This window comes from Mastacembelus armatus, chromosome 15 (genome assembly GCF_900324485.2).
Source record: "Mastacembelus armatus chromosome 15, fMasArm1.2, whole genome shotgun sequence".
Lineage (NCBI taxonomy): Eukaryota > Metazoa > Chordata > Actinopteri > Synbranchiformes > Mastacembelidae > Mastacembelus > Mastacembelus armatus.
The window spans coordinates 7,638,305-7,911,260 of NC_046647.1; the positions used below are offsets into that span (position 1 = coordinate 7,638,305).

Here is a 272,956-nt window from a genome sequence, read left to right on the forward strand (position 1 = left end):
AGGGCTCTAAACTGTACTAGCAGAATGTTAAAGTCCTATTTTAGTCTGAATGATATCCTCCTTTGACCAGAGCACAACACCTTATATAGAGGGAGCAAAAGGTCAAGCTGTGAAGCACTGGAGTCATTTATGAAATGTCAGAGAGTGATTGCTGGAGGCTGTGGGAAAGTTTTATCTGTTGGATGGCTCAAATCCTCTTTCCAAGCTCGTCCTTTCTGCTCTGAAGATTCAGCCTGCATTATGTTGAGGACAGATAGAGAAAAAAAATCAAGGCCATTCCAGCGTGGCAGGAAGACGTGAGAGATGCCGGTTGATGTCATGTGTAGGGGTGGTAAGAGGACTCTGCTGCCTTTATGTGTCATATATTTCTCTTGACAAGGCCTACAAAGCACTTGTGTAAATCCTCCCAGTATCACATATCAGGTCAGGCATTTCAAGATGTACGGCCACATGACTAGTTGGGAATTAATTTATTGTTCTGTGTGGATACCAAATAGATTTTAATACTATAGGAAAGGTGTACAAGACCAGCAATGTTGTATGGTTTAGAGAAAAAGACAGGAGACAGAGCTGGAGGTAGCAGAGCTGAAGAGGAAGACCAAAGAGGAGGTTCTAGGACATGAGGATAGTTGGTGTGGGTGAGGAGGATACAGAGGATAGGGTTAAATGGAGGGGGATGATTCGCTGTGGTGACCCCTGAAGGGAGCAGCCGAAAGGAAAAGAAGAAGATGGACTGGTGACCTGTCCAGGGTGGACCCCTAGCTTTCACCCAAAGAGAGCTGTAATAGGCTCCAGCAGATCCCTGTGACCCTAAATAGGAATAAGTGGGTATAGATGATGGATGGATGGATGGCTTTTGATAGTGCAGACTTGTTTCTGGGCACAAAGAGGTGCTGAGTTTCCCAGCTGCTTAAGCCAAACTCTCAGACGTGTGATTATAAAGGTAAATTTTGGGGTGAAATAAAAAGACTCCATCCTTGGAATATTCTTGTCTTGAAAAAGTTGTGAACTACAGGAGAGAGGCTGCAGCCAAGGCCCAATAATATAGCCCTTCTCTCCAAGGCCAGGTCTGACGCAGGGAGCCTGATGCTCTGCAGGTTGGGACAGAGCAGGTCTGTGTGGTGAGCCAACCACAGAAACTCTGTCACCTCTCTGCATAGAAACCCCTGAGTACTGTCGCTGACAGCGTCCCACAACAGCCACATGTTGACTCTGTTAATTTGTGAAGCCTTACCCGCATTTTGTTGCACACATAAAGATGTTTTCAGAGCATACCTACTCCTACTCCAGATTTAGGAAGCTGTTAAGTCACATGGTTGTGATTAATTAATTAAAGAATTTGTTGAATTGAAAACATGTAAACATATTTAATTTGTCACGATTATTTTTTCATAGATCAGTGTATGTGCATAAATATAATGAACATTATTTAAGGAAAAAAATTGACATCTTGGGGAAAAGTCTGTTTGCTTTATGATCCTGACAGTGTGATGAGATGAATGAAACCACGCTCACATCTGTTAGTATGTGGGAGCCTGCAGCTGGTTAGTTTAGAGAGCCTGGCTCCATGCAAAAGTAACAAACTCTACCCAGCAGAAAATCTATATTGAAAAAGTTAAATCTAATATTTCAGGCAGTATGGTGGCACTGATGCCTCACAGCAAGAAGGTTCCTGGTTTGAAACCCATCAGGGGCCTTTCTGTGTGGAGTTTGCATGTTCTCCCTGTGCTTGTGTGGGTTTTCTCCAGGTACTCTGGTTTCCCCCCACAGTCCAAAAACATGTATGTCAGGTTGATTGGTGACTCTAAATTGCCCATAGGAGTGAGTGTGAGTGTGTGAGGTTGTTTGTCTCTATGTGGCCCTGTGATGGACTGGTGACCTGTCCAGGGTGGACCCCTGCCTTTCACCCAGAGAGAGCTGGGATAGGCTCCAGCTGATCCCTGTGACCTCAAATAGGAATAAACAGGTATAGATAATGGATGGATGGATGAAATCTTATATTTCATTTGTTTAATCTGTACAAAAGCAAAGTAAAAATGACATGTAGTTTTGAGAGGGATGTCACTGAGCATGTCACCCCTCAGCTTTTGTATGGGTTAAATAAACAATGTAGATGTGTTAATTAGTAAGCTAGTAAGAGGTACTGGTAAGAAGAATGTTACCTTTGGACAAAGTTAGAGTGGTTTCCCCATTTTTAAGCTCTGTCCTAAGATAAGGTATTTGCCTACTAGCTGTATCATCATACAATCAGGAGTGTGGTATGGTTCTTCTTATCTAAGTCTTGGCAACAAAGCCAATAAGTGTATTTTCCAGAATGTCAAATGTTTCTTTTTATAATAGTCTACACTGAAAAATAGCCCACAGCAACCAATCACATAACCAAATAAAGTTGTGGAGTTGTAGGCCTAAAGTTTCAGAAAGTGAAAATGCCTGAGAGGAATTTTTAAAAAAAGCTTTAACATTATTTTCTTCAGCATTAGAAAGTAAAAAATATATACAAGATCAGCTACCCAGGTGTTTGAGCAACATGTTTTTGTTTTAAAACTGAATCATTTTTGCTGATTTCATTCAAACACTCATTGAAGTCAACATATATCTGAAACTACCAAAACCCAGATGTCAAGGTCAGTGCTGAAATTTGTGTGTCTCAGCTACTTTGTCACTTCTGTGTTAGGCTGTGTTAAGTTTAAACTTAGTTAAAACTGTGTTGATCCTGTTTTCTCAGGTAAAATCAACTAGAAAATGTCCTTGTATATGTGTTTCGGAGCTGAATTCAACATGGGATAGAATGAGAATTTGCAAAAAAAAAAAAAAAACTGATCAGTGTTTTGAAGTGTGGGGCATTTATTCACATATGATCAGCTTTTATTTGATCAATACATTGTTAACATCCTCTTCTTCAAACCAGCACCTTTTTGACCTTTTTAACATATTTTTTTTTTACAGTCTGCCATAATGTTTCAGCATTCCTTTATTTACTACATTTCAGCCATGTTGGTGGTATGACTCCAGGAGAACAATGTGGATCTGTTGGTCGGTCAGTCCACCACTTTGTTCCAGACTGAAATACCTCAGCATATTGGCTGGATTGCCATGAAAGTTTGTACAGACCATCACGATCCCCAGAGAATGAATACCACTGGCTTTGCCACCAGCAGACTGACATTTATGGTTTTGGGTGAAATGTCTCAACAGCTATTGTATTTGCCATGAAATTTTGTACAGACTTTTGTGTTTGAGCAATTTATTTGTAGCAAGTTATTTGTAGTGAGCAAGTGAACATCTTACCCTACATCCATGATGCAAAACTGTACCATAAAACATTATCGTTCCAGCCTGCAGATAGTGAAAGAAAGCAGGTTTTGTTGTGATAGAATCTGTCCCACGTCCTGGCAACATGCTGAGGATCCTGTGAGGTCCAGCTCACGTCAGATCCTCCTGCCAGCTAAAACCACCATTTACTGATTAGTTCATATCAGCTCTCTGCTTGACGGGGATGTGCACAGTGAGAGGCCTGGGTGTATCTTTGGGTATCTGAGCTATGTAAACTCACCGCTGTGGGACATGGCGCAATAAATTCTTCCCCCTGGGCTGCACGAGGAGACAGTGGTGTAGGTAAGAACTAACAGATCACTCGCACGGATCTGGTCTGTAGGATGAGTCACAGATAATGTCATCACCAGGATGAGGCAAAGAGGAAAAGGAAAGTGCCAGGGTGCCATGTGTTTATCAAGACTCCTCATCTCTCACTCAGCTTCAAGTAGATGCATGAAAGGTTGTCAAACGATCAGATAGATCAGGCTGTGAAATCAAATATATGGGTAGGCTACTGACCACATCATTACCATCCGTCAGTAATGCCATTAAACGCAACAGTAAACGTCAGTAAAGTCAAGAGCTTGTTACAGCTCGTCAAAAGTTATTCACTCTGCTCAGTGTCAGTTAAAAAGAAACAGAAACTACAGCTAAGTGAGTGATTGCGTATGTTTCATAGCAAGTTGTATTGTTTCAGTTGTCAATAATTAACACGTCTAGCAGAGAGCATTTTACAGTTTCACTAAACTCCAATGATTTACACCACAGTTTAAACTCTCATTATGTGTCTGTGTTTAAGGTTTGCTGAGTTGCTAAGTGAGTGTTAGCTGTTCCAAGTCACCTGGGCACACACTCTGTGCCCTGTGGCCCTGAATGGTTACATCACTCAGCTACACTGACTCTAACAGACAGACACTATGGCATTTTGTTTTTAAAGCGAGTTTATGTGCTTGGAAAGAGATATCCACAGCTACAATCATGAGCATCGAACGGCTTTGCATAGGGGAATAGGGGCTGGGGGAATGAATAGACTCTACAAGGTAGGTCTCGGCAGGTTAGATGAAGAGTTAATTTTGGAAGCTTTCAAAAAAATCAAAATTCAAAATTTAAAAGCATTAATAATATGCAAAGAAAAATATCAGGTTTGGAAGCAGGGTGCAGAGCCAGACAAACCAAATCACATATAAAAAGCCAATAAAAACTTAGCAAAACGAGGCATGAATGCTTTTTTGTGCTACCAAATATTAGATTATGCAAGTAATCCTTTCAGTCAGCGATGGCTTGGAATTCGAGGAGGCAACGAAGGCCAAGCCGTGTCAAGCCGTCAACTCCTTTCGCCAACTCGTCCCTATGCAGTCTCTGCTGTTTGTGATTGATGACCATGGCTTAAACATGACCTAGCCCAGTCAGGAGCCTTCCCAGCACTCACCACCACTGAACACTACAGGGTTTTACTCAGCTTACATCATGGTAAAAAGAGCCATAATGTAGCCCCATATTTCTTGAATGTTGATATTTTCTTGAGAGCAAAATAAGTACACACCTTTATATATTGGGCCGAGCCCCAGCGTACTGTCCGTAAGGACTCATAAAACCTACATAGTAAACCGGATGGATTAAGTGGAAGGTTTGAAATTGAGCATGTAAAAACATACCTGGGTTGGTGCCTCTTTCATGGTTTTTGATTTTACTGGTGTTTGCCAGACATTCATTTGAATTGCCACATAACCCACATTATGATGTGTTTGTAAAGATAAATCCCAGCATGGCAGCATTGCAACTCCATCTTCAGGTGCCAACTGTGAACATCACACCTGAGTTTATTGACAGCTGTAATGAATACATTTCATATGCAATAATTACTGCAATCCAAATACTGTCATACAGCCTCAGACACTGTATGATGTAGGGTTTAAATAATGTACAGGGGGAAGAGGGGCTGTGGGTGAAAAATTGTATTTGCTCATGCTGCAAATGTTGGTAGTAATAATTCTGTTAACCGTGTAGTCATGCCACATTTTTCCTCTGGGACTCTGTAGGTGGAATCATTTAAAGATGACAAATCACTGGCAGAGGATAGAGACAGAGACAGTGAGATAACAGTGAGGTACTAAAGAGTGTGGGAAACTAGGACAAAGTGAGAGAGAATGGGCAGTGCCTTTCTGTCTGTCTGAGTGCATGTAGACTTTTTTGTGCAGTGGGGGAAGTTTGAGCTCTGAATTATCTACACTTTGAAATCCCCATCCCTCTTGTGTCTTGGCAGACAAGGCACAGGCTGGGGTGTCCATGTGGGTGACTGTAAATGAAACATTCTGTGCTGGGTTCAGGATGGGGTTCCTCTTGACTCATCGTCCGTCATTGCATACAGCTCACTCTCTGCTGTGAAGCAGCCCATTATTCTCTCCGCCGCATTAAATTCTCAGAGCCCTCATTGTTGAGGTCCTGTCGCCCTAATCCACCTCCTGTGAACATCTGCAGCCACAGCCCCACAGTGCACAACACAGCTGTGGAAAAAGCATCTGTGTTCACCTTAGTGACGCTGTAGACAAACTCAAGTGGATTATCTTAAAAATAATCAAATGTAAACACCTGCATGAGTTTTGCCATTGATTCAGAACAAGCCTCTTTGTGCTCTGCTGAAACTAAAAGCCAACTGGAACTGAATCAACTCGAAGCTATTCATCCTCAGACAAAACTTCTTAAAAATCATTTATTTACGGAAGAAAAACATATCGTCGAGGATTAATGCTCCTTTTCAACAGCTCTTTCTTTCTCATTTTGTGCTGCTCTTGCATACTGACTAGCTGAGGAGCAGTGGTGTTCAGTGCCTTGCTCAAAGGCACAGAGACAGTAGCTCACAAAGATTTTAAACTATACAGTTACCGCAGAGATGGATATTCTGGGCAGATGATGAACTTCTCCTGCAGATGATGTGTGTTTGGTGAGTCTGACTCTTAATTTGCAGGTGTTTATGTGACTAATTCTTCTTAATGCATTTTGGAGAGTAGTGAAAAGCTCTCCTCAGGGAGTGAACAGGCCTACATAGCCCTCACATCTGAAGAGCAGCCTAATGGGAAAGCAAACACAGTGATTACCAAGGCCCCTTTACAAGGAGCAGCCTGCAGTGAGAGTGCAGTGCAGCACCTGGGCAACTGTGTAAAAATGTGTGTTTATATATTCATGACATACATGTAAAGGCTGTATTGTAGTCTCTTCATTTATTTTATCATTTATTCTGACACTCCGCTTTAAAAAACAAAAAAAACATTGTGCCATTTAGAGCCAAGTGTTCAATATGATAAGGGGTACATATGAGAAGTTCATTGTGATGCTACATTAAATATTTTTATGAACATGGTGAAAATAATAAAAACATGACAACTTCAAGGCCACTCAGTTGTAAGAAACCCAATACACAAGCTATTTATTTTCTGCTGAATATTTAAAGTATCTGTAGCACAATTGAGGTTAACATAGAACAGACATTGCTTCAGTATCGTGTGTATTGAATCCATTAGTCTGGATGATGAAAAAAATGAATTACAAAAGTTATCAGTCCAGGGAGCCCATTGGGTCTGATGAAGAGCCTGTCACTGTAATGGTGAACCATGTTTGGATTAAACACTACACACACACACACACACACACTGTGTATTCACTACATTTACACGATATGATGAAAACAGATGACAACCCAAACGAGTGGAAATAAGTGACTGAATGAAATGTTCTATAAACTGTCCATTTATGTTGATTAGTTCATGTTTTAAACATATAAAGTACTGTATACTCTCTATCTCCAACCACATTTTGCATTAATACATGTATTCTTTTTTAAATGGTTCCCAGCAGGGCAGCTTTGTGCTGTGGTGTGTCGTGTCTCCTCAGGGACGACGGCTGTTGCATAGAGGGGCATTCTCCGCAGCACACGGGCCCTCTTCACACCATGTTGACTTAGTAAATTACTTGGGATGTCAGGGCCCAACCACAGCTTATCCTCAGAAAGGGGATGTGGGAGGGCATGGGGGGAGGGGAGGGAGTGGGGGATGCTGTGAGAAAAAGAGGGAGTGTAAAGGAGAGGGAGAGAAATCATTATGGAGGACAGGAGCAAAAAAAAAAAAAACTCAGACTGTTTCAAGTAAGAGACATATGTGTGTTTAGGGACAAAAGACCTGGGTCATGGATGAAGCCGTGACTAGTTGTCATGATTTGCAGTTTCTGAAACATAACAGAGAAGTTTTAACTTACTAATAATGACATAGCTGTATGTCAGTAAATCAGATTTCTGTTACTTTGCTGCTACGAATATGAAAATGACATGGAAATTAAAATGATTTCTTACATTTATTTTCTCTGTGTCGTGATGTGTAAATTTTAGTGCTTAACTTTTTCCTCTCACTGGTGCAGCTGACCCAGGTGGATGGAGGAGGCCAATCAGAGAGAGTCCTGCAGGGCACACGGCTGTATGGTATGCATGCTGAGCACCTATAGCTGTCTGCGCCACAGCCTGCAGTCAAGTGAGCAGACTGCACACCTGTGGCCCCTCTGCTTGTTTTGACACCTTGGATGCTGTCTCCTTCAACAACACATCTTTCATCCTCGCCATCGACCTCATGACTCCCTTGCCCACCACCTTCCCCCAGCCCACTTTTATTATGTTTCTTCACATTAACTCAGGAATCAGCAACATGAAAAAAACTGTTCTTCTTTAATCACTGCTTTCCTCTGTCTGCTTTGGTGATAAAAATACAAAAAAGGGTAAACAATTTGTGCATCATCAAGTAATTTCTGCATCACCTCTTTCTTTGAGTGGCATTTCTTTGCTCTCAGTTTAGTGTGCTGCATTGAAAAAGTGTGAAATGTGTTGAATTATGGGATGAAATAGGCTTTTTGTTTGATTCATAATGGCCTGTTTCCATCAGCATTGAATTCAGTTCTGTTCTCAGTTTCTTTACACTTCACTGGTTTCTTGCATTTTTTTTTTTGCTTTTGTTCGTTTTTTTCTTCAAAATCACATTTTCCCCTTCATCTGTCCACAGACCATGCTAAGCCTTTGATAGAAATGGTGGTGGAGGGGAGCGAAGGGGTTGGAGGCTGATGTGTGATTGTGGGTCTGGGTGGCTGTAGCTCCCCAGGACCTACTCTGAAAAGATGTGACTGAATCCCTGGCCAAGGGGGAAAAAAAATCTTGAAACTCAATTCTCAAATCTCAAAGAGGAGCTTTGTGTGAAATCATAAAGCCTTGATAGTGCCACAATCACCTTGTCTAATTTGTCATAACATGCTTTGTCCTTTGTTGACATCACTCGTCCACCTTTAAAAGGAGCTTTCATCACTTGTCCACACCTCTGCAGGTCTTTGAGTCTTTTTGGAGAATGAGAGATGGCATGTCATGTCAACAAAATTTTAAAAAGAAGGGCTTATTTTGAAAATATATGCACAATAATAAAATTATTATCATTATTTGACCATTTAAAGCTTTATTTTTAAGGAAAGAAATAAAACAATAAGCAACAAGGGTCCCTATACTGTACTCATGTAGTACTACATGACTACCAGTCCAACGTCAGCTGCAGTAGTGAGGGTCTTTGCTATGATACAGACATTCACATATAATGCCATGTAAGCAGCCATCTTTTAGAGGCATTTCCACGGCTGACCTTACTCACCACTGAAAAATAAGAGTGAAACATAAGCAGCGGTAGAGGGGGAGAAATGGGCAGGAAGATATATGTTTGCTGTCTTTACTAATAAATATTACTTTTTAGGATTCATGTGACAAGCTAGTCTTTGAGGAAATTCACATTTAGCTTCGGCAGGGTTGGATTCAAGCCCAATGAAAACTGCGAAAAACATTGTCAAAGCAGAGTGATAGTCTTTAAATAGAAGCCACCGTAGTTCAGTTGCAGATGTAGAGTTATGCAGGATTAATGAGGGAAAGAATCATCAGATGTGTTTACTGTTGGCCTGTCATGTTGCTTTCCTGTTGCATCTGGCTTGTTTTGGAGTCGTGTGATTTAGTGATCTATTAATCTACCTCTGTGTGATTCTGGTTGTGTGCGGTCAGTGACTGGAGGAGAGTTACGTGATGAATAACTGCTTTGTCCCACACTTGTTTAAAGCCGGAGCTCAGCAGTCAGACTCTTCCAGGGAAAGTACAAAGCCTTGCCTGGTGGTCTGCACACATGCCTGGATGATCTGCCCAAAACAGCCTGGATGGTGGTGTGGCAGAGACACACCTGCTTTGTCAACACCATCTTCCTCACTACTTTGGCCAGCTGCAAATCCATCCTGTGTAACTGCAAATACTGTGAGGTGCCACACATTTTAGGTAGCATGGGTTTCAAAATACTAAACAGGCCTATTAAAAACACTAGTATCTACCATATAACGAGAATAAACAGAAATGCTTGATTGTAACACAGCTTAGTTAAGAAAGCTAGCCTGCTAACATTTATTATTTAACATGAAAAATAATCTACAGATGAGGCTGTGGCCATTAGTTTTGTAGAAATTTGGACGTAAATCATTGAATTGTACAAGTTAAAGTCTTGGTGATGGACGTAGATGAAAAGTTGGAGATAGCAACATTGATTAAATTCATTCTTCAGGGAACATGAATGTGTGAATTATGTTAGATGGCAATCTCTCCAATACTTTCTGTCAGAGCTTGAGATGAATAGCGTCCATTCACCACCACATTCAGGAGGTTTCATCCTCTGGTGATCACGTGCAAAAATTCATCGCTTCTCTTTTTGCCAGTGGCAAGTTGGAACCCAAAAGCCTGTGGCATTTCTCCAGAGTATCCACCTGGATCCCAGAGTGACCTGCCTCTATCACCTTTGACCCCTCTGAGACTCAGGTCCCGCCACCTGAGCAGTATGTTGTCCCCTGGTGTGAATAGACTGTCTGCTTTTCAAAACAAGGGGAGACATGACAGGGCAGGTCACCAAAGAGAGAGCAAAACAAAGAGTCAGATTTCACAGACGCTCTATCAATCAAACATCTTAGAAGCACAATCACACTCGGACTGCCTACAGGAACCCCACTGGCTTCAAAGGGAAATGTGTGAGGGATTTTTCCTCGCTTCTGAACATGGGATTTTTGTAGATCAGCAGCAGTGTTTATTGTCCTCTGTTGCTACTTGACACAACCTGAGGATGTTGTGCATTTACTGATATGGAATTAATGCAGGATAGAAATAATAGTGGAGAAAATTAATCCTTTGTCTTCTATTTCTGCAAAGTAATACTTAGCACTGCACAGCAAGCATGGGCAAGTTCTTGTGCATTCCCAAACAGAAATTATGGCAAGACAAATGAATTCACCTAGTGTTGTGTGTGTTACCAGATGCTGCCATGTCTGCTTTGTGCACAGGTCTCTGATACATGGGTATTGTTCTGGGGTGAATATCAACATAGAGGTTTGTGTGAGGTTGATCTGTAACTTATTCAGTCTGCTTGTTCAGGGAGGCTCAGTGTTGGTTTTCCACCACACCACAGATTCAGCTGACTCTTAAATGTGCTTAGGAAATGACGGACTGTAAAGTGTGTAAACCTATAGATTTCTTCTGAATTGTGCAATAATAATTCTTCTTCCCAATTACAGATTTCTGCTTTCCGGTGGTACAATCTCTCCACACTGCAGCTGCCGTTGATGGATTGATTTGCTTTTGAAACGCCCCAGAGAATATCTTTGGCCAAATTATTTACTGGCGTACTCGTCAGTCTGTGCCTACATATGGAAGTCAGTTTTCCTCCTCACCACCTCAGCCACTCTGTCTTTCTCACCCAACCACCCACCACCACCCGCCTCACCTCGGCTGTGCACCTGTCTGTAACAGGCAGCTGTGGGTGGGCGGGTCTTGGTTGTCAGCGGAACATTCCAGAGGAGAAGTCACCCCGTTAATCCTTTGAGTTTAGGCCCAACAGCCCCCCATCTCCTTTCCTCCCGCCTTCGCTACCACCAGTGCCCCTCTCTGCCTTCACCTCTCCCATCGTTGCTAACCCTTCTTCATGGCTCTCTCCCTATTAGCCCTGGTGAGGCTCAAGTGGGATACGGCTATGTCAAAGGCAGACACTGTGAGAGTGAGATTAAAGGACAAGCACCCCCGCATGCACTCCCACCCTCCAGCTCCCAGACCTAGAGGTTTTAATCCCCCCAAATATTCAACAATGAAAGCAAATATTGTTATGTCCAGATCTGCTGGTTTGCTTTGTGGGGAAAACTCTAGGTGGACACAAACTGTATCAGTGTAACTTTCTGCAGATTTGTAGCTGAACAGTGATATGTCTGTTTGAGGTTTTACACTATTTAACTAACATTATTCATTTCAAATCAGTACATTTCTTATGTTGTATGTGCTCAACATTTCTTTCTATTCAGTCTATTCTGAGTGTCTTTGTGTAATTAGTGTTTGTAGGTGTGAAGGCCATGGACACATACACAGCTCTGCCTCTCGTCTACTGGAAATCTCACTCCACTAATTGCCCATATCACTCTCTCAGTGTCATGGTTTTTTTTCTCTCCCACTGTCTATTAACTGCGATTCAAACAAGAGACTCTTTATCACCCCGGGAAATTCTGATGTCAGGCCAGATTCTGAACTTGGCACTCACCCTATTCAGCTGGAAAACTTAGATGAGAAAAGCTGCGCAATTCACCCTACGAGTGCAGGAGACGACTTCAGTTTTCCCGTGACAATGCAGACACTTTGGCGGAACATTTTATCTCGCTGGGTTGGCTGGAGGTGTCCTTCTCAGCTTAATATGACTGTGCAGTAGTCTAAAAAAACAACAGCAGCTGCCATGTATTTGATTCGCTGAGGAAAAGAATATTAGCTGTATGGTTTTATGCAGATGGCTGCTGAAAGCAAAAACATCTTGACATTTTTTGTTCCAGCTTGGAAGTTAAACAGTTTAGCTGCTTACTTTAAATGAATTACTTAACATTTTGGGAACTACACTTACTTTCTGAGTAAAGAGGGGAAAGCAGGTTGCTCTCTCCTGAAAGTAACAAAATTCACCAACCAGCACCGGTGAAGCTCACTAAATAAATCTTTATATCTCATTTGTTTACTCTGCACAAAAACCAAAGAGTGTAAATGTAAGCAAAGCTGTATTTTTTGAGGGCAGTTTCTGTGGAAATATTTCTTAGCTGGGATTTCCTATAGTCTCTGCTCAGCAAATATATTATGCACATCTAACTACCTGTAAAAGGCCTGTATTTACTTCTTGGTTTTGTTATGGATTAAACAAATGAAATCTAGACTAACAGGAGGCACGTCGATGTGCTGGTTAGCTCTGTTGCCTCACCACAAGAAGGTTCAGTGTTCAAATCCCGCCCACCCCTGGGTCTTTCTGTGTGGAGTTTGCATGTTCTCCTTGTGCCTGCATGGGTTTCCTGTGGGTACTTTAGCTTCCACAGTCCAAAGAGATGTAGGTTGGTCTTAGGCTTAGGGTGTACCCTGCCTCTCACCCAGTGTCAGCTCGTATTGGTTCCCCCTATGACCCTACATGTTACCTGGATAAGTGGCATCAAAAACATATGGCGATATAGACTAACATGAGAATTAGTGTGGCAATTACTAATGTGCCTGAACTATTGCTGAACTATTGCTCACCCATGACAAATATAAAATTTGTGAAAAGGCTCCTTGTTTGAGAGCACCTACCCCCTAACAACACTAAACACCACTTGTTTTTCTTTTGCACCTTGTCCATTAAAAAGTTACACCTCCTCTAGCAATTCGTTTTCTTAATTGTAATGACTGGCAGTTTCCTATGGTGCTGCCTGGACTGCTAGGGTGCTTGGGCCACACCAGGGCAGGCAGTAAGGGACTGGGAGACGGTCCCAGGGTGCAGGCCGTCCATGTTTACCCACAGACCAGAGCCCCACCGAGGGCCAGGGGGAAGCCGCACCTGGGCCAGAGACTATTAAAGACCTGATGGCTTTTGACAGTAATTTCTTCATGAATCCACAGCCCGCGGGGGCCTGCCAGTCGTGAGATCGGGTGCCTGCTCTTACCCATTAAAACACACAAACTGTGCCCACAAATCCCACTCAATGGTATCTCTGTGCTCAGGGAGTATGTTTGTGCATGTGTGAGTGAGAGAAGTGAGGAAGCAGGGCTGAGGAACAGGAGAAGGGGGAGGCCTCGCCAATCGTGAGATGGTCCTGGTAACTGGGCCAAAAGGTTTGGATGCTTTTCTTCAATTACTCCATCAGTTCAGGCAAGAGTCCAAGCCGTCAGGGGAACATATTCAGAAAACCAAGCCTTGACGATCAGCCACATAGTAAAAAGTGTTTATGTACCTCTCAGCCTAGGGGAGTAGAAATCACACATGACAAGGCTTTAGCATTTTGTTAGGTGAAGGTTGGAGTTTCAGTGGCTTGAGTGGATGAGATGGAGAGGGCATGTGGAAGGGTGCAGCTACTGAGCTCCTAGACCTGTAACCAGCACAGTCACATTAACAGATTACAGGGCTGCGTGGGACAGGCACATGTTGTTCTGGACATGGTGCAAACGTCACGTCAGGGGAATTTAGGCCAGAAACACCAGGGGAAATTAGGAATGTTGCAAAAAGATGGGACTGAAGAACCAACCAATTTGAGACACATACAAAGAATTGGTAACCAGTATATTTATAAGCTGGGTTGTTCTCAAAGGTAAAAAGTATATATCTCTGTTGCTTCAGGCCTTGCAGCAGATTTAACTTTTCCATTGCTGTGGAGGAAGAAAGTGCTTTTGAAAGCCATAGGTTGCGCATCTCCAATTTCACTATCTTAGAGCAGAAAGTCAAAATCCCTCTCGTCTGTGTTTCCAAAATCAGAGCAATGGGCTGGATTATAACACAGAAAGGAGACTGATGTGTTAATCTTGAATTACAGGCCAAGCTTCAGTAAGCAGGTCAGTCTGAGGTCAGTCACTTTACCCCATGGGGGACTTTCTATATGAAAAAGCCAAGGCTTCTCACTTAATAGTCCCATCATAATCAGGCAGGAACAATGTGCAGCAGTGTAATGTGTCAAGGCTGTCCTGGGTTGGATGTTGTTCTTGAAGAAAGAATCCATTCAAACCTCACTGACTGTATAAGAGTACATTTACTATATACAGTACATGTAAGTATATCTTATGCAAATACACGTTCACACACAAGCGCCGGTTCATACAACGCCCTTTTAATGGGCACTCATACTACACACAGCCGATATTGATCCATTTATCTGTCTTCAGTCTGCGTGAAAAAATCTGTCATGAGAACAGAAGTGCCATCCGTTTTTTCCAATTTTAAAATGTTGCCTGAGGGGAAATGGCAAGCTGTCTGAAAATGGGATGATACACAACCATTGCTATGTATGACTAATACTCAGCTCCTAAAGACTATGTCAACAAGGTGTTAAAGACACAGCAAGAAAACACATTACACAATTTATATAATGAGAAAGAAAATATAGCAAACCAATTGGATTAGCATAAACAAAAGAATTGGTTGACCCACTAAACCTTTCTGAATTATTAAAACTGGCAGACCCACACATCACAAGCTGTATAAAAGAGTTCTTTATTTCTAATAAACATGAATACATGTGAACAAGCCAAAGGTTTTTTTTTAGGATGTATGAATAAAATTCAGTTCTTGCAAACTGCTGTACAAAGCGCAGTGAAAAATGCTATAGTTCATGAGAGATGTATGAAGGTATTGTAGCCATGTGGTAAACTATCTATTTATCTGCATTAACATTGTCAGCATGAGAGAAAAAGGCAGAGGGGCAAAAAATATCTAACAAACATGAACACTTGTACAACTCTGAAAAGTATACTTTTTAGACACACAAAGGACACATACATTGTATGTGTTTAATAATTTTGCTTGTCAGGACATAGAATGCTAACTACATCATTCACAGATTCAGCAGTCTGCTTAAATACCTTATTTCTACAAAGTGAATTTACATTTTTTAAAGTACAAAGTGCAAATACTATGGTTTCCATTATTGCCGACTGGTGAGGGCAGATTCTCCGTGCAGGAGGGGCACTCTCAGCTGCTGGCTTAGCCTTGCTTCTTCGAGTGATTCTGGGGAGAAGAAGTTAAAATGCCATCAGCTGATACATGCCACTACCTTTTTAATAGCAGTATATGGCTCACTTAGGAAAGCTCACTTACACTTACACTTAGAGCTAATTACCCTTAGGGCAATAATGTGGAAGGAGTGATTTACTTACTGGTTTACTGGAAGATAAGCCTTCTCCTGGTTTTGTCACTGTGAGAAGAAAAACTGATATGAATGAATTCTGCAAGTCAAATCACCGGCTACAGAAAATACAACTGAACCTTGATTAAGCAGTTTTGTTATTTCTTGCCCTCAACCACCAATTTACTTAGCAGGAGTGACAACTGTTTCAGGTAGATTGTATTAATAACCATTAGCTCCACCAAGTTGTGTGAAATATTTGTCTTTGGATGTTTCAGTCTATATTCACAAATGGGGACTACAGTGCTGTGATTACCCAGCCTTCCCATGGGCACAAATCCAAAGCCACCTTGGTTAATGGTCAAGTTTTAAAAATCATGTGGCACTAATTTTTATTTTCCTTCTGACTGCTATGATTATTTAGTTTTAATACTCAGTAGACAGGTTTGAAAGATGTTTTGGTGCGTTTCTTATGTTGTCTTGTCCAGCTCACCGTCTTCTTTGGTTACCCCGAGGCAGCCCATCAGCTCCTGCAGAGAAAGTGCCTTGTCGTTGCTGATGTCGCAGTACTCCACAAATTTCTTCACACACTTCTTTGGCTTAGATTTCTTGCGCAGGAAGCGCTTGAAAGGCTTGATCTCCTTCTTTCCGATGTCGCCACTAGAGTTTTTGTCCAGCTGACTGAAATACCAGTGAACCACCCTCTCCTCCAGGGTGTGGCTCGGGTCAGGCTCAGCCATCCTGAATGACACACATCAATTCCTAAGTTCCTCAGCTGATAAACGCCCCTGTATCGTTTCATCCATCTAAAACAACTCATGTCACTGAAGTTCAATCAATTGCAATAAATCCAAGCAAAATAAGCTACAGCACAGAGTGAAGCCACTGATATTCATCAATAATTATAAGATGAACATATCTACTTCCAAATGTCATACTTTCCGGCGGACGCAGGATCTGTGACGGCGTGCACCATGTCTGTCGACAGCGCGTCAAGAACACTTGTCAGGAACTCTGCTTTCTTTGCCTCAGGACAGCCTGGAAAATAAACCACAGATACAGCACTTGAATGAGTGTGTGCAAGCAGACAATACGCAGCTCATATGGAAGTGAGTCTTACGTGTATGTCAGCAGCATTACAACACGTGTTGTTATGTGGAATGCTGCCGTCATAGGTGACCCTAATAAATGTTTGGGGATGAACATCATCTACCAGGCAGTGTACTTTTAACATGAACATCACATAAAAAAACAGCAGAGGAGAAAAGAAACCCAAGCAACATTCTCACAGTTGCATTTTACACCCTCTCATAAATTGACAGGCCTCCCCTCATCTCGAGGAGGAACAGGTTACCTGCCAATCGCCCTGGAAGCCCCTGAGAGATTTTGACAGCTGGAGGCACAAAAGATATTGGCGAGGATCGTATGTAGGGACTGGAGACTGCATACAGCACCTGAGAGTCACCTGAGATATCAAAGGGACCAAACACACTCCTGACACACAGTGTTACATACTGTTGCTTATTAGTTACTTATGACGTCTGCTTTAAGTGTGTATGTGTATCAAGGCACCACCAGACACAACTCAACAGCTGATCTTCAATATGTGGTAGGATTCCTATCTGAAATGTCAGCCAGAGAGCAGATTGATATAATTGGCCCATAAAACTATAAGATAAAATGTATCATTAACTACACTACTAAGAGAGAAGCATTATGACATGCAAAATAATGGGAAAAATTTAAAACGAGGGACAACTGTAGTGGAATAATGATAGTAATTGTTAGTTTGGTCATATAGTTTTAAGAGTGAGGAAGCCAAGGTTGCTCTGGAAGAGCCGAAGGCGATGGTGGCCTGTGAGATTCCTGGATTCTTCCTCTCCCGGCTCTCCTCTTCTTTCTCACAGTCTGGGTTCTCTTTGCTATTCTGCATGTGGAGAACAAGAAATTCTCTGCAGTCTGCTACTCTTTTTATGGCCCAGGCCTGCAGGGCCAGATTCTCCTGTGATAATAGCATGCTTTCCCTCTCACTAACAGGTGGCGACCAGCATCGGTGTAAACACCCATCATCCAGCCACCACGCTACCTTTCCCAAAGAGCACAGGGTAGCCTTCTCCAAGCTAAGGGCTGAAACATTCACACCTATACTCTTGTCCTATATGTGCTGAACACACTTGCACTAAGTTTTAGTGGGCCTTCTATGGCTGTAGCCCAGTAAACTATCTGACCCACCTGTTAATGATCAAACTGGTTCCTTGTGGAGCCACAAGTGGTAAATTAGTCTAGACTGTCGCACAATTGCAGCCTCAGAAGTGTTTTACCTGGCTTCTGACTGACGAGGGATTTGTGGGATGCATTTGGCCTTGTTTGAGGCTTAGTGTTATTCATGGAGAGCACACATCCTCTCTGTAATACTGCAGGAATCTGAGCATGTCTGCAATTCAGGCAAATGTGAAGCCATCAGGTAAGGCTCAAGTCCCTTCCACTTGGCAGCAAAGGTTTTTCTAGTGGGTATGGGACAGATCAGGTTCTGTATGTCTGGGCACTGTTTAGCTAAGGAACAGGACATGTTCCTGCTGTCATTTGAAGGAAATTGAGCGTGGCCATTTTACATTTAATTCAAGGCTGCTGCAGCTTCTTCCATAGTGATTCTAATTAGGCAGTGCCTAAGTTTGCCATATGTGAAGCTGAGATCTGCAACACTAAACACCTCCACATTTTTGCTGCTTGTAAAAGGTTGGCCAGTAGGTGCATGTTTGTGTGTGTGTGCCCCTGTTACTGTCAATAAGATGCAGTGTTTTTCTACAGTGCCACAAGAGGCAGAGCCCTGTCAGCACTCACAGTCACAGCTCCCAATGCCTGCCCCAATGCCATCCCACAATCCCGCTTTGGGAGAAAGCTAGCCAAATACTCTGCTCAGGGCAAGTTGCTCCTTTCTCGCATCTCGCCCCATAAACCTCTCAACACTCAGTGCTTCAGCAGCAAATGGGCTGCAGCAATGTGAAAGCAACATTTATAATTATCCCTGCTTGATACAGTAACAGGGTTTACAGCTGCTGCTGCAATTCGTTATTTTATTTATTTATTTTTTTTATTCCTGGCATATTTTATAATGGAAGACCTGGGTGATACGGTACTGGTTTCAGTGACAGGTTTAGAATGAAGCCTGTGTATGTGAGCACGAACATCTGTGTAAGTTGATTGTATGGCTGAAAAAGTACCATGTTTTCTGTTTGACTACTTGTACCAAGGGTGTTTGGTTGAGTTTGGTACCTCTCTGCAGGAGTTGTGGTTGTTTTTCATGCCACAAACACCCCACACTTCTGACATTTAAAACACTGTAATTATTCCTGCTCAATATCTTAACAAGGATATACACCACTAGTACCACTGAAAGCCAAAGATGATTAACATTGGTTGGTCTAAAGAGCATTCATCTGTGTCTATCCTGCTGTTTTCATACACACTGTAAAAAGCCCTCAACGCGGACACAGAGCACTGTTCTGCCGCTAAATGCAGCACCTGCAAGCAGGGAGCGCAGCTCTGGCCCGGCACACTGTTACATAAATAGTTATGGATGGGACAGGAACAGTGGCAGCTGTGTTCATATGCTGCTGGATTATTAACATGTTTACCAAACCACCAAAAAACAGCAAACTTGCCAAGCACTGCTTTACACTGTGATTTGGTTGTATGCAGCACCTGAACTCTGGGTACTGGGTTTATGACATATCATGCAATTAATGATAAAACTTAATCTATTTCTCATCTAGTATTTACAAATGCAATAAAAGCAAAGCTAAGTGCACAGTATTTGATGTAAAAGTTGCAACTGTGCAAAAATATGTTTAGTAGAGTCTGAAGCAGCTCAACCAAACCCAATGGGCAGTAACACAGTTTTAAACATTATTTTATACAACAAAAAACAGTCTCACCTGTAATTAGATCCACTCCATGACCACCACCCCAAAACTCCTCTCCCGCCTTCAATTTACTTATCTATGCTGTCTATGCTGTTATCAGTCTTTCTATCATTACCTGTCTCTGGCATCCTATTAGCCACTATCTCCACCTTTCCTCCCTGCTGCTTCTCCTCGGGACTATCATCCCACTCTGCTCCATCTGCCAAGTCAGTTGAAGATTAATCCTCAGCCCGATCAGTCTCTGTCTCCTTGCTTACTGACCAGTGAGGGGAAGTATCTGGCAATCCTCAACTCTTTATCACAAGCATTTCTTAGACCAACAGTTCTAATTATGTCAACAAACATACACACATGCACTCACTGTTATCACAAGCTTGGAAGCACTACAGCAGCTGGATGCCGCCTGCTGAAGAACCTCAGCATGTGGTCTGAACAGAGAGGAAAAGCAGAGATTTGAGCCCAGTTTTTGAGACCTACTGTACCTTGGAGCTGTCTGTTTTTGTAATTCTCCTTAGGTTTAGTTGGGTGAGCCCTGGCATTGCCATCACATTTTGGCTGTTCATACCTGCAACAGAGAATACATCATGTCAGAAAACTCCAGTTTGTTCAAAGAGTAAATGGGTGGGAGAGATTTACTGTTTATGTTAAACACTAAAACTATCCTCATTGTAAATTCAGGCAGGAATCTTATGTTTTCCAATTACCCTCATGCAGTTAAATCTTGGTGATTCAAATAATTGTTCTGTGGCAAACCAGAGGCTGTGAAACACTTCCAAAAAGATGGGAAGGATTTGGGGCTGGTATGAGGATAGAAAGGGGAGGGAGGATGAGAAAGAGAAAGATAGAGGGAGGGAAAGAGGCAGTCAAGGAGCGTGGGACACAAGGAAGCTTTCACACCCTCTCTCAGAGACCCAGCGGAGTCCCAATTGCTACTGTGCGACGATGCCAAAAACTGGCCTGGGACAAATAGAGAAAAGGGGGAAAATCCACACTTCCATATGTACTCTAATGTGTTGTCTGGCACTCTGCCTGGAGCCTTGTTAATCTGATACCCAGCCTTGCTGCTAAATAACAATGCACCAGTGGCCCGCTCTGCCAGCCAGACTGACCTCTGACCTGCCACTCACCAGACCACTGAGACACATTGGCAGCAGAAATGTCTGTCTGCATGCTTATGCCACACTTGTGTGTATTTTCTTCTCAAATAGAGAAACTTCCTTTGTCTCAAAGTTACTTTATTTCTTCATTTTTTTCTAAATATACAATCTCTCTAATATAGTTACAGGACATTTTAGTGCAGGAAATATTTTCTGACAGAATATTACACTTGGCCATCCAGACGGCCTGTATTAGCTGCTGCATTAGGGTGACTAATAATCCCTTATGTGATTTATGCAACTGTCACAAAACCCTGAGCAATAAATTTCATGAATCTTTGTAAATTACCAAATAACACAAGTTTCGTATTGGTGAAGTGTGTCCTACCTGGTGGAAGTCCCAGGTAAGGGCCGTCCAGTGTCCACTTGCACACACCAGCAGTACCCGGTGGAGGGGTGGCATTGGACCGGCTTGTACAGTCCACCTTGGCCACAGTCTGGGACAAAGACAGCATCATTCTTGTGCTGCCTCGCCTCTTCCTGTGCCGACAGCTGCTCCTGGTCACACGACGAGGCTGTGGAGACAGGTCATAGGTTAAACAGGAATCAGCAGAGATCTTAGAGGATTGGTCGCACAAACTCACATAACGACAGCATTAGTGGTCTAGGTTTTGTGACTTGGCAGATATGGGCTCCAGACACACAAACACAATCAATATGAACTAGACGGTTTGTTTATAGTTTATATCTGAGGGCACACCTAACCAGATCTGGCTAGCACCTTCTGGACTTATACACGCAACATGCTTGAATGAAATTCCATACAAAGCCAAAATTCACACAGCTGCTCTCTCATTAAACTCATTACTGCTAACCATTGTAGCAAAATCCGAGGTGATGGATGAGACACAGTGTGTGTGTAGACTGCTGTATCAGACCATCCCCACGCCACCTGCCCCACCCCCGTGGCACTGTTTACAGACGTTAATGGGCTAATGACTAAGTACGGCTCCCTATGCCCCAAGTTAAGTAAATATTTGGACACTCAACTGCCCTCTGGAGATGTGTGTGACAGAGAGAGACAGACAAGGCAAAAGCAGAACAGTGGTCAGTCAGGCCAACACCCACACACAGTGACACACTGCTGCTGGGTAATGTAAAGTACCAAGGGTCTAGATGTTTCCATCTTTAAAATTCCAAGGTAAAACTGCAATGGTTCACCATCCCTTTTTCATCCATGTGCATAGAGAATGCAGTGGTCTTGAGGGGAGTAAGATGTGGTTTTTCAGAGCCTCAGCAGGATCTAATCAGACTTTTTTCTACACAGCAGCCTCCTTCTCCACCGTGCAGCTCTCCAACAGAGAGATCTGAGCATTAAAGTCAGGGATGGAAGAAAAGCTCTTCTGGCTTTCATCACTGATCTCTCCCTCTCTTCCAGGCTCGCCTCAAGGCTCGGAAGCTACTTCAGGATTATGGATATCCCTTTTCTTTGTTTATTTTCATTAGAGATCTTTACCCACACAAAAGGGACCAAATGAAATGCCTCCCTGCTTTCTCAGCCGACTCTCTTCGCTCCAGTTCCTCCGCATGTGCTCTCTTTGTTTTTTTTTTTTCACCCCAATACCCCAAAGAGCACATGGTAATCAAAACCATCAATGCTGCATTTCTCAGGCTTTTTTATTGGTTGTAAATTATGATAATGGGTTTCACACACAAATGCACATATGCACATAGGTTTCTCATCTCTAGGCTGACCTCAAAATACCATTGTTTTATATGAAAAGTAACATTTCCCGAAAGAGCAAAGAGGAAGCCGATCTGTACAATAAGATAAACACGTATGTGTGACAGGGGCGAGAGGAACGGACTAGCTAAAAGAATAGGAGATCCTGTGTTTGTGCCATGTGCTGATAATTACAGATATGCTGCAATGCGAAGAACCACAGAGAAGCAGACCCTCAAAGCCTGACGCACTCCAACGCCGAAATGTATTGGTTTCACAACCCACCATCTGTCCTTAAAAGACAGGAACAGCCTCAAACCATGATTGCTCACACAAGTAGGAAAAACACAGAGCATGCCTTCAGTTGAGGTTTGCAAACACCCCATCGCCATCATTTAAAAAAAAAAATAGTGGTCTCTGAAACTCACATGGTGCTCTGGTTCTATTGTTCTGTCGGCTGCGAACCTGCTCCGTCCACAGAGTAGGGTATTGGGAAATGATGTCTGAAAGAAACCACCAAGACATCTTTATTAGCTTCAGTTGAAAACATTTTTATCAGCCAAGCATGGTGGTTCCAAAACTCACAGACTAGAAACTGCACATCAAGGTTATCATATCTCAAACTGCTTGAGTGAATGTGAAGAGTAAATTGCATATGACAGCTGTGACCAGAAATATAGCAGCATGGAGGGGGTTAGTAACCGTGGCTGGTCTCCTCCTGGCTTATCAAATAATCACATTAACATGAAATCATAAAACACTACTTCTCTCAAAATACAAACTGGTGATGAAAATCAAATGCAACCTTGCACTATGTGCTCGTCTGCTTCCCATTCATTGTATTTATTGGTCTACAAATGTCGAGGAAGGAAGTTGTTTTCTCTGCCATTTGGAGTTAATAGAAAATGAATGTAGTAATACCACAATATAAAACGCCATTGCAAATAAAAACACTGCACTCTAGAAGTAAATTACAGATCAAACACTGTAAAATGTAAAAGTAGTCATCAGCCAGATTAGACCCTTTAAGGGATTTATATTAGTACAACTGGATTAATATGCTTATTGAAAATGACATTAAATGGGCTTAAATTAACATGAGTAAAGCATTTTAATGTTTGCACTGGTCAAATGGGAGATGATATGTCCTGCTATATACAGTATGTAGGTTAAGTTAGTATGTAGTTAGGTTTAAAAGTTTGTTTTATCTTAAAGATTTTGATGTATCAATTGAGTGTAAATTGTACTTAAGTACAGTATTTAAGCAAATGTATCATTAAAAGAAGAAATAACATATATGTTGCTATCTTATATAATTTGGCATGACAAGTATCTTATGGTGCCTAGCTTGCCAGCTAATGTTAGTAAACTTATATTGTGGAATAATGAACATTAATGAATACATTTTCAGACTTTATGACCTCTGCCTATATGTGCTTCTGATATGTTATGTCTACCAATATGCTGTAATTGTTACTTCTGTTCAACAAAATGGAAAAGCCTCACTTTTTAATAACACATTTTTTCCAGTTACCGTTTTGAAGCATGAGGCTGTGAAATCATCAGGCTCCTCTCTCTTCTAAGGATGTTTGTGTGCTATGTGTCTTACTCAGTGGTGTCAGTAAACAGAGATATAGTATCAAACATTTTTCCTCAAGCTGAGGGATTAAGAACTGACCTTCTTCATCTGCGGCAGGCTGTGGATCCACCACTAGGCCAGTCTCATCTGCATTTAGAATGGAGAATATTTGCAAGGAGACTACAATTACAAGAGTAACCTAGAGTAGAGTAAACTTAACTATGGGAAATTTGCACATTGCCCGGCCAAGAAGGTGGAGGCAGAAATAGAGATGAGGAGAATTAGAAACATAGTATGTGTGTGTGTGTATGTTTAGGTGAGTGTGTATGTTTATGTGTGTGTGTGCGTGTGTGTTGAAAGTGGAAAGAGGTGGCTTACAGTAAGAGAAGAGAGGAGGAAAATCAGAAGTATAGTGGTCATATATTCCCATCGTTTCACTTCATGCAACAATGAAGATCAGTAAGCTACGGAGGACAGATTGAGGTCAGTTATAATAAATAAGGAGAGGATGAGGAGCAGTTGTCCCCGATGTTGTTCTCCATCCTTCCATTGCTTGGATTTGAGCTATGAGAGCTGTGTGAAGGTGGGAGAGACACAAAGTATCAAGAATGCAATAGGCAAGTCTGAGACTTAGCAGGAGGAGAATGAAGCTCAGTATTTATTTGGCCTCGTTTGTTTGTTTGATTTGTGGTAGGAGGGAGACGGGGCTGGAGGTTTCTAGCCGCTTAGAGTGAAACCATGGTCATAGGTGTGGTTAACCTCACTGTGGGTCACTCATTCTGCTCAAAGTGAAACTCTGTTAATGCATGAGTCAGGGCATCTCTGCTGGGTTGCTCCATAAACAGAGATTCAGTTTAAACTTCTTTTCTCTAACAATGAACTCTTCATTGCACAATCAGGATTTTACATTAAATGCAAGTTTGTGATGCCAGACATTCATCTTCTCAAGGATGCTTGGTGAATAAAAATACATACTCAGTTAGTGTAACTGACTGAGGCAGACATGTTATTACTCTGCTCACTTAACGGATGGAAATGCCATTTCAAAAAGGATATTTATGATTTGGATTTACGATAAACCACTAATGACCTATCTTCACTTTGCGGCCTTTTACATGACTGTAACACCTCTTTTAGCATCTGCCAGGAAACCCCCACGCTATTTGTGGTCATTTGCGACATTAGTTTTAGTGCTGTTTGTCAGTCGTCAACTGCTTATGATTCCAGCATGTGAATGAATCTATCAAGTTCAGCACCAGAAGTTGGGTTATGGTAAAACATTTGACTTTACAAATATTCTGATAATAAAAGTGCACCAGTGGCTGCTGTGGAATGCTTAGGTACCGATGGGCTTCTCCTGAATCTAAACATTGCTGCAATCACTGCTATTTTCAGTGTTGGCACACCACAAATCTACAGTTTATTCTCCTTTTCACCACCCTGTTTATCCAACCAGTTCAGATTAAACCACAACACCCCCCCCCCCCCCCCCCCCCCTTCGTTCTTCATTCTCTCTCCCACCATCCCTCCTCCTCTCTCAAATTTTGCATTCCCTCCTGATCTATGTGTAATGAGTTGGCCGGGCTCACACAGACACTATACCCAAGACTGTTTACAGAGGGAGAGAGACACAGACGTAAATGTCACATTAACAGAAATAACACATGTGACAAACAGAAGTGGATGCATACATACTTTCTCTCTCACACACATATACATGCATACGAACATACGAAATCACATGAGGAATCCATCTGAATCCACCCAAATTACACTTTTCCCTTTCTGAGCCTTCAAATTACATTTGTTAAACAAATAGTCTCTTAAAAGATGAGAGCAAGATATACAGTAGTGGAGTTGGAGGGAAACTTAGTGGTTCTATATCTGGAGAGGACAGATGCCGATAAGAGACGGAGCAGGGTGGAGGATGAAGTTTGAACATATCCATGGATCTTTTGATGCTGTTGCTGAAAAAGAGCCAAGATGAAAAGAAAAAGATAGAGAAGAAAAGCTTATGATCAGTCAGTGTTCCTCCATTCTGGCTGCTGCCTGGCTGTTTGGCTGCCTGGTAAAGACAACAAGGAGTTATATATATATATGTATATATATATATACATATATATATAGGTTATATATATAGATATAGGTTAGAAGGTTATAGGAGTTGTAGCTGCTGGCGGTGTCCATTAAAGAGCTCAGTGCAGCTTCTTTACTGTGTAACAGAATGCTTTTATATCAGCCTTCAGGCTGCTCGCACTCTCAAATTGACAAAATATTATAGGCAAGCCTTAACAGGCGAGCTGCCTTTCACATCTACGACACAGATGCAGGCAAGTAGAAATAAATGAATGCACACACACGTACATGCACACTTAGATATGTACACACACACATGCACACGGACAAACACGGCAACCTATACACACTTACAAAGAAGTCAATGTGCCTCTGAGAAAGAATTGTTCTTGAATAAGAATCTCACCTGCTTTACCTGGCTCTCTTGTGGTAGCTCTCTCTTGTTTAGATCCTGAAAAGCGACACGCTCAAATGAATTAAAGATAAACATCCACCAAACTGAAAACTAAGAACTCCTCACTTACTGCATGCCAATGTAGATACATTTCAGACTTCATATGTTAAAGTACACCTGGCAGTAACAATACAAACTACTACTGCAACTACACGGTGGAGGCAGCAGCAACTTCCAAGGCAGTCCCACAGAGATGCACAGGCAGGACATGTGGCATTAGTTATTTGATTTTTTGGCAGCAGTCACCCTGCAAGAGCACTTACATTCCTTACAGTTTAACTATGTTGCTCAGCTCTGCAACACAAATTTTCTACTAGGCATATTTACACCACAGCTCCATGCCGTGAGCAATGCTCAGTCCTCGGGTGGTCCTCAAACCCTGTGACCATCAGTCCAGTCACTGACCACTTTCCCACAGGACTGCAGATTACATGTCCCACAAACATGGAAAGTCATTGCTTTGCTTGTTGAATTCAATTCATCACTATTGCACAAAATTACAGAAACAGCTTTTTGACTACAAACTGGCCATTTTAAATCAAGCTGAGATGCCCTGAACTGCAGATACAGTGCGCATACACATAAACTACACTTTTATTGAAAGCTGCCAATTATAGGACAGGTTGATGAGGTTTTACTCACCTTGGCATCGAGGTTTTTTATTAGCCACTGCGGAGCCACTGATGGGTCGGCCATCAGGGGTGACACACCAGCAGTATCCAGTGTAGCTGTGGCATTGAACCTGTAATCAAAACAGCATGTAAGAACACACACACTAACTAAATGGCATTTATGAAGAGAAAATGTGACGGGGCATAGTTAAAATTCATGCAAGAGAAAACAGCAATTCTTGCAAAAAGTGCAAAGTGAAAGAATTGCTCTTTTCAAGAATCGAATGCCTTACATAATATTGAAAAAAAGAATCATGCATATTATGCTTTTGTTTTTTTACCTCGCTATATGTACCATCAGGGTTGCATACAGGCACAAAGACCTGAGGGAAGAGCTTCTTGGCTTGCTGTTCTGTGTACTTCTTCTCTGCTACACATCTGGATGTATCTGAAGAGCACCACAAATCACCAGAGTCACTACACATCACAGAGACCCATGATTCAACCCACAACTTAACTATTTTCTTATGCTGCACAACTATGAAACCAAACATACTTAAAAAGCCAGTAGAAGATGTTGAATCTTACAGATGATAAGGAACGAAAGAAAAATGCAAGGAGAGAGGAGAGATTCAAGCCATTTCGGAAGCGGCAGATACTTGTGTGGCTGGGAATAGAACCAACACCCCCGGTCTTATTAGGAACAAGTCAGACAAGCCTGCACAGTGCCTGGTGGTAAAGCCATTACTGAGAGAGGCAGCTCATGCTGCTCCTGTAGAACATTCCAGTCACCCAAGAAAAGGGCTGATGCACAGGGAAAACCTGACCCTTCCTTAATTTCTCTGAGTCTGTCTCACTCTCCTCCTAAACCTCGACCGTCTCCTCGGTTCAGCCGGAACCATCTTCAAAGTATTTGTTGATATAAATGTGGGTTAGCAACTTTTCACCTATGTGTACCTCAAGTTTTTTTCACATCTCTCTGTCAGAGCCGTGACTCATCCTGTCATTTCACAGCAGCTTCATCTAAACTGGCCAAAAGCACCAGCTGTGTAAACTCTTAGAAGATGTTGGGCAGCAAGGGGTTTGATGTTAACTTGGTGTGACACATTAGCTACCACACAGTGCTCGTCTGGCTGGCAGGTTCAAATCACATTAAAACAATGACTCATGCTAAGTTTAAAAACTTTCACCAGTCTGGTCAGGAGGCTGCCTGTTGCTGGCATGGCTTACAGGAGATTGTCTATTAGACACATGAAGTGGAATGTGCGCTGGTTTCTCTCTGTCTAGCGGGTGTGTATGTGTGTGTGCATGTCACTGTCACTGCGAAGGAGAGGGGGGGCTAGACGTTGGATGTTCCGGATGGAGGAAACCAGTGAGTTGAGGAGCTCTAAAGTTAGCTCCACTGGAAAAACCCAAAACCATCGTCCTTCTCCAGGGGGCTCCGACCAAAAAGCTGTCTGGAAAAAATGACAGGACATTTGAATCGTCTGAGCGCAGTGATAGAAAACAAATGTGGTGCCAGTCTCACCATCCTTAAACACAATCCCATCTCTGTGCTTTTAGGCCAGATTGGCCCTCTGGTTTATTTCGGCTGCTGACTCGGCTGCTGCTGCTGTGTCTTTCACCATGGCCATCCAGAAACAGAAGGGGGTCCAGACCCTTATAGCCCCCATGTTATTGACGCATACAATACGACTTTCATGGACTCTTGTCCCTTTCAGCATCCTAGCTGGAATCCTCTATTCTGTGTCTTGGTGCTGTCCGACACATCCAGATGTCCGCTTAGAGATGTTGCCATAGAGACCCAGCGCAGGCATAAAATCGTGGAATGCTTTTCCATCATATGAGCCTTCTTTTTAAGCAAACCCTTTTGCTCAAACTCCCTGCATTGGTGATCCAAAATTATAATGTGTAAGAATGGGGCATTGTCTACAGTCTGTAGAGCAATGAAGTAGCAGTATAGAGTTGGTGAGAGGGACGTGACACTGAGGATGCGGGGCTGCAGCACTGGGGTGTATAGGTCCTTCTTTCCAGTGAAGACTAACAATGAGGGAGTCTGTGAGCTGCCTGACCTCATTGGCTCTCTTTCCCTGTTACTTTTCATCTTCAGGACCTCCATCAGTCAAATATGTACAGCCTTACATCAAGGATGACAGAAAATGTGGCCATTAATTCTTGTCAAGATGTTTCATTCAAATGTCTCCATCACCACATAAAAATTTGATTTTGCCAGAAGCCGTTTCAAATCCACGGGAAAGTTGTTGCTCCCATGACGCTGTTATGTATTTCTGTCGTAACAAAGCATGAAATGCCTATGTAAACAAAGGGAATGAAAACACTGAAAACGAAACAACTGACTATTTTGACAAATTAACACATGTCCGTCTTGAGGACAAATGGTGTGAAATTATGAAACCAGCCAGACAGCAACACCCCCCGACCCACCCATTTTCTCTGTGTCAACCCCACTCGCCCTCCAAGCACTCAAAGAATCAATTATGCTGAAATGAATTTAACCCACAAGTTTCTGCTGTGACCCACTCTGCCCGTTTGAGAGTGTCAGGAGGCGCTGAAGTGTGACTTATGACCTGACCTTTGCAAGGCCCTCGAATGACCTCCAGCTGGGGGTCACGGCACTTGGCTCGGAGGAACTCGCAACGAGATGTGAAGGTCCTGCCGTCTGAGGCACACAGCGGTTTGCGAGGAGCTCCACTGCATTCCATGTTGCATTCCTTGTCCTGGTCCACCCGCAGGAACTGCAGAGAAGAGATGAGCAGAGAAAACATTTGCTAATCTGGCCATTTCTGGGAATCAGCGGGCAATACACTATTAAGAATTGAATTGCCACGACAGGATTGGTGGTTCTGGAGGGATTTATGAAGACTGTGGGTTACTGTTGATCCAGTTTTAAAACTTTTATCACAGGTTAACAGTCCAATATACCAGAAAGCAGTGATAGACAGCAAAACGCACAGACACATAGATGAGGCAGCGTCACTACAAGCCTGTCAGGGTGCAGCCATGATTTGTCTTTGTCTAAAAGATCCAAATCCGAAAAGGATTTGATTGACACTTCCTCTTTTTTTGTCTGTGCCAACACCTGCACGTGTATTCACCTGGAATGACTGCTGAGCATGTTTTACTCAGCCATGGAAAGAAAAACAAGGACAGAGACTCCAGGCTGAACACATCGGATCACCTGTGTCAATGCCACCATTGTATCTGCCACCGTGGTATGAAACCCCCTCGCCAGGCCACACAATGGGGCTGCGGCAGAGGTGAGGGGTGGGGGTGGCAACAAGCTGTGACTGCTACAGTGAATGAAAACACAGTGGATGATAGAGTGGCTGAATAAACTAGATGTCAGCAAGCTTTGTGCTGCTACACTGTGAGTATTGGGTTTACATAAAGTTCGCGTGATTCATTCACTTCATTGGAATAATGACCCCGATAGAGTGGAAAAAAACAAGCTCTACACCCATGCCTCTGCAGGTCCTGTTTTCACTCAATCATATCCAAAGATAAATATCTCTCTTTTTGTCTTTCTCCTTTTGTCTTCCCTTATAATAATTATATTTGCATGTATGAAACACTGATTTTTCATTCAGTTTTGCTTTGTGATGTTTTTGTTCAGCTTTCAGTTGATGCACAAATATCCAGAATCTGTCTGAATACCCTCTCTGTGGACTATTCAGTGCAGACACAACTTTCTCTCTTTCACTGACAAATACCCCCCCCCCCACACACACACACACACACTCATCAATCTGTGGCACAAAGCAGACAATCAAGGCCCTCACTTAAAGGTAAGCCAAAAACATCTGTTATTAGGGCAGGGCAAGGTACACAGCAAGAAGAAAAGACGCACAACCACAAAGAGGGCAGGATGATCACCAATAAAGAAAAATTTGTTGTGTCTGACATCTTACAAATGAAGTGAGGGATGACTGTGACTATTGGTGGCAGGGCAGCCCCCCCCCCCCCTGCGTTCAGACGAGAAGAGCTGCAGGGCTGCATGCACCTGGAAGAGGTTTGGCAGAAAGTGTCGCCCTGGGCCAGGGGGGAGATACAGACCACTCTGTCAACCCTGCTCATAAATCTTCCCATGGGGCGGGGGTGGATGTGTGAGGGGGGAGCGGGATCAGAAAGGAGAGGCTCGTTCAAACACATCGAAGAGGAGCCGCAGGGGAGGAAAGGTCTTTTGAATTGAATGAAAATTTGCAAAATCCAAATATTGTACAAGCTCTTTTTTTCCCCCAGGATTTTAAGTCAACACAAAAAGCATTCTGACACTGTAGAACTAGAGAGCTAACATCCTGAGTCCAAGTCCTGATATTAATCTTTCATTTTTCTAAACAGAAACAGAGTGGGACCTTTTACTTCTTTGGGAGAAACAAAACATGAGTGATTGCTGCCTATTTCTAGGGAACTAATGAAGTATTTCTTTAATTTGGGCAAAGCAAGACTTATAGTATAGTCTGCATTAGTGGAATATACATTTATTTTGAAACCTGGTGGGTATTTGAGATCCCACACAACGTCCCAAGACAGTTTAAAAATCTTTCTTATGCTTTTAACTCAGCACCCTTTACTTAATGTAAGATTTGAAGAACAATTATGATGATATACTTTAAGATGAACATTTAAAGAACACTACTTGAACGCTACTTGACAGAGACACAAGTTGTCTTTCTACTGTTATTTTTTCCTTTGCCAGTTTCTCTGTATAAAACAGGGATCTAACATCCCCTGCCCCTCCTTTTGGTGTCTCTGAGTTTCTTGGATTGTTTGCATCTGACTGACAGCCTCCCGTCGATGCCCTCTCACCCACTCCCCTTGTTCCTCCATGCCAGTTAGGACATCCTTCTGCAGCGGTGACCTCCTCTCACTCTCCTCTCTATCTCTAGAGTTCAGCCCTTCACACAAAGTCCAGCAGGCATGACAGGCTGGTCTGAGGATGGTTTTTGCAGAAGACCGCAAACTTTCCAAACCCAGTAATTGCTCCGATAGTGTCTGAGTGCAACCAGCCTTGCTTGGTGGTGGACCGCCAGCCTCGCCGCAGTCTATGGTGGCCACCTCAGTGTTCACACCACATGAGTATTATCAGCATCAGCCCCTGCCTGTCAGCAGACTGACAACCCAAACAGAGTCATTCAGCAGCCCAGCATCCTGCTAGATATTTACTGTACAGCACACAGCAGAGCACCAAGTGCCTGCAAGTTTATGATAAAGCTCCAAGAACACAGCAAGGAAAAAAACACAGTTAGCCCATGAAATCAGCCACCCATGAAATCAACCACCCAGATTCACTGTCAGACTTCCAAGTGTTTATTTGGAAGTAACACTGGCCACACTGCAGCAGGACAACTAATAAGATGTGAAAGCCAGTGCAAGAAAGGAGCATCAGAGCTTAATGATGTGTAGAGGACCTCTTCCTTCTCTAATGTTTGTTAGCCCGTGGTGATGGATGGGTGAGGTCAAGGTAGAGCCTCAACACTCCCCTGGTGTTTCATTCCAGCCTCTTCAAGTCAGCACCACCATCTTTCACAGCCGCACAGTGGAAGGTGATGAACAGCCTATACCTCAGCACTAACACGCAGCACTAGCTCCCACCCTGATTTGTCATAAAAGGAGACTCATACAAGACAGAACACATATTGTGGACTCCAATCCATTTATTGCTCAAATCCTTTTCTTGTCTACTTCCAGACAGCTGGCTCTCGGTTTTCTGTTTTTTAGTTTGCTTTTTTTCCTTGTGCAAGTTCTTTTTTCTTTGCATGATCTCTCTTGGAAGATACTTTTTGCATCTGTTCAAATAATACAAGAGATTGGCAAAGAAACAAGAGACATACGACAGAGGGCGAAACGGGTGGAGAGTGAGGGAATTTTTTTTTTTCCAAGACCAACTAGCATACAAATCAAATCCTATTACCTCCCCCTGGCTCTGCAGTATTGTAGGGTTGAATGGAGAACGGAGGAGGTGAGCCTCCAGCAGAGAGCACATTGTAGACTGATGAGGGCCTTCTGCGCTGGGAGGCCCCTGTTTCCAGAGTCCCAAGAGGCCCCTCGCACCACGGCCTCGCTGGGTCAATGGGGGCCCCAGCTGAGAGCCATAGCAAATGTGTTAAATGGCCTTGGCGGGCGAGTTTCCTGCGTGGATGCTTGGATGCAAAGGGGATCATTAGTTTCCAGCATGGTGGAAAGGGAAGAAAGTGACAGACTTTAACCAGGCTACTAACTCAATCAAAGGAAAAGGCCGGGAAAGATGTTAAAAAGAGAGGGAGCTGGTGTGAACAGTCACTGATGACCATGTGACAAGTCACTTTGAGCAGGTGCACAATTTTATGAAAGACAATAGAGTCCATATGTTATAGTACAATTGGGTTATACAGATTTGAAAAAAGGCAGCCAATGTTGCCTTTGTGCCCTCATCTTTTCATACAGTATTTTATATTATCCATAAACTGTGGATAAGGTTGGCTAAATATGCCATATATTTAACCACCTGTTCACCCTCAAATATGTAGAAAATATGACATGGAAGCATTTTCTTGAAACCAGCAATAACCTCTCATGCGTCTTTCAAATATTAAGCCATTAATCTCTCACAAAGTCCTGTAAAGTACAAGTCCAGTGCTCCATTTGCTATTCCAGAGAAACTCTAATGAGCCACAGTGGGTAGGTATGACACAAGACACATTTACCACTGACATCCAGTGAAAGGTTTCTCACTCTTACATATGCAGAACATGATGAATGCCATAGCATATCCAAACACTACAAAAACAGGTATATATGTAGCCTTTCCATGGCCTGTTGGGTATTATAATAATAATAAAGAAACAGTAATAATAAAGAGAAATATTTTCTGTATTCTGGTCATCTTATATTCTGTACGTCTAAATATCATAGTGAAAACTCAAGGAGCATATTCTCAGTGCATCACTTTCTCCCACATTCCACAGAGCTATCAGGGAAAAGGATCTCTGACCTTTCACCTGCAGTTTAACAACTCATGACCATTTGTTTCCCAGTTGGATATTAAGGCATCTTAAATAAGACATCCTGGAACATAAATAATGGAGCTGCACTTGATCTTGACCATGAAACTCCCCTCATCTGCTTTTAAAGGCACTTTCTCCTGCACTTTGGGAAAAACGGACATGATGCATTGTTTTACTGTTGCTGTCCTGCTGCTGTAAAATAGTGCCAAGTGCTTTGGTGCAGCGAACCTTCTGACACTGCAACCTCAGCCTCTAAAGAGCCACAACAGGCAAGGAATGAACAGACAGAGAGGCAGAGGAGCCGAGAAGCTGGCAGGTAACAGCACTGAAAGCAAATCTGCTAACAGACCAGTCAGCTCCCAACAGGCGAACTAGCAGCCCTGCCATTTCAGAAACACTGTACAAACATCCCAAGACACAGGCAAATAGAGTTTTTAAACGCAAACCTCTCTACTTGATGGTGACTTAACTTTTAAATTCCAGTTTAAACTGAGCCTGAATTTCTGCCATCTATGGAACAAATTCAATCGAAAAATAGAAATCGCATCTAAAAAACTTATTCTAAGCATTTGTCATCATGTTGTTCAAGATGATTTAACATTTTTGTGTATATCTTTATTGTTTCTTTTCAGCATTTCTGTAAAAAAAAAAAGAATTTGCCACTGAACATTTAACTCTTACGCACGGAATGGGCAAGCCCATCGTTCATTTTAAAACTAGATTTTACACATGAATATGAATGAGACACAGTCGGGGAGTTATTTGACTCTTCCTACCGTGAGCGCGGAGAACTTCTGAGCGCGTCCAGCGCACAGCAGACCAAGGAAGACCAGCAGCAGACAGACGCGCATCCTGACGCAGTGTGGCATTAAAGTCTCCAAATTACGCACGGTCCAAACCTCAGTCTCTGTTATGTGTTACTTCACTAAAGTACAAGAACTGCCTCTATAAAGCTTAAGCTTAAGATGTCCACAGTACTCCTTGCGGAAAATGTCAGTGGCAGAGAAGAGCTGCCGAGTTTATTTCACTTCGTCTGCTTGGTTTCGTCTGTCTAACCGTTTGTGTAGACACTCTACTTATTTCTGGTAGTGCGATAACCCCCCCCAGCACCAACCCACCCCCACCCCCCGTGTCCCTGACCTTTTCCCCTCCCTCGGTGTCTCTTCTCCCTTTTTCCCTCTCTCCAATATGACTTCTTTTCTCCAAACCCCCTCCCTCCACACTTGATTTTGTGGACTAGATCCCTTATCGGATGCAGGCTGTTCACCAGGCGGTAGGTAGGTAGGTGTAGATTTAGAGGGACTCCGTCTGCTGCTGGTAGCTGAGTCAAACATGTCAGGTATTTCTTTCTTTCACCTTTTTTTCCCTTTCCGTACCCTTCAAAGCCACAACAACAAATCCTTTTATTTTCAGAGGACCGTGTGATGATGCTCGATAGTCAAAAAAAAAAAAAAAAAAAAGGGCCAGGGGATCACACAGGCTGTTTGCTGCAGGGGTCAATAAAAAAGAAGAAGCACAATCTACGCTCAAATAGTTGAAAAGTGCTGGACACCCTCGACGCGCATTTAGCTCTATGAGCTTAGAACAACAGTAGAACATTACACAGAGTTAACACAATAGACAAACACAGGCGATGCCATCTGGTAGTTAGGTTCTGTTGATGGATCAAAATCACACACTGCGCGCAGAGCACTGGACGAGAAACGCATCTGCGTAATATTAGGATCAGTGTTGGAACTGGACGTGCTCAGTTTGGTGGTCGATGCTCTTCTTCACTTCACTTTGACCATCAGCCATCCGAAGCTTCTTTATTAATGCACAGCTGCACCTTGCGAACATATCGCCACCTAACGGTGTTTACAAGTGCTTACAGCTTCTTCTAGAAGTGGATATTATATAATGGAAATGGGCACACACCCACGCTCATTTTGGTTTACACAATTATATTTTAGATTAAACAAATATATAATCATATTTTTTGTTAAATTGGTTTTTAAACACGTCCAGCCATTTTTATAGGCTACTGTAGAACTCTTATCACGAAATATCGGAAGCCAAAGGCATCGCAGAAAATTACAAGAGAAATATGAGAGCGAAAGCAAAGGTAGTGCTTCTTGATCGTCCCATCATAAATTATATCTGATCGTAATGTGGTTTGTTTATTTGCTCGTCAGTTCTAATGTAATGGCCCTGTCAGTGTACAGGGGTCCCTAAAGGCAGCAGTGACACAGCCAAGTCAAACTGTTGTTAACAATAACAAACAAAACACCTGCTGTGAAAACACATTATCGGTGTATTGGTCGCCTTGTTTCGCTCCGACTGGTAAAACAGACCGGGCCGTGAAGATTTGACAAACTGTTCCCATTGTACACAGGCACACACATCACGAAACTCAATTTCCCATAATGCTTTCAATTCCGCCGTGTTTCATTTGTACGTCACCGTTCGCTCTTTCCTTTTCCCGTCGTGTCCGACACCAGCTGCGTGGTTTAGCGGCGTTAGCCGAAAATTTTCCCCTTTTCCAGTCTAGTGCTTGAAGGGCTTGGGCTCTGAACCGGCATCATGTCATACCACGACGAAGAGGAAGTTAGTACTCTTTTTGCTTCTAGATATTTGAACGTTTTCAAGACAATAACACTGACATGCTAGTTAGCTGTAGCTAGCTAGCTAGCTGCACTGCTAACTCCGCCGGTTGATGCAGAGAAGCTAACAGCGTCTTTATTGCCATGTAGCATCTAGAGTTATAGGTTAGCACTTTAGATACGGTCAGCTGACGTTAATGCTCACAGGCTGCGTCTGTAACACATGTGACTGCTTTTCTCCTCACAGTACGACCCTTACGCCTACACAAACGACTACGACCTGCACACAGGTGAGTCTGTCAGTCAGTCACCAGCGGCTTCATTTAGCGGAATCATACTGTGTCAGTGTCTCATCACTCTTCTCGTCCTGCAGGGGACCCTAAGGCAGATCTGGCCTATGAGAGGCAGTATGAGCAGCAGACCTACCATGTCATCCCAGAGGTGATCAAGAACTTCCTGCAGTATTTCCACAAAACAATCTCAGACCTGATCGACCAGAAGGTTTATGAGCTGCAGTCCAACCGCGTGTCCAGTGAAAGCATCGAGCAGAAGATCTATGAGATCCAGGACGTCTACGAGAACAGGTGGGGTCCCGTCGCCCCGTGCTGGTGTTGTTGCCAAATGTGCCCTTAGAGCAGAGTGTGTGTGACGAGTACCTTTTCTATTCTGCTCCTGTGCAGCTGGAACAAGTTGACTGATCGTTTCTTCAAGACTTCCCCCTGGCCTGAGGCTGAGGCCATTGCATCACTTGTTGGCAATGGTGAGTGTATTGTCTGTCACTGGTTTCTGGCTTTGCACTAGAGACCCCACCTTTTGTTCTTTATTGTATAGATCAGGGGTCTGCAATTCTGGTCCTCGAGGTCCAATGTCTTGCTTGTTTTGCAACTGTCCTGATCACACCTGAGCCAGGTAATCAGCAGTGGGTACGGCATGTATAGCTGGAAAACAAGCAGGACAGTGGACCTCAAGGACCGGAATTGCAGACCCCTGGTATAGATGTTTGTAATGTGATAAATGAAATACACTTACTATTAGAAACACAGCATCTTGTTTCCATAAACCTTGGTGTCTGAAATCCATTTAAGTGGTATTCTCAGGATGTACTCATTCATCTTGTTCATGTATTCCAAGGTTTGTATTTTTTTTCCTGTTACACTGTTTCTCCAAGACAGTTGTTTTGTTGGTGTTTTTGCAGTTGTATGAATTTTTCATGAAGATTGAGTTAATCCCTGTGTGGTTCAACCAGGGCAATGTTTTTAGTTATTTTTCTTTATCTCCTGCAGATGCTGTGTTTCTCATCCTCTATAAGGAACTCTACTACAGACACATCTATGCTAAAGTCAGCGTAAGTAACTGCTCAGTATAAACACTTAACCATGTCCTCTTCCATCACTGAGGAGCCTGTGTCATGTGTGAGCATTTCGGCATAAACACTATTTTCCTGATTGTCAGGGTGGACCAACTTTGGACCAGAGGTTTGAGTCGTACTACAACTACTGCAACCTCTTCAACTATATTCTCAGTAAGTTTGATGAATATTCCTCACATTTTCCTGCCACCAGATGTTGGTTATCAGTGTAAAATCCCAGCTGATACAGGACCAGTCAAAAGAGAATGTTTTCATACAGATGCTGATGGACCAGCCCCTTTGGAGCTTCCAAACCAGTGGCTCTGGGACATCATCGACGAGTTCATCTACCAGGTAGAGTGCATTACATTCCTGTGTCCCCAGATAACAAGACTTGGTCATAACAAACAGCAGGAGTTAGTGATAAAAATGCACCAGGTCAGATAGTGGGTGTGAGTAATTCTAGGGTAGGTTTATCCTACAAGGAGGACCAGATGCCTTACTTGTCTCTCTCCTGTCTGAAAGCATGTGTAAACACTGTTAGAATTACACTCTCCTGTCTTCAGTTCCAGTCCTTCAGTCAGTACCGCTGTAAGACGGCCAAGAAGTCAGAGGAGGAGATTGAATTCCTGAGGAACAACCCAAAGATCTGGAACGTCCACAGTGTCCTCAACGTTCTTCACTCCCTGGTGGACAAGAGCAACATTAACCGCCAGCTAGAGGTGTACACCAGCGGAGGTAGAGAACAATGACTTGGAGATTTTTGTAAATTGCGGCCGGGGGGGATGCTGAGTGCTAATTAAGGACCCTAGACCTTGTTCTGATCCTGTAAAAGTCCTATAAAACTGCTGTGTGCTATTTCTCTGGTAACAAACATCAACAGGTAGACTTGAGTGTATTCAGTTTTGGAATGATATGAGATACTTAACATGAGGGCTTTTTTTTTTGGTATGCGTTATTGTTTCTGTAATTCATTAATCGACATTAACACATCAAAGTCCCAGCCCTCCTTAACATGTTACTTGATGGCATGTTACAGGAGACCCAGAGAGTGTGGCTGGAGAATATGGGCGCCACTCCCTGTACAAGATGTTGGGTTATTTCAGCTTGGTGGGACTTCTGAGGCTTCACTCATTGCTTGGTGATTATTACCAGGCCATCAAAGTCCTAGAAAACATTGAGCTCAACAAGAAGGTAAGACCTTATATGAGCCCATAGAGAGTGACTCTCCAGAGTGCTACTGATGATGATAATATTCCAACTCCAGTTCTCCATTTCTTTATATCTTCCCTGTTGGCTTTTTTAATATTTCAAACTCTTTAACCCATGCTCATTTGGTATTAGGTGTGGTATTTGTTGCTTCTCAGCAGTCTAGTCCACACCCTTTAATCTGCTTTGTTTGCTGCCTTTCAGAGCATGTACTCACGTGTGCCAGAGTGTCAGATCACCACCTACTACTATGTGGGTTTTGCGTACCTGATGATGAGGCGCTACCAGGATGCCATTCGAGTCTTTGCTAACATCTTGCTTTACATCCAGAGGACGAGAAACATGTTCCAGAGGTCGACGTATAAATATGAGATGGTCAGTCAGAGCAGTTTGTATTAGATGACAGAGATGGATAGTTTTCTGCTTAAGCTATTGAATGTTTCACTGATCTATCAAACAGTACTTAATGAATCAGTTTATGTTGTGTGTGAAAAGAGAGTCTTTAGATTGTGTTTTCTCTAAACACCAGCATTGCATTATTAGTTTGTTCTGTGATTTTCTTTGCAATTATCAGGAATGTTTTAGTGGTTGAACCAGAGACACGTCCTGTGCTCATCCTGCGGTCACTTTCAGAAGGTGTCAGCTGAACAGCTACTATATCACAAGAGCTAATAAGATGTTGTGATGTTTGTATTTATTTTTAGATTAACAAACAAAATGAGCAGATGCATGGCCTACTGGCCATTGCTCTCACCATGTACCCAATGCGCATTGATGAGAGCATCCACACCCAGCTGAGGGAGAAGTACGGAGACAAGATGCTGCGAATGCAAAAAGGGTAAGAAAGAAACACATCACATTGTTGTGGAGCTTGATGTCTACTTTTTGTCTTGTGTTTTCATTCACTGCATGTTTGATTTTTCTGCGCTCCGTTGCAACTTTTAGTTTTTCTGTTGGCCAGACAGTTATTAAAATATAAAATTATACAGAAATGACAATGTGCTAATACTTGAGTTACATTATGATCCCTTGTACTCTGTTGTGCCTGGGACTAAATGTGTCTTTCTGATCTGTGTGAGCTGAGTGCTGGTTCAGCTGTATTTCATTTGGCTGTTTGGTGTTTCTGCTGTTTTTCCCTTTTCAATCTCAGAGACCTGCAGGTGTTTGAGGAGCTGTTCAGCTTTGCCTGTCCCAAGTTTTTGTCACCTGTGGTGCCAAATTACGACAACGTCCACCCTAACTACCACAAAGAGCCTTTCCAGCAGCAGCTGAAAGTCTTTGCTGAGGAGGTGCAGCAGCAAGCCCAGCTCTCGACCATCCGCAGGTAGAGCATGCTATCTTTAAAGTGTGTGGTACAGGTCATGTAGTTGTTTGGAGTGGCAGTAAAAGTAAAAAAAAAAAAGAAATTATGGATGCAGTTTTTCAGATTTGGTGTAGAAAATGTCAAATTTTTTTTTTTTTGTTTGTTTTTTTTTTCACCCATCTGGCTCTTAAAAACCACTTTCAATTGCTTTTAGAACCTTGTTGACTCAGATGTGGTCGCAGTGTATCTATATGTCATCTAAATCACAATGTGTCTCCAGTTTCCTGAAGCTGTACACCACCATGCCAGTGGCTAAGCTGGCAGGATTCTTGGACATGACAGAGCAGGAGTTCCGTATTCAGCTGCTGGTCTTCAAACACAAGATGAAGAACCTGGTGTGGACCAGCGGCATCTCCGCTCTGGATGGAGAGTTCCAGTCTGCTTCTGAAGTTGACTTTTACATTGACAAGGTGTGTTAAAGCTTTCTTGATAAAAGTGGTGTCTTGGACTTTCCTTTACATCATGTACTGTGTAAATAAAATGTAACAGGCAGACCATGTGTGTTAAGTAGCTCGCTATATTTGAGCATTTTCTCTGTAACACAGGACATGATTCACATCGCTGACACCAAGGTGGCCCGTCGGTACGGAGACTTTTTCATCAGACAGATACACAAGTTTGAGGAGGTAAGAAGTGATCCATCAAGCCTCTGGCTCCAGGTTTGAATTTGATCATTTTGAGGCATCACAAGAATATAGCTATTCTCTAAGTTAGCATGGAACAGCGGAAAACATTTTGATTTTAGAGCCAGTTTGAAATATTAAGAAACATTGGATTGTAAAAGAAAAATGTCCCAGACATCATTAATTCCATTGCCATTCAAATCTGAAATAATTAGTTTCAATCATAAGGCAGCTTGTGAACATGCAAGTCAAACTGAAACAAATTTTGCCTCCACCTCCCTACAGTTGAACAGGACACTGAAGAAAATGCCAGCTACTGGAACCACTGTGGCACCAGGGAGCATCACAGCCCGAGGAGTGTGACCAGGGGCTGAATCATCTGCTTCCTCAGTCTCCTCCAAACTTTTTTTCTGACAACTATTATTGGTTGAAACTTTTTGTATGTAACCTAGTATCAATAAAAGGAGTAGTGAGCTGAAACATGCTCACTGTGCTTACTCTTAACAGCCACTAGATGGCGATATTTACCAAGTTGTCACTTCCTCAGCTGCTGAGTGTGCAGCAGCAGCATATTTACATTATAGCAGGAAATCTGTTTCTCTTCAATGACTAGGTTAAATGTTAGGGCAAATATTGTCATTAGTCGTAGATTTTTTTCTTTTTTTTAAACTGTATCCTTGGTGCTTAAACTGAGCGATTTCTGCTGCATTAGTTTCCCATTTCTAGTTGGTCTCTCATGACTGTCAGAGGTTGTTGCATATTTCTTTTTATTATCACAGATCATCCAACAACATTTCCCAACACAGATCGCAGGGCTGGTGACAGTAATGACAAAGAAATAAAAACTTACAAAATGGGAATATAGAAAATGAATTTTAAAAACACAACACTCATCAGAAACAGCATCAATCATCATATAAAGGAAAACAGACAAATGTCACCATAGCACAGTATACTTAAACTTCAAACATCCAAAATGATTTTCTACCTATTTTGGTAAGCCAGCATTTTCTTCAAAAATATACTTTAATTCCATCACTTTTTTTTTTTTTTTTTATAAAATAAAAAAATAAAGCAAACTGCTCATTTTGAGCATGACTCTTTTACTCCCTCAGGTGGCAGTGTGAAGTCTCTGTGGACATAATGCCATCTTTATGTTTAGGAAAAATTGGTTAATACTTTTTTTTCTTTACAATTTCACTACATTTGAGCTTTAATATCAAATTTCTCAAAAAAGGATCAAAGTTTTTTTTTTTTTTTGTGACACTCCAGCTTCAGGTATTCATCCATCTTCTATCATTCATTCAAGTCTTTCAGTTACAAACTAGGAGATTCCTCCCACGACTGATTGAGCCCACATTACAGACAGAGAGCAGGGTCTCAGTGTTCACTGCTGCCATGTAGACCAGAAGTGTTTGGGCCATATGCCATTGATCCAGAAAAAAAAAACATTTTCATTAAACCACTACACAACTTCAACAATTGCACAAAGGGTCTCTCCTCTTAGAGTCAGGGAAAATCTCTGTAAAAGTGTCACTGGGGAAATATTAGAATTGCTCTTAATGTCCATCTATAATTTCCCATTAACAGAACATATCTAATATCTAAAAGAGGAAAATCTTAATGTCCTGGTCTTGCTCCTTCACCACTAATTCCATTGTCTTGCAAAAAGCGAATAAGAATATCAGAAGATGACAAAGTGTGTCATTATCAGGGTTACACTGATGGCCATCCGCTGGTCTGACTCTGTGTAGCTTCATTTAAGTGTGTGTATTTGTGTTTGTGAGTGTATGCAGTCCAGGTATGACTTCAAAAGGATTTGTGAGAAGGAGGCACCTTTTGATGATTATAATGTCAGAATTTAACATGTGTCTTCCACAGACACACAGTCTCTCCCCCTTTCCATTCAGCTTTTTGGATGGAAGTCAATAACACCACAGTTAGTTTTGTTATGCTGAAGACAGGTCCTGCTTCTGATTTTCCTTTTCCTAAATGGAAAAAACTTCTTGAAGCACCTCACATGGGACCATCTTCAACATAACAGCCACTCAAACCGACTCAGTGGCAAATCCCCCTCCAGGCTGTCTCAGGGTGGGGTCAGCTGATGAGTTTCCCAAGACTACACACACTCCTCCCGTCACGCTGTCACATTGCTGATGTGGAAGCACAAGGACACACACAAGTCATGTTTGCGCTCAGACCAGCGAGGCCTCGGCTAGTCATAACTCTGTGATCTCCAGGGGACTCTGCGACAGGGTGTCCCCGTCTTTGTGACGGTGCATTGGCGTGGACTTGGCAGACTCTGTGCGGGCGTTGCGCTCAGAATAAAGCCCCCCATCAGCGTTGAGCGCCTCCAGAGAACGTGCCAGGGCCCGCTGGTCGTCCTCTGGCAGGCTGTTAAGGTCAGAGGTCAGGAGGGTACCTGTGCTGCCATGGACCACATGGACACCTTCGGGACCCTTCAACTCCACAGGAAGCTTGTGCTTGAAGCGCAGAGTTCCGCGACCTCCACCTATGCTCAAACGCTCGTCCTCATCGTCGTCCAGATCGCTCTGGATCAGCTGTTGAAGGTGGACAGGAGAGGGGGAGAAGAATGAGAAGATGGAAGCCAGTGAAGGTGCTGATTAACAACATGCTCATGCAAGGGACCAGACGGACAAGAATGTAAGCATTAGCTTTGAGGAAGAGCTGGAAAGAGGTAAACGCAGGGAAAGAAAGGTTTTCAGGAGAGGAATCAGTATTTGGCTTGTAGTAAAAGACAACAACCTGGAAATAGACAGCAGAGGAAAATGGTCACTCCAGAACTGGATTAAATAATTGCAAACAATTCTTAGTATGGACTTGTTTGTGTGGGAGACATCAAAACAATTCAGAAAAATAGGTAAGTATAGAAATTGCACTCTCACTCATTTTCAGAGAAAGTCTGTGTAGTAACATCCATCCTCTGTGAAACAAAGGCAAACTCAGTTTGACTAAACATCTGGTTCAAGGGTGCAGAGAAAGTAGTAAGAAGGTCAGACATTGCAGCAGGAGGCAGGCTGTCAGAATGGGAAATTCAAGGAATGCAAGATCACTCTGCAGCGGTGTCAGACAGGAACAGCATGGCAGCAGGAGCAGAGAGATCGTCTGTTTTTTCTGAGCCCACCTCAGTGACTGACGAGTTTTCTCCCTGGGTGGTGGATACGGTGACGAGTCGCGCTGCAAAGAGCTTTTTCAGCCTCAGGTAGTCCTCCAGGACCACCTGGAGCAGGGAACCCTGACAAAAAGGCAGTTAGGATCAAACACAATCTATCATGTCATCCAAATTACACAGTCGTCACTGTCACATCAGTTATAAAAGAGAATCCACAGCGGGAATGTCGAGCCCCTTATCTAATCATTGGGGTCTCAGCAGCCTATCTGCCCGCCCTTGGGTTCTCTCTCTCTGTTTTCTTCTCAGTACAGGCTGGAGAAGGTCTTAGGTCCCGTCCTCTGACCTTGTTCCCCAGTGTGTTTTGGGAAGGATGGAAGGAGAGAGTACATGACCAACTGAAAAGAGGCTTCTGAGACTGGATGTGTTCTGTGACTGTGATCCAACATGCATGTGTCTCACCTTGATGGGCCCCTCCCTCATGATCTGGCCCAGTTTAGCGATGTTGTCGTACTCCTGAATGGCTGCTCTCAAGTAACGATCATCCTCTGGCTTCGCTTGAGGTTCTCGACCAAATGTTCCCTGTGAGGACAGCACACAGACGTCTTTGCTTAAGGATAATGTGATGGGGCTGACTCAGACAGCAATGCCTCAGTGAAATATACAAATCTGCCATGGCTTCCCTCTCCCTGGAACAAAATCTGATCTATTAATATGGTCTATTAAACTCCTCAGATTATTGATTCGAGATACACAGGAACTTGGATTAACATTAGTACTGACATGAGTGCGTGCAGGGCTGTTCCACAGGTCAGTTATCTCACTCAGGTTCTCCGGCAGATCGTCCTCGTGGTCAGCCTGGGCGGCCAGCTCCAGGTTACGACAGAATGGGTCCAACCACACTGGATTAGCCCTGCAGAGGAAAACGTTTTTATATACGTCAGTGACAAACCAAAAAGGAAGTGTGACACATGAACAACTCAAACCCGACTTTGCTGTTGACCTGTTTTTTTGTTCAGATTAGTCTGAGAGCTGGTACAGTAAAACTAAGTAATCAGCAAAAAATGGAACGAAGTTTTTTGAACTTTAGATTAGTGAAAGGACATTTTGGGAGACAAAAGCTGGACTGAATGTGTGCAACAGTAAAGAAATTCACTGAAAAGTTCATTAAAAAAATGTTTATAACATTATTTGGTTAATCTAAAATCAAAATGTAAAAACAACATGTTGCAGTGTTTATTGGGGAGTTTATGTTGCCTAGTCTTTGCTTAAGAACAGTGCAAGAAGGCAAATTCATGTATTTGCCCAAACAAAAAAATTTTTTTTTTAACATATTTTAAAAAGCCCTTTTTTTCAAAGCCTTGTTCTTGATTTTCTGAATAATACTGAACACTGACATGCAGAAAAACACCACAAGGTAATATTTGGTGGGAATTCTCTTAAAACAGGAGTGAAAATGAAGCTATTATCTCACCCCTCAAAAGAATACTTGTTAGTGTTGGGCATGTCCAGGATATCCATTAAACCCTGGTTCCCTGGAGGGCAGAGGACAGATATTAAGGAAAACAGTCTCGCTGTGGTAAATCTACATATCCTGTGCATTAACAGGTGGTAAGAGCCACATCCTGAAGTTAACAGCTGGCGGGACTGTCCCTTCAACAAAGCTGCCTCTCACCTGTTGATCCTGCAACGATGGCTTTCAGCTTCCTCTGGTGTCTACAACACAGCAAAAAACAGATGAGTCATGGGAAGAAAAACATGCTGATATTGCTGATCGGTCGTACCAACACGGTGCATGGCTCAGTTTTCAAATGACTCAGAGCACACAAAATCATCCGAGCCACACTTGTTACGAAATTGCCTGTTTTAGAGAATGGTGGAAGATTCTTACACTCTGCGATAATGCCAGTTCATTGTGACAAACAAAATTCCTGCCAAGCACAGCAGCACAGCCAGGATGATGATGACTAGCTGTGAGAGAAAAAGTTGGTGTGAAACAAAGTTTCAAATCACAAACTGTCTGTGTCAGGTTACCGGGCCGCTCCAGCTTCACAGACCTGTAGTGTGGAGATGTCGTCGGGCAGTTTGTCGCTGACAGCAGGCTGAACATCCACAACGTTGTATTTCCTGAACAGGTTTCTCAGCTGCTCTTTGTTCTCATCGATCATCTGAATCACCCTGTAAAACATCAAACACCAGGAAGGTAAATTCATGCCAGAACACAACCTGTGCACCATAGAGTCAGGAGATTTGTGAACGAATGTACAAGGACAGACAGGCCTTACAGTGCATGTACTATATAAATGATAGCATCAGCACACAACTTTGGAGTGAAAGTTTTATTCAGTTAATGAAGGGAACGGAGACCTTTCAACATCCAGGATGGTGTTGGTCTGATTGTTGACAACGTGGATCAGCATGTCTGTCTGAGCATAATTCACTCTGCCCTTCTTGTCCACGTGGAACTGGATGAAAGGAGAGCGAGACAGAGTTCAGATGTTTACACAACACACAGACACATACATCCAACCCAAAGGTGACCTAAAACACATCATCGTGGATCAGCCTGACCTGTATGTCATCTAAGTTGACAATGGCTCCAGTGATGTTGGACAGCAGGTTGATGAAGTCCTCCTGGTTTTCGCGGACAAAATCAGGGATTTCGTTGAAGACTATCTTGACCCTTTGGTCATCGCGGAGAATATAGATATTCACGTTGGTGGTTGCACTGTGTCCAGCTACGTCACACGCCAAGATCTCAAGCTGAAAATAGCCTGGATTGTAGGCCGTGAAGAGGTCATAGGTTCGGATGATGCCATCTGTTAAACCTGTGGAAATCAAGGGGAAGAATGCTGTTTGCTTGGACATGAATTGGAACCAAGAGTAAACAAAAAATAATCCTAGAATAAATTTGATGTACTCTGTCAAAATGTACATGCTGTTCCACCGTTGTTCAATTTCTCTGAAACATTTTTATCGTATAATTTTGCATTCAAAAGAAAGTACCAGTATTCAGTTTGGTTTGAAAACATTTCATTTTATTGATCATAAAATTAAAGTCTGGTGATATGCTGTATTCACATATTATCAACAAATCCAACCACATCAAAAAACAATCTTCTAATAAATATCTTCATGTTCATCCAAAGCCTTTTACATCTCAAACTAGTGTATTGTTGGTTTTGGCCTTTTAATGGGATTCAGTGTGAACAACAAGTTTTCTTGTGTATTACAGATTTCCAAAATTTCCGACTAATTTGGTATTACTAAGCTAAGCCTCGTGCAAGCTACTCATAAGCCCTTTTTGTCAAGTAAAAGTAAACTATCCTATATTAAAACAATGCATGTAACAGGCTCTAAACAGCAATGCCTCTACATTGTATGTTGTTTCTAAGCAGTGTGAATACTCACCAATGGTGAAGATGCTGCCAACATCCTCACTACCATTGCTCTGTGACTGGAAGTAGCGGATGGTAACAATATGGTACTGGACCAAACTGTTGTTGCCGATGTCATTGTCTATAGCCACGACCTTGATCAACTCAGAGCCCACCTTCGCATTTGCTGCAACCCCTGAAACAAGCCAGAGGAGCAGGGAAGGTTACAGTGGTTCTACATAGATTAACATCCACATAAATGCAGGAATGAATATTACCTGCAGTGTACTCTGCCTTAATGAAGCGCGGTGTCTGGTCATTGATGTCTTCCAGTTCAATTCGGACTTCCAGCAGGCTGGGATCATAGGCAGGGTCCAGGGCTTTGGTCCGTGCTGACCTCTGTCCCCTGGGAGGAGTCCAGCTCCTGTTGCTGGAAGCCTTGATAATGATGGAGTAGACTGGGATCTCTTCCCGGTCCAGGTCCTTATACAGCTTCAGCTCTCCATTTAGACTCAGGCCAAAGTTTCCATCACTGTTTCCCCCTGCAGGAAGAGATGGAAAGAATTTTTCTTCAGTCATCTGAAGAAGCACTAAAGGAATCAGCGTGAAAAATGTCCTCATTATTCCTAAGCTTTTGAAGTACAAAGGCTTTCATCTGACCACACAACAGATACAACAGCAGCTCCCAGACAAAAAGCGCAGATCTACTCTAAACCTTCTTAAATCCAGGACCTTACTTGGGTAGATTAACATAAGTAATTTCTTTGAAAGGTAAAAGCTTTGCATCATGAACAGCAAAAATACACCACGTGCTTAATGTATTACCTGCAATAAAGTAGTAAACGATGGCGTTGGAGCCCTCATCGGCATCCACAGCTCTGGTTACATTCCCCACTACAGTGCCTGGAGGGGAGTGCTCAAGCACTGTCAACAGCTGGTACGGCAAGGCACCACGCTGAGAGATGAACACGCATACACACAAAGATCAAGGGAGAACATAAACACAGTAATAGTTTAATAGCAGCTTTTATGTACTTATAGCCACATTCGGATGTATTCAGAGAGCTTCATACTCACTGGTGGCTTAAGGAAGACGGGTTCATTGTCGTCGGTATCCAACAGTGCCACCTGCAGAGGCTGTGTGGTCTCATAAGGCACTGGCTGGCCCATGTCACGGGCCACAATGATAAGCTGAGAGAGATGTGTGTACTTGTTTAGAGACATACATATCTATGCACTCAAATACATGAACTGCACAAACTACAAACACACACACACATTTGACTCACGCTATAAAGGGCCTGTTTCTCTCGGTCCAGTTTCACTGTAGTTGTGATGACTCCAGACATGGCATTGATGTGGAAGTTTTCCCAGTCTCTGTTACCTGCTCCGGTCTGCATGAAGGCATAGCGGACCTCTCCATTCACGCCCTCGTCAGAGTCTGTTGCATAAACCTCATACACCGGCAGACCTGGGGGCTGCTCCTGTGTGGAGGGCAATGTGTGTGCTTATGTGAACTTCTTCCCTGAACTGAAACTGTGTAACTCGAACACTAGAAGTTTGTGTTTTCTTAGGGTAACTTTTTGTTTATCATCAAAAAATACAAAAAATAAAATAATCACAGAAAGAGTGGACCACATGCACGCACACACAGACAAGACATACAGCAGTAGGTACCTCTAAGATATGAATGATGGTTCCATTGGCAGGCCTGACAAACACAGGTCGGTTGTCATTGACATCGATGACTGTGATGATCAGGTCGGCAGTGCCCCACAGGGGAGGACGCCCCTGGTCTGTAGCCACCACAGTGAGGTTGAAACGCTCAGAGGACTGAAGCAGTCGGCGAGAACGGACCAGTCCTGTGTTTGGATCCAGGGAGAATGCATCTAAAAAAAACAGAGGACGTTTATGGACTAAGTAAAGATGTCAATGCTGGATTATATCTATCCTACACAGTCTTTCATAGTCAGAGCAAAATCATTTCTAAACAGCTAAATAAATACTAATATGAATATATAATATATATAAACTCCAAGATAGATCCTTATTAAGCTCTAGGAAGCATTATATTGCAGTAAGATGTTTAACTGTAAGGTGAATTCAATGAGAATGACTAGCTAGGTGACCCCACTGAGGATTTTATGAGTATATTCATACCTGAGCGGGGGCCCAACATGCTGTAGAGTACTGCTCCATTCTCTCCTTCATCCAGGTCAATAGCCTTCACTGTGATTACTGATGTCCCACTGGGCTCATTCTCAAACACGCTGGTGTTGAACACTCTCTCCGTAAAGCGTGGCCGATAATCGTTGACATCAAGAACTGTCACTAGGACCTGATGTGCAACAGACAGATGACGTATGAGGATGAATTCAAATGCAGAAGATATTCTGAGACTATACCCAGGATACATGGCAGGGCCTGACACAGACATACAGACATACATATCAGCTAATTTAACATATCTCAGCAAAATAGTCTTGATTCTACCAGGCCAACCACAGGGACATTTTTCATTTACCATGTTCCACTTTCTCATTTGCATAGATGTTTTCCATTTTTTCATTTGCATAAGAGTTTATCAGAGGATGTGTGGTTTTTGATGTTAATTCTATGCAGGTTTTTAAAATGAATATTCAAACCAGCATTAACAAGACATTTGTGCGTTATTACAGCCGGTGGTCTCTACCTGAACAGAGTTCTCTCGCCTGTTGTTGGAGTTGCCGCCGGCGTTGTCACGGGCGACAGCTGTTAGAGTGTAATAGTCCTTTGTCTCTCTGTCCAGAGGAGACAGGATGTAGATCTCTCCCTGCCACAGAGGAGAGGGGATGATTAGGAAAGAAATACAAGTACTGACCCAGAGTGGTGGCTCAATCAAGGCATTTGTTTGATGCTGAGTGTGTGACAAATGGAGCACAGAGGTAACTGTTTAAATTGTCTTATACTCAAACGCTTTATTTAAACCTCTGTCTCCAGACAGGATGACGTACTTACAAGTCAGTCAATTTTCATCTTTTCTCTGAGTTCATCAAAGAGAATATTTTGTGGAATTACCTCATAGTTGTTTAAGGACACTGGTTCAAAAGGTTATAATGGTGTTTGTTTTACTCTTTTTCTGTTGCAAAATGTCAAGTGAGAGAATTTACTGTAAATACAATGAAAGTAAGACCTATACTGTACTAGAAGTGAAGGTGTAACTAAACTGTGAAATGACCACAATCTCGAATCAAACTGAAGCATCATCAGAAACCGTACAAGAACTGAGGTTGGGAAAAGTGTGTAGTCCCATTTACTTTAGGACTAGTTGTGTTTATGTACAGTATGAGTTAACTTACAGTGGATGGTCTTATGTCGAACTTGCCCTCTCCATCTACCAGGCTGTATTCAATGACAGCAAAGAGGCCAGAATCAGCATCTGTAGCTCTGACACGAATTATGGTGGTGCCCAGGTCCACATTCTCAAACACAGGCTCCTACAAAAACAGATAAACACATACTCTGACTCAGTGACACTTTTATATACTGAACATTAATGAGTTACTGATGGAGACTGATGCAACATTCTCAGTATAATTTTATTAATTTCAATGAAAAAACTACTTGAGATATAATACCTCTGGTTTTTAGTTCAACTTGTCATTTTGGTGGAAGTGCTTTTGACTTTATTTGATGTTTTTTGCTTGTTAAGCACAGGTTAATTAATTAATAACAAAGGCATTCCTGGGGCTGAGACTGAGGCTGAGCCAGCAGAATCCCTCTTTCTATATAACCAATCTCAAGGTAATAGAGTACCCATCTGAAAATGCATCTGGCGCTCTACAAATCTCCTTCAGTAGCTGTTATTTGCTTTCTAATATCGTGTTCAGTACCTGATAGGATGGTTGTAGGAAGACAGGGTTGTTGTCATTAACATCCACAATGCGCAGATAAACCGGCAGCTCAGCTATCCTGGGAGGAGTGCCATGGTCCTGGGCCCGAATTGTAAAATTAAGCCACTGTACCTGTTCAAAATCCACCGTCTGGTTGGCTATAATCTTACCTGAAAATAGAGTCACAGTTAAAATCTGTCTGTTCAATACTAATATCTGAAAAATAAATGGCAAAAGTATGGAATGACATTATAAGTTACACATTAAAGTGAAGAGTATTTTTAAAATGATACTGACTGTTCATTTATTGTATTTGCTCATTGATACACATTTTTCACCTGGACACCTTAACACACTGTTATGTACTGGTGGTCATACCAATGGAAGGGTCCTCCAGTCTAACGTAGCCCCCACGGGGCAAGTGAAGCAGCTCGTAGGTGACCTGGCCATTGGGACCTTTATCCGGGTCTACAGCCGACACTGACAGCAGTGTTGTGCCTGGTTGAGCTCCTTCTAAAATCTTCTCTGTGAAATTGGTCACTCCAAAGGGCCGGAACCGAGGGGCGTTGTCGTTCACATCCAACACGTTGATGGTTAGTCTCGCTAAAGAGACGATCATGTTGAGAAGAGAGAGAATGAAAGGAACTGAATGAATGAAAATGCAGATAGTTTCATGTTAGAAAGGTAACTTACCATTGGGAACACTCCCTGACTTGTCAATAACATCACTGGCATTGTCATGTACAGATACAATGATCTCAAACGTAGCTACCAGCTCTCTGTTGATCGGGTTGCGTACAAACACTGCACCTGAAAATCCACAGAAACACGTCACATCATCACTTTCCCAATATTGGCCAACTAACATCATCATCAACAAGACCTATGTCTCACCAGTGTGTAAATCAATGCCAAAGGATTCTTGTAGGCCAACCACTGGTTTGTTCCCATCATCCTTTGCCTCCACTGAGATAATGTAATACTCCAGCCGGGGATGCAGATCTGGGTCCTCAGCAGTCAGTGTGGCCACCACCACACCAGGTGGTGTGGATTCATTGACGTTTATCATGGTGACAGGCTCAATAAAACGGGGCCGTGAATCATTTACGTCGTCCAGGATGACTGTCAGGGTGGCCGTGCCTGACATGGGGGGTGCGCCACGATCGGTTGCCATGACAACCAGGCGGTAGGAATCACGCTCTTCTCTGTCGAGGGTGGTGTTGCCCACCAAAACAGCACCAGAGAGCGGGTCAACCACAAACCGATCCTGGGCGCCGCTTTCCAGTCGATACATGAGCCAGCCATTAGAGCCGGAGTCAGCATCGCTGGCAGACAGCTGAGTCACTACCACACCTGGAAGAGGCAGAGCAACGACTAAGTCACTAACACACGTTGTTATTAGCATGGCCAGGAATTCTCAACATGTAACCCTTTAACTAAGTGTAGGTAAGAATTTCTGTATCTGTGACAACTGGTGACACTGTTGACTATATGCAAGTCATATTCCTCCCAGCCCATGCAGACACAAAGATCATTAGTACAGGCCAATAAACCAACCAGTGGGGCTGTTCTCAGGGAGTCGAACACTGAAGCTGGATGGGCTGAAGACAGGAGGGTTATCATTCTGGTCCAGGATGGTAACTGTTAGAGGGACACTGCTGTTTAAACCTCCTATATCCTCGCCAACCAGAAAGAGCTCTACCCGAGGATCCTGAAACGCCTCACGGTCCAGCTTCGCACCCTGACGTACAAGTATCACACCTGTAGGGAGACACAGAGAGAGATTAACAGTTGCACAGTTGTGGTTTTCTAATGTTCCTGTGTTTCCTCTGAGGAGCGACAGTGTTACCAGTATTAGCGTCAACGGTAAAGAGATCCACCCTGGGTCCCAGCAGGCGGTACTTCACCACAGCATTGGCTCCAATGTCTTTATCCTCAGCCAGAACTGGTCCATTTAACACTGTTACAGTGGTGCCTACAGCACCGGCATACATAAAGAGAGGCACAGTTGGAGAAATGAAATAATCATAGTCAGCTTTATTTTTTTACAGTCAGTTCCCACCTGCTGCTGTATATCTGCTACTCTGATTTGAGTATGGGCAAATGCTATGGTGACCCACTGATAATCAGGGAGACTGTGACTCATATAATCTAACTGACAGCTATTAAGTGTTCTTGTTTACAATTTGATCCTTGTTATGAAAACAATTATAGCTCTAGAGAAACTGCAAAATTTTCTCATGTCACATCTCCAGACGTAGAGAAAAGCACTTAACAGGAGCGGTATGTAAACAAAGTCAGGAAGTGGGGTAGACAGTGTTACAGAGAGGGTTTTAACACAATACTTTGTTCTGCATTTATTGCCCAGACTCAAGAGAAAAGAGAAGGACACTCCAGCTTATATGCTACCTCCTGCAGAGTTCTCAGTGATTTCAGCCCTGTAGCTGGTCCTGGTGAATATAGGCCTGTTGTCATTTTCATCCAGAATGGTGATTACCAAGAGGTCTGAATCCTGGCGAAGTGGGTGACGGGAGAGAAGATGAGAAAACAAAAGCAAACAGAGCAAAGGATTATAAAGATGAGATTGGGAATGAAAAATATGTTAACCTGGCCTCAGAGCTAAACTGCTACAAAGCACTCTACTGTTGTGGAGAAATAAGAATTGCCAGGTTTCACAGATGATGTCCTTTGCACGCCCACAGTGTTGGTGGCTGACATGTTTACAGTGCTTTGCCAGAACACTTTCTCACCTTTACCACAGAGGAAACATGTAAGACATGCAAGATTACTTTATCTCAAAAAGACACTCAACTGCACTGCGAGTGTCTGAGATGTCTATTGGCAGCAAGATAAATGATGCATAGGACAATGAAACAAAAACTACAATACTATTTAACACCATCACTGGCATCGATTGTTTCAGTGGTCTGTATGTGAAACTATGTGTAAACGTTTGAATGCTTGCACTACATGTGCAAAGGAGAGTGAGGTTACCCTGCGAGCGATGCGAGGGTTCTCTGGGTTGTCTTTCACAGTGATTGTGAGTATGTACTCAGCCACTCGCTCTCTGTCAAGAGGTCTGTTCACCTGCACAACTCCTGTCTGAGAGATAGAGGAAGAATTAAATCACACCTACATTAAGAGATTCTGATGTCCCACTGTTTATTTTATATTTCCTGTGTAAACCCTTGCACTACTACAGTGTATCTCTTTTCACCCGTCTCTAAACATAAAGGACATGCACAACTTGTATATACTCAGTGACATATTAATGCTGTAGTGTATATGCTGCCAACATCTGCTGATGTGTGAACAAATTTATAGCAAAGGTGTATAAGTGTTAAGTGTCAGCTGTAGATAAGCTGAGATAAACATCTGTGATCTGATCTGAGAGCTGACAGTCACAAGACTCACACTTCCATGCTTTTCCCCCTTTTTACCACCTGCTCCAAAAGTGAAGTTTTTCAGAGCTTTCTGCTTGAACCACACCACCATCCATTCCTCTCACCCTGTCATTGATGTAGAAGGCTCCATCCTGGTTGCCAGCGGTGATGTTGTAAGTGAGCAGTGCGTTGCGTCCACTGTCTGCATCTTGCGCTTGAACTCTGGCCACAGAGGTGTGTATGGCGGCACCCTCGCTCACGCTGGTGTTGAAAGGCAGGTTCAGGAGAACCGGGTCGTTGTCATTGATGTCTAGGACAAGGACACCTACCACAACCTGAGGAAAACACAAGTCAAGTCAACAAAACATCCTATTCATGCCTATTTAAGTTAGTGTCCCATGTCTCATTTAGATTAGCTATTTTTATTAAATGGAAAAAAATCTACGATTTGCCACACAGTGCCTTGACAGCCATCAAAGTAGCAGGATGAATTCAGAACTCAGGTAGTCTTTTATTTGTAATTACATTATTTTATTCTATCATTCATAAGCCACCACAAACTAGGGTGGGTTTATAAAAATGACTAGAATTCCAAAATGGTTAGAGCCACACTGACTATAAAGTAGATCATATATGCAGACCTCACAAACCAACTACACATTTGTTGGAATTGAACGTGTGTGTGTAATTTCCATGGATTGTTTAAAAGGACACGGCGAGGGTATGCGTGTGTGTGTTTATAAGCCTACCGAGCTGTTGCGAGACGGGGTGCCCAGGTCTCGGGCTGTGACAGTGATGTTGTAGAAGGCTGTGGTCTCTCTGTCCAGCTCTACATCTTTCCTTACCCGAAGCTCACCCTCCACTGGTGAAACCATGAACTCATCTGATAGAGAGACAGAGAAAGAAGCTTAGAGATACAGCATTTAACAAGGTTTCACAATCTCCACAGAAAACCAGTCTACTAACTCCGGATGTCTCCACCGGTGATGCTGTATTCCACTTTGCCGTTGAGCCCTGAGTCTTCATCACTGGCTCTGAGTGTCCAGACCCGAGGGCCCGGCTGGCCCTCAGTAATCTCAAAGGGTCCCTCATAGGCTCTGGGGAATGTAGGTGTCACATCGTTCACATCCATGACATTTACAAGTACCTAAGAAGGGAGGAAAACAGAGCTTTAACAGATTTATCAACAGAGAGGTGACTTCATTTAAAAAAGCGATAATCAAGGTCATCAAAATTTTTGACTACACAATGATTTTAAAATGTCCCAGGAATGTGACACTCCTGTCATAGGTTAAATCAGGGAGAAGACCAAAATGGATCTTATTTGCATCTTTACTGTTGTGCTAGATGTCAAGCGAAGAGCAGGTTTTGGACACTGGTCCGTTGCTGTGACAACCAGTGTGTAGTGTCCATTGCTGATCTCGTAGTCCAGCTCCTTCACAGCAGTAATTCTCCCCTAAACACAGTCATCAAACACAGAAGGTTAATGTACATATTTATTGCTGTTTGTACCACTCCAGTATAGTAGCTTCATGCCCTACCGTGATGCTGTTGATATTAAAGGTCTGGATCAGGTTGCCCTGAGCAATAGCATAGCGCAAGGTGCCGTTAAGACCCTCATCCGGGTCAATGGCTGTCACCGTGGCAATGGTGGCACCCACTGTGTCTGGTCCCTCACTCAGCACAGTCACATACTCCTCCTCAGGAAACTCTGGAGCGTTGTCGTTTTCATCCACAATGCGAACGTAAATGGTGGTCGAGGTCTGTGTGAGAACAAAAAGACTTTTACAGCTGCATCTACTATATATGGCTCATTGTAACAAACTCTACTGGCAGTATTACATCTAAATTGAATTCTGTAGACCATTTATCTTTATAATGTGATTTATCAGCCTATTAGAGAACAAACTCAAGCAGAAACCAGGAGTCTATATTATATAGTATATATTCTTTTACGCTGTGGCTTTCTTGAGACATTGTTCACTTCACTGTGATTAAAAGGTGCTGTGCTACAGAGGAAACATGCTGCTGTCTTTACCTAAAGAAGGGATGTGTGTATACAGGAGAGAGTCAGAATCTACTTGACATGGGAGAATGAAACAAGACAGTTGGAGCATATTTTGTTGCAGACAAAGATAAGTCTGCTACATAAGCAAAGTGAAAGGATCATATGGGATTAAAGGTTGACTGTTGAGTGAGTTCCTGCCCCACCAGTCTGGCCTCTCAATTTTCCTCCCAGTTTCTCCTCCCAGTGGAAGCTTAAGGTTGTTTGTAATTTGTGTGTGTGTGTGTGTGTGTGTGTGTCTTTAAGAAAGATAGAGCCAAAGTACTAAAACTGAAGAATAAAACACTAATCATCCAAACATGACTGTGGCCTCATCTACTATAGTATATAATATACCTTATGTTACATTGCCTGTAATACATTTTATAACTAATAAAAGGCAAACTGAGCTGTAAATAAGGATCAGTTTACTAGTTAACAGGGAGTTTCACTCAACCTGTAAATGTCTTTTGTGTCTGGAGGAGCTTTGCCAGGAAAATAATCCTAATGAGAGACTCCAGGTGTAAAACGACACCGTGAGATGCTTTATGGAAGATTTAAGATTTAGTGTCAGCATATGTCGAACTTTGCATGAATAAAACTTCTTTTTTCTTCCTGTGCACTAAATATGCATTTACATATATATATATATATATTTGGTAACAGATACTCGGTCGACCCTGTTCACAGTCTTAGGGGAGGAGAGGCGCAAAGGGGAGAGAGTCTGACAGTAGGGGAGGAGCATTTCTTCTTTTGCACTGCAAAGTTGAGTAGACTCAAATGAAGTTGTGGAGAGAGCAAGGGACCTGTCACCTCCGCGTTCTGCTCTACAGAGGTAGTGTTTCCTAGTTTAAGACTGAAGGGGAAATAAGTTTAGCAGGGGGTTTAATTGTGGAGAGTGTTGATCAGGGCGCGATTCTCAAACTCTTGTGCTACATCCACACAGCCATGGAGGGAGGATTGCCCTTCTGGGGAAAGAAGTTCGCGTTTTGGTTTTGCTCTGTCCTGTTTCTCATATCTGGAGGTAAGCAAAGAAAACAATCACACACTCTGCTTCTTCTTGTTCAGCTGTCTGATCAGACTGTCCCGGCGGTTTTAATGATCCAGCTCAGGGATTAGTTGAGGAACTTGCTGCGTGTCTGAGGGTCAGGGCCGATCGCTGGTCATTATGACAGCCTGATGTAGCCTAACACAGTAACTCACATGGCGGGTGTGTGTGGACTATAACCCTCACATGATATTCACACAGTATTTGATTCATACGACACGACTTTAAGCTTTTTTTTGTCTCGTGCCGTCCAGATATTACGCGTTGTGTGGTATTTGATGGATGGCGCACATGCGTGTTGTCCCTGGAACAGCTGGAGTAAACACGGAGGGTTGCTGTTGTTTTGAGACGGAACATCTGGTGTGAATCTGTTTTAATGCTCCTCCCATGGACGCGCAGTTTAAAGTGGATGGAAAATGTAGATTTGGAATAACGACAGTAACGTGCAGCGTGAATTTGGCGACTTATTGGGCCAGAAAAGGGTTACTGCTTATCGTTCACAAGAACTGTGTGTTTTCACGGGAGGTGCAATTCACATGCAGGATTTTTTCCCCTCAAGGACTTTGGCGTGGCTTGGAGTTGAGACAACTGACGTTGGAGGAGAGACGAGAAGCAGCTGTTGCCTCCGGGACGCAGGGTGCTTCACTTCAAACGCCACTCAAACCTCGCAGAGGTTATCAGTTTTCGGCTTTAGGATTGTTTTTCCATTCAGATAAGGTCACACGATAAATCCGCCAAAGACCTAAGTGAAAAGGTTTCTAATTCAAATAGCTTTATTCCTGTTCATGCAGGCCGGTGTTAGTCCTACAGCACAAGGCTCAGTGCAGTGTCCTGCCTTGAGCCCTCCTACATCTTTTGTTGTTTGGAAGTTTCCTTCCTTTCGGCTCATGATGAAAACAGCTGTTTGTGCCACTGCCAGTAATGGGTTTCTCGTCCACAAACATGACATCAGATAACAGTGCAATAATCAGCGCCTATTTTCCTCTCAGCCAGATAAGTAGCTCCCTATGGAGGATAATGGCGCAGTGAGAAAGTCAGTGAACACCACAGGATGTGACCACTGGCTTTTCCTCTGTCCTGGCTTTCTCCTGTTGTTGTGACACTGCTCTGTCCTGCATTGATCCCTCATCCTGGACGAATAAGTCATTATTTGGGTACAGCAGTTAAAAATGGCTTGCTGCGTCGATCCCCTTGGCAAGCACAGGTTTGTGTGGGGGATTGTGTTGATGGGCTGCGGTTGTGTGAGCACTCACTGCATTGCATGTGTATGAGTAATAAAGAGGCAGCAAAGACAGGGGCCCTCCCTTGTTCTTCTGTGATTTTTTTTTTTATTTTTTTTATTCTGGGCACAACTGTTTAAAGGTCTGCCAAACATCTGGAACTACAGAGTTGGTGTGTGGTGTTTAACATGCAATCAGTATGACACACAAAAAATCCCAAGCATGACAAACTCACACTTACAGTAAAGATGTGTCTCCTACACTATTTTCTGAACAGCCCAAGGACAGCGCCGTGACCACAGCTGTGAGGGCCTTGACTCTGCTTCTAGTCACAGCACCAAACACAGCAGAGCATATTAGGTATATATGCTCTGTTTTAGAAAGATCTAACACATTTACTCCCAGCAGAAACGGTATCACACAACGACCATAGTATGAGGAGTTAAACTTATGTAATAATTGAACTTTTACTATTTCAAAAGTGAAAAAAGACCCATTTATATTTTCATAATGATGGTTAGATGAGGAAATTGTTTCTGTAATTATGTTGTAAATACTCTTACGAAGATGTTATTACACAACCCTGTGTGCTGTAGAAGTCAATTTAGAGGAAGTAGGAGAGTAATGTTGAACGTCAGACTGACTCGTGCACATTTGTTAAATAGCACTTAAACAAACATGTTTTTCTCCAATTGTCTCACAATGTAAGCAAACACAAATTATTGTAGTCAAATGTCACAGGGCCTTAACTATACACACACTGACACTAAATCACTTCTCTTTCTGAGTAGTAAGTGTCTGAAGTGCCACAGTTGAACGTTCCCTGCTGCTGAAAATAAGCCTATTGCATCTGTTCTGTTATGCTTAAAGTTTTCACTAAAACTCTTTCACTTGTGTGTGTGTGTGTGTGTATATATATATATTTGTATGGGCAACATCAAGAGGATCAGTCTGTGTTTTCAACCTTAGGACTGAGGACATTTTTGCTGATCCTCAGTTTCTGACACACCTTCAAAGGGCTGTATGAGAGTTAAAACCTGATTTTATGTAGTGTTTATATAAGGGTTGGGCTTTGATGTATGAGGCCAGAGAATGATTATCTGAATGAATGTCCTCACAAAGATAGAAGTACAAATGTGTGAGTGGGTGTGTGGGTGTGTGTGTGCATTGGGGGTTAATCTGGGCTCTCCTGCTGGTTTCATTAACACCATGTAATGGGTTGAAAATCATTACCATTACAGTGGGTGCAAAAAAGGTGGGGTTTGGGGTTTGAGGTGTGTGTGTGTGTGTGTGTGTGTGTGTGTGTGTAAGTAACACTGACACAAACACATGTAGAGCGTTTGTTCAAGAGAAAGGATACCGGATTTACTAGTAGGGTATGTTCAACAGCCTGCATTGTGTAAGGGCCTATTTAATACATAACAAAAACAAACTGCATTCTCTGCAGAAGCAGCTAAACGTGGCAGAAATGAAGACGTGTAATTAAGGCACAAAATCTATGGTGGTATGCCAGTGTATGAAAGAAAGCTGTCAGAGGGAACATGTCTTAAACAGGTGGTATTCAGACTTAAAACAATGGAGGACCTGTTTCTGGGTCCTCAGGGGCTATGAGGATCCTGAGAAGAGAGATCCAAGGAGGAAACTTAGATCTATAACAGAGCCAAATCACAGAGGTCTGGTGTGTTCCAGTAAAAGAAACCTTGTGTGTTCCAGACCCAGAGCAAAGCTTGCTGTCTGTTTTTACCTGGTGGAAACCACATCAAGACAACTCAGAGAGTGCTGACACTGTAGTAACACCACCCACTTGGCACCTAAAATGCTAAAACAGTACTCATTGTTATCTAACACTCCTCCTCCTAAAGGTCATATCAGTAACCCATAATTAATGTATATTTGATGTGCATAATGATGTTTTTTAGTTGGCAACTTCACAATTGGTAAAGTTCGGTAGATACTTCAATGAATATTAGACATAGTATTTTACAACAAAAACACACTCTCCTTTGTCAGAAATCCTTCTCAAGTGTAACTAAGAGAAACTGGGAAAGAGTTGTTGAAAATAAGGGCAGGGAGCAGAGCAGGGTGGGAGTGAAACAGGAGAGGACAAGGGCTTCCCCTCCTATTGTCCCACCTCGGAGGCAGGAACAACCTCTGGGGCAGCAGTTTCACTTTAGTCACCTTCCATGGTCTTCATATCGCTTTTTCTAGCACACAATACCTAGTGCAGGGTTCAGCCACACACACAGGAACATGGTATGCACATTGCATTTTGTGACAGACAGGACGCTCATATACTGTATATGCGAACACTCACAACTAATCAAACAGCAAAGGACGCTGGCTACTCTGCTCCTTGCATTTCCTATTTAGCTTCCTCAAAAAGGTGAACAGTGAGTGACATGCACTCTGTGGATGCAAACTTTGTAGCATGTTGGTGCCAAAGCTGTGCCAGCTGTGTGTCTTCCCTCAGACAGCAACACCCGCAGCGACGTCATTACTGTTTAGTTTGTTGATATGGGTGCAACCTGCTTAAAATCTTTAGAAATGTTGCTGCCCTGTTGCAAGAAGCCAGACAGGAGGAGGAATGTGAGTTGTGTACGCGTGCTGGGACAAGTCAGGAAGGAAGCCCACTCCTCAATCCTGGCATTGACTATTTAACCCTCCAAACAGACACACACACACACACACACACACACACAAACTTACTGATCGATGATCAAAATCTCTGGCAATACGCAGTTGCATGCATACATATTTTTCCTCTGCAGTCCGCCCCCACACATATTTCACCTACAAACACACTCATGCAACCTTACTGTTCTCTTTGCGGCAAATAGCATTCTTGGATGCAAAGCTACACAGCAATCTGTTCCAGGAAAGCATGCTAATGATCTGTCTAAGCACAGAAACCCAGACTAATGTCCTGCTGTTTTACATGCTGTGTACATGGGTGTCATTCATTATGCGTCTGCTATTGCTGCATGTATAGATTATGTTGGTTCTGCAATGTTGACGCATAGATAGTGGCTTCAGAGCGCTAAGGTTGGAGATATGTTTATTTTGTTGCATTACTCCAGTGATATAATAATCACTCAGAGCATGCATAAAAGAGTTTATTTATTCATGCATTCCACTCTTAAAGTTGTAACAGGATGTGGTTGAAGGCATTGTTGCAGTATGCAAGAGTGAGAGAAGGAGAGCGACTTATGCCCCATGTAAAAGACATCTCACAGCTGTGTGTTTGGTTTCCTGAATGTACATAAAAGGTATTAACAGAGAATCTGTGCCAATGTACATTGGTCTGAGAATTAAAGGGCTATTTCACTGCAGTCAATACAGTGATACAATACAGTGACAAAAGTGCTGCTGAAAATGATCAAACAGAACACCCGGTCATCACATTTCTAAACTTTACCTAGACTGATGGCAAAAGAGGTGAAGCTATCTGAGAGGAACTGGCAATTGAACTCCCACAGGAGGCTGGTGTATTTAACTAACACACTATGTACTATCTAACCATAGTACAAATATACAGAACAGGAAACGAACTGTGCTGACACCAAATGCGCAAAAACAAGGAAGCATGATGTGTGCAGAAATAGGACATGGAAAAATGTTGAACTTTAAGTCCCTGTAGAGATTAGTGGTTTTTTGCACTGTGGTCGTTTCTGTTATAACTGGTGGTAACGGGCAGAAACATCATTGCAATCAACTTTAATTACCACATGAACTGTGATTTACAAAGTGATTTTCAGTTTGAATATATGATCATATATCAAATAGTAGCTTTACAAAGCTCTCCAATATCCGATATCATTCAAAGAATACTAAATGAAGTTTTACTTCCTAAACTTTGTTTTGTTCTAGTTATATGTCCTGATTAAAACAACATATTAATATAAATCTACTCCTCAGCCATTCCTCATCTTCACTAGAATTGACAGAACTGAATTCTAATCCCAGTCGTACTCCAAAACCTTCTCATCTCTAACCTAAAACCTGTGATTGGCAAAGGCTGTTTGAAGTGCTATATATCCAGGAACTTACTGTGTGAAAGATCCAACTCAGGTAACAAATGTTGCTCATCTGTCACATGGTTTGCCTACATATTTGCATTTTTTTGTTCTCTCTCCAGTCAAAGGTGAGATGTCCCATGTCCAATACACAATGAGTGTTACTGCCCCCTACCTGCACTACACCTGTCCTGAGGGTGCAACTGTCAAGCTGGTGTGTGACCAGAAAGGTGCCATCTTGCACCACGACGACATCTTGAAGCACATCTGGCTTTTCACACCCCATAGTGACCAGCACTGCACAGTACGGCAGGGCCCACGCCATATGACCGGTCATCCCCAAGGTGATCAGATGCCAGGGTTGAAATTTGGACATACAGACCACAATTTCTGGGTGACTCTGAAGAATGTGACGTATGCTGACCAGGGTCGCTACTGCTGTATAGCTGCAGACTTCCAGATGGAACATAAACATGGTTACGTCATGCAGAGACCCCACAGCCATGTTATTCTCCACATTACACCAAGTAAGGACATTGAATGTGTTAATGTCAATGTACAATGAGTTTGTATATGGTAAACTGGCTGGGGACAAGTAAACTGTGTCTTTTGCAAGGTGCTAAGTAGGACAGAGCTCATTATCTTAGTTGTCCTCTCTCTCTTTGATGTGGTCTATGACTGCTCAATGAGGTCTACAACTTTGTGCCTAAATATCACACGCTATGGTGAATAGTGTCTGTTGCATCAGGCAGAACCCAATACCAATGCCACATAATATATGTGAGAACCAATGTATCGCGCTTCTCTCTTTCCAGGGAGAAATGGGTCTCAGGATTGCACTGTCTGGGATCCTGCACCATCTGGAAGTATGTCATCTTATTCATGCTTGATAGTCAACAGATAACTGGCCACTTATTCCATTTATTTAACACACAGTCTCTCTGTTGCATCCCCAGGCTCTGTGCCAGTGGCCTTGGCCATAGCAGCTTGCATCTTGGCTCTGTTCTCTCTGCCTCTTATTCTGGTGCTTGTGTACAAACAGAGGCAGAGTGCCCAGACAAGCAGACGTATGTATTACTGATATGTGAACGCACACGACACACATAAACATAGATGCACATGTTCCCCCACCACACACACACACACACTCCCAGTTCCATAATATGGGTCAAATGTAATCCCTCACACTTAGTTCCCAATAGTGTCTGACTCATATTTCCTGTCAATGAGGCGAATTAAATGCATTTCAAACAGTAGGAAGCATGTCCACACACTATCTGTAGTGTTCTGCTCCATTTCAATCCATTCACAATAGCCCATTTCCTGTTTCCTCTCTCTCCCAGGTGCACAGGAGCTGGTGAGGATGGACAGGTAAGTTTTCCCACAGTCTTTCAGGCAGCTGATCTCATAAACCAGCTTCAAAACACAGCTGCTCTTTAGAATAATAATACTACTTGAATGGCCAGTCTACTACTGTATTTAGTATCCACATTTCCCAAATAATAAGCAGTTGCTGACAAATAACCCTTGATCTTACAGTGCTTTCTATAATTCCTAGGATAAATTATAAAGCTTTAAAACATCAGTAAATCACTGACACATTCATTCAGAGACATAGCCTACTTATCTTAAATTACTGTACAACAACAAAAAACCTTTCCTCAGAACATTAAAAGTCTGAATATCTACATTACAGTAAATAACTCCAATAAAACATTCTACACAACTCTATATGTGTTAGAAACCATAAACTACAATCTGTTTATTTCTTAACAATATGCTGGTATTACAGCCAGGATATACAAACATGAGAAGCAGCAAAATGTTTCGAAATGTAGAGATGTGTGTTGCAACAGTTTATTGGGTCATATAAGCATTTCTTACTCATTTGTATGCTTCTCTTTTGTGTGTGTGTGTGTGTGTGTGTGTGTGTGTGTGTGTGTGCGCCAGTGGCCATGAGAACCCTGTGTTTCTTGGGGAATCACCACAGATTAAGACCCGTACAGTTTCTCAGATCATGACCAGACAAGCCTCTGAGACGGGACGCCACCTGTTGTCTGAGCCAGGAACCCCTCTTTCTCCTCCTGCACATGGGGACGTATTCTTCCCAATAGAAGGTAAGCCATCCACAAACAAAACTATACTATCATGACAACATAACACCAACTCATACTAGAAGACACACAATATTCAGACCAAGGCAGACAAACTGACAGGGACATGCTAATACCATGTAATTCTTTATCTTTTGTTCAGATTTTGCCCCTTAGCCTGTGTCAAATCTCCCTCAGATTAGCACCAAAACATTCTGAAACTGAAGTATGACTTATCTCACTTTCAGGGGAGATCATTTACAAGGCTAGGAAACGGTTCAGTATAGGAGTGAGTGTGCAGTACGGCCATGCATAGATCACACTTTATTAACTACACCTGTCTCCCTTCACATTCACTCTTGAAACTGAAATGATGTACCAAAGCACTTAAAGGGCTGTAAGTAACAGTATTACACAAGGTCAGAAATACTTGTTTCAAAATGTGTAGTCACTTCAGTGTATGACTGATGCAATTAATGAACTGTGCTGTTCTCTTCTCCTGCTGAAACATCCTGCATTTTGTAGAAGTGTAAATTTGCACGCTCACACTCAAAACAACAGGCCTGAGTTAATGCGACTAAGAAAATATATACTGTAAAGGGAGTTTGATTTCACTCTCCCACACAACCTCTTGTGCTGTCATCTTCTGAATACTTCTCTTGCCTCCCTCATAAGTCATTCTCCACCCATCAGCACTTTTATTCAACACTAATGGCCCCTTTAGCTGGTCTCTAGGTCTCAACCTGAAATAATACTGGAAAATTAGTTACGGTGAAGAGGTTCAATCCTAAGTGTTTTTCTACCCATTCCCCCGGAGCACCTGTGCAGACATTCCAGGCATACTGAGGTGGACTGCTTCATTTCCTGACAGCACACACTGAGAAAGGACAGGACAGGAGAAAAGAGAGAAGCAGAACTGAAAATCCAACCTAGATCACATAATATCTGTGACTTTGAATAGCTGAGTGTGCAAACATGTCACAGAAACGCTTATTGAAGTTATTACAGTAGGGTGTCTATTGACAATATATTTTATGAGAACTGGCAAACAAACATAAGGTAAAACTGGGCCAGCCCCACTTAACTGAGCTTTAACTGCAGTTTTGGCTCATGTACACATCTAAAATTCGGTAATGGGTAATGTCACTGGCAGGAAAACCTCTGCTTATATTAAGTAACAGATGGAAACTTCCATTGCTTGATGCAGATCACAGCTATGTTTCTTCTCTGGAGAGAGACACAATTACTGATCAAACCATTACAAACTCTAGAAGAAAATCTGTTAACCATTGTTGACATGGATTTCCACTGCAAAAGCACATTTCAATTACTAATATTATGCAGAATACACACCCTGGTTTCTTCTCTGAGGTTTCATGTTGCGTAGATACAAGCCACACTTCAGCTTTCTTCTTCATGTTTTTTGCCCGATGACCTTATGTTGAGCGGAATTTAACTAACAGCAGTTCCCTCTTATCTTTAACATGTCACTACTCAGACTTAAGGCTGTTTTGTTCCGCTTTCTAAAGTATTTCCAGCTAAATGCATTTATTTTGCCAAATGCATTATCCTCTGCCTATGATGATTCTATGATGTAGGACTGTCTTTTTGGCAAAAACTACGAATTTAGTGCAGACTGTCTCATATCCAAATTTCCACATGTCAGCATAAAACATGAAACATGCACCTTTGTAGACTGACGTAGGTTGACATTTTGATTACTTGCAATCATTTCTGTGCTTTCAGTGACAATGCAGTTTTCTCTGTTTCAGACACTATCCCCGAGTCTCCAGAATTCCTGCAGGTTTAAAGGGTGGTGAAACCTCATTCATCGCCCTAACAGCTGACCTGGAAACAATCGTGCAACTCTCTTCCTTTTCTCTCTGTCTCCGGTGCAGTGTTGCCTTTATGAGCTATCTCACAATAACCTCTGCTGGAATTGTCGTCTGTACATTGTCTGGACCGCAGGACGGAGTGCGCCATGTTGTTTATTTAGAAACTATTTCCACCTGCAACAATAGCTGGAGGTCAAGTGCAGAACTATGCTTGTGAGCACTTGCCATGGAGAGGGCTGGGTTTGTGTGTGACCTTCCATTTAAACGCTGACAGTATGTGGACCAACGAGCGCCCTGGGTTGCTGGAACCTGCTGCCTGAGGCAAACCCAGAGTGTTGGTGGTGGTTTAGGGTAGGCATGGTAGCATAGGGTTTCTGTGGACTCTGTGGTCACTGAGTTCACACCTAACTTGTTTGGTGCAGCTCAAACAAATTACAGTGCACTTACTTATTTGGTTGATCTGCCTATTTACTTTCCAGCTCAGGTGCAGTTTGTAGCGTGATCTCAAAGCAGATCAGCCACATGATGTCATATAATAAATATATGATGGTAACATTTTAAAAAGGCAAGATCCAAGGGCCATTTGCTGAGCGTGGGAAATGTCAAAGCAGCAGTTGCCCATATGATGATGCAAGATCGCACAGCAACCATGGTAACAAGGTATAAACGTCAGAATGTGAGTGCAGGAATATTACATTATCACTAAGAAAGTGAAGATAGGTTAAAACAGAAGTGGTGCTTGCATCCTTCGCTGTGTAGTTTGACAGTTCCCCATTAAAAGCACAGTCCCCCCCCCCCCCCACACACAAAACCGGTACCTATACATCACCTTTTGAAACTGAACCACATGTGAAAGCGACCTAAGACTCTCTCATTCCTGATGTAATAAAGTGCCATAATTGCTTCATATCAAAGGAAGGTCAATTGTCCGCAAAGTTCCAATATTCTTGTATAAGTTGACAGTAATTTGTTTTTATGGTTTTACACCATTACTCTGTATCACTTCCACTTGGCCTCTGCTGCTTTATTCTTCCCACTTTGCTACCTCTGTTACTGCCAGCTCTGTTGCTCTAGATACTAGTCTTCCTTCCTGTGGCCTCAGAAATGCAGTAGTTCACGGTGGCCTATATACATATATATATGTATACTTATATAAGTAATAAAAGTAATAGAGTAATTCATAAAGAGGTGAAAACTGTGGAAAGTAAAGTATTTAGGGAAAGACTGGTAAATAGTTAATGAATGTCACTCATACTTATGTACAGTTTAAGTTTAAAAAAAACTTTCTTTTAAGTGCAGTCCAGATGTGTAAAAAAAACACCAGCATAAAACTGCCAACAGTTGTGAATAATTCTGTAAAATGTCTTTGTTGGTATTTGTATATTAGTGTTTATTTCTCTTTCTTTGTGTGCAGTGTGACTGTTAATAGCATGTGAGGACGAATGGCTTTGAAAGGTTAACCAAAGACTATTCAACATTCATTAAAGAGACTTTATTAAAGAGGTTTTTCATGTCGAGGTGAAAGTGTAGTGCAGGTGCTCAGCGGAAATCGTCTCCTATTGATGTGTAGCTGTTATATAGGACAGGATATATCAGCATGTGTGTCTGAGTTTGTGTGTTTCCAGGTGTGTCTGTGTGGGTGCATGTGCTTCTATTGTTGTATGGACCCGTTCTTGTTTAATACCATGATTGTTTGTCACTTTTGGCTAGTTGTCATTGCTTCAGAAGGATGTTTGATGATTAAAATTTGGTTTAAGGGTTTAAGTTAGAATGAGATTTAGGTCTGGGTTAAGGTTGGATTAGATATTTGGTTGTAATAGGTTAGGCTAAGGGGCTAGTGAAAAATTATTTGTGTCCTCACAACTAGAAAAGACAAATGTGTGTGTGTGTGTGTATATGTTTGTGTTTGTTTTCAAATCTAGGGATACACTTTCAAAAATAACTGTGGTCTGGTTTGTGTGTGTGTGTGTGTGTGTGCATGTTTCTGTTGGTGCGTGTTATACTGTAAAAAGCTTACATTACAGACAGACACAGCTATTCTGTGAAAGCATCTTTGTTCTATATTTTGCATTTGAATGTCCTGGATGTAGCTTGTATAATAAAGTGAAGCTCTTAAACCTTAAGCCTTGTGTCTCGTCTTTGAAAGCAGTGTTCCTTTCAACTGGCAGGCCTCCAAAACTATCACTATACAAGGACATGCTGCACTTGCTGTCTAGGGAGCCATTACAGATGGAACAAGGTTGTTCCACTTGTGTGCCTCTAAGATGGTGCACACCAGAGGGAGTCTGCCATTGAGGAGACAAAATGATAAAAACAAGCTTAGTATGTTGTTTTATAAGAAGAGACAGTGAGCTACATGGCAGGAGGGGATGCCTAGTATTGGTCATGGTCCTACCCAGACATTAACTATTCATGTGCAGTGGCAAGAGCTGCATTATTATCTCCCACTTGTGTCTCATTGTGTGCCTTACACATGCAAAGTTAAAAATAATTTTAAAAAAAGCCACATGCAGTCAGATAGCTATATCATATGACAATGCATACACATCTGACACATAACTCCTGTCTGTGTACACAGAACAGACATTTTTTAAACAGGAAGAGCAACACATACACATTGCTCTTTTTGTAAATATGATTTGTGGATTTCCTGTTTGCAAAAGAAGATGTTTCCTGTGTCACAGCTGATCAGCTCATACAGAAGATTAACCAACCCCTGTGTTCAACTTACCATGTGGGCAGGTTGAAGCATGTCTTATTATGTTTCATAGCTGATTTGTACTGCACTTTCTCTTAAGACAGTTAAATAAAGAGGCAGTAAACAGAGGACCAGAGTCCCCAGAAGGAGCACATATTTTAGGTATAATTGCTGGTACTTGGACTGATCAGAGGGGAGCCCTCTTCTGGTCATAAGATGGGATAAGAAATCCCCTTTTCACCTGTCCTGTCCTTTCTGCCTAGTTCAAGTCACTGTGATTAGATCAGATCAGATTCATGGTCTATTGTACAGGTTACTGCATTATACTGCACTGTGAACACATAAAGAAATTATTTCCATGATAACATAAAGCAGTGACAAAAAGTGATTAATACAGCAACAACTTCTTTAAGTGAGTAAGTCTTTAGTATTTTATACTAGACAAAAAATATGAATAGGAATATGAATAGGAATGAATAGTTTTTTGCAGGTTATTAGTATTTGATTTGAGTTGTTGGTATAGATTTTTTGCTGTTGTTGCAGGGCCTTGCATCTTACCGACAAAGGTGGTGCCCCATCATCTTCCACAGTGACAGTAAGTCGGTACTCTTGCTGTCGCTCTCTGTCAGGAGGGGCTGGCCGTGTCACCATCTCTCCTGTCACACGGTCCATGCGGAAAGTCAGGTCCTGGTTTCCGGCAGTTATGTAGTAAAACAACATGGCATTGGGGCCGATGTCTTGATCAGTAGCCGTCACACGGAGGACAGACGTACCTCCTCCAACATTCTGCCATTTACATTATAAAAGAAACATCATTAATGATTCCCTAAAGCAGAATTAATGCAAATGCATGACGAATACTTTTTTGACTAGCTGAAAAACATGTTATAGCAGCACTTCTGACATTATTCAGCTAAAAACTATGTGTATACAAAACCACTCAAACATGCAAATTTGAAGGCAAATCACGTGTGAGTAAAACATTGTGAACCATGCTGCATGTAATGTGTGTGTCCCTACCTCACTAACACTGACATTGTAGCCTCTCTGGCTTTCAATAACAGGTGCATTGTCATTGACATCCAAGATGTTGACGGTGAGGGTCTGATCTGTGTATCTGGGGGGTGAGCCATTGTCAGTGGCACGCACCTGTAACAACATACATATGCACAAGTGGCTAAATTTTAAAATAAAATAAAAATAAATCCAACTTTCAATATTGGTACTTCTGTGTAACACTGATAAGACGCAGTGTGCTTTAATTTCTAATATTGTGATTTGGTCGGATCAGTTCAATACCTAAAAAAGGGCACACAAATATGTATTTGTATCATCCAATGAATTACAGTAAGTGACACTTTATTTAGACATTGGGTCAGGGCTGTGGACACACAGACAACAGTATGTAGTGAAAAATGTCATAACTACATGGATTACGGCCTGACCTTCAGTAGGTAACGGTCTACTGACTCTCTGTCTAGACGAACATTGACATAAACCTCCCCATAGGTATGGTTCACTGTCTTGATCTTGAACACATCCTCCATGTTGCCTGCCACCAAAGTGAAATTGACCTGAAAGAGAGTAATGAGTCAAAATGAGACAAAGATAAACTGACATTATAGCACAAAACTGCACAATATAGTACTGTTTTCACTGGAGTAAATTGTAAAATGTGTTTACTGGCGCAGTATTGCAATTTTCTTCTCAAATTAACACAAACTAAACTGGTCTGGGGAGGCCTGTCTTTTTGGTTATGTCCTTAAGTAAGTGCAGCAGGCCTGTAAAGGTATTACAAAGATGATTATGTGCTGTTCTAGTACTGCACACAGTGTAAGATATTTAAAGTTTAGAGATTTTTTCCTGTCTGAGTGAGTCACCGTATTTCCATTATTCTCACCAGTCCATTCAATCCGGCATCTTTGTCCCTCCCGATCACGAGTGCCACTTTTTTTCCAATGGGTGTGTTTTCTGGGATGTTCACTGAAGTGTCAGATGTGATGTCAAACTCTGGACTGTTGTCATTCTCATCCAGAATGGTTATGGAAACCTGTTAAAAGGTAAGATCGAATGTAGGCTGTACCTAAGATCACTAAAATGATACTTACCTTAGATATTAATTAAAGCAACCAAACCTAAAAGTACATAACAAGCATTTCAAACACAACTCCATTTAATGCAGTTCTTACCTTCTGCAGTCCCAATGACAGATGCAATGAATAAAAGAGGAATGCCATTAAGATTTCTATAACAGAACACATACATAAACATGTACTGTAATCAATTCAAAACTGCTCATGAAAAGAAGGGTAGGACTTAAATAACAACATTCACAATGATGCAACATACCACAGTGGAGTCCTTTTTAGGTCCTCCATCATCAGCCACAACAGTTAAGGTATACATGTCGCCCTTCTCTCTGTCAAGCAGGCCTGTCACTGTGATGCGGCCCTGAAACATTAAACACATCAGCATATATCTCCTCCCCTAGAAAGAAGCTATTGTATTCAAGATAGAAAACTTTCCAGTGTGACAGACAGGGAGCAACAACAGGGACTGTCAAAGACTAAAGTATGATAAAAAAACAACATTTTCAAAAAAGTCCCTATTTCTTCTTTATCAAAGGAATCAAATGACTTCAAAGCCAACAAGCTCTTTGATCAGCTTACAGTCAGGCAATAACAGCAGCATTAGCTTAAATCACAAAGAAAGAGGAGTTATTGAATCACGCTGCGATTAATGAATGAAACATATTCGATAGAAGGTGGGTGTTGTCTTTGAAGTGTAAAAAAGGCATGTAGATATCGTGTTCATCTCTTCAGTGAGTTTTCTTCCACTGCGCTCTTACTCACCGTAACGCTGTCTATCTTAAAGAGGGCCAGAGCTGCAGGCGACGTGTCAGGGTCGAAGCGGTACGTCAGCTGATTCAAGTTGTCGGCTGACTGGGCCTTCACCTGGACCACCTCTGTCCCTGTGGCAATGTTCTCAGGCAATGAAGCCTCATAACCGGTGGAGAGGAAGGCCACGGCCTCATCCAGCTCATTAAGTAACGTGACATAGACGGTGCAGAAGCCTTGGTGGAAAGGTGGAGCCTGGTCAGTGGCTGAGACATTCATCAGGTAGGTGGTCTTGGTTTCATAGTCCAGGTAGTCTACAGTGGTCACCAGGCCAGTGCTTATGTCCACCTCAAACTTGCGGTCTGATCCAGACACAAGGGCATAACTAACAGCTCCACCGTTACCTGAACAGGTAGAAAGGACACAGTTAGTAGGGAAATGATTATAATAAGAAGTTGAAGCTATTTTTCAACTACTGTGAGAGTTTCATATAGTTACCAGGATATTTACAACTGTGGAAACCGTGTAACTGTGTTAGAGTGAGTAAACAGCTTCCTCCATTCTGTGTTTTATTTAACATTGTTGTTGCCTTTGTTGTGTTTATCTCTGGCCTGTTCTAATGCTCTGGAAAATCTATGTCATAACACCAGATTCATCATGATGTGCCCAAGAAACTCTTTACACTGACAAGAAGTGAATAGAAGAAGTTTGACCTGTGGAACAGAAGTACTAATTTAATACCATTTACAGTGAAGTTTTGTGTGACAGTGTGACGTTACAAAGTAGAAAAGATTCTGGTGATGTGACGAGACGGCTCTTTGGATGGGCACCCACTGTCTGACCAGCAAACAACTGGCTCTCGTCGTTTAAAGACTGAAGCGATACTGAAGTCGACTTTGTTGCCACCATCTTTTACTGGTCTGAGCTTTGACTCACCTGTGTCAGGGTCTGTGGCACGCACTACAATCACGGAGGTACCAATTCCAGCGGTCTCTCTCAGGCCCAGGCGGTTGTATTGTTGCTGTGTAAACACTGGCACCTCGTCATTGGCATCATCCACATAAATGATCACCTGCAGGGCAAGACATACTCTTTGATACATACATTTTGATCAACTCTGAGTCATCTGAGTCTCACTTAAAGGCCTGGGTGCTTTGAAATCCACATTTCCAAACTAGATGATGCATGTTCGACAAGACCATCCATTTTTTACAATATGGTTTCTTTTGTGAAATGTATACATCATATACTCATACATCATTTTATTATCTTCTATAATAAAAAGCATGAAGCACAATGATGAAACTTGTATGTTGTAGCACCTCCCCTCCAGATGCCCTCCTTTTCCTCACCCTCACAGAGCTCCTCATGCTGCTCTCGTCACTGTTGTAGGCCTCCACTTCCAACACATGGGAGCTGCTCGTTTCTCTGTCCAGAGCCCTGAGGCCTCTAGTCACCAGCCCGGTCTGTCTGTCTATGCTAAATAGATTGTTGCTGTTCCCTGCATGTATGCATTCACAAACATGATTGTGCGCACACACACAGACACACAGACACACACAGCCAGAAACAGTGAAAGTGAGATTGGGAAACATTTAGTAAAACATTTAATGTTGTCTCAGTATTTAGACTATTAATTAGATGTTAGTTTTAGCTCGTCAGCGTCTAGTCCTAGTCATTGAAACAGGTTAAAGAACATTTTTGTCATTGTCAATAAAATTAACACTGTTTCAGTGCATTTGTTTTTGAGATAGAAGACTGTTTGGGAGGAAAATATAAAGCCAGTAGACTTTACCTGTGAGGATCCTATAAAGAACTTGGCCATTCTCCCCCTGGTCTGCATCTGTGGCTTGAACCTGTACAGAAACATTTAAGCAGAAACTTACATAAAAACTTTACAGGGACACAACCACAATAATAAGTAAAGACAAACAATTCAGTTATGCACAGGAATGACACCCAAGCCATTAATCTTTCTTTACAACTTCTACTCTTACAAAGTCACAACTGTTTATTTTTGTAGTCTGACAATAACAATGGAAAAAATATGCAAGAGCCACAAATGTATCATCATAATGTCCAGTGGATTTTGTTACTAGTGAGTGTTGCTAAGTTGGATGTTATGTTTACTTTTAGTGTTACAGATACATGACTGTTCATTTCATACAATTTTCTTTTTATCGATTCAGTGGTTTCTACTGAACTAAAACAAAAAAAAAACATGAGTGAAAAACATGAGGAATGTTAGTTCCTCATTCAAAACACATCCACTGCTGCTCAGTGTCTTGTTGCCACAACAACTCCAACATGGCTTGGCACTAAGAAACTCTCCCTCTTACAGGAAGAAAGCCAGAAACGGACAAAAATCCAAACCCAGCACAGACAGCACGGCTCCACAGCGTACACAGATAAATAGTGGAGCATGCTGGGCCGCTGGTGAATGGGCCGTGTCGTAAGACTGACTTCTGAATCCAAAGCGGCACAGAGCTGCTGGCATTGGATGAGCCTGTCTTCAGGACACCCTGCTCTTCTGTGGATGTGCCAAGAAAGTGCATATTCAGTCGCATACAGACACACACACACACACACACACACAACATCAAGACAATCAAACACATGTACGTGCACTCAGGTACGCACAAATACTGACACTCTCACAGTCTGTGTCTCTTGCACTGTGTCTCCTCCTGTGCTCTCTCTCACTCCCTCTGTGAAGAGGGGCCCAACTTCAGTCTCATTAGCTTTATAAAGAGATGAAGAGAGGAGAGGAGAAAGAGGAGGAGAGGGGAGGGGGAGATGGGAGAAAAAAGAGACTCGGGGGTCAGATTGGTGAGTGATGAATAGGGTATTACACAGTGGACTGCACCACTTAAGCCATAAAAGGGGTGTATAAAGTGTAAGAATACATTGCAGAGCCAGATGTTATATGTGTAAGCACTAAGGGATTATTCACTAAGCCTCTGTGTGGCTCAGAAAATACACTATTGTCTCTGGCTCCACGGGATTAAAACAATACTGAAATATTTCAACTGTGATGTTATTACACACATTTTCCCCCTATTCCTCCTTGTTCCCTCTTCCTCTCCAGCGTTTTCCCCTCTGTCTCTGGGAAAGCAGCAGTTTAAGGGGGGAAAAACAAGTGTGGACCCAAGAAACAGGTCTGACCTCAGTTACTGGGACTAAGCAAGGTGCTGTTTTGAAGAGTCTAAAGTGTGGGTGTGAGTATATATGTGAATATTTTTTTGAAGGGTTTTATTTGAAATTACTAAAGGTCCAATATGAAGAAAAAATGTGAATTGCTTGGCATTTTTAGGGGTAATGTAATGTAATGCAATCAGTACTTTCAAATGTTAAGGTGGTAAGTTTAACCATCTCATTGAATTCTTTTATAATATACATTTTTGTCTGCTGTGAAGTCATTTTGGAATCAAACTCCTAAAATACGCATTTTAAAATGTGAGATGCTTGACATGTGCTTGAGTAACTACACATGTATCTAAGGAAGAATGTGAAAGCTGTTGTACCATTTGGTACATGACTTATCTAAGATGTGAATTTGTACACTAGCAAACAAAGTCTGACATCTATGAAATGTTATTGTATTACCAATTCATTTCTTTCTTCTATGTAGATAATTTAAAATTTAATTCATCAAAAATATAACTAAAATATGATGCTAAGAAATTACTGGAGAACTTGTGAAAAACGCATTTGGTCCAACTTTAAAAATATGAAAATACTAGACAAGTGTGCTTGTGAGGAAGTTAAGAGACGAGTTCATTGTTTCAAAAGCAGCTGAGCAGTCAGATCTGGAGAAGTGACGATGTGGTGTGATAGAGAGGGAGAACACCTTACAGCTACGCTGCCAAGCTTAAGAGCAGTGTGCCTAATAATGAATATGTGCAGTGCAGCCCACAGCATGTGTAGGTGAAAAAGAAAGTTTACATTTGAATAGCTGTGTGGGTGTATGAGTGTGCGTGCAGAGTACGTGCTTGGAGGCGCTGACTAATGAACTGGCTCTCTAACGAGCCATCCTGCTCCACTGGCCTTTTCACAGCTTTCCTGGCATTTGGTCTTAAAAATAATTTCACGTCCCAATGTGTTTTCCTTAAACCGATAAGCCATGCTTTGTCTCTGCTGAATTAAGGACGATGACATTTACAAATGTTACTACGCTGAAGATGGGGGCACAAAGAATTGGGGGGGGGGGGGGGGGGGGGTAATTGGAGACCGGAGAAGAGGTGGGTGCCTTGCATTTTACAAGGGGCATTTTAATAAACCCAATTTGTTTTACACTGGTGAAAGCCTGTCAAGCATCAACTGTTTTGTAGTCCTTGATTTAATAGCTAGATAATTGCCACAAATGTCAAACACTCACCATATGTGCATGCAGTGCTTTCTGTGCATGTGTGTGTTTTTGCTTGTATGCATGAATTATAAGCCCAGGAGTGTATGATCCTAATAAAGTGAAAAAATGAAAACAAAATAAACCCACTCAGCTTGGTTAGGTTTGGCTGGTGAGGCAGCATATCCATAAAGCTGCTGTGGCACTTTGATAATTACTGACCCCACACACACACACACACACACACACACACACACACACACACACACACACACACACACACACACACACACACACACACACACACACACTTTCTGACACACAAATGTACAAATGTACGTCCTTCTGACATAAACCCACAATCTAATGCTGTTTTCTCCACTCAGGGACAAGGCAACATGAACACCACTGAGCCAGGCTTCAACTACACCTTTTCCTCTACCACAGAAAACACTACTCTGTCCACCCTGACCACCACCACCACCATCTTTCCCACCATCCCAAAGCCTCCATCCCATTCCTCAGACATCCACGACCCAGAGTTCACCATCATGGTGGTGCTGGGTTTATCGCTGCTGCTAGCAGGGATAGCAGCATTCCTGGCGGTGTGCCGGCGTTCTAAACAGGACGGGGACTGTGAAGCTAGCTATGGTCCGGGTGAGAGCTTGACCCGCAGAAGAAGCCGGTCCAGTGAGCCACAACTCAAGACGTGGAGGAGGCTGGGCTCATACCGGCGTTCATACAACTTGTCCTTTAGACGACTGCCCCATCGCAGGCCACATGAGCGTGAGAGCCCACATGTGTCTCAATCTCCAGTCCGACAGACACCACAGCCTGAAGTCAGCATGGAGCCCCACCTCACTACGCCATGTCTACTTGACTACGTCACTGAAATATGACTGGAGGATAAAACAAGTGATACATGTATATTTTATGGTCAGTGCTGCAAACATGACTAATACCAGGTGTGAATCCAGAGTACCTAAAAAGACTTTTTTTAGCATTTGTTTTAACATACTTTGAATATTAGGTGGATGAAGTCAATTACAATACAAAATGTTTACACTTTAGGCAATCTTGCAGTGTGCCAGGGTTCACACATTTCTGTGACCATGTCATCCCTAGTAGCAGGTAACATTTGGATGGATGGATGGACTTTTTTAGCACAGCTTTGTACTTTATTCACCGGAAGTAAAAATGATTTAATATCACAAAGACCCAGCTCTATTACTGTTCTCTTGGTAAGGATGTCACAGTTAAATTAAATCTATATATTTTCAAAATTAGGTTTTAATTTTCACCTCTCACATCCAAAGATTGAAGACAAGCATTGTTCCTCTACATTAGCACTGTTAATTGCTCTGAGGCTGTAATCCCCATCCATGTGGTAAGTCATGTGAAACAAGACAAATACTAGGATTTATTTCATAGTGTGATTCCATGCATGTCGCAAAACAGGTTTGTTACCAATACAAGGCAAATGCAACCCGAGCCAAAAAGACAACACTTTGTAAAGGATTCTTTGTGTTTTGTGATGCTAAGAAATAAAGTGTCCTATGTTTGACTGCTGAAAGTGCAGTATATTTGCTATATTTTTCATTTTGGGCTTAGCTGTTTGTGTATATTCTACCTGAAGGATGCTGGTTCCTCGGGGCACACTCTCCAGTATGCTGGTCTCATAGCTGTTTTGGAGAAAGATGGGTCTGTTGTCATTAACGTCCTGCACCTCGACAAATACAGTGGCTGTGCCTGTCCTCCGGCTGCCTGCTGGACCATTGTCTATGTGCAGAAACAGACACATTCACAAACACTTCGGCTGGAATCATTCATGTTAATGCCAATTTTAGGGCTGGCACAAGGACAATTTAAATAGACATGGCTTTCATTTCAGGGCTGTACCACAGGCTAGCGCTCCTAAAAAAGTAAAAAATCTGAAGTATATTGTTACAGCATATATATACAAAATGTACCTGGTTCTGTTGCATTTTCTATGTTAAATTAAAGAATCCATTAGTTTTTGGAAAATAGAGCAGAAACCAAAAATAGGTTGTTATAAAGAAGTAAGACTGGAAGATTGTTGGCTCATCAAAACTTTTTCAGCTGCTTGTGAAAACGACAATATGTGTAATTCTGTTCCCCTCGCACGGTTTTACATTACATCTGCCTCTTGTCCCCTCTCTTGTGTTTCTGGCTGCCTTAGCAGATAAGCCACCCTGACTCAATGGTTTCCAAAACAGGAAAACCTCAGAGTTTTTGTTCTTTCTTTTCAAACAGGAACAAAGGCAGTTGAGCAATAGTCTGAAATCACTGCAGATGTGCAGGCATCACTTTCTTTTTCCATTATTGTCATACATGAGTAGAAAGAAGCAGCTTTGAAGATAAACAAGAAAACAAGCTCCATAGCAACAAATAGGACCATTATGTAAAAATGAACATAATAAAATATGGTGAAGGATTTCTAACCTTATAAAATATATGAATTCATGACACACCTATAGCTTCTACAACCAGAATGTATGCTCCCTGGGTCTCTCTGTCTAGGCCAACCACCGTTCGAACAACTCCATCTCTGAAGCCCACGCTAAATTTACCATCTTGATTACCACCTAAAAATACAAAACACAAACACATTTCCTAATTAATTTACAGTGTATTAATAACATATACTCATTGGCATACAATACTGTGCAAAATTTTTAGGCACTAAAAATATACAGGGGATGTCTTTAATATAAATTCCATAAATTGTGTTTTCATTTATAAATTGACTTCATCCAAAGTGCAGTAAAGGGAACCAAACCTAAATCTAATCAGTATCTGCAGCTCTCCCCTTTACCCTTAAACCAGCAGCAGTTCTCTCTGGTTGGACCTGCACGCAGTTTCTCCTGGTACTTCTTGCCTCTGGAAATAGTTCTTCATGAACTCTCTATGGACTTTATGGGTTCTTTAAGGACTTGTTGTCCTGCACAATGGGCTGCACAATGAATCTGGGATCAATCTGACACCTGATGGTGTTGTGTGATAACAATCTAAAACATCAAGTGCCTAAAACTTCTGCACAGTACAATATATACAGTACATTTAAAATAATAAAAGAAGCATGCAAGAAAAGCTCACCTCATACAAAAATCCACAAACAGATGGATGGATGGATGGACAAAAATACTGAATGTGCAATGTGAACTTCAACATGTAGTCCCCAAAACAACACTTCAGCCCAGAGACACAGCTCAAAAAAACACTGTGACCCACTGACCTGTGATGAAGTAGCTAAGTTCGGCGTTGAGGCCTGCGTCATTGTCAGAGCAGCTGAGGCGCACTACAATGTGGTCTCTAGGGACATTCTCCTTCAGGGAAACATTGTACACACGAGGGTTGAAGGTGGGCGTCTCGTCATTTACATCCAGAACTGACGCACGCACACAAGCACACAGACAGAGAGACATGAGGACACACAGATAGATGTAAATGAGGACAAGCAAGGCAGCAGGGTGGTGCAGTGAGTAGAAACACTTATCAGATATGAGAATCCAGGGTCTGGCAAAACATGTGCCTTTGTGCTGTCATCTGTGAAACAGATGTGTACGAAATAGTTCAAAATATTTTGATACATTTGACTCATCTCATCTCATCTGTGGAGAAAAGTATTTCCATTCCTTTTTTGTTTTTATCAGTCAGACCATATCTCTTGTTTTGGGATGTTCAACGTCCCACCAGCAGGTATTGGGATCCTTCCTGCCAGATTGCTAAGAAGTCACAAGTTAACTTATGAACCATAATGACGTAACTCCTAATTTCACTGAAAATCCAATCATGCTGTGGCCTGGCAGTTTCATATGTAGGACAATTTCAGAGAGAGCTAAATTCAACCCAGTTTCTCATCATCAATAGCCACAGACTCTCACCTGAGACAGTGAGGGTTGAAGTGGAGGTGCGAGGGAACCTTCCTGCGTCGTACGCTATAATCCTCAATTGGTACTGTCCAATCTGCTCACGATCCAGGACTTCTGTGGAGGTGAGAACACCAGTGGTGGTGTTCAGATAGAAGTCAAGGCGAGGCATACCCATCTGTAATGCCATTGTAATCAAACCATTCTTATCCTCATCTGGGTCCTCCACCTGGACCTAGAGGAGAGAGAGTGACAGAGAGGGAGAGAAAAACCAAGATAGAACACTGGAGGTTATTGAAAGAATATAGGAGAGCATGATGTAGAAAAGGAGCTGTGTAAAAGATTTATTTTAACTGGATAACAATGATCATGAAAAAACATACCAGAAGATCACTTGGGAAAGTGTGATTAGTGAATAATTTATAATTTATCATCATGGCTAAATGACTATAAAGTCTTATCTGTCATTAACTACTGGTCAACACTGTTACTCAATATTTACTTAATATGCAGTACTGTGCAAAAGTGTTTGGCAGTTTAGATGTTTCAGATTATTATCACACAACACCATCAGGTGTCTGACTGATCCTACATTCATAGTGCATCTTACTGTGCAAGACAACAACTCCATAAAGAACCCGCTAGGGTTCATGAAGAGCTATTTTCAGAGACAAGGAAAACAAGGAGTCCTGCAGCAAATGGTCTGACCCCTGCAGAGCCCTGATCTGGACAGTGTGGAGTCAGAAGAGACAGAAACACTGGGACAGCCTGAGTCTACAGAGGAACTGCAGCAGCTTCTTCAAGGTTCTGCAAAGTACCAGGAGAAACTGCGTGCAGGTCAAACCAGAGAGAACTGCTGCTGGTTTAAGGGTAAAGGGTTGAGCTGCAGATACTGACTAGATTTAGGTTTGGTTCCCTTTACTGCACTTTGTATGAAGTAAACTGATAAATGAAAAAGTATTTAAGTCATTTATGTTAAAAACATCACCTGTGTGTTTTTAGTGCCTAAAACTTTTGCACAGTACTTTAAATGCCCCTGAAAGATACATTGTCAAATGACACAGGGACATTGCTATGACTGCTAAGAGAATTTGCAACCCTAAAATCTTAAGAGGAAGATTTAAAGACTCAGAATCCTATATGTTTTTAAATGTCCTACATGAAAAAATGTTATGCTTACCCTAAAAACCGAGGACCTAATGGGCAGTCCTTCTAGCACTTCAGCCACAAAGGGCAGGTTGAGGAAGGTTGGGTCGTTGTCATTGAGATCCAGCAGGTTGACAAATACTGTGGCACTTGCTGATGCACGCAGAGGAGGCATACCACCTAAAGAGGGTGCCAGAGGGACATATAAAGACAAATACACAAATACACACACACACACACGCACACACACACGCCGGCAGATAGACACACACTTATCCCACATCTCATGGTCAAAGGAGTTTATTAGCCACAGTAAAAAGTTTCATGGTCGACATAAAACTTGAAGAATGAGGCTCAGATAAAGGGGCTAATCGCTCAGAATTGAAATCTCTCTACTGAGAATGATATAAAGCAGTTTAAACTTGGTTACAGATTGTTTAGGTGTTACATGAGCCAGATAAATTCACACAGCGAAAGAAAAATAACTGACAAGGACATCTCACAACACACATATACAGTACTCACGGTCAACAGCTGAGATGACAATGGTTCTCATGAGTGCTGTGTCCCTGGGGTTGGAGCTTTCCCTGTCCAGGGTTAGCCCACTGGTGCGAATCTTTCCTGTACGAGTGTTGATGGTGTAGAAGGGGTTTTCTGGACTGATACTGTAAACCACTGTGCCATTTTCCCCGTTGTCAGGATCAACTGCCAACACCTGGATAGGGAACAAACAAGATATGGCATATCAATCCTAAAGTTATGTTTCATGACAAGATTAATAAAATAGACTGAAAGATGGGGGAAGGAAGGATTTGAGACAGAAATGGAAAACAGAGGAGAAGAATGTGAGCGCAAAGAGAAGAACCAATGGTAATGGCAGCAGTAATAAGCACACGTCCTTCTCACAACCAGCCCGCATCTTCATCCATGTAACCATCCATCCATCTAAATGCTCCACGACATCAGTCGGCTAAAAGAAAAATGGTGACGTCTCTTTTCTGACACAAAGTAGCGATCAGTGATGAATGTGTAAAGCCGGGAGTCCAGCTAAAACACTGGTTGATTTTTAAAGAGCTTCTCAATTATTCAGTGTGCTGACTAAAAATGCAGGAGACTGGTTAATTGGTCATTAGAGGAACAAAGGTTTTGCAGGTATTCAATTATTAAGGAGACATGGTAGGCAGGCATTTCAGAGGCCTATTGATTAGCTACTGCAAAGACAAAGGCAGATATAAGGTGATATAAGATGTGGGGAAGTGTTTAAGTAATCAATTCTGGCCTGAGCAGACCACATTAAAACTTGTGAGTCTTGTCTATTGAACTGTAGTCCTGGACTGACTGCAGAGTGGCAGAAAAGACAATATTGTTTTAAAATTAGATATTAGAGGAGTCTCACTGTATATGTGACAAGTGCTGAAAGTAAAAGGCTGCAGGAGTGATTGTGGGGTGCTCTGAGATTTGAGTGGGCTGATCCTCGCACTGGGCACAGCTACCAAATTCATCGGCTCGCTGGACACCTCCAGGAGGACTCAGCAGGTGGTCTGTTGTCACCATGGAAACACTGGTTGGGCCAGGGCTGCAATGTGGCCAATTATAGGACTGTAAGCCTGGGTGGTCCGACTTATTGAAAAATGGTCAGAGGGGCAAAAGTGTCTGTCCACTGAGCAGAGTCACATACACTACACACTGCATTGCATCACTGGATGCACCGTGGAAAATCTCAACTGAGGAACAGCTAAAAGAACGGAAGAAGTGGACAATGCAGCAACATTTTAGCAGCACAACACTTTCAATTCTTTCTCTTTTCTCACCCTTTCTCCATTACACTTTCTTGCACTGCAAGATGAGTTCATGCTTCCTTCTCTGCCTAGCAGCTGAATAATTTGCTATGCATATGACTGCAGGCAACATTTTAATTAGCAATTGGACTTCCTTAATTACACTCACTGACGCCTCTTTAATTAATGGACAATCAGAGCTTAATTAACAACAACACATTGCCAAAGACACCGGCAGGACAAAGAGAGTTTGGGGTAATATTAGTGTTTACTTTGTGATGACCCACACAGTGATGGCAATTTGTCTATCAACTGTGAACAAGTAACTCATTGTTTTCAAACTCACTATGCTTTTAATGATCGCCCAGTGAACATTATCCACACTCTTTTATCACTGTGCACTGACACCATTATTTTTATTAAAACACTGTTCCCCTGATTCGAGTTTACAATGTCAACAAATTAAACCACTGACTGAAATAACAAATCAATAGAGACAAAAAACCACTAAGGACACTTGCTTTCTACCTACGTCACATTTCTGTATAGAAAGTAGAGGCAAAGATTTTATGAAATTAACAACAAATTCTTGCAATATTACTCCACTGTGTTTCTTTGTGCTGTTCACATTAGTTGAAAATCAGGTGAAGTTTATCAGGTTGGACTAAGTGCACTCACAGAGATGACATCCGTGTTTATTGGGCTCATCTCCACCACGTTGGCAAGATATGGCTCATCCCACCACACAGGGGCATTGTCATTGATATCCAGGATGGTAATGTTCACCTGAGAAAAGTGGGAGTGAGGGAAATTAAGGGAAATGGGAAATAGCTATTTATTACACCAATTACATAAACAACCTTGGACAATATAGGTTTTCCAATCTATAAGTTGCAGTACAAGATATATAATTCAACAAAATATATTTTTATCCAAACAATGTTTAAATAAACAATGGGGAGGGGATTAGGTTTTTTTTTGTGATCTGTAAAATCAGAGAAATTATGGTTACCGTGGCGATGCCTGTCTTCTGCTGTGGGCCCACCCCTCCATCCACAGCTCTGACTATCAGGATATACTCTGATTTCTGCTCTCGGTCCAGCAGGGCTGTGGTAGTGATCTCTCCTAAAGACACGTGGAATTGGATCAAAAATAAAAATGAAAAAATATAAAAACAAAAAAAAAACAAACAATCAAACAAACAAAAAAAAACAAGAAGGGTACATACCGTAGACATTTCATTGTGCAACAGGCAAACGTCATTACAAAGCAGCTTCATATAAGAGTAAAATTTGTTAAATAAGGTAATATAAGATCAGATAAAGTTTATTAATCCCGACAGGGAAAATTCATGTTGCAGCTCAAAAGCCTCCAAATAAGTCACAGGGATCAGAGTCCTGGCACGGCTAAGCATCAATGTGCAAAGACAGAGCTACATAGTAAATAAGCAGAGGTTTCAAAGCCATGTACAGTCTAAGTATTAGCTGACAGCAAAATGATCTAAAACATGAATTCAAATCAATTTAAATTTAAAAATAAAAACTGAATCACTTCTAAAAAATTCTGTCTCAATTACAAGACTACTCTGAAAATACACGCACACACGTACCTGAGCGCGAGTTAAGACGGAACTGAGAGGAGCCCTCCAGGGAGTAGATGAGTGAGGCCTGGCCAAACTCCCGGGAGGCATCCAAATCAGTAGCATTCACAAGCAGCACAGTTGCCCCTGAGGAGAGAGAGGGATGAGGAGAATTAGACAGAAAGAAAGTTACAACTCACAGAGTGGGAGGAAGAAAAAAAATGCAATCTACAGACAGAGACAGGGAAAATATGTGAAGTCTAGTAAAGAGGAAAGAGAGAGAGACAAGCAGTGGAGACAAACTGAAATGGCATTCACAAAGCTAATTTCTTCACCGCCCCCATTCAGAGCTCAACTGATAGCATGGCAGTGAGTGGGTTTATGGATTAGTGGATTATCAGCATGTTTGGCACAGCCCATACTTGGCACAGGCCTGATCAATATCCAAGCAGGCAGGGGGATGACAGGGTAGCGAGAGCCGCAGGGCTAGCCCCGAGCTCAGCCCTGCAGCCCAAGCTTTAGGCCCTCAGGCCAGGGCCAAGGACTTTAGCCATAGTCCTCTAAACCCCAGCTCTGGCCCAAGCCACTCTGCTATGTGCTCCTTCAACTTGGGTCCGAGACACAAAAAATGGCCAGCATCTGCTGGAGCTCAGAGGGAGAGAGAGAGAGAGAGAGGCAGTCAAATATCTCATTTCCCTCTAGCGACTGGAAACTAATCTATTGTCTGGGATAAAAGAGTCTTCTGAATGCATGCATGAGAATGAATATAGCAGCCAGTGATTTTGCCTTGAATAGTCAATATGGTGCATTCTGACTGAGATTTTAAAACATTATGCAAAATCAAAACAAATAAGACAGCAGAGGCCAGAGGAAACAAATAAAACAAAACATAAAAACAGACCCTCAAGAAAGTGAAGCTATTTGTTGAATATGGTAATAGTAAGGCAATTGAAGTAAGAGGTGACTGTAAGCTACATAGGGTTAGAGCCGAGATGTTTAAGGGCTTTGTTTCTTGTACAGACCAGAAAATACATTCAAGCAACTAAACTGTATCCCCCAAAATGCATAAAGTGGACTCACCGGCAATAATGTTCTCTGGGATTTTGATGACATAGGACGGTGTGCTGAACTCGGGTGGGTTGTCATTTTCATCCTGAAGGGCGTATAAATACCAACAGCTAAAATCAATGTGCTAAACAATGTGAAAATGCAAATGGGGCTTAAAAATGTGAACTATAAAGGGTATGAAGCTGTCATCGCACATTTGCACTGAGATTTGCACATACCGGTATTTGGGAATTAAGACATTAAGGAGCACAAAATGTCCCAGAAGTAAAACAATAGCAGCAGTTTCTCTAAGATGATAGTTACTCAGCAGATTAACCTAAAACATCCAGACTACTTTGTTTTATAATTTCAGTGGGTGTCAGTCAGCTGGCTTCTGTTTCTGTCAGCTAATCACATAATACTGTATACCTAATGGTAATGCATTTAGTTAAACAATCACTTATTCTACTGGCCAGGGTACTGTAGCTGCATTTCTCTTTAGATTGGCAAGAGAAAAAAAAACAAACAAAAAAACTGGCTTTCACAAGTGGTGGAACAATGCAAAAGCTAAGGGTAGCTATTAAAAAGAAGACACGGATATTAAACAGAAGATCCATTTGTAGTTATAGGGGAGAAAATCGTTTCAAACATTATTAGTGGTGTTACCTAAAACAATCAAATGAAGACCTGTAATGTGACAGCAATGAATGACTACAATGTGGAACAGTACCACTGTCACATGGACTTTCCCACAGCATTATATCTCTCACAAGCACCCACCTACTGAATTAGACTCAGTTTCATGACAACACATGCAGTAGTATGACTATTCGCAGAGAGGCGTCCTACTGTGTGAGCTGCTGAGAAATGTTACCAGTCACTGGCACCATTATCTATCTGGACTCTGTGCTACACTGGTGCACAGCAGTGTGTGATGCTGCCAGCTACTGATAAACCCCTGTGGTCTGAGTGAGAACACTATGAGAGCAGTGAGAGACAGAGACACATACTGTGGACTGAGGGAATACAGAATTGTGCACATCTCTCCTAGCTGGTCTTTACATTCATGCAGAGATTCCTTCTTTGTTTTGCACAATATTTCTCCCACATGTATGCTGTGTATAGATATGCTCACTGTCCTTGCATATCAAAAAAAAAATTCCAGCTGGATTTATCTATTCTACTCTGTCATTTCTTCTTTTATGACTAAAAAGTTTTATGTATAATAGATGCCTATCAGGGGAAATGAGCTTAAGAGCCAGCAGAGATACTGTTTATGAGTTCTGGTTGCTCATTATATTTTTACTGCTGTATTTATAGTATCTTTATAGCAATGATCACCACTCATGTTTCCTATTTAAAAGTTAACAGGAAAACAAAGAGACAACAAGATTTAAAACATCACACCTGACACTGTCTTTATACAGAACAGTCAGCAGTACAGTTTGTACAGCACATTTATATTACAACTTGTTTAGATGAATTCCATCAGGACGTTCTCAAAATTGCAGTAAGATTCTTACCGTGCAACACAAAGTGTTTTTTTTTTTTTTTTTTTTTTTAAACTTTTATGGTATATACAACCATTTCTGATCCACTGTGAATGAATGGGAATTTTTTTTTCTGATATCTTAAAATGAGATCCCTCAATAAGACCGTCAGAGGCGGCAAAACAGAACATATGTAAGACATGGTCTTCTCACATTGCTCAGAGGTGTGAATGTAAGTGTGATTGGCCCCAGCACCCCCATGAGACCCTATAGGAAAAGTGGTATATCTTCTCACTGCCTTTGAGTCCTTTGATAAACGAAGCAGCTTTAGAGAAGTTAAAAAGCTACAGTGAACACAGAAAACCTTCCACCACACATCTGTAATCAGACATGGATCAAATTGTATTTACAATGCATTAGGTAGTGTGAAAACCTGCAAATAATAAATAAACAGTGGAACAGGATCCTGAACAGCATGTCATGGGTCATATTTGAATGAGATAACCATTTACAAAATAAAAAGTCAAAGTGCATGCAAACAGGTTGCAGAGAAATGTGCAACTACATTATCTGGTAGAATCAGGACTACAATCCGTGTGCAAAGTACCTTCTTTTTCCCAAGTCTTATATATATCAAACCATGTCTGAACCAGTGTGTGAGACCTTTGCTAGTACCTTTAAATAAGACATTTAGTGATAGGACTGACAAAATGAACCAGACGCTCAGATAGTGGCCCAGTCTGTGACAAAGCTGCAAACAATGCTGCAGTGTGACAGATCAAAAAGGGTTCAGTGTAATTCAGACAGTGAGGAAATACTGAGACCCATTATGTAAGTGAAGTTGAAGACACAGAAACGATCTACCCTGAGCCAGCTGACACCTGTCACCCACTGGATCAACCTTTAGATAAGACAGTTTAGTCCTTTCAGCACAGACAATGTAACATCTCCACAAAGTCCCTCTCCCCAGTCTCAGGCCCACAAATCTTTCTATCACATCTGAGGGAAACTTTAAAAGGAAAGATTTTTGTAAAAGTTTGGAAATTGTGGCTTGGAAAGTGGAGGGACTGATTGGGTCACGGGTTGTGTCTGTTGCAGCACAGAGTCATTACATGCTTTCTGAAGAAATACCCACTCTTTAAGATTTATTTAAAAAGTGTGAATTAGAAAGATTCTCAGCTCACAAGAAGCTGTTATCAACAAACAAGTTTTAAACTATTCAAGCTACTTTCTGGAACCAAAAAACAAACACACTATCACAAGTATGTACAAACCGGGTAGTCTTTGCAGTATGGACAAAAAAAAAATCTAGATCCAAAACAGATGAAGACTCCACTGTGACCAAGATGGACAATAGCTCCACCAGCTGAAAGTAAATGATGTTAAATGAAAATGGCTCTGGGACTTACCTTACCTTACACTGGCCTCACTGACTCTTTGTTTCTGAGAACTCCAAACATCTTCTACTGAGCTTAGAGTGTAATTGTAAGTGAAGGCAATACTGTAAAGGATTGAACCTACTGGGGGAAGGTGTCTTACCAATATGAAGTTCAACATTTTTACAGTTAAAGCAAGATTTCTGAATAGATGCAATATACAGAGCAATGTACCATATAAGGAAATGCATGTCAACAGGGACATAAGGACAATCACCTTTTCATTCTCTAAAGATATAAACATGCCTGAGTTTTCTATTCTTTGTGTGCAAGAGATATTGTACCAAAACAACTACACCAGATGTTGTAATTTTTAATGAGAACAGAAGGCAAGTATTTGTTGATAAATTCTGCTGTACATCATGTTCCCTCCCAGCTTCAATATGAATGCAGACTGTTTATATTTGGGTAATGTCCATTGGTTGATGCAATCTGCACTGAAAATGGCAGAGATGTCCAGGAAAACAGACATGTACATGAAAGGCACTCAGTATATGCAGCTGCCACATTTACAGGAGGCCCTGCTACTTGCACCTTTAGGTGTGACAGGTCATGACAAGTGGGAGTCCAGACAAATTCCTGCTGTTTAATGTTTTCATTCTATTTTTGATGTGAGCCTACAGGAAAGTGTTCAGGTGTGTGCATGTTGCAGAGTTGTACTTACAATCACCTCCACTGTGACAGGCACAGTGCTGTTGAGGGCTGGGTTTCCCCCATCTTTAGCCATTAGAGTCAAGTAGATCATTCCTTTAGGAACCTGCTCATAGTCCAGAGGCCTTGTCACACTGACAACTGGTGGAAGGAGAGAGGGAGAGAGAAGGAGACAGGTAGGTTTCTGTGCTTTGTGTATTTCATGGACAAAGTGTGGCAACATTATAGTTTAGTAAGGACTTAAATAGCAAATGACAACCAAAAAGCATAGGTGTAATAACTATTCTACAATTTCAAAAATTGGTTTAGCTACTCCAAACATCCAGAACATCCCCTCATATTGTAATTAGTGTGTTCAAACTTAGCACAAATTGTGGCTGAGTGTACCTGCATATCCTTCCACCATTGTGATCCTGAAGTAACTGGGGAAGTCTGAGGCTGAAATGATGGTGTATGTCAGGAAGTTGTTAGGAGGAGAATCCTCATCTGTAGCCTGTGGGTGGTCAGACGGGGGGGGGGGGGGGGGGGGTGAACGCCTTTAAAATACTGCTCACTGACAGTCAAAAGTCCACAGAGAAAAGAAGTTTGGAGTGAGTGAGACAAGAAGACAGACAGAGGAACAGGACAGATGCTGCGGTAGACAGCGCTAATATTTATATGTGTATGTTTGCACAGCAGGGGTGTGTGTGTGTCTGTGCATATGAGTGCAGCCAGTAAGCTGTCAGTGAGTGATGGCATGTTATTGGACAGATTAAAGCTGATTCTGACTATTAGTGGCCCAGGCGTCAATACTGGATGATCACCAACTGAGCCAAGACAAGCCAAGCAGGCAGAGGACATGTGAAACCATATTTTGCAGGGCTAATCCACAACAACATCAACAACAATAATGACACCCCCTCATTATTCTCAAGTTGGCAAGAACTTAAACATGAGTCCTCCGGCTGTGAGCAGAGTCTACTGGGCGTCACTGGCATCATTAGAAGCTGGACAGGTTGTCAAAAAAGCGCACTTGTATCTCTCCATAACACGCATATCTCGACTCTTTGATTTAATGCCAAAATGTCGAGTAAGCAATACCTTTCTTCTCCCACAACTTCCTAAGTGGGCTTTCTCTTCCAGACTGTCTTCCTATATCAAATTTCAACAGATAGTTTTATATTAGATCATCGTTTAACACTCAATGATCCAAAGAGTAGGGGGCAGCATATCAAATAGATGAGTGGCAAAGGAAGTGAAAAAATAAGTGCAGAGAAAAGGTTTAGCTGCTAGAAAGCATTAGCACTGTAGTAGGAGGCACAGATCTCTGAGGCATTGTTTAGAAAAGAAAAAGCAAACAGCAGAAAACCTTTCTTTGCCTCGTCTCTCAACACATCCTATCTATTTCAGGTTTTTGCCTCCTTCTCTGACTGTTTTCTGGCAGAAAATAGTCTCCCAGAAGCCAGACTCACAACATTGTGAGTTCCTCCGTTCCTCTTGGGTGGTGTATTAATATCAGCAGCGTTTAAGGTTAGCCCAGACTAATCAAACAAAGTGAGCCAAGCGTTGAGCCCAGTCATCAACTCCACTCCCACAATGCAAACGTAAGGCGCAACAGTGCACTGTGGCGGACTAAGCCACTGCTGTACCCACTGCCACAGGGGAACTAAGAGTCTTTTTCTCCAGGGCGCAATCAAAGGAAACACTGAGCCATTAGTTACCAATGTGCCTGTGTACCTCTGCCTTTTGTGGCAGTGACTGATGGCCAGCACACCAGACCAACCTGTTCTTCTTGGATACAGTGTACAAAAAACACATAACTGCATGATTATAGTTAACACAGAGGAAACAAAGGAGAAAGAGGGCGGCGACAAAACCAAAGACTTGGAATTCTGAAGACTGATTGAATTTGAGTCAGGATGATATCCTGATTTCTAGGTTAATATTAACATACTGCAATGTACAAAATGTTACAGGGACAGTTTAATTTTAACTTGTAATTTAAAAAAATTTTTTTTTTATCTAGCAGTATAGTTCATTTATCGCAGCCTAGCAACTGTTTCCTAACATCACTTCAATACCATTATGAGTGTTAATTTTGGTTTAGCATGTTAATATTTAAAATCACTGAAGGTCACAGGTGTACACTAACAGGGTATTTTACAGCAGCTATAAACAGGACAGTTTTATGACACTATATAGCAACAAGAGTGTGCTCTTGGCCTCATAAGTCTACTTTAAGACAGAAATGCATGTTTTAGACGGGTCTTACCCTGACTCGTGCCACCGCCTGGACAGTCTGCTCATTCTCCCTCACCGAGCCTGTATATGCCTCTTTCTGAAAGAGAGGTGCATTGTCATTGACGTCCAGCACATTGACGCGGATCCTCCCAGTTGTCTCCTCCCCGCCACCGTCCCTTGCTAGCACGGTCAATGTAAAACGCTGCATCAACTCAAAGTCCAGACTGGCTCTGAGAATGACCCAGCCTGTCTCCTCATCCAGGTAAAAGCTACAAGAGAAAAACAAGTGAAATTAGAGGCAGGTATCAATGAAAAGTTTTTTTCTTATTTTATTCGTGCCATTACAGCACAGTAGCTTTTTTCACTTTGCAACATTTATTTTCTTTGCTCAGCAACACGTCATTTTAGTACATTAAAACACTATAGGATGATTTTGTATTAAAACAAAAAACATTAAACTGTAGACATCAGACACGTGTGTGCTGTATAGTGTTTAAGCTTTTTTGACTAGTATGATATTGTCTTTCTACTTCATGTATTTTCATTAGAAAATCAGTTTTTCCAAACACAATAGACTTTTATTTTGTAATAACACTAATAATAGTTATAATAAATGAAACATCATGGTACACTGTTATAAGAAGGCAATTGCGTCAACAAAAAAATGTCCTCAGTTTATATAAAAAGGCAGATCACAAATACTCAAAAATTGTGCCTAGTAAGAGTGACAGGGGAACAAATAAACAGTATAAAGCCACAATAACTGTGATTTTTATGTGAGTGTGTGTTTTTCTTTGTGTGTGAGTCTGGATATTTATGGCCTGAAGAGAGCAGATGTAAAGAAATGCGCCAGACATCGTTGCAGCTCAGCTGTCTCTGGCAGGGCGATGTGGCAAAAACAGTGCAGCACAATTGCTCACAAGCGGCCAGATGAATGAAACATTAATGTGGCTGTGTGTTGGAGTGGACAGTTTGAGTGTCCGCATGTGTGTGTGTGTTTCTTACTGGTCTGGCTCGTCACTGAAGTAGTAACGCACAACCCCAAATGTGCCTGCGTCTTTGTCTGTAGCCTGGACAACAACAAAAAAAAAAAAAAAAAAGGAGACAAAAAATGTATTTTTAAATGAAAGCTTGCTTCCTTGTAAAATTTTATAGCACATTCAGCTTCTGCTGTCCATCGGTTTTGCTTCTCATCCTGCCTGATTTTGTTTTTGTGGCACAACAGTCATATAAGTTAGTCACAGACCCCCCCACCAGGAATAACGTGCGATAGTAAAATTAAAAAGATTTACTACGTGTAAACAGAAAAAGAAAAAAAACACACCTATAACAAAAACAGCAAAAGGGATCATTTTACTATGAAAGGAAATGGTTACATTTAAGAACTGCATATAACACAGAATAATCTATAACACAGAATATTTATCAACTAAAAAAAAAATTCAATGTTTTTGGGCTTGTTAGATGAACCACTTATATAATCAAGAAAACTGTTGTGAAAACTGAAGCGTGTTTCTGCTCTATTCCTATACCATATACTATACACTATACTATACTATGACGTGTGTATTAAAGCAAAGAGTAACAGATCTGTTTCTTTCTTAATTCTCTTAATGTATCTGCTATTACTCCTGAGCATACATCGTGCCTGTGTGTATTGTATGTATGGGTGCATGCTTGTGTGAGGCCAAGTGATGTATCCAAATGGCTGCATAAACTCTGTCATTGCTCAGTTTCCTAAATTTCTCACTCCAGCAGCTGTCTGTGGTTCCATGACTTTATAATAAAACATGCAAGCGACGCGTCACTCTACGGAGGTGTTGATTGGATTAAATCTGATGGGAGAACTGATACATTTTCCTTACCGACATGAGCTACCACTGCCTTAAAAGCTGCAACAACTTCTGTCATATGTCTTGCAGATAAAAGGGGTGTCAAAGAATTGCCATATAAAGAGCAACACTTTCAGGAATCTTGTATTTTAAAAAGCACAACATTAACACATCTGTTTTTTGTAAACACATGCATGTGTACACAAGCACCTGTGTGCAGAGACAGGCTGTAGTGTTGGTGCTGATAAATTGTGGCTGGAGAGGTGGCTGTAATAGAGTTTCACTTCAGTGGTTCTACAGCGAGTTGAAGGGCCAAGCTGGAACATGTCTGCATCCTGCACTGTCAACTATGATGCTCGTCACTGTGATTCAATGATGCCCTGATTCTGACCTTATGCATTTTTGCATTTGGCTACGACTTATAGACTTTGTCCTGAGAAATGCTAATCTTTGCATGTGTATTTGCATCACTGTACAGTATATACATGTATCTGAGGCTATGTAATAATGCTGAACCTGTCCTTTGCACACTGTGGGCTAGAGAATATGTATGCCTTTTAAATCAATCTAAAAGTATTTCTGATATTTGTGTGCCTCTGTATGTGTTAGTGCTCATTTATTGTGTGATGGCTCTCACAGATGGAACAACGGCTGCAGCTATCAATGTGGGTTTTTCTACCCTCTTCTAAAAATTACAGCATGCTGTTTAGCTAAAGCCCATTATTTCACCACAGTGTACGGTGAATTGCTCTTTCTTTATAATGTCCAAATGGCCCTTGCTTTGTTTTAACGTGCACCAAACCACATCCTGCTGGACAAGCACAGAGCTAGATGCTAAATACTCGTGAGGTGTCTGGAACTCCAGTCAGGTTGATATATTTTCACCTGTCATGTCTCAATGACCTCATCATTTAATGCCACTCAACTACTTCCCCTCACTCTCAGCATCCCAACCCATCCCTCCCGCCTCCTACTTTATCTTTCTCTTTTTTCCGTCTGTCTTCATCTCTCTCTCCTCTCTGCATCCTGAGCTCCGCCTCCATCCGCACCGTCTCCCCTCTCCTCTACATATCTCCCTTGACACACTCTTCTCCCAGGATGCCTCCCTCCCTCCTTTGGTCCCTCTCTCCCAGGTGAGTGACAGGCCCATAAGTGCTCCAGTGATAGTGGTGGGGGTGTTAGTGTGACAGCTATCGAGGTGGTGACAGGAGCCAGACTGGGAGCTAATACTCCCTCTGCTTCTCCAGCCGAGCCCCTCTTGCCACAACGACAGAAAGGGGGGAGCAGACAGACAGAGAGAGAGAAATAAAAAGAAAGAAAGATAGTCAGTCCATCCTCTGCCCCCCAACCACCAAACAATCAGCATGACAGTACAGCCAAGTCACTTTGCAAACTGCTTGCCAAAGACTTTCAACTTTAGACACAGAAGGCCGGCAGCAGATGGACGGTAGAGATTGGTCCGTGCAGGGATTTGCTGAAACTTAAGACCATGGGGCCAGATCCTTGAAACCAGGGTATTATGCACTTGCCCCTTGTCACCATGGTAGCTTATATTTCTTTTGGTTGGGGAGTTGAAGGTGATGGAAAAGTTGGTGAGGTGGAATGCAAATGGAGAGAGTGAGGATTTAATGAGGAAAGAAATGACATGGAAATAAAATTGGGCAGTGTGCATAACTAATATGCCTAATAAGCTCACTGACAATAACAACAAATATTTAACGTATGGCCCTGTTTCATAGGGATACGCCAAATATGCAATGCAAATGGATTCTTCAAACATCATTTTTAGGGATGAGAATCACTGAAAGAGGTCTGGTGAGAAAATGAATGAGAAATGATACAGTATGTGTTGTACCGTAGATAAATACTATGCTGAGACTGCATTGGGGAAAATCTCTCCTGTGCTTAACAACAGAGGGGTGAGTCCAAGTCAGCGTTCTGATCAAAACCCAAACTAAGTTGTTAAGGAGTTTCTGCACCAAGAGTCAGTGTGCTGCTGATTGCCAATACAAACCCCGCAAGCCCTAGAGTCCTCAGGCAGTAACTACAAAAGAGAAATTAGTTCTCAGTTGACCAGTTTGGTTAAATGATGTGTTTCTTCCCATCAGAAAGGTGAAGCCAGCAGGCAAACACAACTCTGTGTGTATATGTGTATGGGGGGTGTTGTTATTGTGTAGTGCTGTACTAATTTGTGTGTCTCCATGCTGGTCAATGCAAGTGTGAGATGTGTGATGATTATAGTGCAGTGTAGTGGGTGCGTATAACTACATATATGTGTACATGTCAAAAGAATACACATGGGCAGAGATACATGGTGTTTCCAGGTTCATTCAGTCTTGAGGTAAATATGCACTCCAGCCACTTAAGAGTAGAATCTCCTATTATCACACTCAATTTCTTTCAAGAAAAACCAGAAATAAGAGCTTTCCCTGATGGGTGACAGAAAGACAGGGGTAGTGCGTGTGTGTGTGTGTGTGTGTGTGTGTAAGCTGGGGTTAGGTTGGAGATTATCAGCACAACTATCTCATGGACAGTGAATAAGGTTAAAGCTGCATTGGCTTTTCTATCTTGAGTGAGTTGGAATTTGAATTGATTGGCTCCTAAAATTGCCTTTTCTGCAGGAGCTTTGAGAGGCATGGAAAAGGAAACCAATTACTGGCTGTCAGAGCCTGCTGTCAAAATAGAGATGACCCCCAGTCCAAACACAACAAACCTCCTCTGTCTGTGTTTCACACCTATACACAGTCACAAAGAATAGATAACAAACATATGCACACACACACACACACACCACCAGAGTGAAGATGTCCAGTTTCTGACAATCACTGTGGGGGAGACAATGATAGAGACAGTTGTGAGGTTATCCTTTAGTTCTTCAGCTCTCATTTTCTGTCCTGTCTTCACTAATATTGTCCAAGTGGGATACAGTGAACTGTTATGTTTGAGTACCCCTTTGGGTTACCACTTTGCATATGTTACTGTGCTCTGTGTATGCGGGAGACATAAAAAAGAAACACTGGTCATACGACACACTACATTTTGCATACATCTGCACATTTATGCAGTGCATCACCTCAGAAAAAGTAAGTGTCTGTGGATCAGCAGTGTGGAAGTTTATGGTTCCAGCTGTACTCACAGGCACCATGGGTGTCAAATGTAAATTCAAAGTGAGAATCAACATCCTGATCTCAGATGATTATCAGTAAAAACTCCAACGGCAGCAATGAAAAACACTCTGTTGTAGATTAAAGTATAGGGTTACACTGAAAGTCTGTTGTAAAACAATACAGACATGTCTGTACATATATTAATTCAGATGGCTGCTGTAATTGATCCTGTAGTCCTTTCCTAACACTATTTATATATATGTTGGGAGAATGAAATCCACCATCCTCAGTTTGTGCAAAAATACATTCTCAACTTTAGACTAGACCCAATCACAGAAAGACTGCCAGCACATTCACAAGGCAACAAAGAGGCTCTTTAGATGTCATAAAGATCCATGTATTCCACATGTAAGAAGTGATACAGTGAAAGAACATGAACGTGTGTCAAAGACTATTATTGACACAAGTTATAGATTGTGTAATTCTGCATACATAAACCTAAAAACCAATCAGGATAGGAGAAGCCAGGAGCACAAGGTGTTCTACATGAACTCATTAAGTACTTAGGTGTGATCACGCAACCTGTCTGATGAGCAGAATATTAACACTCATTGTTAAGATGTATGTGGTAAATATTACATATACATAACACTTGCAAAAAAGAAAAAAGCCAACCACCAAAAGGACAACAATAAAGGATCATTGCTTTTAAAAGCATCTGGATGTAGTCATCTCATTTAGAAAAAAAAAGAAAAAGAAGAAGAAGTACTTTATTAATCCCCAAGGGGATTAATTCAATTGGGGCAGTGTGGTGACGGAGTGGTTGGCACTGTTGCCTCACAGCAAGAATGTTGTGGGTTCACAACCCCGGCCTTTCTGTGTGGAGTTTGCATGTTCTCCCCGTGCTTGCGTGGGGTTGCGTGTGTGGTTGTGTGTCTATATGTGGCCCTGGGATGGACCGGTGACCTGTCCAGGGTGTACCCCTGCCCTCCACCTGAAAGAGAGCTGGGATAGGCTCCAGCAGATCAATGTGGCCTTAGTTAAGGATAAGTGGGAAAATGGATGGATGGATCAATACATTTAATATTATATTAATTAATAGTAATTAATAAAGTAATTAATAAAGTAAACGTATGTAGAAAAGTGAAGTATTTATTTTGGGGGGTTTGTATGCGTGCGTGCGTGCGTGCGTGTGCGCGAGCGTTATTGTTTATATTGAGGAATTATAGAGTCTTATGGCTGTGGATACAAAAAACCTGAATTTCTCAGTCTTGGCTTTAGGAGGAATTAGTCTATGGCTGAATGAACTTCCCCTTCACCACAGTTGAAGTGGGTGTGCAGGATTGTCCAGTGTGGAGTTTCTTTTGTCCACCATCCTCCTCTCTGCCACAGCCTCCAAACTGTCCAGGTCCAGTTCAACAACTGATTTTGCCTTCCTGGTCAACTTGTTTAGTCTGTTGGCCTCACCAGCCTTGATGCCACCTCCCCAGCACACAACTGCAAAGAACAGTGCCCTCGCCCTCGTTCCTTGGGGTGCACCGGTGCTGCTCATCACCACATCAGATATGCGGCCATCTAAGCGAACAAACTGTGGCCGCCCAGTGAGGTAGTCTTTGATCCACTCCACCATGTCTGTGGGAACTTCCATATCCTGCATCTTTGCACTTAACAGGTGGGGCTGAATAGTGTTCAAAGCACTTGAAAAGTCAAAGAACATGACTCTCACAGTGATGCCCTGCCGCTCCAGATGGGAGTATGCTCTGTGCATTAAGAAGATGATGGCATCATCCGCTCCGATGTGTTCCTGATATGCAAACTGCAGGGGATCCAGAAATTCAGACACTTGAGACCTCAGGTGTTGCAGGACCAGTCTCTCAAACACTTTCATGACATGTGATGTTAGCGCTACTGGTCTGAAGTCACTAAGGGTACTGGGATGGCCTCTTTTTGGTAATGGGACAATACAGGAAGTTTTCCATAACTTAGGCACCTTTTTGAGCCTCAGAGAGAGGTTGAAGAATTGCTGAAAAACCTCTGCAAGCTGTCCAGCACACACCTTAAGTACTCCTGGACTGATCCCTGCTGGTCCTTTTGCTTTGTTGGTTTTTAGTTTAGCAAGTTCCTTCCTCACCTGTTCTGTGGCAAAGGCAGGGCCTGTGTATTGTGAGCCATTTACATTTTCATCAAAGTGGTTCAATCAATTAATCAATCAATATTCTTCATGAGTTTGCAATCTACTGGCACAGCAATGACAATGAGACTGAATGGCCAGCTTTTTGAAATGTCTACCAAAGGGTGATTTCAGATCATTTCTGCATATGGCACTATTGTGCTCCAAGATGCAGGTCTGTTTGTCTTAATGTGCCAAAGCCCAGCAGGGCATGAGAGAAAATAAATACCACAGATGTGCAGCTAAGACAATGCCTAATGCTGGAGATCTTGCCTGTAGTTTGACTTGTTTTTTTCTAGAATTCACAAATGCCATATATCTGAGAAAGAGACTGTAGATAGAAATTTTTGGTCAAAGCTAGGTTGCTAATTTGTACATTTTATGATGTCATTGATGGCCTACAGATACAATAAATGTTGTACTGCAAGAGAGCCTAAGCATCTGTCTAAGTACACATACAAAGTATCACTGGGTGCCTGGTGTTTTATTCAATGAATTATAGACCATAGCAAGTACATAACTTGTACAACAAGAAATTCTTCAAAAATTCAGATTGGGAAATACAACCTTTTACTCATCTGTGTGTGGGCAGGTTTTCTGTGAATGGGATTAGTTTCCACTAACAAGCACCTGACATCTCTTGAATGGGCTGGATTTAAGTAATTTTTTATTTTATCTAAACTTGAGACCCCACCCCAAGCCCTCTATGTGTTTCCACAGTGTATCCCTGCTGAGATGGACTAGACAGATATAGTAAAATAAAGAGAGGTTGGTAGTTAACACACTGAAACTTTCAAAGATACATCGTATGTTACTGAGAATACCGAGGTCTCACATTAGCATTAGCTGAACTTTAGAATGCATCTTTATACATAATTAGCTCAGTTGCCCTGCTCCACATCAATCTAGATCTTCAGCATTGCTCTTCACCCATTCAACACCACCACTAGTTTTTCAAAACCTGTGTCTCTCTCTTCTTGGTCTCTCTCTCTTTCTCTGCACGGAAACTGCCACGGCCCAGTACAGATCCTGTTTGTACCTCTGATCAATACTACGGCACAAGTGTTAGAGCAGAGCAGCAGCCTGGAATAGCACGGATTCTGACACCATGTTCATGTCCAATTAATGATCACATATCCTGAACAGCTACTCACTCAACACTTCTGTGACTAAACCAATGAATGAATTTTTACAGTCTCCTTCTTGATTTTGGACACACAAACTTACAGCTAAAGCTGTGTGAAATGATGCAAAACTCAGACCACTTCAGCAAACACAAAATGCAAAAATCCCTCACCTGCATCCCTTGCCAGTCCACCAGCTGTGACCTAGAGCACCTGCGGGGGTTGATGGGAGCTGTGTGTGTTTTTACTGCGGATACTTTAGCATAATGGCGGTGGTGAGTGTATGTTTACGACTGCTTTATTTCTCTAAACCATTAATGAGCAGGTGGGGGTGCTCACAGCCACTACTGCCTACCGACAGGACTGAATAGCCTGGTTCTATTATCTCCTGACCACCCAAATAACAAGAAGATAGCAAGAAAGAAAGATACACAACTTTTCTACTTTTTAACAATGTATACTTCTTTAAAAGACGACTTCAATAATGTGAAGTGGATGTCTTGACAGCATATAGTCAAAGCTTTCCAAAATAAATGATCATCTGCATGTATATACATCCAATGTATAATTATTCCAACCACATGGGAAACACTCAAGAAACAGCTGTTACCTCTGGAATATGAGGGGAAAGAAAAGAGAGAGAGAGCGAAGGGAACAAAGAACAAGCAAGAGAACTGTATTGTGGGCACAAGCTAAGATAGAGTCTGAGCTGCCAGTGAAAAGGCTTAAAGCAGAGCTCTCTTGGCTGGCAGCTTCACTTCGCCGACAGGCCTTGGTCCTCCCCCTCTCTTTCCACTCTCTGCGTCTCTGTCCCCAATGAAGAAGGAAAGAGATTAACACAGCCACAAGGAGGATACAGAAAGTGACAGTGGAAATGAAGAGTATAATATAGAAGCAAACTGATTACAAATGAGAGGTCAGAGCCAGGGTGTGTGGATGTACATGATGAGGGAACAAGGATGAGTTCAAACAATAACACAATCACCAATGGAGTAATTATTCAATACGGAAAATAATTGTTGTTTTATTTGTGTAGCACATTGTTTGACTGTTCAGTGTAATTTTAAAAAGGCTACAACACAGTGGTGAAGCACACTGTTTTATCAGTAATCTGACTTTCATGAATAAATGGATTATCAGATGACCAAACAAATAAACCGATGGAGACACTACTTCCTATTCATCTTGTTTGGCAATCGCACTTCTCTAGAGAACTGATATTGTGAACAAAGTCACATTTCACTAATTCCTCCTCTTCCCTGCATGCCCATTCACACCCTGTCACACAATGTGAGAACGCCCCTGATAATCTCCTAAATATTAACAGTGTACTAGCACACTCAGCAGAGAGCTGGGCCTCAGCACTTTTATTACAATAATGAATTTTAATTAAAGGCCTGTCTAAACAGTGTTGGTAGCAAAACATCAACCAATCTATGTTTTTTTAACCTTCTGCTAGATGCATTTATCATTATGTCTTAGCCCTCAAACGCATAGCATCAGCACACAGCTTCTAAAATCAATGGCACAAAGCATGGCCATGGTAGAAGACATAGATCAAACCAAGAGTAACGGAGAATCTGATATATTTTACAGAAGCAAAGGAAGGAAGATGCAGTCAAGCTGTACTTCATATGCATATTACATCTGTGTAATTCATCAAATGTATACATATCCTCTGAGGTAGAGACTGATAGGTAAACAAGCTAAACAGACAGGGAACCAATGCTGGAATCAGTGCAACACCTGAAAACCATTAGCAATCTAATGGTAAACCACAGAAAGAGGGAAACACGATAACCAAGTACAGTAAATAAGAAATGAAAGGCAAATTCTGTGAAATCCAAGGAGAGAAAAGAGAGATTCCACCGATATGTGCAGCTGCTAAAGTCTCCAGGGTAAAGAGGAGAAAGAGAGAGAGAAAGAGAGGAAAGGACCCAGACAAAAGAGCAAATCACAATAAATATTTATAATGATAAGTAATGCTGCAGACATAAATATTAAACAGCCACTGCCTGTGTTGTGTCTGTGTGTATGTGTGTCTACTTGTATGTTAAGCATAAGTGTCCACAGGGATGCAGAAGCGGGCACTGAGTAATGCATTGACTAACATTGTACATAAACCTGATCAGAGAAGCAATGAATATTAACCCAAACAAAGCATTTCAATTACATTATCAGATTGCTTGTTTGGCACTTTTTCAAAACAACTGGGAACCAAACTTGCATAATGTCAATTAGCATAGGTATAACTTATTATACAAAAATCATCCAGACCCCACATACACACCACCAACACTACTTTATTGATGTACTGCACAACTGCAGCTTAAGGATTGGGGCAATATAGAAAACTCTTGAAAATAATTACTTCATAGTGAGATAAACTAATATACTCTCATAATTATTGTAGCAGGGGATAATTCTAAGAGTATAGTCCGTGCTACAATATTTCATTGTAGCACATACTCACAAAAGTGACCTCTACAGCTATTTAAATCAGGAGTGAGCAACCCATGCTCCGTGAAGGCCAGTCCCTAGCTTGTTTTCAAACTATCCCTGCCCTACCCCACTTAGTCTTCCCCCACTTCCACCCTCATCTGAGATGGTATCTTCCAGCTTATGATTGACCGAACACACCTGATCCAGGTAATCAGCAGTGGGATGGATAGTTGGGAAACAAGAAGGGCAAGCAGTGTCCCTCTATGGAGCCAGAACAGTGACAGTTATACTTTGGCTCTGAAAATTAAACTTTAGCACTGAAAAATAACACTTGGCACTAAAAACTAAATTGGAACTGAAAAATAAAACATTGGCATTGAAGCATTTATACTGAAAAAAAGCATTAAAATTGAAAAAAAAAAAACAATTCTCTTCTCAGTTTTTCTTGATGAAAATTGTACGCCAGTGACAATCTTCTGATTTTCAGTCAATGACAATGCTTTTCAATGCCAAAATTTCCTTTTTCAGTTTCACATTTCTGTCACTGATTTGGTGTGGAATGGAGGGTGTGGAGGGGAGGGGCTAAGGGACGTGATCACTACCTGATCTGCATGTAATAAGAGTGAACAACAGAGCTCATGCCTTAGTGTTCACTCTAACTATTATGTTGTAGACATCGGCAAATACAATTTCTACTAGTCAGAATGTTATTGTGGATATCTAAAATAAACATTCATACTAGTGAAAATATAAATTTGACTAAATGCCATTATAGATATCTAAAATGTAATTACAGACAAGAGTGTGGTTCCATTAATGTTAAAATGGCTTGGCACAGACGCCTCTTCCTGCCTAATATGACTGTAGCCCAGTATGAATTCAGCTGGAGCTCCCAAATAGCAAATAAGTCTATCCTGTTTTTTCTACACAGAATTGGGCTGATATGAAGTTAACGTTAGCTTTTAACCAGCCTAATAATGTTATAGTGGTTTTGGCAGTGGTTTTGGTCTGCTGGAGCAAGTCCACAGCAACAGCTACATGAGCAGCAGGATCAACGAGTACAAACCCCGAGCATTAACTCTGGTGTTGAGGCTGTCGCATATTTTATTTCAGCACATTTAAGACCTTGAGCAGCAGCAGCAGTCACACTGGCCTCTGAACTGAAGGGGAAAAAAAGTCACCACAGGATGGAAGACTAAGCTAACGTTACCCCATCATTAACCCCAGGTTACACAACAAGCTACCTAGAGTTAAAATACAGTATATGCTATTTTTAGCATTTACTGCAGTGGACCTCTGCCAAACCAGTATAACACCATTAAGCTTTCCTAGTTAGTGAAACACTAACTCAAACCAGCCGAGAAACACAACAGAAGAGAGACAGGCTGAACTGTGGTTTGGGAGCTCCAGCTGACCCTGGACAGGTGTGTGGCAGCTCTTCTTAGCCCCACCCCTCAGAGCCCTCCCCTCCACAGCATAAAGACTGAAAGCAGTGGTAACAGCTACCTTGACTATACCCAAAGGTACAAAGAAATGCTCTTACTATACAGCACCTCAACTGCAAGGTGTGGTTTTATAGAGCTTTACAGATTTTAACTACTTCATGCCTGGGTGCAGTGACTTGGTGGAATCTTTTTTATTACTGTGAGGTTACAGTGTGAATTAATGAGCTTCCTAAATGATGGTAACTTCCTTACTGAGCTTTGGAATAGGCCAAGCTAGCTGTTCCCTGTTGCTTCCAGCATGTACTGTATGATAAGTTTAGTTATTTGGCTCCTGGCTCTAGCTTCTTTGTCACTGCACAGACATGAGAGTGATGAGAGTGATTCCACTCTCCTCTATAATCAAACTCTCAGCAAGAAAGCAAATGCTTACATTTCCCCGAATAATTGTATATTGATGAGGGTTAGCCAGGAGAGATTAAGAATGAAAGAGGTGTACTCCCTTTTGGTACTAAAACATAATTTGGCCACCATCTGTTGCACCTCACAGCCACCTGACAGAGAGCACTGAGAAGCTAGTCTTAATCTAACAGTCTGTTATATCGTACTGCCTCGAGTTGCTCACTGCACTTAGACAAGCAGACAATTTGAATACACAGAGTATCAGGGCTATGAAAAGGTGCCTGCTATGTGAGCAAATCAAATGACACTTAAAAGCCAGGGCACAGAGAGCTGCAATACAAAGCACAGAATAACATGAACTTGACTTAAGTAGAAAGGTAATATCCTGTAATACATAACTGGTTGTTAAGGGCTTACGCATTCATTTTGTCACAATTAACACTTCAACTCAACATACTTTTCTGCAGTTTGCGAGCAATATAATTTGTCCTTAACAGTGCGCTGATAGACAGATTAAGTTATTATTTTACCTGCTGCTGACTCACTGGAGTGGGTTGAAAAGTATTCTAACTCGAGGCTGAATGTTATCAGAGCTAGTTTTAGATTTCTGTACTCTATAATTTAAAATATATAGCCAGAACAGGTGATTTGTTTGAAGAAATATTACCTATTACTATACATTTAGAAGAGGGACATCAATCCCTTTCATTTCTCCACTCCCACTTCTGCCCAAGCAGTATGAAGCAGAGAAGCTCAAGTAGTTTGATGGATTTAACTGCTTTCTGTGCTTCACTTGTAATTTGTTTTATACAATACATTGATGCAATGGCCATTCCAAAATAAAGAGCTCATTATTCACACAAGTATGACTGAGGCCTCCACAGCCTGCTTGATTAGACTACAGCATATGAATAAACAGCCTCAGCTAGTTCAATTGGATTACAAATGTTGTAAGATCCTGTCTAAATTACTAATGAACTAAATTATGATACACTCATAAAGGTAAACAAATCTGTGCAAACACACTGCTAAATTTACATGTGCAACCACACATATATTTGACACGCTGCAATCTTATGGGATAACAAATGGAGAAAGGACTTTGTGTGGTTTTAGTTAAGGTTTATTTAGTTCATACATCCATACATGTCTATGTCTGTGTGTGTGTGTGTGTGTGTGTGTGTGTGTGTGTGTGTGTGTGTGTGTGTGCGTGCGTGCATTTCCATTTCTCAGCCCTATGGAGCCAAGCTTGCTCAATACAGGAAACATGTTTAATCTGTACAGGTACTTGCCTACAGCGGCATCTCAGACGTGTCTGTGTGTGTCTGTGTGTATGTGAGAAGATCAAAATATCGGAACTCTCATTTAACAGCATATATGAGTGCTGCTATCCAGGCCAGTGCAGTCCTCACTGAGAGACGTCACATCTCATTCTATTTACAGCCCATTCACTCTCTACAGTCAGCAATCAGGATTCCACGGCAGGCTGCACGCTCCAGCACGACTCCAACATCAGCCAGACGTATTGGGTATTAGACTGCCCTGCAATCTCCACTTCATGAACACCCAGTCCATAAATGCTATTGATTTTCACACTGTGTTTTTTGCACTTGTATCTAGTGAATTGTGGGTGTTCTGTCATAGGAATGCCTGATAATGAATAATAATGTGGCGTTATGGAGGGGACGGCTGGAGTTTTTTTCTGATCTAGTTAAAGCAGTGGCTGCTAGTCAAGACACACCTGAGGATGAGCTCTATTGTGTTATGAAACTCAGAGAAGATGAGTTGGACTGGCCTGAATCACTTGAATCTACCAAAATGAAGTTATTACACTGCTGGACATCCCTAAGATGACTGTATAAGAAAATTAGCTTGAGCTCAGGAGTTCAATCATTACTCAGAATTCAGTATTATATGAGACGTAAATATTTAATTCTAATTTTTTGTAAATTTGCATAATTAGGTTGGAACAGGGTTTAAGACCAACCTAACACCGAGTCAGATTGTTGCGTTAGTTGCCAACATGCTCATTCAGTGTTATAACTAGACAGGATCTCAGCATTAGTTAGCAGTGATTTGATGCAGTAGTGAGTCTTGCAGTGAGTGTTTTTCATTTGCATCCTATTGTGTTTTTGTCTGAGGCAGTCCAGCTTCAGTCCTCATTATTCACAATACACATGATCAAATCTCAAGAGTCCTGAGTGACATGGTTTTTCTAAGATACTCACCAGGATTCTCAGCAATGAGGTACCAGGAGGTGTGTTTTCAGGAAGGCTGATGTTGTACAGAGGTCTGCTGAAGATGGGCCGGTTATCATTCTCATTGATTAGCTCAATAAAGACACGAGCAAATCCCACATGGTCAGACATGGACTCATTGGCAAAGAGCTGAGGAGACACAACGACACGTATATCATACACTAAAGATTTAAATGTAACCTCAGAAATGACATTTCATTTAAAGAATAAGCACTTTAAGTTATACATCGCTTTCTTTATATAAAACAACCCATATGATTAGGTAGCATCCAAAAAAGCTAAATCACAATTTGCTCTTTGACAATGAAGTTTGTCATAAAGGGCAGATGTGTTAAAGCTTTGGAGATCCTGGATTATACACAGAGCAGGGCACCCTGTGACTGTAAATGACTCAGGGGTAAATTGAGGTCACAAAACAACAATTTCACTGTTCAAACAAGTCTGAGGTGTTGGGAAAGTGATATAGCCCCAGTTTGAGCATTGTGTCCAGACAAATAAAAACAAGTCACAAGAAACATAATGAAGCCACATTCTGTCTTGTTGCTTAGATCAGTCTTGGTCCAGAGTTCATTCAAGGGTAGTCTCACAGAAGGACAATGTAGCTGCTGTGGCTCCAACTACTCAGTGTTCACTTATCAAAAGAAGATTGTCTTCTCTTTTATTCCACATTACATGTCTACAAAATGGATCTGTTTCCATATTTACAATAAATGAAAATATCTTCAGCACTTTAAGCTCTTGACCTATTTCTTCATACATATTAACACGAAAGCGGTGCCTTGTGAAGGGTGGCAGGCTATTGGTTGATTTCTTCTCCATTCATTCAGTTTTTCTCTCATATCATAGGATTCTTTTCAGTCATGTGGACCGGAGTTCATCCTAATAATCACACTCTCATGTAAATGTTCAGATGACCACTTACGATACATTTAAAACTCACAGAGAAACTGAAGCTGCGAATCTCTTCATAGTCCAGAGGCATAGCCACCCTTATCCTGATGTCAGCACGCCCCTGTACTGCTGTGGGGGAGATGGTAAAGTACTCCGAATTGTTTCCTGTTAGAAACACCTGGAACATGCTGTTCACCCCCTGCCATAGGAAAGATAAGACAGAGGCAAGTACAGAAAAACAGAGATAAACGTTCTTGTTGAGAGCGATCGAGGGCAGGTGACGTTAACTGTCTGACCTAACAGGGAAGAATGTTTATGGAGTTGTAAGTCGTTATTAGTCAGAGACTTGTGACCATAGACCATATGACAGATAGCTGTAGATGATGTTCTTGGTATTTAAACCTTATAAGCAAAGACTGAAGATTACCAGAAATACTGTTCTGATGTGAACAGGCAAGATTTGAAGAACAGGTATTTGGTAGACACTTTGACTCATTCATACCAGTATCCACATGTGACACCGTTGTGTTATTGTTTTTTTAAGGTAGTAAACGTTCTCTATTCTCATTCTGATCATGAGCAGCGGCATCAGCTGAGAAGTTGCTCCTTTCAGTGTTAGTGGTGTGCAGAAGGTTTTTCTATCCCTGCAGCTTTCAGGAATACTTTTCTCATTATTCACTAACTTTCTTGCAGGTTTCTTGCAGTTACCCACTACCCCGTGTTCTGGAGTATTTTTCTTTTCACAGCTGTCAGATATATTACAATGTGGCACCATCAGTTTCTGAGTACTATGCACCCATAAATACAATACTATCAGTGGACCAGTTCAATACATTATGAACAGTACAGAGGTCCACATAGATATCAGAAAAAACCCTATTCCTGTTGCTGTGTGTAATCACTTGCTGGTGAAAAGGCTCTTAATAGTACTAGGAACGCTAAACCTCAGAGAAAATTGCTTCAGAGTCCACTGGACATTGGCGCTTTGCAGGAAAAGGAAGAAGGGACTTCAAAAGGTGTGTTAAAATGGTTAGACTTCAAACCAGACAAACGTATTAAATTATAGTCCGATTTGTCTCATTTGAATTCTCTCAATCAGCAGCTAAACCCTGCACTGCTTAACATTATATAAAATGTTATTTGAGTGTAATGCTCCTATGGACTGCCTGTAGAACTGTATACTGTAAGCCCGACCTTGATTGTTACCCAGCCCATGATGAAGGTTGACACCCTGTGCTTTAATCATGATGATGTGTGTTTTATAAGAGGTAAAGAGGAGATGACGTGATGCCTGATGACAACCATGACTATCTACCTAAATACAGATACACACATCTGCGTTTGGTTTCTTGCACATTATTGAATATGTTGGCAGAATAAAGCTTATGTGAGCATGGAGTCAGATTTAGAACTATCTTGTGCTACATTGCTGGGTGGGTCAGTGTGGTGAGGTTAGCATTGTTTATATGAAAGTCTGAATAATCTGTAAAAAGAGCACCAACGAAGCTCATCTTTCTCTAACTTCTCTTTCTCAGATAAATGCCCAAGTCAAAGGCATGATGGGTAAATATAAACTAAGTCGGGGTCAAAATGACACCACAGCTCTGAAAAGCCTGTGGCCGTCTTGAGCTGAGAAAACCTATCTGATCTCTCCTATCTTGACATATAAAGCTGCAGGGGTGTCCAATCATGTAACCATTTTGGCAGACAGAGGAAGATGGGTGGGGTGGTTGATTGGCATTATGCTGGCGGTTGAAATAGCCCCCTTGTTTTTGTTTTCATCTCTGGGAGAACCATTGTGGCTGATGACTCCTATTTAAAAGACCATCCAATATGCAGGGATGTCACCTCAAACTGCCCATAAACGTAATTGCCCGTCCATTTGCTTCTGCCTTTAGAAGCTCCCAATAAAAGCACCCTGTCAGCGGAGACTGCCACAAAGTTTAGTGACAAGATCCAGCAGCAAAAGTTTTAACGATACTAGTCAAGCAGAAGAGGATATGAAGGCAGAAAAAACAGAGATAGAAAGAGGTAACCACCACTTGTGTCAGAGTCTAAGTAATGTAATGTCTGCCTATAATCCCTCACACTTGGAAAAAGTGAGATTACAGCACAGGTGTAGCAGAGTGTGAATGAGTGTGTGAATGGGCACAGACATGCAGGTTTAAAGGATAAAAACAGCAATACAAAACCGCAACACAAAAAATGATTTTACTCCTAGGGGTGGATGTATATCTGGCACTATGGCAGCAGTGTAACAATGCAATACGGGAAGATTACTGGCAATATCTATGTTCTTTGATAAGTCAAGTTAAAACCATCTCAGAATTACCACAGCAATTCCCCCATTTGCAGTGAGCAATCTTAGCTTTGAGATGCTGGGATCATGAATGGCTGGGTACCTCTAAAAACTGAGTGTGGTACTGGTAAAGGTAAAATATTTGGTGCTAAACTACAAAAGGAACACTTTATCAGGTGGGGTGTCTCGTTCGTTGCAGCTATGCACTTGCAGTATATGCCCATCTCTGTCTCGACACACACTTTGGTTGGAGTGAGTAAATACACTTGCTGGTCAATACTCCTGATATGTGCAAATCAAGTGTTTTCTTTCTTTCCCATGTTTCTTCCTGCTACACCAATTATTCAGACTTCTGGTTTTGCTTCAATGCAAGCTACTTTCTGGTCACCTATTTTTCTTAAGAGTTTCTCCTCTCCTCTCCTTTGTCTCGCTTTACTTTCCCTACCCACTTGACTTGCAGTTATCTGTCAAATTCCACCCTGGTGGCTGCTGTGCCTGAATCAATCAGAGTTGACTAGCTTTCGGCTTATCTGCACCTAGGTGATTGATTTTCCTCGTTAGGTATAATTTGATGCTCTATCCCATCTCTTCCAGAGCAAATTAAATTGTAGTCGAGTCCAATGCGCTGGTGTGAGTGAGCATGTGCACATTGAGGGAGTCAGGAAGAAAGTGAGAGAGACAGAGTGGCAGAGCAAGCGTAAAGAGAAAAAGTGGTTTTTAGTCCTGTGTGTGTGTGTTGGTCGCTAACTATGTGTGTCTGTGTGTCACCACAGTGGGTTGATAGCTACAGCTAATGGGAAGTGGCGGACACACTAAAGCACACTAAAGCATGCTGTTGTACAATGCTGCTGACAGTCCACACACACATTGCTGCCATGCAAGAATTTTTATAGAGCGGCTAATGTTCTTTTGGCTGCCACATTTAAAAACAAGATAAATTTCAACCTAGAAATGAAAACAAAATACACACCGCTCACATGTAGCTGCTGTAGCTCCAATCAAATCATTGTACAAATCAAGTGAGACTTAAAATCAGAAGCAGAATTGCAAATCAGGCTCCTTATTCATAAATTCTTTATCGATGTCTTGTGTCACAACTTTGTTACCTCCTTAGTCCCAACATCATTCTTTTGATAAAATAAAAATAACTTGAATTGTGAGATTAGGAACTGATATTTACCCCAATCCCATTTATAGCTGTTCAATATTGAACATGTGCTAATATCCATCTGAATTGATATTTATACTTAATTCATTGTTGATTTAATACGTAACTGTTATTGAGATTACAGCTGTAGACTATTAAATGTGGCACACCGTATTTTCCACCAGCTCCCTAAGGCAAGTACTTATGGTCCTGGTAAGTTTATCATCTTAAATGACTGAAACGATATGAATAAAAAATAAACTGGATATGTGACTCCAGTCAGCTCAAGATACCTCTATTAACAACTCTAACAAATGCAATTGTGCCAGCCACCAGGATGTGATTAACCCACCTCATCCTTGTCTTCAGCCTGGATGAACAGGGGCAGGGCAAAGCCCACCTGGGCTAATTCAGTGATGCGGACACGATACTCAGAACTGTTGAACTTTGGAGCATTGTCATTCTTGTCAATTAGCAGGATGGTGAAGGTGGTCATCACCGTTGCATCCGATGGACTGCGATCATCTTTCAACTCTGTGGCCTTACACAGAGAAACAGAGAGACGTGGCAATCATTGAGAGAGAAAAAGTTGGAAAGAGGGGAGGGGGAGAAAGAGAGAGAGGGAGAGAGACATGAGATGCATTTGATTGCACTGAAAATGTCATTTTGGATGGAGGCGGTCAGCACGTAATCTCAGCCAGGTATTTACAGCTGTTCATTTATTGGATCAAAAGGTGCAGTGACGGACTCAAAGCAATCATAGAAATAGGCTCAAAGTGAGGCCAAGAGAGGACCAGCACATGTACATCCACACATGCACACCCATATACACACGTACACACAATGAGATTTAGGAGAAAGTAGTCCCACTGAGAAGACACAATTACACACGGTCTTTTTCTGGCTGCCCGAGTAACGAAGATGTGATGCCTCTGGAACGAAAAAAATGGAAGAGAAAGATAGGAATGGGCAGCTGTGGTCTTTTATTGATGGAGGAGTGTCGCAAGCAATAGGAGAAGAGGGAGGAACAACATTCTGGTCTCTGGGTAATCAAGGTAGTTTAGCCTCTTTTGTCCCAATGCCACTGAATCATTTGACCTCCACCTTCATATGCTCAGCACTATCTAAGCTGTCTGAAGTTGAGAAATTAGTTGTATTACTATGGCACACCACAATCAATAGTAGTACCACCTAAGAAAGCACAAGCAGAGAGAGAGAGAGAGGGATATAGAGGGAAAAAATCCATATCTTATAAATACATTTTTGGGCGACATTTTTTCGTTTTCAGCACTTATTCTACTTTTCTTCTTTGTAATTATTGATTTCAATTAAAATGATGGACTGAGGCTGGAATATGTTAGCCAGAATCTCTTTTGTATTAAACCTTAGCTGTATCTCAATGGTTTTCTCATAAAGTTATACCACCTACTTTTTTTTTTTTTTATTAAGGATAATTGCAACTAAATAAGTAAATACATAAGTGCTAGTGAGACTATTAGGTGCTCTTAATGGCCATTTATTGTGCAGTACAGGTGTAAACCGTATGACTGGACAAGCCATCAATCACAATATTACACTGTCGTCACACAGGAAAAACTAGGTCTTTGGTCGCAAATCCTTCCACTTTCAGTAGCACTTGGAAATCCATTTCATGCACCCTTTCACACCCTGTGGGAAACACTTGGTGTACAAAGAGAAGAAATGACAGCAAAAAAAAGTGGCAGAGTGGACAAGGTGGGAAGGATGTGAATGGGGAGGAAGAGGTAGGGGAAGAGTGCTGGACTGAAATGCTAAAAAGCCAAATAAGATAGGCTTGAGGCTCAGTGGAGGGACAGAGGGATTCAGAGACTGCACCTGCTTCACACAGAAGAAAAGACAAGAGAGGGAGGAACAAAGGAGCCCTTAGCATTGAGGGGGACTCTAAATCCTGTTCCTGTATCTTGTCCTCCTCCGCTCTCCCTGTCCCAGCTGCTGGCTGTTCACTGAGCACAAGCCTCTAAAGAGGACATCATCAAAGAACCACAAACACAAACACCTTCACTTACAAGCCCAATACGTGCACTTTGTCTGAGTTACATTGGTGCACAGACCTAGTGACACATCACCTATAGACACACATGGTGCTGCAGGATCTGCCGGACCTTAAAATCTTGTGTACCTACATTAAAAACTGTCACAGTAGAAGCTGCGATGAAGTACAGCATTTAGCAAGTCTTTAGAGGTTATATCCAGCCTGGACAGGGCATTGATTTAATGCACTTATATCAAAGCTCTCTCACTCCACCAACAAACCAGACGTTCAATCCTCTTGTTTGGGCTGCAACAGTCCCTCCATCTCTCAGCTGCTTCTCATTCTGTAGCTCACCTTGACAGTGAGAGTGAATCCTGCTGAGTAGAGTGGGTTTTCTCTGTCCAGCTGGCCATTCACTGTCAGGGAGCCGCTGATGTAGTCCAGGGCAAAAACACTGTTGGTGTTCCCTGGATGGATGGATGGATTGAAAGAGAGCGAGACAGAGATAAGAAAGTCAGAGGGACAAACAAAAATAGCATTGTGGATAATTCAACATAACCCCCGGGATGCAGCAAAGAAACCTTAGAAAAGAAAAGCAGTGGATGAGCTATGTGCACGTCTCTATTTCATACAATATGGATATGAATTTTACTGTGCTGCCTTTTGTCTCTACCTGCCTTTGGCTGCCCCACCACCTCCACTATGTCTAGAAGCTGCCTGTCCTGCACCCCTTTGTATCTGTCTTGTATGTATGCCAGTATATCTGTCATTTGACATGCATTGAACTTATGTTTACATATTATATAATGAGGATTTTAAACATTTAAACATTTTTTACGCACTTTTTTTTTTACAAGACATTAAACAGAATTATTAATAAGAATAATAATAGTCAATTCCTGTCATTCCAAGGCTTCAAGAATTTGCAAATTGAACTCCTTTCATGAGGATTTAAAATTTTTTCATCAAATTAGGTCAAACTAATCCCAGATGACTGCAACTCTGAATTGGACTAAGGTGCGTAAGGCAATGAATGGATAGATGACAAGACACAGGGTACATATCCTGGGCAGGTTGGCAGTAAATCACAGGGCTGGCACATGCAGACAGACAACTTCACACACTATTTAGAGTCAGCATCATGTCTCTAGACTGTGGGAGGAAACTGGAAAGCCTCACAGGCAGGAAGAGAACACGCAAACATGTCACAGAAAGGTCCAAGCATCAATCAGAAAACCTTATTGCTGTGAGGCGATATTATTAATCACTGCACCAAAGATAGAGAACAGTCTCAAGCAAGATTCTGAAATTGCAGCCAATTGTTTAAAACTCAAGACAATACGAGTGCATACGAGACTGACTGCCTATAAGCTCAAGTGTGGATGAATTGTATTAACTTTGTTATCGTCTATGAGCTCTTTCAAAGAGCACCATTTCGAATTATGAAGTGTGCACTGTTCTCATTAACAAATTCAACTGTGCCTGGTATTCTCTATTCACTTCAATTAAGCAGGTTAAAATATTAGGTTGAGACCCACTTGAGTCCTCTTCTAAAATTTTCTTATTCCCTCTTCTCCTTTTCGAATTATCGTCCTCCTTGTTAACTTTCCCACCTTTCTTCCACTGTTCTTTGACACCCTCCTCTTTGTGTCTCTCTCAAGCATCTTGTGGCTGTTGCCTGCTAATTACACCCAGCAGATGGAGACAACAAACGCAAATACATTATCACCTCTCTGCTATTAATGTTTCTCTTCCTCTCAGTTGCATTGCTCAGTGACCCCCCCCATTCTATCCACACATTCCCTTGCTAAACTCAAATGAATCATTTATTATTCAAAAACACTGAATATCGTCACGGTTTCATTCTGTGTTGTCTATGCCACATGTGTAGCATGATGCGTGAACAGGATTCCATGCAACCTCTAAATAGCAGCAGTTTGTAAATGTGAATGTTATAAGACTGAAAGAGGGCTGCAACAGTCAAGTCTACATGGAGCTAATTGACGTAGGCCTTCTTAAAACAGAGTTTTCACAGACTGGCAGCACAGCAACTCTTCCATCTGCCACTTAATGTTTGGTAGACAGTAAAACCTGAAAGCAGTGGCTGAATTTTTATTTAATTTAATTTTTTTTTTCTTTTTACAAGAGACAGATTTTTGTGTGTTTTTAAAATAAAAAACAAAAACTTAATATTGAGAACACACATTAGAAGCTAAGGCTTTTAAATGTGACCCATAGTCTACCACTGGAATTAACATCACTCCTGATTGCTAGTCAATATGTGTAGTTTTGTGCCTTTGGTTCACTCTTGTCATTCACAGAATATTTGATATGCACATCCAATCAATTTCTCTTCATGATATAGGCTGTGTATGTGCCAGCAGAGCTCCATGACCCTAGGAATACGTACTTGTAGATAACCGATGGAGGGATGGATATAGGCTGATAAAGAGTGACTATATAATATAAAAATGTCAATATAAAAGTTTTTCAGGCAGTTTTTAGTGATTCTGACAATATTTAAACAATTAAACTCAAACTACCTCCCAAGTTCACACATGCATTTTGACTTTAGTTTTTTCTAAAAGGGGTAGACTACAAACCTTGAGATACACTTTGAGGGATTAAGAATAAGTCGCTTTCAGGTGGTTCATAGTAATAGCTGAGGTCTAGACTCTGGAGAAACACCTTCAGATGGTAAGTCTGTAGTACACAACAACTAGGGTCAACAGATTAACCCACGCCTGTGTTCCCCATTCCCCGCTCGCTGGCCTGTTATTGACCTGTACCTAGCCTGCAATGGAGAGGAAAGAAGCTACAGAACAAAGAGCACAGAGGGGGTGTGGAAAAGAGAAGCCAGGCCAGCAGAGAGAGCAGAGCCCTCAGGCAATTAGCCAGGGTTGAAAGAGAGAGCAGGTTTAAAGGAACAAAAGCTGCTGGTGATTATATCTAATTTACATAATCCACTTATTGGTGGGACTTAAGAGAACTGAGTCTGGGAATATAGTATGATTCCTTCATTACTCAAGGTCTCAAAACATTGTAAAGATTCATTTAAAATAATAAACACATGCTGATTATATTAAAACTACCTGTGGCACAAGGATTACATTGTGTCATCTCAAACCACTACAACTCACAGCTTGATTTAGACACAAAAGCAAGGTTTCAGGCTAGGGAAAGATCAAAAAGGTTCAAATTAGTGCTACGTCATGGTTATGGGACACGTGAAAAAGGTGATGTTACTTGAATGTGAGCATATGTTGTTTGGGCTTAAATTACTGATGCTCTCATTTTTTTTTTTTTTTTTTGGATAAGAGTGTCAGGAATTTGGGTAGAAGTGAAAACACTCCAGATAAGAAACTAATAAAACAGAGCACCAATAACCAATAAAATGTTCATTTACAAAAAGAAGATCACTAATTAAATGTAATAATCCTAGAGCAACTACATGAGCCAAGTTGCTTGTTAGTGCATGATTATAGGAGTAAACCTGGATGAAAAAAAGCTTAATTTGAGTTGTGCACCAGTTAAAATCAGCTGACACAACATTCATCGCTTTACCTGATGGGAGACGCAAGCATGAGGTTATTAACAATTGTGGGCAGTGGGGAATAACATGCATTAGGGACCCAGGCCAACTCAGTGTGGGCACCATGCCTCTAAATTGGTTTGTCAGCTTCACCGCCCTGACTGGTACACCAGTCTACTCCAACAGCCGCTACGTACCCAGATGACTGGTCAACACCTGGTGTGTAGATGCAAATACACACACCTGCAAAATCACACAAGTGCTGGGCGTACTGTAGATGCACATGGTAGCAGGAGACTGCTACTCTCTGTATGTACAGAGCTTTGACTCACTGCTTCAGGTTCCACTGAACGACCTTCCACCTTAACTCTGCTGTGTGTCAAGCTTGACCAGAGAGACAGACTGAAATTACACAGTAACTCATGGATCCCACTGAGAGAGAGAATATAATCATATTCTAATTGCTGATAGAAAGTGTTCTCCAGCGATCTGCTAGCGCACTGTGATTAGACCCCCAGGAGGTGAAAATTGCACTATAAATTCAGCAAAAATAAATACAGACTTTCTATTTGCATTTAATTTTCCTATTTGGTGGTGATGTTTAGTATTTCATGTACGCATGGATATATAGGTATTTCAATTCAGAACTCTTATGTGGATTTTGTGAGTGTGCCTTAGAGTGCATGGGTTGCTAACTGGCAGAGTTTGATTCTATGATGTGAGACTCCAGGGGATTAGCCATGCTCTCACATTACCGACAGTACTGGACTGGAAAATGAGAAACCATGCCATGATTTTGTCTAGTGTGGGGCGCATACTCAAAAGCACTCACACACACAAATAAATGCCTGCAAGCAAGCATGTGTGTACACACGCATGTATGCACGCACACACACACACACACACACACACACGCAGACGCACACACACCACACGGTGCAAATTCAGCGTGTGTGCAATAGCTTAAATAGGAAGTACTACAATTACAAGATAAAAGTGATCCAAATAATTTGCCACTTTGAATAATCTCTGTATTACCAACCCATAAGGAAAAACATGGTTGCGGATTTCATATTATCTATTGACAAACACATTTAAAGTGAAGGCTCATTTGCTGAGAATAGTTTCATCTTTTAATTTCTCTCCTCCACTTGCAAAGAGCAAAACAGTACAGACAGTGTACTGAGTGGAAAACATGCATGCTGATATTATGTAGGGATTACAAAACAGTACAGGAGAAACAAGGCATTTGATCTGATGACCTCAATTGGGCGTATGGCAAGTAGATGACGATTACTTTGTCAGAGCCATGAGCTTTTGAGGACAGCTGAAGCAGGAGTCCTCTAAGTGTAATGGCCATGACTAAGCTAGTGACAACTGTTTTCTCTAGTTTGTGACAACATCATGGGGGCGCTGCCACATTCTAGTAATGTGATGTGGCATGCCGCCAGTGTTCAGAGTCTTGCGGCTAAGATTCTGTGTACTTTGCTAAATGTACACTAATTAGTGTCACTTTTAAGGATTACGCCTACAGGCAAATCATGTTGATGATGAGGTTTTAGTTATTGTCTTCAAACTATTCTCACTTCTAAACCTAAATGAAAAGCTTCTCACATAACACTGACTCGCCTGTGCACGTGCATCTGTGCATTGACACACACCCCTCAGTCTATGACAGCTACCAGTGCATTTGTATGTGTTTTTGTGTGTGTGATGCGGAGTGATAATGGCCCTGTGGGTGTCTCGCCATTGGCAGACAAGCTGCATTTCATGAATACTCAATGAACTAGTTTCATCAAAAGTTTTTCTTCAAAACGGTTCAAGGACAAATATATAAAGAAAATGGATGACAGATGAAAGCAACTTCCATTTTTGCCCAGGTATCACACAGCTGTGTATACTGGTTAGATATACTTCCATGCTATGTAGGAAATCCCCTTGCCTCAGCTTTAACCAGCAGCTCTTCCTGCTGCAACTAGAGTTCCGGTCAAAATCAGCATGGAGCATCACTTTGATGGACAGTGCATCATTTTGCAGAGCAAGTCCATTTTTGCCCATTTATGACCATAATGGTGAACAGTATCCCACCTGATTTTCCAGCAGGCAATGTTCAATTAAATTCAGCTTTGACACTTTTTTAAACACTGATACTGACATCCAGTGAGATTGATGTTGACAACAATTTTACTGTAAGAATGGAGTTATGCAACTCTTGATGTGGGGTATTAGTAGGAAGTGAGGAATAAATTTCAAGCATGGAAGAGAAACTTGGTTCTCTATGACCTGAACAGCACAAAGTGCATTGGCTCTCAATGGAAACAGCAGGGAATGTCTGTGATGAAGTCACAGATATGGGGTGAGTGGGGCTTCCAGAGGGTGCTTCCTATAGTGATCTACCACTTTAAACAAGACTAAACTGATTCTCAAACTGGTCGCAGGCAAAAAGTACTGATTTTCAATCTTCAGGTCTATAAAATAATCAAACTCAGAGATATTACTGGCTTTAATCTGTCAGCTCATATTTTCTCTTTTCAATAAAGCATGAACTCTCTGTGTGTGTGTGTGTGTGTTTGTGTGTGTGTGAGAAAGAGAGAGGTAAGAGAGAGAGAGAGAGCATACAGTGTGTGTGACAATGTCTGATACTCCAAGAGTAGACTGCAGTAATTGGGATTTACCCTCCTATCTGATATTTTTTTTGCAGTTTGCCAGACGATACAAAATCTGCTTTTGCACACTCTATAAAACAACAGCTGGCTAGAAGACAGCAGCAGAGGAAATTGGTTCTGACATCTGGAAATGTGCTTGTTCAGATCTGGGTAGCTAAGGAAACATTTCTCAAAGCAAGCAGCAACCATTTTATCCCATAGATAAACGAAAAAAGGCAAACATCCTCGTCTTACCAACTGATCCAGTGCATTCAGAAAGTATTCAGACCCCCTTCACTTTTTTCAATTTTGTTATGTTGGAGCCTGTTTCAATTTCCCCCCCTCTCATCTACACTCAGTACCACCTTTTTCAGTCTTTTTGGGTATGACACAACAAGCTTTGCACACCTGGATTGGAGGATTTTTTGCCATTCTTCTTTGCAAATCCTTTCAGGCTTAGTCAGGTTGGATGGGGACCGATGGACAGCCATTTTCAGGTCTCTCCAGAGATGTTCCACAGGGTTCAAGTCAGGGCTCTGGCTGGACCACTATAGGACATTCACAGAGTTGTTCCTAAGCCACTCCTGTGTTGTCTTGGCTGTGTGCTTAGGGTAGTTGTGATGTTGGAAGTCTAAGGTGAGACCTGGGGAACAGGTTGTCATTCAGGATATCTGTGTACTTTGCTCCACTTAGCTTTCTCTCTACCATGACCAGTCTCCCAGTTCCTGCTGCACAAAAAACAGTCCCACAGCATGATGCTGCCACCACCATGCTTCATCCCATCATGTTGGGATGGTATTGAGCAGCAGGTGAGAGGTGCCTGGTTTCCTCCAGACATAACTTTCAGAATTGAGGCCAAACAAAAAATTTTGGTTTTATCAGACCAGAGAATCTTGTTCCTCATAGCAGCCTAGCCAAGCAGCCTTCATATGTTTTGCACCGAGGAGAGGTTTCTGTCTAGTCACTCTGACATAAAGCCCAGATCGGTGGAGGCTGCAGTGATGGTTGACTTTCTGGAACTTTGTTCCATCTCCACACAGGATCTCTGGAGCTCAGTCTGAGTGACCATCGGGTTCTTGGTTGCTCCTCTTTTATTAAGGTCCTTCTCCCATGATTGCCCGTTGCTCCTTGATATGCATTGCCAGCAGTGAGGCCTTCTATAGAGAGGTGTGTGCCTTTCCAAATCATGCCCAATCGATTTCATTTACCATAGGTGGACTCCAATCAAAGTGTAGAAACATCTCAGCAAAGATCAAGAGAAACAGGACATACCTGAGCTAATTTTTACATGTTGTTGCAGAGGGACTGAATAATTAAGTAAATGTGATATTTAGTTTTTCCTTTTTAATAAATTTACAGACATTCCTTAAATTCTGTTTTGGCTTTGTCATTATGTGGCACTGAGTGTAGATTAACGAGGAAAAAATGATCTTAACCAATAGCAGTATGAGGCTGCAGTGAACTTCTAAATGCATTGTAAAGCATGAAATATTTACATTAGGCATGTAGAATTTTTTAAAAACAGTTTTCTTGAAGAGGACATAAACCAATGAGATCAAGAGCAGAATGCCTTTTCTTATTTTGCAAATTGTTGTATTTTCTTTTTAACGTATACATTATAAACTACCTGATTTTGAATCATTGCAACAGTGGGGCATGAGCTAACAGAAGAAATTTTGCAGATTAACTTTTTTAATTCAAATTTGAAAGTGGCTGGAGTTATATTTTTAAGGAGGTCCCAGATTATTTTGACACTATATGATTAAGTGATTTTTAAACTAGCATTAGCACTTTGAAATCTGTTCTGTAGGTCACCAATAACGTTTTTTAATAATCTTTTTGGGAAGACCAGAAAAAAGACTTTTATAGTAGTCCACCCTTCCAGAGATGAAGGCATGATTTTCTTGGTGTGTGCTTGACTTGATAAAATGCTTTTGCTATGGCCTTCATGTGGCTGCTGAAGCTCAGATCTGAATCAATTAAGATGCCAAAATTTCTCACCGGAGTTTTGGTCCTAATAACTGTGGAATTGAGTTCGGCAATAGCTTTAATTGTATGTAAATATTTACTTACTCTAAGAACTGCCAGAGTGAGTCTAAAGTCCTATTAACAAGGGACATACTTTAATGTCAGTCTTGCATATCTAATGCAACAGACAGAACTCCATTCTATCAAATGTGTCAAATCACACTGACTACAGATGATACATTCAGCACCAGCAATCTACTGAAACTCTCAACTCTTCTTCTGACCATTAAATACCTCAGTTTTCAAGGAGCTGAGCATGTTCACTAAATCAATAAAATCACTTCTGATTCTTCTTTCACAATGTCTTGGAGGGCATCTTGCTGCTACTGTAACTAACTAATCCCATTCACTGTGGATCAGTATAGTGACAGGAAACAAGACCTGTGGTGTTTGTAGGCCATTCTTGTGTAGTAATCATAAATTGGGATTCCACTGATTTATATAGTAGTCGCCGTTCATGCATTCTAGCAGAAAAAACACAAATATCAGCAAAGAATGTAAGCAGAGAGTAAGCAGAAAAGCATCGACAGTATAAGAAAGCAGGAATACAATATAAAGTGAATATAAAAGATCAAATAAGGCAATACCACTCTACGAGACCTATATCAAAGCCAGAGAGTTCTGGATTTGATTATCAACACTACTGCTAGACTCAAATCAAGTTTGAATTGTGTTGTGATCAGTGTCCTACAGACTATCTGCCTTGTTGAAGAGATTACATGGCAGTGGGCTGCAGAGAGCCTTGGAGCATCTAATTGAAAACCCAGAGAAATCCCAGCAACGTGGCAGTCACAATAAGAACTCCCCATAGAATAACAGGTATTAGCCTTGTTCATATTACAGCATGCCTGCTGATATGAGTTAAGCAGTAGCAGCATGGAATCAGAGCATCGGGATGTAACAGTACTGAAGGACAGAGATACATGTGGAAAGCCAGACGAGGGGAAATAATCGCCTTTACTACTTATCAGTCTGCCCAGGCGGGAAATGGTGCGCCCATATCTGTCGTTCCCGTATTCTGGGAGGCGGATGGAAGACAGTTGTCCCCCTTGGACTCATTGCACTGGATAGTGTTGTCTGTCTAGCAGTGGCAGACAGGGTGCATGCATGCTGCTCCAGACAAAGGTCATGTAAGTCGGTAGATGTCTGCGGGTACGCATGTCTGTGCCAGTGCAATATGTGGTTTCACGCTACAACCTCGAACAAACTTCGAATCTGTAATGTAGATAGTTTGGAAATAGGAAAATTAAGCTATCTTTTATCAATTTAATCAAATTTTCTGCTTGGGCTGCTCCAAATTAAAATCCAGTGCTGTCAATTATTTGCTGCAGTTTTACAACACAGAAACAACACAAGGAGGAAAGAAGAGGAAAGAAAAGAGTAGAGGTGGAAAATGGTTTATGATGGGATAAAGCTGGGTTTGTGTGTGACACAGAGATAAACAAGAGGCTGATATGAAAAGCTTGTGGGATGTCCTTTCAATCTGTGAGACATTAGGCTGACTTTTCTTCTGCTGCTACTTGTTCTTACTTTTGCACAGTGGTTACACAAACTTTTACACAAACGCTTAGCTACACAACACCTGGACAAGATTAATTCCCAGTAAGAGAGAATCCTTTACAGCTGATGAGCATATTATCATAGGAGCTCTAAATTTTTCTTTATGGTTTTGTTTGGGTTAGCTAGTAAAGATTTTTCAGACTCTATTGTTCTAAAACATTTAACAGTTGGAGTCAAGATGGAGATCATGCTGATTTAACAAGAACTGTTAGGGGAAAATTATTTTCACATTCCCAGTAGTGACTAGAGCAGGGGTGCCTCAAGAACCACTTCTCCTCTTGTTTTCCATCTATCTCTGCTCTATCCACTGCTGATTACCTGTGCAGCCAATCAGACACTAGGAGATACCAATTAACTTCAAAAAAGAGAACCTGTACACCTGGCAAATTCTTTGTCTAGCCTCCCTGCATCTCGTAATGGGCCAATTACCAACATGAGACTCGAACAAATAAATTTTTTAAACAGAACTTTAATGCACATTTAGAGCAACTGTATATAAATGTTGTCTCTGGCCAAATTAGACTGAGGGAGAATCAGGTAATTACAGTTATTGCCAGAGCATCTCCATAACTTTTATCTGGTCAATAATGATTTATCAGTGACTCTGTACAGGTGCCACCCCCACAAAAAAAGGCTTGCAGAAATTAAATTGAACACAAATGTTTAGTTTCAGTCCAGCAGTCTACAGAATTAAACATATGCATGTGGCAGTTTTCACATAAGAAATAGGGAGAAATTATGGTATCTGTAATTAAGAGTATTATCATCTTGTAGTGTAGGGCAACACTAAGAATATGTAATGAAATCTTTATTTTACTAATAGTAAGAGAACTTGTCGTGGTTGGAGTATTTGAGGTGAGAAAACACGATCTTAGCAGCAAAAGACATTTTGAGAGGTTAGAGAAGTGAGCGTGTGACCGGAGTTGTTGGTTTAATCCCCGGGCAGAATGCCATCTGAGGAACAAGTGACAGAGCGGCGCCTCTACAGTGCCCACACTGCAGTGCCCCTTGAGCAAGGCCCTTAATGCTTCCTGCTCCAGTGGAGCTGCGTATTGACCAGTAGGTCAGACTGTGGTTGCACTGGGCAGCTCCCAGCTGAACGTAACAGTGCAATCATGAAAAACTGAGGTAGATTGTCAGTACCTGTAGTCTGAATAAATAAAGGTTAAAATAAAAATAAAACAAACAACATAAGCTTACAGAAAGCTCGGGTCAGTAGTAGGCCATGATTAGTGTTTTTGATATATAATGAGACGAGTAGGTCAGATGTCTAACAAAGGATAAATCACACCATGTGGACCAGGAATTTACCACCAGATCTGCCCCCCTCAACGTCCACAATCATAACAAACCACAACTGCAACATTGGAAGCAGAACACTGTTGTAATGCTATCTCTTATACACACCAAATCCCAAATCTGCCCTCTGATTGGAGGAGGGAGAGGAAATCCTCATCTTGAATCCCACAATCATTAGCATAAATCACAGCTGCAATTAAAACCTCGTTTATCTTAATTACTGAACTAATGAGACGAGTCCCACAGGACTGAGCCGCGATCTCTGAGGACACTCGGGGCAAGAAGCAGGAAGGCAGGAGAGGTGTCGTACAGAGACGCACTTAAGTCTGCAAACAAGAACACCCTCACACTAACCTGACTGCAGCTGAACACATGAGCCTGGGTAGACAGAGACTGTGCAAGTACACATGTACAAGCACACACAAACACAGAAAAAAACACAACTTTATCATCCCGTTATCTCCTGGCACTGCATCACCCTTCAACTTCCATTATCTATCAGACGTATAATGATTTTATCAAGCCAACAGGCTCCATCTCCATAAGGGCTTACTGCGTTGCTATAACTCTTGATTTTGCAACGACTGGGAATACATCGCACCACCTAATTAATGTCTTTTTAATGCTCTTCTCCTCTAGAGCTTAACTCAGCCCTTCAACTTTACAACAAACACAACACACAGCAATACAACATGTGGCAGCAGATGGTAAGTAAGACTGAGTAGGTGTGCACACAGAATAGGAGGAGAGTGTTTATGGTGAGCTCCATGAAGAGGTGGTCTAGGCTGTGGATTCTGTGTCCTGAGTGTACCTGGAATCACATGCACACATGCTCAGAAATAATACATTCCCCTGCACATGATTACATGCATGCATGGGGTCAAACTACAGTGATTCAGCAGATGGAAAAACAAAGAAATTCTTCAACTAAAATTCTCATGGTGTGCCAGAAATGTCAAGTAGTGCCAGCTCTACTCAGCTAACTGGAATTACTGGATGCAGCGATATCCTTCCATCCTGGCCATTTTGGCCAAGACGAGGGCTGTGTACAGTACAGTCCGCACAGGTGTAATCCTCACAGCAGATGTTACTTTTCAACACACAGGTCAGTCCTGAAGGATCTTTGAGGGATTGTTCGTTCTTCGGGGTCAAAATGCTGATTGTGGTGAAAATAAACACCCTACAGGGGTAGTAAAGCTTTAATAAAATGTGCACCGACTATAGGATCAAATGTCTTTTGTCTTAATAGCAATATAGGGTTTACCATCAGAGGTAAACAAAAGGTGTGCTACACCTCACAGAAACTTCCTAACCCAACCAACAGGCAGAAGAGATTTGGATTAGATTGGTAAATTCTTGTGAAGACATATGTGTAACACATTACTCAATGCAATTACCCAGATTTGAAAATTAGATATTTTTCCAGACGTTGCAATTATTTGATAAGTTATTTCTAAGAAAGATGTATAGCAGCCATAAAAATGAAATATTATTGTTTCCTGGGGACTCTTACTTACTATTACTCCTTACTTTGATAACTATAATACCATGATACTGGATGGTGACACACATCATTCATATACAGTAAATATCAAATACCAACAGAACAGAATGTACACAATAGCCAAATTATTATATTTTCCTGAGTGAAAGGATTATTCACCAAATAGGCAATTAAAACCATAAAGTCCAGCTGGAAATCCATCTACATACGTGTCGTCAACATGGAAAACTTTCATTTGTCATGTTTTTTTTTTTGGCATTACGCAGAAAAGACTAAGTAAATAACAAGATACCTGTCTAATAGTGACAATTGCAGCCCTGGATCAACACCAAGATCTGTCTCAGCTCATTGTCCCAAGGTTAATCTGTCCACCAAGTTTTATGGAAAACTGTTAATGAGTTTTAAAGATATCCTCCTGGCAGGCAGACAGACTGAGTATCTGGCAGGCACAAACATCACATCCTTGGCAGAGGTAAGAAAGTTCAGGAGTATTAAAGTAGGATCACAGCTACAGCCTTATCAACAGCATGCAAATTGTAGCTTCAAAGTAAAAGTCTCAGGTATAATAACACTAACACAAATTAAGTTTTTTTTTTTTTTTTTTTTTGGAGGAGGCCCAATATGGTGTTCATTAGCACAGATATTATATCTAAGCACATTTTACCCAAACTGCTTCTGTGATGTGTAATAAAACAATTGTAACACCACAAGTAGGCAATAACGGAAAATCATGAGCTCACTTTTTTCTGCCAAAGGTAAAATTTGTCATGCTGACAAATCATAATCCTGTTTTGATGGCATGGGCCAACATGTGAATGATAATACTAAATGAAGGCTGACTTCCTCACAACTGCACCAAACAGTGATTAATAACTGCTTACGGGCAATTCTACTCTCTAGTACTGAGACACAGCTCTCTGCTGTTATTGACTGTTGTGCTTGATGAGATTTGGCTATTATTGCTGTGGGATTATGATAAGAAGTGATCGATTCCTCTCTCTATGCTGTGGATGTCAGATTGATTATGTGACTCAGACCTGAGATGATGGTGTAGCCGATGCCTCTTGGTCGTCCAAGATCCTGGTCAATGGCTGTTATCTTCCGCACTTCGTATCTCTACAGACACAGAAAACATACTGTATAAGATGAATGTAGTCTTCAGTTACATTTTTAGCATAGCCACTAATCTGACCTGCGTTCAATGACAAGAAACCTACTGTAACATCACAGCAAATAGCTGTTGGCAAATGAAATAATCCAGTTCCTATTTTATGCAACTTGGCCTTTGCTATGTGTACAAAATTTTGTTAGTGGGCTTTAAGAGCACTGTATTTCCAGTACCCTGCCATATTTCCACATCACAAAGGAAAAAAGCAGTAAATCTGTAACAAAAAGGCAGACGGCAACACAATAGGCAAATCACAAACTATTTTTTTCATCATGGAGTGTGCTATTAGCAATTCACTGGGGTTTATTTCTCCTGTCATTGTTTCAAATCTCTCCAGCTGCGCCAACGAGTCCACAACTCAACAAAACCACAGTACGACAGAGGAGGGGGCTATAAGAAAAGTCTTTGATCCGCTGAGCTTTTTCAGCCTTCCTGTCTCAATCAGACACGGTGGTGATGCTTAAAAACCCCTGTGCTGCAGTAAGAGATCAAGAGACCCTCCCTACTTCCCAGTTTCCTTCCTTTTCCCCTCCTCCCATCCTCTGTCCCTCCTTTATGCCCCTGCTGTAACTCTCTCACTCACACCCAAGCAAGTTACCTCCAATTGATTCGGCAAATTGTGTCTAAGGCATGTTTATGCTCCATTTCTGCCAAAGCATCTCCTGTCATTGACCAATTACTTCAGAATCAATTACAAGCCTTTTAGAGACTGATTCACACCAATCACTAGCTCAGAGGGGAAGACACACACAGACACACTCAAGACAAATTTAGGGACAGACTAACAGAGGAATAAAGAACAGAGAAAGAGAGCGGGGAGAAGAAGTGATGCTGAAGTAATATGAGCAATATTCTCAAGCTGTCCACACAAGTGGAATATGTTCAATCAACCATCAAAGATACAATCCCCCTCCTGCAAACACACACGCACACACACACACAGAGCATATCTCCTTAAACCCAAGACAACCCCTCTCCCCCTCTTCATCTTTTCATGTCTAGCTATACAGTGCATTACCCCCAAGCCATTCTCTTTTTCTCCTCATTGACTTGACAGCCAAATTGTGTTTGTCCTAGAAGAAGCTTAAATGTCAGTCCAAGCAGCATGGATTCACAGCTATAACAGCTAAAAACCCTGCCCGGTGATTTCATCTGAAAAAAATATATTTTCTTCTACTCCTTTGTCAAGGTTTTCTATGGATGATGGGTTGATCGGCTGGAGCAAAAGAAAAAAAAGACATACACAGAGAAACAAACAGGAACTAGGAGTGACAGAGGCAGAAAGAGAGGGGTTTGTATGTGTGTAACTCTGTGTGCTCCCACACTTTTGAGAAATGACCTATGACAGGGATCCAAGTTTGATATCCCTTTACACATAAATGTCATGGGCCTTGAGAACACTTGACACACTTTCCATCACTGTACGCCCTCGGCTTATCACAGCCAAACACTGCCTAATGGGAATGACACATGCCTGTTAGAATACTACATGAGGGCATCAGAAGTGTGTGTATGTGCACAAGAGCAGCGACACTGCTGCAGTGTATTTCGCCCTGTTGGTACCCTGTCTGTATCTGCTGTGGAGTCAAAGGGGTTCAGCAACAGTTTTTGGTTACGTGACCTCCTCTTACACCATTGCTATAATAGGATTATACACTGCCCCCTACTGTTAGAGGCAAGAGCTACAACACTCCAAGGAGTACTACTTAGACTTAATGCTGCTCAGCTGTTGTGAGAAATCTGAAAACCCACTCAGCAATTTCAACGCTGTGATTCAACGTAATGCTAATCTTTTCAATTCCTTTCTCTCAAATATTTTTCCTCTCTCTTTTTGCCTTTTCTCATTTCACCTCAATATCTTTTTTCCTTCCCCTTACATCCTCCCTCCTCTCTCTCCTGTTGTGACCTTCCTGATGACAGTTGATGAATCAGAGAGTCAGAGAGACACCGGGCGTCGACTTCGTCACGCCCCGTTAATATGCATGCAAATGTAGCACTTGACATTTCTACTATGGTGCGTGCAAGTTGGGGACAAGGGATGTGTGGCTGGGTGTTTGATTGGGGGGGCTTGGGTACTGGGTTGGGTGAGTCAGGGGAGACATGGGGAGAGGCAGAATGAAAACTGATAGAGTGAGAGAATAGAAATAAGGACGAACAGTATTATGCCCCTGTGTGTAATTCCCTCTCTATGAGTGGAAACATCAATAGCTGGACCATTAGCCACCTGGGAGCTGAGTTTAGAGGACTGAGTCAGGGGAGTGAACATAATGGTGTACGTGGAAACAGACACTCAGTGTATTACAAACCTACTTGTAATAAAGACAAAGTTAAGGTCATGTTGAGACCCTGCTGCTTAGTACTTGATACAATATACAGACTTCATACATCACACATACAAAGCAGCATGAGCACATGAGGCAGCATGGCGTTAAATCCTATAGCCACAGTGACCTTTGCTAGAGGCCTCGCATCCCTGAAGCAGGAGTGTAAATCTCCAACAGTAATTACAGTCTCCAACACCCGCAGTGCTGTATGCACGAGCCCTGGGGCTGACTTTAGGAGACTGTGGGGATTGGGGTCTCAGGAGGGAGGATGAGAGGTGAGACATTCTGCCCTCATAATAACTCAGGCCACTGTTTTAACCATATTTCTCTTGTAGCTACACCAAACTCCTCCTGAATGATCAAAGAGGAGTATGAACATGGGACAGGAGGAGCTGGAGATGAGCAATGAGATGAAAGATAAGTGGAACATGTTGGCAACAGAGAAGGATGGGAGAGAAAGAACTGAACAGATTATTGGGTTTCGCACAAAAGCTGCATGAGAATATAAGCTGTGGCATTTGGATGTCAGGTGGGATTGTATTACTGACCAGGGGTACATCCTCCTCTATGTTGGTACTGTAGGGCAGATTGGTAAAAATGGGGTCCATGTCCTGGACATCAGTGATGGTGATAGCCAAGTTGGCCAGTCGTGACAGAGGTCTCACTTTGTCTTGATCCTGATACAAACAACATCAAAAGTAAAGTGTGCATTAGTTTGACAGAGTTTGGCCTGTGCTAATATAGGCAGAACATTTGTGTGGGTGCTGACCGTGGCGTTAACAGTCAGCTGGTAGGCTGAGGTCGTCTCATAGTCCAGGGGCCTGATGACGGTGACGGTGCCTCGGGCCCCGTCAATGGCAAAGAAAGGAGAAGGCGGCTGGAAAGAGAAGAGAACGCTGCCTCCAGTGCCCTGGTCTGGATCTGTGGCGTTCACCATGAACACTGATCGACCCACTGGTGTGTTCTGAAAGACACATTCAAGAAGACAGACACACACATAAGCGTTGGCATTGAACACAGGCTGACAGCAAGGTAGACATGACTCATGAAGTACATGACCTGATTTACACTGTGGTAGAATATATTTTTCCATTATTACAGTCAAAAAATGTTCAGGATGAATACTAATAAACTTCAGCTGAAGTAGAGACTAAACTTATAACCTTTATATGGTTTATAGAGAAGCCTTATCTAACTACAGAGCCACAGTGGACAATTTAATTTAGTCATCATTTTTGGAACACAGTGTCCTAGTTGTGACTGGGAATGTGCATATTATTCATCTCAATCAGCTACAGACCCTCCTCCCCAATCATTAGTGCAAATAACAATTTATTCTTGGTGAGTCTTGATAAATAAAAGCAGTGATTTCTGTAAGAACGTTTATCAACGGGTCGACTCAGCAGTTTTTCAGTGGCACCAAATGGCCAGTAGTGGAACACACCCTCAGTATGTTCTACTTATTTACCTACTGAATACCAAATGGACCAACAAGTTTCTCACACACACACACTCTCACACACACACACACACACACACACACACACACACACACACACACACACACACACACACACACACACACACACACACACACACACACACACACTCCCTGAGGAACATTATGTCAGATTACAGTATAAAGCTGAGCTGAGTGCCCTCTGCTGCGTTTCAACACAAGGTGCTGTGACGCTTTGGGGAGGATTGAGGGGTTGCAGACAGTGGGTCATGTCCATGTTGTGATGACTGACAAGAGAATCCTCATTTACATTTCTAGCATGTAAACAATAGACAACAAAAGTTGGAAGCTACTTGCCATTTCCCTTGTGCAATTGCAACTTCAAGCCCAACACAGATACCAAACTTGAAATCGACTAAGCAAGGACACAGATTGCAGAGCTTTTGAACTCTGCCTGGATAGTGACATCTCAATTAGACAGACCGTCTGCGGCAACTTCACTTTATGACTTCATCTGATAAAACATGTTTTACAGTGCAACTTCAATGCTGCAGGAATATCCTACTGTCAGAAAACAGATGCCCCCCTGTGGTCAATAAATCTAAATCTTGTCTACTGTGTTGGACCCAAAATCCCCTTGGGTAGACACACACACACACACACACACACACACACACACACACACACACACACACACACACACACACACACACACACACACACACACACACACACACACACACACACACACACACACACACACACATAATTAATAAGAAGTGAGAACAACTAGATATGAAAAAGATTGTGAGGTAGGATGGTAAGCTTCCAGGTATACTATTGGAAATAAACAGTTTCAGGGCTGTTCTCTGTTTCTCTCTGTCACTTCAACCGTCCAGATGTGTGGTCTTGTTTACTGCAGGGGAGAGTGCGACCACATGGGGAGGTCATGGTGTTGAACTGAACTGGGCCCTGAGCCAAAGCTACAGTGACACAGTTGACCCCACAGTCTGTCTGCATTGGCATCAGGGAAGTGTGGAGGTGTATTTGCATGTGTGTGTGTCCATACTATCCAGGGATCTTGTCTTGGTGTGTCAGTCACTGAGTGCATTTGTGTGGGAATACTCCAATGACAACATGTGCATGTTTCGTGTGCATGGGTTTGTTTGGACAGTATAGAAATCTGTGTGTGTGACCTGTCTTACTCAAGGACAGGCCAGCACCCAGATAACACAGCAACATAACACCAAATTAAGGTTAAATGCCTTTATCTGCAAAACTTTACAATACAGCTGTGGCAGAGAACATAAACTTCCTCAGGATCTCTGCTTCTACCATTCTACACTAGATTTCTGCCCCATGACTTAATTCCCATGTCTCTCTACACATGCTGGAGTGCTGGAAACTGCTCTGTGTAACCAGATTAAACTAGACTGCCACATGGGAACTGAGGGACAGAAAGTACGTACGTCTGAATGGTGCAACTACTCAGTTGGCTCAGTTTCTTAACTTTGGAGTTGGAACCCCCTTTGAAAGGTTGAAAGGTTAACAGGTCATTTCTGAGACTGGTGAACTGAAAGTAAATGCATTTTAAAATTAAAATAAACAAGTTCATCTTTTGGTAAGTCAGTTACTTTCCCAAACTTTGGTCATTGAGAAGCTTCACTGCAGGGTAGTAAACCTCATCGATAGTTGTTGAGTGAAGGAATAAAGTCACTAATCCACGCCTCCACAATAATAGCTGCATTTGAATAAACATCTAAGCTGCATTCCTCTGATATATTTATTATGCTTGTCAAGTAGTCTGCTTACGAGAGAGCTGGGAACACCTGTAAAGGTACTCCATAGCTTGGAGCATGACACTGATGCACAGGCACAAATTAAATGGATAAAAATTTTCAATATCAAACTCTAGGTGAATTAATTACATTTTCTTGCATTTGCTTATTTGTGCGTGTGTGTGCACTTGTGTACCTGTATGTGCATCTGGCATGAGTGTCTGCTATATCAGTTCTGCTTTGATGTCAAGGAAGCAGTTTGATAGTTCAGCATTAGTGAAGTCTCCGTACATATGTTTGTACCTCTTTTTGGAAAGTGGGAGCAATAATGTGGTTAATAAAGGGATGTGTGGAGAAAGTGACTGATATGATGCATCATTTTGCTGCCCTAAAGCATGCAAGTTTCTATCTCTCTCTACACAGCAGCCTAAGAAACAATGACTCATTAACACCGCCCCAAGTTTAATGCCACAGGGTTCAGTAAATAATGTCACACATTTGCATTCCAGTAAACATGCAAACATGCCAATTTTGATCTCTCAGATTTGTGTTCAAAACAGTTCAAGCAACAGCAGTTTCAACAAGCTTTGCTGGGAAGCACAGATGACCAACTCTGAATGTGTCAAGTGTTTCAGTGTGGTACATCAGATGTTATCAGGCTTGGCTGTGTGCAGGTGATGATCACCTATGTGCTGCTATTAGACTCTGGAAGCTCATCTCATTCTCATGTTCTTGTTTTCCCTTTATCCCCTAAAAGGCTTTGAAGGTCAAAATAATGTTTTTGCATAAGTGGTGCATTTTAATACAAAGAGAAAAAAGAAACTGTGCAACCTACTTAAACAGTTGTCTCGGATCATTAGCTCCTCATGATGTATTTTTTGGCATTCCAGCAGTCTACCGCTACAGAGAGCACTACAGCCTGGCGGGTAGTCTGCGCTTCACCATGGAGCTCAACAGAGAGCAAAGAGCCATCAGACAGATTCTCTTCTCTTTGGCCTTTTGTACCTTTCACTTTGTCGCAATACATTTGCCATAAGGTCATTGATTGGACCTGTGCGATGCCAATTACTAATCAGTGTGGGTGACCAGGCACAAAACGCTAGGCAGTGAATCCCTTTGCTGTTATTGCCCAATAAGACTGTCCAATCACCTCTCCATAAATAATCCATGCAATAAACACGTCCAGCATGCATTGGCGAGACAAATGGCTGCTAAACCACTGTTTGCTAGTTGAAGAGCATTGTACATGTATGCGTCACTACCTTAAAGATCAATTGGTTTGACATGGCTCATATTCCTGAATATATGGCTAAGCACTACTTTGCAGCTATTCAATAAAGGTGATCTATTTCCTTCAGGAAGCAGAACATTAAGTGGTGAGATGTTTGGAGAAGGATGAAGAGAGTTCCCTGCTGTGTCTTATCTGAAGTACACTGCTGGAATCACCCTCTTCTCCTTCTGACAGTCACTACTTAAGGATAGAGAGGAGGAGAGACAGGCTGCAGAGTACAGAGAGACAGGGACTTAGAGCATACTGTGCTAGTTTATACAGTGTTTGTGCTAGTCAGACTTGTGTCATAACCCTGAGATTTAATTCTGATTTTGCTTCATATTAATAATGTAACACACTGAAAATATATTAATTCTGTAATGCTTAATTTACCTTAGTATTCAGCCCCTTGACTATTACACTCCCAGTTGATTTTTGTGGTTTATGATCGTGTCCGAAATAGAATTGTGCTGAGCCAAAGATCCATGGAAGAATGTAAGAAATTGCTAAATCAATAAATGTTCCCAGGAGCACAGTGGACATCATTGTAAAAAGGAAGGAGTCTGAAAACACCCGGTTCTTCCAAAAGATGGCCCTTCAACCAAACCAGACAAAAAGGGCATTGGTTAAGCAGATGACCAGACCCCCAATGACTAAGGCAGCAGAGCATCTGAGATTCTTTGCAGAGATGGCAGAGCCTGTTAGAGGGACAGCACTTACAAGACTGACATCATGACAGAAACCCCCCCCCAAAAAAACAAACAAACAGTAACTTATTGGCCTGAATGCCATATATTTCATACCACGGGTACATCTTGTGAGAGCCATATTGCAACTGGTCATATGGTTAGCATATACAGCGCCAGTCAATCAAGTATGATGCTTATGGTGTTGATGGGACAAAGATCTTTGAACAAAACGTGCTCCAGAAAACACACAACCAGAACTCCATATTTCAGTACATCAAATCACACACAGAAGCCTATGCTGGAGTGGCTTCAGGTGGAGTCTGAATGCCCTTGAGTGGTCTACACAGTGCTGCAATGAAAAGATCACTGATGCACTGAGTCTTAAGTGACAGAGCTTGACGGATTAGCAAGAAAGAATGAGGGACACTAAAGGGACACCTAGGAAGACCAATAATGGAGCTGGAGCTGCTGCCAATGTTGATTCAACAAAGTAATAAGTACAGGGTCTGGACAGTGACTATATCTCCTTTAGATTTGATATTTTGGTTGCCCAGAAAAAAAAAACAGAGGGTAATATGTGTAGTATTGTAGAAGCAATATTTAAAATGAAAATGGAGTGAAGTCTGACTACTTCCCAAGCCCACTGCAGGCGGAAAAAAGAGGAACACGAATGTCGGCGATGCGAGAGAAAATGACAGACTGCAAGTTGTAAGAAGATGAGAAAAACAAAGACTGAGACGACAACAGACAGTAAGAAAAGGAAAAAGAAAAAACGAGAGCATAGACATGAGCATATGAAAGTGAAAGCCTGTCACTAACAGCCATGAGACAGCTTTAATAAAGAAGGGAGTCCCTCTTCACTTTTAACTGTGCCTCTACTGTATAATATAGTGGTGTTTGCACTATACATGAACGCAGCAGAGGAGTCTTTGTCTCCTGTGTGTCAAATTTTAGGTTCTACATGACAAGGCGACTTCTGGGACCCTACAGAATCAAGGCTGGCCAGACCTCAGGATAGCACAGCCCTGTTTCTCTCTGGGACTTTGAGGGATGACAGGGACTCGAGTCCACTGAGGTCTGGAGCTGTAAGTGTAATGGATTCCAGTAGTTAAACGTCAGCTCTCTCCTCTAGGGAGTCCTTGAGGGACCAGTTGCCATAGTGTGTGATGATGCTCTGTCCAACCGCAACTTAGTTTAATTCATTTATTTGTCACTCTAATGATGGAAGAACTGAAGCCAAATTCACTCAGACTGCAGTGTAAGTGCCAATTATCCTCTTCAGGAGCACAAGCTAAAAGCCCCAAATTAGTGTATGATTTGTTAAAAAAAAAAAAAAAATGCAAATCACCAGACCACAACTCCTGCAATGGAGAAGTACAGTGCCTATACTGTAAAAGCATAGTTAGAAGAGATTGCGTGATACAAAAATAGAAATCGTTAGCGATCTACATAAAATTTTACTCAAAAGGAATCATCAATTACAGCATGAATGTGAAAGATCAAAGGTTTATAAACATCTTGCATTGGCAACATATGACTGTTATTCATTAAAAAAACAGACCTGTACTCTGTACTTCTCTCTATGGAAATGTAGATTGCTGTCCATCAGTTATAATATTTATGCCATAATGTGTGTATTTCTGAACAGCATGGTGAACAAACCCTGTTCTCTCATAGCTGGTTACTATTCTTCTATTAATCTGCTAAGTGCATATTACCAAGATATGCATACCAATTTGACTATCACACTGATAAAGTAGATAATGACTCTCCATACTCATTAGCTTATTTACAATATAACAACACAGACATTGCGTTGACGTGCTCAGAAAGTGGTAAAAGTGCAACATTTTATGAAGCAGATTTTTTTTTTAAGATGTGCTGCTTTAAATAACCCATATAAACATGCACATGGAGTTCGCCATTCATTTCTTATCAGTTTTGTAAGGCCAACTCTCAATTGTTTGCCTTTATGTGACTATCAGTAGTTAACCTGAATAACAGACTGCAAAAACATTTCAACCTGTGATCCAAAATGCCATTACATTCAAGCATGACAATTCTAATAAACAGCACAGGACGACTGCCCATCTTAACAACTAATGATCAATTAGGTAATGACTAATGGGCCCACGGATTAACTGAAATGTTTAGTTCCCATCAATATGCCAAAGCCCTCCACATTTAACCTTTATCAAGCCCCGATCTTGTCACCCCTGAGGAGGCGAGCAGGGTCAGAAATGGTTAGTACTTGGATGGTATATTGCCACAAAAGACAAGGTGCTCCAAGCAAGGGTAGGGTGTTAAGATAGCAACTCGTCCTTGTAAAAAAAAAAAAAAAAAAAAAACAGCATGGGCGGAACACAAACTCAATAGGCCAAAATCCAGCTGCATTCTGCCCACTCTTAACAGAAAATCAGACTTGTGCATGATATTTCTGCTCTTTGAAATTAAGTTGACTTTTTGTCCTACCTGGTAAAGGCCATGGCAAACCCACAGACTTTTGACTACAATGCACTGCTCTTATTTTGTCAGAAATGTTAGACATGGTGATTTGCAAGGGTAGCGCCTTGGCTTTGGACCCCTGCTGCTCACAGCTCCAGAGGCCCAGCTGTTCACTACAATAGAGCCATGATTACACCTACACTGCTCACAAGGTTCTCGGTTCCTCCCCAGCTGTCTGCTCTCCGCTTCCAACCCAGCAGGCATGTGATTGTACCAGCTCCGCTCACCCTTTCACTTCCTGCCTCTCACAACCTCTGTCCCTCCATCACTGCCTCCTACATGTGGCACCTTTTCACACTGCCACTGGTATTATTCTAACCTATATGGGGGAATGTATTGCAAATGAGGAGAAAGTGAAGCAAAATAATTATGGGTAAGTGAGAAGTAAAGAAGTAGACAGATACAGATGTTAACTAAAAACTATCATGGCGAGGGAAAGTGTTTCTGGTTTTTAATTAGAGAAGAAACAGCAACCTGCGTTTTCACATTACACTGTTAAGTATTATCACGTGTTACTTAAGGCCAAAGAATACAGAAAGAGCTGACCTTATTAGAAATCCTTATAGCCAGGTACAGTCATATTTATTTTGACAAAACCTCACCATAATGAAGATAAAACAATATACAGTTCTTGAGGAAACATTTTTTTTTTTTTTTTTTTTTACACACCAATAAAATACTTTGCATTCAACTACAATAACTACATCAGAAATTAACTACCAAGTAATCTTTTAACATGCGTGACCTACAGCAAATACCATGTAGATTAGTAGTCTGAACATGTAGAGCAGTAAGTAACACTGTGAACTACATGAGCTGCAGAACTGTTGAAAGTGGACATAAATGACTTGTTCCCAGATTAAATTTGAATAGCAGCATGTCTTTGGCTATTACACCTGTCAAAGCACTCTCTATAAAACCCTTTCTTTCAGGTAGTAATCAACATTCAACATTGCTATGTGTCATTTCGTACCACAACATAAATAGACTAAAACAATATGCAATATTGGTAAGGCAGACGTTTTTTAAATCATGCAGTAGTATGTACCAGTATGTATCCTTAAAATAGTTCAATGGGCTAAAGCATGACTTTTAACACTTAATTTTCTCCATTAGTTCTCTATTCTTTGATTTGTCTTTTCCCCAAAGTCGCAGCCCCCAAAACGATAAATAGATCTGACAGCCCCACAGTATGGCTAGTTAATCTGAATTGACCATAGGGCAAATAAACCCTTAACTTAAATCACTTGAAGTGATTCTTTAAAAAGAAAAATGTTGATTACAAACATGTTGAAGACACCTGAATCATATTTGTATCACCCTAATCTATCAATATACTGAACAGATAACCTAAACAACTTCATGATGGAAGTACATTATATGACATACTCGGGTATAAAAAGAGTTGAGGTCAGGGCACTGGTAAAGATTTCACAGTATGCAGCTGTGGTAGAGATGCTGAAGCGGGGAATCAAAAGAACACTTAAATTAATCATAAAGGTGACACAGAAAGCTATATTTCACATTTGAAATTAGCTTATCAATAATTCACTGGTATTGAAATAAGAGTAAGTGTCCTTCATCAGCAAGGCTCCGAAAGTAAATGGGGAAAATTATACAAAAATGATTTATACCCTATTTAAAGTCACTTACTTTGGAACATTTTGAATTTCCAAATAAACATGCATTTAGTATGTGCTGAATTTGAGTTTTTGACTGTACACTGTGTGTGTACTGTATAGGGACTTTAGTGTGTATAGTAACCAAAGCTTGCAGTACAAGGGTTTTAGGACTTGGAAAAGATTGGACAGGTTTCTGATTGATGAGCTGGACACCTGGAAAGAACAACTGGGATGACCAGTTATTCTTTCCAGGTGTCCAAAATATTAAGGCGGGGACACACTTAATGACTGGCTGTAACCCACTAAGACAGCACATGCCATGTTTTCCATTGGCTTGCACATGTGTTTAGTTCTTGACAGTAAAGAAAGAGCACATGACTGTTTACATCCAAGTCAATTTACGCTGATGGAGAGGCATGGACATCACAGACTGTACAGTCTATAGCGAGAATCAGTTCTGACGTGTTGGGTCGATTTAATATTGCAGAGGCATTCACGCTCCTGCCACAGTTCAGTTTTTCCTCCATTTAAGATGTCAGGTGCACTTTCAGTTTTTTTTATTGTTCTCGAATCTTTACTGTTACACTTTATCCACTGTTAGTTCTCCTGAAACATAAGTGGTGTCATCGGTCATCAATGTTGTCGCAAATATTAATCATGTTTTAAAAAAAAACCTTTGTGGGAACAACTGGCAGTGACTGGGTGTTAAGACATAAGATTCGAATCTTTATGGAACGTACATAAAGATTTTATTTGCCAACTGATCCAGACTGAGACACAGTCCATATACTATTCATAATCAGCAAGTGTGTCCCAACTTCTACAGAAGACACAGGAAACAACCTAAAAAAAAAAAGAGATGTGCCATCGCACAAACATATGTCATAGAATAAGCTCCAGGACACTGCTTTCTAAAATAAGTCCTTAAGCCCAAGGGATGTGGTAACAACTTTAAATCATATATCATGGCCATACACAGACCAATGAGACAGTTCTGCTCATAAAATGATGTGTCTGTCATTACAATTCCACTCATGGCAATAGCTGCTGCTTTAGACTCTTTCCCAGTGGCGCAGAGCTGCAGTCCTGTTGTATGTACCTGTGATATCACAAAGGGGAATTGGTTTGAGCAAAGAGAAAAGCTGCCTGACTGACAACATCCAGTCTGTTGATGGGCCTATCAGTGGTTTAACTCCGTTTGCAGCCGAGTTGTATTCTTGGAAGACAGAACATGACACATTAGGGAGCTTTGATCGGAAAATGAAGGGTGGCAGATGTGCACGCGCCCTCTGTGTTTTGTACACAACTCAAATTCACAATAAGTTAATTGTCTATGTAAGTCTAAGTGTCATCCACTTAGAAATGAATCTCACACAAAATAAAACTTCTGTTAAACAGCTGGTAAAGGCTATGATTTGACATGCAGAGAGGCAGATCAGTACTAAGGGGAAATGAGGGAGGCTATGCAAAAATGGTGCTCATTTAGCCATGGCACCTGTACGAACTGATGCAATGAAAGCCAATCATACAGGGAAGCTGCCTCTTCCCGACATGTGAAAGGTCTAGTCTCAAGAGTCTAAAACTGCAATTTCCCCATTGTGGGACTAATAAGGGTAAATAACTTAACTTAATGGTTCTGAGAATCTGGCCTTTTGGTACTGATGCCCCTGCCAGAGCACCAGTAAATTAGTTTTACCAGGTATGTCTGGAACAGAGAGTGAAATTAAATTAAAAGACAGAAACTCTAAGGGAAAAGTGGAAAAGTGAACAGTGGGGACAAGAAACATCATAGGAGCATATTGTAAACTGAAAATTCATGGATAGATTAACAGTTACAGTCACTTGGTTTCTAATTGTCCATCGTCTATTGAAGGTAAAGATAAACCTTGTGCTGCAAATGCAGGTGCTGTGAGACTTTATCATACATATTTACAGGCAGGCAATAAATCTGGATTTGACTCAAAGTGATGACGACTGCTTACAACCAATAGTTCTCACACCTATTTGTTAATTTCTGTTCCCAAGGGAGAAAGGTGAAAAGTAAGAGTTACGCCCACTCATTATAGAGACTAACCGAAAAACCCCTGCAAGAAAGACTAGGTTAGAACCATCTGTATTTCCAATCTGATGTACTGCTGTGTGTTTATCCTAAGAACTGTATCCCTTTCACTGGATTATGATTGGTTTGTCAGAAAATCAATTGCTCTACTGGCTGGATTGACAATATTGATTAACTGCACGTCTCTCACTGCCATTCATTTTCTTCTTCTCTTTTGTAACAGCAGTTAGCCTTTTCCTGGCAATTCATTTGACCTCGTGTACCCACTGAATGAAACATAATATGGAGCAAGTCTTTGTGCACTGTACAGAAGCTGATGACAAATATGTCTCACATTATAACCTCATTTCATTCCATCTTGCCCTTGCACTGCTTTCCTCTCTGTCCACTCTATGGCCAGGCTGAGTGATGGGCGATTTTCTGGAGAAGCACTCAGCTGAACAAAATGATTCCACACCAACAAACAGCAAGAGGAGCCACTTTAGAAAGGCAAGGACAGCCTTTAAATGTGTACGTGTGAGTGCATGTATCCGTTATGTTCCTGTGCATTCTCCATAGAATTAGAGCTTTTAGTTAAAAGCAGCCATTTTGTTTATTTAAGGCTTGGAGTCTGGGTTAAATATAATTTGAAATTACATAGGTTATGATCAGGATTTTAGATTAGGGTATAACTTGAGTTAGCAGTGATAGTTACTGTAGTTAGTTAAAGAGGCTAGGCAATCAGTGTAGCTATAGGAGGTATGAAGTATGAGTATGTATTTGTGGGTGCGTGCGTGTGTGTATGGAAGAGGCCTTTTATCAGTAGATAAAAGGAACAAATAACATCTTTATCACTTGATCTTCATCCCCAAGTACCTCACCCCAGCCTCCCTGTCAGAGCTCATGGCTGACTGCCACCAAGAGCCCAGGCTGTTTGTTTAAATGTAAAGGTAATCACGTCCAGCATGCCTCAGGGATCTACAGCGCCAGAGAGACAGAGCGGGGCAGATGGGTTGCTCCAAGGGGAAGGGCACAAGGACAGGCCACATCAGCAAGATGGGCACCCTCTTTGTACTTGATATGGAAATTTATCCATCTCAATTTAGAATAGCAATAGTAAAAGTGAAAATTTGTTTAACCTTTAACAATTATGCAGGTAGAGGCTGTTCAGGAACAGTAATGGTTACATTTAACTGTAGCTGCTGTAAAAGTACCTGGACAGAGCTACAAACCCCACCTTTCAAAACATCAGACTAGCAACACATCTAATTGCTGAAGGACTGATGTAACCTGAAGCTGTTAAAGCTAATATGTATATGCATATGTTCATTGTGAACTGAGTGGTACTGGAGGAGAAGACACTTTGATACTGTAACTACCTGATGAAAGGACAAAGTAAATGATAACAAAGCCTAGTTGCCTTGCTACTACAGAATATTTTGCTCTTATACATATTTTTTCCTGTTCTTCTCCACTTCTTCTCTTTTTGAAGAAGCCATTTTTTAAAATAGAATTAAATGCAAATTAGAGTAGAGCTGATTATCATATAAACGGCTGTTGCCTAGGGGGGCAAGACACTCTGGCTTTATTTATTTATTTTGTCATATTTTTCACAGTTTCCCATAAAACTGTGACTTTAATCAGTCCACACTTTCTTTTAAAGACATAGGGGAATCAGGGACCAGTTGAAGCAAGGAGTATTTTATGTGTATGTGGGCAGCTTGTATTTGTGTGTTTGCATTTGAGAGGTATAGTATGTGAACAAGAGCAGAGCAAAGCACAATTTCACCACTGACAACATCCATCAACGTGTATAGATTAGCTTCATGAAGACTAGTACTGTATGTTGGTCACTTAACCAAGCCCTCCGTGCTCTTTTCTTCATCTTCATATCTTTTACTATTCACACCTAGGGCAATCACCTTTAAAGGTACACATCTGGAATGGCATGACAAAGCTCCATATTCCAATACTTAGCAATAACTTTATGTAGCAGTGAAGAGGCTTTTCGTGGCAGCTGGATTATGTTTGCAGTCACTCAGCAGTACAAGTGGTCTGATTTGAATTCATTGGGAGAGAGGGAAACATTGTTTGGGCAATTACCTGGAACTAACATGGGGGCGAGAGATGGAGTAAAGCAGTGAGAAGAGATTTAGATAAAAAGACTTACAAAATAGAGAGAGATAGAGCATCACACAAGAAAAACAAAACAAAAAAAACATCCTGAATTGGTTTAGGGAATAATTATGGTTTGGGTCAAAATAAGGACTTCAATAAGCTTAGAGCTCGTGTTCGCCATGGTCTCAAAAAGTGGTTGCCTATGTTAAGGTCCACTTATCTTGACCTGTCCATTTACAGAACAGTCTTCCCTCAGAGGACATTGTCACTTTATAAGGTTTCCTGATTGTTCTCCTTTTCTTCCTTTTTAATTACCATGGCCACTAGAAGGCACTATAAACATAAAATATGTATGCGTTACTAAATCATTATTGTTGCCAAAGTAATCATTGTGGCTTTGTCATCTTTGTTTGAACATGCTCTTAATATTCCTAATTTGTGTCAGCCTAATGTGGATATTTGCTCCCTCACATAAAATATTAAGGTAAAATAACTGACCAGTCAGGTGCCTCCTTTAATCCATGTTGCTTTATTCCACTCCTACGTGGGGATAATTGACAAGTTACATGTTATGGCTTTAGGCTGCCCGCCCCTCCGTGGTAGGAATGGATTTGCCGCTGCTTGGACATTTAAGAACAGTGTGGACAACTCTCCTACCTGCCATGTTATACGTAGAATTAATTGTGCATATTAGATATTGATATTTAGTCTTAGGCTAAGCCTTATGGCCATGGCCAGATCGGACTACAGTTGGAGCTTTGTTCACTCGCTCCAGGGGGCATGTACTTTCAAAAAGCTTGCTGCTGATTGGCTCAATAATGGCCATGGGAACTTTCTCTAGAAGAAACTGTCTTATTGCCCAAATATGGTACCTCTGGCTCCACAAAAGCAACATGGCAAAGTCCGTAACAGCCAAACAGCCAACAGCCAAAAATGGCGACTGAATTTGCTTCATTCTTGTAGGGTGTAACCCTATGGGTGACGTCACGCTGCATAGATCCACCCCCTCTACAGCGTCAATGGTTCCTGCCTCCCATGATGTGTGTGTGTTTATGTTTCCTTAAGTTCCTTTGGAAACAGGTAATGGTGTTACATCATAAAGCAAAGGTCACAAATGCATTTATTGAGCCAGACAACAGTTTAAGTCAGGGGTGTCAAACTTCAGTCCTCAAAAGCCACTGTCCTGCTGGTTTTACAACCATCTGGAAAACAAGCAGGACAGGGATATTTAGAACTCAAGCAGGACAGTGGCTCTCGAGGACTGGAGTATGACCATTGTCATACTCATCATCATCGATTAATTGGTAGTAGTATGAGGTGTAGTAGTTTCAGCTCATCAGCTGAGTGATGAGGCCCAGTGGTTGCCTACTCTCTGGTAGAAAAACAAATATGTGGAGCCCCAGAGAATCATATCAAATAAATCACAACTGTTGAACTTCACCCTGTATTTGAAACTGTTGGCCTTTGACAGTGTTCGCTGTTTTTTCTGATCTCATACCTTAAATTCATCCAGAGTTGATTCTGTGACCCTTTTGGTTGGTGCTCTGTGGTCTCCCTCATTTTCTAACTTTGTTTACATTTCCTTTCTTTCTTTTAAAGAAACATTCCTTGACATGACGTGACATTATTGTGCTAACTACATCGCCTGCTTATGTAAGAGCATCAAATGCATTAGGCTGATGAACTTCACATAATACCATCTTTTAAAAAACAAACTGTGCTACCAAAGTTTAGCCATATCATGTCAACAATTCAATGCATATCTGCTGGTTTTCAATAGATACGCTGCTCTCTGTCCTCCACTGCCTTTCTTTCCTCTCTCCTTGTATCCAAGTGTGTGCTTTTTTTTCAAGCCTTTTGTGTGTTTTCACTTCAGTGTGAACTCTGCACCCCTGGATCTCTCCGTTCTGCAGTCTGGTCCTATAGGTACACTGCACTCTATATCAACATCTCTTTCTATCTGTAGCCTCAGGCATGGGGTATTGCAAGGGCAGATGGGGCTCTACTTCCATGAGTCTTAATGTCTCAAGTCTCTCTCCACAGAGGCACACACTCTCTCTCACACACACACACACAGGCACAAGTAGAAATATACAATGATTCCCATCCATTGCATAATTCAGACTTCAAGCAATTGCAGATGCATCTAACTACATATTTTCAGGCTGCCTTTCTGCTGGACTATGACCCCAGGTGCCTTTACTGTAATTTCAAATGTATTATTCTAGTGCTTGAAGATTGCCAGTGGTTACCTCTCAAAGTACAGTGTGTGCAAATGTGTGTGAGCTTTGAAACATCAATCTGATCTCTGACTTTTAGCAGGGACCACACATCCAAAACGTTAAGATGCTTCAATCCGATTAGCAGCTAAGAAATTCTAATAGAAAGGGCATGTTTGATGGGAAAACTTGTAACATTGAGATATGCGTTAGTATGAAGACATTTTCTTTTCTAATAATTTTGAGTGTGAGAAGGAAAGCAATCACCATGCAACAATCAATCAATCGAATTTTTTAAATCTACTTTTTAGGATGCATTACATTTTTTAAGTATATAATAGCCGTCTACTCTGGCCAGAGTTCAAAATCTAACCTCATGCAAGAATATGAGTGAAGGTACAACGTTTCCAAACATCCCACTGCACTGGACCTCAAACATCCTGCCTAAACCAACATTGTAATCAAGCTCTAAACAGAATAGAAATGAAACAATCTGATTTAAACTCACAGAAATGTGAAAATCACATACAGAAAGACAAAGACATCTGAGAGCCTATAAAAAGGACATATGGGGTCTAGTGGCATCACTTCACAATCATTTCATGAAGCTCTGCAGCAGATAAGAGTAGACACAGCAAGTAGGAATAAGATGGACCTAAACAAGTCCAATATTAAGTCCATATTACCCATTATCCTCAATATTTACGTTTAGGCTTTGTGCATACTGCATGCACACAGTATAGAGCACTACAAAGCACTCACAGCACTAATGATACTAATGCAACATACAGTATAATCATCTCTTGTATGAAGTGATCATCAAATGTCAACTGGCATTTCCCATAACAAAGCAAATGTCCCAACCTGTAATTTCTACCATTTCATTCCCTTTCATCTCCCTTTACTGCAATGAGAATGAGATGCTGTCAAATCAAACTACATATTGTTTAGACTTGAAAGTTGTGGAGCTGTCAACAAGAGACAACAAGTGTGTTGTGGATTGTCCATGTCTGTGGCTGTCTCCACAATATTTTGTAATGACATTTCATTAATTCACTTGCAGCAACTTCTAAAGTTTGGATTAGTACTGTAGTAGCTGTTAGCTGTCCTACACTTTCGATAATAAAATAGCTCTATTATAATCCAATAGCCTGTCTCCTGGCAAAATTGTTCTCATACATAATGTTGTGGCTTCCCTTCCCTCTCTTCCTTTTTTCCTCCTCTAACCTTTAACCCTACTTTTTCTTTTCTATAAGCTGGGTCCTGCTGGTAGAGAAAAGAGCAAAAGAAAGGGGAAGAGGAGTGGTCGACCCTTGGTGATGACTGCCAGCATCAGTATTAGCTGGTGACTAGGGAGGAAAAAGACAATGCACACTTAAAGGAAAGAACAGAGAAGAAATATTGATGTTCCTGTTCCTTTCTGACACATCCAATAAAATACAAGAATATAACACACCAAGAATCTCATCTCAACAAAGAATATGTTGACTATCTTTCAATCCATAGGTTTGTCAACTGAATGAAGGTAACAGAGTCAATGGTTAAATTCACTGAATCTTTTTTTTTTTTTTTTTATGAATAATGCAATACATTTGCTTTCCTTGGAAGTGAAAAAGTACCCTCTGTTATTTGGGTAGAGTATGATATTTTTTTAGCTGCTTTTTTTAAACACATATTACCTGTATTTAATCAGACACATTTAGCAATGCTGGGTTTCTTAAGCATTAGAATTCATTCTGAAACTAATCCAGAAACCTACCCTGATCTAAAAAGCCACAGTAAAATAGTGATTTTGGATTCAAAAAACGAGAATCAGCAGAGATCGATCAATTTAGTAAAAGCTGTGTAGCCATTTTGGCACACAATGAGCATATCAAAACATCACATTGCAGTTTAATTCAAAATCTAGAAAAAAATACAAATAAAATGCTATTATATATAAGAAATAAGAGAAATAAGAAAAATATCAGGACAATATTTTGCAGCCTGCTTTTTCCATAAAGAATATAACCAAATCTCCAAATCATCACAACAAAAGAAAGATTATATAGTGTATTCAAATATTCTGTCAGAAAATCCTAAAGAAATACTTTCATTACTGAAAGTTGAAAGTCCTGATAGAAGCTGCTGCGGTGCTGGAACATATAGTGAATTTATGATATCTGATAGATTTACTTGTTTAGTCCCTCCAGTAATGGGGCTAAAATGTAAAAGTTTATGGTGGTGCTATGAAAATTAAACTAGTGCATCCCCTGAGGAGAATAAATGTACAGCATAAATTTATTTCCAGCCTGTTAAACAGTAAGATAGTTGTGTGCAAAGACAACATTTTGGGCTTGGAGTGCCACTAAAGAAAAAGTCCACTGACTGTCTAAAATGTAAGGAGAAAAATAACAATCCTCTGTGGACCAAATTTAAGAGAAATCTTGCCAGTAGATGTGGCACAGTATTTTCCAGAGAACCACACTGTGACACAACCATCAGTATCACCATCCTCATTCCCTTCAGGTTGTGGGGCAGGATGGATGGTTTGTTCTATAAGAGGAAACGCCAAAAAACACACCACAAGACAACATCAAAGTCACTAGAATGACAAGCTGAAAAAGACGGGCTGCAAGTTGGAGTTTAAACATCTGTTTGTCACCTTAATTTGAGACTTGATTGTTGTGGTTGTCATGTATGCCTGCTGTAACAGGTCTGTAAAATCTGGGCTCTGAGGTGTAAATTGAACAGTAAAGCAGCAAAAAAAGAAGAAAAAAGAATCACATTTCTACAATAAGCACTACTTTTATCCATCAGTTGAGTCACTCATGCTTTCTAAAAGTAAAAAGGTATGTGTCAAGTTAATATTTTAAAATCTTTTAAATGAATGTGGCTCATTATGATGAAAACAATGACCCCTTATACTACACCATGTTATTATTATACTGCACAATGAAAAATACTAACAAGGAAAAAATTAAACTGTAGATAGCAGCAATGTTGCTTTTTCTCTTCACCTTTTGTCTATATTTCTCTATAATACTTTTTTTTTTTTTTAATACCTTCCCAATTGTGGAAGTGACACCCAAAATAGATTTGAGCAAATTGGAAAAGCTATAAGGCTCTATTAAGGAAAATCTAGCCATGGTTGAAAGAACAGTGAGAGGAAAAACAGATGAATGGAAAGGGATGTGCATATGGAAATCAAGGTGAAGACAGAGGGAGGGAAGAATCATTGAGGAATTTGCATAATGTCAAACAAAGTCCTGGTGAGGCTGAAGACATGGTTTGTAACTCAACAGATTTTTCCACATATCACATTCTTCTCTTACGGTAGAGCATTGTTACCATAGCTATGGCGTCTTTCACACTGAAAAAAAGCCATGAGCATTGCTGCACATAAACATAAATACAAACATAAGTAGCTGTAAATTATGGTGGGACTGATGAGATCCACAACTGTCTTCCATGTTAGTAAAACCTTGTCAGAATGCACAATTCTGCCAAGGAAGAAGAGCGCCAAAGGCAGGGTGGGGGTGGCGATGGAGCGATGGGACCCACACACATGAAAGACAGGGAGAGAGGGACCGACAGGTTGATTTATTCAAAGAGTGAAGAGTGGGTGAATCAAACTTTAATGGCTTTTGGGAGTGCAAACCATTCTTTCCCCCTTCAATCTCACCCCTCTCACTCAGTCTTTCCTTGTGTGCTCCCACATGACTTCCCTTTCTCCCACCCATCCACCCACTTCCAAAAACACAGTTTACGATGGTCACTCACAAACACGAGCCTTCCTTTCTTTGACAGACAAATCTGAATCCATCTCTGCATAGCGCGCAAATCAAGGTGCTCTTCATGCTCAGTGGGATAAAGTAAATGACAGAAAGATAAAGCGAGGAAGAGGAGGTGATTTACCTTCACGAGTGGCGGCATACAGGATGCCCAGGCAGTATTTGTTGCATTAACCCCTGGACTGGAAAGGATGCATGGAACAGTTGTTCTACAGGTCCAATGTCCTTTCTGACATCTTACTTACTGAAGTCCACAAATAAATTATCATTCATGAAAGTGAAAGACTGCCCTCACTCACAAGCACTGGCCTGCATATAGTGAATATCTGCAAATGGATACACACACACAATATAAACAGTGAACTGCAGAAAACTGGAATGATGGGACATATGTGATTAACACATCGTAAGCCTATAGATAAACTGTACTGCACTGCACTGTAAAAAAAAAAAATGGAAGCACTAGTGTACAAGTTATACTAGGTTAGTTTGTAGAGGATAATCATGTGCTATATAAAACTGTCCTGTTAGACAGAATCATATGAGCAGATGGATAACGACAACAACAACAAACAATACTCAAAACTAGCAACAACACTATACTAAGGAACAGCTTCCTATATACCATCAAAAACTTGGAAATATTCTACAGTTTGTTTTTGAGAAACCACAACTTTTGCCAAGAATTAGAACCCAAGCACCAAATCTATGTAGGAGAAAGTTATAAATGGAGCCTGAGGTGTGTAAAATATTGACTGCTTCCCATTTAACCTTCTCACTTTATCCATCTTTTCTCTCTTTCTCCCTAAATCCCTCCATCTCTCCCTATGGGGCTCAGGGTCTTAGTGTCAGGCAGAATTCTCTTTGAGGCCTGCGCCTGTCAAGCAGCCACCACTCAGCTCAGTAACCACTGGATTCAATTACACTACAGTAGAGACCAGGAGAGATGATACTGAAATCATTATGTGGTAAATCCAACTTCTAGAAGCCAGCATGTGTATTTGTGTGTGTGTTGGCCTATGTCCATTAGATATATACAGAATGTGTAGTCACAGTAATTTCCTGTCTGTAATTTCAAAATACGTTTGTCTCAAAATATGTTTTTCATTATTAATAAGATTTTTTTTCTTAGGCAACCATGCAACTGGAAAGACATTAATCATCCATATAGTGTAGGTGTTCCTTTAGAGCTAAAGTATTTGTTTGTAAACTAGTAAACAAATTACCTTCACATGCTATAACCTGCTAAGATACAGGGCAGAGGGTGATACAAGATTAGAGTTTGAATTTCTGCTTTCAGAAGTGAACAAAGGCACAGAAGAAAGGCATATAACAGATTCATCTATGTTTTACCTGACAGTGACAGAGGGCACATCAAATAGCAGGTGCCTCTGTTTTGCTGCCAGAGCCCACATCAAGCACTAAACAGCTCATTCACACACATAATAGGAGCTCTCAAACACCCTCTGCCAATATTACCGAAAATATGAGTGCATTTGTGTGTTTAGTGCATAAAATGCTGTCATGTTATTCAGCTCAAAATTGTTTGGATGAAGTAGTAGCCAAAAGTTGGGGACTAAAATGTTTGCTGTTTGTAATTCCTCTTTTTATAAATTACCAAATTATAGTACCTACAAGCAGTGGACCTGCTTCCCAAATACAATTATCTGATAAGTCACTAATCAATCAATAATACAATAAAACAGGTGATAAGAGATAAGAGCTTGTGCTTATTGTAAGGATTTACTATGCATCCATTAAGGAATACATGTTCCTGAGAAACAAATTAAATATAGAAACTGTTTTTAAATGTCTATTTTTGTATCAGATATGGCCTAAATGGCTTTTCTTTCTCCTTATGTCTGACTTTCTCCTAAGGGGCTTTCACCTTGAACATCTTTGTTTTATAACATCAACCATAGTTCATCAGAGCTTACTTTAGGTTAGAGAGGGACACTGAGATATGACTGATAGAAAATAGAGGTGGAGGAGGGATTTGCTCATCTGCCTGACATACCTGAGAGACAGTAAACAGATAAAGTTTGGATATCTATCACTTGGAGCCTCTTGGCTATCTGCCTGTTTACCAATACATTTAATCCATCTATGTGCTGCATTACAGCGCTGGTCTGAAGTTGGCTATACAATCTGTGTGCATCATTCCTGTGTTATCAAAAGCAGGATTCTCCTGCACTGCATATCTGCTGTAGTTAGGGATGAATGTGAGTATTGGCAAGAGGATGAAAAAAAGATGGAATATAAATTCCGAAATGCTGTAAGTGGAGGTACAAAAAAAATAAACTTTAAAAAAGTTTGCTAAGGTCATGAGAAACTAAGTATGGATAATATCTATAAACTATGAATAAATACCTGTCAAAAGAAAATGTGTTGTGTGCATGTTTAAGTGTGCAGGACAGAAGAGATCTGGAGAGGGGCATTTAAGGCAGAAAAAAGGGAAAGAGAAGCAGGAGAATATAAGTAACTGAAAAAACAGGGCAAAACTGTTCATGGTCAGGGGGCGCTTATGGAACCACAGGAGATGAAACACACTGGGCACAGTTAGAGAAGCTGTTACTGCTGGCATTTGATATTATCACAGTGGAACTGACAGAGACCAACTCCCAGTGGGAGAGTGCAAGGGTCAGGCAGCTGGGGTAGGTGTGTGTGTTTGTGTGTGTGTGTTTTGGGGGAGGATTGTCCTTTAAGCCATAAATGGTCCCACAGTTGCTCAGACAGCAGCTCTGTACAGATGTACTCTTGGCAAAAACATTCTGAGTTTGTCAATAGAGAATTTGCTGTATAGAGGACTACCTGTTGCGCTATGGGAATGTGAAAAACACCTCTCAGTATGTTGTAAGCTCACTTCATCATCTCATCCAATAATGGATTTGGGTTGAGGCCCATCTGCTGTTCTATCAAAACATTATTTCTGCTGATAGTCGTCACTCTTTGTATCCAGTCTCTGCTGCTGGCTGCCTGAGTGTGTGGATGCTGTAAATCTGGCCAGCTCATTAGCACTGACAGAGGGAATTCTAGCAGCCCACCTGCTCCCCTTCACCCTCTTTATGGCTCTACAAATTAAAACGACATTTACACACACCCTCCCCCTGCTCTCCCTACTCCACTGCTCACCTTGCCATTCACATTGCTTCATCTGCTCACTGCTAAGCTGCATTAGACCCACCACACTTCCCAATACCCTCCCCTAGCCATTCCTCTGTTTCAACAACCTGAGGTTCTTTATGATGTTTTCTTTTGGCTTGTGGCATATCATGTTCTATGGCACTTTGCTTGGGTTATATCTCATTATTTAAATCCTTTTCTTTCCATCATCGCCATTTTACTATTCTGTCATCCATCACATCCATCAACCTTTCCCATCTTTTTTCTGTGTACTAACATTTAGCAGCACCATCTAGGAGTGCTGATGGGATTTTAACCTAGAGTAACTGTGGCATGTCCAGTGGGTGACCGCGTAATGGAATGATGTCGCAGCATGTTTGCTTTGCCCGCCAGAGGTCAGTTAGGTTCAAAGAGGTAATGAGGCCATAAAAATGCAGGTAATGAAAGTTTTGCAGAAACAAGATAAGGTATAGAAAAGGGTAGAGGAAGGGGACACAAAGAGGAAGACAATGACTTCTAAATGAAAACATTTCTCAAAACTTCAACTTTAGTGGTGGAAGGCTTTAATGTAGACAGGTACAGAGTGAGCTGTGCACTGTCACAAAAATCAAAAACGTATGAATAAATGTGCTGCGGCTAATTTATTAAGCAATGTAGACAAATAACTTCATTGACGTTTCTGATAAAACGCCTCCCTCCATTACTGCGCTCATTCCATATTTTATAAGCTCACTGTTACAGGCATCAAATGAACTGCTTAAAAAAAAGTATCTGTATCTGTGCATGGAATCCATGGAGTGCATCAGTGTATATCTGCTCCTTTGTGCAAGGAGGAGCAGGAGCAGCACTGCCAGAGCCCTACAAAATGACCTCCAGCAGGCTGCTGGTGTGCATGATTCTGATCAAACTCTTAGAAATTAACTAAATGAAGGTGACATGAGTGCCATCATCCTCTACTATGACCTGTGCTCACAGCCCAGTGCCATGCAGCTCAATTGGCATTCACCAGAGAAAACACCAGAATTGGCAGGTCTGGCTGTGGTGCTCCATTCTCTTCACAGATGAGAGCAGGTTCATACTGAGAAGAAGATGTGACAGGACTGAAAGAGTCTGGAGACACCATGGTGAACATTATGCAGTTTGGTGGTGGGTCAGTGATGTGTCTGGGGACACATATCCTTGGAGGCACGCACAGACCTCAGTGTGGCAATAATACCCTGACTGCTGTGAGGTACCAGGATGAAGTCCTCAGAGCAACTGTCAGATCTTATCCTGGTGCAGTTGGCCCTGGGTTCCTCCTGGTGCAGGACAATGCCCACCCTCACATGGCCAGACTGGGTGGGCATGATGATGAAAGTGTTGATGCCACTGACTGAGCATCATGTTTCGCTGACCTAAATCCAATTGACCTATGGGACATTATGTCTCGGCTCATCTGAAGCCACCAAGTACCACCACAGACTGTCCAAGAGCTCACTGATGCCCCGATCTAGGTCTGGGAGAAGATCCCCAGGGACCCAATACACCTCCAGGAGCACGCTCAGACATTTTCAGGAGTGCATTCACAGGCATGCAGAAGCCATACACATTGTGGGTTACTGTGATGAAACTGATGACAACTTAGACAAGCCTGTGATTTCAGTGTTTTCAGAACTTTTTAATTTTCAGTACTTTGATTTTCAGCATTATTTTGAATACAGCCCTCCATGGGTTGATGATTTTGGTTTTCACTGCTCATGTTGTTACACAATGAACATTGTTAAAATGTTCAACCTGAATAATTCATTCATCAGTATCTGATATGTCATTTAGGTGTTTGAGCATTACATTTCCAATATAAAGAAAGAGTCAAATATATTGTTTGAAGGAATCTGATCTACTGTCACATCCTATTGCCTCAAATAAAAAAAGCCTAAATTTTGTAAGCACTAGGAGGGCAGGGCTGACATAAACAGTAATTCACTGAGTGATGCTAGAGAACTAACAATATGTGTGGAGCTGAGGGTCAGACTCAGCTCTGTTTAATGGCTTTCCAGAGGCTAAACTGAAGCCTATTGTTTGCAGAGCTTGGAAAGTCTGTATATGCACTATAAGTGAGTCCCACACAACTGAGCAGTGGTTGCAGTGGCCTAAGAAAACCTTCCCTGGTGGGTGGTCTAAACAGCCTCGTCTAAACAGTCCTTCTTTCTCCCATTTATTTGCCTGACTTTATGGATTGGGGAGAGAAAAAGCCAGTGGCTTTGAAGATTTGGTGAAGAAGAAAGGGGTATGTGCTCAATATAAACACAACAAGATATGTGGATGTGTGTGTGTATTTCAGCCCCTGTTTGAAGTCCTCCACTCCACTCTGGCAATTACTTCATATCAAGTATTAGACGAGGGAGAGGGCAAAGAGGAGAGAGAATGACGGAAAGACGTGAGAATTGAGGAGGGAGGTAGCGGATTCAGAGAGAGGACAGAAAAGCGAGAGAAAGAGGAGAAAAGAGATTGAGGTCTCTACTGCAGTGAGTGTTTGTCTTCCCTATAAAGGAGGCTGTGCACACTCTCAAAACATGAGCTGGAAGACAACTGAAATCGTGGGAAGATCATAGGTGCAGCAAAATGCAGCAATTTCCAGGCAGAAGAGACTGAAAAAAGTACAATGAATAGTTGATGACCACTATATGCAGCTTCCAAGCAGTTACTACAATAGTCATAAGACAGGTGAATCTTAAATGTCTATTCTTATTTTTCCTTAAACTCCAAACCTTTATTGCCCAAAGCACTTCATAGTATGTATTTGTACTAATACTTACTAGATTTTCTGTTGGCATCATTCTTTTGATGTTCATAAAACAACAAATTATATTACATGTGATGAATTTGAATTTGATTTAAATGTACCACATCGGAAGCAATAAGTTAATAAAATCATCTATCATCCTTACCTCAGGGATATTGACCGTATAAGGCTGCCCGTGGAAGGTTGGTGCATTATCGTTCACGTCTCCAATCTGGATATTTACTGTGTCTCTGACCACCTGATGGAGGAAATACCTTGTTAAAACTGTTCTAAAGCCACCTCCACACCTTATGTGACAGAGACAGTCATTAAAAATGTGCATTTTACCACACCAATCCAAGATACAGAGTGAAAGAGAACAGGACCAGTGTGTGATAGATTACCTGCAGGGGAGAGTAGGTTGAATGTCAGTATGTTTCAGCAACGAAAGTGCGTGGAGTGAGACAGGTGTCAGAATGATTACATGTAAGAAGAAGAGAAATAAGGAGGAGAATGAAAGCAAAAGACAGAAAGAGGGACAGACAGAGAGAAAGGCCTCTGTAACATGTGGCCAGGATTCAACCAGGTGTCAGTGTGTGATGGCAGGTGTCACAACTGTGATCACAGTGCAAATCTGTCTCTTACCTCTTGAATGTCACTGACGTAAAACACGACCTGCATCTCTGACTTGGTCTGGCGGAGACAGACACACACTTCAGCACAAACTTTGCATGAACATGAGCAGTGCAGAAAAGCAGAACAAGACAGAGAAATGCCACTGAACTCAAAACCTTTTTGTTCTCCCCTTCCTATTAAGAGTGTTGCACTTTTCAGTGGTTTTCATCATTTGATAATTCTATTCCTCATTTTAAAATGGTTAAATTGTTGCTTTGGTATTGTGTAAAAGTGTGCATAAGATATATGTGTGTATTTGGTGCCTTTACCTCGCGGTCGAGCTGCTGTCGCAGCCAGACGACGCCAGTGTCTTGGTTCACTGAAAAATATTTCGTTGCCTCTTCTCCTGAGACACCATACACGAGCGGTTCCCCCTCAGGATCGGTTGCCTTCAGCTGGGCCACAGATGAGCCTGCCAAACAATGTCAAAGGTCAGGGTGATGTATTTGTGGAATGGTGCCTTGCAGCAAGAAGGTTCTGGGTCCAAACCAGTTGGCCAACAAGAACCTTTCTGTGGGGAGTGTGTATATTCTCCCCATGTCTGCGTGGGTTTCCTCTTGGTACACCAGCTTCCCCCCACTGTCCCAAAGATATGCAGATCAGGTTAATTAGTGACTCTAAATTGCTCCTAGGTGTGAATGTGAGTGAATGTTTGTGTATTAGATCTAACACAAATGCTGCATATTTGCAGTAGTCAAATGTGTGAATCACACAAAAAGAATATGCTAGCTATATTAAAACATGCCATTATAAATCTTGAACTGACATGTTTGCATAAAGTGCCAAGTACTTAATTTAGCAGTATTTAGTTACTTTCATAAACTTGATAAATTACATTTACTTAAAGGATGACACCCCTCTGTGTTTATGTTGAGAATAAATATGCCATAAAAATACACAAATGCAAAGCTCATACACACTAGCATGTGCAGTGGTAGAGAAGAAAATGTTTTTTACTGGGGCTCACAGGCTTTGTTCACTCATCGACTGACATTAGAGCTCAGACAAGCTGGCTAATCAAAAGATGAGGTGGAGCGCCATTAGGCTGGCTAATCCACCATGCTGGACAGATGTGTTGAGAAGGGTAACGCTAAGGTTACAAAGGGTACAAAGGACAGCATCAAAATCCAGTGACCCAGAGGGACATGGCTCATTACTAATCAGAGTAAAACTGCCTGAGCAGGGTATCATAATGGGCTGTGGGAGGTTACGGTGTGATCAGTCACAATCGATGTGATGCATATGAATTATGTTCTCTTTCCATTTACCGAAGACATGCACTCACATGACATACACATGATTCAGATATTGATTCAGCTGAGATTCAAAAGTTAATAGAGAGTTGTACAATGGCATAATGTCAAGAGGTTCTGTGTTACTCTACATATTACTCTAACTTTCTCCCATGTTCAGTGAAACATGAGACACAAGATTTGGAAAGTTTCAGTTGTCTGAGTGAAAATGACTAAAACTAATTTAAAACCAAAAATGTAAATGTGACTTGTCTGTGTGCTTGGCTTCAGGTCCACCTTCTGGTGCTAAATAGACATAAGGTATTGAAGATGAGCACATACACAGGACAGTAAATACACATACACACATGCAGTGAATGCATGTACACCCACACATGCACTCATCCTCTCTGCTCCTCTCCTTTAGGTGCTCACTAGACAATAGAGGTGAAGACAAACTAAATCAAGCCTGTCACTTGTGGACCAAAATGCTTAACACAACGACCAATTAGACTTCACAATCACACACCCTCTCGTTTTATTAATACACCCCATTTTCCTTTGAAATGGTGGTAAGAATGACTAATTAATATAACGATTTATGAAGCCCTCTCATTGCGTCTAATGAGATTTATGCAAATTCAGCTGCTTTCAATATGAGTTATAATTTGGTTGAAGACGGTGCAAATTAAGCATTTTACCTCATAGTCATCAATAATAACTGTATTTTCCCCTCCTCCTTCCGGACCTCTCGACTGTGGAGGAATTGTCTGCTCTGTGTGGGTAGACATACACTCGAGTGAAGGATAACAAAATTGTTATTTCAGACTACGACTATGTATTAAGAGCCACAGTCTTGTGAAGATTAACTCCTGTTCTGGAAAAAAAACTAAACTAAACTACACTAACTAAAACTCATAAGTTTGGATACACTTTTTCTACACATTTTAAAAAATGTATCTAGGGTCAAATTGCTGCAAAGAAACCACTACTGAGGAAGACCAATAAGAGGAAGAGAAGTCACGAAATACAAAGAATGGACCAGTGGAAATATGCACCGAAAACCCACTTCCAGACCTTTTTCTTTGTTGTCATGGGCACAATAACAAACACATGGTAAAGACACGTTTCACACTGAAGTCATGCTTTCTCTGATCCATCACACAATCAATTTTGGATTTTGTTGTTCTACATCACCTAATTTCCTCCTTTGCTTGTGTCAGAATCACTAGAGGTCATCTAACAATGGCACATAATTGGCGTTAAAAATCAGCTGCTGGTACAAATGGCCTATAGACAAGAACATTTATTTTGAATACCTTATACTTTTGCTTACTACATAATTCTACATGTGGTATCATTGGTTTAAGTATTGTAACCCCCCTCTATCCAAACTGAGTGACCACATCACGTCTGCACTACCCAAACGTAAGCAGCAGTTCGGGCAGGATCTTCCCAAAAAAAAAAAAAAAGTCCAGGGAGAAAAAACAAAACTCTAAAGACTGACCCAAACCGAAGTCCAGGTGTGGAACATAAGTAGGCTGGCTTTCTGCTTATGTCGAAAGCCAGGCACTTAACAGCAATGGCCCAGATCAGTGGGTCACATGCCTGCGCCTCCACAATTAGTGGAGATCCGAGCACGCGACCACCATTTACCAGATTGGTCATGTCTTGGCAGCACCGAGGACAGCATGTGACAAATGGAGTAATGCGCACTGTCCCACTAATAAACAAACAAAGGAAGACGAGGAGGCCGCCACTCAGATGATCTTTATCGATGGTCCTAAGAGGAGAGCTGCCAGAGAAGACTCCCGTCATGGAGGGCACACTAATCTGCATCAATATGAGCTTGTATCATAGTGTCACACAGTGAGTGAGACAACTGCTCCACTGAGAAAGGGGAGCCCAGCCAACTGACTCTATAGTGAAACAAAACACTGCTCAGGCCGGTGAATATCCGCCAAGCACTCCATGTAGCATGCCAACATGCGCAGGGCATGAAGATGAGAGTACGCCCCCTACTCAGAAGCATGAGGAGAAGTCGCTCCAGAGTGACCACTTTAGATCTAAATGTGCTGCTGAATGCATTTAGGCATGAGAGCAGGATTAGGACACAGCATAGCTGCACTGCAATCTTCTCTAAATTATATGCAGAGTACAAATGCCAATAGAGCCAAGAGATTACTCATTCTCTTGACAGGGCCAAGCCAATAAGAAGGCAGTTTTTCGGAAGAGGAAAAAAAACACACGTGGCCCACTGCAGGAGCTCAAAAGGAACACCTTCAAGTACACGCAAAAACGGAACTAGATGTCGATATGGTGCCGGGCAGCATGCAACTAAGCACTGCCTGTGCACTCTTTGACCAAAACACTAATTAAACTGAATACTGACCTGTTATTGGATACTCATGACAGGAGGAAATAGTCGGGCGTAGTTCCCCAGGAGTAACTGGGGGAAACAACAAAACCAGAGGGAGCAGGCACGTGGACAGAGAGACGCCCTTCTCCATAGCCATGCTGAAATTGCATGTGAAAGGACATATGAAGCAATAGTATAAGCTGTGTGAACACTCTAGATGGTGGCTAATAACACAACGGGGGGAAAAACCTCTGAGGTCCTCTCCTCTGGGAGGAACAAGAACTGGGAGATCACACCGGTTAGCCGCTGTCCATGAGCTGCCTTGCCTAGCATGCTTGATAGCATGCCTCTGCTAAGGCTCCCTTAATGGGGAGGGGTGCAGCAGGTAGGCCTCTGCAGAGGGGCCAGCAATGAAGGGGGAATTTTCCGATTCCAGTTCCAAAGTAAGCTCCAGTACTGGGTCCAACTTTTCTTCCCAGCTGGAGATGGGAGGGTTTTCGTGGCAGGGACACAGGAGGGAGCTGAGGGAGGAAATATTCCACAGGAGAGCCTTAGTATTAAGCTGACGTTGGCTCTTTCAGGCACGGCCGCTTGAAGAAGCATTGGCCAATGAGGCTAAAGGGCCCAGCCGGCATACTCTGCCACGTAGGGCTCATGTAGTGTGGGATGCAGATCATCCCTGGAGATGCAGCTGGATGCGCCACTCACTGCCAAATCTGGAACCTGCACTGCAACGCGAAAGCCATCTTACGGGAACAAAAAAAAACTTCACACAGCATACTCACTCAGGGCAATAGCTGAAGAAAAGAAAGTGGAGATCCCACCTGAACTGCTGCTTATATATAGGTAGCGCGGACGTGATGAATTCATTCAGATGGAAGGGAGCCCACCCCAGGTGGGCATAGAAAGTTTTTTTCTTCAGTGCTTAGCATGAGGAATGAGATAAGACCCATTAGTGATAACACCAGAGGGCTATGCACCAATGAGACAGAATTCATAGCCTTGATGCATTTGAGTAATAATGTACAAGGCAGACAGATTTGTTAGCTAAGATTATGACAATGCAGAATGCAGTATGAACCGCCTGAATCAGTGTGCAGTTGGTAGCCCAATTTTGTTTGAACCATGATGAGGAAAATGGAACATTGCCTCTTACTAGAATTTATTTTGGGTTAAGGCTTAATTTAATCTGGCAATTTAAAAGTAAGCTCAGTTTGGATCAATTTTAGTTTAAGGGTCTTAGGGTTTAAATGTTCAGGGAACATTTAGCATTAGTTGTTTGAATAGAGGAAAGTTGGAGGTCAGGGTTCAGGTGCAACATTGCTGTAATCACAAATATTCCTCACTAGTATTGTATTGTATAGTGTGTTGTGTGTGCATGTGAGTACAGTGTACCTTTCTGGTGCTTATCTGTAACACTGTTGCACCAAGCCCTTTCCCCTGACAAATGATGCCATTTAGCAGCAAGTGATGCCAGTATTACTGTTATGAATGATGCACTGCACATTAACATTGCCCCTCCCCTTCTCCTCTACCCTGCAACACTGCTCTCATGACAAGAGCGATGGGTTGGAGGAATCATCTCTCTACTTCACCTTTCTCTCTCCTATTGTCCCCTGAACCTCTCTCTGTAAACTCAAATACTGAATCTCCACTTTTGCCCGTGTTCTGACAGTAAAGTCCGCACACAACAAACAGAGCACGGCAAAAAGTAACTGACCAAGGTAAGCACATAAAGACATGGGGGCTGAACCAGAACACGTCTACCTTACAGAACTGAAAGATCTGGAGATACAATATGTGTGTCTCCTGGTGGTTTAAGACAAAAGTAAAAAAGTTTAAAGAACTTGCACTCTGAGAAAGAGGATGCCAAAATACATGTAGCGCAAGTTTTATTTAGCTATATATCCCCAGACTCATGTTGTGCTGGTTTATTTAGATAGAAAATACTTTAAATTACTTAGAGTTCAACAAATAAAATAATACTAATAATTCTGACAGTTACTGCTTGGTGAAATTGACCATCTACCAATGAAATCCACTTCTCTATGATAAAAAAAATTAACTTTTTAAACTAGAAAAAAAAAACTACCCATAAATCACTGGATCAACCTTCTAACAGAATTCCTCACACTTGAGAAATAACATCTATCCATAAAAGAAATATAGAAGAATTTACTGACATAAGGAACCCTTTTTCACATTCCCATAATCTCATAGAAACACATGCTGACTTTATTATTAATATGTAATTGCTATTATTGTTGGGGTTTAATTATTACTCTTATTATTGCAATTGTTATTGTTGTTCCTGTCCTGTTCTGTTAATGCGTTATTTTGTGTTGCAATTTAGAAAAAAACAGAAGAAAAACTATAATATATATGTGCTTTAGTCAAACTGGTTTAACAAAGACTGGAGGCATTTACATTTAACTAGTTCAAGTTTGAGAATGGCAAATGGGTGAACTCAAAATATTAAAAAAACAAAACAAAAAAAGAGGCATGTTGGAGATGCAGAAGACTGAAACTGAGGAGAAAAAGAGGAAGAAAATTAGGAAGATTTGCTAAACTATATACAACAGCAACCAAATGTTTTACTTAGCACAATGTTTTAGGAAAGGAAAGGGAGCCAGTGGCAGCACTAAATCAGCTGCTGGTGCACATCAGTCCCTGATGGATCAATAGGAATCGCACATGTTAGACGAGCACTAGGCTCGGCCCTGCCCTGGGGCCTCAGTCCTGAGAGAGAAAAGGGGCTATAGACCAAAGCCATGTTCATTATGTTGGTGACATCTCTAGACCTCTCGTTTATCTGAGAGCTGATTCACTGGGACAAGCACTGTCAGGACTGCAATTTCAGGCATGCTGTGAATTATAGCTTTGAATTTTATGGTACACAGCAGCTTAATGGGTATATGGGGATGTTCAGTATGCTCTCTCCTAAAGCAGCAGCAGACAAAAGAAAATATGAAGCCACCTCAATACTAAAGACACAAAGACTGATTGTGGAGCACAAGGCAGAGAGAATCATGATCTTTACCTGCTCCCTGTAAATATTTGATGAACTGTCTTAAGGCAGAGCTGGTGAGCCTCAGGGTTGAAGTCATGCAATCAGTAGGCTGCTGAGTCAGTACGATGCTGCTCGTGTTACCACACTGTCTACCTACTGACAAAAGAGAGCTTCAAACACATCAGCAACACCAAGCTGAAGCCACGCTGCCTCGTATCAGTCACTCCCATCAAAAATTTAAAAAAGCAAATATTGTCTTCAGCTAGTGACAGTATGAGCTCTTTCAGTAGTATGTGTATTTTGTTCCCCGCTTTATAGTACAACATTTGGCATTGTATGTATTATCATGTGAAAAGAAACTGAAGAGCCCAGTCATACAGAACCAGAAATGGAAAGCCTTCACCTCTGTCACATAGATGAATTGTGATTATGACAGTGAGACACTATGCTAAGATGCTGTACGTTTTAAGCATTAGAGTGCTAAAGAGGAGCATGTACAGCCATGTCCTGCTAACTCACTGTGTGCCATTACAACAAAATGAGTCCGTTTTTTGTTTCTTTATATTGATCAAGCACAATAGAGCTCAAAAACAGAATCCTCTACAATCATACCAATGTCTGACCCCAACTGTTTTAGTCAGTCTGGCTCATACGCACCACTTTGAGGGTAATTTACGAGTCAGATTCCATCAGACCTTTTAAGTAACTGTTTCAGACTCGTCATTTTAAGAGATCTCTTGGGGGCAAATGCATTAACATGCACCCTCACCTCCAGTCAAACACACAACAAATTAAACTTTCCTTATTTCCTTTAGAAATAAGATGGAAATGATCTGGAATTAGCTCATCACTGTTTTCTCTGCTTAGGGAATCAGGTTGCTTCTGGGAAACCAGTTGGACATTGAAATAAACCCTATAGATCTACCTGAAATAACAATAGTGCGGTAGCCAGAAACAGTGCTTAGACCTTGATTTTCATACAAAGAGAGGTTTATGTGTTCAGGGGTATCTTTAACAGCAGAAAAGGGGATGCATGCATATAGTTTATTTCTTAGTAGAATGAAGACAGCCGTGGTGAATGACAGTAAAGCCTTTTCCAATTAGACAGCCAGCAATAAAAAAATATGGAACGAAAGAAGTTAACTCATTAGGTTTGCAAGCCTTTGTGCCACAAAAACACAAATGCAACACGTATTGAAATTGGCATGACTGGTGCAGATGAATACAATTTACTTATTAAATAATAGGTAAAATTATTACTGCAGTTCTAGTACTTCAAAGTAGGTAATATATGTCTATTAGAAAAAGCTTATTTATAACACAGGAAACATTACTGTTTAATAGCTCCTCTGAAAAAGACATTTACCATATTATCTCATTTTCCCCTTCTCTATTTTTCACTGGCCTTTTCTTCTTTGTGTGTGCGTGTGTGTGTATACACACACATATGTGTGTTTGTGACATCAATAACCGTGATGGTAAGAGAGCCAAAGACAAATAGTGCCTGGAGTCTGGCTTTAAGTGACTCCTGTGTTTCAACAACACACACCATGAGAGTCCTTGGGAGGCTGTGTATTAATCTAACAGATTTATGACTAAATCTGTCATGGATGGGAAAAGAATACCCTCTGCCTTTCCTTTTAGGCAGTCTTGAGAGAAATACACACCTCCCAGACCACACATCCTAAATGTATCTGTGTAAATAGTCCTTAAGAGAAGTGACAATCTACAGCATGCACCCCTATATAGAATGTGAAAAACACTAACAAAATAGACCCACAAATGCAAACATTTACTGGAATTAATCTGGTATAAATAAATGTAAGCATTTTTTTATGTTCAATTCTTATGTTGTACTTTTGGTTTTGAGGATAAGAATATGAGCATGGGATATTATACAGTCTATTAGAAACTATGTGATAGCTCATATGACTTAAAAAGTTCAGACATGAGAAGGAACAAATGGATTATGTACCTGTAGCTCAAAAGTCACAGACTATTAACAATTTATACAAATATGTCAAATAAACGTTGGTTGTGCACTGAATTAAATGAGAACATTTGCTTATTAGTGTATATTTGAAGTTGACTCTGCTGTCCAGATACGAGCCATTCATTTGATGAGAGTCAGCTCAGTCTGAAGTGAACTGAAGAGAATGAGTCAAGAGGCGTATGACTAGATGTCTGGCCCAGGATTGGCTTTCTACTACACCCAAATGGTGAAATGATGAAAACACTCAGTGGCAAGGCTGTGACTAACCAGTCACATTGCAAAAGCTGGAGGACATTGAAGGGCATTAGTGGACAGTCACCCACGCAGTGGTGAGGAGAGGCAGACCTGTCACTGCAAATTCACACGCAGCCCTGTTCACTCTCTGATCACGCAGGAAAGCTCTTTGCTCTTGCAGTTTTTTTTAATTCCATCTCATCTCAGTCTTGCTGTTCCCCCACTTTCTCTTTCTTTTTTTGTTATCCTCTCGTCATACTCTGTCCTGCTTATGGAGGCCAGACGGAGGGACACGGGCAGTGCTGATAGGAGTGGACAGGTGGCTGTGAGACTTTTAGAGTGACGGCTGAGCCAGTCTGGCCTGTCGTTGTCACAAAAGCAAATGCCTGCCCCAAACACACACGCATCCACCCGAAACCACACCACTTCTGCCAGTATGCCAAAATGTCCATCATCACTGGCATTTCGTAACGCCTGCCCAGTTCTTTCATTTTCTTTCCATCTTTATGCCTTGCTCTTTTCATTCAGTTTTGCTGTTCACCTCAGTTTTTAATCCTGTTCTTATTCTGTTATTTGCCTCTGTTTTTCAACCTTCCTACACTCCCACTCTCTTACACTGGCCCACTGCTGACCTCACCAGGGCTGTCTATTATCTGAGAGTGAGCTAAATCATGGTCAGGTAATGGAACATGCCACCTTCATTGTAAACACAAACGCACACCCAGTCCCACACCCACACACACACACTAAAACAAAAGCCTTTTCACTTTTGTCTTCTGTTTACATGTTTATTATTTGGCCCATGTGTTACTGAAGAGTAGGGCTGATGTTGTTTCTGCAGATGAAGATAGGGATGTTGGGGAATGGCAGGCGCCGGGGTCAAGAATGAGGCTGTGGCAAATCATAGTTGACCTCTAGCCCTTGCTGGCATGTACAGGGAGAGTGCAGAGTCTTACACAGTAAACAGTGGTTCCTTTTCTCCACAAATATAGCTTTAATAAATACATGAATGTTTGCAAATGGAAAAGGATGTAACTGCAATGCATAAGGGTGATATAATTGTGTTTTAAAGCTGACCATATCTTCTGATTATACTTTTATTTAACCGTCTGCCATTTCTGTTACCAATCTTGGCAGAGTTTGACTAGCATTCATTTACTTTTTCAGCACGTCTTAACTATATCAGGTCAGTGTTAGAGCAAGGGCGTCAAATCTTGTCAACCACCACATCAAAATACACATGACAATTCACAAAGGTATCAAAAGACAAATTGTTTACATTAATATCAGCCACACTCCTCTAGGCTACTTTACACTAAAATGTGGAAATGATAGTGATGGTCTTTCAAAGTCACTTACGAGGAGCTATTCCCCTATAATACCAGATTGCAGCCACCAGTGCTGAATGCTGAAGTCAATTCAAAATCTCATGAGGGTGCAAAGTGTTCTTAATGTAACACAAAGGCTGCCTCAGGGTGAACATTTTAATTTGTCACTGGACAAAAAGCACAGGTATAGCTAATAACGTTAATGATAACTCTGTTTGCTGTGTCAGTAAATCAGTAGGTGCAACAGTGCTACTGATTCATCAGTATACTGAATAATGTTGTTAATTCTAGCTGTGTTTGACAATGCAAATGTCCACTATGAGAAAGGTCTCAATTCTATGTCACAAGGTCAAAATAAACATTTGCTGAAATCACAACACACTCTATCGTAACAATTTACAACCAGTGATTCTGTGCACTGCATGCCAGTTATACTTAATAGTAGCGATAGTAGTAGTATTGTCACCATTCACCAATGAGATGCTAAAGGTCAATTAATGGCAACATACAGTAACGTTTAGGTAAACTTAAATTTACAGTTCATGAAAAATGTCAGAACTAAATGGGTTTATCCGACTTAAAATCCTGAATAACTATTTTTCTGCATTACATTTTCTCAGAAGGCCTTTCTTCTAGACTGATGGAGACGTGTCGTTTTACATGTGTTAAGACATGGCTGTTTGCTTTGGTAATATGGAAAAGCAGCAGTACAAATGCATCTATAGGGTGCATTAAATTTGCTAGCGATGAATTATGAAAATTGACAAGGGAATTCTCAAAAAGCAGATGTTGGCAGATCACAACACCAACATAGCCTGTACAACATCAAATGGCAGCCCAATCCCCGATTTACTATTCATGCATGTGGAACAGACTAGCATTAACCCACTGATATATTATTTCTGTTTCCCTCTTATGGGAAACTTAGTTGTGGGATGCAGGCTTAGTTATATCCACTGGAATATATCTGAGTTTTCTCAACCAGTCCATACGGTGTAACAGTTGCAGAATTGCAGGCCACACTAGCATGCCTGATCCTGATCAGGTCCAGCTTTGCTCAGTATAAGCCAACTGACTGGCCAGACCAGGCCAAGACCAGATGGACTTTAAAGTCACTAGTGCATCTCTATCTTCCTCAATTCTCTCTCAGTCTCTTATGTCCATCTGCTTTGAAGCCCCTCTCATCCTCATCTTCTTCTCTGCCACTATCATTTCCTATATCTCCCCATGTGTCTGTATCACTTCCATTCACATTTTCTGCCAGGTCCCCATTCCTTCATCCTGCCTCTGTTCTTCCATACTTTTCTGCCTCTGTCCTTCACTCATTTTCCTTCCTCTGTTTTTCCCCAACTTATTTTCATTGCTCCCTCTCCTGCTTTTTCTCCCTCTCCATCCGTGTCTTACACATACTAAGTTTGGTTCTTTCAGTTATCATAAGTGAGTCACTGTTTTCCATGAGACAGATGGGAGATGGCATGAAGGAGAGAGAGACTGAGGGAGACAAAAAAGAAAAACAGAGATACATAAAGGGGGGTAGGGGGGGTAACAGGGTAGGATGGTCACTGTCTGAAAAGCTTGGCCAAAAAAGTGCTCAAGCTGACCAGCAGAGGACTGCAATGCAGACAGTCTAAAGTGTGTGTATCTGTATGACTGAAAGGGGTAGAAAAAGATAGGAGAGAGACTGAATGAGTTAAATTGGATGATGTGTAAGTGTGTGTGTGTGTGTGTGTGTGTGTGTGTCTCTCAACGCGTTTGTCCAGATTGTTTGCTACGCTGCTGCCTAAATCTCATGACTGGCTGCCATTACAGCTTTTTTCGTCCTGTAACACGCCACACTTGTTTTATGGATTATAAATGAACTCATTATCTGTAGCACTCATTAGCTTTAGGTCCTAATTAGCCAAAATTAATATTGTTTCCTGACAAAGACATTGGCACTGGCAAATTGGCAATTGACCTCCTTGGTCAATCTGGAGAGAGGGACAGAGTGACAAGGGAAGCATAAAAAACAGGGGAGGTGAGTAGGAGAGATGGGCAATGACAGTTGCTCTGGTTGATTGTCTGGGACTCATCCCTCCCCCTTCCTTTGCTCCCGCTTGCACTGCCTTGCACAAACTATCTCTCTTCTTACTGAAAAAGCAGACCCTTAAGACATGCTGCACTCACTAAAACTGAAAAGTCTAGGTACAGTACAAGCAGCAAAGTATTTTTGTCTTTTAATTGTGAGTTTGTTTGTGTGTGTCAACACAGGACTCAATGGGAAATGAGCAGTTAGAAAAGAAGTACAGTATCACGTCCACCATGGTTGATAGCCAGAAGGTCTGGAGTGTCTTATCAAATGGGACATCTCACTGGAGAAAAATTACTGGCTTGAGAAACAAATAGGAGAAAGAATGAGATGACAAAGAAGGCATGCTAGGCAGAGCATGAGAGGGAAAGAGAGAGAGGCCAGAGATGTCAGACAAGCCTTTCTTATTCCTTAAAAAATTATCCATGTCAAACACCTTTTTGACTCTGAGATGAGAGAGAACTTCAATTAAACCACTCTCTCCAGCTCAACATCCTACTAGTGCAAAAGCATATGACATATGCACACACTCACCCTCACACTCACCCTTTCGGTGTATCACTGTGCCTACAGCTAACAGGTGCAAAATATCAGAGGCAGACCCACATTTAGGTATCAAAAGACAGTAAGTGCAAACATCTAACTGGAACATGGATCTGTGATGAAAAGGCTATAGTCTTATGTACATCACTTTGTGTGGCGACATACTGAAAACATAATGAGAGTGTAACCAAGGTGAGAGAATAAATAAATGAGTGAGATCATTTTCCAGCAGCAGAAAAGAGATCATGACACCAGTAAACAAAAACAAGCAGATTTGAGCCAAAGTCTGGTCTGTAAATAGGGGACATAGAGTGCAGGCACCCCACTTGTCAATTAATCCTTCCTGGCACCACCATGCTGGCCTTTATGAGAACAAATGTCAGCTTTCAAGACAAGGACGAGATAACCTTTCTTCATAGAATGCACACAGTCTCACGTGAGCAACACTGATATTACATTGCAGGCAGCTAATAAAAGCTGATCCAGCATCTGAGCAAAAATTCAAAAGGTTTGGCAATTTTAATTCTGTTTGTTCTGGGTCTGATCAGGTTTTGTGGTAACTGAAAGACTAAAATGACTAAACAGCTCTATTCCTGCTACAACCTATACTACAATTTGATAGTTAAAGTATTGCTGTCTATTAGAACAGGCCTCCCCTCCATGAAGGTCATGATGTTCAGTTTTTGATCAAAGTGATTTCTTTCATTCAACTGTACCATCATACTGAATGATGGAGTTCGTGCTGCTCTGAACTCTATTGTATGTGCCTCTAACTTAGCAAAGCCTCATTATTAAAAAGGGGATATAGAAAATAACAGAAACATGCTGTGTCAGTATAACAACATCCTCCAAAACGATCAGACAGTTGAATTAATAACACTAACACACCGTGAACAACTACTAAATGTTAAGGCCTTCCAGAAAGAAGGAGACTCTTGACTTTGACTGCATTGCTTTCAGCTACAGTTATTCCTAATGAATTACCAACTAAATGTACATCCCAGCAGTAGCTAATGCAAAGAAAATGCTAAATATATTCAGCTACTTTACACACATCAGAACATTTGTTGCATGTGAAGAAAAATAATATGACCATAAAAAAAAAAAAAGAGGGTGATAAAACTGCTCTAAACACAGAACACACATATACAAGTTTTTTTTTTTAGCTTTGGAATAATCTCTAGTCGTCTTTTTGACCTGTAACTATCAGAAATTCAAAGGCTGTTCTTTCTATTTCATTAATTTAAATTTGAAGTATTTGTTTTTTTGGGGGGTCATTTGCATTCTGAAGAATCAAGACCTGTATAATAAACAAACAGCAACAATATATTTTAACTTGAGTCACACCAACTGCATGTATATCTTCAAAGGGGCAAAGAGAAACTAACAGACATTCGAAACAGACACGCACACAAGCAACATACACAAACACACACACAGACACACACGCACATTTCCCCTCATTTCTACAGTTTCCCTGCAATGGAGCTCAGAGAGGTGGTCGCTGATGTGAAACATCAATTTCCAGGTTAGCTGCTCTGCGTGGCTCAGGCAGGTATCAGCCGTGACCCACCTGGACCAGATAAGCAGCTGCAAGAAGCTGATCTGCCACCCAGCAATGCACCTCTCAGTACTGTAGAATGGAGTAATGTGGGTGTTGCGTGCACACACACAAGTAAACAAATACTAAAACCTGCAACAATGAATTAAATGTGATGGGGGTAATACATAAACAGCCAACATAAAAATGGCCATATTACTCTTTCAGTAAATCTGTTGTGGTGTTTGAATATCACTAATTTCTCCAGATGTGATTGAAAAATATATATCAAACACACAGCACATGACCACTGCTCAGATAGAGGGTTCAGCATCTCGATGATCATTTGACTTACTGGGAATAAACACGGTTTAAACTTGAGCTATTCCAGATAAAAGTCCTACACAAATACACAAATGTGGAAACAAACTGAACTGTGTGATAATGCTGATGATTACTAGGTGGTAAAGAAAAAAGACCAGGTAAAATAACCATCAAAAAACTATGGTGTTTATTTGGAAGATTTGGCTTGTCTGGTATGTTTCCGTCTGTCACACATGTACCTTTTTACTCCTCCCATAATTTACCTTAACCTACACCACAACCACTACTTACCTTACTTTAACCATTACCCTAAGATTAAAACCTATATTTTGGTAATTTTCCACAAAACACATACAGAGTCTAAAACCAACAATGAATTTCATGTCCTAGTAGTAATGTCTGCAAATACAGAACTTGGTTTAGCTTATTTGTCAGTGCCACAGACCTCCATTAAGCCAGGTTCTGCATAGTGCACCTAATGATAGCCTCTGCTGAAAAACACAATGACATAGGCACATTTAACTTGAGCGCAAGACTCATTTGTAGCCTAAAAAAATGCGAGTGATGTGCATGAGTGGGTGAGAGCCCAACTTCAGACGGTCAGGTAATCTAAGCACTGCCACCACCACAGTGATGCCTGTCAGCTCAGTGCTGGGTGCCTTGGCAGTGCCGCACAACCTGGTGTCGCGGTACATTCCCACAGACAATTTCAATTGACTTTCACAACCCAAAAAAATGTCACACACAGCCAGCAGTTCTTCAACACATATCACACATCACCCTTCTTTGTCTCGGTCTCTCTATATTCATACTCTGGTCATGCCGTAACACAGGAAACTTTGAACAGATGAGGTAAGATGATAGAAACAAAGTAATTTTAAAGATCACTGTGACATACACCTGAGGCAGGGTCAAAGTTGAAATATTAATGGAAAATAAGGTACTATGCTGCATCTAAAATGACTAGCACCCAAATATGATCTCTACAACTGGCGGAATGAAATAGTGTTGATTGATGTAAATGTGGTTTAAATGTGTAAAACATACAGAACCATCATGGGGGTCAAATATGCAACACATACCTGAAGAGCCTAGACTTTATTGCTAAATGGACGTTCTCTAAATCCCAAACATTGTAAGTCTAAATATACACCGAAATCAACAACTGAGTCATGTCCAAAATGTACAAGTGAACTTTGTAGTTTCAATAGTGCAATTTCCAAATAAAAAAATTCTGGTTGTGTTGACTGTATCAAACAGCATGAATGAGACATGCTCTAAATCACTGTGTTGCTTTTATGATAAAGGGTTATGGGTTTTACGGTGGCACATAAGCACAGACTGTTCACATTCAGTGGTGCAGAGAAACTGCAGTAAGTACATGTGGTAAGAACTGTAAAATTTTGGGAAGAACAAGTATTTTCAATTTATGTTACTTCACTGTACTTTTTAATTCACTACACTGGTTTGACAGCTATAGTTACTACCTACTTGTGATTTTAAAAATGTAATTCAAAAAATGCGATCTACATACACTGCAATGTAAGATGCAATATTTAACGTATGATGCACTATATCAGAGTAAGGTCTTGAACCATGTGAGCCCTCATTGGAAACATGTATACATTTCCATAAAACCAGATCACAGAAAAGTAATAAAATAGAAATATGTGCGAGTGGGGCACTTAGCATTTGTCGGAGCTCAGAAGTATTGTTGCAGTGAGAGGCCAAAGTGTTGCGAGTGTTTGCATGGGCCATAATAGCAGTAACACATCACGTGCTGGGTAGAAACAGACAATATAACGCAACACAGCGTCATGATGGATGGTGTGTTTGCAGACACCGCTGAACCGTGGACCCCATTATTTCCTAAGGGAGGACGGGGTTGTGGGGGGTGGAGGCAAGGCACCACAGGGGAGAGATAAGGGATGATTGACTAAAGCAAAACAGAAGTCCCTCATGGATGGCAGTCTGCTGGCATTATTGGGGAGCCATTGAGGGAGTCAATACAACAGCTCAGTGACAGCAAAGAGCTGTCACAGGAAGGAAAATGATCAAGTCTATCCTTTTCCTAAAGTGTGGTAAACGAGGTCTCTTCAGATGGAGAGAAAAACCTCCACTCATTAAGAATACTTTGTGGACCAGTTTTGACTCATCTCCTCCAGAGATCAGATGGTTCCTTACTTTAACACGGAGAAATACTTCACTTTTGCAGCTGGTGAATTTATAAGATACAGATGCAGACAGTCACTCTCACTCTCATGCACACAGTGCTAACACCAATCCCAGCTCACAGTGACAGATACAACAGCAATTTCCAGAGATGCAGAAAGGACACACACATTGCATTCCAACATACCTGCTCAGAGTCAGACAGTAACAAAACAGCATGTCCTGGATATCAGCCAAAAAAAAAAAAGACTTCCCCCTAAAATTTTATTTCCTGATTAGCCTTTCACTTTATCAGTGCTCAGTTTTATTTCTCTCTTAATGCTTTGATTTCCACTTCCAGACTATCTGTAGAAGCGAAAACCAGTAAGAGTATTGTCTTGAAGTCTTTCATGGAACAACCTGTCAGTGTCATAATTTCAGATACACCGTCTAAAAATCTAAATGACAGACATAGGTTCAAACTTTTTCTGAATTGTTTAGAACATTTTTTTCATGGAGAAAGACTTTAAATTTTTTAGGGAAAGAAAATAGCCATTTCACCTTTTAGCCATTTGGCTGAAACCTTGTAGGTATGTAGCCACAGCAATTTTCCCTCCTCAGTTCTCTGTTATTCTTGGTCATATTAAAAATAGATGGACAAGGTATTTTCATATTATTTTATTATGGTGTTAGTTTTCATTGGATCAATCTGAAAATGTGTGATCTTGAAAATTAACTTGCTTAAAAAATTTTTGCAATAAGTGATTTTTGATGGTTTTCACTTGTTATAGTGAGATAATAAAATAAAATATCACACATCCACATTTTCCTCCTAAGTGACACACTGGACAAACAATGTGAGTGTGAAGTTGGTGTAATGTTCATAATGCAAAAATAGTTTCTCTCCAAATAGTGCTCCAAAACAGTCGTCAAAGTGTTCACATGGGTTTATTTATTTATTTTTAGGAGAGTTATGTTGAGTATGAATAGTCATTAGCAAGAATGGCCTGTTCACGTTCAGAGCTGAATACACTCACAGCCAACTCAGTACAACTGTGATCTGTTGGTCTCTATAATATTTTCAATCATGCAGGTTATTTTTCCATAAAGGTGCTAAGTGGAAAATGTGTCAAATGTGCTGAGAGTAAGCTTCTAATAACATAAAGCACCAGTCCAATCAAGATAATAGCTGGCAATAGTAATGAATACTACTTTGTTTATGGGTGCAAGCAGACTAACAGCCAATATACTGAATCAGACAGTGGTGAAAGAGAGAAACACAGACAGCGTCCAGAGAAGAGAGTGTTGACAAGCCCCAGTTAATGTAGAGTGCGCTAGGCCGCTGACAACAGGGAATTGGCTGGGGAGAGACATTTAGTAAGTTATTCCTTGAGGCTACTTCCTGCTCCTTAATTATTATTGAATTAGGAATTCCACAGAGCTAATTAAAAGTGTAAGGTATTTACTGTGGCAGTAGAAGAATGTGAGGGAGTGAGGAAAAAGAAATGAAGAGGTACAGACAGATATTTTAATTATTTTAACTTCATCCTACTCTGGTACAGTACATATAACTAAGATTCTACATCTTGGCTACACAAATGCCCTCTTGAACCACATTTAGCCAGGAGCAGTGGTCCATTTGGTCTGAGAGCTGGTGTTCCCAGTCTTTGACACTGTTAGGTACTGTACGCTGCTTTCAAAGTCTTTGTCTAATTTGTCTACAGTATGATCTAGAGGAACTAGAAAAGGTGTAGAACTGTTTTTACTTTCCTTTTCTAATGAAAAGGACAAAGGATATGAGTGTGCTAATGGATATGAATGACTCACATTGACAGAAATGGTTGTTTTAAGAAGCGTCCTTCAATCTGGTTCATTCATTCACATAATGAATACTTCAAGGAGCCTCTGTCCTGTTGAACTGAACTGTCTGACTTTTTCTACTAAAAAAAATTGACTCTGAATGTACAATAACTTATTCTAGAAAAATGAATGTGTTGTAACAATTTTAAAGTCAAACTTTTAAATGCCAGCCAGCCTTATGCTCAACTAGCATAAACCACAAGACATGCACAAACTATCCCAGCAGAGTGTGCAAGTTTCTTATTTTGAACAAATGTTGTGTTCTTCAAGTTAATTACTCAGTAGAGAGCTTAATCTGCAGAATCAGGGCAAAGTGGATTATGAGATGAGAGTGTTTAATCAAAGTGTTCTCCCAGTCTAATTACACATCCCATTTCCTGACACAACACACACTGTTATCTGCCACTGCATTTAACCATCAGCTCATCTGTTTAGCTGCCCCCCTAAGAGGGACTGATCCCACTGCCTGGATGTGACAAAAAAGGATATGTTAGCACATGTGCATATTCACTCTGAAAAGATATGTACAGATGCACACAGAAAATATAGACATGCAGACAATCAACATCACTAGTGTGTGAATTTTGTTCTAAAATATTTTTTTCCAAATATTGAAATTAATCAGGGGAGCACAGTGGAATGGGACCAAAAGGTTCCTGGTTAGAAACCCATCAGGGGCCTTTCTGTGTGGAGTTTGCATGTTCTAGTATCACTGCAGCACATAGTCAACCACTACTGCAGCCTAATCACACATCAAAACCCTTATTCATATCCAATAGGGACTACAGATTCCTCTTGGGTTCAGTTTTTCCTATGTGTCAAACTGAGAATGTTGTATTTGCCTGCATAAAGACATTGAACTAGTCAGCAGGTTAAGGACAGTATATATATATGTCAGAATTGTGAGTTCACAGCAAACCTTCTCCCTTTGAGTTACACTGGCCTCTATAGTCAACATCTGTGCAGTCTCTTTCAAAAACCTTGCCCCAGTTCCTGAACCAAATGTTGCTGGCAAGAGATGGAGAGGAGTAGGTGTAGTCTCAGATCAAATATCTATGCTGTGTTTGGACATGGTCCCTCATCTCTCTGATAAATAATCATGTGCCTCTGCCTGCCAAATGGAGCTGAGGCTACAGGCTCTGCAGCTATAAGCTAAAGTCACTGATCTGTGACCTAAACAAGGCCAGAAAGTGTTGTGAGTGTATGCAAATTCAAGCAGAGCAGTTTTGCTCATCTCTCTTAAACACCATCACTGGACCCATTATCCAAGTGTTAGTAAATTGCTTATTACACAAACTACAGTAGCTCATGGTGTCACCTCACACAGTCTGCTATCATGAACCCTATGCTTTAAAACCATCTCCAACACTCAGTCTGCGTGAAGCTAATCAGAGTGGCTGTGGAAACCTGACCACTGTGCTCAAGTCATGCAGTTTAGCTTCCAGTTATTCAGGCAGATGCTCATTTGTGTTCATCACATTTGCGGTAAAATAATGGCCTAATGAAGTATAGAGGAAGGCGTGATGTTTTGAATATGATTAACTGCCTCCACTATGCCCTCAAAGCCCAGTCTAACAATTCCTTATTCCTTGCACAATCTTTACACTGAACCTTGAGATGAGAAAATATGTATTTTTAATCTTCCCTTTATTCTAACCAAGGGTAAGAGTGATGTCACCAATTAAATTGCTGCTGGAGTACTCTATTAATGTGCTGGATAAGTAATCTTGTGTCGGAGGAAACATGTGGTTATTCAGGATGAAATGAATCTTATTTTATTCTTCACTATGCCCAATCCTCTACTCACAAACACATGCTGTGCACAAACATCTGACTCAGTGGTTTGTGTAGTTGTGTTTTCATGGGTTTATGAACTGGAGAGCCTCCTAGAAGCGGGCATCTGCTGAGATAATAAACAATAATCTTGACAAATCGTCACTGTCCCATCACTCAGCCCGCCCTCATAATCACAACAATGAAGTAGTCATCACAGGCTGGGCCAGGGAAATGACTGACAGCTCTCTGGACCACCAGAATATTTTGCTGGACCAAAGCCCAGCTGCTCAAGAAGACGACACAATGATTCATGGTCAGAGGGCAACCTGGACAGAGTGGTTATTGAAATTAGAAACGCCATCCAACAACACATCTATGCCCTTCACTGGTTAGAACACAAGCTGACTAGATGAAGAGCTGGCCTTTTGCCAAAAGCTGCTGGACAAAGATGCCAAACCATGCAATTATGAGGACAATGGTGTTTGAGGTCATTATGCTGATGATTTACTGTAGGCTCAATGGGATACTGTAACCTTTCCTGGCTGCAGTACTAAATATGAAACTAAGATGATGATGATGAAGGTAATACTGAAGGCGATTGTGAATGGTGTAGTGATGATTATGGAAGCTTAGTGATGTTTTTGAAGTTTCATGACCCCAAGGAAAAAATGTGAAATAATTATACTGTAGGTTGTGTGTGCCTGACACGTTACTGCTCACATAAAGCAACTCTGAGGGTGTGGACATGAAAAGCAAACACTCCATGATTCAGACTAGAGTGTTGACAGACTGCCACAGTGCAAAGGTTATGTGACAAAAAAAAAAAATCTAGAAAATCCATCCATTATAAAGGATTTTAATTCAAAGCCACTGACACCCACAGAGATGATGAAAAGCCAGACATCGCCAAATTGCCCTGTCAATCACTGCAACCAACCAAAATGACAAAAAATAAATAAGAGAGGGAATAACAGATCTAGGTGGAATTGGACTCAACCATATTTAGTACCATAACCCTAAACAGCCTCCAACATACAGTATACAAGCTTGCAACATGGCAATATCAAATCTTGCCAGACTCTTTCACACAGACATCAGTACTAGAGTGGGGAATATAAAAAGCATCCCAAGTTTCTTTTGTGTCAGCTTTTATTATAGAGAATCACTGGACCAGGCTCTGGCATTTCTCTCTCATCAAAAACAAACATACCACACACGGATGCACACATCCTGATAGAGAACATCCATCGCTATCACTGTCAGTGTCTATTGTGACGTCTTTCTTTTCTTGTTGTTTTCTCTTTCTCGGTTTAAATTCAAATGATACAGAGGATAAGCTATTTCAGTATGGTAAACTTAGCAAAGCCATTCACAGACAGCTTTACCTTTTTCAGACAATATAGATACATCAATTGGAACATCCCTGCGCCTGACTCACCAATGGGCGTATCTTCATAAATGAGAAGGTAGGTCGAGAAGAAGTAGTTCAGGAAACGGGGTGGCTGGTTGGAGCCTGCGATGAAGAGAAAAGGAACAATATTCTCATTATAGTCACATTAGTCACAATAGTCACATTATATGCTGAAACTAACCATTGTTGGTTGGACTTTGACAACTGTGCACAGAAAATGATGCATTTAACACTTGATTTTCTTTTTTAAGCATACAATACAGATACAGTGTATGCAAATACTTTAGGTCCAAAGACACAACTACAGTGAGTGTTTAACATGAAAAAAATAAAATAAAATCAGTGCAACTAATGACACTGTACATACCCTTATTGTACTGCTAAATGGGTGGAAGACATACACATTAAGGGAAACTGGCATTTTCCTGTTTGCGTTCAGTCCTTCACCCTATCCCAGAAATGACTGCCTAGGTAGCATGTCCTCTCAAATATTTCTGTCACAACACTGACTCCCAATGAAACTGAATGAGAACTGTAGATCACATTAGGATACAGTGGTTTTGCTGAGAGTAGCTAAACTTTATTTGGTTAGAATACTGACCTTTGTACATTTTCCATTTTGGTTTGGTACCATTGGTCCTGGCATTATGTCAACACTCCAACTCATTCATTCTACTTCTGTCAGTGGTTTAAGTTGGTGCATACATAATGCAGCCTGTGCACCTCAGGATGTAACACTGTAATGTAAAATTTGTATTGTAATGTAAAACAGGTCAACAGCTCTGTCTGGGTAAATCGTATGTTATGAAGCAGCCGATTGTTCTATTTCCATATCTGTTTCTGTATCCCAACTATGTCTTTAATCTGCTGTTTTGGAAGCCTTAGTGTCAACTGCAAAAAAAATAAATAAATGAACAAAAGAACACAAAGAACCTAAAGCAATCTGTCCAATATACTTTGTTCTTTTCTTTCCATTATCACAACAATATACCTTATCCTGTTGTGCTGTACTGTCCAAAGATTGCTTCAGAGGATGTAGTAATCTTTCTCAACACTACCTTTACATGGTTCGTTTTAATTCTTTAAAACCTGTGAGACTTGCATCAATAATTAAGGCTTAATTTACTTTGACCACTGTAGAAAAGACATAAGAAATCCATTATGTGTTCTCTAAAATGTACATTAATTTTCAGTTTTTAGTAGCCTTTTTTATTACCTCTTGCAGTACATGTCAATAAGAACCAAAAATAGTGGTGTAACCTTTGACCAGCACGTTGTATACAGTAGGAGAGCATTACACTGTTGTCAGTTCTGATCATTGCTTTCATACTTTAACTTGAATAAAATGTTTAGATCATCTACCTGTGGGTCTGATTATTTTCTGCAACCAAGAGGATCTAGGCATCAGTCAGCAATTGTTTTTTTGTTTTTTTTTTGTTAGAATGGTGTATTTAAAAAGGCTAAAATCATAACTGTATTGACTTAAGGTTTAATACAAAATTGCAACTACCTTGTATTTATTTACTCATATCCCTCCATTCTAACGTCACCCTTTTTAAGACCTGTTAAAAGGTTAATGGACTGCCAAGTTTGCTCAGGTTCCTGTGAAGTCAGTGTGAAACAAGCTGTTTTGTTGGGAAGATCAGGGAACAAAGCTGATGGTCTTTGATCAGCTGAGCTGGGTGACAGACCACAGTGACACTGACGTGACAGAAAGGGAGACTACCCGTTTGAAGTGTGAGTATTTGAAAAGAGTAAGTAAGTGCTTTGAAAATGGGAGCTTTTCATTCAGCCATCGATGCAGAAGATGCTTGTTTCCGTCGGTGGGTGCCAGGAACATGCACCGTGCTTGACAAAATGGGATGGGGTGATGAGAAGGAGGGTTAACAAGCCCCAAACCATCCCTGCAGCTTAATTACCGCAAGGCACTAGATCAGGCTTGGATAGTGGAATACAGATGATGATGATGATGATTATGATAATAATCACAGCAATGATGATCAATCCAACTGCTGTATCACAGAGGTAATGCTCAAGAGAAGCTCAGGGTCACTGTGCTAGTGGGTTACAGAGTTAGAAAATACAAGGTTAGGGGGGGAGAGAGAGGAGAGAGAGAGGAGAAAGAGGAAAGACAGTAACACAGAGAGCAAAACACAAAGCAAGATGTGGTGGGACTCCATAGATATACAGTAAAAAAAGGCCCTGATAAACTCATTGTGGTTGATGGAAAGAGGTTGTGGCATTCACTTAATATGTTCCCTGCTGCTTCAGCGCTGTGTGTGATTGGAGTTGTCTCCTGCCTGTCGCATCGAAGCTCTCTCTCTCACTATATCTGTCTCTCTCTCAAGCCCTCACAGATACACGCTCAGCAAGGAGGCAGATATTAAGTAGTTCTTAGGCCAAACAATGATATGAGATATTATTCAAGACAGACAAGGCAGGGAGAGCAGAAGGAGGAGAGAAAGAGTGTAGGAATTGCAGAGAAGATGTGACAGACAATGTATAAGAATGGGTGTGCAACTTAAGAAAACCTAATGTTATATATCAGATTTTCTAAACATATATATTGTACGTTTGTAAGAGAATTTCCTTTCAGGCAGTTAACAATGAAGAACTGAACAGGAAGTGGGATAGGCACTGTAAAAACAGCTTGTCTTCCTGAAACGTTACTTATAAAGACATTAGGAAAAAAACAACATGCAACCATAACATGACTAACAAAGGTCGATTTATGATTAAATTGTGACGCCAGTGCTATTTTTAGACCTTAATTCACTGATGTTTGGCCCTTTTTTCAGTTACTTAGCTTCAAATTCACACTGTTGCACACATTCACAAAAAAGGTAAAACCACCATCCTTACCACTGAGAAGCTACACTGGTATATATTAAATTGAAATGTATGCACTGTATCATGAATTTATAGACACTGGATAAATTATGCAACATAAAGGACTTCACAATCACCACTCACAAAATAAAAATCTAGTCTTTCTGGATTTACACATGTTCAGTCTTTATAGTCAAGAGGACTCACCTTCACAGAAAGAGTGGAGAACAAGGAAGGAAAGGAAGAGCTTGGCAAATGTCATCCTGACGCTTAAACCAGCACTCCACGACATCATCACCTGCACCTGATGAAACGCATAAACACAGAACACAGTAATGGTTAAGTCATTATCCACATTGCTGGTTCAGTCTAGTCACATAATGTCCAAAGACATTTCAGCTGCTTTATCTTGGGTGATTACTGTGTAAGTGAGAAGGAGATGTGATCAGTGTAATTAGGGGACAGAAAAAAGATTTGTTACACGCCAAGCTTCAAGCAGGTGTTTCCTTGTGTGTGTGTGTGTGTGTGTGTGTGTGTGTGTGTGTGTGTGTGTGTGTGTGTGTGTGTGTCTGCTTCAGGGCTGGGGTGTTGAAATTCACAGCAACAGCTCATTTACAGTACACATTGCCATAATCAGCTATAATCAAGATATTGCACCATTAATTGTCTGATTAAAAAAACTGCCTTGCACAAAAAAGAGGAAGAAAGGTGTAAACGACATGTTCAAGATACACACAGCATCGTCACTGGACCAACTGTAAAGTCAAAACTAATGACAAATAATGACACCTGGTAGGAAAGCAGCAAAAACAAATTAATTAACAGTAAATTGCTAAATCGCTTTATAACTAACTACCATTCTGATAAACAGTGTTTGCTTAAATAAGACTCCACCTTGCCAACATAATCACCATTTTTGAGGCCTCTTGTCAGGAGGTGTCGGGCAATGTAGATGCCCCCACTGATTTCCCTGATTTTAACATTTTCCTACTACTTCCTCACCTCCATCTTTCCTCAGTCTCTTTTCTTCCTTCTCTTTACCCTGTCATCACTTGTCCCAACAAGGCCTGCCTGGCTGGAAAACTCCTACAGTGACAATTTAATTTTGAAGGGTTATCTTTCTAAATTCTTCTTCTCCCCAAGCCCACTGTGCTTCAGCACACTGGAAAACTTGCAGACAATGCTGCTCATCCTTCAGGTATTTGATGGCAAAAAAAGTTAAATAAACTAGAGAAACTCATGTGAGAAGCAATAAAATACAACACACATACTGCTTTGTATTGTCGCTTGCTGTATTGTTGCTGTGGTGCTATTGGAGATATACTGTATGGGGTGTATTCAATTCAGACAAAGCAGATAAAATTTATAGGTAAGTGAGAAAGAGACACAAGGTAAAGAATAGGCTGTCATTACTTATTGTATATACGTGTCTATGTATGTGCGCGTGTTTATATTAGGTGTGCATATGTGTCAGTTTGAATAGGCACATTTGTTTTCATTTGGATTGCTGTTTCCTCAGCATTACTGCACTGCACTTTCTATAACAATGCAACCTGCACCACTATGTCTGCTACTTTTTCCTCCATTTCTTTCTCATTTCCTTTTCTCTCCTCGTTTGCTTATACACATTCTATTATCTCTTGCTGAGCCATGAAGAGCTTATACTCCTCCAGAGGTGAATCCCAATTCCCTTATTTTATCGTTCTCCGGTCCTTGGTCAACCCAGAAGTCATCCTGGTTCACCATGATGATGGACCTCCAAAGCTCTTATTCTTGCTCGCAGGACCGAGGAGCGAGGAGGTTGCCTGGAGGAGCTATAAACTAGGATGCACGACGGCATCCTTAGTGGAAAACAGTCAGCTGAACACCATGAAGTATAAATACTCCAGCCCTACATCTGGCACGTTTGAACAAGATGGAGAAACAGCTGAAGTGTAAAGGGCCTGATTTACAGCTTCCGTGTACACAAATGTGCAAACTTGATATCACTCTCCAAAAACAGTGCAAACTGATCTACTAAAGGTGTGCACTGAGGACTGCATCCTTCAAATGGGCAAATTTGTTCATGCTGTGGGTTGTGCACCTTTGCCTGAATAAATTTGAAAAATGGGATGTTATTAGCTGAGTGCACAAAATGTGGGAGAAAAAACTGCATGCAAATCCCTAACATGAGAATAGGCAATGTGATTTACCAAGCCAGAAAGGCTTGGGACCAGAAATTAAAGAATGCATCTTTACATTTTTAGAATAATACAAACATAACGTTTGTCCAGTGATGTAGTTTTCAGGCTGTTTGGAGCCATGCAAATACCAAAAACTCTTTGCATCACGTTCACTGTGTTGTTCGAAGTCCTGAAATCCTTGTTATGTAGAATGTCTTTTATGTCTCTTAAAACATGTGTCCCCGGCTCCTCTTCCTTTGCCTCACATGGAACTAGATTCATGGAAAAGATGCAAGCAAGGGAACCTTGAACTGGGATTCACCTATGCTTTTTCTCCTGACTTGTGGAACCTGATGTGGCTGTGGTCTTCCAGTAGAGGGTATTAAATCAACTCATTAGAAATCTCAGACAGAAAGCTGATGACAACAGCATAAACAGATTACACATTTCTTCTCTGGAAAAAATGTATTTAATTTTCTCTGATATTTCTTACTGTTTGTATCATACACACCTAAGGTATCATGACTTGGACATCCTGGAGCACAAATGTACTGATAAACACAGTTTATCAAACCCAGTAACTACATCACAGCAAGCAACCAAAGCCTAAAGGCAAAATCTGTGTTTCCCATGTTCCTCTCTGATGCTTGGTTCTGGTTGGTCAGTTTGGATGAGGACAATCAATAAAGCCCATTCCCAGCTCTCCACACAGAAAAAAAAATGGCATGCACATGCTCTTTTAGGATATTTTCTTTTTAGAATTTTTATTCAATCCCCTTTGCTGGATTCCAGCATTGTAAAAGATCTGAAACAATTTGATGCCTTTAAATTGATGGTGGTCCCAAAAACTCTGTAAGCTATACCATCATTTTTCATTTTTATGTAGGAAGGTGGCTAATGTACACACAGTCTTTACTTCATCTACAATGGGCCCCTTTCTCTCCACTACATCTCCCACCACACACCTGCTTCTTCACTAATCCTTCCTCCAAATGCTAAAGGACAGTTCTGAGATGACAAATGGGTGAATATGAGTGACGGATAATGCTTGAGACAGGCACACTGGGTTTGTGAGAGCTGAGGCTGCTATGGAAAGCACAAGGAGTCCTACTGCAGCAGCATCTGGCTCCATGTTCTCACCAGGATACATGTCGACTCAAGATAAAAAGCTACAGTCATTTTTTTCCCCTCAGTGTTTTTATACACTGCATGAAAAATGAAAAAAAAAAAAACCCAATTTTTTAAAATATATCTTTTTTTAAGGACTTCTTCACATGCCTGGATGGGTGGACTGCATGAGTTTTTAAACTGAAGTAATATTTCAAATTTTGTTACTTATGTGTTTATATATTTTAACAGATTCTAATACTGTACAATGCAAAATCACTTATACTCAGACTTTCTGACTTTCCATTGGCCATGTTGGTCTTGAAAAATATTTTGTTGCACTTACAAAAGCTGAGCAGTATATAGTAGATAGAGCCCGACTGATATGGGTGTTTTGGGGCTCATGCCGATACTATGAAGTTATAAAAAAAAAAAAAAAAAATCTGTTATCGATATATCAGCCAATGTTATTTATGTGTAGCTATATTATAGTACAGCACCAGTCAAAAATTTGGATACACTAGCACAGGCAATGGCATTTCAATTCGTGTGTCCAAACTTTTGACTGGTACTGTATATAGATTACAGTATAAATAAACAGAATATGTATACTTAAACACATTTTAAACGCACATTAAAAAATGTTAATATCAGCGACATATTCGCCGATACCAATATATCTGCGATAGGCTCATATCGGCCGATAAGATCGGCAAAACAATATATTGGTCGGGCTCTAATATATAGGGTGATCTATGAACTACTTAATATGTGGTGATGTGCAGCTACACGATCAGAATCCACAGAACCCTATAAGAAAACAGCTTTAAATAGCTCTCCACTGTAATTACCACTATACATGAAAGGATTAAACATCATGACAAGGAAAGCAAACCCACATAGTTAACACATGCACTGTGGTTTAGAGCACACTGACCTATCTTTTGTGTCAGCCGGTATAGATCCTATACTATTTATTTTACTCTAAGCTCCAATCACAACCTGCGTGAGACAACCAAAGTAAGCAGTTGCTAAGGACCTTGATCTGAGCAACTTACAAAACATACAGGTTATTGATAAAATCGTTAGCATTCCTATGGGAAATATTTTATGAATGTGAAAATATATTATGTGTACTTAGTTAAAAGAAATTGTACTGCTTAGAACTTAAAATGTCCCAGGTGTATTGATCTTTGTCACTCTGGATACTTGCGGATCACAAATATAATTTTGTTAGTTTTAAAATAGTTAGTGTTTACTTGATTTTAAGGGACAGTTCACCCAAATCATAGTCATTTCCCAACATGCCCCTGGATATTTTTGTCATGCTTATAAAATTTGTTCTGCCCAAGTTTTGAGATACCCACTGCAGTTTTCTGCCACTGCACCAATGTTTGGGTAAAGTGAATTTGTGACACTAAATGGATAAAATATTAAAAAGGTTCAGCAGTTAAGTAGAAACAGGTCTAATGGAGATAACTATCAATTCATTAGAAACTAGTTTACTTTTAAGTTTAAAAAGTAGTGAATCAAGTCCACAGCATGCTCATGAATTATTTAGAGTAAAAATGACGCTAAATAGAAACTTTGCTGCTAAATTTTCTAAATGCCATTTTTAAACAGATGTCTATTTAACTCAACTTATTTGGTGTGAGGTGGCAGAAATACTGTAAATAAGAATCTCAGCAAATAAAATTCAAACAATCAAACAAGTGGGTGACTCATGACATTGTGTGATTAACAATGTGCAGTTTATGGCGCATGCAGTCACTTCAGTAACAATGTAGAGGGAGCGTGGTAAGTTCAGGGGCTGCAATTAAACTCTGCTGAGCAACCCAGCATGGCCCTGGCTTCCATATTCAAAAAAAAAAAAAGACAATTGTTAAAGTATTTATTAGAAGAAGGCTATTAGTTAATGGAGCTTTGAAGTGCTCCCACATAATGAGAGAATGAAGTGTAGTAGAATAACAAACAGTTATGTCTCAATCTTCAAGGTTTGTTGAAGCTCATTCCAAGAGTAAGTTATGTAGCACGCCTACTGGAAACCAGTCCTCGTGCTAATTCAGTGTTCGTATGACGACCTTTAAATCCAGCCTCTCTGGTGATGTAGGGACATTATGACAAGCTCTGAACCCAAGTAAGGATGGCTGACCATCCATTGTTTTCCCATGTGTAAATTGAAGTCATATAATAGTGAATGACACTATGGTGTTGAGCAGCCAGTGGTTTAAGTATAGTAGAATAACCATCAGTTATATATATTGGGCAATTAAACTGCAGAAGACTGCAATAACAAGGAGCTGGTCCCTGCTGCCGTATTCTGTCCCACTCCATTGGCTATACTGTCACCATTTATCAATCCCTCACTTTCTTCACCCCCCATCACAACTGTCAGTGTCACTGTTCATCTACTGCTCATCCCCCTCACCCATAACATCTTGTATGAGTCTCTCACTCTTCCCAGACTTGCCTTTTTTGGCCATTTTCCTATGTATGTTACTTTTCTGTCATTCCTCTCTCTCTCTTTCTCTTCGTGGTCTTATCCACACTGTCTTATGTCTCACCTTTTTTTGATTTACCACACAGCTTGTCTTGTCCACTAATGTGCGTTTGCCATAGTCATTTCAACCACTATGTTCTAAGCTTTGGCAGATTGAAAAAAAAAAAAAAAAGTTAAGTTAAAAGTTAAGATAAATATGTGCCTGAAAATGTCACCACAACAAATACATGTCTTCTGTGGGCCATTTGTTGTGTTGTCCTGTTAAGTACAGGACCAAGACAAATTTTCTGAAAAATTACAGTAATTTAAAAAGTATATCTCATCTAAACTACTTTTTAAATTCTTTGGTTTGAAATATACTATATATTTAAAAGGGCTGAATGACCTTTGACTGATTGAGCCTTTTTATTTAGCTACTGTAAGAATTATTTCCAAGTGGTTAATGAATCACAAGGTTTTTGAAATGTATGCATTTTCACAACCCAATCCATGAGTCCACTAAATTATGTCCACTGTTTAATCTGCAATACTTGCCAACATGCCCAAGATTCATTCCCAAATGCAGATTTAAAGTCTGCCTCCTTCAAGAGCTACTGTACAATGACACTGTGCAGTGACTATGAGAACTACTCTAGCTCCCACTAGGAAAGTTTAGGGTGGCTGAGATCCAAGTCTATTTAATGAGTTGTGGTCCTTTAGCCTATTTGACAGTAATGTGTGATTAAGGCAGTGTAAAGTGAAGAGTAATATCTGGACTTGCCGTGCTCTCTTAAGAGAGGCCTGCCTGGCCACATGGCTGTATCTCCAGGCTTAACAGCACTCAATATTATTGATTACATGGCAATTGTGTCTGACTTGTCTTAACCTCAAAGGCACCGTTCTCAGAGGGAGTGGTGGACCTCAACTGGCAGCCAAATCTAGATTATCAAATCCCCCCTTCCCCAGTCTTCATGAAAACGCCATCACTCATTAGCACACTGATCACAGACAGATTAGCAGACATTTGGCTTTGTCAGGGAGTAGCAAGTATAGCACTGCTCTGATGAGCTGAGTAATGTCTCTGGTCCCACCCTCCTGATCTCTTCATCTACAACATGACATGAGTTTCTGAAAGTCTTACTCAGCAATCTTTACTCTCATGACAGGAGTGTGATGTAAAAGGGATGTCACTTGGACAGCAAAACCATACTGAGTAGAAATTAGTAGCTAAGGTCTTTAAAAAAAACAAAAAAAAAACAAGATCAAGACAAAGTTAACATTGATAATAAGATTTCTTGGACAACAACCAAGTTTAGCAACCACAGCATCTATAACTTGATTCCATTCTGAGTCTGTTTCACACAGAGGACGGCATGGCTGACAGCACAAAGCAGAGCACACAAGGTGTTACTTTGACATTTTTTACATGTTTTTGCAAACGTATACTAAAAATAACTCAATGAATCAGATAATAATGAATTAAAAGACCTGACATGAACAACATCAATGTCAGCAGAACAGACAGGTCCCTGCTGAAGGGCATCATCAGAATATAGCTGGACTGAACCTCCTCACAATAAATTATCACTAACTCTGTGCCAGGCAATGAGAAGATAGTGGACTACAGGACATATGCCAAGCCAAACTCTGTTGTTACACTGGAGATGCTGCTTGCAACTTCTTTGATCTTTTATGGACTGATAATAGAGCTTTGCAAAACACTGCTGGAAAAGGGGGACAGCTTACAAAGGACCTGGGGAGACAGTAATTATCAGGAACAGGGGGGGAGCGCTGTGAGGTGCTGCATTAGAGCACCCCGTCACAAAATGCTTGAGCAGGCACAACTCATACACACCCTGCCCTGTGTTGACCCATGCACTACATGGTGTGTGTGAGAATGTGATACGGAGCTTGAGGGAGGGGTGGAGGTTGATTAGTTTTCACTGAGAATAAATAGTAGGCAAGAATCCTCCTGATGTGCCACACACTGAGACACAACTGGATAAGAGAGTGTAATGCATTTGGCAAGTGACTGCTGAGGAGCTGTGACTGCAAAATGAACATTAAAAACTGATTAAAAGACTGATGGTGCAGTGATGGAGATAATGACACACTGTTCTGCAGAAAAGTTAGTTATTAGATCAATGTTTGTGCATAGAGCTCAGATAACATGGGGAAACATTATTTATTATTAATTTGCATAAATCAATCTTGCCTGTTCCACCACTCAGTACAGTTACAGGAAAAAAAAAAAGGTTGATTTGTGCCCAATCAGCTGATGTTTAACTTACACAGCACAAAAATCAGAGTAATAAAATCTTAATGCCTTAACACCAGTGGTGGAAGAAGTACTGAGGTCCTTTATGTATGAATATCACAGTGTAATAATACTGTTACAAGTAAAAGTCTTAATTTTATCTAAGTACAAAAGTATTAGCAGCCAAATATATTTGAAGCATCAGAAGTTTCAATGGCACAGCCTATATGAATGTATTTTATATTACTGGATCATATTTATTGACGCATTAGTGTCTTCAAGACTGATGTTGCAGCGGGTAAAGGTGGAGCTAATGTTAAATAACATATATAGCTGTAATTTTAGTTACTGTGCTGTTGTATTTAAATGTTATGTATGTTGTCATACGTGTACAGACAACACTCATCACTATGCACCTCAATTCTGTTTTTTCCCTGCTCAGTTCACGATTTGACTGAACAGGTAAGCTGCTCATTCATAACATATACTGACGACAAATTATGCTTTATATTAATTTGCAAAGAGAAGACAGAAATGTTTGCTACAGCCATAGAATGTTGATTAAAATGAAAACTGAATATAAAACAATGCATAGAAATACTCATTCGTGGACTACTGTGACAAAAACAGTGCAGCCAGTTGTCTCAAATATGAGTTTGAAAAGCCAAAGAAACATGTTACAGAAAGGGGTGTAAGAAACAAGCAAACGTCTCTTCTGCTGCCACCTCTTTTCTGTCTAAGTGCAGACAGACAAAACAGCTCGCTGATTTTAGGCTTTTAGTGTTTTTGTGGACAAATTGTTGTGAAAACATGATGACACACTGACTTTTTTTCCTCTTATCCATCTACTGATAGACCCAGCACAGATCAATACTCTGTCATGATCCCTGTTGTCCTCCTTTCTACTTCATTCTGTGGAATCACAATGTTTTCAGTTTCACCCCATTTCACCATGCAGAAAGCAGATAAAAGATTTTATGAGACAATAAGATGTATTGTTAATGAGTTTTCCGTTTTATACTGTAATCACAGCATTTATCACAATGTATTTTTGCCTCAACTCGCCACTAGCCTGTGATTACTCTTTCTTCTTCACTCAAACATTATGGCAGCAAACTAATTCAAAACCTCCATAATGTGAAATGATGGTCTCTTCCTCCAAATTTTGATGTTAGTCTTAAAATGACTGTTTCTTAGCCAGGCTTTCTTTTCACTTGGCCATTATCCGTTGCAATGAGCTTGGCAAAGCTGTCCCAGCAGAGGCCTGTGTGTATATCAGACAACATAAACACAGACAGCTGTGTCAGAGGGCAGCCGATAGCCTGTAGAGACTCATTCATCTCCTTTTGTCTCTCTCTTTGTTAGGGCGCAGTCATTCCACCCTGCCAACAGCTGACTGCTTCTATCCCAGCTGAAAGATCAAAACACACCATTTAGTAGTGCCTCTTCAACACAGATGACCTTTGCATCTCAACACTTCACCTCTATCCTAATTCAGCCCTGCCTCGTGTCTTACTTCACCCTCATTGTCTATTCACCCATCCCGTCTCTCGCTGCTGTTTCAGCCCGACTTCAGGGAGAGCATTCCATGCGTAAATACCAACAACAAGGATTTGTCACACAACGTAGCGGCCATTAAATTGCTGTTTTGTTTGTTTTACATGGTATGGTTTATTTCCGTGGAAAATATGATTCAATATGAAAAATGCTACCAACTTGGACTTGAACCCCCAGTGTTTTAACCGAGAAATGAAAATCCTCCATCCCCTCCTTCAGGAAATTTCAGTTTACAAATTCCTTCATAATGGTTTTATGTTTCTGCAATAATGAATCAATAAAATGATATAGGGATTAGTAGAAATGGGTTACAACAGAATTATTATGGATAGTTAGGTTTACGACCATCAATTTAAGAAATCATTTTCTCTAGAAAGGCACTGTCAGTGATCAGATCCACAGTGAGCCTTGTGCCCACCATTATAAATTCAGTACAGCATGGCTTCACAGCCACATGCAGGAACTGATGGTTCACCTGTAATGCAACTGGCTGAGCAAAGTCATCTCAGCCCTCCCTTCCTCTCCAACCTGTTTTCTTCAGTTCTGCCTGACTGCCTTGGCTGATTTAATGACCACATACAGCTGAACCAGGAGAGAGAAGGTGTAGAAATGGGAAAAGTGGAAAATGTACAATGATCATAATCACAAGTACCAGGAATGTTTTATAAGCAGAAAACACCCAGACTCTCAGACATGCAGGGTCTGTGAGTTTTGTGTCAAAAGCTGTCATCTAAAGACCACTGTGCTCAAACCACAATACTGTATTATTCCATTAGAAAAGCTGTATCAGGCTACTGTATAAATACAGCTGCAATAAGTCAAAATAAAAATTTCAATTGTAACCCTCACTCTGCCTAAGCAAGGCGATATTCTGAATAAATGCAAGTTATGCATATAAACAAACAAACATGCAAATAAACAAAACTCTTGAGAAATTACATTCATGAGCTATCATCTAATGATTACTCAAGAGCAGGTATATGGACCATTCAGATGCTTTCACACCCAGTAATCAATGCCAAACCTTTCCCAGTGGTTCCGCTCAATTTCCACAGATGGGCTGAGCTACAAGAATTATGGCCACCACATGGGACAAAATGAGATGCTTCATTTTAATATCCACATACTCTGCTTTACATGTTGTAAAGCACATTCACTAGTTTACCATTCTTCAATTTTACAACAATTTTTTTAGCATCCTTTCTTTTCTTCATACCTTAATCTGCTCATCATTTGGGACCTCATAGGTCACAGTAGAGTCACTGTATCTGCAATTCATACCTCAATCCTTCATATTGGGTTTTATTTGAGCCTGTCAGTCAAGGTGTCTGTCAGATACGGACTATTTTTCTTTCCTTCTCCTGTTCTGAATGAATTCAGAATGAGTGACATATACTCAGAAAGGCCAGCTGTTAGACGCATGTTTTCTGGGAGTCTGTCACATAGCTATTATAAAATATTTCACTGTTTTAACACGAGATGGTACACCAACAACCGGCACACAATATGTGCATTTATTTTTGTATACTTTGCGTTAGGGATTGTACTTATTTGTGGTAAAGCCCAATAAGAATGAGAGTGAACCTACAGTATGACATTACTGAGGCCAAAATGTTCATACAGCATATTTCAACAGAAGTAGTGAGAGCACTACTTCAGAGACGGAAAAGGCTTGGACACTCATTTAATAAATTTACAAAACAATATTATCCTGAAAAAAAGTTCAATATTACAGAACTTTTTTTCTCCAGAGTATGTTTCATCTAAGCCACAGTCAAAGTGTAATGAATAATTATTTGCCTCCTCATAGGATTGTCACAGATAGCATTACTAGTGATATATAAAGCACGTTCTGATGTTAAATTGCAGAATTGCTATGATGCTTAAATGATCATTTACATTTTACAGCAAATTTGTAAAGTCCAAACGCCGTAAATCTGCATAGTATCAGCCAAAAAAAGTAATTGACTGAAAAGTCTCGGCACTTAAGCCATGGGATAAAAAAAATTAATAAATGACAAGAATCAGCCTGGCTTTATTCTGCAGTTGCACCAGCTGTCTATGAAGCGCCATTACATAAAATATTTAGCAACTGATACTGCTAACGCTGTGTCTACGGTCCAGTTACAAGAAGCTACAATATATTGGGGAACAAAATAAGTGACCTAGGCCCAGGATTAACAGTTGCGTCCCTTTAACCTGGCGTTGCGTCGCTGCTGCGTTCAGGTGACACATGAATTAGTAAGTGTGCACCAAGGCGCTTCCCAGCAGGCAGTCTGGAGTCACCAGGGCTACCTGAGATAACACTGTACACCTGACACCTCTGCATAATCCTGCACACCAGCGCACATCCAAGGGCTCCTTAATTGCTCTAATAAAACAGCCTGTGGTGAAAAACAGCAACAGTTGGAGCGGACCATTACAGAGGGAAACATAACTTGAATGAAGTGGTCGCAGATGCCATTTCATATTTCCCATGAACTGACCTGACAGCTGACCAAAACACTGTCACATTGTCAGTCCGATACTTCTAAAACTATTCTTTTATTGGCGAATTCGTAGGAAAATATTCGTAACTGTAAACCAAAGTAAAATAACTATGTCAGCATAAAACTCGAGCATTACGCACAACTATAACAACCTAAATAATGAAAGACATTATCCTTGGTGTGAAAACGTCTTCCCTGCCGCAGTCACCCGTTTAACACCGTTTCGTGTCTAGCAACTCATAGCAGGACGGTAATGTCATTATGATATCGTCCTACCTTCCTCGTCCGTGTCCGTCGCTGGCTGAGCGCCTTTAGATTCGATTGCCTGTCCTGCTGTGATGCGTTACCAAGTATCTGCCACCCTCTCTCTCCCCCTCTCTCTCTCTCTCTCTCTGCCTTCTGCTCTTTCTCTCTCTCCCTTAGCTTTACTCTATCTCCACCACCGCCCAGTTTATTGCAAATTTCACTTTCCAGTGTTCGAGAACAGCTACTGCAAAACCCAGCCCAAACCTTCACTTGTGTAGAGCTTCGACATAATGTCCCGTAACATACCGACTCCTGTGAACTAGGGGGTTACACTCCAGCAATCCCAGCATTCAGGTGCAGGGTTAGAGGTTTTAAATGACACTGTTTTCTCAATTAATAAAAGAGCACACGCAAATGCGTTTCAAACAAGCAATCTAAAGTTATTTCTTTATGTTTCATTTGATGTCGGCTTAACTTATTAGGCTTTTTTTTTTTTTTTTTTACATGGTCCTGCTGCGTTTATGTGAAACATGTAAAATAATTATGCTTAGATGAGTTGAAAGATCAAAGTTTCACATAAAGAGATTAAAGAGATCTATTTATGAGCTTCTTAAATAAGCTTATGAGCTAATATTACACAGAATAAATTTGAAATCCATTATATATCCAGAGAGGTCACAGACCTGAAATAAAATGGCCTGTGTGACATCACCATCTAGTGTATAAAATAAGAATTACACATGCAAGCAAGGGTCTCAATACCAAAATGACAACTACAGGGAAACCAGTGACCAAACATGGATCAGCTTTAACATTGACAACTTTTAAGCTTCAGGTTTCTACTTTATCATTTGATTTGGCTGGAGAACATCAACAAAAGACAGACATTACAACACAGAGGATGTCCACAGGAAGGGACAGAATAGACTCTACTTCTCGATGAAGCTTAGGTTCTTTCATGTGCAACAAGATGTTGCAAATCTTTCACCAGTCAGTATTCTTCACTGCTCCGATGTGACAAAGAACACAATCAATGACTCTCCTCCGCTGAGCGTACAGTACTAGTACACTGTGATATACTACTGTATATTCAACACATGGTATAGCTGTGGGTTTGTCGCTAGTCTCAATGTTTATTTACTTATTATAAATATACTTTAGCCTCTTTAGATTTTGTATATAATCCAGTTTAAAAATCTTTTACCATCTTGCATTAGCATAAATAAACCACTGTCATCATTATTAATTGTTATTATACTATTAATGACCTTTGGGAAAACATACTGAACAATTTGCCTTCTTCGTAAAATCCTAATCATAAAACCTCTTTCCTGACTCATTCAGCAACTGAAACAAATATACAGGACGTTTTAACTTCATCCAGTTCAGTTAAGCCTGAATGACAGAGAGCGACCAAATAAGGTGAAATTTGGGTCTAAATTAGAAAGAATAGCAGTAATGGCCTCCTTTGTTGCCAATGTTACATCCTTATTCCAAAGATGTGATATGCTTGCTTCCTGCAAGACGTTGTATCACACACAACAACATGACACTGCACTAGAGACATTTAAGACCTTAAATGGTTTCATTGTTTTTATTGGAGGCACTGTGATGGACTGGTGACCTGTCCAGGGTGGACCCCTGCCTTTCACCCAAAGAGAGCTGGGATAGGCTCCAGCAGACCCCTGGGACCCTGGTTAGGAATAAGTGGGTATAGATGATGGATGGATGGATGAATATAGATAATGGACAAATGATGAATGTTTTTATTAGAGAAAGATTGTTGTAACAAATGCCTCATTTTATTGGATGTGCACGATGTTCAGTTTCAGTTAATTGATCCCATGTCACTGATTCCTTTACCAAATGCCTCATTTCTTCCATATAAACATCATCTCTAAGAGAGAGAGACTCAGTGGAGCAAGACAGAAAATGTGTATATTATGTGGTACCACCAAGCAAAATACATTTCAGCAAAATGAATGATGTTTCACTAATATATGTAATGCTTGTCTGGGATATTCTTTTGATTACAGATAAATAGGAAAAAAAAGAAAAAAAACAGACTTACAATTGTTGCTGGTCTTACGAGGACATTTTTTCTTCCAGGATGTGGAACAACTAAAAGAAGTACAAACAAAATGTGTCATGGCAATAAAATTACTTTTCAGCTTTCAGATATAAAGCATGTCTTTATAGAGAACTCACCTTAAATCATCAGAAATCATTTTTAACTGCACCTCTGTAGCCTATGTGTCCAAGTTGCTCATGTAATATTAATGTCTCTTAATGTGATAATTTCAGGACAGCTTTTTATTACGTATATTTCACAATATGTAATGACAGAAACTGTAGCAGTACTAGTAGAAAGCAGTTTTCCATTAAAATGTTAATCCCACATTAAATCAAGTTCTCTTACCGCCACTGTCTTGATTTAAAGTGATATTTTGCTGCTCTCTGCTGGACATTTTACTCAGCTGCAGTTTATTTAAGCACTGAGATGCATCACAAGAAGCCTTAAAATTTGGAAACATTTTGTTTTAAGACAAAAGAAATGGCCACAAAGGCACACTATTTCATTTCAAACATAAAACTAATCAAATCCAAACCCAAAGAATCACATACTAAGTAACGGACATGCAGGAGCATCTGGTTGTAAGAGATTTTCCTTTGTGCCAACATCTGAGTAACTCATGTGTACATGTTGTACCTTATGTATTGTTAATAGGAGAATTATATTTGGACTTTTTAGGTAATACCCACAATAAGCAACATGTGTGACATGTTTTTTTTGTTTTTTTTTTAGGCACTAATGTCATACTTTCTCTTCTCCTATAGTAATGGTCTCATCTCTCATCTCATAATATCAATGTGTTAGACACTGTAGTGCTTCAACATTTAACATTAGTAGTTGTCAATACATAATAGTCACTGTTTAATAGGGTAGTTGAGAATGTGGAGTTGAGGTAGTACCCTATGGCAGCCTACTATAAAGCACAACAACTGAAAAGAAGAGTTTATTTGGCTACTCTCACCATCAATACATGTCAAAGTCTGCAATTTGATCTCATTAGTAAACCTAGTGTTAGCCTTCACCACTGCAATTAAAAACAGTCTCTATTCCTGTTCAGTAATAGAGACACAGTTAGTCAGTAAACTACCCAGTGTTAGACTTAAAGTGATCTTAATTTGTTCTAATATGTTGAGTTATAGGTAAACAAAACAAACCACAGAAATAACCGCAGCTGTTGTGGCCCCCTGTGGCAGCTAATTTCACCCATACAGCTAGGTTAGCTAATTTAGGCTGGCTAAATGTTTATTTAAGGTTAGCAGAAGAACAGCTGTTAAATGTCTAAGCTATCCCTGTTTATTTTGTCAGTGGTATTGACAAAATATAATGCTCAGCATTAGACAACAACACGTAAAAGTAATGTTGCCAGCCTTTACTGCTGTTAGCTTACCCCTTTCTTCAGACGCAGGTACAGTATTTTCGAGCCGTCCTTCCAACAACTTTATGAAGCCTTCACCAAAATGATGAGCTGCATGTTTCTACCAAAGGCTGCCAAAGTCTCCTGGCCCCTCACTGCACCATATGACTGCTGTACGTCTTCAAAGTCCCTGCACATGAGCTTTACACGGTGTCCACTTTGACTCAGCAGGTCAAGCACAGGTGCGAAGAATGAGATTAGAGACAATAGTCACTGAGCAGAAATGAGGACGTTGGAAGTAAATAGTTCAGTTTCAATTTCTAGTTTGTCCGTTTCACTTTTAAAATATTCAGTTTCAATTTTTAAGTTTTCAGTTTATTTATTTTATTAGTCTGACAACATGTCTGCTATGAAACGGATCTAAGAAATGTGGCATTTTAAGTTGTCATAATCCCCAACAACAGTACGAATTTAAAAAGCCAAAATGGTCACGAGTCATTAATGTTATTCACTTAAAACTGTACAAACCTGCAATGTGAAAACATTACAATAATGTCTCATCAGGTAAGTATGTGCATATACATTTTTTTCCTTGTAGGCTAATATACTGTATATAATTCTTGTTATATGTCCACACGTGTTGTTGTTCCCATCCCTGCAGCACCTTTTTATGAAATTTGATGCCAATGCCAGACACCTTGAATAATGCCACTTGCCTGTAGCCACACAAATGGGATAATGACTGTGCTAAATACCAGGACACTTCTGGGGGGCTGTGATTAGCTGTTTTGACAGTAAAGATTTAATTGTGAAGAAAAAAGTCATTTCTGGGTGAACTAATCCTTACAAATAAAGGCATCTTCAGGTTTTTGGTTGTGTGAAACATTGGCACAAATATTATTAGTGCTGTGCAAAATCTTTGACATAACTTAAAATTGTATTCCCTTTAAGATTATAATGCGCAGACCGGACATGCAGAAATACCTTGTGTTTTAGTACTTGTCCCCAGAAACTTGTCTGGACAGCGACAGCATCTTGACATGCTGAGTGAGAGAGGTCCTTCTGTGTTTTGAGCAACGTGGTAGTTTGTTAATGACTTCACCAGCTGTCATCTGGAAAAAGCTGGTGCCAAAATGGGCAGGAGAGTAAAGAAATCTCAGCCTATCTCACCGGCACTGCCACGCAGCTTCCCTTGGCAGTCATGAATACCTAGACAATTGCTGGCATAGGTCATTGTGTACCCCTATTAGTGATGGTTACCTAACGGCCTTGGAAGGGCTCACCACAGGCCTGTGCCAAGCAGCACTGGGGCTCCAGTATTGTCCCCAGTGTCCCATCATTCTCCTCTGCTGAATGTGTGTCTCCTGTTTGCTCTGTAAAGCTCCTCACGTATATTACAGGCACTGTTGTGCTCAGGCCACTGCTTGGTAAGAGATCATGGAAGCATTTACAACAGCAAGACATGATAAAGAGAAAGAAAAGCACAGCAGGAAAGAATAATCACTTTATATGGATCATGGGCATTTATTTATTTAATGTTTGATAGGAGGTGGTAATCTGAAGAAAATAATTCTATATTGATTTTTACATTAAATGTAAAAGGAATTTTACCTGTCTCTTGTACCACTTGTACTACATTTTTCTTAACTCAACACAATGTTTATCATTGTGTTGTATCACAGTTGTTTTTCATTTTTTGTAGTCAATATGTTTTTCCTTCACATAAATAAATGTCTTTAAAACTCGTATAATTCATAATTTGGTTTGTTTAATTTCTTTATAGCTCTGTACATGTACGTTAGGTTTTTTTTTTGGTATTTATGCACAACTACCCACCTGCCATAGCTAACCACCTGGCATACCTTTTGTTAATAAGCTGACTGACGGTCAAAGGGTAATTGGACACTGAAGAAAGCATGCTGCTGGAACATCTGTGCATTATCTACCTTTTGATGATATATGCCAATTTGAACTAAATTAAAGGAAACTTAGGTAATGGAGTGACTCACTATGAGAATGAGTAGAGAAGCTGCCTCTGGGCTTCACAGTCAGTGGCTGGGCGGACTGGGCTGCACAGCCAGATAGTGTTGGAAAACCTAATGTTTCAAGCAACAGCTTCAGCAATGAACCATGTGAGTGACCCTTGCAAACCACCCTGATACAAAATGACACAATGGAAATGGGTCATGGAGCATGGGTGGGTGGACCGGGATTTGACCAAGTTGTTCAGAAGTTGATACTCTTACGACAATGTCAGCATATCACTGTCAGAAAAATCATATTCTTTCATTTTCAGGGACTCATTCCTTCAGTCCCTTCAACATAATGGCAGAAGTGACAAATTTGAGAATCCTTGACAGATTTTTTTAATTTTAAATAAAACACTGAAAAAAGCACAAATGTCAGGACATGTCAAAATTTGTCCAGGCCCCAAAAACCCCCTCAGACCCCAGAGGGTTAAATTAGAAATACCTAATACAAATGTTTTATATTATTACCCTGCAATTCCCATTCTTTGTTGTGCTATTAATTTATGTATAATATATTTTTTGTTTGAATAACAGAAAATAAAACAGTTGTTTTTTGTGAAAACCTCCTTGATGAGCAACACTGATGATGAAACATTCATCAAACACTGACTATGGACCAGCAATAAATTGTGAAAAGGCATAAATGCAGAAATATATTTGGCAAACATTTATTAAAGTTCATATCAGTGCATTGGCAGAAATTAAATTTAGTGACAATATAAATGAAATGATCAAAAGACTGCATTTTAGGAATAACTCACCTTATACTGTCTGCATCCAGTGACGTATGTAAGTGTAACTGATGCTGACGGTTGCATACAGTACATCCCTTTAAAAAGCATGAAGGGCAGCAGCATGATACGGTTTGTAACAACTGCGTCTTCATAGCGCCTGACACCATGCAACAGGAAGAAAATACATCTAGGCTGGTTTTTTAACAAAATTGGCTGAGATGGTAGGTTGAGTTGAATAACAAAGAACACAGTAGACCTTGGCTTGTTTCATATTAAAATAAAATGACTGGGAGCAGTTTGGCATGAAAGGAACAAGTGTAATTTGCTCAGAGAGAGATCCTCATTCTGCTTTTCCTTACATAATTACACATGCTCTTAATGGAGTTCCTCCATCATGAGGGAGTTAAAATTAGAAACACATTTCTGTAATAAGTTTAATTAGACATCTCGGCAAACTGTTTTTGTTTGTTTTGTTTTGCCCTTTATTATATGTTTTATGTGTTTATGTGTTTATGATTTTAATATGGTTTAAGGGATTTTCGTATCTTTATTAAAGCTAAAACCAACCAGATAAGAGGAAACACGAAGAAAGAGAAGGTTTGTGATGCAGCTGTTTGATCCTAAAACATTGTGAAAATATGTTAGCTTACACTAGTTGATCTTTTTGATAAAGTTCACATTGATTTCATTAGCTAGGCCATGGCATGTGCAGTACACTATGCAATACTTACTTCATTTTAAGTCAGACTGCAGACAGTGTCACGCGTTACTGCACACAGATAAATTCTCGGAGCATAAAGTTAGGCTCTAGTGACTGGCTCAAGGTAATAATATTGTCATCTCTGACCTTTACGGCAAAGTTGTACAATATCACTGAAGTGAGATGCAATTTAGGAAATGTGTTGTTGAGTTAATTGCATCTTTTTTCAGCACAACAGTTACCTGCCTAATAAATTTTGCAGTAAATAAGCACATGTGAGAACAGGAGACGATGGCCCAGTTGTTTTCTAAAGCAGTTCACTTTAGTATTTATGCCTCTTCCCCCCCCTATTTTTGGGGACTTCATCTCCTCTGGTATTTAGATTTAGCACATTCTCTCCTCATTACTGGGATTTTAGATTTTTCTTCCCATGATCTAAGGCAAAATTATGTATCCAGGCTGAAAAGAAGTGACAAGAAAATCACCACTGGCTGGTTTAGTTACCAGAAATTCTGCCCAGTTAGGTTGTAAGGCTATGGATGTCTAATAAATTGAACACATTAAGCAGTATGTGATAGTTAGATTTCACATACTGTATGTAAATGATTGTCTATATGCACAAGCAGAAATATCAGTTCGATGTTCAGTATTGTAAAATCAAGCTTGACAGCACATTTGAAAGGTCCTGTACATCCACACTTAATGTCAGGTGGTTCTATTGTGGGAAATTTGGACATCACCAAATCCATGTATCAGATTTCATGATAATGATGATATTTGTCTTGCTCATGCAAATGCAACAAAGCTACGAATAGAGTTAGGGCAACTGTCTTGTGGAAATTGTGTTTTCTTAAACACCCTTTTATGCAAACTGCAATAGCTTCCTTAATTACTATTCTTGGCAGCATTTTTTGTAGTGTAAAAAGTGTCACATTTATGTACACAAATCATAGGGCAGTATACTCAGGGTAAATAGTCAGTGCACAAAGCCCATGACACAGTGCTACAGACTGGGATTTGCATTCTGAGTTGCATGTACAGTAGTAATGTTGGTTAAATGTTAACAAACCAGATGCGAGTTTCATGTCATGTTTTAATATTCAGTATTTTATACTAATTTATAGAAGCAATCCTCTCTCCTAGAAATATTGTATATAGAACACAAGCTTTTTAAAACTGCAATTTAGTGCATTGCAACCTGGAATGTGTACAGGAGTTTTGTGAGACTCATAAAGGTATTGTCTTTCTGTCATCATTATGGATTGAAAGTGAGGTTCTGGTGTTTACTGAATGTGGGTGTTTAATATATAAGACAGAAATGATTGTGACAAGTCCCACAGAGAGTAGCAGCTGGGTGACATTGCCATGGGGCTGTGGAGAACAGCTGTGGACACACTAGCAAATAGGAGGCTGTGTACTCAAAGTAAAGCCCTGGGTAAATCAATACCTTCTCTTACTCAACAAGAAAGTATATTTGAGGGGTGAATCAGGATATTTTCTCTGTTCATTGTTTAAAGAGTGAATCCTCTCCAAAACCCTAAAGAATTTTTGCTATAGGTATTTAACAGAACGATCAATGGCAAGAGTCTCATGTCAAGCAATTCCTGGCTCATCTATGAAAGTTTAGAGTCTAATTTTGTATGTATGCACACATGATACACACACACATCTTCCATCTGCTGTAAGAGCATGCACAGACATAAATGGTAGAGTGATTTCAGCTCTGATTCATTTTCTGTCTTTTCCACAAAGACCAGTGATTTATCCACCCAGAAAGTAATGCCCTCTCTGCAGTCACTGTCCAGAAACTCACACTAGAATAAGGCAAATGAAAGGCTCTGTGACACAGTTGCACATCAAATAAAACCACAGTAGGCCCCGACCAGACAAAAAGAGCTGCATGAATATTCCTATTCTTGTTGCAGTTTAATATTTCATCACTGTGTGTCAGTTTCAAAGGCAGAACTAATTGCTGACATTAATTCCTAATTTCACTGATGGCATTGGCTCTGATAAGTGTAATGATGATCAGATTAGTCAAGCTGTATTATGCTTAAAGACCAAGAGTAAGACCATGAGTATACTAAAATGGAGGACACTGATAAGAGGAAAGCCTCTTCCCTCTTTTTATCTGTAAAATTACTGTTCACAGCATCCCACCACTAGTGAATGCAGAGGTTCAGTTCAAACTTACAGCCATAAACATTTACAGCTTCAGAACCATTTCCTTTTCTGTACATAGAACTGTTCTTTTCTCTGTAGCCATCCATGAATGAATCACTTGAAATATGTTTGCAAAGTAATAGATTCAGTCTGAATACAGACAGTATCAAAGTCAGGTTTGGATATTCTATCACCTAAAATATGTTGAGTTATTGGAGATGCTTTTTATGTATACAACTGACTGCAGTAGTGGGAGCAAGACATACATCAATAGCTATGGTTCGTAAGAGACCTAGTACACAAAATTTTATACACAGCATTTTTCCTCTCAGTATTAACTGACACTTTAAAATTTATTCCTAAAAGGAGCTCATGATGACGATGATAGAAAGATATAAGATGTCCTGTATCTTCATTGTGATATATCGTTTAATGACATACTGCTGGATGTTGACATTTGGATTCACACTAAGTTTTTGTCCTATGTGTTTATGTTACATGGAAAATCTAAAGGGTTGAATTCATCCCAGATTAATATTATCTAGAAACACTTCCATGATAGGCTGCATTCTGTTTTTTCCATGAACAGCTAAGTAGAAGGTTGCATTAGCAATGAGCAGGAAAAAAAAAAAAAAAAAAAACAGGTCGAAATGACTAATATGTCAAGACCCTCTGCAGCTAAGCTGTTAGATCACACCCTCACAATTTGTCAGAGTCTTGTTCTAATTTTGACAGCTGACATTTTAATTTCAGCGTCATCTGGTCCAGTAAAGCTGTTGTCATCTAAAATTAAATGATTTTGTCTCATTACAGGGTGTCCTAACTAAACTGTTCATATCACAGGAAGGAAACTTCGACCCTGTGAAGCAGTGGAATTGCTGTGAAACGGTCTATTGATCTCTCCCCCTGCTCTTTGTTTTGGGTGTTTAAAACAATCCCACTCACACACAGTGATTAAAACAAAGCTGGATGCCGAAATGAACAGTTTTTAACACATACTTTGCTTGAAATTAACTGGCACAGGTTTCTGTCAGCCTTTTTCAAAGAGCTTCATCAGCTCAGCCTTATTTCTTTACAACAGTGATTCCAGTATTTTTAGTAGTGACTCACAGAATACATGATGGTGACTTGTGAGCAGTTCATCTGAAGCAAGCTTTCTCCTCCCTTACCTTTCTTTTCAGCAGTTTTAGAGGTCTAAAGAGGTACAACTATGTATTTAAAAAATCATCAACTAAGAAAGATCATGAAAACTACTAATACTAGTTAGAATTTATTTCCATCAAAATCTCTCTGAATTTTCTCTATTGCGTAGGCAGCCCAGATTTCAGCATCGGTCAATTTTTTTCCAAGGCAAAAACTGTTGTTTACATTGCTAAAATGAACTTTTAAAGTTGTTGGTTGCCGGTGCTGCATTGTCTTAAGTAGTGTTTGGCAAATCAACATACACATGCATCACTCATGGCTCCTGTTGCACTGGAAAATTACCTAATCTGGAGTAGAAGCTAAAAAACTATTAAAGTTCTCAGTTCTTGAGGTGCAAACACACAGAAAAAGGGGAACTTCCACTAAAGGTTCAAAGGACTATGAAAAAGTTCCCCTGGTCTGAAAGCATCTATCAAAATAAACAAACATTCACACTCACATTCACCCTATGGGTAATTTAGAGTCACCAATTACCGTACCTCCAAACTGCATGTTAATTAATCCAGGAACAGCTGGAATAAATGCTAAAGCAAAAAAGCAGAAGAAACGATCTGTATCACAGAATATAGGAGGAGCTGATGAGGGAAAGAGAAACACCTGTGTACGAGGAGAGTCAGGTGACAGACAACAGTAAAAGAGTAAAAGGGAAAGAATACAGGGACATCTGGAGGCTGGATGGGGGAATGACCACATCCGTGAGGAGTCCAGAAAATAAGGACCTGAGGTAATGGAGTGAAAACCAAAGGAACCAGACTCACAAGGTCAAAACATACAAGACTGAAGCTGGAACTGGGGCTCAGCATCATTTAACACACTTGAATTATGCTGCTTTTTGAAGTAATTTCATGGTTGAACTTACCAGAACCAATTCTCATTATCTAAAATTTCCAAGAACATAAAACACTAGGTTCATAAAGGTAATTACATAATGACAAAACTGAAAACATTTTGGGTGACTAATTTCTTTATTCAGAAATGCCAGTGAATGCCAACCAGTGTGGTGAAATATGTCTCTCCACTCTGGGGAGTTGTTGAAGCTAATGACACAGTTGGCAGTCCTGGCTAAAGAGCTGATTCAAATGTTTAGTCACTAATTTTGCAACTCCCAGAATAAAGTAAAAACAACATTATCCTTCAAGTTGCCTGGAATATGGTATTTTTTCAGACACATTTACTTGGCCACAGATGCAGTTTTCAGCAAAAGAATTTGTTTTCACTTATTAGGTTTATACAGCAGCATTAAACTTTACACCCCCTTAGGTTGGTCAGAATGTAACAATTCTGCCCACATAGTGATGTAGCTCTGTATATAAAGCACAAATGAGGGATGTTTTCCAATAAAACCTAACCCACAATTTAATGAGAAAAGGGGTCCAACAAAGTGCAGAACTCAGGGAACAGTAGACCTGTTCCTCTTAAGCACAATGAGTCACTGTGTCACAGGGAATGTCCTCAAACGCAGTGAGTATATGCCTCCACAGCTATAGATGGACTTCATAATGATCCATTCCACTTTGACTTATTGGCGCTCTTCCACTTCTGGAGCACAGCTTATGACCAGCATTGCAGTGTGAGAATAAGCTCAGCGTACAAAACTCATATTGTGCAGAGAAAGAAAAAGAATACAGATGTAAGTCAGGAAACTGGAAATATTAAAATGTTCTTCTTTTCCTTTCAACTGCTCCCTTCAGAGGTCGCCACAGCGAATCATCCCCCTCCATTCAACCCTATCCTCTGTATCCTCCTCACCCACACCAACTATCCTCATGTCCTCCTTCAGTACATCCAAGAACCTCCTCTTTGGTCTTCCTCTAGGCCTCCTTCCTGGCAGCTCTAACCTCAGCACCTCAAACCTCCACCTCTCTAGATTTTCCGCCACCTGCTCTCTGCTCCCACTACAGATGACAGTCATCTGCAAACATCATGGTCTAACCTCATCTGTTAATCATCACCACAGCAAACAAGAAGGGGCTCAAAGCTGATCCTTGGTACAGTCCCACCACCTTGAACTCCTCTGTCACCCCTACAGCACACCTCACCACTGTCTTACAGCTCTCATACATGTCCTGCACCACTCGAACATACTTCTCTGTCACTCCAGACTTCCTCATACAAAACCACAGCTCCTCTCTCTGCACCCTGTCATATGCTTTTTCCAAATCTACAAAGACACAATGCAGCTCCTTCTGGCCCTCTCTGTACTTCTTCATCCTTACTGATCTTTGCTACTTCCTGCTCCACATCAGTCACCTCTTCTACTCTGTGCTCTTCAACATTTTCCTCATTCATCAACTCTTCAAAGTATTCCTTCCATCTTTCCATCACACTTGTGGCACCTGTCAACACATTTCCATCCCTGTCCTTGATCACCCTAACCTGCTGCACATCCTTCCCATCTCTGTCTCTCTGCCTCGCCAACCTGTACGAATCCACTTCTCCCTCCTTAGTGTCCAACCTATCATACAAATCCTCATACACCCTTTGTTTGGCCTTTGCCACCTCTACCTTCACTTTATGCTGCATCTCCCTGTACTCCTGTCTGTTCTCTTCTGTCCTCTCAGTGTCCCACTTCTTCTTAGCTAACCTTTTCCTCTTAACACACTCCTGAACTTCCTCATTCCACCACCAAGTCTCCTTATCTGCTTTCCTCTTTCCAGATGACACACCAAGTACCCTCCTACCTGTCTCCCTGATCACTTTAGCTGTAGCTGTCCAGTCATCTGAAAGAACCTCCTGACCTCCCAGAGCCTGTTTCAGCTCTTCCCTGAAAACCACACAACACTCTTTCTTTTTCAACTTCCACCACTTGGTCCTCTGCTCTGCCCTTGTCCTCTTCATCTTCCTCACCACCAGAGTCATCCTACACACCACCACCCTATGCTGTCTGGCTACACTCTCCCCAGCCACTACTTTGCAGTCACTAATCTCTTTCAGGTTGGAACGTCTGCATAAGATGTAATCAACTTGTGTGCTCCTGCCTCCACTTTTATATGTCACCCTATGCTCCTCTCTTTTCTGGAAGAATGTGTTCACTACAGCTATTTCCATCCTTTTTGCGAAGTCTACCACCATCTGTCCTTCTGCATTCCTGTCCTGCATACCAAACTTACCCATCACTTCCTCGTCACCTCAGTTTCCCTCACCAACATGTCCGTTGAAGTCTGCCCCAATCACCACTCTCTCACCACTAGGGATACCCTGAATCACCTCATCCATCTCCCTTCAGAATTTCTCATTCCCTTCTAACTCACATCCTACCTGTGGGGCATAACCACTGACAACATTCAACATCACACCTTCAACTTCCAGCTTCAGACTCATCACCCTATCTGACACTCTCTTCACCTCCAGAACATTCCTAGTAAAATGCTCCTTCAGGATAACTCCTACTCCATTCCTCTTTCAATCCACACCATGATAAAACAGCTTGAACCCTGCTCCTAATCTATAGGCCTTGCTACCTTTCCACCTGGTCTCCTGAACACACAAGATATCCACCTTTCTTCTCTCCATCATATCAGCCAACTCTCTAGTTTTCCCTGACAAAGTCCCTACATTCAAATCCCTACTCTAAGTCCTACACTCCTGCCCTTCCTCTTCTCTCTTTGCCTAAGAACATGCCTTCCTCCTCTCCTTCTTTGACCAACAGTAGTCCAGTTTCCACTGGCACCCTCTAAGGGATTGTGCCCCCTTGTGGTTGCATTGGAAATATTAAAATGTTAATTGCAATTACAGAAAATACTTTAAAAGATAGAAACCATACTAGTGTATTTTCATTTAGCTCTTCTGTGCTTGCTTTTCAACAACAAAAACAGGTCAACATGATATTAACTAGAGAGAACAAGGTGATATTCATTTCCATCCTATAATTGTTTATGTGGTCCTGTGCTGATGTTTGGGAAGGTCTGCAAATGCCTCTGTGACCAGAGTGAATCATCTGAATCATGAGGACTGTGATGCTGTGAGGTAAAACCATGTTGATAGCTTGTAATAAACATGCCAAACTCACTAAAAGCTGAAAAAGTCCAAAGGCTGCCAGAAAGCTTTGAAGTTAGATTTCACCTCCTGACCTACCACCATTTCCCATCTACTCTTGTTTTGTTTTGTTCCTATTAGGGAGCTGACAAAGACTTCAGGCACATCACCAAACACTCAACTGAAAGAAACAAAGGCATAGATCAAAACCTCTGCTGTGTGTGGTTACAGGCCAGCATGTTCATTTAGCATAGTCATAGAAGAACAGGATGCTTAGTTAACCAGCAAGTATACACTTTCTACATTTTATCATTCTACATTTTTTCTGCAGAGCCAGTTGCCAGCTTGTCAAGCTTGTGACCTAGAAAGACGGCAGAAACATTTTTGGGTCAGGGGCCTTTTCCACAGTGGGCTCTCCCTTTCTCTTAAACAGCCATGCATACAGTATGCACGCAGACACACAATTACACACACCATGGACTGGCAGGTAATGCAGGAAGACCAGTTTTAGAGGGCATCAAATATTCATGTTGGTCTGCAAAGTGCTGGCCAGGTTTCCCATCCCACAGGTACACTGCCTGTGCCTGTGTCTCTCTTTATAACTGTACTGCTGCACAGACCCCAGAGGTGCTAGATTCTTTATAGTAGATTGGGAAATATGTGAAAGAGCCAAGAGCGACTGGGGCTCCCCCACCCTGGGCTTTTTTGCACAGTAATACTACAGTAATATCACGTGTCAGGCTGAGTGCTGGGCCTAATGCCTGTGTTGATAGATTAGTTCCAGCAGCCAGACTGTTGAGACAATGAACACCCTCCCACACTGTGCCACCGGAGTGGTTCTCTGGCTTGTTTATGCCACATTTAGTGTGTGCCTCATTACTTGAGAGGATATGTTTGTTCAGGAGCAATGTCTCTTGGTTTCAGATTAGACAAGAAGAAATCCAGTCCATTACCGGACACCAACGCAAAACTTTGAGAGTGGTGTTCCAGAAACATCTGATTCCCCAAAGTGAAACAGAGAGAGAGAGAGAGAGAGAGAGAGAGAGAGAGAGAGAGAGAGAGAGAGAGAGAGTCAGATAGAGAGACAGATAGGGAGAGAGATAGACAGATAGAGAGAGAGACAGATAGGGAGAGAGATAGACAGAGAGACAGAGAGAGAGAGAGATAGACAGAGAGATAGAGAGAGAGAGAGATAGACAGAGAGAGAGAGAGAGAGAGAGAGAGAGATCACTCTGATTGTACGCTCTCGGTGAGCTCAGAGTCTCTCTCGCTTTACTTTGCTGTCTCCCATCACTTTCCCCCTTAGCACTAACCCAAACCTCTCATGCTTCCCCACATTTGCCGTTGCCTTGTGCTCTCAAAACTCCAACCCAGTTGAAGTAATTGATGGGGTGGAGGAAGGAGACTTTGGCTCTGTAGACGAGCAGCTGCCAGCAACAGAGTTGCAATAAAGAAAAAAGCCCGAAGGGACCGAAACAGACAGAGGCGAAGAGGCGAGCGGAGACAGGCGAAGCCAAGAAAAGGGGAAGACTGCTTCAGGTGACCGAGTAGCGATGGAGGCGCGCGGCGTGTGTGTTTAGGGCGCGCTCGCTTTGTTGAGGTGGATTACAAAGTGAACAACCTTCAGGGCTGACCGCCACCGCTTTTGGTCCATTTGACTTAAAGGAATATCTCAGAATCATGAATGTGTCGCCCCCAGACCGCAGGAAAAACATGCGAGAACTGGCTTTGGAGATTGGCATCCGAGTTCTGCTTTTCGGAGTTTTCGTGTAAGTAGATCCTCTACCTGCTGAGTTTCTGTTCTCTGAACAGTCTGGTCTGGCATCGTTTGCCGTGGCAGTTTCGTGACTGACGTTATCCATGTGCCTTTACAAGCGTGAACACTGAACTGCTGTATTCTGGTTGAGTAGACGCGGTGTGGTGCTGGACAAACAGGTCTCTGCTGATCCGCAGTTCAGCACCATGGACAGATCCCTGCTAAATGACCAGGACAACAAACAAACGTTGCGTTAACAGGTTGTAACAAAACAAGTCAAACACCTATTTTTTGGGTGAGATTTGAGAAATATTCTAGTGGAATCATCATTTTCTTATTAGACATGATTGGGTGTTTAGAGACACACAGAGCCAGCTTCTTAGACCACTTTACGCTCAAAGAAATGAAAAGTAAGGGGACACAGATATCCTTACAAAATACTTTCTTTGCACAGTGACACTTTGAGCGAAGGCTGTGCCTCAAAAGCGCAGCCCACTCAAAACTACCAGAAATATGAATTATTAATTGTTTGTTCTTCCTGGAGGTATCAGTGTCTTGTTTGCATCATGGTTGTGTCATTTTAGCCCGTTGGTTTTCTGCTGGATATGATGAAAGTCCAAAATCAGCTCCTGGGATTTGGAGTGTGGAGCTACTACACTGCCTGCATAGATTGTGTACATTATTATTAATATCCGTCATTGGGCTAAGTGGTCTGGCTGTCATAAATATATACAGCCCAAAAGAGTACAATACTGCACATTCAGAATCTTCAACATACAGTGGGCAAAATCAGAGAGATGTGAGTTACGGAAAAAATGAAACACAGGAAGGAACAGGAAGGTTCTTAGTTTTGTGTGTTTCACGATGCACAGTTCTGGCTGATGTGTCCTTGTCTATTGAGGCCACATTTAAAAAAAAAAAGCTGTTCCACCCAGTATCACCACCACCATCCCCTCGTCATAAAGTTCTTTATCACTGTAATGAATTGAGTTGTATTCCCTAGATTGCCTCTTCAGTACACAGAAAACAAGCTGAGGCTAAAAAAGAACAGTGTTTGTCACAAAGCCCCAACAGTGAACTTGATCTGTTTTGGACATTGAGTGTGTGCCCCTTAACTGAGCAGGGTGCTTTAAATTGATTTGGTTCTACAGTATCGAGTTTACTTTTTCCCTGTGAAGATACAGCATCACAGACATTACAAAATCCAACGCAATGATCCACATGCTTACAGCTTAAAACATCTGCAGATTTTCTAGAGTTCTGACCATTTGGCAGGACAGCAGCAGAATATCATCAAACTCTGCTTATGACTGAGAGCCTTTATTTTCAATAGCACAAACTCAGGTTTCGAATGTATTCCTGCCAGAGGTAGTATTTGGTCAAATACATGTCTTTTGATACCAGCAGTAATTGTTGTACTGAGCCAGCTTGATGCCCAGCAGATCAGAGAGAGTTACCCTGTGGCCCTGAAGGGCAGCAGTCCCCTGTTCTTACCTCACCTTGAAGCTTGAGGTGAGGGCAGGATAATTGAGGTCAACTAGAAAATGTTTTCTTCACTGGAGGTGTAAACGACAGTTTTTAGCTGTCAGCTTTTGTGCTTGCTTTCAGCGCACTGTCGTTTTATCTCGGAAATGCAACATATGTTTGATTTAACCGACAAGTATTTCCAGGCTTATTTCTTAGTTAAAATCCTGCTCTTCCCATTACAGTGTTATTTTATTGCTATCTACCATTGCAGCACAATATTAAAGTTATCTAACTGGAAGAAGACAAAGGAACATGATTTTCTCATTTCTGTTCATGGTCCTTTATGGCTCCGAACAGGTGCAAAGGGATGAATCAGTACTGCATTATTTTGGGCTCATAAGCCTGTATGAATGCTTCAGTGTTTTAATCAGAGATCACACACACAAGTTCTGTCTTTTGTTGTGTTGGAGTCCAATTAAATAACATTGATTGGGGCCAGATTACATAGAACTTATTCTCTGTGCTTTGTTTTCCTTATTCTCCAGCACAAAATAAACTACTGTACTCAGTGAGGACTGCTTCTGTATGGAGGGAACAATGTAAACAGAAGAGCCGTGAATTCTCTGTTATCAGTCACATCCCAATTTTGCTGAATATGATCTGTCTTTAAGGGAATATTACTATTCCTCTCCCCTTGTTTGCCAAGCTGCCTGTGTGTTCCAGGCCCTAGGAGGTGCACTGACCTTAGTGTGTGATGTTTTGTTTGCCCTGTGCTATCAAACCTCCAATGCCGTGCAGTCACCATAGCTTGGTAGGCACCCCAGGAGTCTCACATTTCCCAAGAGTAATGACAAAAGTCCAGTCTAAATGGAAATGGACCTTTGACATTTAGCAAAACATAGAAAGAAAAAAAAGAAAAGAAAGAAAGAAAACATTTTTTTTCTGTGGTTAGCTACTCAGTATAGACAGAGGGCATGATACGATTGGTGCTATTTCACTTTCCTTGTAATCCCGAGCTTAGACAAATACCAAGAAGTCATTTCTTCCTTGAGTGGTTCTGTGGCAGAGCTCATGTCCACAATTAATCAACACATGCTCAGAGTTAAAGTTTCTCTGTAATTGTTCTCCAGCTCATGGGTGGACCTTGAATAAGCAGATCAATTCTACTAAATACCAGAAAGAAAAAATCAAGAAGGACACAGAGACAGAGAGATAAGGAAAGAGGAGAGAGATAAGATGGTGCACAACTTTGGGAAATCTAGATTGTTTTGAGATTTTTTTTAGATTAAAACTCAAGGAACAGCAAATAGAGAGCTACCAAAAAACTCTTATCCAAGCCATCTGAAAGCTTCTTGATGGAGTGGTTGGCCAGAGAAGAAGGCAGCTGTTTTACAGGCTGGTGTACACAATGAAAAAGAACAGATTTGTTTCTGCCAAGAGTAACAATTTCATCCCGAGCAGATCTGACTCTTTTATTGCTGAGAATTAAGGCCTTCATTTGCACCATATATTGGCAGCATATTCGCTACCAGGATGTCCGGTCTGTGACGAGTTAAATACCCTCTGATCCTGACTTTGTTTAAAGAAAAACATTTGATATTTAACAAAAGGGTTAATACTGTGTGCTCTACAACAACACTGTTCATCCCACAAAGCAGTGTTCGGCTCGCTGCGTATCATCCTTTCCTCTCAGAGGGAAGCTTAGGAGTAGCCCTGGGATGCAGCCCAGAGTCTTGGCAAGTCTCAGAAAGCTTTGTGAGATGTTGGGGAAGAGCAGAATGTCAGGCCTTAGACTGGTCAAGAATAAGCGGATTGTTTAGCTTGCACGTTAAAGATGGAGCCTCTGGTTTTGTGGGGAAAATCTCTTTGTAGAGGATTACTTACAGTGGCATCAGTAGTTAATGTGATCAAAGAAATATTTCTAATATTGTGGTAGTTACTGTTTTGGTTACTGGATGAATGATGAAAAACTTAAACGGATAAGATTTAAGATTTCAAGGCTGGTCGATGTGCCAACGTTCTTTATATAGCAGCAGCAAGTGCAGTTTAATGGTACAAAAAAAGTCCTCTCTGAGCATCTATTGTCAGAAATGAAACAAAAGTGTGTCTGTTTACGGTGCAAACGAACAAACTCACATTGCTTTAATAAAAAAAAAAAAAAAACTCCAACAATTTGATTTCATGCTGCACACAGTGTGAGTAGTTTTCTGCACATTAAGCCACAGCAGCAGTCACTGTGCTGAGAAGTTGGACGTGTGCAGCTTGTCACCTGCAGCTCTTCATCTAACAGCTCACTGTGGCTGTAAAAATGTAAAATTACTGCCAATAATGATAAACAATTGGTGTGAGTTTTTCACAATTATGGCTACCATGTGTTTGGCCAGTTGAATGCCTTTAACATGAAGCAGTAGCAGGATGTTCATACAAGTTAGCAGTAATTTAACACAGCTCAGGTTGGGTGTAAAAACAGCGAGACATAAAAATGAGATAATTTTGCCTTGAATTACATGCATGCCTGTTTTTCTCCCTTGTGCTTAATTAGGCAATCTGGATTTATGGTGGACTCCATCTTGCATGATAAAAATTACTAGGTATAGAGACATAATTACTTATAAAAAATACAGAAATTTGAAATACAGAATTAAAGAAGCTAAAGCTAAGTATAATCAAAATGAAGTCTGAGTAGGAAAATCTTATTTATATTATTTCAAACTTCACCCACAGCATTTTGAAAATGTCCAGTCATTCTCAACAGAACGAACGAAATTTGTTTAAAAAAAGGTTCCAGTCAGTACCATCTTTCAAAGGTTCCTTAGTGATCTATTAGCAGAAAGGGAATATAGTATTCATAAATATGTTGTCATTATTGTGTAATGAAACTACCAACCTTTATATTTTCTTAAGCCGTTGAAATTTCTATAGGGAGCGGATGACCTTTCACAGAGGCATCCATGCTCAGGTGGTTGTAATCTGCAATCTCACCACTAGATGCTGCTAAATCTTTCATGTTTTATATGTTGCACCTTTAAGAGGTGTTACGTATTAATCCCTTCAGTGTCCAAAGGTTTCTAATATTGTCAGTCCCACTGAAAATAGAAACTCCTGCAGCTCTGCAGCCTACAGCCTTTGTTATATTTCACCAGTCTCTGTGGGTTAGCCTCCCATGGGCCAAATCTCCAAGCAATCAAGCTCACTCTAACGGATTTTACAATGCCTGTGTAGTCAGTGATGACATAGTCCACCATATAGTAGGCTGAGATATTTTTTTGAAAATCTGATTGACTCAACTAAAGGTAGACATAAGTAAATACTGGAGTAGCATTCGTCAGATAGTGAGAAAACTCCAATTGGATGGCCACGTTGCTCTTTGTCTATGTCTCCACACAATTGTGGCAGTTTGTTTTCAAGCCTTTCTGTTTGTTCTCTTGTGGTGAGAAATCACAGTGTGACACATATCTAGCTAGGATCACTTACAATTTGTTTGCTTTTCACTGCCTGCGTGATTATTGCAGCATATTCTCCCTCTGCATTTCTTGATTTTGGCAGCAGCAACTGAGGCACTGGATCACAGGTCATCCAATTTGCAACCCTCATTATGTTAGAGATGAAGAAAATATTGCGTGTGCAGCCTTGACAAGTGACTGTGGCTGGAGGGATGTGGAAACAACTTCCGACTGGTTTCTGCTGACACAAATTGAGACAGGGGAAAACAAGTGACCGAGATGAGTGTGACCTCTAGGCATCTTCACGTATTGATCTTGACTGAGATAGCACAGCGAGAACACGCTTTGTTATACTTGTTGTTTTTTTTAAAAAAGGCTTGATTGATTACTTAGTTCTTAAGAGAGCGGCTTGTGAAAGGGGCAGAGTTGTCCAATTGAACACAACAAATGGAGATTATTCAACAAGCACAGCTGAAAGCAAAAGTAAAAGTACAAAGATCAAAAATAGTGCAGAGGTAAGACTTTTCAGAAGGATTTGTGTGTTATATGCCAAATTTGATTATCGATTGCATTAGTGGCCAGGTTGCATTTAGTATCTAAGAGGTCTGTGAAAAACAGGTGGACGAATAATATTACAAAATAGATGGATGGAAAAATGAAAACTGTCAAGGCACAGAGGAGGAGATTTGTGTAAAGAAAGGATGGGCAGAAAATGAACTGTTTGTTTTTAGCAGACGGCTAGAGGAGGGGTGAAGGAGAAAAGAGAGAAAAGTGTGGGTCAGCAAACTCTGCAGGTGCTGTGGCAGAAATAACCATGAGCAGAGACAGCTGACGATCACAGACGAGGGATTCCCTGACATCTCAGTCTGTCACCGCTCTAAGCTATTCTAGGATTTCATTCTCAACAATCATTTGATCAGCTCATTATGTCTTGCTGTCCCTGCTGTCATCTATCCATCCCCATCTCATTTGCCTTTCGTGTGCGTCAGATCACTCAGTTACTCTCTTTCTGCCCTATTCGCCATTTCTTCTTTAAGGAATACTTCAAGTTTTAGCAGATATTGCCTTGTGGGGGTCAACCTATCCATTAGATGATGACATTTTACTACAGGCCAAAAAAACAAAGAAACAAACAAAACAAAAAACAGAACAAAACAAAATTAGTTAGATGAGAACCAAAAATAAAAGTGTTCAACAACTACTGGGTGGATTGGCATGAATTTAGACATTGATGGTTCCCTATCACTGTATACTTTTCCAAAATTACAGTCCAAAGACATGCAGTTTTGGGTTAGGTTAGTTGGAAACATACTTGGTGAACATCACCATCTTAGCATTGACATTGTGAGCATATTAGCCTTTAAATTCTAGCTTTTAGATTAGAACCTAAACCTGCCAGGGTGGCTGACTCTTTGCGTGATCACAGAAAATAACACATTTGGTCTGTAAACAGCTGTTTATTGTTTCTGTCAGTGTCAAGACAGATTCTGGTCAAAGGAGACATGAATTATTTGGAATTCATTACATTATCTAACGGAGATAAGTGGTTTCTACTAGCCTGCACATGTCAGAGAGTTCTGGGAGAAAAGCATTAGTCACTTCTCTTAACTTAATGGAGGAGTCATTAGTTCCATTTATTTAAAACATATGAATTAATAATTTTGTAGAGTTACAGTTCTCTTCTCAAGTCTGATTTATTTCCCAGCCCACCCCTACACTGCAGCTCTCATTACAAAATAAAAATTTAAAAAAATTAATCAGATGCCACCATTTTTACAGGAGGAATTTAATCAGAAATCCAGTCATTAAGGCAACAGTCAGTAAGGATTCTGCCTATCCTTGAAGGCATTTCTTAAATTGCATTTTCAGCTGGATAATCTTTTAACTTCTACAACTATTTTACACACTCTCACCCTTAGGTACATTTTTTTTACTGTAACATGGTGTTTTGTTTCTTCAGTGTCCGTCACGTCTGTTTGGATCCAGTACTCCTGTTTCCTTTACCCCTAAAAAAGAAAATGAATTAAAATTCTTGATGAAAATGCGTCAAAGGTTTCCAGCTGAGCAATCTGCTTCCTGATTACTTGTTACAAAAACTTAATATTACATCAGCATTTTTTTTTAGGTGTTCTAGGCAAGCTTAAAATTATTCATCAAGTAACAAGCAGACAAGTATGAAATAATATTTTTAATATGTAGATAACACTTTGTGAATAGCAATAAATATATAGAGATCTATATTTCATGAATGATATGTGCTGTTGTCATCCCATTTGTCTAGATGTGTTCTGTAAAAGGCGCCAAGGAGATGATGAAATATTTGAGACTTGACTGCAGCTCAGCCGGTGGAGGCTGGGCTGAATGGGGATGCTGCAGACCTGGAAGGTCTGGACGCAGCATGGCAGTGACAGTTCCCGTCGAAGCAGAGGGGAGGCTCGCTGCACTGCTTTACACTTCCTCCTATCATGTATTTCCTCTCGGACTCTCCCACCTTCTGTGTGTCACTTCTTCCCTCCATTGTACCTTTCTTGGATATTTTCTTAGTTCTGCTCCATTACTGTCATTTCTGGCATCATACTCTTATCTGTACAAAGACACATGAGGGGCAGGGGAGATAAAAAAGCCTCCTTCTTACACACATCCTCACACATATAGCAATCTCCTGACCCAAATCTCAACATATTTGACAAGCAAGGCCCTTTACTTCTGGAAAAGCCTTCATCATGTCTGTGTGTGTGTGTGTGTGTGTGTGTGTGTGTGTGTGCGTGCCCCTCAGGCTCCTGGGTTTTGCTGTCAGATAGACTCTTTCTATGATGACTCCTCTGTGGTTTTCCAGACAATGCACTGCAGAGTGATAGCTCACATTTTGCCTCAGCGTGGTGACTCACATAAGGCATATGTCATACTGTAGTCGAAGGGAGGAAGGAGCAGAGGTATATCTCTGACAACTCTTATAACTTTTTAGGTAAACAATCTTACAGTCTTACCAAAACTGAAAATATCGACAAAGAAAGAAATCAACACTGATTTTTTTTGTCAGCTTCATACATTTGCTACATCTGGAGACTTGTGCCTCTTAGGCCTCTAGGGGCTTATGTCCCTGCCCTTGTCCCAAGTTAGTCAAATGTGTTCTTCTCAACAAACCCAGAATTCTTAAAATTCAACCTCAAGTTCAGCAAACCAGAAAAATATAAATAAAAAACAGCCAAACCTTCTTTTTTTTTTGGCTGTAACACAAATAAAAAAATATTCAGCTACACTGTGAGCAGGATAAAAAAAATAATACTCTCACTCAGGGCACACAATGCTATTTTTCATTTGCCTCACGTTTCAGACAGTCCCTTTAATTATTTCACCAACTTAAACCTGCAGTGTCGACAGTCCAAACTCCAGCTGTAGATAAGACAAAACAAACAATAACTGTAATGAGACTGACTGATAGCAACTTGATCTTCACTAGTGTACACACTTAATGATTCGATCTTTCAGCTGTCAACAGACATGGGCCCAGACTTTATCTTTCATTCTGCAAATACAAATAAAGTTTATAAAGCCTACACTTTAATACGTGGCCCACACAGTGGTTTACACAGAAAATTAATAAATTAATTAGGCTGATTAGACCTTGTTTCGGTACTGTGTGGTTAAGACTGCGTGATTGAATTGCCCTTGACTCCACAGTTGTTTTGTTCACGTAGGGGTGGGACAGCTTAGTTTTTTATGGAGATTGGTGACCTCAGTAGATCCAGATTTCTTTCACATATTTTCGTAGGTTAAACTGGGAGTTGGCAGGTGAGGATATCAAGATTACTGATTTCTTTCTACAAAGTCCAACCTTAAGAATTATTTCTATAGAAAATGCATTTGTACCAAAAAAAAAAAAAAAGAAGCAGAAATATTAATGGCCAACCTGCTCATTAACCTACTTGCCAACTGTAGACAACTGTCTGCCCTTTCAATAGCTGTTGTAGATCACAAGGTGGTGAACTGTGGGCTGAACCGAAATGAGACGGCCTAGTCTACGAAGGATTTCCTGTTTGCGTCACGGACTGTTCCCACCCCTACCCTTGAGTAACGCCTCCTGACGCCTAGCAACCAAGACAGCTGCAGGTGGGCCACTGACTGGATCCAGCCATTTGCCACTTGTGTCATATTCGCTTTTCATCACCAGTGTGCGAAGAATGTTGGGATACGTCGGTCATGATGGATACAACAGTTCTTTGCTGTGAAAAGAAGGTCCTATTTGTTGTGTTTGAAGGAACCTATGAAAGGGGACAGCCTTGTTGTCATGCTGTGATGCAATTGGCCTTCAAATGCAGCCTTTGAAGGATGTGGTTGCTGAATTTGCAGATATGTGAGCCAAGAATCTCCCACAAGTCATTGTGGGCAGATGTGTCAACTGCTCTGTTTATAGCTTCAGCTAGCCATTTATGGCAGAGAAGGTACACACAGCAGCTTTCATTCGCAAACAGAAGAATACATTTGAGAATGTTAAAACTATAATTAATATTGGCTCTCTCTGTTAAAAAAAAAAAAAAAAAAAAAAAAGACTTCACAGTAGACAAGCAGTGCATGTTCATGTGTTCTGGAGGAGTGGCTTTGGAGACAAGTCAGAACCAAAGGGTGGGTTTGTTTGGTTTTCTACTTTTAAAATCTTTTCACTACTTGGTGGTTTTCCAAGTTCACTACCTTCAGTGCAATGAATATGCTAACCAGTTAAATAGAGTCATTTGTGTTTTATTTTAATGTGATGAAGTCCTTAGGAAGTAAGCCAGCAGTTACTGTAAAAGTTTTTCTCACCCATTACTTATGCTGGTTAAAGTTCTTCTCACAAATGTGTGGGTGTATACAAAGATCCTTATTAATGCATGTGAGGTGACCTCATGTACACTAATTCCACCCACAGTCAACCTGAGCAGAGGTCCAGTCTGAATATCTTAAAATGTGTGGGGGTGTGCAGGACCTTCAAGATATACTGTACAAGATATACTGTACACGCTACAGGAACCGTAAAGCACATTCAAATTAAAAGGAAGCAGAGTAGATTAAATTGATTTCTACTGACTGTTAGAAGCCAAGAATACACGATCAGTCCTTCTCTTGTTTGACCATCAGTTAGCTATACCTAGCTATACTATGCTATACAATGTTTTGCATCATGTGACTGACATAAGAGGCAATCAAAATAGTAATCACTGAGCTGGGCCACCCCTCTGTGGCTGAGTCGCCCTCTGTGACAGTCCCACTTTTAGCAGCATGGCTTCACTCAACTTTTTCAAAAGGCATCTTTCAGCCTCACCAGTAAATATCATACCACTCCTGTGCTACCATTGAGCTGTGTATCGTTAGTCAGCTAACGCTGCTGTGGGGGGGATGTTAATCTCATGCTGTTTGGTGCATTCATAGTTCACCAGGAAACTGGACAAAAGGGGAGCGTTAAAGTGGTAAAGAGGCGTTTATGGTCTGGGTTTGTTTTGCGTCTCACTAGACCCTCTAGTAAATAAAAAGAAAATCAGTTGAGTACTTTTAAATAGCCAAAGGCAAGGAAAGTGGCTGTTACAGTGAGGGAACATTCATATATAGTTCATGAATCATAAGATGAATAATGTTATAAATGATTATAAATAAAGCATCACTGTGTGTGTGCATGTTTATGCTTTTAAAGTCAATATTAAGATAAGGAATATTTGAATATTTGTGTAATAAAATCAACAGTATGTATTTTTGGATGTACATTCATAGTAAGCATCTATATACATCTCAGATATATGTGTGTGTGTGTCTGCTTGCATACATGGTTGTGTGTGTACATGGCTTCTGATGCTGCTAATGACTAGCTTTAAGACTCTGCATATTGCAATCTGTGTATGTTCACCCTTCCTTTGAATGAGCACAAAGCTAAAACCTCTCTCCTGCTGCTACTGACTTTGACATTTGCTAGGATGAACAATGAGCATGACAACATAGATAAATGTCAGCTCTGTGTCCCGGTCCTGTATCTTTATCCAACATCACAGCCGACATGAATAATCGGGGTGTCTCTGTTTAATTCTTTCCACTTTCCTTCCCTCCCTTCCACTGTCTTTTTCTCTGTCACTTCAAGCATTGTTACCCTCATGTCTAACTTAATAAACACAGCCACACACACACACACACACACACACATACAGGCATGCAGAACAACACACACAACAAGCATCCACTAGGGTGTCTATATACCCTCTGAAACAGTGGGAGCTTCTTCTGAGCTGAACGCAGAATCCTTAAGCACAGAGGTGACCACAGATGTCAGTTATTCAGCCTGCAGAATTAATTATCTGCGCCTCAGCGGGAATGTTTTTAGTTTATGATAATCACCAGTTTCTCAGTGGGATGTAAATACAACAGATTAAATTCAGATTTGACCTTTTGTAGATTAAAAATTTTCAACATTTCAAGGTTAACTGACAAATACACACTTCCCATGTGTATTCATCCTTTAGCAACTGTGGTTTCAGTGAGGTTGCAGGAAAATAACAGAGCATAGCTGGAACAAACTCAAAGTAAAAGTAAAAGGAACTAATAACTGTCTTACCCCCCCCCCCCCCGTTATTAATAGAGCAATCCACCATAACATAAAAAGTCAGAGCTGGTAACATTTGCTATTTCAGTTTCCCAGTGAATTTAACAATTAATAATTTACATTTCTGTCTAGAGCATCTCTTTGTCATCAATTACTACATGTCATTTCTTGATGACTAATAGAGGTGCTGCACTGCTGAAAACTGAATGACACAGCTTTACTAATTATTCAACAATAATAATTATATTATCACTCACTGTCACATAAATGTGACACCCTCTGTATTAAACATTAGTAGCAATAAAAAAGAAAACGGTGTTGTTGATATTTACTTATTATGACCAGAATGTTATACGTTGATGTACTGGAGAGAAGAAGGAGAGGTAGGACCCAAATAAAGAACCAAAAGGAGCTTTATTCCTCCTTGGATCACCAAGGCAAGGGAAAAATACAAAGGCAGAGCCGAATGAAACAGGAAACTGAGAAAAACTGAATGGAACAGTAGAGAGAAGTATTTATAGGGGGAAAGCAAAAGATAATTGTAAACAGGTGAAACCCATTAATTGAGTGTGTGAGGTTGCCAGGGACCAATGCAGGGAAAAAGGGAAGTCCTTTCAGTGTAAAGGTCCCCAGCAGGAAGTCCCAAAGGGGAACCATGACAGGACCCCCCCCCCCCACTGGTGAGTGGTCAGCTGGAGTGATCAGGTGAGTGGTCAGCTGGAAACTCAGGTGAAAGGCCTGCCGGAGACCAAGGTGAAGAGCTGGCTGGGAACTGAGGCAAAGGGCTAGTCTGAACCTCAGGGGAGAAGCCTACCGGAAATCCAGACAAAGGGCTGGCGGGAGATTGAGGCGAGGAACTAGCCGGAGACTGAGGTGATTGATTGGCCAGAGACAGAGGCGAAAAGCTGGCCGGAGACTCAGGTGAAGGGCTGGTCCAGAGATGGGAAAAGGACCTCAGTGGGGACGCTGTCATTGGCACGCTGAGGGATCCTGGACAGAACCTCAGCGGGGGCGCTGTTGGCGGTGCACTGAGGTTCTGGAATCAGGACTGGAGCCTCAGCGGGAACGGTGGCATGGGCGCACCGAGGCTCTGAAAGTAGGACTGGAACCTCAGCGGGGACGTGGACATCGGTGCACTGAGGCTCAATAACCAGTAATGGGGCCTCAGCGGGGACGCTGTTGTCGGCGCACTGAGGTTCTGGAATCAGGACTGAAGCCTCTGGGAGCAGGGACGCTGGAGACTGGGGTGCTGGAGACAGGGGTGCTGAAGACTGGGGCGCTGGAGACTGGGCCTCGGTGTGGGCGCCTTTGCTGGGATACCGAGGGACTGATACTGGGATCTGGTGTGAAACCTCAGTCGGGATGGCCACGTCAGCGCACTGAGGTTCTGGAGATTGGAGTGGAACGTCAGCGGGGACATTGTCGTTGACACGCTGAGGTTCAAGCGACTGAAAGGGTGGAACCTCAGCGGGGACGGCTTTGTTGGCACACGGGGATCTGCCTCTTTGGACGGCAGCGACTCAGTCGTTGTCGAGGCTGCTGGTCACGAGGTCCTGTCTGCTGTGGGGCTGGGTGCTCGAACTGCTGTGGCGCTGGAGGCTCAGGCGGCGAGGAGGCAGCTCTGGACCCTGGTGGCAGGACCGGAGATACGGCTACCCCTCTCTGACGACGCTGCCATCGGTGGTGCAAGACAGGAGACTCAGGCGGGGGAAGAGAGAGAGTGAGAGGGGACTCAGACTGAGGGAAAGGAACCTCAGGCTGAGGGAGAAAATACTCAGGCCCTCTCCCGTGTCGCCACAAGGGTTTCTAGGAACCCGGAGATCAGTTGGTCCTCCTTGATCGAGTCCGCTGGGTCCTGGTGGAAGCATTCTGTTATATGTTGATGTGCTGGAGAGAAGGAGAGGAGGGATCTAAATGCAGAACCAAAACAAGCTTTATTCCTCCTGGGATCACCAGGGCAAGGAAAAAAAACAAACAAAAGCAGAGCCAAATGAAACGGGAAACTGAGAAAAACCAAATGGAATGGTAGCACATACAAACAATTGCAATAGGCAATGGGAACCATAACACAGAACCAATATTAGCTGATTCTGGAAAGTGCTTGGCAGAGCAAGTCAGCTAAGAAGACACAACATGTACATTTTTCACCAATGACATTTTGACAGTGTACAGAACAAGTTGCACTCAAAGCTGTGACACCTCTTGAAATTATTCTCAGCCATAATAAGGTTGCAATTCTAGAGTTGGTAACACATGTCACAGAAAAGCAGAGGTGTGCTTGATAAAATTAGAAGGTCTAAACTAACATTTCCATCAAACTCAGTCTAGAAGACTGACATTACGGTAACACATTACTGTCCAGTAACTTGTTATTATATACCATATACCTTGAGGTTTCCAGTAATGACTCATGAACACTTGATTAATAGGTTGCTCCTGATTCATTCATCAGTAACCACATGCATTTTGGTGTTAATTATTGTACGAGTTCATGTTGTTTAATGATGTACTGTTAAAAGTCACAGTGGAAAAATTGGAAATTAATGAATTGAGATCATGTAGAGGAAAAGAAAAGTTTTATAAAGAAGAGAAGTGAATAAAAACACTTCATTACAGAAAAAAAAAACTTACCCAAGGCTGACAGTTTCCTCTACAGTGCAAAAAAAAAAACTCAACAGATGTGATAAGCCAACACCAGTGAGCTGGTAAAGTTGATGGATTCACTCAGCAAGCGCCATGAATATAAGCTTTGGTCCTGTGGAGCATTTGAGAAGCCTGCTGGCAAATCACCAGTGCATAACATCCTGGCTCCTTTTTTTCCTTCTGTGGGTTGGAAACTTATCTTACCCTGCCTCCCCACCATGTGGCCTTCAGTTTCCAATCCCAGTGTGTCCCTTAGCTATGTCCTGCCAGCTTTAGACCACTGCTTTTTCTAATGCCTGTCTCAAATGTGGGCATCTGACCTTCTCAAAGCATCTCTGGGGCTTTTATCATGAACAGACACCTGTAGTTTTACCAAGCCAGCCTTTTTTTAAATTTTTGCTCCTCATTATATAGTGGCTTTTAACATAGCTTCTTAAAGTTTGAATGGGTAATTAAAACTAAAAGAATTACCCTGCAATATCCTCTGTTTCAGCCCAGTAGGACTTTGCATGGCAAGTAATGCATGGCATATTCTGTTTCTCCTCTGCCTTTAGCCAGTTTGAGAAGGGATATCTCCAGGGAAGCCAGAGCTAGCTGAGTGTCACTCTGCATCTGTGCAGCTCCCCTCCTCTCTCTTCTGCCTGTGACAAGACCGATGCTGTTCATTCCTCACACGTTTGGTCAAGGCTCTGACTGTAACCACTAAGTCAAACAGAGAGAGACAGAGGGGATGTGACATTTACTGCACTTGCAGAATTCTGACATCCCTGGCTAAGTGCAGCATAAGGACTGTCTACGAAAATACTCATTTTTGATTGAATCCCTTTAACTATGTTAATTAAATGTGATTATTTTAGCTACACAGTTTGGTGTATAGGATATTTAGATGGGGATATTGATAGTATGGATTTATTTTGTGAGTGTACAAGTTGTGACTATAATATTAGAAAGTTAATAGAAAGTTGGGTAAAAACATATATGCATGTACTTAGAGGCACAATACAACAATCAACACCCCACATAAACACACATTAGTTGTCAAGGTAGCAGTGCTGTGCTCCGCGGGTCCGATAATAAATGAAATAAAGTGGCTTAATTAAATCAAGAATGTATCCTCAGTCTGTCTGTTGTCTCCGCTCTTTCTCAACTGTGATCCACCCCTAATCAAATAGCAGCCTCAGCAGCAGCATTTTATTAAATCACAGAAACCACAGCTGCCTTTGTTTAAATCCAGCTGTGCTAGAGGATTTAGATTTGATTTAGCTGCAATAGGATTTTTTTTTTTTTTTCCTATGTGGAATAAGAAATGAAAACTGAAGCAAAACCTGTGCCGTGCTTTTTCCTTCCAGCAGTTTTGAATATGTAAGTTGTGCATTTGTGATAAACTGAGGTTCGTCTGCTGTGACTCTCACCCATCAATCATAACAGATTTCTCTTTCGTAGGTTGGAGCATTCTGACAGCACATTTTTCAGATGCACAACTCCAGAAAAGGTGATGTGATCTGATGCACTCTACAGTCATAGTGTATATCCATTCAGTGCATTTCTAATAGGAAAACTGGAAAATGTTCCTGACCTACTTAACTAAATGATTTGGTAACTTTGGAGAAATGTAGATTAAATAGTACGTTATAATGTAAGCTTCAACAGTAAGTGTGATGGTCAAGTTTTCTTAGTGGCTTGCTGAGGAGCAAATTACAGTGCACATCACAGAGTGCATTTAAAGGAACAGATTAAAGTTGGCTAAAATTCAAAGAGATGAGAACATCAGCACCATTTTCGGTTCAATATGAGCACACAGACAGTTATAAGTAGCTGAGAATATTTAAAATGAGATAGGCAGTGGTCTTTAGAGGTGCTGTTAGGTGGAGTTTGTTACCTTTGGATAGAGCCAGGTGGTTTCTTTGTTGTTGTTTTCAGCCTCCCTGCCAAGCTAAGCTAAACTGCTGATAGAAAATGACAATCTAGTCCTTTAATGTGCAATTTTTAAAATTATTCTAATTCCATTCTGTCTCTAATTTAACATCACACTGATACCAGCTTACAGTATCCTAATTGTCCCTGTTCCACATGGAAAATAAAGCATGCATGAGGTGAAGTCAAAATAGCTTTATGGAGTGACAAACATTTCTTACAGAGCTCTTTGTAAATTTAAAAGTGAAAGACATCAGAAAGTAAGCTTAACACGGTGAGACCAAACACTCTGGTAGAGCACATGATTTGCTGACAGGCTCAAAGGAAAAATAGCAAAAGTGCATTTTTGAACATATTCTTACCATGACTTAACATTTTTGGAAAGTTTATTCTGAGCACGATCTTTATTTTAATTTGGGAACTGCTTTGTGCAACAACTGAAAGCCTCTGCTCAGACAATGTAGAGAGCTTAGAGGATTCAAGTGCCATCCAAGCAGTATGTTGCTGATTTGGCCTGTGTGCCAGTCACCTCTGGGACATAATTCATCCAGGAATCAGAGAGCCAGTTCATAGTCTGGTCCTCCATGTTCATATCAATTATTGTTTCTCATTGAATCCCTTCTCCTCAGTGTCATCACTGCAAATCCATATTTTTAGATATAAAATGTATTCATATCCAAGCTTGAATTCAAGCATTCACCACTGATTTAGCTTTTTTGAACAGCCCAGTGCTCCAGTTGGATTTGATGACATATAGGAGAACAAATGAGAATTTACCAGTGGTAAATGTTCCAGAAGAGGCATTGAACAGAGAAGGATGGGAAATTTCCTCAGGGCTCAACACAACTTCTGATCCTAATAGCTTGTAAATCTCTCTTTTCAGTAGCTCCCTGCAATATGATTAAAAGATGAAATATATGATTAAATGACTGGAGTAAAAAAGTAAGGGGTGATATGTGGGTGCTATCAGACAGAGAAACACACTGATGATCACCCACTCTTGATCTGGTGGGAGAAGTCATTTGAAGTTCATTCACAGACCTGGCAGATGGTCAGGTCCAAGTTTTTCCCCTCAGTCCCTCCACTACACACAGCTCAGCCCTAGTAGTTCAGTTGATTGCCAAATGTGTACCTCTTGAGAGTGCAAATGCAATCAGATGTGAGCAGAGACCATGTCCTGCATCTTTTTGAATGTGTCCCTGGATTGCAGCAGGTACTGTAGCAGTCATACCTGTAAGCATCTCTGGTGCAAAGTGCAGCAAAATGAGGATAATGGCTTAACCCACATAGCAAGGGCGACACTTGCCCGGAGTTAACTCCACGGTGCCCGAACGGCTCGCTTGCACTGTCTGGTGCTTTGTGTCTCTGTGTTGAGGACATTTTAAAGCTCCCTGATATTTTCCATTCCCCTTGAGAGGTGAAGGTCACACACTTTGTGAGCTAAGTGAGCTGCGCAGCGTGGGCACTGCTCTGTGGCCTGCTGCACCTGTAGATAAATACTGTCTTACTGTAGTTTAATGAAGGCTCCAGGCATTTGGCCCCCACTCTGCTAACCCCTGCTAGCAGATACAATGCGATCAATATCAGTATAAACGCTCAGCTTCTTTTTGGATATTTCTGTGATAGGCTGAGGCACCAGTGCACTCACACAGACATTCAGCCCAAAGATTACTTTCAGACTCAGTTTTGTGAAAGTGGGGAGCTTGCCTGAAGTTAATCAAACTAAGCTATTTCACTCTTCTGTGTGCCTAATTGCTTTGCAGCATATCCAACTAATTAAGGAGGAACTTCTCAACATTTTTTTTTTTTTTTACTCTATGTCACAATGGCACAGCAGATGATATGTATTCCAGAGGCCACAGCCACTCTGAGTTGTAAATTAAGCACTTTCAAATTAGCGGCTTGTATGGTTCTTGATGTTGTTGTGTGCTAAATCTACAAACTGGGTGGGGATTTTGACAAATAATTTTTAGTTTTCATTCCGTTGCTGCAGCTGTGCTTGTCAGATTTGGGATATCTAGTAGAATTTGATAGAAACTGATGATGGTAAATTGGCTCAAATGCAGAGTTTTAATGAGGAACGGGATGTGATGAAAAGCTGGTCTTCAGTTAGCAAAGGTCTGATCTGAATATTTGAAACCAAGAATAGACTGTATATAACACTGTATGGAAATTATTATGGATATATGTGACAACATGTGTACGCTGAGCATAAATGAGGCCTACAATTAAACTATGCCTAATGTCCAAAGTTTTTCAAAAGTTTGATGCCAGCACTCGTTATGTTAAAAACTTCATATATTCACCTACCATGTTGACAGTTAATCTCTAATGGGTCGGCTCCTATATAAGCCTTTATGCCTTTGCTCAATAATGTCTGTGCACAGAGCAAACAGAAATTGATAAAAGAGAATGATGTCCTCCCCAGGCAGCCAGCAGACGGTGCTGAGTTCAGGGCCTGTTGTTTATAGGTACTCTGAGAGCTGTTCTGTTCTGTTCAAATATTGTGTCAGAGGATCTCGGGTGCCATTGAAGCAATGATTGGAATCTTTGTTTGTAGAAAAAAAAAAACATTTAGATTTTTCCTGTACGGTAAGTGCTGCAAGCACCCCACAGGTTTTTGAGAAGAAGACAATTAAAAATGGAATATGTCACAAACAAAAACTATAAATGAAAATATATTATTCTTTGAACCTGATGTTTTGGTATCTAAATGTGTTTTTACTATAATTAAGCCTACCACCACACCCAACCCTTTTTGTCTCCCTTTTAAATCAATGTGATTATAATAATTTCCCAGCAGGATCAATTGGGGTGCGTGCTGAGTCTGTCATTACCTCTCCCAGCTCTGACATTAGCTCCGCTAATGCGACTGTAATCCACATTGTCCTTTCTTCCCCACACACAGAAATGCATCCCCTGTCACCAGCTGAAAAATGATGCACTTCCTGCTGCTTTCATTGCAGCCTGTAAATTACAATAAAAGTAAAATTAATTCCCTCAAAGGCTAGACACTTCTAACTCTGGAATCAAGGATGAAGCCTTCATTAATTCCAACTGCGCTTGATGTTTGCTGCCTAGAGCCCTTAATGCATGCCTAAACCATACTGAAGTTTTTTAGTTTTTTTTTATTGGTAAAGAGAAGATGAGGCAAAAATCTTCCATTTGAATTTCGAGCCAAGGGAATCGTTTGAGGGCAATATTGATTTAATAGAGGAGATCTGATACAAATAGAGATAAGAGAGCAATATTATTACATGTCCAAAAGCCATTTTAATTTTAACTTTATGAAAGTGAAATTTGAGGTATTCACTGCCATAGTGGCAGTATTTTATTAATTTTCTTATGTTAGTCAAAAATATGTTAAACAGATAAAAACAGATTTAATTTGTGTGAATCTCTAATGTTAACATAGAAAAACTAAATCCAGCGCAGAAATGGCAGACTCTCAATAAATCCTACTACGTAGAGAGTTAATTACACAATGCTAACACATTAAAAGATTCCCAAAGAAATAAATGAGGTCTAGCTTCCTGACATGCCTAAAGATTGTAGCCCTAAAACCTAACAGAATGGGCCATTTTTAATAATCATCACTATGTTGTGCCTCTTCATCAGGTTAGTTCATTCAATCATAAACCCATGAAAACAAATGTTGTGAAAATGACTTTTATCTGTGGAGTTACCTCAGGGGAGTGTGTGCCTCAAACTCATTAAGACGTCAGGGGATTGGAGATAAGACTTGCACAGTGACAGGTAGAGCGCTACAGTATTTAATGACCTGAGAGCTGTATATGTGTGTGTGTGTTCAAATGAGAGGAGGTGGTGGTTACTCACCTTATCTCTATATGTTTAAGACAGAGAGATACTCTGCTTTTAAACTGATGTCTGAACAATAAAGCTGATGAGAGGACGAGCTGAGAAAATGAAGCATTTTGTGGGTCTTGCACATGAGCCCAGAAAGGTACAAAATCAACACGTACTGATTAGGCTCCTCCCTTAAATAAAACAAAACAAACCAAAACAAAACAAAAAAAACAAAACCAGAAAACTGACAAATAGACTTTCCAGAGAGTGTGTAATGTGCTGCATGTCTTTTAGAGAGTTTAAAAATAGGTAATTCAAGCTCTAGAGAGGGAAAAATAAGAAAATCTGTTTTACAAGAATCCATATTATGTAGGGAAGGGTTGCTAAAGAAGCATGTGCCTTTTAGCTAGTGGCCATATTTCCATAGTTTGAGATATACTGAGGTGCTGCATAGGATCCTATTTATCAACCACACTTGTGCTGCCGCTAGCCAGTGAGCTGCTCTGCTTGAGCAGATGTGTGATAAATGCCTTGTTAGATGGCATATACAGTAGTTGTTTGGGAGAGCACCACTCAGTCACTTTATCCACCCGGACTGAAGCAGTTTTTCAGGAGAATAAACTGCTTGAACCTAAAAATCCTTTCACAAACTGCCACACAGCTATTGTTTTATTTTATTCTTCAATAATAAAAGTTCCATAATCTAGAGTATATCTATTTTTTGGTTTGTATCTATGTCAAGATTGCTAGCTATTTTTGATTATATTATTATTTATTATTTAGTTTTATTATATTATTATAGGCCTATATTGTGTTATAGGCCCATATACTGTGTGTGGGCAGGGGAGCTTATCTCAGGAGACCCAGAGATAAAGATATTTGTTTGTTTTAAGGCATTAAGTAAGTTGATTTCAGGCATCCCAGAAATTTTTGGTGGCACCAATGAGCATGCAGCTGTACTTTTGATTTTTTTTTTTTTTATTACATGGGGCACTTCTTCAGTCAGTCAGTGTGGGGCACTGACAGAGTATTTTTCACAGTTTAGCTGTGACTGTGCCTGATTATACAAAATTCCCCAGAGACAGACTTTCTCTAATTTCTTTCTTTTAGAGTTTTCTTGCTATAAGACAATGGCCCCACAAACACGTACCTTTAAAATCTTCCTCCACTGGGAGCTCAGTGCTTTAAATATTTGGTTCTCCCTATGGCACTACATCTCATAGCACAGTTACGCAACACAGCAGTGCATTATGTATAACTGTTTCAAAGTGCAGTGACAAAAAGACCGTGTTGGGACGACAGAAAACAAGGTCATGTCTGACAGATTATTGGGTGGCCAGGGAGGGCTGGAAGAAGCAGGAGAATGCTAATTTGTTTCCACTCAGTAAAGGTGTGAGACAGTTCACATGGCCTCGGTTCTGTTATTCCTTATGGAGCGATAAAGTGGCCCTGTTATCGCGAGCCCTGTAAATGAAAAATTATAGGCATAATCAGACTGTGCACACACTAAAAAATCATGTGATATCTCATGTGGCACTGTTTCTCTGTGCAAATGCATCTGCTAAATGTCTATTGAGTAACTGATCTCTGCATATTTGTTCTTTGCCACAGATTTACAGAGTTTCTGGAGCCGTTTGAGAGAGTGATTCAACCAGAGGAGCTTTGGCTCTACAAGAATCCTCTGGTTGAGTCAGACCACATTCCCAAGAGGGTCATGTTTGTAAGTACCTGCTGTCTAATTATGCTTTCCTCTTATTACAGACTAGATTTGCCACTGAATACTTTGACATAATTGAAGTCTACATGAAACCCATCCTCTGCTTAATTCTTAGTAATCTATCTGTGTGATGGAGAAATTCCTTTTTTGGACAATCAGTCCTGATCATGACTGTAAAACCTCTTCTTTTCTACTGTTGCGGCCTGAGTTGTATTAAATGATTTGAGAAGGGCTTCACAGAGATGCTTCTAATGTCAATATGTTTTCCTCTTGGACAGCAGTAAGTGGCACAGGGTTAAGATGAGTTTCTGTTCTATATGGCGTCGTTGCCGTGGCTCTTACTGTGAACACTGAGCAAATAACCTAAAGAATCTCTTGGCAAACATTTCCATCCAGCACACCTGTGCTGATTTAGTTCAAAGTGCAGTTCTCACCACACTGGGCGAGCAGAACTCATTCTAAAATCTCATTATCTAGATGATCGTGGTTTCAAAGATTATGGTAAAATATTGCAACTCTATGGATGCCAAAACAATCATGCCAAAAACCTGAAATACTGCACTGAAACTACTTGCATCTGCTTCCAAAAGTCTATGCATTAGAGTGAAAAAAGGTGTTTTTGAAACAATTTAATGAAATCAAAAAGTTTAATGATAACTGAGACTTGAAAGAAATAGCAGAGCTTGAGAGAAGTGCACATTTTTATTTCTTACCATAAGTTGAAGAAGGTTCATACCACTTTATGGGGGAGTTATGTGTTGTAACTATTTCTTAGCCGACAGTAGTCGGGCGCTGTGGCTTTCTTGCCATCACCGTGAGGTTGCCAGGCAACCAGGAAGCCACAACATCCATCTGAAAAAATAAAAAATGGAAAAGCTGCAACAGGTCTGTAACTTCAAACAGAAACTGTGACTATCTAGATTGAATTATCCAGGCACACTCAGCGGGAATGAGCTGAGTGTGCCTGAGAGAGAACTCATAATAACATTATAAAAACTTACTAACTCATTTCTTGTGATTACACAAAATATTAAAGCAGGTTAACAGGCACAGACTTGTCTCCATACACATAAATCAACCCATCACATGTGCAGGAACAGGCACAGATTAGTCAGTGACTAATCATCATTTTATTTCAAATAGTCACAGCTACCACATATATACTGTATGTTCCTCTCTAAAACAATGACTGTCATTAAGTTGTGCATGTGGAGGATTAGTTTGGCTAGAAGCCTTTTTGATTAGTATAAAAGGGTTAGAACGTTATGTGGTTTGCTCATAAATAAAAAAAAACTGAGCTTTAAATTGCTCATCAACAAGTAATTTGTTGGATATTTGTTCTAAGCACTAGAAAGTGCATTGTTCATAGAAAGCTTACACCAATCCAGCAGAAGGCCCACAGTCATACACACACACACAGATGCCTACAATTAAACTTTCAGTGATATTTGTCTGTAGTATAGAAGGTCCAGACAAATGCAATAGATAAGCCCTCCTCTACAGCTTTTCTGCCCTCTATTATTTCTATTTCCTTTATCAGCTCCTTCATCAACTACTTTATTAAAATGTTGACAGTTTATATTAACTTCAATGTCAGTGGATCTTTGGACATGACAGGCTGCCAGAATTATAATAGGGAGAGAAAACCCCAACCTCCACACCCCCCTCACCCCACATGCCTCTTCTCTAGAAATTCTCTAGATGCTGATGCCCGACGGTCAGACCTCCTCAGTGTCACGGGTGTGGAGAATTTATCTGACAATTAAAAATACTTCATGGAGGGAAATAACATCAAACTACATTATGACTCACTGTGACCTTCTTTAAAAAGTAGATTGTACTAGACTGTGTGCCGCCTAGAGTCACTCTGCGATTCTGTCATTTTAGAAATGGAAGGAAAATCCTCAGTGCTTTTTATGTACAGTACTGTTGGGCCCACACGATCAAATCTTATTGAAGACGTTTTTGCTGTTGCCAAGTTCGTGTAGACACCACCAAATAATGTACATTTCTTCTTCTTTTTCTAATGTACAAGTTATTATCATTATTATTATTATTTCTTGAAGAGATACTCAAAATGTAACTCATATTAAAATAACTGGGAAATTATTGATGTTATTTTTGACAGTAGGAACCTCAGTGAGAGTGAAATGTGAGTATAGTCCACCGCCTAAATAGGTGAGGAAGCAATAACAGTTTTTTTCACTGATGTGTCTTGATTATAGCTATTCATATACCTCCTTTGAAGAAATCTGTTACTTTCCCAGTAACACTAGAATAATTTACAATTAGCATACTGGTGAAACTGATGTGTACACATTATACAGCATTCATAGGGTTGTGTTAAATGAACATGTAAAATCTGTAAAGCATGATAATGAACCTTATTAGCCCCATGTGCCAAAATAGATCTTTTTACTAATAAAAAAAATATAAATGCTTTTTTATAGGAGTCATTAAATTGCCATAAAATATTATGAGCAAAGATCAAACCTTTATGTTTTCAAGTTGAAACCACCTTTGGTACTGGTGCCTTTTCAGATAGCTTTTCACTCTGCATAAATTCTGAGGAGCTGTGATAGTCTCAACCTGACAGAGAAAGAGGTGTTTCTCTCCCTTTCATTCCCTCACAACTTCTGTGATAAAATGATGGGATGAGATATGAGTGAAAGGGCATTGATACACAGTATTGTATATCCTGCAATGCCATTTTTGACATGTAAGGGCCAATTTTAGCCCTATGTTGTCCATAGTAGCATTACACACGTCAGGATGTCTTTCTGCGAAATTTTAAATATACCCATTTAATTTAAAGTTCAGAAAATAACTGTGCACTTATAAGTGTGAATCTAAGTGTGATTACAAGTTTGAATCCATCTCCTTCAAGAGAGATGATGAGGTTCACAGTGTGATACACAGAGGACCGACAGCATTTGATTTGTGTTAAAAATGGAAGTGAAAACTTGTTTTTACAACCGCCACTGCTTAAAGAAAGAAACCACATTGAGTTTGGTGGGAAAGTAGTTAATACATTTGGAGACATAAATAATTACCTAAGTGTTGATGAGGCCCAAATCTCATATCAAGGGCAGAATTACTGTGTGTGCATGCAGGAAACAATAAAAAAGCTTGTATGGCCTCTCAGTTTGCCTTGTTAAAATTATCTCTGAATAATGGATAGGTTCATGTCATTCCCTGAGGCAAAGTCATTTTACGACTTACCTGTAAAACAGACGCTGTAGGACGCAGCAGAGCCTTTCTAATGTCACAGTGATAACATTTTTTGTCTCGATTTCCTCACAGGCAATTTCATTCCTTACCCCACTGGCGGTGATATTTGTGGTGAAGATAATTCAGAGGACGGACAAGACGGAGATCAAAGAGGCATGTTTAGGTATGTGAAATTTCTTGAAATGTCATGAATTTGTGGTTGTTAGACACAATCTTGCCTATAAAAGATCTTAAAATAATAGCATATAAATATATATATATATATATATATATATATATATATATATATATATATATATATATATATATATATATATATATATATATATATATATATATATATATATATATATATATATATATATATATATATATATATATATATATATATATATATATATATATATATATATACACATACTGTGTTTACTGGATTATTTTTTAACAGCTACAAAGCTTGCCCCATTTCTAATTTTCTGGCTTTTGATTATTTGGTCACCTTGACGTACTTTCAGTGCAGTCCTCTCAACTCTGTGATCCACTCTAACAGTTACAATGGTCTCACACAAATTAACCTTAAACCAGCCATGAAAATTTACACTTATTTAAAATGTTATGTATTTGTTTAATTCACAAACAACATCTGGGTATGTCTGACACTGATATTTTTTTCCCCATGTGTTCTGCCATCTCCCCCTGGGTCGAGCCTTCGGTGCATCAGAGAGAATTAAGAGGGTTGAACACAAATCCAATTAAAGAGACACGCAGAGATGAATTGGGTGGAAAGAGGGTGGTGTGGTGCACCACTGTAGAACTTAACAGGCCCATTACTGCCTGCAGAGAAGCACTTCCACCAGCCATTATATCCATACAGTTAAACATGCTCACTCAGAAGAACAAAGAATAAAAGAGAGCCCATTATTCTGACAAGTTCCTACATCATCACAGTTTTGAACATTGTTTTGAACCATCACTACCTCTAGACCATAAAGCAGCTTTTCAGCTGGTTATTCAATAAAAAAAGTACTTATTTTTAACTACAGTACCTAAAGATTTGTTTAGTTTTTATCCTAAGCTAAAATCACAGAAAAGAAACTGTTCTTATATTATCTCGTTTGTTTAAAGTTGTCACTGAGGGTAATTCTGAATTCATGATTCAAAATTTCAAACAAATATAATCTGAGTTGGCATAAATTAAGGATTTCAGTTCGTGTAATGCTGAAGGGATTTGGTTTTCCTACTGTAGTGCATTTATTGGACAATACACATAGATAGATTATAGGACAATGGGCTTTGTGGGTTTTTTAGTTAATGGATTGACTTTCCAGTGGAAACGTTAAAAACCCCTCTGGGTTAGGGGCCCCTGACTCACTGGGCCCTTGAGCCTGTGCCCGATAGGCCCATTGAGTAATCCATCAATGACGATACAGCATTGTGCTGTCATAATGCTTCTTTATTTTACTTTGAAGTAAGAACACAGGGTTCCCTTTGTAGGGATGTCTAAAAACTCTTTATCATACTTAATCTCCCACAGCTTAATTGTGTAATTATCTATCAGTCTGTATATAATGAAGCCATTTTAAGTTTGAATTTATTTTCTAAAAGACTGCACTCTGAGAATGACATAGAGATCATTCTGTAGTGATTGTTTTAAATTTTGATTACAAAGCATGAAGAATGTAATTTGTCAGCTGGATGTGAGATCTCACAGCTTTATAGTTTGGTATATGCAGACGGAGTAAGTCTTCCAGTTACTGAGACAATGACAATGAGTTTTCTGTAGTAAGAGTGCGTTGTCTCTGTCAAAGCTTTAACTCTTTCACTTGCTTTTCAAATGGCTATTGTGCAGTAGAAAAAGATTTGCACAGCAGATCAACTTTGTTAAAGTCACCCAACCTCCAGCAAATTGGCCAAAATATTCAGAAGCTGAATGAAAGTGCTTCAACAGCAGCCATGTAACCGTGTCGGTAGGTCTCTAATTTCCTGATACTGTGCCTTAGTGCAATCAGTAGTGCAAACTCCAAGGTGCCGGGACATGTGGATATGAGCAGCACTGGTGACCGGAGGAACAAGCAGAATCCTCCATGTAGCACAGCATGGACCAGTTGAGCAGGATGAATGCACTGTTAGATGCAGGAATTCAACATCAGCTTTGAGAATGACCCCACTTCACCTTTCTTCGAATGCTTTACTGGGAGTTGATGTGAGGTAGGTTCAGGTTTAAATGGAGGCACAAAGTCTCATGAATATGCACTCTGGTTCATTACTATACAGCACCAACAGTTTGTATGAGTATGTCTGATTTCTTCATGAGTCTGAGAAGCTATGCCATTCGGTCAAAGCAGACAACATGTCTAAGTATAAAAAATCTGCTCCAAATAGTGTGTCTGTGCTACTGCCCACCCTGGGCCAGCACAAAATGAATTAAAGTTTTCAAGACCATCTGCAAACCTATCCAGGTTAGATTTCAGAAAACGCAGCTGGAGCAATTTTTTGATACCATTAAATTCTAGGCTTCCTCATACAAAATAAGAGCTGACAGAGGAAACACTTTGCAATTTAATGTCCTATTTTTGAACTGGTCAAATGAAACATATCTCATTTTGGGCTTCCATTTGATCTGCCCAGGGTTTGCTCAGATTAACAGCCTGTTAAATAACACTGACACTGTGCTCCTCTCAGCAGCTTGGGAAGATAATACATTTGAGTGCTGGTGTTGTGGGGTGAATTCAATTGGCCTGCAGACTGCTGGGACTGACTTACGAGGGCAGCCACTCTGGCTAATGACGAGCCCTAGTGGTTTGTCTCATAGCTAATTAAATGAACATACAGTTGCAGTATGCCTACCTGTCAACTATAGTACTCCCATTGTTTCCTATTAGCAAAGGTGAGCAGTATTGTCACAGTCAGAGTAGGGGCAATCATTTTGTCACTGCTGCTGTAGAGTCATTTGTCTCCTAATTAAATGTATCATTCATATTTGCCAGCAGTAAATTGTACAGGGGGCACAGCTTTTCTTTCATACTGGTGATAATAGCATGGCTCTGTAGATGGTGAATCTATCTGTTGTTTCACCACTCTGGCCCAGAAGACCATATCTCAATAAATATTGCATGAATTGCCATGAAATGTTGTACAGCCATCCATACTGCACAGAGGGTAAATGCTGATGACTTCACTGGATGACTTTTCCTCTACTGCTACGATGAAGATCACAATTGTGGCATTCAAGAAAATGAATCAGTGAATATTACATAAAACATGGTCCCCAATAGGAGAAATTGTGATATCTTTGGTGATCCCCTGACCTATGCAGGGGGGGAATTTCATTTGCTGAATGCGTTTGTTTATGACTACATCCCTCCAAAACCTCACTGTAATTCCCATAAGCCTCAACTGTACCTTGTGTTTACTGCTAATTAGCAAATGTTAGCATTCTGACATCATGCTGTACATGCTAACCATGAGCATGTTACCATTATCATTGTGAGAATGTTAACTGACATTATCATTTAGCTCAAAGCACCGCGCCTCACAGAGCTGATGGCATGCCTGCAGATCCTCAGCCTTATTGAGATATCGTTCATATTGAGCTGGTTCTGTGACAGCTATGGGAACTTAAAATGTGAAAATGTGAAGCACCACAGGAACAGTAATGCAAAGTCAGAGCTTCATTTCTCCCACCTGCACAAAGGATGCAATCCAACTAAAGATGAAAGAATCTATGGATTTAGCTTCAGTATGTGTGTGCATACTTGTACTGCATGGCGGTCTTTGCTTTTTTATGCCTTGGAAGTGAAGACGTTTTAGGAAAATGAAAACATCTTGGCTCCTCATTTCTCACACACCTTCAAAGGTCGGTTTGTAGGTTGAGACTAGGTTTTAGGGTTGAGGTTATAATTAGGTCTAAGATAAAGGTTGGAGTTAGGCACTCAGTTGTGAAGGTTACATGTCCTTACAGCTTTAGAAAGATGTGTGTGTGTGTGTGTGTGTGTGTGTGTGTGCGTGTGCGTGTGCGTGTGCGTGTGTGTGTGTGTGTGTGTTTATGGTACACCGTAACCTGCACCTCCTGCTAATGCTTAGAAATTATGAAAGACTGTTTGACTTATAAACCCTGACAACCAATCTGTCTAACTGCAAGGGAAATTCCCATGAACCTAATTGGCTGTTTTATTTGTACACTATGTCAGAAGAGTGCTTAACCTGCCAGAAAGTGTACTGCTCTGATAGTAAAATTAATTATTTTACTACAGCATCACTGTCTCTATGAATATCACTTAACACTGAGAATGCCTCCTCAGTCAGCCTTCTCTGTTTTTCCGGTTTCAACAATAAACCTCAGCGAGATCCTTATATGACTGTGTGTCAATCTTCCTTTTTCAGCTGTGTCTCTGGCTCTTGCCCTGAATGGAGTCTTCACAAATACTATCAAGTTGATTGTTGGCAGGTATGATAAACAAATTCTGGCATTTTAAAGGTTCTGCCAGTGATACTAAACATTAAGCAAGACATTTTTCAGTTTCTGTGGATTAGAATTGTGGCCAGTGAATTACAGAAAAAGGTTTTCTCTTGTGGTTTGTATTTTATTTCCAGACCCAGGCCTGATTATTTCCAGCGTTGTTTCCCAGATGGACAAATGAATGCGAAGATGCTTTGCACCGGGGAGCCAGATCTAGTCTCTGAGGGACGGAAGAGCTTCCCCAGCAGCCATTCCTCCTGTGAGTATCAGTCAGGAAGCAGATTACTGTCAGCAACACAATGCAACAAAAAGACACCAGGACCTACACACTGACTAAAACTGCATATACCGTAACTGTATCTAGGCACTTAGTTTGATCTGGAAGCTCTGAGCAACATAGAAGTGTAAAATATCCATGAGTGCTGACAAGGTGTTCACGTTTCAAAGAGATGATCTTGTTGCTGCTGCTCTTTAAAGGTAATTACAAAATGTAACATCCCGAAGCGGCTTGTTGAGATACTTATGGGTTTTTTTTTGATTGAGTCAAGCATTTCCAATCTTGTTTACTTGGCATATGAGTGTTGAATGCACACTCACTGTTTTGGCTTCATTTGTACTCTGTTCAGCTGTGTAGACCAATGTGGGACACTGGACATCTTTTTTGACCAAGCTGTTTTCACTTCCGCAGTGTGTTAAATTATTCACGTTTTTTTTTTAGTTGTCCAGCAGATGAATTTTAAGTGGTATGCAAGTAGTCTTTCTTTGGGCCACACCGACGTGAAATAAACTCCCAGCATTATATCAGGCATGTACAGTAAAGAATGCAATTTTCTGAAAATAGCGCGTCATGGCCTTGCCACTATAGAACATGATAAATAAACTTGTGCCTACATTTTGTTTGTTTTTTATTCTTGCTTCAGTGAACATGCACCACAGAAAAGTCCACCTGCAGTAAAATGTCTACTGTGAAGTTATACTAAACCATTCAGCTCTCTGTTATGCAAAAATGAAAACCATACCTTTACATGGTCCAGTGAGCTGTGGCCTCGCTGTGGGTTACCTGATACTGATGTTGTTTGCTTTTCCTCAAAAGTCTGATTACATTTCGACTCTATGTTCACATTCACACTCTGCACGATAATTATGAAGAATTAAATAGTAGCCCGTTACAAAAATGTGTAAATGCTCAAATGGTTGCAGCCAACTGAACCATTTACTGTAACTGTCACAAGTTAAAAAGAAGTGAGAATATTTGTCATGAACATCACAAACTTTTTTTGATTTTTCCAAATTTTATATTCTAATTAAGCTGAAAGAAGTTGTGTGTAAGAAACGCACTGCTCATGAAATATTTTGTGAATGTTTCTCTATACTGGACTTTGAATCAAGCATGTTATTAGTTAGTCTTTGTATGTTACAATAACATAGCGAGGTACAATAATGGATAAAATGGCATAGGCAGAGAAAAGTTTCACTGATGTGAAAGAGGGCTCTAATTTCACAGTCCAGTCTGAGTTTGAAGTTTTAACACTATATTAAAGTTGCACTTAAAGTTTCTCATACACCTGCTTTAACAATGAAATGCTTTGAAGTGCAGGCTGTATCCCATTAGAAATGGCAGAGTGGGACATTGCTCTGAAATTTACTGCAGCACTATGTATGGATTACATTCATCTACGCAGCAGCTCTAATGGTCTTATTTTGTGGCGCTGTGAGTAAGAAAGTGATTGAGCGAACCGTGCACTGAGAACATAGAGAGGACCCATATGCCCACACATCAAGAGAGCAAAAGAAATCCAATTTCCTGCTTGTGTCCCTTTTCACCAAGACACCATTTGTTGGGTTGTGCATAAGTTACAATGCTTTTAACCAGACAAACGTATCAGTAGACAGGGAACAGGGTCAGACGGACGGGTGTGTGTGTGTGTGAGGGTGTGCGTGTGTGTGTGTGTGTGTGTGTGTGTGTGTAGTCTTATTCAGACTGGTATCTGGATGTAACACAGCATCATTTCTGGCTGTTTTGAAACATAGCCTACAGACACATGGTCTCCACTACCCACTAACTAACCCACCAGAAACAGCCAGGACCCAAATACAACAAAAATATATACCAGGTTTCACTGTGTGGTGACAGCTATATTTTAAAACACAAACTATTAGGGCATTTGAAGTTTTCCAAGCTGCTGAGGTTCTCTCCAATTACATTTCCTTTCTTCACCTCATAACAAAATAACACAGCAACAGAAATTGAAGGAGACAGGCCCTAGAGAGAGAAAAACAGATAAATATAAATTTCTCTGAACCCGCTGCACCCATATACGCAATGGTGACAACAGGGTCTCGAAGCTGTAAATTGTCTCCTTGTTCATATAAATATTCATGTCACTATCTCCTTGTGTGTATATCTATTGGCTTATATTAGATATGATCAATTAATATGCACTTTTAAAACCCATCTGCCATCTTTTAAATCTACATTTCTCCAGTGCCTAAATGAATCCTGGGAGATGGTTCTAATCACATCTGTGAATTGCCATATTGCTTCTTTCACTTACAGTGCACACATATCCACATATTAAACTAGCCACAGCCTGGAACATGCGTCTTATTAGTTCAATATCCAGGGAGTATTGCACTTCTGAAAAGGGTGCTCTAATATGTTGATAATAACTTAAGTTGGGCATGTGCCAGGTAGTTTGGAGTATCCAACAAAGATGAGGAACAGCTTGTGTAGAAGTGTAGCAATTATCGAGCTCTACTAATGAGTTCCTGTTAGACGTATGTTAATAGATGAAACAGCCTTAGTGCCTTAGTGGCTGTTTAATATGCGGTGCCCCACTGGTCCCTGAAGGGGTCAAAGGTCCGATGGAGGGCTGGGAGATGGAAAACATCTCAGTGACTGGTTAGACAGTCTATGTCTGTGTGTGGTCAAGTAGTTCAGTGATAGATATTTCACCAGAAATATAGGAGAGGAGGGTAAAGAGACTAATATAACGTTACCGCAGAGCATCACTCTACTCTTTGAATCCACTGCCAATCCCTGTGGTTTTAAAATTACCCTCGCCTACTTTTGAAAGTTACCTCTGTGTATTCACCTGTTAAAAGATATACCAAGTTCAACAAAAAGCTCCTCATATACCACGACTTCCTTTTTTAATATACACCCTGCCTTACAGTACTTATTTCTCTTATCAGTCATCCATCCATGCGTCTTACTTGAGCTCATTTAGGACTCTTTGTAATACTTATGTGGAGTAACTCCAGCAGAGCTGTTCACACCAGACGTCTTATGAATCTGTCTGAGCTGAATCAGTTCTCTAAGAAAAGTTTTATTCTTTTATTTTAGATACTGCTCCCAGAGTAGGTTCAGCCAGCTAGTAGGCTTACTCTTTCCACCAACACTGTGAATGTTTAATGTTCAATAAAGACAACAAAACATTACAAATTGTTTGTGTATTTGTCTGTCTCTCTCATCACATCAGATTTTATAAACATTTACCACAGGGTTCACAGGGTTTAACCAAAGGGTTCACATACTTCACACAGTACTGCTTATTTATCATGTATTTTTGTGAAAGTACAACTGACATCCGTCCTCTTTGTTTTTTGCCTCAGTTCTGCCATGTTTACAGAAATCACTCCCTGTTTCCTTCTAAAAAGTGCAATCAGGCTTGATTCTACTTCAGTTATGTCTGAACAAACCTTGTGGTTGTTTGAAGATGAAAAAGGAAATTACTCTGCGCCCATCACTCTCATTACGCATCTTTGTTTTGTCTAGGGGGAATTACTTTTCAAGGCTCATAAAATGCACGAAGCAGATTCATTACCCTGATGTTTTTTTTTCTTTGTTTGCCTCCTCTCTGTCCTCTGGGGCCAGTTTCACAAGGCATTTTAGACTGGTCTGTAGCATTACACCAGTCTGAATTTTACTATTAGACTACACTAATGCAAGTCAGACATTTTTCCAGATTGACTTATTTTAAGCCTAAAAATAAGTCACCATGACCTTCTGTACATGTCATTCATAACAGTCAGTGACATTTGTTAAGCAATGGAAATAACTTACAAAAAAGATGAAAAAGTGATGCACTATTTGTGGAAAAGTCTTTAGAGCCTGGAGTAAATCATTGCATCTAAACACTATTGGCTGTGATTACATTTGCCATCTTAATTCTTTATTTCCCCAGAACACGTAGCAAATTAGTCCAACTTAAAACGAACAGCTATACAGCCTTGTGTAACAGCTACATCTAAACAGCCATATAGTATAAAACAGTTAGATCGCAGCCATATACCCAGTATTTATTGTATGACTCTACAATAAATACTGTGTATTATAAATGGGCTTGTGTGTCTTTTTGTGTGTGGATGTGTCTGGAAGACACATGCAACCCATCCCCAGTTGTGTATTATTCTTATTAAAATTTCTTAGTGTTATTCTCAAGATGTTAAATCACTACGTGTGCAAACATATTAATTAGATGGAAATACTGTAAAACATGCTTTTTACTGCTTTATGCTTGCACACGTTCCCTTTTTTTCCTTACTTATAGTAATTCAGATGCAATTTTGTCAAATCTCTTCATGTCTGCGATAGAAAATTCTGCCAGCCAACTGAGAAGCTAACCAAATATTCCATGCAGTTTCAAATTACAGTTATTTTATATTTTTTGACCTGCCTCACAGTCAGATAAATTACTGTTAAATGCACTGTTAAAAAGTTTTTTGGTCTGACAGCAAAGCACATGAATAACTCATAATAAACTTTTTAAACTCTAAACAACAGATCCATCAGCTGGTCTTTGAAGCGATACACATACACCCGCAGTTTTGCTTTACATTTGTTCACTGTGTGTCTGTGGTTACTCCAAAGACCCTAAAAACTGCCCAAACATATAACTATGACTGTGGGTGAATAAATGCATTCTGTTTCTTGAGCTGTCCAGGGTTCTTACCTGCCTTTCTGTGAAGACATGCCTGGGTAAGCTCCAGCTCCCATCACTCTGAATTATGATAATGTGCAACAGCCGTAAAATGGGTCTCTGCTCGAGTCCAAGCTTGGTCTTCACAGGGAAATAAAACATAAATTATGAGTCAATTAATACTGATAATATTGCACATCTCTCCTTCAATTTTTACAAATTGGAGTTCATGTGTTACTGACGAGGGATCAGCCTTACAGAAACAGTAAAATGTCTGGAATTTCCTGGAAATGTGTGATTTTGTCATGTAAAACTGCTGTGAGGTTTCTCCACGTTATAGTCAGCAAATGGAAATGTTGGTTCATGGATCATTCATGTTATTTCTTTCCAAATGAGTAGCTATGGTTAGAGCTTCTAAAATGAATGGGTGACCTTGTGCAGGATTGAAAATGTGTATAGATTGCCCCGACATGAGCTGGGTGGGCACTGAGGGATGCTGATGCCGAGGTTATCAGATGATTTGTTCATCTCCTCTGAAAAGAAGGATTGTATTGATAAAAAAGCAGAACACATGACAAAGGTGTCGTCTGTAAAACACCCATCGTATGTTTATTGCAGTGACTGGGACTATGAGCAGGATTCTACAGGCCACTGGTGGGTGTGGATTTATTTGTAACATATTTTGTCCACTGGTTTGGTCCAAAATAAAAATGGCTCAAAAACTGCTGGAGGGATTGCCATAAATAATAAGGTTACTAGACCTTCTGGCCATGTTACCCACTCTGAATTACCATGAGCTGGACATGTTGGCTGGGTAGCAACAACAAGGAAAGACTAAACCAAATCCAGTCAAAATTCCTCACATTAAAGTTTGGGATGCTAAATATACACTAGGAATCCATTTTTTAGACAAATTCGACTGTTTTGCATTTCCTGAGGGAAATGAGTACATGTTGGGAACCATTGTTTTAACCACGCCTTGTGGTTCATAAGTTAATAGCTGAAAAGTCTTGTGGTTAAGGTTAGTGTGCCTTAAACATCAATAAATATTTAAAATGAAACAGTATAGTATACTATAGATAAAACTCACTAAATATTTGTAACTCTTGAAATGACAGGCTGCTATAATTTCTACAATGTAAAAGGAGTTAGCCCATCACTCATCCTGTTATTTATGCCATTTCACTTTCACATGACCATGACAGAATGCAGAACTAACCAGTTTATGAAATGACAAGGCCCCAGTTTGAAAGAACGTTTCTGACTATTACACTTGGCTTTGCAGCATTCAAACATGTTGGTTTTCTCTTTCTTTATTTTGCTCTTACAGCACTTATTCATTTGTTGCACTACTTAAGTGCTTTATTATTTTCTTACCGTTCAAATTTGCAACTAGTCCTATTTATTACGAGCCAGTCTTGTGAAAGTGGAAACTTGCGCCCAGTCAACCAAGTTTAATTATTTGACAGACGGAGTTGATTTATACAATTAAAAGGCATATACTTGGTGTACAACCACCATGGGTCATTAAGTCACTGCTAGTCTTCTACTAATTATTTACGTTCACACACTATAAATGCACAACAGCTATAACACCTTATAATCTGCTGTACTTACATTGTTTTGCTACATTGTCCCTGCCATAGTAACAATAATGTTAAAATTCCCAAAGCACAGCATTAATGTAACATCTCATAGTAATTGTTAGAATTTGGGGCTAGACAGTACAACATGTAACAACGGTGTCTGCGATATATTTATAATGGAATTTTCTTTCTGAATAAACAAACATCTAATACAAAATAATATAACATTGTAAATGCTATAGCCACTGTTCCTATGTGTTATTATGACTTACCATATAAGTCTTATCATTTTTTACTGTAAGTTAATAACTTACAGTACCTGTGCCTGTGTGGGTTTACTCCAGGTACTCTGGTTTCCTCCCACAGTCCAAAAACATGTATGTCAGGTTGATTGGTGACTCTAAATTGCCCATAGGAGTGAGTGTGAGTGTGTGAGGTTGTTTGTCTCTATGTGGCCCTGTGATGGACTGGTGACCTGTCCAGGGTGGACCCCTGTCTTTCACCCAGAGAGAGCTGGGATAGGCTCCAGCAGATCCATGTGACCCTGGTTAAGGAATAAGCAGGTATAGATGATGGATGGATGGATGGATGGATGGATGGATGGATGGATGGATGGATGGATGGATGGATGGATGGATGGATGAAATATACTAACCAAATCCAGTGTTCACCCTCACCAGGAGTTGAACTGCCAACCACCAGCTCAACCACTACAGTAACAGGCCACAGTGGAAGGAAGACTGTGATACAAAAGACACACAAAATAAAACCTGCCTGCATTGTTTTTCTATCTGATGAAAGCAGTAACTGTGAAGTCTCCACAAAATCATGATTTGATTTGACTGACCCTGATTTGAGTCGAAATGATTTGAATGCTAGATTCCTAACATCTTGTAGAACCAACTGTATCCTGTTTTGAGGGCAAATAACACAGTGAGGGCAGGTTAGACAGATGTGCAGAGACAAGATCTGAGAAGAGCAGATTAACATTAGAGTGAGTGAAATATAAGAAGGTTCAAAAAACTGCGGCTTGTCTGGATTATGTGTCTCAATGTTGCTAGAGGCATGTGGCTGTGACTGCAGTTTAGAGACTTTTTTTCTGATATTTTAATCCATTTTTTTTTTTTTTTTTTACTTTGGATGTTTCATTTGTCACAATCTCTGCTGTGTACAGTTACCCTGGTTGCACGTGTTGTGACACAGGGTGACAGTATACCACAGGTGTATTGTAAAGATTGAGTTATTTGAGCAGAGTCATAGACGTTATGGTTTTTACAGCACAAAGTGTTTAAGACTAGTTATGTGGCAAACCTTCGTGCTATGGCTGACATATGGATCTCACAGACTGTGCCTGAAATCACTCCCTCATTTACTACTCCCTAGATAATGTGCACTAAATAGTTCGGTCAACTGTAAGCAGTAAATTGATTGATTTTGCATCATCACTAACGGCTGTGCAGTATTTCACTGACATGCCACATGCAGTACTTTTTACATTGCATTGAGGAACCTTTGAATGCACTATATAGTGGAAAGGGCTACAACAGTTAAATTATATGATGGAAAATCCTGAGTTCTTAAAGGTGCCAACTCCTGGTTCCTATCAACAAGACAGCACAGCTGAACTTCCTGCCTCTGCCTTGTCTTCCCACCATCCTTCCTGTCTCTCTACAGGCTACACACGTGTCCCACCATCCTTAGTATTCTTGGCCGGTTTGTGGGTTGAGTGACAAATGGGCAGCTGATAGGTGCTCTTTGGCCCGCTGCAGCACTAAACTAATGACCCTGTCTCAGCACCACCTTTCACAGCTCCATCACACAACCTTTAATTCACACAGTTAGGCCATCACTGTTTCTCTTACATTAAACACCATCAACTAAGCACAGCACAGGCAGCAGTAGAGTCGCCTTTGTTTCTCACACAGGGCTTTAGTTTCCACTGTGACCTTAGACTGTCAGGCCTGGTGGGTCTGTGAAGAGAAGAGTTGTTGAGCAAACAGAATATTATATATGTGCTACGTTTTAATGTATCAGCTCTGCACTGATGGTGAGATATGGTATAATTATCTTTGCTAGTCAGTGTTTGCATAAGAACCAGTCATTAGAAATCTAATTTTGCACTGTGTGCTGTTACAGTAAATAACTCTTCTTCAGTGTGTGGGTTGTGCTATGCATTGTTGTGTAGACGTAGTTGTCGGTTCGCCTGCTCCCAGATACCCCTCGGACCCGTTGATTTGATAAGAAGGCATTTGCCTAACAGAATAAAGTTTCATCCCTCCGTAAACTAACATATGAGTGGGTGGCAGTGGACAAACTACAGAACTCCCGTCGGCCTCCTTCATTATAGTTTTCTGTCTAAAATGATTTGTTATTATAGTTGTGTGTTTCACTGTCTGTTTTATTGTTTTGGCCCGTCACCCACATTGCTGCTAAACAAGAGGATTTGTCAAGGGGAAGATGACAGCTCATATGCTACAGTGTCCAATCTTGACCTGCTTCTCTTCTTTCTCCTTGTCTCTCCTCTTCTCTGCCTGCTAGTTGCATTCTCTGGTCTTGGCTTCACTTCCTTCTACCTGGCTGGGAAACTGCAGTGTTTCACAGATCAGGGTCGAGGGCGTAGCTGGCGTCTCTGTGCCATGGTGCTGCCTCTCTACAGTGCCATGATGATTGCACTGTCCCGCACCTGTGACTACAAACACCACTGGCAAGGTCAGACACAGGCCACATGGACATAAATTAGATCTTCCTGCATTAATCAGAATTACTGTCAAATAAATGCCTCATGTTAACTTTCCGGTACATATTGCAAAATCTGCTTGTGTCAGCCTTAGAATGATTGCGGTGCAGAAATCTGTTTCAATCACACCTGGCTTAAGGCTCTTGTGTAAAATAACCACACAGATCATTTATGAGGCAGACACTGGATGATTCTAATTTCAAACAGCTGCACTGCCATAATCACACTTTTTTTACTTAATCAGCACAGCTGACAGATTGAAGAGGAACCCCAAAACATGAGAATGTACAGAAAATCAGGCCAGGCAGTTTACATATTTGCCCAACAGATTAAAAATGTCTTCTAGGCCTGTTTTCTGCCAGCTATAGCATAATGACAGGTTCTGTTTTACTGAAAGCTGCCTCTTATCACAGTGAGATGGCATTAATTCAACACCCTGGGAAGAATATTATAATTATAAGCTTCAGTTTTTCATATCTGATCTGAAAGAAGTGGGTGCAAACTTGGAGGGACAGAGGGAAGGGAATGCTTATGTGGGTGGGGTGTGGGAAAAAATATGTTGCAATATGATTACAGCTCTGTCATATAGTGTTAATTAGTTTTAGAGAGCCATATGTTCCTGTAGAGCAGGGCAGCTAAGAACTAGACAACTCTTAACAACCAGGATTTATTTACATCAAAGCACAGTTACAGGCCAGATGACCACCAAACCTCTTCACAAACTCTCTCTCCTCCCTCTCCCCAGCAGACGGTAGACAGCGCCGGTTGAGCCCATTGAAAATAAGGGGCCCCAGTCTGCACACAAGCTGGGAGCCCCCCATTAGCCTGGCTGCTGAGCCATACTTGATGGGCACTAACATTCCTGCCATCCTTTTGTACTTTGGAGGTTTGCTCAGTCCTCCAAGGGGAAAGATTGGGCTTCCAATCACTGTCTGAATGAGGCCACCAAACTGATTTACTGCAACAAGTCGCATTCTATTAAATTCACTTGACAGGAGTCAGTGAAACAAGCTCCTGCATTGTATAGTTCTTAAATGGAGGAAACTGACATTGTGTTATAATTAATTTCACCCGGAAGGAGTCAACAAAGGGAAAGCTAGGAAAAAAATATAATTATAATTTTATGGAAGCCTCTAATTCAGCTGCTCAAGCCACTAGCTGGCAATGTCATTTTGATGTATACCTAGCAATATACTGTAGGCTTAACATCCTGCCTGGCAATGTGATATTATATGATGTATTGTAGCTTAAAGGGGGGCAGGTATATTATGAAACTGTTCAGCATAGGTGACAAAGTAACAGCGACAGTTTCCAAAGGGAAGTGCTCAGCAGAACAGATTCATTGCTCTGCCTTTCAGCTTACTTTCATCAACCTCTAAAGTACATGATGCAGCATGACAGAGGCTCCCTGAAACACTACACCATACAATAATACCTAATCAAATGTGCTCATTGTGAGAATAGGTGTTATTTTTCTTCCTACACATACACTAAAATTAACCATAATGTAGATGCTTTAATATTTGTGTTTTTATGACATTTCAGATGCCTTTGTTGGCGGAGTGATTGGTTTACTGTTTGCATACATCTGCTATCGTCAGCACTACCCACCCTTTCTGCACATGGACTGCCACCTGCCTTATGCCAGTCTGGCTGCTGCCGCCCACGCACCCTCGGATCCACAGGAGGACCCTCAGCCCACTGACAATGCCACCACTCTTCCCCTGGAGGGCTTGACCGAAGGGCCAGTATGACTAGTGGCCAACACCGAGACTCCCCCCAGCACCCTCACCAAACCACTGAGCCCACCTCCCCATTCCCAGTGACTGAGTGGCTCTTGTATACATTCCAGTGGACAGTAATACTCCTAAACCCACCTCCATACCATTACACCAGGTCTCGGTGACACCTACATCCTTTTGTGTTTATCTTTGTATATCCGGTTCTTGCTATATTTAGATTTGATGTATGAGAGGAACCTATGAATATGGGATTGCTGAGAGGGAAATTTCTGAGGTAACAAGTCTTACTAATGGCTGTGAAGGAAAATCAAAACATTTCTGCAGGAATTTTTTTTTTTTGAGCTGTGGTTGGCAGATTGTAATACTGAAATGTTTGGCTGTTCAGACTGGTGAGTTGGGGAGATCCCCTCGAAATCCCATGAAATGTCACAGCAATCAAACCATGAAATCAAACCAGTAACACTTAACATTGTCAAAATCAGGATTTCATAATCAATTAGTATCAGAAATGATGTTCTGCTGTTTCAGTTCAAATTTGAAAATGTGTGCTGTATTTTCAGGGGACACCAATGTGTTGGTGGCAGCACCATTCCAGATCCACATCTCCTTTGCTTTTAATATTTTTGCTTGTCCATTGCAAAATATATGATAAATATGCAATCAAAACACTCCTGGAGAAAAGCACTGTTCCATGTCAAGGACAGTATTTATTGGTCCCCAGCCATACTCCTCTATTCTCCCATGTTTTATTAATTCATTTCTCCCTGTACTCCTGAGTTTGCGCAGTTTCCCAGTGCAATCTTGTGTATTTCCTTCCCTCATTCCTCTTCCTCACCTTGTCACCATCCAATACTATTTCTTCAAGACCTGCATTCAGCACGTTCCCAGACGCTTCACAGGGACATGGTCCCAAATTGTAGCTCGCTAAGTGTTTCTGGACAGGCGCAAACTCTAATCTGATCCTGCATTAATTCTCATTAAGTGAGGTCAGCCACTGCTACTTATGAGGACATTAGGACTATATGAGGTGCCCCATGGATTGCCAAAGCATTTCAAATTGCTTTCAGTCCACTGTAGCCCTACAAGGAGACATTCTAGCATTCAGCAGATGACAGACCTGAACCCAAGACAGTGATTATCCATCCATTAATGTTTCATTATTTATTAATATTTCTAGCCCTAATTTGGGGATCCTGCGTAGAAACAAAGCAGACACCAAAGATTTGTAGCTTTTTTCTGTCTGGGTTGTATTCACCCTGTTAACAGGATGACACATAGACAGCTTACAGGTTCACTATCATCAGCAAAGCTATTTGTAGCCTCTTACAAGTTTTGTGAGAAATAATGGAAAATTTTGTTGTCTTGGTTACCGTGTCTTTTTTGTCATTGCTGTGACACTGATGGGAAAGTGCACTCTCCTCTTACCTCTAACCCAACCAAGCTACATAAAAAGGCAAAGATCATATATTTGCACTGAAAAGCAAAGGGGGAAAACAGTAGAACAACACATCAAAATAGCATGAAGTGAGTGAAGTAATAATGAAGGGAGGCAGGATAAAAGGTAGGGGGTTATTTTGTAATTTTATTATCCTAACAGGATGTTAGTCAACCCTCTTTTTACATTCACCTCTTTTCATTGTCAAAACTAGAAAGCATCAGCTGAAACAGCCACTCGTTCAGCTGACGTTTGCTTATTTCATCTCACAGCCTTGCTCATAGCACAGCAAAAGACAAGAAAAGCTGCTCTCTGTTGCTATGTTCAAAATTCTTTTAAACATCACTTGTTAAAATCTGCCACAGTTAAGCTTCTCTCACTAATACAACCAACTGGCAGCTTCTTAAAACTGTGTGAGTGTGCGTGCTTGCAGGTTTTGATGAGGCCCACACTGATGCAATACAAAACAAACCTTTACAAAGAGAGCTGGGTCATCACCAGAGTGAAGAGGTGCTTGACTCATCAGACTCTGTGATGTTGCGTGATAAGACCCTGAGATCTGACTGGAGAAAACCTTTTAGCTGGTTCCACAGAGTCTTTCAGCACAGGCTTGGAGACCTGTGAGCTTTTGACAGCTTGAGGCAGATTTAGAGTTGAAATGAATGAATGTTCTATAGAACTGCTTTTGCCTGACTTGGCAGCCTGACGTTTGTATTTTGTAATTTTGTTTTCTTCTATTAGGTGGTGCAATGTATATGTCGTTCAGAAGTCATGTCTGTAAGAGTATTTTTGGTTTTTAATGACTTATTTTTTTCCCCCACTATCCTTCAAATCATTCCATGATTTGTTTTGATTTGGTGCTATAGACTTTTGTAGCAGTAGGTGTCACTTTGAAATGAAAGTTGAGTAATTTTCTATAGCGAAAGCAAAAATTCGAATGCATTTTTTCTGTGATTTTATTTGTCATTTCATATTCCCGAGAGCTGAAGGGATAAAAGCAACAAAAATATTAAATAATGAACTTATTATCAATCATAATGAATAGATGTCTGAAGAAAAAAAAAGATTAAGACTTGTAAGAAACTTTGTTCATGGCATGCCAGTTCCATTTGTGAGAATAGGCTGTTTTCTATGAATACGCATGTCTGGCCTTGAGAATACTTTGAGCTGTGTTTTACTGTTTGTATACTTTATGTACAATAAAGGACTGTGACTGTGAAATTCGTTCTTGCAGAAAACAAAGAAACCTTGTGAACCTCGGAGCCTGTGTCTGTTGCTTGTGATGGGAACGGGATTCAACATGTCATTGAAAAGTAAACTAAGTCTGAGGATGTTTACATAAAAAAATCTTCTACCCTGTAATCAGATTATAGCTGTTATGATATTTTTCCTATACACAAATGAACGATCCAACATTTTGCAGCAGCAGACCTTTGAATGATTTTATTTGCCAAGTTTAGTTCAGTGAATTATGCTTCAGCAGATCTGCTGTCAGATTGCAGGGTGCTACTAAGGCAGTTGAGCGTGTGTGTTTGTGCGTGTGAACGTAGCTCTGTATGTGTTGTGCTTCTCTGCACCATTTGTGTTGCACTCTTGTGTAGGGAGTTTCCAATAAACGTGTTTATGCTTAAGACTGCCTGTTGCTTTTCATATCAGTAGGATTGGATGCTTGCTGCTGGCAAGAGCTGAGAGCTGAAGACAGCTTCTAAGTAATTTGTTCCTACAGTGAGGAGAATATAGTCTTTATACCTAAAGGAAACTTCCTTGGAAATAATCATTCTTACGGTAATGCTCAAAGTGAGCATAATTTCTTTACTTACAATTTAATATGATTAAACATTATTGGCTGTTAGCATTACTAAAATCAAATCATCTGTTCATGGTCAAGGCGCCTGTTAATGACCCAATTTTAGTGAATTATGCTGATGTGCTGACTAAAAACAGACTGAAACAAAGAAAACAAAAACATAAACCAGGTTCTGGTAACACTTTAGTGTTTAGTCCTTGGAGTTAATAAATGATAGTAGCTAGTATGTTACAGTCAACATGCTGACATACACAGTGATAATACTGGCACGCAGCAGATATAACGCTCACTATGTGTGTTGCCATGTTAAAATTTTCTAATTAGCTCAGCTGAGACTGAGAGAAAATGAATTCATTTCAGGTCATATACTGGACAATTTAGATCTCAGTCTTGATAATGATGCAGTACAGTAGATCAAAGTCAGAGAAGCACCAAAGTCATTAGAATTTCTCCTGAGGAGAATAATAATGTGTGTAGTAAATGTCATGGCGATCCACACAACAGTTGCCACCACAGCTCACTGAAAACAGAAAATGTCAACCATGGATCAGCAAACCATAATTGTCTGTAAAAAAAACTTCATGGCAGTAGTAGTGGCAGTTATATTTGCTGAATATAACTGAGTCTATTTCATCTTAGACTAAAGTGGTGGACCGACTGAGAGACCAGCCAACATAAGCCTCTGGTTTAAGAAACTTTTAAATCCTGTCTTTAATGCACACAGGAGATAACATGTAAGAAAAAGGATTTTATTTAAAATTGCCAGTCGACAATATGTTTTCTTCTAGTGGATTTGAATTAATAACAGGGTTGCTAAGCTAGCCAAGTTTAGTAACTAGTTAATACAAAGTATAATGACTGTACTTACAATGCCTTCCTTTTAAAGGTACAAATAATACACCTTGGAATAAATTCAGTATTTGGCTTAATGTTAGTCCTGAATGTTTTGTGCAGGCTTTTAACCCTTGTGTTGTGGTTACACATGAAAATGTGCTCACCAACATTTGTCCTCTCCTGTGCACTGAAAAGCCATTATGCTTATTTAATTAAAGTGTGCTGAAAATGCCTTTTACAACTTTGTCACACAATTGAGGCTCGGTGGCTCTGAGCACACTTCACACCCAGATTCCAGGTGTGATGGAGGGCATGGTGGCCGTCACTTTTAAAATAAAATGCAATTCCCTGTGTAGACCCAGTGTCTGGTTTGTCCATTCATGGCTACTGTAAAAACATGGTGGCTGCCTCCAAGAAGGGAGACTTGCTCCATATAGAAATTTAAAAGGTTAATTTTGAGATTATGAAAATGCAATGGTTGGTATTTTCCAGTGATTACATACATACATCATTACATAATGACAACATATTTATGAATACTATTTTCAACATCTGCCAATATATGACTGTAAATGATATTGAACCTTTAAGTGACATATTGTATGAGCTGATGTGATCTCATTCAGTTTGATCTGTATTTCAATAATGTCTTCCTGAACCGGTAAATAAAAAATGGGAGCTGAAAGTGAATTGTTAAAACACAATATTTCCTGAGAACACTGTTCCTACTGTGTAGTTTCAAGTCAAAATGAACACACACATCAGTACAGCAGCTACACAGTTGCAATTACACAGACAGGCATTGTTGATTCTCAGCAACACTCTCATTTAAACATGAAATTACGCGTTGGAATATCATGTGTGCTGATGAGGTAAATTATGCACAAAATATAGTTTAACACTGCAGAAGACTGACATTCGATACAACAACAAAAAGGCGCCTGTCAGCCACATATTTGTTCGCCTTAAAAAAAGAAGCGCTGGTTTCCTTTAACTATGTGAATGATTATAGTGCTCAGTCAAAGGCATGCATGTCATCCCACAAAACATCCATATTGTTTTCCTGTCAAGGGCTGCTCCCTGCCTCTCGATGAGTAGCACCATTATGGCCGTCAAATTAACCTGGATCTAATGCATCAACAGCCAACAGGCATCTAATATCACTTAACATTGCAATACCCTTCAAAATGTGGCACATAACACTCCATCACACTCAACGTGTTCAAAGGGACATTTTAACAGAGATGTCATGAACCTGTGGTAAGATTAGCTCACAGCATGAGGAAACCAGCTCATCAGAAAACCATGAGCCCGCTGTAGATCATGCATTTAACGTTATACTTTTTCCTATGATAGTAACAGCGGCTAGGTTTTATTTCATGTAAATCTGTAGTCAAAAATAATTGAGATAGTGTTTATCAAAATCTCATCCACACTAACAGAGCCATTTAAGTTCTATCTGTTATCAAATAAAGCTTCTGCTATTCAGTCATCTAGTCAGCCACTCAAAATCTGAACCGGCCAGTCAAAACAAATGTGTCGACAGAATTTACATGAAACAAACTGAATAATGGAACAGATGGAAAGGTCCCCTCTATTTATGATCAAAGATAAAGAAACAAAAACTCTACACATTAATATTTTTTCCAGATGAAACTATACATTTCTCTCACTGTACAATCATTCATCTGAACACCTGTCAGGACAAACACCAGTCAGGATAGCTGCAGTCTTGATGTCTAATCTGTGCATGTAAAAAAACATGTAAAAAACTTTTTTTGGCAAACATATTTCTAAGAGACTAGATAGAAGCCAGAGGAAACTTCATAATTCATCAGCTTTGCTTCTCTGGTTAATGCTACACATTTTTGTGAGGAAATGTTTTCAGGTCAATTAAAGTATGGTGCTTACAGAATAAAGTAGTACTGAGGTAGCATCTTTTGTGATACCCTCTTTGGCCACATGATTCACACCCCATCCCTTCAGTCTGCAGTGCTGTTTTTTTGTTTGATATCTCTATCAAATATACATTATAGGTTTAATATGTATTTATATCTTTGATCAAAATGTGATATTTTCATAAGCAAGACATCATAACTGCTATTTACTACCCAAATGTGTGCGCTATATAACACCATCAAAAATTCCCAATTCCCACAATGCAGTGCGTGGCATTTTATAGATGCAAAAATTACAGTCCTGTGACACTACACCTGTCAGTGTCGGTGTAAAATGGTGATAATATATGAGCGTCTGCAATCGAAATTTGCTGCTCACTGTGGAGCACAGTGCTGGCTGTCTATTGCATTGGGAGTTGTAAATCAGCTCATTCTGGACCCAGCATCAATCTTTCACAGAAAAACTTTCACAACTTCCCCAAGCTAAGTGGTGCTCGCCACGATGAGTAAACCGATCTTGATGTGTAAAATTAATGAGGTGTCCCTTTAAGTTTTGCATAAAAGCTTTTGATTTTATTTTCACTAAGCAGTCACAAATCTAATGGAGCAGCTCGCACAGGAATGCAGAGGAAAGCTTGCTTAACCTCATCATGCATCTAAGAGTGTTTATTTCTCTAATGGATCATCTATACTGACAGCAGATTTTTCTGCTAAATCTTTTCATTATAGCCAAATTATCTCAATCACACCTCAGACTCACTAGGAGTAAGGGAAAGAGAGAAAAAGCATTTTGTTGCAAAGTTTCCTTCTGCAGCAAGTGTTGATGTCTCCACTTATAAGGAATTGTTTTATTACAACATGAGATTTAAGTGATGAATGCTTTTTCTCTCCTCTGCTAATTCAGTATTGCTTCTTTTTTTAACATTTGTGAATAATGAATGGATTCAGATTCTGAAGCAAGTGGCAAATAAAGGAATCGTCAGATCAGCTCATAATTAATGGATCAGCGGCAGAATGTGAGACTCATCTGTTAGAAGTCTCATTTGTGGAGTTGTAGCCAATGTTAGGAAAACAGAGAAAAAATATGTTTCCCTGGACACCGCCCAAAATTTAAAAAAATATTTTTGAAAAGTGGATATTTTGTCCACAACTAGATTAGTCAATGAAAATTAATGACTTTCTGGTTTGTGGTTTAGGTTGAAGAAATGCAATTCTGTGTTTTTTGTGATGACTTGTCATTCAGATCTGCAAATATACTGGAAATGCCAATTTCCATTCAGAGCTTTTGTAAAGGTCTGCAGATGTATCTGTTGATTTGAAAGTAGAAACCAAAAAGTATTGTAATCAGTATTTTCATGGTTGAAAGTACTGTCCTTATTACAACAACTGTATCTGCAAGGTATACACAGTAAACCTTAAACTCAAGATGAATCACAGCTGAATTGGAAACTGACATTCATAATAGATCAATAGCAATGTGCAGACAGCTGTAGATGTACAGTACCTTTCGTGCTGATGTAGATTCCTCAGGGTACTGTGCTATATTGCAGGTGATGTCTGTCATGTCTGCCTCATTAATACACAAAGCACAATTCTGTCAAAGTGAAACATTCAGTATAAATCCTCAAGGATGGGTCTAGGGAATTGGCAAAGTGAGTGGCAGGCATGCTTTCTCGTTTCATAAATGCTAAGTATTGCACTTTCCTTTGGCTCATACACAATGAGAATGGCTCCACATCATTCAGAAACATGCAAAGGATAAGGATAGCTGAATGGGAAAATGAACGCTTTTTCACACAGGAGCATTGTCAATAAATTAGGAAAAGGAGTTTGGGAACTTTGTGAACTACTTTTTTCCAGCGCATAGTTAGCTTTAACTCACTTCCCTGAACAGTGAAAAAGAGCTCTCTCACATTCTGCTGCGCATAGATTTACTAACGTACTGTATGGATTTATTGGTCGATACATCAAGACCCACTGTTACGCCTAAAAGGTCAAGATTGCTGGGTTTTTTTCTTGCATAATAAGAAAAGTTGTGAAGTGAGTTGACTACTTGCTAAACAAAACCTAATAGAAAAAAATCTGAACTGGTATGTGGTGTTTCTTTTATGTTAAAATCCAAGGTAAGATATGAATAAGAGCTTGTCTAACTCATATTTAACATTTCAATACTTATCTTTCCCCTTTGACCTGACTGTCTTCTGCCTTATCTGTGAAGGAAACACACTTTTATTCTATTTTTCCTTTCCACTCTCACATTGCATCCTCCCTGTCTCTCCCTCCCACTATATTCTTTACCTCCCACATATTTCCTTTAGAGGAAGAAGACCTTTATGACTGCGTTATTGCAAAAACAGTACATTTTGAAACAATGGTTTATGTAAAACCTATATATGATTTATAAGAGATTTGGATTCTCTTGTATTCTGTAATACCAGATGTGTTACTTAAGTGTCATGTTGGAATGCTTGAAAAAGCCAATATAAACCCTGCTTCTGCAGTTCTTAAGTTTAAATCTCAGCTCTAGCAGAAAACACCGGTATTCTCTGTTCAATCTGCAGCCTTAGGCTCACTCAGGACCTTGTTATATCCTCTCTGCTGTTGCAGTTTCATGGCCGTTATTGATGGCCAGAGTGTGAGGGGGAGCAAAATCACACAATCAGAGACAAATCCAGTTTGAGCTCTCATCACAGATAAACTCTTCTAACCTTCACAAAACTTTCTAACTGTAAAAGTTACAATATCCAACGGCTTTAACAAGATTTTACAAACAGGTGTCATTTAGGGCTTTTCTGTCAAGTAGAAAACACTACGTTTTTTTTTTTTTTTTTACACACAAAGACACAAATCCCTAGCAATGCTGTGATGCACCATACAGTGATGTAAAAACGGAAAAAATCAGTATCACAGAAAATGTTCTGTCCCACAGATGAGGCTACTGGGAATTGCCCTAGAGGAGAGCTAAAGGATTACCCAAATTATCTGTTCTGCACCAGGTAGAGCAGCCACAGGTGAGCTGCATTATGCAAACAGCTACTGACCTAGTTGTGAGCACCTTAAGAAAAACAGGACCAGATTAGAGACTGAGCCTGCCGGGACTCTGTACGATTGCTACAGCTGGCTGCTCACAGCACTATTTCAAATATAGAGGATTGGACGACCAATCCCATCTATACAGAAACTGAAATTAACCTGATGTAAGCAAAATAGCTAAAAAGGAAAAGTATTATTAAATGTTATTATTGTTATTAATAAAAAATGTACATTGAGACTGTTTAATTTTAATGTACATGTACATGTGCTCATTCCCATTACGTCTAATACACAGTCTACAGGTGGAGACTACTGAACATGTGTGGTATGATACTGAGCATGGTAGTTTCTGCATGTGACAGTAGAAAAATGTTTGTTGTAATAAGAGTGTTCATTCTAATAGAGTGAAAAGTCTCATCCAAGCCATAGTGGCCTGAAATTTTTCTCAATTGCAGTAATGCATGTCAAAATTAGAAATATAAATATTCTGATTTTTTTTTTTTTTTTTGTATTTTTGCAAAATTTTATGAAACTTCTTAAAAGGTAAATTATTGCAACCAAAGCATGTCTACATGACACCAAGATACGCACAACAGCATGATTTTAGTTTTACATTTTTTTCTCTGGTCCTGTTCTGAAATTAAACATGATTTCTCTGAGAAAATAGTCTTCATTTTTATAACAGTTCAACTTGCAAAGACAGATGATTTATTTTCACAGGTGCATTTCAAAATGACATATCTGCCAATGCGATACCAGCTCAGCGCCGACAGCACGAAAATTGAAAATTATGATTCTCAGGGGAGAGAAAAATAGCCGGTAATTTATATCTGCCGTTGACACATGGATGACATCTTTACAGGCTGGATCACCTGGTGCATTTTCTAGAGATACTGAGCGATGGACATGAGCGAACTTATTTTCAAAATAGATGCAAGATGAGGCATTTTTATGACCATAATCTCTTCTAGATCAGTTTGTTTACATCTGTGTTGAAGGAAGAAACTTTGACATCACTTAAATGTTATCTGCAGACCTAAGGGGTGAAGGTACCATGTAGCAGAGGAGGGCTGTATCTCAATTTCAGCACCAGCCCCATCTAAATACTAGAGCTGATGACAACTTGCAGGTTTCGTGGTGATGCTGCAGTGTTTATGTGTGTGTATGTGGGCCCTGCTTCCCTACATTATCAGTGTGCTTCTTTTTTGGTCAGTCTTATTTATCAAGTTAGTCTTGATATTATAGTCTAGATATTTGATATTTGAATAATGAGAGATTGATAGTAACTTCATTGTTTTTGGTCATTGTTCCTAATTATTTGTTATAATGACTTTGATGGCGTGTCTTTGTCTCACCCTATACTCACACCCTACACCCAACCTGGTTGTTGATCCAGTCCACCACGATGACAGATGTCCCAAATCCCTTATTTCTGCTCTGAGGAGTGAGGACAGAGGAGGCAGCCTGGAGGAGCTATGACAGAAGATACAAGAGCCCCTGTTTTAGAAAAGTCTGTTATAGATTGACACTCACCTTTATAGGAAATCAGTTTGTGTTTGGATGCTGTATATTAATGAGGAAAGGATGTTTCATCACTTAAAACATGTTTCCCTGGTTCCTCTGGCCTTTCTTCTTTTCCTTCCATCTTACTGTATGTGGGTGTGACTATGATTTGAGGAAAAGATGTAAGTGAGGGAAACGTTGATGCAATTAGTGCAATTGGGATTCACCCAGAGAGAGTGAGGAGGTGGCAGCTTGCATTCAGGCTACAGTCATATATTTGTTAGTTTCTGTTTGGGGTTAATACATATTTTTGTCTGTCCCTATTCCTGCTTCTGATCATCTTTGTAGAAGAACTACAGTGTAAACCAGCTCTAGTTGGGATGGTAACATGACACTACATCTGTGTGCATCAGTAAAAGGAGCTGAAGTGAAAAGGAGAAAGACCCAATATGGAATAAATACAGATTTTATGATAAGCAAGTGCAGTGGCCCCACAGGAAGCTGGCTGGTAGTTCCTGCATGCTGTGCAGGAATACAAAAAGGCAAATTTAAACATCTATCATGACTCATGAGATCGTCTATGTTAAATTAAAATTTAAATCATCATAGTAGCAAAGTTGGTTGCCAGATTTATCTTTTCTACATTCAGTACACCAACTCTAACAACATCTGCAGTCATCCATATTTGTTGCATACACTGTGGGGAAATTGGAACAAAAATTATGTTTCCAATATCAGTTCTAAAGGAAAGAAGAGTATTTTTTTATGCACCACAAGTTAAAGTTGTAAAATTGCTGTGCTGTTAAGGGTTGATGTTAAACTTGGTTGTTCATTTTATGAGAAATCCTTGTGCTTACCTGGTGTTAGCCATTGCAGGACATCATCTTATATATTTATGGAACATTTTCAGCCCATTTGAGGCTTTCAAATATTAATCTGTGACCACCACAGTGCAAGTAAAATACACAGGTGGCAGTCTGTAAGAGTCTGTGTGGGAAAAGCCCTGAAATTCAATCTGTTTCAGCTGAATGACTCCAGAAACATTAGAAACCACTGGATCAACAACCTATTTCCAGACACACTGACTCTGAGGATACCACGCACATTACTGTGGACATATACATAAATATGGGTGTCTCTCTGTCCACCTGGATGTCTGACAGTGAGCAGGAGAAAATTAAGCTGTAAAGAAAAACTAGTTTGTCATGAGTAGCACAATCAGCCTCTTTAAAGCAGGGAAACTTCAATAATTCAGTAGGTACAATGGCTCATCACAGGTTACAGTCCTGCGTGGCTGCTTATATTGCTGCTTTACAACACCCTGCCCCCACTGTCACACTCAGCTTGCAGTCACGCACCCACACCACTGAGATCTTTAAACAGCTTATTTGAAAGATCCTGTCAATACAACGTAACATACATATATCACTGGCTACTGAACTCGCATTGAACTTTAGTGAAACTACCAGTCAGGTACAAATAATGTCAGGATTTGTTAATGTGGTTCATTTGGTTTAACAGCTATAATCACCTTACATGCACATGTTTTCCATCCTTCCACTTTCTATACAGCTTAGTCCAATTCAGAGTTACAGGGGGCAAACACTGGGTGAGACGCGGCGTGCACCCTGAGATCATCAGTCTATCATAGGACTGACGCATAGAGACAGACAAATACTCACACTCATATTCACACTTATGGGCAATTTCACCAATAAGCCTAATCCCAACATCATGTCTTTGGACTGCGTGTATTATGAAAACAATGCTTGCTAAGGGGGCAGCATGGTGGCTGAGTGGTTAGCACTGTTGCCTCACAGCAAGAAGGTCGTGGGTTCGCATCCCTGCCTTTCTGTGTGGAGTTTTCATGTTCTCCCTGTGCCTGTGTGGGTTTTCTCCAGGTACTCTGGTTTCCTCCCACAGTCCAAAAACATGTATGTCAGGTTGATTGGTGACTCTAAATTGCCCATAGGAGTGAGTGTGAGTGTGTGAGGTTGTTTGTCTCTATGTGGCCCTGTGATGGACTGGTGACCTGTCCAGGGTGGACCCCTGCCTTTCACCCAAAGAGAGCTGGGATAGGCTCCAGCAGATCCCCGTGACCCTGAGCCAGGAAAAAGCGGGTATAGAAAATGGATGGATGGATGGATGGATGGATGCTTGCTAAGGGTTAGATGTGTTTGATACAGCTCTCATTCTGTGGATTGGATACTGAAGCTGCAGCCAGCAGCTGGTCCTCTTAAGTTAGTGTGAGGACTGCAAAAAGAGGGAAACCACTCTCTGCCTCACTCACCAACTGAGAAGTTATATCTCTTGTGTATAATCTATACAAACACCAATGTGTGAAAATAACAGGTTGCAGTTATATGGACAGTTAGGTGCCAAATCACATCTTGGCTAGTTTTTCCCACCTGCTCCATCTTTTAAATACTAGATATAGTGCTATATTGAACAAGCATTGTATTTTTATCCCTCATACATCCACCTCTGCAGTAAAACAATGCCTCTTAATGTTACTTTCAATTTACACTCCTGAATAGCAGACATTTATAGTCTGTTTTGGAAAACAAATTCCTAACTGGTAGGCAGTGTTATGGTCTTTGTAAAAATGTAGCTATGGAAAGTTTGTGCCATTTTGCATTGTTTGCTGTTTGTTGATAAAAACAGCTGCAATCTGCAGTAATGATGGAGAAGTAGTTTCACAGAAAGACCGACAGCTGCCATCTTGACATGGAGCTATGAACACACACGATTGCCATAAGCCAATCATCTTCTGGCTGTCGTGTTAATGTTATGCAGAGAAATGGGCAGCATGAATTTACTGCAAAAAAACACTACACCTGCTCCTGCCACATGTGGGCTGAGACAGTATAAATAATGTTAGTGTAATAAATGGGTGAAATAACCTTGTCAGATTGCATGAGTGTGCTGATGAAGAGTTTGAGGTGTTATTTTCAAGACTTTGTGCTTGTAGAAAGCCCAGTGTGTTGATTACTTTGAAGAATTCTGGCTAAAGGTTTCTAAACTGCCACAGCCAATGAGACAGATTGCTGTAACCTCTTACAAAAGACATTCAGAGTTATACACAATTAGACATGTGGAGTTCAGGCTCCACTGTGGCATAACTGTTGAGCTGAGAGGGTAAATAACAATATGATCTAATAATCTACTGTGCATTCAAGGTCCTCACTCATCAAGCGGGACAGGAGAGAGGCTAAATAGAGCTTTATTTAGATTTTTGCTGTATTTGAATAAATGTACTACAAAGTCTCGCGTTGCCCAAAGCAGGGAAATATCTGTCGCTGAAAGAAAAGTGCCCGGCAGGTCCACTGCTACAAGGCTCCCTGAAAGGCTCTGTCTCTCTCAGGAAACATCAGACTTCACTGGTTGGGATCAATATCACACTGAGGAATGCATCTATATATATTTCATAAAAAACAGAATGGTGAATAATATATATATGGTGTTTGTTTTTTAGTGGCTGTCACTGGAAATGTTTACCTTTCAAGACAAAGCTGCTAAAGAGAGCAGCAGAGATGGCAACCCACAATTGTATTGTAAGATCAACAAAGAAAGCTAAGCGCCAGTTCTACAACAAAATAAGATGGATTGAGCAAAGCGAATCAACAAGATAAATATTTAAAGTGCCGCATTTCTCGCTTATGGTTTAATTTTATCTATTAAATTGGCTTTCAGTCGATTTGCTTGGCTCCAAGCAGATGAAAAGCAGCCTCTGAAAAGCTTTTCAAGGTAAGTTTGTCAAAACTTTTACAGTTTTTTCTTCCATTGAGGAGACTCAGTTTTCTTCGATTGTTTGTGTATCAGTAGAAAAATCTTTAGGACATGTTGAAAGTCAGGGCCATGCAGAAAGTTTCTCAGGTAACTGGGGATTAATAATTTTACTTTAGATTAGCTCAAATATCAGTTTATGGAGACATTCTGAGAGAACAATGTAAAACTGAAAGTTAAAAATAACTAGTTAAACCCAGGTATTAGACCTGGATTATGTTAAAGTAATGTTAGACTATGCTGCACAAGTTATCTGGTCATGTCACCATTAGGAGTATCCCTGTACTGTACAGTATGTGTGTGCAAGTAGTGTTAGCACTTGTTGCCATGTTTGTAAATCCTGCACTAAACTGTTGATGAAAATTAGTTCCATAAAGACATTCTGAACTTCACAAACTTTAGTCATCTTTTAATATAAAATTATTATCAATATGAAAACAAAATTGTTAAGTGAAGGATAAAAACATGTCTCTATATGACATTTGTTATATAAAGCTTGGTAAAATAAAATAAAATAAAATAAAATAAAATAAAATAAAATAAAATAAAGCACATGGAGTGAGCACACCAACTGTTTTTCATTCGACTTTAGTGGTTTAGCCTTTGGCTCCTCAGCCTTTTGCCATTCTCACCTGGTTTGGCCTTTTGGTCTTTGGCTGCAGCAGCTTCTTTCTTAGCCTCCACCGGTGCAGCTTTAGGTTTCAGGTCAGCCACGGGGGCAACATTTGCTTGGTTTTGGCCATGTTTTCAGCAGGAAATGAACCGATAGCTCACAAAAACCTAACAGTAAAAATCTCAGAGACCAACTGCTCTGTAAAATGCCACATGGATAATGCAAACACATGTCAGGAGGTTGTTTTTTTTTTTTGCCACTAGATGACTACTGTTTTATAGCAATAACTCTAACAAACTGTTGAGATCTGCTCAGAATCATGAAGGTGTGTAACCGAAATGATTTTTCAAAATTGTGTTTTCTAGCTCTGTCTGTGTAATTTGCATGTTTTGTGCATTAACTGAGATAAACGAGTCTTTTTTATGGAACAGTATGAGCTGGAGTTCACATTAAATCACCTTCTCCCATCAAAAATGATAACTGCATCTCCTCTGAGTTACGCAGGTGGAAGAACTATATCAGGCTTGTTTGTACTGAGCCTTTTTGATGTAAAAATTATACCTAGAAATAAAAAAATTAGTACTTGCGTTGGTTGGTTAATTTTTTGCACACAGATTCTCAGAGACCCAGGCAGAAAAACAGTCGGCCAGCCCTCTGAAGTGGAGATCGTGTGTGAATCTGGGGCATGCAGTGACTGATGTTCAGTGCTGATGGGCATTGGCACTGCCACTCTGCCAAACCCATGAGGTGCCCGGCTGAAGAGAGGGGCTACAGCTGGCCTGGATCAGACCCGCCATCAAGAATGACAGCAACTTGGCTTAGTGGGACAGGGAACACATGGGCCATCCAGACACACTTTGAGGTTGTTGATGTGACTGTTGTCTTCTACACTGAAATCTGTTGAAAAATGACAGTGCAGTAACAATGAGTGCCTTAAGTTTAAAATAATATTAAAAAATTGATGCTGCTTTTGAAACAGTTTAAAGGATCTTTACATAGAGAGTATATGTAATTTACACTAGATTTATCCTTCCTAGTGCTGAGAAATCAAAATCTGAGATTTGATCTGGGCCAAATGGGAAGCAGAGATTATCGGTTATCCCAAGGAGGTTTACAGATTGGATTGTAACCTGCCCAGTTCATTTTTGGACTGATCTGAGCCAGTCTGATGTACATTCAACTTCATGTGGGGTGTGGGGATCATAGATTTATGCCAAGAATGGAAATGAGCCAGTGAGAGATTTGCTCAGAGTAAGGTGAATCTTGTTGGCTGTTTCAGCTTTTTGTTGTTGGATTTCAGACATGTTATACTGTGCAAAGGATTAGAGAATCTGAATGTATTTCAGCCCAGCAGGATTTTCTTTCGTTTTCACTTTATGATGCCTACTCTTGTTGAAAATGGTGTTGACCAGTAAAATGATTTCTTTAGTGCTACTGTATATAAATTTGAGTCACAATTGCAACAATAAAGCACTAAACAAAATGTAAAAAAAAAAAAGAAAACTGCAATCCTTGCACATTTGCATGATGGAAATGTATGGATCACAAAGTATATGTCCCCCAGTTCATCGTCTATTTTATAAGTTATAGCATGAAACTTTGACAAACTGGCATAGCTGAAAAGAGCTGGTAGGCAATTGTTTGCTATGTTCTCCTGGAAAAACTTTCTGACTTGGTCCTCTCTATGTCCCTGGGAGAGTGAAACAAATCACTGTTGATTTACAAAGTTAGAAGACTTCAGCTTTTAAACTCAGACAGTAGGTCAAAAAAAAAAAAAAAAACCGTAACACGCTATGCCTCCTACACACTAAGGTCAATTCACATTAAATCTGGTGCTGATAACTAGCTATATTTTAAAGGCTTAATGAAAGTCTTTCTCCTGCTTTTATATTTTTATACTGTAGTTTATACTCATATAGTACTCATAAATAAAATAGTGAGAAAATTGGTGTGTATTTTTGGGGTAGACATTATGTCTATTTGTTGCCTTGGTTACTACTGTATGAGTGGTAATGAGATGCGGGTCTACACATCAACTTCATTGTTGTTGCTTTTCTCGAATCGTATTCCTTACAAGAAAGTTTGGAGAGAAGACCATGTCCAGTGCGCTTAACCTTTCAGAAGGTTACTGTAGAGTAACAGGCTATGAGACATCAAACATGCACTGAATGAATTGCTCTTGATTTGCTTGCCTCTGTCCATTTCCTAATGGAGAGGGATTTGTTAGCTGGAGCAGACTGTTTACTTAGCAAAAGGAAGGATGCTCACAGGGAAAGATAGGTTTGTTTATCCAGTCATTTCCATTTAGGGCTGCATGTCTTTTATCCATCGCAGGGGCTCTGTGAAGAATGAGGAAAGGATGAAGCTTTCAGGCTCGTTGATGGGATGCTGGCTGCTGAGAGCACCTACAGTATGTTAATTATCACATAAAGCAGAAGACGTAACGGCTCATACACTCAGGGTAAGGTTTTTACTGCTTATGAGGCCTCATTAAATATGCATGAATCATAACAGTGATTTACAGATGATTTCCTGTCTATGAATCTTTAATGCTTCTTAGTCTGTCATCTGGCAAGTGATACATCACCTCCCCTAATCAGAATGAAAAACATTCATTTTTCCAGCACACTGTACCCTCTGTGTCATCACCTCTCACATACAGTGCTGTCTCATTAAAGGTGCCTGTAATATTTGCAGACTCAAATTTCAAGTTAATGTTTTTTTGTCTATCATTCTTAAAGTCATGTTAGTGCAGCTGCAAGACACACTAAAACATGTCACTGTGAATTAAAATGTGTTCTGAAATTTGTGGCTTCCACCTTTCCATCCGACGGTATTAAGTCCCTGATCTAGATGCCAGCATAGAAACTGTCCAGGTTCTTGGCTAAACTCAGCAACATTTCTTGGGAGTTCACGCTCATCACAGTATATTGCTAATCTTCTTATTCCACTGCCAGTCGGATTACCTGACTGCTGATATGTTGAATAAACCTCTGTGTGTTTTTCTCTCATTCTTCCCTCGAGCTCTCTCATCTTGTGAGTGTGTCTGTGCAGAAGATGCAGTCAGTAATCATTTAGTTGCAGCTGGTGGCACAGCAAAATTGCACCATATCCAGGGATTCAATCTTACACTCGTCATGAATACTATCTGAAAACATCCACAGACATGTTGTGCTCTTTCTCTTGGCTGCCGAAGAAGCTTTGTCTGCTCAACTATTGAGTGAAACCATCCTGCAAAAACTGATAATGTATTATAATTATACACATTTAGCAGCATTGTGCTTGTTTGGTCTTTAAATTGAACATGTGTGTATAATTTGGAATAGCATATTTCCAGTGACCAAACTTCGTAGTATTAATTATTGGAAAGCCTTTGAGAGTAGGCTATAAATGGATTCACAGAGCTGCAGTGTAGGGACCTGACCCTGTGGCTGTTTGGTCAGCAACATCCACCAGAAGCACACTGCATGACACTGGTATATTGTAGAATTCTGGCTACAACACATTTAGTCTTTCATTAATAGCCTCAATTGGTGACCCTGGAATGTGTTTCTATCTGCCTTCTTCTCTTTTTTGCTCTTCTGTAGCACGCAGACACGAAAATACCTATTTATCTCCTTACACACATACACAACAAGCTGCACTTACTCTTTCACGTCCCTCATCATCGACTATCGGCCTTGAAAATGCAGAAATTTGAATGCAGAAATTTCAACCCAGCAAGTGTGAAACAAAATGTTTTTTTGCTGTTGTTAATTTTCTTTGTTCTGCTCTAGTTGCAGTGACTAAATTGCAGCTCATTAGAAGAGATGTGGCCACATAAGGGACCAGGTCCATGCTGTTTCCCTATGTGTGGAAAACAATGCCACTATTAAGAGGAAAAGCATTAAGAGTGGCCATTAGTGACTGTACAGTGGAGACACATAAAAAGCTAAATAGCAATATGCATTCTGGCAGAGACACAGTTTCAGTATTACATTATTTTCTGTAGCAGCTGGTTATGGGAAATATCATTTGTTTTTTCACAGAGGGATTTCAGCTGACCCAAACACAGAGTTCTGGTACTGGCATAGGTATTCAAAAATGAGGACTTCACAATATGTGATTATAGAAAAAAATGTAATCATTTTTTATCATGAAATGTCATTAAATTTGAGATGCTTTTCCCATTGGACTGAATTTCTTTTATTATTATGCCACATAATTAATTAGTGTTTTGTCATGATGGCAGAAGTAAGCTTTTTGGTCTTACTCTAATGTCTAGTCCCTTCAGTGAGGTGGATAATGGGATGTCCATGTCTTGTCTGAACTTTAATGACTCTCCCCCTACCCACTGAGCAACTTAAAGGTCAGTGCCACTTCTCCCATTGACACCAGTTAAAAGTCCTGCTCAACTGTGTTCACTGGGGAACCATGCTCCTGTGAAATGGTTTCCTGTTGCAACCTGGTTCCTAACAAGTTCCCAAGTTCCCTATATTAAGCAGTCTGCTGAGATGTAAGGCAAATATGTATTTGCTGATGTACAGTATACAGTGCTTGTAGCAGCACATCTCCATGTTTGTCCATCTCGATGCTTCACCATGATATCTATTTATAACTGCAAACTTTCTTGAATGACGGCAGCTGTGCAATAAATTATTCACATCAAAATGTTATTTTGCCATTGGTACTAACAGCAACACAGCACTCAGAGGCAGAGCAAGGCTTATTTGTGTTAATTTTTACTGACAGTTGCAGCCCTCATCCTGGATTAATGGGTTTTCATACAATCACCATCTTTTGTAATATTACAGAATGCACCCTTAATGTTTAACACAACCCAAATTCAGGAACAAACAAGCTAATCCAAACTGTGATCCTCATATATTCCGATTTATTGGAAGTCTACATGGTTTGTCTTTGAAGGACTATGGACACAATTTTTTCTATAGATCAGACAATTGTCTATACTTAGTGAGGTTTTCATGTGCTTTAGCACCAATATATAGTAATATATAATAAACTGTATAGTGTATATCAGCAGCAACACAGCTGTGTGCCATGTTTTTATGTAAGTCACCAGAAAAGAGAAAAAAATGGTAGCAGGAGAGAAGGAGAAAGCGTGAGGGAGGAGGACTCTTCGACAGCACAGTGTTCAAGCTCAACAGATCCAAACTGTAAGGGCCTACTCTTTTGTTGTCCAACATCCCTCTTAGGGCAGGGATAGTGAGTTAAATCAATGATTCCTTCCTTTTCCATTTTGGGCAACAAAATAACCTCTTTTCACCTCAGGTTATCTGCTCTGACACTTTGGCTATTTAGCATGGCTTAACTGGGGCTATCAAAGTTAATGAGACAATAATGAGTTAGTGCAAATGCCATTTAAGGTCACTTATTGTTTTGATCCTTAATTAATGCAGATACAAAAGTGTAATTATTGTTCACCTTTCCTGCTTCAGCCTCTTCTTCTTCTGCTCCAAGGAGGAGCTAACATTTACTAGGTGCACACTGAGGTACAACTGAGTTTGTGACTGCAATACCTCTAACTTCGCTGCTCCATCTACCTGCTTTACCATGTTCCACTGCTGTGGCTTCACCCCCCCAGTTCCCACTTGGCACAATGTACATAGGCTATGCACTGAGCTGTTCCCATAGGATCTATGCCACTCTTATAACATTTTCCCAAACTAGGCGGTGGACTGATGGAAATTACAAAGTCATGCAGTGTAAAGTTGGACACTACACTGGGTGAATATCAATTCCACTAACTACTTTCATGCTCCCTTCACTTGCATCTTTTCCTTGTGTCTTAGTCCTGCCCACAGAAGATACAAGGAGATGAGGCAAGGACAGAAGAAACCTGTTCTTGAGACATGAGACATAATTTTCTCTGATCGTTAATGTGCAGCATCCAATCCCAAGCTGATTTCTGATAAACATTACATGTCAATCAGGTTACAGTTTTCTCTCCTTAGAAATAAACCAATATGACTATTCAATTCAAAGTTTCTTAAAAGTGACTCCATAAGTTTGCATTCATTTATCATTTTAACTCCAAACCCCTTTAGTATAACAATTGATGAATAGCTGCAGGGCACAGATCACGTCCTGACTGGCTGTAAGTGACAAGATGTAATCAGACTGTTAGCAAAGAAAAAATAAATCACCTGTTCAGAGAATAATACACAAAGCCTTTCCTTTTGCATCTGATAAAAAAAGAAGCTGCTGTCTTAATACTGTTTGATTACCTGCAATAGATTTGGCCATTCACACACCTCTCTAACACTGCGTACTGTAAGTAGGCAGCCCATTTTCTTTATTTCATATTAAAATTTAAGATAATATCAAGGTTTAAAGCTAGAATTTGAAATTTGAACTAAGAACTTCAGCACTACAATGTTCTTTGTCCCATCTGTCCATCTGTGTTCCCTGGATGTGTGGGTCAGGTCCCGGGCTTGTGCCTGATCAAACCTCTCCTTTGTGTTTTCCACTCTGTTGCGCTTTATCTCGCTAACCTCATCTCTCCTGCCACACTGGTGTCTCCTTTCTTTTCCTCCCTCTCTGTCCCTGGCTCATGATCACTGCAGTGGAACATGCTCTCATTGCAGAAGTCTGCATGATTGATTACCCATCAGCACCCAGATACTTCTACTCTTACCATCACTGCTGAGCTGTCCCTGCTCATTTTTAAGAGCTAGCATTGTTCAGAGCAGGTCACCAGAACCAAAATCAAAGGGATGGCAGATGCTGATTTAAACCTAGTATTAAAAAAATCCTTTAATCTTGGTCTTTTCCCAAAAGTAATTTCAACTTATGGTTTCCAAAGGACTGAATTGCCTTCACCTTTGAGTTAAAAAGTTCGAGCCCCTTCTCATCTTCAGTAACAGGTAGTTAAGTCACCCCTTAGTCACTTCATTGTCTTACGCCTCTCTACTGAGTCTTTAAAAATGACTTATGACTGTTTTTGATTTTTTTCACTTGCTCCATTATGGTAACGTTTATGAGTTTCAAGTATTGTGCTAACATAGTAAACAAATTGCCCAGCTTTGCTTTATGCATATCAAGACCAAACAAACAAACCCAAACATGACTAACAATAAAACAGCTTTAGAAGAAGATAGTCATGTCTGTCACTTGCTTCTGTTTTGTGAGGGATGGTGATTTCTTTGAAAAGAGAAGGAAGAGATTTGCTCTATTTACCACTCATTCAGTGATTTGCATGGTAGAAAAACCTCAAATTAAATCCATCGCCAAAGCTTTTTTGTTTTTTTCTTATCCATTGAAAGTTTTTAAAAAATATTGCTTTTCTATTAATGGATGGTTATGATTAGAGAAAACTCATGGTTTAGGTCTATAAACCAGGCTAAGGTTATGCTTAGTGTGGGTAAGGTAATAAGGCAAGGTAAAGGAAACTGCATATTAAAAGAAGGTCTGTGATGGGAAGCTGACTGCTGTCACCTGCTTGAAAGCCAGATTTGATACATGCTCATCCACATCCTCGACCTTTATAACTTTATAATCTGGCATGCTACATAAAGGACATATTACTTCCTGTGCGGGCACGGAGGATGTGAACCTACTGTAATTCCCAGGGATACTGGGCCAGCGAGGCCGTTAATGCCGAGGTGATCTTTCTGTTATAGACATGGCAGCTTCAGCCTGTTCTCCTGAGACAAATGATAATAGTAATTTCCATAAATGTATTTAAACTTATTACATTTATGTTTAGTCTTCTAGCAGACATAAGAATGATAGCCCAGGGAATCAGGTGACATTATTACTGAACACAAAGTGTGTGGAGGTCAGGGAGGATGGATGGGAAACATGGCAAGTAAAATGTCAGACTTTAACACATGTGACCATAGGTCCCTCGCTGCATGAAGAATGTGTGAAGAATGTGGAGGTCAAAGCAGAGGTTTAATATTTTTAGAAAAAAAATCATTATGTCATGAGTATATAAATATTTCTGGGCTGCTGGAATAATCCACTAATTTTTTTTTTTTTTAAATTTTGATTTTAATTATGGTAACCTTGGGCCATCTTTACCTCACATATTTTTCCTCGGTCACTCACTTACTCTCTCATTGGCACACAGTGCACCAAGGTAGTGGTCAATTAATACTGAGCTGTCATGCATCCTGGTTTTTTGGAAAGAAATCTGGCTTAATTGAAACTGGGCTAATTAGCACATAACTTATCCCTTAACCCATACCAAGTGCCTCTAATTCAAACCTCTGTGTGCACCAGTGACCACCAAAGAGTGCATGTTCTGTGTACATGTAAAAAGAATCAGCTGCAGACACATTTAAGAGGCGTGCAGCTGACCTGAGCTGTAATTCTTTGTGGTCTATAGGTTGAATGTGTCTATGCAGTGCAGAGTGGAGGGTAGAGACTAGAGCAAGTGAGTATTTCTAGCAGCTTTCTCTCCTTTGCAGGTAACAACCTCCAGCTACCTTCATTCTGCCTGGCTCTCCTTCCATCTATCTCCCTTTCATCTCACCTTCACCCCCCTCCATTATATTCAGTCTCAATTAAATTTTGCGTCAAATCGATATTCTTTCCTATTCTAAAGCCTACACGATCAATACTGCCGAAGTGTCAGAATGCAATGAGATGCCATTGAGATAGAGAAAAATTTCTCTCTCTCTCTCTCTCTCCCTCTCCCTTTGTATCTCCTTCTCTTTGCTCTTTCTCTTATGTCGTATCTGGTCATGATTTAAGTGTATCCCTGGCAACAGGGTCTTTATTGTCGCCATTACCTACAATGCTATGGTTGCCAAGGATAAACATATTCACTTTTTCTTAGGCATTTAAGAGGATCTAACTCTATAAACTGTCACTTTATTATGATTTCAGACTTCTGAGCCAAATAACATTGTTAAGAGGTCATGTAGACTCATATGTATTTGTATTTCTTTGAATCAGTATAAATCCAAGGCTGTATATGAATGCATTGCAGTTGCAATGCTGTTGTAAATGTTTTAAAGTATTAGACTGGCAATCTGTCCAGGGTGTAGCCCGTCTCTCGTCCAATGTCAGTGGGGATTCGATCCAGCCGCCCCCCAATCACCCACCCTCCCCTCGACCCTGGATGTACCAGGATAAGCTGTAGATGATGGATGGATGGATGGATGGATGGATGGATGGATGGATGGATGGATCATAAAGCAATGCAAAATATGGATCACAGAAAAATATGCAAGCGATTAACAAAATGATTTGCTTGACTGTGATAAAGTTAAACCTGTCGTGTTGTTGGAGATTTATAGGCTTCATCATCACCATAAGAGCTGCTCTCATGGCCTTTATACCATCCCCATGCTACTCTCACTTGGTGTAACTAATAGGCTGTGAAACCTCATCTGCCTTGCATATTGAATACAGTCTGACTGTTTCTCACTGAAACATCTCACACCCAAGATTTATTTTATTTTCTTTACGCGCC

The 272,956-nt window shown here is 40.7% G+C and overlaps 6 protein-coding genes across 9 annotated transcripts; 4 read left to right on the top strand and 2 right to left on the bottom strand.

The window, feature by feature from the left end:
* Positions 1-14,494: 14,494 nt before the first annotated feature.
* Positions 14,495-35,032, bottom strand: smoc2 (SPARC related modular calcium binding 2). Of its 3 annotated transcripts, none has more exons than XM_026310099.1 (13): positions 34,754-35,032; positions 29,567-29,729; positions 27,315-27,421; positions 27,005-27,104; positions 26,315-26,359; positions 23,932-24,012; positions 22,682-22,756; positions 20,919-21,105; positions 19,916-19,998; positions 16,449-16,548; positions 16,004-16,251; positions 15,542-15,579; positions 14,495-15,392 (listed from the first exon to the last, which is right to left on the bottom strand). In XM_026310099.1, the coding sequence occupies exons 1-13, from the start codon at positions 34,844-34,846 to the stop codon at positions 15,369-15,371; spliced, it is 1,344 nt and encodes a 447-aa protein (XP_026165884.1). In that variant the 5' UTR covers positions 34,847-35,032; the 3' UTR covers positions 14,495-15,368. The 3 variants fall into 3 exon arrangements, with proteins under 3 accessions (XP_026165884.1, XP_026165886.1, XP_026165885.1); XM_026310101.1 differs by having other exon boundaries at positions 14,496-15,392; positions 23,932-23,979; positions 26,324-26,359; XM_026310100.1 differs by having other exon boundaries at positions 14,497-15,392; positions 23,932-23,979.
* Positions 35,033-36,424: 1,392 nt separating this feature from the next.
* On the top strand, positions 36,425-41,612 carry eif3s6ip (eukaryotic translation initiation factor 3, subunit 6 interacting protein). The gene is made up of 15 exons (XM_026310065.1): positions 36,425-36,563; positions 36,807-36,849; positions 36,933-37,143; positions 37,240-37,319; positions 37,843-37,904; positions 38,012-38,081; positions 38,188-38,261; positions 38,474-38,645; positions 38,947-39,101; positions 39,321-39,491; positions 39,821-39,954; positions 40,267-40,440; positions 40,700-40,889; positions 41,025-41,105; positions 41,388-41,612. Exons 1-15 carry the CDS (start codon positions 36,540-36,542, stop codon positions 41,463-41,465), a joined length of 1,719 nt encoding a protein of 572 aa, XP_026165850.1. The 5' UTR covers positions 36,425-36,539; the 3' UTR covers positions 41,466-41,612.
* Positions 41,613-42,280: 668 nt separating this feature from the next.
* cdh23 (cadherin-related 23) lies at positions 42,281-180,399 on the bottom strand. The gene is made up of 68 exons (XM_026310064.1): positions 180,315-180,399; positions 177,306-177,380; positions 155,719-155,861; positions 155,420-155,467; positions 154,941-155,033; positions 130,189-130,383; positions 129,968-130,096; positions 126,965-127,043; positions 113,714-113,826; positions 111,701-111,889; positions 107,952-108,101; positions 106,982-107,140; positions 93,240-93,304; positions 92,266-92,503; positions 90,402-90,507; positions 90,028-90,155; positions 86,471-86,543; positions 85,421-85,537; positions 84,824-84,936; positions 84,490-84,597; positions 82,559-82,748; positions 82,068-82,213; positions 80,903-81,122; positions 80,254-80,406; positions 79,490-79,603; positions 78,628-78,776; positions 74,448-74,508; positions 74,005-74,153; positions 73,589-73,724; positions 72,668-73,056; positions 72,165-72,266; positions 72,005-72,007; positions 71,716-71,865; positions 71,261-71,389; positions 70,836-70,964; positions 70,374-70,601; positions 56,406-56,627; positions 56,201-56,320; positions 55,831-56,011; positions 55,614-55,747; positions 54,990-55,199; positions 54,476-54,583; positions 53,891-53,993; positions 53,331-53,456; positions 53,039-53,242; positions 52,376-52,834; positions 52,175-52,291; positions 51,860-52,084; positions 51,482-51,651; positions 50,948-51,085; positions 50,302-50,421; positions 49,770-49,947; positions 49,287-49,498; positions 48,899-49,093; positions 48,687-48,800; positions 48,435-48,564; positions 47,888-48,151; positions 47,644-47,805; positions 46,804-47,060; positions 46,600-46,697; positions 46,290-46,410; positions 46,124-46,203; positions 45,908-45,948; positions 45,707-45,767; positions 45,016-45,145; positions 44,695-44,814; positions 44,248-44,358; positions 42,281-43,663 (listed from the first exon to the last, which is right to left on the bottom strand). The coding sequence occupies exons 1-68, from the start codon at positions 180,397-180,399 to the stop codon at positions 43,322-43,324; spliced, it is 10,107 nt and encodes a 3,368-aa protein (XP_026165849.1). The 3' UTR covers positions 42,281-43,321.
* vsir (V-set immunoregulatory receptor) lies at positions 57,654-69,240 on the top strand. The gene is made up of 7 exons (XM_026310066.1): positions 57,654-57,932; positions 63,312-63,716; positions 64,005-64,055; positions 64,146-64,256; positions 64,533-64,560; positions 65,140-65,306; positions 67,055-69,240. The coding sequence occupies exons 1-7, from the start codon at positions 57,857-57,859 to the stop codon at positions 67,090-67,092; spliced, it is 876 nt and encodes a 291-aa protein (XP_026165851.1). The 5' UTR covers positions 57,654-57,856; the 3' UTR covers positions 67,093-69,240.
* Positions 75,768-77,896, top strand: LOC113132155 (uncharacterized protein C10orf105). 2 transcript variants are annotated; one of them, XM_026310069.1, is made up of 2 exons: positions 75,768-75,864; positions 77,384-77,896. In XM_026310069.1, exon 2 carries the CDS (start codon positions 77,396-77,398, stop codon positions 77,894-77,896), a length of 501 nt encoding a protein of 166 aa, XP_026165854.1. In that variant the 5' UTR covers positions 75,768-75,864; positions 77,384-77,395. The 2 variants fall into 2 exon arrangements, with proteins under 2 accessions (XP_026165854.1, XP_026165852.1); XM_026310067.1 differs by having other exon boundaries at positions 75,772-75,870.
* Positions 180,400-208,317: 27,918 nt separating the features above from the next.
* plpp4 (phospholipid phosphatase 4) lies at positions 208,318-248,635 on the top strand. Its single transcript, XM_026309719.1, has 7 exons — positions 208,318-208,406; positions 229,841-229,949; positions 233,250-233,340; positions 237,561-237,624; positions 237,771-237,895; positions 246,683-246,853; positions 248,427-248,635. The coding sequence occupies exons 1-7, from the start codon at positions 208,318-208,320 to the stop codon at positions 248,633-248,635; spliced, it is 858 nt and encodes a 285-aa protein (XP_026165504.1).
* Positions 248,636-272,956: the final 24,321 nt, after the last annotated feature.

Coding starts and splice junctions, on each gene's coding strand:
- eif3s6ip (XM_026310065.1), top strand. CDS start 36,540: ATGTCATACCACGACGAAGAGGAA. Junction 38,646..38,946: donor AGAGGTGTACACCAGCGGAG/GTAGAGAACAAT, acceptor GGCATGTTACAG/GAGACCCAGAGAGTGTGGCT. Junction 40,441..40,699: donor CAGCTCTCGACCATCCGCAG/GTAGAGCATGCT, acceptor ATGTGTCTCCAG/TTTCCTGAAGCTGTACACCA.
- vsir (XM_026310066.1), top strand. CDS start 57,857: ATGGAGGGAGGATTGCCCTTCTGGGGAAAGAAGTTCGCGTTTTGGTTT. Junction 57,933..63,311: donor CCTGTTTCTCATATCTGGAG/GTAAGCAAAGAA, acceptor TTCTCTCTCCAG/TCAAAGGTGAGATGTCCCAT. Junction 63,717..64,004: donor TATTCTCCACATTACACCAA/GTAAGGACATTG, acceptor CTCTCTTTCCAG/GGAGAAATGGGTCTCAGGAT.
- cdh23 (XM_026310064.1), bottom strand. CDS start 180,399: ATGTCGTGGAGTGCTGGTTTAAGCGTCAGGATGACATTTGCCAAGCTC. Junction 78,777..79,489: donor TCTGGTTGTAGAAGCTATAG/GTGTGTCATGAA, acceptor TTCTGCACATAG/ACAATGGTCCAGCAGGCAGC. Junction 44,359..44,694: donor TGAGGGAGGGGCCCATCAAG/GTGAGACACATG, acceptor CCTTTTTGTCAG/GGTTCCCTGCTCCAGGTGGT.
- plpp4 (XM_026309719.1), top strand. CDS start 208,318: ATGAATGTGTCGCCCCCAGACCGCAGGAAAAACATGCGAGAACTGGCT. Junction 208,407..229,840: donor CTGCTTTTCGGAGTTTTCGT/GTAAGTAGATCC, acceptor TCTTTGCCACAG/ATTTACAGAGTTTCTGGAGC. Junction 237,625..237,770: donor ATCAAGTTGATTGTTGGCAG/GTATGATAAACA, acceptor TTTTATTTCCAG/ACCCAGGCCTGATTATTTCC.
- smoc2 (XM_026310099.1), bottom strand. CDS start 34,846: ATGCCACACTGCGTCAGGATGCGCGTCTGTCTGCTGCTGGTCTTCCTT. Junction 27,422..29,566: donor CATTCGAGGGCCTTGCAAAG/GTCAGGTCATAA, acceptor GGTGCTCTTCAG/ATACATCCAGATGTGTAGCA. Junction 26,360..27,004: donor TAAAAAACCTCGATGCCAAG/GTGAGTAAAACC, acceptor GTCGCTTTTCAG/GATCTAAACAAGAGAGAGCT.
- LOC113132155 (XM_026310069.1), top strand. CDS start 77,396: ATGAACACCACTGAGCCAGGCTTCAACTACACCTTTTCCTCTACCACA.